The 271,215-nt window shown below is 53.0% G+C and overlaps 16 protein-coding genes and 1 long non-coding RNA gene across 55 annotated transcripts; 8 read left to right on the top strand and 9 right to left on the bottom strand.

Moving 5' to 3' along the window:
* Positions 1-14,831: 14,831 nt before the first annotated feature.
* RLA-A3 (MHC class I antigen-like) lies at positions 14,832-19,456 on the top strand. 2 transcript variants are annotated; one of them, XM_017344790.3, is made up of 8 exons: positions 14,832-15,169; positions 15,416-15,685; positions 15,900-16,175; positions 16,746-17,021; positions 17,139-17,252; positions 17,647-17,679; positions 17,776-17,867; positions 18,011-19,456. In XM_017344790.3, the coding sequence occupies exons 1-7, from the start codon at positions 15,001-15,003 to the stop codon at positions 17,862-17,864; spliced, it is 1,227 nt and encodes a 408-aa protein (XP_017200279.3). In that variant the 5' UTR covers positions 14,832-15,000; the 3' UTR covers positions 17,865-17,867; positions 18,011-19,456.
* A 20,694-nt stretch (positions 19,457-40,150) lies between these two features.
* Positions 40,151-41,218, bottom strand: LOC138849686 (uncharacterized). The gene is made up of 2 exons (XR_011388734.1): positions 41,080-41,218; positions 40,151-40,598 (listed from the first exon to the last, which is right to left on the bottom strand). It is a non-coding gene; the product is annotated as an uncharacterized lncRNA (long non-coding RNA).
* Positions 40,875-47,384, top strand: LOC100349757 (RLA class I histocompatibility antigen, alpha chain 11/11). The gene is made up of 6 exons (XM_008262673.4): positions 40,875-41,197; positions 43,745-44,041; positions 45,179-45,454; positions 46,037-46,312; positions 46,430-46,543; positions 46,968-47,384. Exons 1-6 carry the CDS (start codon positions 41,104-41,106, stop codon positions 46,985-46,987), a joined length of 1,077 nt encoding a protein of 358 aa, XP_008260895.3. The 5' UTR covers positions 40,875-41,103; the 3' UTR covers positions 46,988-47,384.
* An 18,828-nt stretch (positions 47,385-66,212) lies between these two features.
* Positions 66,213-75,626, bottom strand: GNL1 (G protein nucleolar 1 (putative)). The gene is made up of 12 exons (XM_051854896.2): positions 75,407-75,626; positions 74,836-75,001; positions 74,449-74,585; positions 74,193-74,344; positions 74,007-74,078; positions 72,881-73,088; positions 72,622-72,717; positions 72,066-72,260; positions 67,798-67,976; positions 67,560-67,722; positions 66,822-66,962; positions 66,213-66,561 (listed from the first exon to the last, which is right to left on the bottom strand). Exons 1-12 carry the CDS (start codon positions 75,477-75,479, stop codon positions 66,320-66,322), a joined length of 1,824 nt encoding a protein of 607 aa, XP_051710856.1. The 5' UTR covers positions 75,480-75,626; the 3' UTR covers positions 66,213-66,319.
* Positions 75,627-76,080: 454 nt separating this feature from the next.
* Positions 76,081-81,615, top strand: PRR3 (proline rich 3). The gene is made up of 5 exons (XM_008262677.4): positions 76,081-76,374; positions 76,577-76,693; positions 77,373-77,435; positions 79,783-80,073; positions 80,335-81,615. The coding sequence occupies exons 2-5, from the start codon at positions 76,594-76,596 to the stop codon at positions 80,439-80,441; spliced, it is 561 nt and encodes a 186-aa protein (XP_008260899.1). The 5' UTR covers positions 76,081-76,374; positions 76,577-76,593; the 3' UTR covers positions 80,442-81,615.
* A 5,420-nt stretch (positions 81,616-87,035) lies between these two features.
* ABCF1 (ATP binding cassette subfamily F member 1) lies at positions 87,036-104,787 on the top strand. 10 transcript variants are annotated; one of them, XM_070074271.1, is made up of 25 exons: positions 87,036-87,246; positions 93,973-94,019; positions 94,192-94,299; positions 94,433-94,562; positions 94,698-94,735; positions 94,817-94,924; positions 96,157-96,231; positions 96,309-96,422; positions 97,893-98,000; positions 98,183-98,305; positions 98,627-98,727; positions 98,824-98,909; positions 99,460-99,599; positions 99,685-99,833; positions 100,110-100,193; positions 100,336-100,460; positions 100,615-100,727; positions 100,813-100,984; positions 101,084-101,158; positions 101,238-101,308; positions 103,386-103,418; positions 103,498-103,666; positions 103,762-103,826; positions 103,918-103,963; positions 104,090-104,787. In XM_070074271.1, the coding sequence occupies exons 1-25, from the start codon at positions 87,174-87,176 to the stop codon at positions 104,254-104,256; spliced, it is 2,520 nt and encodes an 839-aa protein (XP_069930372.1). In that variant the 5' UTR covers positions 87,036-87,173; the 3' UTR covers positions 104,257-104,787. The 10 variants fall into 10 exon arrangements, with proteins under 10 accessions (XP_069930372.1, XP_069930374.1, XP_069930373.1 ...); XM_070074273.1 differs by having other exon boundaries at positions 87,037-87,246; positions 94,192-94,293; positions 94,439-94,562; XM_070074272.1 differs by having other exon boundaries at positions 87,037-87,246; positions 94,192-94,293.
* Positions 104,788-112,140: 7,353 nt separating this feature from the next.
* Positions 112,141-130,523, bottom strand: PPP1R10 (protein phosphatase 1 regulatory subunit 10). 2 transcript variants are annotated; one of them, XM_051854895.2, is made up of 20 exons: positions 130,391-130,523; positions 129,323-129,840; positions 123,270-123,387; positions 122,252-122,338; positions 121,960-122,095; positions 121,526-121,577; positions 118,125-118,202; positions 117,851-118,024; positions 117,617-117,722; positions 117,405-117,517; positions 116,528-116,628; positions 116,197-116,344; positions 115,964-116,122; positions 115,621-115,867; positions 115,407-115,470; positions 115,096-115,290; positions 114,859-114,934; positions 114,515-114,628; positions 113,577-114,236; positions 112,141-113,356 (listed from the first exon to the last, which is right to left on the bottom strand). In XM_051854895.2, the coding sequence occupies exons 3-20, from the start codon at positions 123,374-123,376 to the stop codon at positions 113,247-113,249; spliced, it is 2,727 nt and encodes a 908-aa protein (XP_051710855.1). In that variant the 5' UTR covers positions 123,377-123,387; positions 129,323-129,840; positions 130,391-130,523; the 3' UTR covers positions 112,141-113,246. The 2 variants fall into 2 exon arrangements, with proteins under 2 accessions (XP_051710855.1, XP_051710853.1); XM_051854893.2 differs by lacking the exon at positions 130,391-130,523 and adding an exon at positions 130,074-130,210.
* Positions 130,524-130,607: 84 nt separating this feature from the next.
* MRPS18B (mitochondrial ribosomal protein S18B) lies at positions 130,608-136,585 on the top strand. The gene is made up of 7 exons (XM_002714332.5): positions 130,608-130,794; positions 131,867-131,975; positions 132,083-132,180; positions 132,283-132,351; positions 134,048-134,114; positions 135,160-135,219; positions 136,030-136,585. Exons 1-7 carry the CDS (start codon positions 130,669-130,671, stop codon positions 136,308-136,310), a joined length of 810 nt encoding a protein of 269 aa, XP_002714378.2. The 5' UTR covers positions 130,608-130,668; the 3' UTR covers positions 136,311-136,585.
* Positions 136,586-137,001: 416 nt separating this feature from the next.
* Positions 137,002-153,535, top strand: ATAT1 (alpha tubulin acetyltransferase 1). 9 transcript variants are annotated; one of them, XM_002714357.5, is made up of 13 exons: positions 137,002-137,159; positions 137,596-137,656; positions 137,765-137,856; positions 137,946-138,006; positions 138,130-138,243; positions 138,388-138,489; positions 147,914-147,959; positions 148,065-148,130; positions 149,501-149,572; positions 149,720-149,963; positions 152,650-152,729; positions 152,822-152,864; positions 153,163-153,535. In XM_002714357.5, the coding sequence occupies exons 1-13, from the start codon at positions 137,053-137,055 to the stop codon at positions 153,335-153,337; spliced, it is 1,263 nt and encodes a 420-aa protein (XP_002714403.1). In that variant the 5' UTR covers positions 137,002-137,052; the 3' UTR covers positions 153,338-153,535. The 9 variants fall into 9 exon arrangements, with proteins under 9 accessions (XP_002714403.1, XP_008260907.1, XP_069930382.1 ...); XM_051854899.2 differs by having other exon boundaries at positions 137,048-137,416; XM_008262685.4 differs by lacking the exon at positions 148,065-148,130.
* Positions 153,536-153,651: 116 nt separating this feature from the next.
* On the top strand, positions 153,652-157,338 carry C5H6orf136 (chromosome 5 C6orf136 homolog). Its single transcript, XM_002714333.5, has 6 exons — positions 153,652-153,979; positions 155,208-155,606; positions 155,876-155,964; positions 156,109-156,309; positions 156,872-156,941; positions 157,022-157,338. The coding sequence occupies exons 1-6, from the start codon at positions 153,908-153,910 to the stop codon at positions 157,139-157,141; spliced, it is 951 nt and encodes a 316-aa protein (XP_002714379.3). The 5' UTR covers positions 153,652-153,907; the 3' UTR covers positions 157,142-157,338.
* A 12-nt stretch (positions 157,339-157,350) lies between these two features.
* On the bottom strand, positions 157,351-176,038 carry DHX16 (DEAH-box helicase 16). The gene is made up of 20 exons (XM_002714358.5): positions 175,643-176,038; positions 173,357-173,604; positions 173,110-173,272; positions 172,812-172,868; positions 166,696-166,950; positions 166,318-166,521; positions 166,047-166,238; positions 165,301-165,411; positions 164,627-164,742; positions 162,346-162,556; positions 162,102-162,200; positions 161,841-161,993; positions 160,200-160,340; positions 159,863-160,025; positions 159,645-159,763; positions 159,480-159,547; positions 158,706-158,868; positions 158,454-158,615; positions 158,009-158,182; positions 157,351-157,566 (listed from the first exon to the last, which is right to left on the bottom strand). Exons 1-20 carry the CDS (start codon positions 175,847-175,849, stop codon positions 157,438-157,440), a joined length of 3,135 nt encoding a protein of 1,044 aa, XP_002714404.1. The 5' UTR covers positions 175,850-176,038; the 3' UTR covers positions 157,351-157,437.
* Positions 176,039-178,587: 2,549 nt separating this feature from the next.
* Positions 178,588-188,868, bottom strand: PPP1R18 (protein phosphatase 1 regulatory subunit 18). 6 transcript variants are annotated; one of them, XM_070074275.1, is made up of 4 exons: positions 188,489-188,868; positions 185,255-186,872; positions 180,265-180,463; positions 178,588-179,434 (listed from the first exon to the last, which is right to left on the bottom strand). In XM_070074275.1, exons 1-4 carry the CDS (start codon positions 188,866-188,868, stop codon positions 179,415-179,417), a joined length of 2,217 nt encoding a protein of 738 aa, XP_069930376.1. In that variant the 3' UTR covers positions 178,588-179,414. The 6 variants fall into 6 exon arrangements, with proteins under 6 accessions (XP_069930376.1, XP_069930377.1, XP_069930381.1 ...); XM_070074276.1 differs by having other exon boundaries at positions 185,255-186,851; XM_070074280.1 differs by lacking the exon at positions 188,489-188,868 and adding an exon at positions 188,177-188,282 and having other exon boundaries at positions 185,255-186,851.
* On the bottom strand, positions 188,708-191,348 carry NRM (nurim). Its single transcript, XM_002714334.5, has 4 exons — positions 191,059-191,348; positions 190,398-190,594; positions 189,677-189,853; positions 188,708-189,403 (listed from the first exon to the last, which is right to left on the bottom strand). The coding sequence occupies exons 1-4, from the start codon at positions 191,189-191,191 to the stop codon at positions 189,122-189,124; spliced, it is 789 nt and encodes a 262-aa protein (XP_002714380.1). The 5' UTR covers positions 191,192-191,348; the 3' UTR covers positions 188,708-189,121.
* A 4,131-nt stretch (positions 191,349-195,479) lies between these two features.
* On the bottom strand, positions 195,480-212,971 carry MDC1 (mediator of DNA damage checkpoint 1). Of its 14 annotated transcripts, none has more exons than XM_070074268.1 (16): positions 212,307-212,552; positions 209,756-209,894; positions 208,851-209,231; positions 208,701-208,770; positions 207,270-208,287; positions 206,828-206,970; positions 206,619-206,684; positions 206,366-206,455; positions 204,952-205,716; positions 204,784-204,827; positions 201,937-204,309; positions 201,735-201,854; positions 201,441-201,623; positions 201,110-201,235; positions 200,888-200,998; positions 196,243-196,985 (listed from the first exon to the last, which is right to left on the bottom strand). In XM_070074268.1, the coding sequence occupies exons 2-6, from the start codon at positions 209,889-209,891 to the stop codon at positions 206,830-206,832; spliced, it is 1,746 nt and encodes a 581-aa protein (XP_069930369.1). In that variant the 5' UTR covers positions 209,892-209,894; positions 212,307-212,552; the 3' UTR covers positions 196,243-196,985; positions 200,888-200,998; positions 201,110-201,235; positions 201,441-201,623; positions 201,735-201,854; positions 201,937-204,309; positions 204,784-204,827; positions 204,952-205,716; positions 206,366-206,455; positions 206,619-206,684; positions 206,828-206,829. The 14 variants fall into 14 exon arrangements, with proteins under 14 accessions (XP_069930358.1, XP_069930357.1, XP_069930356.1 ...); XM_070074267.1 differs by having other exon boundaries at positions 211,981-212,312; XM_070074257.1 differs by having other exon boundaries at positions 195,480-196,985; positions 206,828-208,287; positions 212,307-212,971.
* Positions 212,972-214,459: 1,488 nt separating this feature from the next.
* TUBB (tubulin beta class I) lies at positions 214,460-217,920 on the top strand. Its single transcript, XM_002714359.4, has 4 exons — positions 214,460-214,774; positions 215,902-216,010; positions 216,328-216,438; positions 216,693-217,920. Exons 1-4 carry the CDS (start codon positions 214,718-214,720, stop codon positions 217,748-217,750), a joined length of 1,335 nt encoding a protein of 444 aa, XP_002714405.2. The 5' UTR covers positions 214,460-214,717; the 3' UTR covers positions 217,751-217,920.
* A 1,490-nt stretch (positions 217,921-219,410) lies between these two features.
* FLOT1 (flotillin 1) lies at positions 219,411-232,029 on the bottom strand. 2 transcript variants are annotated; one of them, XM_002714360.5, is made up of 13 exons: positions 231,880-232,029; positions 231,637-231,693; positions 231,294-231,369; positions 231,109-231,199; positions 230,753-230,896; positions 230,506-230,625; positions 230,322-230,417; positions 230,044-230,196; positions 221,704-221,885; positions 221,433-221,478; positions 221,159-221,296; positions 220,807-220,971; positions 219,411-219,701 (listed from the first exon to the last, which is right to left on the bottom strand). In XM_002714360.5, exons 2-13 carry the CDS (start codon positions 231,677-231,679, stop codon positions 219,672-219,674), a joined length of 1,284 nt encoding a protein of 427 aa, XP_002714406.1. In that variant the 5' UTR covers positions 231,680-231,693; positions 231,880-232,029; the 3' UTR covers positions 219,411-219,671. The 2 variants fall into 2 exon arrangements, with proteins under 2 accessions (XP_002714406.1, XP_017200498.1); XM_017345009.3 differs by lacking the exon at positions 230,753-230,896 and having other exon boundaries at positions 231,880-232,022.
* A 369-nt stretch (positions 232,030-232,398) lies between these two features.
* Positions 232,399-233,685, bottom strand: IER3 (immediate early response 3). The gene is made up of 2 exons (XM_002714361.5): positions 233,323-233,685; positions 232,399-233,203 (listed from the first exon to the last, which is right to left on the bottom strand). The coding sequence occupies exons 1-2, from the start codon at positions 233,530-233,532 to the stop codon at positions 232,943-232,945; spliced, it is 471 nt and encodes a 156-aa protein (XP_002714407.1). The 5' UTR covers positions 233,533-233,685; the 3' UTR covers positions 232,399-232,942.
* Positions 233,686-271,215: the final 37,530 nt, after the last annotated feature.

The raw sequence follows: 271,215 nt of genomic DNA, 5'->3' as shown, positions 1-271,215 counted from the left end.
TTTATAGTCCTCTTCCACCAATCCCAACTCTGCTACCCACACGCCGAGTACGCTGCTCTCCTCCAATCAGGAGCAGGATCAGCTCCTGCAGGTTATTGGTCGAACTGGAGGCAGCTGTGTAGAAGTTGTTTACTCCTATCCCAGCGCCATATTGTGGGAGAGCAGATGCATAGAATAAGTCTTAATTCCAGTAACTTAGTCTAGTCCAAGTTGCTCCCCACAGTGGGTGATGGTGCCAGTGTGAGAATCAGGAGGCAGGTTCTGTTTTGTTTTTTCTAATCACATTGGTGGGAGCAGAGCAGTGGAGGACCCTAAGCTAAGGGACAAGCCAAAGGCGGGTTTCAGGTGACCTCGAGGCACCACCCCTAGCCACACCAGCAGGCCCCCGTGTGTCCCTGAGGGCTCACCCTTCTGCCTCCTTTTGTCCTTCCTCCACTTTCTATCCTTCCCTCCCCTCCTCCTTGGCCCCGGCATGACCACCATTCACCTTGCCTCCACCCTCTCTGTTGTCCTCTCTGCTAGTTCAGAAAGGAAGAGAAATGCTGGCTGAGGTCAGGTGTTCTAAGAACTGACACAGCACCCTCTGGAAGTCTGATTGAGAACAAAAACATGGCCACTACTTTATTTTTAATTTTTTAGAAAAATTTTATTTAATAAATATAAATTTCAAAAGTACAACTTTTGGATTATAGTGGTTCCCCCCCCCCCCATAATGACCCTCCCACCCGCAAACTATCCCATCTCCTACTCCCTCTCCCATCCCATCTTCATTAAGATTCATTTTTAATTATCTTTATATACAGATCAACTTAGTATATACTAAGTAAAGATTTCAACAGTTTGCACCCACACAGACACACAAAGTATAAAGTACTGTTTGAAGACTATTTTCACCATTAATTCTCATAGTACAACACATTAAGGACAGAGATCCTACACGGGGAGTAAGTGCACAGTGACTCCTGTTGTTGATTTAACAATTGACACTCTTATTTATGACAAGGCCATAATCAAAGTGGAAGTTCTTTCCCTCCTTCAGAGAAAGTTACCGCCTTCTTTGATGGCCCGTTCTTTCCTCTGGGATCTCATTCATAGAGATCTTTCATGTAGGTCATTTTTTGCCACAGTGTCTTGGCTTTCCATGCCTGAGAAACTCTCATGGGCTTTTTAGCCAGATCTGAATGCCTTAAGGGCTGATTCTGAGGCCAGAGTGCAGTTTAGGGCATTTGCCATTCTATGAGTCTGCTGTGTATCCCACTTCCCATGTTGGATCATTCTCTCCTTTTTAGTTCTATCAATTATTATTAGCAGACACTGGTCTTATTTATGTGATCACTTTGACACTTAATCCTATCTTTATGATCAGTTATGAACTTAAACTGATCACTTTAACTAGTAAGATGGCATTGGTACCTGCTACCTTAATGGGATTGATTTGAAATCCCATGGCAAGTTTCTAGCTTTACCCTTGAGGTAAGTCCGAGTGAGCATGTGCCAAACTGTACATCTCCTCCCTCTCTATTCCCACTCTTATTTTTAATAGGCCCCTACTTTAAAAGCCTTTCCCCAGATCTGATTACTCCTTTGCATGAGGAAGGCCACTGATCAACCCGTTGCCCCAGTGTGAGTAAAATGGTGCAGTCTTTTCTGTGGCTCCATCTTAGGCCCTGGCCCCCTTCCCACAGGTTTTAGTCCTAAGCGCCATGGCCCAGCCACCAGTGTCAGCTCCACCCCCACCCTAATGGGATTTGCTACTCTTACTTCCCTGCCACCCCCCAACCGGACATCCCCCCACTACCACTACCACCACTGCAGATTTAACAGCACCTGTTCCCTAACACGTGCTCGCTCGCTCTCGCTCACTCTCTCTCACTCTCTCTTACACTCTCCTCCTCTCTCTCTCACCCTCTCACTCTCTCCCTCTGGCCCCTTGGGCTTCCCCCACCGGAAGATAAACCTTTCCTCTAACTCTGGTGTTTGGTGTGTTATGTGGTTGCCTTATACCCAGGAAGAGAATTGAGGGCCGTAACCCCAAGGATGCTTTCCAAGGACCACCCCCTTCAGCTTAAACACTGGGACAGCTCCTTGCAGTGGCCCTGAGGGTCAGCGTAGGCTCCAGCCTCTGAGATTGTTTTGCTGCTGCTGCAGGGGAAATGGAATTGCAGTGATTCAGTCTTGGAGCAATCAGAGGGGCTGGCTATACCCCTGGTGAGAACCACCCCCTGGCCCCAGTTTCTCCCGTGTGGATAGGGAGGTGGGTGACCTGACTCACAAATTCACCCCCTATAAATCAGACATTGCAAGCCATGGCAACATGGCCCCTACACATCCTTCTCTCCAGAAGTTGAAGGAAATACCCCAGAAAGGAAGGAATTTATAAAGACCTGGAGTTGGTGAATGTGGCAACAACCCATGAAAAGTGAAGGCACTCACCAGGAATGTGGGTGGGGTGGGGTGCGAGGGAAGTTACAGGAACACCAGTCCAGAAAGGGACAAGGCGAGGCCAGCGCTGCTGTGCAGCTACCACCTGCCACGCCAGCATCCTATATAAGTGCCAGCTGGGGTCCTGGCTGCTCCACTTCTGATCCAGCTCCCTGCTGATGTGCCTAGGAAAGCAGTGGAAGATGTCATAATGCTTGGGCCCCTGCACCCACATGGGAGACCTGGTTGGAGTTCCTAGCTCCTGACTTTGGCTGGCCCAGCCCTGGCTGTTGCAGCCATTTGCGGAGTGACCAACAGATGGAAGATCTCCCTGTTGCTCCCTGTCTCTGTAACTCTGGGAGGGGATGGAAAGGGAAGGACAAAGTGGTCTGGGTGGATGAGAATGCAGAGGGGAGTTTTCACCAAGAAAATGACCTTAACAACCATCAGGAGTCTGGAGGTATTGAGAAGGAACGTGCTCAAGTAGGGGGATACATTGATGAAAGTAATAAGTTGTAGAAAGTAATAAAACAAAAGCACCCAGCAAGGATCAGCTCACTGGGGAGCAGCAGGATGTGTGGGAAGGGAAACTAGGAGAGTTCAGTATGTGACTCTCATTACTTTAAGTGAAAGGCCTTGGGAAGGAAAAGACTTGTTTCGGCTCACAGTTTGGGGTTGCACAGTTCAGGCTCACAGTTTGGGGTTGCATGGAGCCATCATAGCTTAGTCTGGTGGCGGCTGCCCGGGATGGGACAACGTGTGAAGGAACAACCCCATGCTGAGCCAGAGAGCAGAGAGACACAGGAAGCATGCTCTGCTTATATAACCAGCCCTCTCGTGAGAAAGTCCTCCTTAGGGGAAGTCCCCCAGGACCTAACCACCTTCCACCAGGCCCACTGCTCAGACGCTGTAATTAGACCAAGTCTGTACCCTTTACTTGTCGGTTGTTAACGTAAGACTTAAAACACCTGCACGAGGTCAGGCCATAACAAGTAACATTCCCACAAATCTGTAATTCTTAACTCTTAATCCAAACCCAGTCAAAACCACTGCACACCTGTGCTGGGAAGATGGGGTTGTGTGATAGGGGAAGGTCTCCTGGGTAAACGAGATATTGCAAAGTCAAGACATAACGTCAAAAACTGACATTTGAAGTCCTCTGAATATATGCTATCAAGAACCACATTTGGGGTGGTGAACCAACGGAAGGAAGACCTTTCTATCTGTCTCTCACTAACTCTGCCTGTCAAAAAAAAAAAAAAAAAAGAACCATAAACATAAATCACAACGTTGGGAGTGGTTGTTTACCAGAACAGGGAGGGAAGAAATGTGGAGGGGAGGCAGTGTTTTGCAGCTAGCAAAATGAAGAGGGAAGCAGGTAGCACAGGAGGCAGCCTCATTCAGAGAAGGGTTCTCAGAAGTGGTCCAGGATCCCAGAGACTCCCTTTGGAGCCAAGGGTCCTGCAGTTCAGATTCCTGAGCAGGCGCTCACTTGCTGTCTTTTGTACAAACTCACAGACACACACACACACACATACATGGAGTCTCTCACACACACACCTGTTAACCATACCCCTTTTCTCTCCTTCATTCCTATTCCCCAGTGATACCGCTGGGCTCTGAATCCCACAGGTCTAGCAGGGTGGGGAACCTTTCCTCCTGCAAAGGGTCATTGGGTATTTATAACGTCATTCAGGGGCCATACAAAATGATCAACTTCAAAATTAGGCTGCTATAGATTTGTTGAATTTCAACTCCCATCTGCCGGTACCTTGGCAGGACGAGACCAAATGATGTCACAAGCTGGACATTTCCAACTCCTGGACATAGTCCACCAGAGCCAGGCTGCCTCAGAATCGCATGCCCCACCTGGAAGGGACTCTGCGCCCCATTTCTATACTGATTGGCACCAATTCTAGCCCACTGCTGCAGACAGCACCCTGGCCTTGAGTCGTTTGGGTTCTGCTTCCCATCCAGCTTCCAGCTGTTCATGAGGCCTGAGCTGAGGTACACAGGAGCTCCAGGCCCCCGTTGACCCAGCAGAAAAGTGACAGACTCACCCCAGGGACCAGCACTGTGACATCGTAGGTGAAGTTGCTGCTTAGGGTGCTGGCATCCCATACCATACCACTGCTTTGTCCTGAGTCTTGGCTGCTCTGCTTCTGATCCAGCTCCCTGCTAATGTGCCTGGGAAGGCAGTGAATGATGGCTCAAGTGCTTGGGCCCCTGCATCCAAGTTGGAGACCTGGAAGAAGCTCCTGGCTCCTGGTTTCAGCATGACCTAGCTCTGGCCATTGTGACCATTTGGAGAGTGAACCAGTGGATGGAAGATTTTCTCTCTCTCTCTCTCTCTCTCTCTCTCTCTAATTCTGCCTTTCAATAATAATAATAATAATAATAAAGGATAACACATCATGACCAAGTTTTATCCCAGGATGCAAGTTCAAATGAGTATATGAAAATCAAACTTGCAGCATCAATAGGGTAAGAAGAAAAACCACAGAATCAACTCCATGCAGAAAAAGCATTTTAGGGGCCAGTGTTGTTGCACAGCAGCTTAAGCCACTGCTTGCAATCCCATAGTGGGGCAATGGTACAAGTCCTGGCTGCTCCACTTCCAATCCAGCTCCCTGCTAGTATGCCTGCAAAGGCAGTAGAAGATGGCCCAAGGGTTTTGAGCTGGAGGGCTCCTGACTTGTAGATTGTTCTTTCCAAATGTGAAAGAATTCAAAAGTAGCGGTATGGGGGCCGGCGCCGTGGCTCACTTGGTTAATCCTCTGCCTGCGGTGCCGGCATCCCATATGGGCGCTGGGTTCTAGTCCCAGTTGCTGCTCTTCCAGTCTAGCTCTCTGCTGTTGTCCGGGAGGGCAGTGGAGGATGGCCCAAGGCCTTGGGTGCCTGCACCCACATGGGAGACCAGGAAGAAGCACCTGGCTCCTGGCTTCGGATCGGTGCGGCGCTCGCCATAGCGGCCATTTGGGGAGTGAATCAACGAAAGGAAGACCTTTCTCCCTGTCTCTCTCTCTCTCTCTCTCTCTCTCTCTCTCTCTCTCACTGTCTATAACTCTACCTGTTAAATAAAAAAAAAAACAAAAAGTAGAGGCATAAAGATATACAGGAGAGGGACCAGCACTGTGGCATAGTGGGTAAAGCCACTGCTTGCAGTGCCAGCATCCAATATGGGTGCCATTTCATGTCCTGGCTGCTCTACTTCTGATCCAGCTCCCTACTAATGCATCTGGGAAAGCAGAAGATGGCCCAAGTTCCTGGGCCCCTGCACCCATGTGGGAGACACAGAAGAAGCTCCAGGCTCCTGGCTTCAGATCAGCCCAGCTCTGGGTGTTGCAACCATTTGGGGAGTGAACCAGTGGATGGGGGATATCTCTCTCTCTCTCTCTCTCTCTCTCTCTCTCTCTCTTCTGTCTTTCAAATAAATAAATAAATATTTTTTAAAAAGTACAAGAAAATGAAAGTGCAAGGACAAGAACCAAGTCGTGCATGAACAGATAAGAATGCAAACAGATTGCAAAGAAAAATCCCCCTTCTGACAGTGGAAAAAACCCTTCACAAAGGATAAACCTCCAGAAAGGAGAAAGCCCTTTAACAAGGTTAGGTCTTCCCTTTGGACCTTCCAGAGGCATAGAAGGTACAGAGGTGCAGGGGGTGGCGATTGAGTGGGGCTTGACCACTGCCTTTCCGGGAAAGATCAGAAGTGTCCTGGCTGCAGACACATGACAGGAGTGGGCGTGTCATTATGGTAAGTTATTACAATGGCATTATAATGACTCAAAAGTCACATCCTGCAGTCTAGCTATTTCCAGCTAACACAGGTCACAGTTCTTAACACTACCAGATTTGCGATTTCTGCAGCTCAGAAAGGGAGGAGCCTTGTGGAGCACAGCAGGTGGACTCGCTCAGTGCTCACAAGGGAAGGGAGTTTGTGTGTGCACAGAACAGGACTTGTCCTGCTCACCCTTCTCTCAGGCTGATTCCTCCACCACTTGTGTCCCACATGTCCCCCGCTCTTTGTTTTCCCCATCATTTTTGCTTCCCTCCTAGTGATATGCTGGGGAAGAAAACATGGAAAGTAAAATGCTAAAGCCCTCAACATCCAAAAATGTCTTTAGACCATCTGCCACTTGATATAAAATTTTATGTTGGTTGGGGCTGGCGCTGTGGCGTAGTGGGTAAAGTCGCTGCCTAGCAGTGCCAGCATCCCATATGGGCACCGGTTTAAGTCCTGGCTGCTTCACTTCCGACCCAGCTCTCTGCTATGGCCTGGGAAAGAAGTAGAAGATGGCTCAAGTGCTTGGGCCCCTACACCCACATGGGAGACCCAGAAGAAGCTCCTAGCTCCTGGCTCTTGGCTTCAGATCAGCAAAGATCCAGCCATTGGGGCCAACTGAGGAGTGAAACAGCAGATGGAAGACCTCTCTCTCTATCTGCCTCTCTTTTTCTCTATAACTCTGAATTTCAAATAAATAAATAAATCTTTTTTAAAAACTTTATGTTGAACGCATTTTTTCTTGGCATTTGAAACCATTGTTTGAGGCCGGCTCTGTGGCATAGCAGGTAAAGCCGCTGTCTACAGTGCCAACATCCCATATAGGCACCAGCTCAAGTCCTGGCTGCTCCACTTCCAATCCAGCTCTCTGCTATGGCCTGGGAAAGCAGTAGAAATGGCCCAAGTCCTTGGGCCCCTGCACCAGCATGGGAGACCCAGAAGAAGCTCCTAGCTCCTGGCTCCTGGTTCCTGGCTCCTGGCTTTGGATCAGCACAGCTCTGGCCGTTGTGGCCAATTGGGGAGTGAACCAGCAGATGGAAGACCTCGCTCCCTCTCTGCCTCTCCTTCTCTCTGTGTGTAACTCTGACTTTCGAATAAATAATAAATAAATCTTTAAAAAAAAAAAAACATTGTTTGTCTTCTAGCTGCCAAAAAGCATGGCTTTGGTTGCCTCTTGAAGTTTTCAAAATCACTTCTTTCCATCTTTCCGTTCTCTCTCTCTCTTTTTTTTTTAAAGATTTAATATTCATTTGCAAGAGAGAGTTACACAGAGAGAGGAGAGGGGGAGAGAAAGAGAGAGAGAGAGAGAGAGAGAGAGAGAGAGAGGTCTTCCATCCGATGGTTCACTCCCTAATTGGCCGCAACGGCTGGAGCTGTGCTGATCTGAAGCCAGGAGCCAGGAGCTTCTTCTGGGTCTCCCATGTGGGTGGCGGGGTCCAAGGACTTGGGCCATCTTCTACTGCTTACCCAGGCCATAGCAGAGAGCTGGATGGGAAGAGGAGCAGCCGGGACTAGAACTGGCACCCATATGGGATGCCGGCACTTCAGGCCAGGGCATATACCCGCTGCACCACAGTGCTGGCCCCCTCCATTCTCTTTCTGAAATTTTATTCTAATGTGTCATGTGTAGATCTATTTTTATCTGCTGTGGTAAGAACTTGGCCAGAGCCTTCAAAGTGTAACCTGAGACATATTCCTGAATCATTATTGGTCATTTCCTGCTCAGTATTCTAAGTGAAACTTGAATCATGATGTTGGAATTGATAGTTTCTCTTTCCTTTTTGCAAACACTTTTCCATTGTATTGTGACTAATACCTTCTAATTCATCTATTGAATCATTCACTTCTATCATTCTGCAATAATATTTTTAATTCCTTGGGCTCATTTTTGTTCTTGTTATTATTTTATATAAGTGTGTGTCTTTCATAAATGCCACATGTTTTCTCATATCTTCCATATATTATTGATAATGGTGGGATCTCTTGTGACTCCTTGTTGCCTGTTTTCATGGTATCATGACATTTTCATTCACAGTCTAGTACAGATTTTGCATTTACCTCGGTAACTGTTGTTAATTGTCTGTCTTGGTCCTGACAGTGCAAGCTCCAAATCATCAGGCTCTTACTTCAGCTCTTCTTGTATCTTCAGTGTCTGGCCGATCTCTTCATTTACAGGGGCCTGGAAATACGTGCTGGATGATGGGCTTTAGTGTGGGGTATGCAGGGAAGTCACAAAGCCCCCTGACCTCCGAGTCTAGCAGCCTGCTGTTGCAGAATATTCCAGAACACTGAAACCATTCACTTGCATAGAGTACCCTACCTAGTAGACAGAGAATCAACCATGGATCAGTGAACAAGGCCTCTGAGAGACAATGCCCTGGGGTCAGACCCAGCTACACATCTCCTTACGTTCTCTGAGTCTCCTTTTCCCTGTCTGTACAAAGGATCACATTCTGGGTCCCTTGTGGGTTTGCTCTGAAGATTAACTTTGACTCCTAATGTAAAATACACATTACTATTGCCTGAGACATAAAGCGCTCCACAATGCATAGCTAACATCATATTAAGTGTACCATTTAGATTTTTCTATTCTTTAGCTTTTATAAATCATTATTCAAAGAATATCCCAGGGGCTGGAGTTGTTAAGCTGCTGCTTGGGACACCAGTGTTCCAACTCAGAGAGTGCCTGCTGCTAAAGCACCTGGGAAGGCGGCAGATAATGGTCCACATGCCTGGGCCGCTGCCATCCACGTGGAGACCAAGATGCAGTTCAGGCTCGTAGCTTCTGCTTAGTCTGGACTTGGCTGTTGCAAGCCACTGGGGAAGTGAATCAGCACATGGAAGATCTCTCTCTCTTTCCCTATCTGTCACTCCGCCTTTCAAATAAATTTTTTTAAAAAAGGAATATCTCTATTACATATTTATAAGAATTTCTGAATATACTCTTAGCCTAGATTCCTTTTTTTTTTTTTTTTTTTTTTTTTGACAGGCAGAGTTAGACAGTGTGAGAGAGAGAGAGACAGAGAGGAAGGTCTTCCTTCCATTAGTTCACCCCCCCAAATGGCCACTACGGCCAGCATGCTGCCAGGAGCCAGGTGCTTCCTCCTGGTCTCCCATGCAGGTGCAGGGCCCAAGCACTTGAGCCATCCTCCACTGCCTTCCTGGGCCACAGCAGAGAGCTGGACTGGAAGAGGAGCAACCGGGACAGAACCGACGCCCCAGCCAGGACTAGAACCCGGGGTGCTGGCACCGCAGGCGGAGGATTAGCCTAGTGAGCCACGGCGCCAGCCAGCCTAGATTCCTAAAAGGGAAATATTGTGTCTAAATGTAAGTACTTAATACTGTTGAAGCATTTTATGAAAAATACTCTTTAGAAATTTCATACCTTTTTTTAAAGATTTATTCATTTATTTGAAAGGCAAAGTTAGAGAGACAGACAGAGGTCTTCCATCCTCTGTTCACTCCCCAGATGGCCACAACAGTAAGGGCTGGGCCAGGCTGAAGCCAGGAGCCTGGAGCTTCTTTTGGGTCTCCCATGTGGGTACAGGGACCCAAGCATGGGGGCCATTTTCTGCTGCTTTCTCAGGTACAATAGAAGAGAGCTGGATGGGAAGTGGAGCAGCCAGGACTCAAACCAGTACCCATATGGGATGCTGGCACCACAGGCAGCAGCTTTACCCACCACACCACAGGGCTGGCCCCTCATACCAATTTTTAATCCCATTAAACTTTATAAATTTTTCTATATTCTGGTCAATACTATAAGCACTGATTTTCACCTTTGCAAATTGGCAAATTTTATATCTTACTCCCATTTTTTAGTCTACATTTTAATTTTATTCACATTTATTTATTGCTAACCTATGTGTTTAATATTTGTATTTTTCTTAAAGATTTATTTATTTATGTGACAGAGTTACAGAGAGATGAGGAGAGAGAGCGAGAGATAGCTTCTATCTGCTGGTCACTTCCCCAATGGCTGAAATAGCCAGAGCTGGGTCAGGCTGAAGTCAGGAGTTTCATCCAGGTCTCCCACGTGGGTGACAGGGGCCCAAGCGCTTGGGCCATCTTCTGCTGCTTTCCCAGGTTCACTAGCAGGGAGCTGGATCAGAAGCAAAGCAGCTGGGACTCGAACAAGCACTCATATGTAATGCAAGCATCAGAGGCAGCAGCTTAACCCTCTGCACCACAATGCCAGTCCCGAGTCTTCTTTACTGGCTATATCTTTATCCTGTTCCAGTCTGCCCTTCCTAGAGGTAAGATTTATTGAGAGACCCAATTGCAGAATTGCCTCTGCTTCATGACAAGTACCCAACCAAAAACCAGAATCACCCAGCCAAAGGTCAAATGCTACTACAGGTTCTTTCCTGAGACACCACAGCTTGCCCCATGGTGTACTTTCCCAAGCATCAGCAATAAACCCAGCTTTGTCACCCAAGGGGTTCCCGTGGTGGTGTCTGGGGAAGGCATGGATATATTACCATTTTGTCTAATAACTTTTTTGTGTGACATTGAGGTTGATTGTGGGAAAGTGTTTGTATGTTTAAAGTTGCCAAGGAGAAGCTTCTTGTAATTTATAAGCAGTTAAAAACTACCATCCCTTTTCTTTATGGTTTTTCATCTCTGAGTCAGGCTTAGAGAGTCCTTCTCATTCCTCAGCCATGAACATTTCATACATGTTTCCATCTAGGTTATAACATTAAGGAAAGAGGGGTCCAACAGTGAAGAAAAACAAAACTGTTGGAATATGGGGAGCAACAGGGAAAGTAGTTAAGATGGTACAATTCTGAGGCTTAATTCTGTTTTGTCATTAAATATTTATTGAATTAAGAGTACTTAATATATGCTATGAATTATAAAGAGTATCTGGCATATGTTATACTCAATGAACAGTTTATTTGGCAATAAATGAAGATCTATTTACTTCTTGATCTTCAACAAGTTAAATAAAACAATAACACCAGAGTCCCAATGAAAAATAGACAAGAATTGTCACCATTTTTGAATGCTTACAACTTTGAGGTTTATTACATGTTTTGGTTAATGTTTGTATACTCTCATTATTAAAACATTAATTAAACTTTGTTGGGCATACTGTACTTCAAGACTATGTCCAACACCCACATAAACAAACCCATGGCTTCCATATGAAGGCAATTTTAATATACAAAGAGTCCCACAGTATATTTTGAGGAAGATTAAAAACTGAGAACACTCTAGACTTGCAGTCAAATATGATGACCAATAGGCACATGTGGCTATTTAAACTGAATAAAGAAAATTGAAAGTTCTGTTATACCAGTCACATTTAAAGTGCCCAACATCCACATGCCTAGTGGCTGCCATAGTAGACAGCCCAGACACAGAACAGTCCTTCATCATACAAAGTTCTGTATATGGACAACACTTCTTTTGATGCCCTGTGGGCCTCAAGTTGAGTGCACTTAGAGACATTAATGAGGGAGCCCATGTTATTTCTCCCACAGATTTCACCAATCTCCACTGTCTGTGAGCAGGCATAATTTAAGGTGCTGTGTAATAAAACCCAAATTAGTCAACAGTGAATCTCTGTCTGGTGCCTTCAGGCACAAAATATTTCTAGTTCCAAACAGGCAATAACTGAGTCTCCATCTCAAAAGCTCTGGTATCAACAAAAATACTCAGACCATACAGAGGAGTAAGGATCATCTCTTCAGCAAATGGTGCTGGTAAAACTGGATGCCTATATTTAGGAGAATGAAATTAAGCCTCTACCCGTCACCATATACAAAAATAAATTCAAAATGCATCAAAGACCTCAGTGTATGACCTGAGACTATGAAGTTGCTAGAAGAAAATGTAAGGGTAACACTCCAAGACATTGATATAGGGGATGACTTCTTGGACAAGAGGCACAAGGAGGACTTCTTGGACAAAAGCAAATCTAAACAAATGGAAATATATCAAACTCAGAAACTTCTGCACAGCAACAGAAATGATCAATAGAGTGAAGAGACATCCAACTGAATGGGGAAAAGTATTTGCAAGCTACATACCTGACAAAGGATTATCTCCAGAATATATCAGCAACTTAAAAAATTCAATAAGAAAAAAAACAAAAAATCCAGTTAAGAAATAGGCAAGAGACCCAGTTTTCAAAAGAAGAAATACAAATGGCCAACAAATGCATGAATAACTGTTCAACATCACTAGCCATCAGGGAAATACAAATCAAGACCACAATGAGATACCACTTCACCCCTGTCAGCATGGCTAAAATCCAAAACACAGAGACTAACAAACGCTGGTGAGGATGTAGACAAAGGGGAACACCTACACACTGTTGGTGGGAATGTAAATTAGTGCAGCCACTGTGGAAAACAGTGGAATAGACTTGACAAATGACCCAGCAATCCCACTAGGAATAGACTTGACATATGACACAGCAATCCCACTACTGGTTAGATACTCAAAAGCCTTGACCACGATGTATCAAAGAGATACCTGCACCACATGTTTATAGCAGCACTGCTCACAATAGGCAAAATTTGGACTCAATCAAGGTGTCTATCACCAGATGAATGGATAAAGAAAATGTGGTAAATATATATATATAATGGAATATTATTCACCTATAATAAAATGAAATTCTACCATTTGCAACAAAATAAACACAACTACAGGAGATCATGTTGCGTGAAAAGAGCCAGATGCAGAAAGACAAAAACCACATGTTCTCCCTTATATGTGGGAACTAAAACTAAAGAAAAAAAAAAAAAGAAATGCCTGTGTATATTAACATTGCTGCAAATACAGTTTTTTTAAAAAGATCTATTTATCTTATTTGAAAGTCAGAGTTACACACAGAGAGAAGAGGAGACAGAGAGAGAGAGGAAAGAGGTCTTCTTCCGCTGGTTCACTCCCCAGTTGGCCGCAGTGGCTGGAGCTGTGCCTTCTTACAGAATGTAAATTTTTTAAAAGATTTATTTATTTATTTATTTATTTGAAAGTCAAAGTTACACAGAGAGAGCAGAGGCAGAGAGAGAGCGAGGTCTTCCATCTGCTGGTTCACTCCCCAATTGGACACAACAGCCAGAGCTGGGCTGATCTGAAGCCAGGAGCCAGGAGCTTCTTCCTGGTCTCTCACATGGGTACAGGGGCCCAAGGACTTGGGCCATCTTCCATTGCTTTCCCAGGCCATAGCAGAGAGCTGGATCGTAAGAGGAGCTGCTGGGTCTTAAACCAGTGCCCATATGGGATACCAGCACTGCAGGCAGCGGCTTTACCCGCTATGCCACAGCGCTGGCCTCAGAATGTAAATTTAAAATATATTATCTCAAAAACTGAAATAAAACAAGAGGTAGGAAGAAGTGACAGAGTGAAGGAGAGAGGAAGGGAATATAATCATATTTGTAGAATTATATTTATGAACTATATTGAATGTGTCAAAAACTAATTAAAATTTTAAAAAGAAAGTTAGGGGCTGGTGCTGTGGCACAATGGATAAAGCCACAGCCTCAGCACAGGAATCTCATGTAGGCACAGGTGCAGACCCGGCTGCTCCACTTCTGATCCAGCTCTCTGCTATGGCCTGGGAAGGCAAGAAGATGGCCCAAGTGCTTGGGCCCCTGCACCGACAGAGACCCCGAAGAAGCTCCTGGCTCCTGGCTTCAGATTGAAAGACCTCTCTCTCTCTCTCTCTCTTTCTCTCTCTCTCTCTGCTCCTGCCTCGCCTTCTCTGTAACTCTGCCTTTCAAATAAATAAATAAATCCTTTTTTAAAAGATTTTATTTATTTTTATTTGAAAGGCAGAGTTACAGACAGTGAGAGGGAGAGACAGACAGAAAGGTCTTCCTTCTGTTGGTTCACTCCCCAAATGACTGCAACAGCTGGAGCTGTGCCAATCTGAAGCCAGGAGCCAGGCGCCTCCCCCAGTCTCCCATGTGGGTGCTGGGGCCCAAGGACTTGGGCCATCTTCTACTGCTTTCCCAGGCCATAGCAGAGAGCTGGATCAGAACAGGGGCAGCCAGGACCAGAACCCTCGTCCATAAGGGATGCCAGTGCCGCAGGCGGAGGATTAACCTACTGCACCACAGTGCTGGCCCCATAAGTCCTTTTAAAAAAATAAATTTTTAAAAACTCTGCATCAGATTTTCGGGGGATAACTTTTTTCTAGAAAGACCCAGGGGGCAGAGCGGTACCCTACCTTTTGGAAGGTATGGAGCCCAGCTCTGGGAGAGGGATTCTGGCGCTTTAAGAGGAGACAAAGAGGCTACTCCATTCTCCACAGCACTTCTTGTTGGAGGAGAAAAGCCAGTTTCACTTTCAAATGTCCTGCTGGAACAGTAATAGCTAATGCAGTTAAGAGAAGTGCAAATATGAACTATGAACCCATGGACAGAAGCGGGGAGGCAGGTGGCAGTAGTTTCAGCTTTTTTTTTTAGATTTGTTTATGTACTTGAAAGAGCTAGAGAGAGACGGAGACAGAGGATGGGGGAAGGGGAGAGAGAGAGAGAGAGAGAGAGAGAGAGAGAGAGAGAGAGTCTTCCATCCACTGGTTAACTCCCCAATTGGCCCCAACAGCCGGAGCTGAGCCAAGCTTCCTCCTGGTCTCCCACATGGTGCAGGGGCCATCTTCCACTGCTTTTCCAAGCCACAGCAGAGAGCTGGGTCGGAAGCGGAGCAGCCGGTTCGGTCCAAGGGCCCAAGTCTGGGCCGAGGAAGCCCAAAGCGGGGAGTCCCTGCGTTCCCAAGTTTCGCTTTCTCAACACAACCTGGGTTGGGTTCTTCTGCCCTGACACTCGTGACGCGAGCCCATGTCTCACTCCCATTGGGCGTCCTTTCCAGAGGAGCCAATCAGCACAGCAGGTCTGAAATCCCCGCGCCGCGACGGTGACTGTCTCTACCGGGAGTATGGGACCATGGAGTGCGGGGCCCTCCTCCTGCTGCTCGCGGGGGCCCTAACACTGACCGAGACCCGGACAGGTGAGTGCGGGGTCGGGAGGGAGACGGTCTCTGCGGGGCAGGAGCGTGGGGACCGCGCAGACCTGGCCGCTGCGTTTCTGCCCCTGTCATCCAACACCCCAACCCTGAACCCGCCCTGACCTCCCCCTGCCCACGTTTAAGACCCTCCTTTCCCCCACCTCCGCCTGGTCCCCACCCGCCCCGTCGACCAAGTGTCAACAAAGGAGGGGGTCGGCCCGGGTCTCAGCCGCTCTTTCCCGATCCCAGGCTCGCACTCCCTGCGGTATTTCACCACCGCAGTGTCCCGGCCCGGCCTGCCGGAGCCGCGCTTCATGTCCGTGGGCTACGTGGACGACACGCAGTTCGTGCGCTTCGACAGCGACGCCGCGAGCCCGAGGGCCGAGCCGCGGGCGCCGTGGATGCGGCAGGTGGACCCGGGGTACTGGGACCGGCAGACCGAGCGCGCCAAGAACACCGCGCTTTCTTTCCGAGTAAACCTGCAGACCCTGCGCGGCTACTACAACCAGAGCGACACCGGTGAGTGCTGCTGGGTCTGGGTCGTCCTCACCCGCCAGGGACGGGCCGGAGTACCCCAGAGTCTCTGGGTCCGCCCTTCACCCAGAGAACCGGTTGGACCGCGGAGCTTCGCCCTGGTTTCGTTTTCAGTTTGGGCTGGCAGGGGATGGGTCTGTACGGGCAGTCTGACCGCCAGGAGGCTGACCGGCCGGGGCTGACCGCGGGGCGGGGCCAGGGTCTCACACCCTCCAGTGGATGTACGGCTGCGAGGTCGGGGCGGACGGGCGCCTCCTCCGCGGGTACGAGCAGTTCGCCTACGACGGCGCCGACTACATCGCCCTGAACGAGGACCTGCGCTCCTGGACCGCGGCGGACACAGCAGCGCAGATCTCCAAGCGCAAATCGGAGGAAGCCAGCGAGGCGGAGCACCACAGGTCCTACCTGGAGGGGGAGTGCGTGGAGTGGCTGCGCAGATACCTGCAAGACGGGAAGGAGACGCTGCAGCGCGCAGGTGTGCGGGGCCCCCGGGGCCACTGGCTCAGCTCCCCTTGGGCGGCGGCCACACCTGCAGCCCGCGAAGGTGTAGTGGAAGGTAGAATTGAGGCCGGTGCAGCTCCTCTCTGGGATGCCGAGAGGGAGGAGCGTGCCCAGGTTTCCAGATCCTGTACCGAGTGATTTTCAGAAGACCCGCCCTTCGCAGGAGTTCAAGGGGAGACCGTCCTTGTGACTTGGGAACCCTGGGAAAGCGGCTCTCGGGCCTGTTCTCTGCCCCGTGTTCAGGGTCTCTGGTGGTCTGACATCTGAATCCAACGTTGGTTTCCACCTAGGTCAAGAATAGAATCCTGCCCCATCCCCTCCCAGGGACTGGGAGCCGTGGACCCTGGGCCTTCTCACCTCTCACTCAGAACTTTCCAAGCAGTAGGATATTAGCCCTGATGCCTGTGTCCAGGCCATGTGGGGGTTTTGTACTACACAGCCCTCACTGCCCCACATGATCCTGTCAACTCTCCCAGTGTCACATGGCACTGCTGGGAAGTCCCTAGAAATGCAGAGTGTCTGACCTTTTGCCTCTTCTTCTCAGACCCGCCCAAAGCCCACGTGACCCACCACCCCGCCTCTGACAAGGAGGCCACCCTGAGGTGCTGGGCCCTGGGCTTCTACCCCGCGGAGATCTCACTGACCTGGCAGCGGGATGGGGAGGACCAGACCCAGGACACGGAGCTCGTGGAGACCAGGCCTGGGGGCGACGGAACCTTCCAGAAGTGGGCGGCTGTGGTGGTGCCTTCTGGGGAGGAGCAGAGATACACGTGCCGTGTGCAGCACAAGGGGCTGCCTGAGCCCCTCACCCTGAGATGGGGTGAGGAGGGCAGGAGGGGCGGGGCCTCTGAGGGGAGGGCAGAGCCCTGCTGGGGCCTTCAGCAGGGGCAGGGCTGAGCCCTGGGGTCAGAGCCCCTCACCTCCCCTTCCCTCTCAGAGCCTCCTGCTCAGCCCACTGCGCTCATAGTGGGAATTGTTGCTGGAGTTCTTGGAGTTCTTCTGATCCTGGGAGCTGTGGTTGCTGTTGTGATGAGGAGGAAGCACAGCTCAGGTAGGGGAGGGGAGGGTGGGGTCTGAGTCTCCTGTCCCCTGGGGGACTTTCTGTCAGGGAGAAGTGCACCCGCCCCATTCTTGGGACACCCAGTCCACACCCAACTGCACACCCAGGCTGGGCCCTGTGTGCTAACTTGGGCTCTCTGTAAAGCACAAGGGAAGATGAGGACGAATCTTTCCTGGGCTGCTGCTGGTGATGGGAGCTGAGTGCCAGCAGCCACAGAGCAGGGGCGGCCCCAGCTGAGGACAGGGCTCCAGGGGCGGGGTCTCCTGTCCCACAGCCACAGTTCTGGAAGCTTCTGTAGGATGAGCCAGTGCTCTGGGCTTCCTCTAGGTGGGTGCTCAGGCCCTGCCTCCTCCCTGGCCTCTCACAAGGTGTTTTCTTCTCACAGATGGGAAAGGAGGGAAATACGCTCCGGCTGCAGGTAAGTCCTGGGGTGTGTGGAGGGAGGGGTCACCAAGACCCTTGCCACAGTGAGAAGCCCATGGAGACGCTGCCCGCCCACCCGTTCCTCCCTCAGCCACGTCCCCGTGGGCCTCACCAAGCCCTGATTTGTTCACCCCAGGTGGCCACAGGGACCAGGGCTCTGATGATTCTCTCATGCCCTGAAAGGTGAGACCTGGAGGCTGCTTGGGAGGGGGAGGGGCAGAGGGGACACCGTGGGTCTGGGGGTTCCTTGAATGGGCCATGGTGGTGGCTGCTCATGTCCCCGTGTGAACTGCTCATCTGAACTTGTTATCTGGATATTTCTATAGCGTGAGACCATGGCCTGTGTGGGACTGAGCGATGCAGATTCGTGCAGGCTCCGTCTTTGTCCTCAGAGCCCGGCTCACCTTGAGCGCATCAGCTCCAGGCCCGCCTGCCCGTGTGGGCGTCTCCGTCCTGTCTCAGATCCTGTGCACTGCGCTGCAGCTCCTTCCCCATTCATCTGAACAACGATTTATTTTTCCAATTCTTGTCATGTGGTGTGTGTGTGAGTTAATTAAATGAGGAGATTCCTAAAATTTGAGAAAGGAAATAAATACAAGCAGTAGGGCCTGGTGCCGTGGCTAACTTGGCTAATCCTCCGCCTGTGGCGCTGGCATCCCATGTGGGCACTGGGTTCTAGTCCCGGTTGCCCCTCTTCCAGGCCAGCTCTCTGCTGTGGCCAGGGAGTACAGTGGAGGATGGCCCAAGTGCTTGGGCCCTGCACCCCATGGGAGACCAGGAGGAAGCACCTGGCTCCTGGCTTCGGATCAGCGCAGCACCAGCTGTAGCGGCCACTTTGTGGGTGAACCAATAGAAGGCATGAAGTAACACCTTGACAGTAGGGACTCCATTTTGGAGAACCTGAGACTCCATTCTGGGAAGGTGCCCCCCTCCACACACTGTTATATATTAATGTTAGGCACTCACAAAACACACCGGACACCAGAGTAAGGGAAAGGGTTTATTGGGGGAAACCCAGCAGGCTGGAGGGAAGGGGCGGCGAAGGGAAAGAGAGAGAAAGTATAAGAGAGAGAGAGAAGAGAGATGAGAGGAGGAGAGAAGCCAAGAGAGACCAAGAGAGCGCAGGAGAGAAGGACCAAGAGAGCAGAGCCAAGAGAGAAGAACTAAGAGCCAAGAGAGGAACAGGCCCTTTTAAAACTTTGCCTGAGGACGGGCAGGGAAGCAGGAGCAGGGAATCCCATTAGGATGGGGGTGGAGCCTGGCTCAGGTAGCTGGGCCATGCGGCCACCTGGCTAAAACTGTGCCAGTTTCCTAACACACACCATGAGGCTGTGGTCTGAAACTATGATCTAAAACAGTTGAACAATAGCAGTCTACTACATCACACTTGGCAGAGCATAAACCACCCTAGCATGATTGCTCAAGCTTGGAAATGGATAGGCTGCACCTGGGTTAATGATAAAAATGTAATTTGTCTATGTCCTACATATGATTAAAGCCAATGCCTGGATTAATGTCAAGATTATAATTGGAATTGTTACGATTGTAACTGGTATTGTCAAGATTATAACTGATACTAGTTTTGCATAGGTTTTAGGTCAGCTTGACCCCAGTAACCATATATTCCCCCTGATCCTAGCAACCATGTATTCCCCTCCTGATTTTGCGGTCTTTGCCTTTATAAACCCTGTTGCTTTGGGCTTCAGAGTCGAGAGTTCTTTAGGGCACTAGCCCACTCTCCACTGCCGGCAATAAAGGACCATCAAATTTTATCAATGTGTGGAGCTCCTTTGTTTACACTCGCTCAGGTACAACAGGAAGACCTTTCTCTCTTTCACTGTCTGTAACTCTACCTGTCAAATAAATAAATAAAAAATCTTAAAAAAAAATAGAAGCGCTAGAACCTTCCAGAACCCATGTGCTTACTGTGCTGAGTGTGCTGCAGGTGGGGCTGGGAGGGTCCAGGAGGCACTGAGTGAGGACAGTGCTGTGCCCTGGGTGCTGAGTCCATCCGGGCACTGCGGTCGCTGTGGTCCCTGCCCCGTCCTCGTCTCCAGTGGAAGGTTGTGCACCCTCCCCCGCCTGTGCTCACAGGGACTCAGCCACGGCCCCAGGAGGTCCTGTCCCTGGGACCCGCAGCAGGGACGGCTTCCTGCGCCAGGGCAGCCTGAGCTCAGGCTTGGGCCCAGCCACGGCCCCCATCTTTCCCGCCTTCATTTATTTTTCATTTCCTTGGCTGCTCACACTGCTGGTGTTCCTGTGAGGGCCCTGGTGACAGCAGGGTGAGGGGGCGGGGCTGTGGCTGCCTCAGGCTGCAGCTGACCTGGGCTCCATTGATAAAGCAGCAGCAGGAAGGGGGCGGAGCTCCACTGCAGGTGCTGTGTGCTGTGGGCCCCGCCCATGACACCCGAGCTGCAGCCCTGAGGGAGGCAGAAGCTGCTGGCCCTGTGGAGCCTGCATTCCAGGGAGGAGGCAGCTGATGGGCTCTGGACAGAGCAATGGGAGAGCGCTCAGGGTAGGAGGTTAGTGCGTGGGGGAGGTGGTGCAGAGTGGACGTGAGAGAGAGAGAAAGTGGCTGCCTTGCGTGGGTGCGGGGGCTGCAAAGACCCCACTGAGACAGTGGCCTTGAAGACATTTGAGGGACATGAGGAGTCATCTGCAAATTCATCTGGGGCAAGTCCTTTGCAGGCAGGGAACCTCCAGTGCAAATGTCCTGGGGCAGGAGTGTGTGTGTGTGGGTGTCATGTGCACACTGACAGGGTGTTGCCCTTGCTCTAAGTGAGCTGGGAGCTGGGAGAGCTCTGAGCAGGAAGGGGCGTGGCTCAGCTGCTCCCTTACAGGACCACGTGGCTGCTGGGGGAGGGTGGGGCACAGAGGCCAGCAAGGCTGCAGGGAGGAAGTCTGCAGCCCGGCGGAACCCAGACTGGGGAGGCGGCTACCGCGCTGGGGCGGGGGTGGGAGGAGTGGGAGAGGAGCTTCCGGCTCCTTCTGAAGATGGACTCACGACGCTGCCTCGAGGACTGCACCAGAGGCTGAGAGAGGGCGGTCAAGGAGCCGTGACTGCAGGAGGAGGGGTTTTTCTGGGGGAGAGGGGGCGACAGTGGGCGGGGCATCTGAGGAGGGGGCGGCCCAGGCGTCAATGCAGGTACCTGGAGCCCAGGTGCCTGTTGGGAATGTGGCTGACACTGTGGGCCTGGCAGCTGGGCCTCAGGATGGGGTTAGGAGAAAAGTCTGGGCTGGAGAAGTAGACGGCGAGGGGCACCGTGTGAATGGGGTTTGCAGTCCTGAGCAGAGACGCAGTCACCAAGGGAGGGGGCGGCTGGGAAGAGAAAGGGCCCAGGCCCAGCTGTGGCCGTGCAGCGTCAGTGACAGGAGCGAGCACAAGGCAGAGCCGGCCGCGGGTCTGGGGCCACGTCCTGCACTGGGGGCCGGGACTTGCTGTGCAGGAGCCCCTGGGACGCCATGAGGATTCAGTCTGGGGCGAGCAGGTCTGCGTGTGTGCAGAGGATTAGCCTAATGAGCTGTGGCACCGGCCCTGGATTTTCTTTTTTTTAAAAAAGGGTTTTGTATTTATTTGAGAGGCAGAATTATAGACAGGGAGAGGGGAGAGAGAGAGAGAGAAAGGTCTTCCATCTGCTGGTTTAATCCACAAGTGGCTGCAACAGTCTGAGTTGGGCTGAACCAAAATCAAGACCCAGCACTTCCTTCAGGTCTCCCACGTGGGTGCAGGGCCCAAGGACTCTGGCCACCCTCTGCTGCTTTCCCAGTGCATTAGCAGGGAGCTGGATCAGCAGTGGAGCAGCCAGGACCCAAACCAAAACCCACACGGGATGCCAGCACTGCAGGCGGTGGCTTCAACTGCAACGCCACAACGTTGGCCCCGTACGTAACCATTTTGAAGATCACACTACTAAGTTATACAACCAGGATGGCACGGTGCTGGCATGAGAACAGACACATGGGCACAGAAAATAATTGGAAGCCCAGAAAAATATCCTTCAATTTACAGCAAAGTGACCTTTCACAAGGATATCAAAACACACACTGAAGAAAGGACATGGTGATGGGAACACTAGATATTCACATGCAGCACAAAATTAGACCCTTATGTGGCGGCGCTATGGTGTAGAAGGTTAAGCCTCTGCCTGCGGTGCCAGCATCCCATTAGGGTACCAGTTAGAGGCCTGCCTACTCCTCTCCTGATCCAGCTCCCTGCTAATGCACCTGGCAAAGCTGCAGAAGACGGCCCAAGTGCTTGGGCCACTGAAGCCCCGTGGGAGACCCAGAGGAAGCTCCTGGCTTCAGATAAGAACAGCTCCAACTGGTGTGGTCATTTAGGGAGTCAACCAGCAGATGGAAGACTCTGCCTCTGCCTCTCTGTAACTCTGCCTTTCAAATAAATAAATAAATAAATAAAGGCCGGCACCGCGGCTCACTGGGCTAATCCTCTGCCTAGCGGCGCCGGCACACCGGGTTCTAGTCCCGGTTGGGGCGCCGGATTCTGTCCCGGTTGCCCCTCTTCCAGGCCAGCTCTCTGCTGTGGCCAGGGAGTGCAGTGGAGGATGGCCCAGGTGCTTGGGCCCTGCACCCCACGGGAGACCAGGAAAAGCACCTGGCTCCTGGCTCCTGCCATCAGATCAGCGCGGTGCGCCAGCCGCAGCGCGCCGGCCGCGGCGGCCATTGGAGGGTGAACCAACGGCAAAGGAAGACCTTTCTCTCTGTCTCTCTCTCTCACTGTCCACTCTGCCTGTCAAAAAATAAATAAATAAATAAATGCTTTTTAAAAGTGAAAGCTGAAGACTTAGGAGAAAGATGTTTGCACAGTGTTTGTGGGAGTGGCCTTATGAAAAGTAGTGTGGATGACCTTAAGAATTAAAACTAGAATCTTTCTGAAACATTTACATTTATTTACAAAAGTAAATAAAAATAAACTACCTCATTTCTTTAAGCAGCATAGCTGCTGTTACTCCCCCACACAGGCGAATGCTATCGCCAGCAGCATCCGGGCGGGAGTGGGGACGTTTATGTCAGCGCAGTGTCAGCTGTGGAAGGAGGCACCTCCCGCTCCCCTAAACATGGAACTGAACAAGCAGACCACCTGTCTGAATGCACAGCGGGGTCACTGGGACGGGGAAGGCGTGGGGGCTGGGATGGGGACAATGGGGCTAACACCGCTGCGTGGAGGGGTCAGGCCCAGGGATCCAGGCTCAGTGGCCGACTACAGCGCACAGCCAGCTTTTATGTATGTCAGTGTCAGCTGGAAGACAGGCGCTCAAAGGCTGAAATAAGAACAATGAAAAGGGGGCCGGCATTGGGACGCAGCAGGTTAAGCTGCTACCCTGGACACCAGGTTCCCATGTGAGCGCCAGTTCCCGCCCAGCTGCTCCACTCCTGATCCAGCTCCCTGCTGATGCACCCAGGAAAGCAGTGGAAGAAGGTCCAAGTGCTGGGTCCCTGTTGCCCATGGGGGGACCTGGATGAGGTCTCAGGGTCCTGGCCTCGGCCTGGCCCAGTCTCAGCCTTTGCAGCCATTTGGGGAGTGAACCTGTAGATGGACGATCTCTCTCTCCATCTCTCCCTCTACCTCCCTCTCTGTAGCTCTGCCTTTCACATAAAAAATATTTTGGAAATAAATAAATAAAGGAAGCAATGAAAAGAACATGGAAATGGAAACTTCCCTGATTTGATGTACAGTTCAAAATGTTCGGGCTCGGTACTGTGGCGCAGTAGACTAAGCCTCCGCCTGCGGTACCAACATCCCGTATTGGTGCCAGTTTGAGTCCTGGCTGCTCCACTTCCCATCCAGCTCCCTGCTGTTGCACCTGGGAAAGCAGTGGAAAATGGCCAAAGTGTTTGTGCCCCTGTGCGCTCGTGGGAGACCCAAAAGAAGCTCCAGGCTCCTGGCTTCAGATCGACCCAGCTCTGACTGTTCCGGCCAACTGGGGAGTGAACCAGAGGATGGAAGACGTTTCTTTCTGTCTCTCCCTCTCTCTGTAACTCTACCTCTTAAAAAATGTGCAAAATGACAAGTCAGGAGCCACAGACCCATGGCCACAGGTACCCTCACTCCTAACCACTTGTGTTGAATCTCCTCCCCTTTATCCTTGGTGACTGCCCACAGGAGGCTGCCAAGGCCATGCCCCTACTATGGGTGAGGCCTTCCACACCCCCAGCACAGCAGGGAGAGCAGGGGCACATGGGAAGAAACAAGCAATCAGGGAGCCATGCACAGCTGAGCGCTGCTCAGGCATCAAAGCCGGGTCCTCCGACACCTGCCACACGGGGAGGAGCCTACAATGATGCGAGAGAGAAGCCAGCAGCAGAGCCCTGCACTCTGTGGTCTCCCTCTGTGTGGAACACGGAAACACAGGGGTGTGGCCAGCAGATGCAGTGTCAGTTACAGGACTCACTTCCTGTTCCAGTGCACAGGAGGGCCTGGAGCAATCATTTCAACACAGATAAAGGGAATTTAAGTGTGTACAAAGGATGAGGATCGAGGTGCTGGCTGTGTGGATCCCACACTGTGTACAGGAGCTGAAGCACGCAGAGGGCCGTGGGCAGGGGCAGCCTTGGGGACGGCCTGGAATCAGTGCCCAGGGGGTGCAGGAGGGACTGTGGGGGAGGGGAGGACTCACTAGTACTCTGTGGGGGGGAGAATGGGTGGGCACACAGGCTCCTCAGAGTCCATATCAGGGTGCAGGGGATGTAAGGGGGGACACCAGGGAGGCAGGGAGGATGGAGGGAGTCACAGGCAGAGGCCCTTGTCTGGGACCCCCATACTGCCCCCTCCTCAGTCCAAGCGCAGAGCAGCCACAGTCCCGGGGTCTGGGAGAGGCTGTGTGGGCCTGGGGTCTCCATACCAGGTCGTGGGCAGGAGAAAGAGGGGCCCTAACCCGGGTACAGGGACCCCGGGACTGAGCTGAAACTCGCTGCTGACTGGGAGAAGCCAGGGCCCTGGGCCCCTGAGAACTGTCTCCAGAGTGGCAGCAACGGTGCCTGAGCCTCAGCTCTCAGCACCCTGGGGAGCTCAGGGGAGCACCCAGAGGCCGCCGGCGAGCCTAGAAGGGCTAGGAAGTCCTGGAAGTGGAGGCCTGGAGGCCAGGTGGTGCAGCGGGTGGGGAGTGGGATCTGGAACCCAGAGCCCATTGGGGAAGCCTGAGGGGCTGACTGCGCTGAGCCGCGGGATTGAGTTGTGTGGGCAACAGGCGGCCTCCATCCTGCAACCCTGGCCTCCGCCTGGCCCCATGCCCACCGCGCAGGAGCCCGACCAGTTACAGGCTCCGCGCGACATCCGAACCCGGGAAACTCTCGCGGCCTTGCTCGACTGAGGACCACACGAGCCTCACTCATCGACGGCAGCACCCATGGGTGCAGAGTGTAGCTCCGGCCAGGATGAGCAGGACACGGTGCGGCCCCATGACATGCTTCCCGCGCAGTGGCGCAGTGGTAAAGTGGCCTCAGAGAACAGTGCAGGGCCTCAGAGAACAGCAGAGGCTGCAGAGAGCCTGCTGTGTGGGAGCGCGCGGGACAGGGAGCCTTGCACTAGGGGTTACCGCAAGCACTCTGCGTGATGGCCAAACCCGGAGCACGCCCAGGTCGCTGACGTCACTCGCCACCCCCGCGGACTCCGCGCTGTGGCGTCAGACTGATGTCAGACTCCCAGGGGCCGTCGGTGGGACCCAGCGCCCAGGCCCAGCCCAGGCGAAGGGAGCGCACGCCGCCCTCTGCGGAGCTCCCCGCAGACCTCGGCCCCGCCCTCTGAGAAGGCCTTCCGCGCTGGGACCGCTCCCACTCAGCCCCTGCCCCACGCAGCCAGGCCTCCTCCCCGGGTCCACGCCCTGTACCGGCCCCTCCCCCCACTCTCAGGGATGCAAGTGGGCTCCAGCGCCTTTTTTCTCAGAACCACTGCCTTGGAGCAGGCTTTCTCCGCCTGCAGGCTACACACGGGCAGGCTCCGGAAACCCTGGGCCTGTCCCAGATACCACCGGACACCCCGAGCCCCAGCGTGTGGCGCCTCTGGCAGAGGCTGTCCACCTGCCCTCCGCCGCCACGCCTGCAGCCTGGCCTCCCCTGCCTGCTCTGGGGACATCTCCCCGGGGCGCAGTAAAACAAGACTCCCTGACTCGCCCTCCCCTCCCCACCAGGAGCCCACCATCCAAACACCGGTCCTCCGCAGTGACTTCCCCTCTGCCCTGCACCCCACGGGACCTCCCGGCATCCTGAGATCATCCCAACCTCACGCGGTGTTGGGCACAGCCTTGGGATGGGGCCAAAACCACCCCTAGGGCATGGGAGCTCAACGTGATGGGTTCTGGGTATTTTTTTCCTAATTTCTTGAGAGAGAGAGAGAGAGAGAGAGAGAGAGAGAGAGAGAGAGCCTCCTAACAGAGGAGGAGGGGACGTTCCATCCGTTTATTCACACCCCCCCCCAAAATGCACACCAGGTCCTGCAATCCAGGTGTCCCATGCAAGTGGCAAGCACCGACCCACCCGAGCCATCTCCATAACTCTGACATCTCGGTTCCTGGTCATGGCTCAGGTCTAGGGCACTCCCCAGGGTCTGCACACACTGCTGCCCAAGCCCATGCCTCCCAAGGTGCCTTCCCTATTGAGCGCTCCCCTCCTCCCCAGTCCACGCCTAGTCCCTCTAGGCTCTGCCCCAAACTCCCTTTTCCACCTGGGCTGTGGCCTCGGATTCCTGTGCTCCCAGCACAGGGGCACCTCTCTCCCTCAGCTCTGGACCAGGGCTGCATTTGGAAAGGAATAGAACCTGCACGGCAGGGCTGCCGCTGTCACACGTGTTACAGGAGAAGCAAAGGGTCCTTGTCTTTGCGCAAGAAAGAATTCAGGCGTGAGACAGAGAGCAGGGGAAAGCAACATAGCGAGGTTTATTAGGGTAGGGGCATCCGTAAGAACAAATGGGCACCTCTCCAGACAGAACCTGAGAGAGGCTGTGTAGTGCACATTTAGGCTGGGGTTTTTAAGGGGATGGGTCTTGCCTTTTCACCTTTTCCCGCCCCCTCTCCTTCTTCTCCTGAGCAAAGGACTTGTTGGGTGTAAATACGAAAAATTCCTTTCTGAGTTTTTCCCCCTGAAGTTATCAGACAGGGGAAGCCTGCCTGGCATCTTAGAGGAAGGATGTTTATCAGGCCAGGTAGAAGGGTCAGGACTCCCTGGAAGGTCATCAGGATCTGGGCAGGACTTTGAAGTGCAAGATGCTGGGCTTCTGGAGCTTCCACAGTGGGTGCTGGTCTTCAGGCCTTTCTCATACACACATAGGCTCACTTTCTGACTTCCTACCTAACAACCCAGGCGGGAGTTTCCTGGGGGCACCGAGGTCGCGTGCACTGCGCACTGCGGCACCGCCAGCGCCGCACCCAGGGACCCGCACAGCCTCGTGTCCCCTCGTGTGCCCGCCCTGCCAGATGCGCGCCCATCGCATGTGTTGGCCCAGAGGCTCCCACACTCAGTGGAGTGCAAGAAGAGAGCAGAGAAGGGAAGGCAGATGGAGATGAGCTGGGAGAGGAAGAGAAAGGGAACCGGTCCCAGGAAAGCGGGGAAGGAAGCAGCAGCAAGGGCGCCCAAGGGGCGGCGGGGGCGGAGACGCAGCGCTGGGGGCTGCAGGCTCCTCCCCGCGGCCTCCCCAGGACTGAGCTCTGCCGGCCACCTCGCTCCCCTTACGCCCCCACAACCCTGCTCTGTGGCAGGGCAGCTGCAGCTTTCCTCTCTCGTGTGTATTGGAGTTAAAATCTGCATCACGCACGGGACAGGTGGGAGGGAGAGCAGCACCCTTGTGATGCCCGGGATCACAACCCCACAGCCATGGCCAAAATAACGTCACATCACAGCTGCAGTCTTGTCCCGCAGTCAGAGCCAGGGTCGGGTTGGGTTTGTAGCTCACGGGCTGGAAGCCGCTGGAGACACGCGCGTCCCACGCAGGACACCCAGGTGCCAGCGCGGACGACCCGGCTTTCAACCCAGCTCCCCGCTAGTGGGCATCGTGGGAGGAGGCAGGCGATGACTCAATGACCTGGTCCCCGCCTTTGCCCTGCCCAACAATGGCTGTTTGGGGGCATTTCAGGAATGAACCAGGGATGGAAGATTCTCTCTCTCTCAAATAAAGTGGAAAAAGAGAGAGAGCAAATATTCACAAAGTATTTACACTGTCTCGTTTAAAAGTCAGTTAATTCTGGTAGGAAAATAATCAAATTTGGATTTAAGAAGCGTCTCTCATTGAAATGGGAGTAAAGCAGCGGATGGAAGACCTCTCTCTATCTCCCCCACCCCCTTCCAAACAAATAAATAAATCTTTTTTTAAAAAATCTTTAAAAAAAAAAAAAGAGCAGAGCTACTGTAACACGAGCTGTGTAGGGCTCCCTGGCGATGTGCGAATCTGCAAAGCCTTGCCTCCTCTGCTGCCCTGTGCAGAAAGACCCTCACTCAGAGTGTGCCGGATCACCCACCCACCCACTCCCCAACCCTGTGTGGAAGCTGTCTTAGTAGATTTTTATCCCCCCCTCAATGGATTTTATTTCAAGATAAAACACAACTTCCACCCAGACCATGATGCCAAAGTGTGAAAAAAGTGTTATGTCTCATGTGTCCTCCAAAGAGGGCACACAGTAGCACAAATGTCTCTTTTAAAAAATATATTTATTTATTTATTTGAAAGAATTAGCGATGGAGACAGATCTTCCATCTCTTGGTTTGCTCCCCACATGGTTGTAACCAGCAGGGCTGGGCCAGGCCGCCTAACCCGCTGTGCCACAGCACCAACTCAGCACAAATGTCCAAATCACACTGTGTGGTCCTCAAAGGCTGTAACTCGGTCACTGAAACGCTTCTGCTTTCAACTGACGTGATGTTTGCTAGGAAACCTCTGTAACAACTTCCTCGGTTTCTTGGAGCTAAACACCTGGACTCTCCCAAGGTTTCTTGGCATGATCTCATCTTTGGGGCCTCCTGAGCCCTCAAAGCACAATTGAAGAAAGCCAGGATCTCTTTCCTGCATGCTGCTTCCCAGAATTCATGTGCTTCCAGCAAACCATGGTCACGGACATCTCTGTGACAGACAGAGGTCACCTGGCTCTTCTGGTGCCACACCCCTGGGCGGTAGTTAGGATGAGGGGTTACTCCACTGGCTTTTAGTAACCGAGACTGATGAGGCCTGGCTTCTTTTCTGATTTTTTGGGTCCAAAAATTGTAAACTGAGAAAGCAGTCACATTTCTTGCAATGTAGGGTACAGTAATTGAGGTTCCTGCATAATTTGGGTTCTTGCAACCTCCTTAGAAATGAGACTTTGGGATCTATAAAGCCACTGAAAATATATGCAGCTTTTCGTGCACACATGAATGTGTTTATTGACTTTTATATGTAGATCTGTAGCTTTCAATACAGCTATAAATAATTGTAGGTTGGGGTCAGCGCTGTGGCTTAGTGGATAAAGCTGCTGCCTACAGTGCTGGCATCCCGTATGGGTACTAATTTGAGTCCCAGCTGCTCTACTTCTGATCCAGCTCTATACTGATGGCCTGGGAAAGCAGTGGAAGATGACCCAACTCCTTGGGCCCCTGCACCTGTGTGGGAGACCAGGAAGAAGCTCCTGGCTCCTAGCTTCAGATGGGCACAGCTCCTGCCATGGCGGCCACTTGGGGAGTGAACCAGCGGATGGAAGCCCTTTCTCTCTATGTCTGCCTCTGTAACTCTGCCTTTCAAGTAAATAAATAAATATTTAATTAAAAAAATAAATAAATCTAGGTGGTCATCAAATAGTCTAAGATTAGTTGTCATAAATTTTATTGCACTTTGTAAGTAAATCCAATACCACTTTTTTTTTAATTTTTTGACAGGCAGAGTGGACAGTGAGAGAGAGAGAGAGAAAGGTCTTCCTTTGCCGTTGGTTCACCCTCCAATGGCCGCCGCGGCCGGCGCGCTGTGGCCGGCGCACCGCGCTGATCCGATGGCAGGAGCCAGGAGCCAGGTGCTTATCCTGGTCTCCCATGGGGTGCAGGGCCCAAGCACCTGGGCCATCCTCCACTGCACTCCCTGGCCACAGCAGAGAGCTGGCCTGGAAGAGGGGCAACCGGGACAGAATCCGGCGCCCCGACCAGGACTAGAACCCGGTGTGCCGGTGCCGCTAGGTGGAGGATTAGCCTAGTGAGCCGCGGCGCCGGCCCATTTTTTTTTTTTTTTTTTTTTAGATTTATTTATTTATTTGAAAGGCAGAGGCCGGTGCTGTGGCATAGCACCTGTCCTGAAACACCGGAATCCCATATGGTGCCAGTTCGAGTCCCGGCTGCTCCACTTCTAATCCAGCTCTCTGCTATGGCCTGGGAAAGCAGTAGAAGTTGTCCCATATCCTTGGGCCCCTGCACCTGCATGGAGACCCAAAGGAAGCTCCTGAGTCCTGGCTTCGGATCGGCCCAGTTCTAGCCATTGTGGCCATCTGGGGGTTGAGCCAGCGAATGGAGGACTTCACTCCTCTCTCTGTCTCTGTCTCTCTCTCTCTCTCTGCCTCTTCCTCTCTGTAACTCTGCCTTTCAAATAAAGAAATTATTTTTTTTAAAAGCAAATGTGTTATTTTGAGCAGCTCCCATGCCTATTGGTTCTTCATTTCCAAGCTCTAAAATGTAAGTTGTGCCTATGTTATGCCTGTCATTTTAATATGGTGTAAGTCAGGTAAAATGTGTATGCGTGGGTTTTTTTTTCCTAAGATTTATTTATTTGAGAGGCAGAGTGAGACAGAGAGAAAGGTCATCCATCTGCTGAGCTGTGCTGACCTGAAGTCAGGAGCCAGGAGCTTCTTCCCGGTCTCCCACGCAGGTGCAGGGGCCCAAGGACCTGAGCCATCTTCTACTGCTATCCCAGGCCATAGCAGAGAGCTGGATCAAAAGTGGAGCAGCTGGGACTTGAACTGGTGCCCAGATGGGATGCCGGCACTACAGGCAACTGCTTTACCAGCTACACCACAGCGCAGGCCACTTCAGGCTCTTTTTATAGTTCATTTACCATCCTGGGGCAGAAGGATGGTAACTAAAATCTAAAGATTCCTACATGGTCTTAGGTTTTCCAGCCTTCTGTTCAAATTAACCACAGGCAATTAAAATATTAACGAAGACACAGATGCCTGAGCACTGTCAGCGGGTGAAGGAAATCAGAGCTGGCCACGTTCACGCGGTGTGCAATACCGCTTGTAATGTGGGATGCTCTGTGCCATTGGAGAACTCACCAAGACAGACCATTTGTGATACCTTTGTCTCCCTCTGTAAAGGAGGATGTAAGCAGAAGAATCGCTTGGATTTTCTAACTCTTTGAAAAGTCAATGTGTAGGAAATCATTGCTAAGCTTGGAAACCAAAAAAGACTGACCACGTTCTGAAAATCATATTCAGAGAAGTGCAAATGTGAAAAGCAGCTAAGGGGCCAGGGCTGTGGTGTAGTGGGCTAAGCCTCTGCTTCTTGTGCCAGCATCTCAAATGGGTGCCAGTTCCTGTTCTTGGCTGCCCTTCTTCAAATCCAGCTCTCTGCTATGGCCTGGGAACGCAGTAGAAGATGGGCCAAGTGCTTAGGTCTCTGCACCTGCATGGAAGGTCAGAAGAAAGTCCTGGCTCCTGTCCTTGGATCAGCTCAGCTCCAGCTATTGTGGCCATCTGGGCAGTGAACCAGTGGATGAAAGAGCCTTGTCTCTCCCTCTCTGTAACTCTACCTCTCAAATAAATAAACGAATGCTGAAAAAGGAAAGGCAAGGAAAGCAGCTAATACTTCTGTCCTTCTTCATCCTTCCTGGTGGAGCATGGTACCTACCCCCTCCTGCGGCACAGAGTGGCATCTGTGCTCCCTGGGAAGTGCACCCAGGAACTGCTGGGCCTCCTGGCCATAGACAAAGGCCCTCTCCCTGAGCTGTTCACAGAACCAAATTTCCATGCTGGAATCTCACTGCTGCACCTTAGTGTCGGGGACCAAATGCCAGAACCCACTTGGGCCTGATGTCCCCTCTTGAACCTTCTCCCTACAGAATGGGCAGCTCAGGGCTCCCAGTGGATCTGCAAGTGACACTCAGTGCTGCTGGCCTGGCAGAAGCTGTGGCCACAGAAGATGCTCACAGGGTCCCTTGTGTCCTCTCAGTCTCCATAGGTCACTGGTCCCAGGAGGCTCCCAGAGTGGCCACCCATATCCATTCCCTTTTTTGGATATCTCGGAAGTGTCACAGCATCAGGTGTATGATGGGAATAGGAGTGCCCTCACGCATGTCATGACATGACATGATTTACTGATATGATGTGACATGAGGTATATATATAATGACATTATAATGACCTAGAGTTAACCATGGGACACATCTTGTAGCCATCTTGGATATTTCCAGCTGGTGCTGGTTCTGTGTTGGAATATTGCAGAACTTGTGGTTTCTGCAACATGGGAGAGGTGGGGGGCAGGGGTGGCAGGTTGGGGGGTGCACAGAGAACAGTATTGGGTGATGTGGGCTGCCACCGGGAGCTGGCTGCAGCTGTGGATTCAGGCAGCCAGAGCTGCTGCATGGGTTCCATGGGTCCTGCCCTGACACAGCCTAGCAGGTCAGCCACAGACAGTGTCACAGCAACAGCTGTGGAACCATCATCATCTCCTTTCTGCCGGCTAACTCTACTCCCTGCCCACATCCTGAGTGCCTCCCACGTGTGAAGTCAATTAATCCTCCCAACATCTGTAACACATCACCCATATAAGCACGCAGTGGATAAAGAGCTTGCCAAGGGCCCCCCAGTTATGTTAGGGAGGAAGAAATGATCAAGTCCAGGTGGAACTGATGGAGGCCAGCACTCCTGAGCACCATGAACAGCTGCCCCCACACCCATGTCCTCGGCCTCAGCCATTCTACAACCAACGGGCGTCTAATAACCAGCACTTCTCAGCTGTGCAGGAAACAACCCTCGCCTGGTGCTTCCACTGTCAGGGCTGTGTTCAAACGTGGCCCCTCCTCGGGGAGGACACCCAAGCTGCTCCCAGACGGGGTGTGCACCAGCCCTCTACTCCAAATGCCTCAGTGTTTGTGCTGCTGCTGCAGGAGTGGAGAGCAGGAAGGTGAGGACCCGGTTTGTAAGAAATCATTGCTAAGCTGGGAAACCAAAAAAGGCTTACTACGTACTGAAAAACATATTCAAAGAAATGCAAATGTGAAAAGCAGCTAAGGGGCCAGGGCTGTGGTGTAGTGGGCTAAGCCTCTGCTTGCAGTGCCAGCATCCCACATTGCTGCTGGTTCCTGTCCTGGCTGCTCCTCTTACGATCCAGCTCTCTGCTATGGCCTGGGAAAGCAGTAGAGGATGACCCAAGTGCTTAGGTCTCTGCACCTGCATAGAAGATCCTGGCTCCTGCCTTTGGATCAGCTCAGCTCCAGCTATTGTGGCCATCTGGGCAGTGAACCAGTGGGTGAAAGAGCCTTGTCTCTCCCTCTCTGTAACTCTACCTCTCAAATAAATAAACAAATGTTGAAAAAGGAAAGGAAAGGAAAGCACCTAATACTTCTGTCCTTCTTCATCCTTCCTTTACATAAGGGGCAGAATGGTTTCGCTACCTGGTGGAGCACAGCACCTTCCCCCTCCTGCAGCGCATAGTGGCATCTGTGCTCCCTGGGAAGTGCACCCAGGAACTGCTGGGCCCCCTGGCCATAGACAAAGGCCCTCTCCCTGAGCTGCTCACAGAACCAAAACTTCCATGCTAGAATCTCACTGCTGCGCCTTAGTGTCGGGGACCAAATGCCAGAACCCACTTGGGCCTGATGTCCCCTCTTGAACCTTCTCCCTACAGAATGGGCAGCTCAGGGCTCCCAGTGGATCTGCAAGTGACACTCAGTGCTGCTGGCCTGGCAGAAGCTGTGGCCACAGAAGATGCTCACAGGGTCCCTTGTGTCCTCTCAGTCTCCGTAGGTCACTGGTCCCAGGAGGCTCCAAGAGTCACCCGGTTACAGGGTGTGCCCTGCAATTCCTTCTCCACCTGTGCCTCTGAGTGACAGCAGGAGGATGTGGTGTGGCATGGGAAATGGCCCGAGATGGCAGAGGAGCTACAGCAATCGGAGCTGGGCCAGTCTGAAGCCAGGAGCTTCTTTTGGGTCTCCTGCATGAGTACAGGGGCACAAGCACTTGGGCCTTTCTCTGCTGCTTTCCCAGGTGCATTAGCAGGGAGCTGGATCAGAACTGGAGCAGCCAGGACTCGAACCGGTGCCCATATGGGGTGCCGTCCCAGGTGGAGGCTCAACCTGCAACGCCAGTTCACAAGCCCCAATACACAGCTTCTGAGTGAAGGGGTCTCCAGCTGGCTTCTTTTTCCTCAACTTCCAGTAGTCCTTCTGTCCTGCTCAAGGCTGAGGATGAGGGAGGCAGAGACAGAGAGAATGAGAGACTTGGGAATTTGCTTTTCTCAGTTTCCCCAGGTAGCCTTTAGCTGCCTCCTGCCTCACTGCTAAAATGAAAATACCTGAGCCCAGGGAACTCACAAACAACAGAGATATACTTCTCACAGATTCTGGGGCAGAGAAGGTCAGAATCAAGGCGCCAGCAGGCTCATGGCTGGCACCTCTGGAGGCTTGCATATGGCAGCAGGGAGAAAACTTGTGTCCCTGCTTGGCAGAAGCCAGGGAAAGCTGAATCCTCCTCTCAAGCCCTTTATCAGACGCTAATTGGGGAGAGGGAATCCCTGGGGTCTGGCTCCTCTGAGCACAATGTTGCAAGAGAAGCTTTGCAGAGCACCTAGGAGAAACAAGCTGCAGCCAGTAACAGGCTCCAGACTCCTGCCCTGGGCCTAAACCCTGCACTCTTGTTACAACATCGCCCCCACCCCCGCCCCCAGACATCTCATTCCTCCTTCTTGAGGGCTAAGGGAGCAAGGTCATGCTTCCCTAACTGCCTCCTGCTGCCAGGGGCTGGTATCTCCCAGATCTGAGGAATGAAACTCACAGGTTGCAGAACCTCAACTTTCACCCCCTCTGTTTCTAGGGAAGAAATAAACCCAGGTCTCAGGGGACAGCTGGCGTTTGTCAGGAAGAGCCAATCGGAACGCACCCTGGCCCATTCATCGTCTGTCACTGGGAAGAAAGGAATCCGGCTTGTCCTGGGCACTCCCCATCTGGGGCCAGCTTGGACACACCCCTCTCCCCCTGTTGTTGGGGCCACCTTGGGAGCTGGCCTTCCTCACCCATGGTTGCTTCATCCATTTTCCGGTGCGACCTGGAGAGCACCAGCCAACAGAATCACTTGATTATCGTCATCCTTCTCATCTTCCGGCACATCTCAGATGTAGAAAACCTTAAAGGCCGGGAGAGATCGGTCTCAGGACCAGCAGGCACTTTCTGAAGCCTCCTCTGGCGGTCTGGAGCGCACTGCAGAATGAGCCAGGACGCCCTGGCCCCCAGGTCCAGGCACCTGCTGTGTGAGACACTCTTACCCTCTCTAGGAGGGCAGAGGGATTCCTGTTCATCCATGCTGGCTCCTTAGCACACTCGGATTTGTGGGGAGCCTGCTTGCTTCTTGTGGGCCTTTTAGCAACCTGTGCCTGTGATGCTTTCATCTCTGGTGCCCCGGGATCCCTATCAAACCTGTGGGCTGAGGGCTGAGGGCTGAGGGCTGGGCTTTTGCAGCTCTTTCCTCCACCGTGGAAGAATTCAAAGGCGGAGGCACAAAGATACACAGGAAAGAAGCATTAATTCTTGGAGCAAAACCAAGCTCAAGAGCCAAGTTGTGCCAGAACAAAGCAGCCAGAGACACAAAAAGGACCCAAATGAAGAGAAATCCCCCTTCCGAGGAAAAACATCCAATGGTGAAAAAACCCAGCAAAGGAAAAAGCCCTGTCAACCAGAAGTGTAGGGAGTGATGCTGGGGTGGAACCCGATTGAATATTCCAGACTAGGTGCAGTTTGGGTCGGAGCTTGAGCACTGCCCATGTCTGTGCCCTTTTTAGAGATAATGAAAGTGTCATGTGTCAAGTGCAAGATACAAATGGGCATCCCCCCATAGTGATGGCATTATAATAACATTATTATGACCCAAAGGCCATTGGGGGACACATCCTGCTGCCATGGTAGATATTTCCAGCTAACACTGGTTGCAAGCTTGCAACATTGTGGAACTTGGAACTTCTGCTACTGGGAGGGGAGGAGACGGCAGAACTTGCTGGTGCATGGGAGGTGGGCTTGTACCACACACAGGAAGGAGGGCTTAGGTTGTGCATAGAGGGGAAGGGAGTTAGGAGGGTGCACGGAAGAGGACATGCACAGGGGCCAGCTGCTGTGTCCCAGGCCGGTTGTTTTTGTCTCTCAAAGCGTGAACTTCTTGGAGCTGTCAATCACTGACTCCCCACAGTGAGGAGCAGCTGGCCAGCCCTTTGGCCCAGGCTGACAGTTACTGCCCTGTGCTGTTGGAGGGGTCCAGGAGGAGCTGTCCAGCAGTTTGGCTGGAGCTGGTGCAGCAGGATTGGTGTACAGAGACAAGACACCAAGACAAATAACAGGATGTAGTCTTTATTTTTGTGGTGGAATTTTTTTCTCCAAAATCCTGAGCCCAGAACAAAAGGGGCCCTGCCTTATATATGGTTTTAGCCTCCTTGTCTCCCTTATATGGTTACCTGCATGCATTTGATTGGCTATTATAGGAACTGATACAACACTGGGCATGGGTACGTAGTTACTGATGATGTTTTCTTCCACACATACACTGAGCTGTAAGCTGTCTGGCGAGGTTAACACCATTGCTCTGTACTAACAAGCAGAACCTGAGATGGTTACACATGAGCAGGTAGGAACTACAGCTGAAGCATTTGGGTCCCATGGAGCAAAAGACCACAGAGTGATTAAGTCAAATTGGGAGTCGTCATTAGCCAGCTGGCGGCTGGTCTACTCACAGAACAAGTCTGGGGAATCAGCCCCGAGTTGCAGTTGTGGGGTATTTTAAAAGCAGAAACCTCAGCTTTAATCATGTCAGAGAGAAGCAAGTGCAGTTAAAAGACAGAGGCCTCTGAGTAGACCAGGAACTGTAAGACCAGAGCTCTTCCCCTTGCAGCAAAACCAGCAGGCAGTGGAGACAAATGAAGACATCACGATTTTCATCGGTTCTGAAACTTGAAACCCCCTAGCATTTGCTATCAGGTTCCCTGTTCCCTGTGGACATCGCTAAGCCTACATGAACTAGTACCACACCTGAGCAGCAGACACGGCCAGGGCCAGGGCCATGTCACCCAGCAGTCCAGTCCAGGAAACTTCTGGGCTGCTCCTTTCTCAGTCCTCAACCTCTCGGAGCACAGAGCTGCCCAGCTCCGAGATTGTTCTTTTTAAAGTTTATTTCTCTGTGTTTGAAAGGCAGAGAGACAGAGCTCTTCCATCTGCAGGTTCACTCCCCAGATGCCCCCCTATAGCTGGGCCTGCACCAGGCTGAAAACAGGACTCCAGAATCCAATATGAATTTCCCCAAGTGCTTGAGTCATGCACTGTCTCCCAGTGCACACAATAGCAGAAATCTGAGATCAGAAACAGGCCCAGGACTAGAACCAGGCCTGCAGATGTGGGATGCAGGCCTCCCAGGCGGTGACTTCTCCGCTGAGCCAAATCCCTCTCCTGATTTTATTCATTGGAATTCAAGCACTGACAGAATAGAATTAGCCCTCCCAACTCTTTTTAGATAGCTCTGCACATTACTTACATCCTCTATTTACAGTGCTAGCAATATTCAGCTACCTATGATTTTTGTCACAATTATCAGGTAATTTTTAATATTTGAAATCCAAATTATTGGAGCTGGCGCTGTGGTGTACAAGGTTAAAGCACTACCTGCAGTGCTAGCAAATAATATGGGCACTGGTTCGAGTCCTGGCTGCTCCACTTCGATCCAGCTCCCTGCTAATATGCCTGAAAAAGCAGCAGAGGATGGTCCAGGTATTTGGGCCCCTGCACCCAGATGGGAGACCTGGTTTTGTCTTGGCCCAGCCCTGGCCACTGTGGCATTTAGAGAGTGAACGAGTAGATGGAGATCTCTCTCTCTCTCTCTCTCTCTCTCTCTCTGTACCTCTGCCTTTCAAATACATAAATAAATCTTTAAAAGGGAAAGAAATGCAAATTATTGTTTTATTTAAACTAAACCTCATACAATATATTTTTTAAAGATTTATTTATTTGAGAGGCAGAGTTAAGAGAAAGTGAGACATGGAGAGAAAGGTCTTGCACCTGCTGGCCCACTCCCCAAATGGCCACAACAGCTGGAGCTGTGCTGATCCAAAGCCAGGAGCCAGGAGCTTCCTCTGGGTCTCCCATGTGGGTGCAGAGGCCCATGCACCTGGGTCATCTTCTACTGCTTTCCCAGGCCATCAGCAGAGAGCTGGATCAGAAGTGGAGCACCTGGGATGCAAACGGGTGCCCACATGGGATGCCGGCGTCACAGGTGAGCCCCAACACTCTGGGCCCCAGCACTGGCCCCCCCTTACACAGTGCGGAAAGCCTTCATGTGTCACATTTTTGTATAACAGTGATCCAAACTGTGAGGAATATTTTTTAGATTTTAAAATCTGATTTATGTTTAATTGACACATTAAAACTGTACATATCTATGGAGTTACAGAGAGAGAGGCAAAGAGAGAGAGAGAAAGTCTTCCATCCACTGGTTCACTCTGCAAATGCCAAAATGGCTGGAGTTGAGCTGATCCAAAACCAGGAGCCAGGAGCTTCTTCCAGGTCTCCTGTGTGGTGCAGGGGATCAAGGACTTGGGCCATCTTCTGCTCTCCCAGGCCATAGCAGAGAGCTGGATGGGAAGCAGAGCAGCTGGGACTCAAACTGGTGCCCATTGGCATGCTGGTGCTGCAGGCCTGGGCTTTTACCCACTATGCCACAGCACTGGCCCTTGCTATAAAAATCCTATTCATTCTACTTTTAACTTAAGCCACTCAGATGTTGGAACTCCCGTTCTCATCAGATAAGATCAAGTGGCCAGTGTGGAGCTTGCTGAGCAGTGGCCTCTGAGGGTTCACTTTATTACTCATGTATGTTTTAAATGCTAGTATTTGATGAATGTAAGTTTCCACATTGTTGCTATTTCTACATTTAAAAAATGGGGGGGGGGGGACGCTATGGCATAGCGGGTAGAGCCGCTACCTGCAGTGCCCGCATCCCATATGGTTAGGGTTAGGGTTCGAGTCCTGGCTGCTGTACTTCCCAACCAGCTCTCTGCTATGGCCTGGGAAAGCAGTGGAAGATGGCCCAAGTGCTTGGGTCCGTGCACCTGCATGGGAGACCTGGAGGAAGCTCCTGACTTCGGATCAGCCCAACTCCGGCCATTGCAGCCATTTGGGGAGTGAATCCACGGGTGGAAGACCTCTCTCTAGCTATGCTTTTGAAAGAAAGAAGGAAAGAAAGAAAGAAAGAAAGAAAGAAAGAAAGAAAGAAAGAAAGAAAGAAAGAAAGAAAGAAAGAAAGAAAGAAAGAAAGAAAGAAAGAAAGAAAGGGAAGGAAGGAAGGAAGGAAGGAAGGAAGGAAGGAAGGAAGGAAGGAAGGAAGGAAGGAAGGAAGGAAAGGAAGTATAGGAGGGGCCGGCGCTGTGGCACAGTAGGTTAATCCCCCACCTGCAGCGCCAGCACCCCATATGGGTGCTGTTTCTAGTCCTGGCTGCTCTTCTTCCGATCCAGCTCTCTGCTATGGCCTGGGAAAGCAGTGGAAGATGGCCCAAGTCCTTGATCCCCTGCACCACGTAGAAGACCTGGAAGAAGCTCCTGGCTCCTGGCTTTGGATAGGCACAGCTCCGGCCTTTGCGGCCATTTGGGGAGCGAACCAGCAGACGGAAGACCTTTCTCTCTGTCTCTCCCTCTCACTGTTTATAACTCTAACTCTCAAATAAGTAAATAAAATCTTTAAAAAATAAAAAAAGAAGTGTAGGTGCTAAATTTCTTATTAATGTGCAAGCAGCTCACACTGTTTTGTATGGTGCAGATACATTCTTATTTCTACCTGCTAGCTAAATTCAATTTTAAGAATAAAATTAGATTTAAAAAAATAATAATAAAAGTAAAATACTGTGTGCCTCCAATAAAATGCAAGTTCATCCAATGTGAACAGCTTTCTTTCTCATGGGTTTAAGAGCCTGCTCAAGGGCAGTGCTGTGCTGTAGCAGGTAAAGCCACCGCATGCAGTGCCGGCATCCCATATGGGTGCCAGTTCAAGTCCCTGCTGCTCCACTTCTGATCCAGCTTTCTGCTATGGCCTGGGAAAGCAGCAGAAGATGGCCCAAGTTCTTGGGCTCCTGCATCCACGTGGGAGACCTGAAAAAGCTCCTAGCTCCTGGCTTCAGATCAGCACAGCTCCGGCTGTTGTGGCCAAGTGGGGAGTGAACAAATGAATGGAAGCGTGCTCGCTCGCTCACTCTCTCTCTCTCTCTGCCTCTCTGTAGCTTGGCCTTTCAAATACATAAATAAATCTTAAAAAAAAAAAAAAGGAGGCTGCATACCATGGAAAGAAAATAGTTTAAAACAAACAAACAAAAAGTACTCCAAATCATAGAAGACTTTCAGGAACTGTAGATTCAGGACCCCCCAGGCAGGGGTAGAACAGGGAGGTGGCTATCCCAACAATGATGGAAAGTTCACCTTGCTGCACCATCTTTACCAGCAGTTGATCTTATGGCTTTTTTTTTTTTTTTTTAAGCCGTTTTGATCCGTGTGCAGTGGAGTCTCACTTTAATTTGCATTTGCCTCGTGGTGAGTAACATTAGCGTCTTCAGCATCTCTCCAGGTGCTTGGAGAGCTGTCTGGACGACATTTGCCCGGTTTTAATGAGGCATGATTCCTTACTGGTGAGTTTGGAGAATTCTTTGTGTTCTGAATGAAGATATTCCTGAGTCTGTATCCTGTGTCTGTAGCTTGAACTCTTGCGGACTTCATAACATACATGCAAGCTGTCAATACAGAAAGCAAGTTGAGGCACATGGAATGCGGGAGTAAAGGAGTTTATTCACCACCAAGAAAGGCTAGCCAGCAGCTGCCTGAGAGCCGCTACAGACGGCTGCACGGCCAGGTCAAAATCCACAGAGATCACACCCGCAAATGTCAACACTAAACCTTTGCAGGAAATAATCAGCTGGGAACATTTAGTGGAAATGGCGTGGACGTTGTTCCTGGTCTGTATCCCTGAGCCAGCGCAGCCCGAGCGGCGCGCGCCCCGCCAGGGTCCCAGGGCGCCAAGGACCGGACCCCGCCCTGTCCTCAGTCTGAGTTCCGCAGGGGGATCATTGTACAGGAACGGAGATCACCCACCTTCGAGACGCCTCTCCTCAGCCCTCCCGAGCTCCGTCGTCCCACCCCCTCCCCCATCCCCGACCTCCACTTCCAAAAGCCTGGGCGCCACAGGCTAGGCGGTAGTTTCCTTTCTGAGCTCACCGGAAGCCCGAGGTCGACCACAGTATGGCTGCGCGCGCGCACAGGGGTCCTCCAACCTGGGCCGGGCCCTGGGCGCTCGTCTTCCTGCTGCTGAGCTTCCTGCGGGACGTGGGGGCCGGTGAGTAGGGGTGCGTGCGGAGGGCTGGGAGAAGCCGCGGGAGAAAATGGAGGTGGCAGAGGCTCCCCGCGGGGCACTGTCTAGGGGCGACGGTCTGGAACCTCGGGGGAGGCCGCTCCCCTCGAACCTGGGGTTCAGATGTCTCCATCACACTACGGTTCAAAGGAAAACAGGAAACACAGGCTCGCGTCACAGCGGTGATGCTTTTGAGGAAACAGGACTTTTGTCTGCAGCCCCAGCCGGTCTGTTGTACCCGGGGCCGGCGGCTCCAAGCTTCTTGGCGGCTGCAGAGAGACTCGGAGCAGCAGCCAAGTTTACTGACGGGGAGTTTTTCCCTCCTCCCCCTGAAGGTTCGTGGGTGTGGTTACCCTGAGAAACCCTGGCACCGCCTTCTCAGCACAGTGTTCAGCTAGGGAGTGGGCTGAACCCCATCCCACAAGAGCAGTGGTTTAGAAATGCAGTTGCTGATAACGTGGCTTTTAAAGTTCTCCTCCTTCCACCACACAGAAGTTCTTATTTCCTGCAAAAAAAAAAAAAAAAAAAAAAAAAAACCTTGTTTTCTTCGGTTCCTCTTACACACATAGACTAACAAAAGGACAAAGTAACTCATGACTTGAAAGCTGGACTCAGCCCTAAGAAGTGTAGAGAGGACCAGCACTGTGGCGTGGCGTGGTAGGGTAAGCCTCAGCCTATGGCACTGGCATCCCATATGGGTACTCAGTTTGCATCCTGGCTGCTTCACTTCCGATCCAGTTCCCTGCTCGTGTGCCTGGGAAAGCAATGGAAGATGGCCCAAGTCCATGGGACCCTGCAACCACATGGGAGACCCAGAAGAAGCTCCTGGTTCCTGGCTTCAGATCTGCCCAGCCCTGGCCATTGCAGCCATTTGGGAGTGAACCACAGGATGGAAGACCTTTCTGTCTGTGTCTCTCCTCCTCTCTCTCTAACTTTGCCTCACAAATAAATAGATAAATAAAACTATAGAGAAAAAAGAATTTGTCTTTAACATCTGTCTTGTGCCTTTCCCCCCTCTCCACAGGCATATCCTGACATGGTATTTCATTTTATTATTTTTTTAATTTTCTAAAAAAGCTTTATTTATTTACTCGAATGTCAGAGTTACACAGAGACACAGAGATGAGAGGCAGAGAGAAAGAGAGAGAGAGAGAGAGAGAGGTCTTCCATCCACTGGTTCACTCCACAATTGGTCCCAACTGCCAGAGCTGCGCTGATCCGAAGCCAGGAGCTTCTTCCGGGTCTCCCATGTGGGTGCAGGGGCCCAAGCACTTGGGCCATCTTCTGCTGCTTTGCCAGGCTCGTTGGAGGGAGCTAGATCGGAGAGGAGCAGCCGAACTTGAACCACTGCCCAGATAGGATGCTGGTGTTGTGGGCGGCAGCTTTACCCGCTGTCCACAGCACTGGCCCGAGAAAGGCAAAATCGGAGGAACAGAAACCAGGGAACTGGACCAACAGGAGCCACAAATGTCCCTGTGCTGTGAGAGTGGAGCCTGGAAGGTGAGGACCAGATTCTTTTCAACCTCATAGAGTGAACTGCACAAAGCTCAGACAAGCAAGCCTAACCCCGAGAGCTGGTGACAGGAAAGGAAGTTCGCTCGTTGAAAGAGCAGAAGCAGCCACGAATGAAAGCTGGGATTCCACAGGCGTTGGTCTTGGGTGAGGGCCCTCACTGGGGTCTGGGAGTCACCTGTAGTGCAGGCCACGTGGCCGTTATCAGCCCGACAGCTTCTGACTGAAGAATTTTCAGCGAGCAGTTCCATTCAACTTGTGATTTCCTGTCCTGAACTCCGAGTAGTCCTTGTGTCTCCAGGCTGAGGCCAAGGAGGCAGAGAAGGAGCCAAGCAGAACAGAGACTTTGACCTCTTTGGTTCTCAGCTTTCCCTCTAAGCCTTGTCTGTCTCCTGCCCCGCCTGCTCTCCTGGGCTCCTCCCTCCACCCCCACCACTCCCTAGTGCTGCTCACATGAGGCCCCCCGTGGAGTGGAAAAGCCCTGGAATTATGGGTCACTGAGCTGGGAGCCCCAGGGGTTTTCTGAAAAAATGGTTTTGTTCTAGAGGTGAGGAAGCAGAAGCCCTGGGGGGAGGGAGGGGCTCTCCCTAGGAGGCAGAGGGTGACAGTGACTCACAGGATCCAGGCAGGGGATGGGGGCTGAGATGGAGAAACCAGAGCCAGGAGCCTGGAAGACCCTGTCTCAGGCCACTCTCCCTAAGGCCATGCTCTGAGGGGGTTTCTAAGTCTCCCCCACCGCCGCAGACCCCAATCAAGGACAGCTTCGCAGTGGAACTCGTCTTGACACCTTGCACTAACATTTCTGTCTCTGAGCTCTTGGTGGGCTTTGACTTCCTTATGCTGCTGGGTTGTGCTAAAATGTCTTCCCTTGGTTTCGTACAGTGCACCCAGTATCTCCTATCTCACACACACACACACACACACACACATGGTCGTGTGCACTCATTCCCCACACACTAGGAGCTGGGGCCTCACTCAGTTAATGATGTCGTTCACCCTGAGTCACTGCTCCTGCCTCAGGATCGCACTCTCTGCAGTATTTCTACTGGGCTGTGACAGAGCCAAGTCCAGGAGTCCCTGCTTTTGCTGCCTCTGGCTTCGTGGATAACCAACGCTTCATCTACTACGCCAGTGAGGAGAGGAAGGCTAAGCCTTGCGTCCAGTGGCTGAGGGAGGAGCCCAGTTACTTTGAGGATGAGACCAAGATCTTCACAAGTCGAATGAAGATTTTCCAGCTAAGCCTGAGAAACGTGCAGCAGTACTACAACCAAACCCTGAGGCCAAGTTCAAAGCCAGAGCAGCCGCACAAGCTGGCAGGTGGGTGTTGTGAGACGGTGGGTGGGATCTGTCTACACCAGTAATTACCATGGGGTCGGCTGGGCAAACAAGGGTGCACAAGCTGTCACTTGGGAATGAAGACCGCCCAGTCTGGTCACAGGCAACCTAGGTGTGTGTCACGGTCACTCGTTCACTAAGTAAGACTCTCACTGGGTCACAGGCACTACCTGGCCTGTGCCTTGGGTCCTGTGGAGGTAGAGACAGGAAGAACATCACCAAGTGTGTGTATCCCGGGAGCTTGCAGCTCCTACAGGGAGGCACCCGTATGGCTGGCAGTGCTGTGCAGGTATTGGAGGCATAGCAAGAGGTGGCAAAGACTCCCTTGCATGCTTTTTCAGTCCATGCTGGACAGCACCTAGATCCTTCCCCAAGCAGGGCTGATGTCGCTCCCCCTCTTCATGGAGGAACGACACTAAACCCTGCCTAGGCTTCATATCCGAGTCACGGCACCATTATGTCGCTCCCCCTCTTCGTGGAGGAACGACACAGGACCCTGCGCTGTTCTTTCGTCTGCTCGGCCCTCCCCGGGTTTGCTGCTGGTTCTTCCCGGGTTGGCTACTATCCCTTCCACCTCCGTGGAAGGGCGGTTCCCCCTGGCCACTTTCCCCACTTCCGCAGGGGAGCGGCACACCGCCGGCCGGCTCTCTCGGGGGCTGCACAGGTGTTCCTTCAGCTAGATGTTCCCCTTAGATGTTCCTGGTGCATGCCGTCTCTCTCCTCCTTTATAGTCCTCCTCCGCCAATCCTAACTCGGCTGCCCACACGCCGAGTACGCTGCTCTCCTCCAATCAGGAGCAAGTCCTACAGTTTATTGGCTGAACTGGAGGCAGCTGTGTAGAAGCTGTTTTCTTCTCTCCCAGCGCCATATTGTGGGAGAGCAGATGCATAGAATAAGTCTTAATTCCAGTAACTTAGTCCAGTCCGAGTTGCTCCCCACAGGCTGACAGCAAGGAGAGGTCAGCATCAGGAGGCCAAACTCGATTGTGTAGAGTGAGCGAGTCACTAAGGAGAAGCCGAGCGGTAAGGCAGGTGGGGTGCGGGGGCGGGGACCGTGATGGAGAGGGGCGCCGGAGGTGCATCTGCCCATACTGACATGCCCGGGCCTGGGGGTGGGCAGGGCCCCACACTCTGCAGTTCACATATGGCTGTGAACTCCAAGACGACGGTGGGACCACGGGACACTGGCAGTACGGCTACGACGGTGACGACTACCTGACCTTGGATGTGGACTCTCGGCAGTATGTGGCAGCCTCACCTCTAGCCCGCTACACCAAGCAGAAATGGGAGGCCGGCCAGGACCACATGCAGAGAGACGTGATGTACTTGACAAAGGAGTGTGCCCTGTGGCTGCACAGATACTTGGAGCTCAGAGGGGCAAACTCCACGCGCACTGGTAATGAGCTCCCCCAGCCCCGCCACTCCCCCTCCCCCACACAGCCGGCGGGGACCACTCATGTCTCCTGTGTGTAAGGGGGTGGGGCCAGTCCTGGAGCTGCTCCGGCCCAGGGATGTAGGTTGTCTGGTTGCTGAGCTTGGAGTCCCTCAACCAAGAGGTGTGGATCTGGGGTCCTCTCATCTGACGTCTCCTGGGCAGTGCCTCTGTCCCTCCTTCCTAAGCCTCCCAGGGGTGAGAGAACTCTCTGGAGACCTCTAGGCATGGTTCTGGGGAGGGGCATTTCTCACACTACGGCTGCTTCCCCACTAGCGACACCGTCCAGGAGCAGGGCCTGAGAGCCCGGGGCCAGGGCAAGGAGGTCAGAAGAGGCTCCTCTGGAGGACAGGGTCTGCCCCGAGCTCTAGGCCCTTCCCTGGGACCAGTTTAACCCACTGGGTTCCCTCCACACCTGTGTAGCGGATGCTCCTGCCACTCTTCCCCCGACTCCTACCTGGTGGGCCCCCACGCCATCAGGAGCTGGGACATCTCCATCGTTTAGTGGACACCCTGCCCAGACCATCCCTGCTTTGTCTGCCACAGACCTGCCCAAAGCCCACGTGACCCACCACCCCGCCTCTGACAAGGAGGCCACCCTGAGGTGCTGGGCCCTGGGCTTCTACCCCGCGGAGATCTCACTGACCTGGCAGCGGGATGGGGAAGACCAGACCCAGGACACGGAGCTCGTGGAGACCAGGCCTGGGGGCGACGGAACCTTCCAGAAGTGGGCGGCTGTGGTGGTGCCTTCTGGGGAGGAGCAGAGATACACGTGCCGTGTGCAGCACGAGGGGCTGCCTGAGCCCCTCACCCTGAGATGGGGTGAGGAGGGCAGGAGGGGCGGGGCCTCTGAGGGGAGGGCAGAGCCCTGCTGGGGCCTTCAGCAGGGTCAGGGCTGAGCCCTGGGGTCAGAGCCCCTCACCTCCCCTTCCCTCTCAGAGCCTCCTGCTCAGCCCACTGCGCTCATAGTGGGAATTGTTGCTGGAGTTCTTGGAGTTCTTCTGATCCTGGGAGTTGTGGTCGCTGTTGTGAGGAGGAGGAAGCACAGCTCAGGTAGGGGAGGGGAGGGTGGGGTCTGAGTCTCCTGTCCCCTGATAGAGGATTTCAAGCCTGGGTAGAATGCACCTGCCCCATTCACAGGAAGCTCCACCCACATACACTTGAGCTGGCTGGTTGCAGGCCTCTGCTGACGCCCCTCTGTAATACCCACGGGAAGTGAAGCAGGCTTTTCCCATTGGTGACTCTGGTTTGGGGGCCTGATTCCCCACAGTGGCAGGGAGAGAGCAGGGCCCTGCTGAGGGCAGACCTCTGATGGGGGCCTGGCTGCAGCCCTGCACTCCCTCTCTCCCCATGATCCTGATCCTGCCCTGCACCCATGGCTCTGGAGACTCCAGTGGGGTTCAGGACTGGGGGCTCCCCCAGGGCCCCACGGCCCTGCCTTCTCCCTGGCTGCTCACGGGACTTCCTCTTCCCACAGGAAGTAAAGGATGGAGCTGAGCAAAAATGTGAAGGGGGGAGGCGCGCAACCCCTGCAGCAGTGCGTACAGAGCAGTGTGTACAGAGAGTTCACTCAACCCACCATTCCTTCTGCAGTCTCGTCTCCCTTGGCCCTGACTCAGCCTCGCTTTGGGCCAGGCAGGAACAGTGCTGGCTCTCGTGTCTTGTGAAGCTAAGACACTGGATCTTTGGTTTGGATATTCTGAGTGACCAGCGGGCTGCTGAGTGTGAGCATTCGCAGTGACCCACCTAGCTTTGTCATTCCTTCCTTCCACAGCGGGACACGGCTGCCTTACATCCAATGTCAGCACAATGCGTGATGGTCCCCGGAAGGAGGGGACTCCCAATGTCATTGAAAGAAGCTGTAAAAAGGAATAAAAGAGTTTGTTTTTTCAAAGATTCATTTATTTGAAAGAGTAACAGGGAGAGCAAGACAGCAAGAGCGAGTCCACTGCTACACACCCCAAATGGCCGTGGCAACCAGGGCTGGACCAGGCCAAACCAGGAGCCTGGAACTCCATCCTGGTTGCCTACCTGATGGAAGGACCCAAGCACCTGGGCCATCTTCTGCTGCCTTCCCAGGAAAATCAGCAGGGAGCTGGATCCGAAATGGAGCAGTCGGGACAGGAACCAGTGCCCATATGGGATGCCGGCGCTTCAGGCCAGAACGTTAACCCGCTACACCACAGCACCAGCCCCTGTTGCTGCTGTTTAGAGAGTGAATCAGCAGAGGGAAACTTCTGTCTCTGTCACTCTACCTTTCACATAAAGAAATTTTTTAAAGATTTTATTTATGTGGAAATCAGAGTGACAGAGAAAGAGAAGGAGAAACAGAAAGAGATCTTCCATCCCATGATTCACTCCCCAAATGGCCATGATGGCCAGAGCTGGGCTGATCTGAAGCCTGGAGCCAAGAGCTTCCTCCAGGTCTCCCAGGCGGCTGCAGGGACCCAAGCACTTGGGCCATCCTCTGCTGCTTTCCCAGGCCATAGCAGAGAGCTGGATCAGAAGTGGAGCAGCGGGACTAGAAACAGTATCCAAATGGGATGCTGGCCCCAGAGACTTTCTCTGGCACGCCACAAACACTGGCCTCAGTAATAAATCTGAGGTGGATGTATGTATGTATGTGTGTAGGGGATTGTCTTAGGGTCTGGCTGCCACAAATGCCACGTTGTAATTTTATCATGCCAGTCCCTGTTGCTGTTTGCAAAGTTGTTGCTCAAGGAGCACTAAAGACACAGTCATTGGGCTTTTGGAGAACGCCAGAGGGGGTGCAGGTGCCACCACTCAGAGTGCCCACAGGGGACGCTCACCCAGCTGCATAGCTGACCACGCTCCATGCTTGCACCAGGAGGAGGTTGTAGGGAAGTCCTAGGTCCTTACGCCTTTGCTGGTGCTTTGCTTCTTCCCTGAAGCCCGTGAGCTGCACATCCCTGCAGGAGAAGAGGAGCGCGAGAGGGAGAGGAGGGAAAGCAGAGACCCCGTGTTGCTGATGCCTATGTGGAGGCTTCCTCCAGTGGCAACCACTGCTCTGGGCTTGGCCTCCCCAAGCCAGCACCAGTCTTGTTTAAGAGCAGTCCCGTTCCCGCCTGGCGCAGGGACCCTGCTGACAGTGCAAAGCAGTGGGATGCCGCCCACGGTCCAAGGCTCTGCTGGAAACGCGGTCCCTTTGTTCAGTCAGGGAGAGGACCAGTGGGTGGAGGAGCTCCAGTCCTGTAGTCCAGGAGGGAGAAGCCCTTCCGCATGCATCCCAAATGCAATCCAAGGGGCACAGCGCACCCCCCAGCGCCGCAGGGAACAAGTGTACCAGGGAAGGGTCAGGAATAGAGCAGCTGCAGGCTCACTGACCCTGCTGCTCATTTTCCCCACACGGGTTGGGAGGGTGCCCAAATGCTCTGCTCGTCTCCCAGGACAGCCATCTGAGCCAAAGACACTGTCGCAGGTCCTGCTGGAGGAAGGAACCTCTTAGAAGTGGGGGTCTCCAGCCCTGGGCCCACTCTGCTCTCGCTCAAGGGCACCCAGCCTGCGTGCTGTCCTCAGCTCCTCGTCCAGGCTTGGCTGCCGCTGTCCCCCAGGCTCCAGCTCCACACACCCTCCCAGGCATCTCCCAGAGAGCCAAGAGGCTGATCCCACTGAGCCCCACCCTGTCTATGGTCTTCTGGACCCTGCCACAGCACTGCTCTGCTTCTGGGCGCTCGGCCTTCTCTGCTTCGCTACACTGAACAAAGCAGTTTATTCAACGCATGCTCAAAAAAGAATGTGAAAGTTTGTACAGCTGGTGTTCCGTTCATGGCTTCTACTCCCGCTGCACATGTGCCTAATTTCCTTTCGGTACTGGTTCCCTTAGCAGCCTCTCTCTCTCTCTCTCTCTCTCTCTCTCTCTCTCTCCCTTTCTGCCTCTCTGTAACTCTGCCTTTCAAATAAAATTTTAAAAATGTTTTTTAAAGGGCAGAGTTACAGAAAGAGGTGTGGGGAGAGAGAGAGAGAGAGAGAGAGAGAGAGAGAGGTCTTCCATTCCCAGATGACTGCAATGGCCGGAGATGGGTCCATCAGCCAGGAGCCAGGAGCTTCTTGGGTCCCCCATGGGGGTACAAGCACTTGGGCCATCTTCCACTTCTTTTCAGGCCATAAGCAGGGAGGCTAGATCGAAAGTGGAGCAGCCAGGTGCCCATATGGGATGCCGGTGCTGCAGGCAGATGCTTAACCTATTAAGCCACAGCACTAGCCCCAAATTAAATCTAAAAAAGAAAAAAAAAAATTCAGGACCCGTTGTCTTCCCTAGCTCCTCCCCCACTACACACACTGCTTGTTGTCCTATGAAAGTCCCTGCTGACACGCCAGGGTCTGCTTCCAAAGTGCCCCTCTACTGAGTCCCTGGCTCTGTCAGTTCCGCTTCCTTCCTAAAGTTTACTCCAATGGGATTCAGCAGGACAGCGAAGCAGGCCTCCTGCCGGCGCCTGCCCAGAACAACTAGCGCCCCCTGGTGAGGGCTTTTGTGGGAGCTGTCAGATTCTGAGAGGAGGTTGTGAGACTCTGGGGACGCCCAGACCACCTGGAGAGAGCAGCCCAGGGCGCGGAGCAGGCTCACTGGCCATGGTCATGGCTGCAGACCCACAAGTGGCACCGTGCACAGCTCCATTTGCCCTTGGTCCTGCCACCAGCGCCATCTGCCAGGCACCTGGGAGAGTCAGGCCCACTTGTGCCTTGGTGGTGACAGATGGTGGACTTTGTACAGGAACTAGCCCGGGCTGCTGGCTGCTGGCCAGGAGTCGGTTAGTCGGTTAGTTTATCAGAGCGGCCAGGCTAACTCTACAGTTTCAAATATCCTCTTCCCCAATTTGCAAGCTGGCCACAACTTCATGGGAGCAAGGATAGTTGGTGGGGGCAGGGAGAGAGAGAGAAAAGAAACAACTGATCTAGTCTGTTGATTCTTTGGCAGGCTTCAGGGTATGTTTGTGTTCAGATGATCAGGGGGTGGAGTTTCTTAGATATGGAGCTTAGCTTAGTTTCTTAGATATGGTGGTTGTAAATTTCTTCCTTAGCTGGGGTGTAAGGTCTGCCATTCCAGTCATTTCCTTTCCATTGGCTCCAGAAATTCTCATGCAAACATTATTATTCAAAGGACTAGTCAGAGGAAAGTCACAAGACTGAGAGTTAGCTTTTGCCAGTTAAAATGTGAAAAGAAGGGGCCAGTGCTGTGGTGTTGTGGACTAAGCCTCCACCTGTGGCACCAGCATCCCATATGGGTGGCTTGTTCGAGCCCCAGCTGCGCCTCTTCTGATCCAGCTCTCTGCTATGGCCGGAAAAGCAGCTGAAGATGATCCAAATACTTGGGTCCCTGCACCCACGTGGGAGACCTGGAAGAAACTCCTGGCTTCAGACTGGCCCACCTCCAGCCACTGTGGCCAACTGGGGAGTGAACCAGTGGATGGAAGATCTCTCTCTCCCTCTCTCTGTCTGTAACTCTGCCTCTCAAATAAAAAAATAAAATGTTTTTTTTTTTTTTAATGTGAAAAGAAAGCAAGGGAACATAAATTTGCTATGGCTGCGTGTACACTGAAACATCTATGAGCCTTGGGTCGAACATCTCCCATTACCCGCCCCATGGTGCAACTAGGTAGCTCACGTTTGGACGAGCTGCAGTGCCTGCACCCTGCAGTGTGACCCTGTCTCGAGCTGTAGTCTTTTTTTTTTTTTTTTTTTTTTTTTTTTTTTTTTTTTTTTTTTACAGGCAGAGTGGACAGTGAGAGAGAGAGACAGAGAGAAAGGTCTTCCTTTGCCGTTGGTTCACCCTCCAATGGCCACCGCAGCCGGTGCACTGCGGCCGGCGCACCACGCTGATCCGAAGGCAGGAGCCAGGTGCTTCTCCTGGTCTCCCATGGGGTGCAGGGACCAAGCACTTGGGCCATCCTCCACTACTCTCCCGGGCCACAGCAGAGAGCTGGCCTGGAAGAGGGGCAACCGGGACAGAATCCGGCGCCCCAACCAGAACTAGAACTCGGTGTGCCGGCGCCACTAGGTGGAGGATTACCGCGGTGCCTGCCAACGAGCTGTAGTCTTGATAGGCCAAACTTCCCAGGTTGCATCCAGTACCACAGCGCATGCTCAGACTCCACCCCATTTGTACATCCCATTGGGGTTTCCTCTCCTTCCTTATATACAGAGTGAGAAGGTGGGCGAGAGCCCTCTTTCCACCACTGACAGCTCTCCGGTGGGCTGCTCTCTTTTTGCTTACAGGCTCTGTTCTTGGGTTTTTCCACACTCTCACGGGCAACCCTTTGGCCACTCACGCTGGGTGTTTCTCTGTGTGAGGAGGTCCACACTCACATGTGAATGTGTGTCTATTCCCTCACTGTTAAATACATTCTGGGGGCCAGCATCGTGATGCAAATGGTTAAGGTGCAGCCTGTGATGCCAGCATCTCTTATGAGTGCTGGTGTGAGTCCCAGATGCTCCACTTCCTGCTAAAGGCCTGGGAAAGCAGCAGAAAATGGCCCAGGGGCTTGGGCCCCTACTATCTATGTGAGAGCCCTGGATGGGGTGCCAGGCTCCTGGCTTCAGCCTGGCCCAGCCTCGGGCGTTGTGGTCATTTGGGAAGTAAAACAGCAAATGGAAGACCTCTCTCTCATTCTATCTGTTCCTCTCTGTAACCCTGCTTTTCAAATAAATAATCTTCAAAATAAATAAATTCTGTTTCTCTTTGCCTACAACACTACTCTCCACTTAGTATTTCTGTCTCTACAGAAGAATGTGGATTGGCAGTTAATATGTCCATTGCCCACATCACCCCCACCCCAGAGGAGGTCTGAGAACTGTCCTGTTCCACCCCCCAGCACCTGAAGGGCGACCTGCCTGTTGGGTCAAGTTTGCTGGCCTCCGTCCTGATGTAGCATAAGGCAGGTAGCTAGATTAGGACCACACTTCCCCCACCCTATGCAATCCCATTTGCCCACCTGTCAGTCAAATGACCCATTCCCCAGGATGTCTCTCCCCTTACCTGGGACCTGGGGGCGGTACCATGTAGCCACGCCCCTTTCCAACCTCAGAAGAGGTCAGCAGTGGGGAGGGACTCTTCCTGCAGACAGAGGATGCAGGGTACTGAAACACATCTCTCTCTGTCTCCCTCTCTCTCCCTTGCTCCTCTCTTCCCTTCCCAGCCCACTCTATTCTTGAACAATGCCCAGGTGTGTGTGTGTGTGTGTGTGTGTGTGTGTGTGTGTGTGATTCTCTTGTCTTTTAAGTAAACATTACTACCCTGTATGTCATATTTGTGCCTGTACTTAGAGTGCGTCTCCAGGTAACAAGCAAGAGCCTAGGATAGGGACTCCAGAACCCACCTCTCCCCCACCAAGTCCACAGTCCATCTGGAAATGGCTCAGCTCAGAATTCAACTCTAGCCACTTCCAGCTATGGCCTGAGAGCAGTGGGAGGTATTTGGTACACACCACTTTTGCATCTGGGAAACACCAGTGAAATGAAACATACAAAAACTGCAGCCTTGGGGCAGGTGCTGTGGCATAGCGGGTAAGGCCGCCATCCCACAAGGGCGCTGGTTCAAGTCCTGGCTGCTCCACTTCACATCCAGCTCTCTGCTATGGCCTGGGTGAGTAGAAGATGGCCCAAATCCTTGGGTCACTGCACCTGCATGGGAGACCTGGAAGAAGCTCCTGGCTCCTGGCTTTGGATGGGCCCAGCTCCAGCCATTGTGGCCATCTGGGGAGTGAACCAGTGGATGGAAGGCCTCTCTCTCTCTGCCTCTCCTTCTCTTTCTGTGTAACTCTGACTTTCAAATAAATACATAAAGCTTTACAAAAAAAAAAAAAAAAAAAGATAAGAAGAGGGGAACTTGCACAGGAAGCAGCCCTATCCTGGTGTAGGGGTGGGGTTTCCACAAGCTGTTTGTGAGAGTGCTGAAGCACCAGATAAAGTAAAAAAAAAAAAAAAAAAAAAAAAAGCCATAATGCAGAGTCTTTCAGGGAGAAGCTTGAGGAACACGAGGAATCGTCCACGAGGGCATCAGGGGCGAGTTCTTTCTGAGCAAAATCCTGGGGCAGGAGCTTGTCTGTGCTCTGGGGAGAGCGAGCAGAGTCCCGGAGATCTGCAGGCCGGCAGGGTAGGGCGAGGTCCTGGCCTTTGCTCTGATGGGAACGGGAAGTTATAGCAGAGTTTTGAGAGAAGAGGAACTTCAGTAAGAGGAATCTTTTTATTTGGGAGGGGAGGGGCTTATGACTGAGCGCCCTGTGACAAGAGGACAATTCCAGTGGACATGGGGAGGGTTCAGGAGCCCTAGGCAGGCACGCAGAAGCCCTGAGGGACTAGCGGGGACACCAGGCCTGCAGGGACAAAGGAGCGAGCAGTGACTCGACCTCTAGGAGCCACAGCTGCAGCAGAGACCCAGGTGCACCTGTGGCCTTCAGCCGACCACCAGGCCAGTGACATCTTCAACTAAAGGTCGAATCGTTGAGTAGTTAGAAGGTCTCACATCGGGTGTTCAGTTTTTTTACTTATTAGGCTTTATTTTTCTTATAGCAATAGTAGATTTATAGAGAAACTGAGTGAAAAGTACAGTCTCCAAATAGCCCTTCATATTCCCCTCACTTCCTTGTCATTAACAGCTTGCATCAGTTTAGTACATTTTTTTAAAGATTTATTTATTTGAAAGTCAGAGTTACACAGAGAGAGGAGAGAAAGAGAGAAAGAGAGAAAGAGAGAAAGAGAGAGAGAGAGAGAGAGAGAGAGAGGTCTTCCGTCCACTGGTTCACTCCCCAGTTGGCCACAATGGCCAGAGCTGCACCAATCCGAAGCCAGGAGCCAGGAGGTTCTTCTGGGTCTCCCACGTGGGTGCAGGGGCCCAAGGACTTGGGCCATCTTCCACTGCTTTCCCAGGCCATAGCAGAGAGCTGAATCAGAAGTGGAGCAGCCGGGACTAGAACCGGCACCCATATGAGATGCTGGTACTTCAGGCCAGGGCGTTAACCTGCTGCACCACAGCATCGGCCCCAGAGCAGTACATTTGTTATAAGACTGATACATTATTAGTAACTAAAGTCCATAGTTTACATTAGGGTTCTTCCTATGGCTTTTGGCAAAACTATAATGGTATTACTCACCAAGTATAATAATAATATCCACCAAAATTATATTTTATATAAAAAGTATATAAAATAATATAAATGTAATGTAAAATTATAATATTATCTACCTTCTCTGTACATATATAATATATAATTCATTATATATAGTTATTTTACATATGCACACATGCATGCACACACGTGTGTGTATATATATAACAAATGTATACCTATTTGTAGCTAACATACAACAATGGCATACATCATCCCTCTGTGCCTCCCCTCAGCCCCTGGCAACCACGATCTTTGTGGCGTCTCCATGGTTTTACTTGGGGCCTCTTCCAGAACATCAGATAGTGGAATCACACAGTACACAGCCTTTTCACATTGGATTAGCGTCTTTCCCTGAGCAACGCACACTGAGGGCTCCTCCCTGGCCTCTCATAGCGAATAGTCTATTTTTTCTTATTGTCGAATAGCATTCCGTTATCAGAACGCACCACAGTTGCCCATTCACTTCCTGAAGACATTTCTGCATTGGCAACTATGACTAAAGCGAGAATACATATCCATGCACGGGCGTGCGCGTGGGCAGCCTTTCACCCACTTGGGTAACCCGAGGAGCACGACTGCTGATCTGTAGAAGTGTACGTGTAGCTTTACAAGAAGCTGCCAAGCTATCTTTCCAAGACAGCTTTTTTTTTCTTTTATTATTATTATTATTTTATTTATTTATTTATTTATTTTGTACAGGCAGAGTGGACAGTGAGAGAGAGAAAAAGAGAGAAAGGTCCTCCTTTGCCATTGGTTCACCCTCCAATGGCCGCCGCGGTTGGCGCGCTGCGGCCCGCGCACCACGCTGATCCGATGGCAGGAGCCAGGTGCTTCTCCTGGTCTCCCATGGGGTGCAGGGCCCAAGCACCTGGGCCATCCTCTACTGCACTCCCTGGCCACAGCAGAGAGCTGGCCTGGAAGAGGGGCAACCGGGACAGAATCCGGCGCCCTGACCGGGACTAGAACCCGGAGTGCCGGCACCACAAGGCGGAGGATTAGCCTAGTGAGCCGCGGAGCCGGCCCCAAGACAGCTTTAATATTTATAATTTGCATTTCAACCAGCCATGAATGAGAATCCTGTTGTTTCACACCCTTGCCAGCATTTGATGTTGTCTCTGTTTTGGAGGTTAGCCATGCAAATCAATGTGTGGTGGTACCTTATTATTGTTTTAATTTGCAGTTATCAGGCTGATGCAGCAGGCGCAGCAGGTTAAAGCCCCGGTCTGCAGTGCTGGCATCCCACATGGGCACTGGTTCGAGATCCAGCTGCTCCACTTCCCATCCAGCTCTCTGCTATGGCCTAGGAAAGCAGTAGAGGATGGCCCAAGTCCTTGGGCTCCTGCACTTACTGGGAGACCTGGAAGACACTCCTGGCTCCTGGCTTGGATCAGCACAGCTCAACTGTTGTGGCCATCTGGAGAGTGAATCAGAGGGTGGAAGACCTTTCTCTCTCTTTCTTCCTCTGCCTCCTTGTAACTCTGCCTTTTAAATAAATAATATTTTTGTAAAAATTTGAAATTATCTAATGATATATGATGTAGATCATGTTTTCATCTGTACCACGTGGGTACAAGGGCCTAAGGACCTGGGCCATCTTCTACTGCTTTCCCAGGAGCATTAGCAGGGAGCTGGATCAGAAGTGGAGCAGCTGGGACCTGAACCGGCACCCATATGGGATGTTGGCACTGCACTCTGGGACTTTAACTCACTGCGCCACAACGCTGGTGCCCTCTTAGTTTTAATTGTGTTGTTTGCTTTCTTATTGTTGACGTTAAAAAATCCTTTGTGTATTTTTTCACATTCATGTTTGGCAGATACGTTCTCGCAGGCTATGGCTTTTCATTCTCTCAACAATGTCTTTCACAAAGTAGAAGATTTTTTTTAAGATTTATTGTATTTATATGAAAGACAGAGTTACAGAGGCAGAAAGAGAGAGAGGGAGAGGGAGAGAAAGAGAGAGAGAGGAGTCTTTCATACATTGGTTCACTCCCCAAATGGTCTTGGGCCAGCCTACACTGCTTTCCCAGGTGCATTAGCAGAGAGCTGGATCACAAGTGGAGCATCAAGCCGGCGCCACGGCTCAATAGGCTAATCCTCCTCCTTGGGGCGCTGGCACACCGGGTTCTAGTCCCGGTCGGGGCACTGGATTCTGTCCCGGTTGCCCCTCTTCCAGGCCAGCTCTCTGCTGTGGCCCGGGAGTGCAGTGGAGGATGGCCCAAGTGCTTGGGCCCTGCACCCCATGGGAGACCAGGATAAGTACCTGGCTCCTGCCATCGGATCAGTGCGGTGCACCAGCCACAGCGCGCCAGTGGCGGCCATTGGAGGGTGAACCAATGGCAAAGGAAGACCTTTCTCTCTGTCTCTCTCTCTCACTGTCCACTCTGTCAAAAAAAAAAAAAAAAGAAGAAGAAGAAGAAGAAGAAGTGGAGCAGCCAGGACTCAAACCAGTGCCCATATGGGATGCCAGCACTGCAGGTGGTGGCTTTACCTGCTATGCCACAGTGCCAGCCCCAAAGCAGAAGATTTGAATTCTAGTAAATTTCAACTTAGTTTTTCTCCCATGGTCATGCTTTTGGTGCTGTATGTAAACTGCTTCTTCTGTTAGTGCGTGAATGCCCAGTGTCCACCACTTCTGCAACTCACAACGACCATTCCTTGTCCTCAGCAGCTGCCTTTGCTGTGGAATAGTGTCAGGCCATCCCTGTGTATACCTAACAGCAGCCACAGCTTCCCATAAATGTAGCGGGCAGAGGAAGGAGAAGAGCAGCACCGTGAACATGCAGTGTGGCCCCTCCCTTCACGAGGCTGCGAGGCTGTGTGTCCTTCCCCCCACTCATCCCAGCTTCTCACCTCAGCGGGAGTCCTGTCAGATGAGGCCACACCCACCTTTAGTTCTGTACAATCCAGTCTTTGATGGGCATATTTTTTAAAAGATTTATTTAATTATTTAAAAGGCAGAGAGAGAGGTCTTCCATCCACTGGTTCATTCTCCAGATGGCCACAATGGCCAGAGATGCACTGATCTGAAGCCAAGAGCCAGGAGCTTCTTCCAGGTCTCCCACGTGGGTGCAGGGGCCCAAGCACTTGGGCCATCTTCTACTGCTTTCCCAGGCCATAGCAGAGAGCTGGATCAGAAGTGGAACAGCCAGGACTAGAATCAGCGCCCACATGAAATACCAGCACTGCAGGTAGTGGCTTTACCCATTACACCACAGCACTGCCCCCCACCTTTGATTGTTGAAGTTTCTATTGACTGGTGTCCCTGAGCCAAGGACTATGAAGAGAGAGTCTCAGTGCGTCTCATGGTTGAGTTAGCCATTTCTGGGTGGTAGGGCACGTGTTACGTGAATTCCATTTGACTTCATGTTCACCAAGGGCAAGTTTAGTAGCTCCCCCATGAATCAGACCTTGCTCATTTCCATGATGCAAATACTCCAAGGTGAGTTGCCCCAGGAGAGGACTTGTGGGTTGGTACTGTGGCTCAGTGGGTTAGGTTGCCGTCTGCAGTGCTGGCATCCCACACAGGCACCTATTCTTGTCCCAGCTGCTCTGCTTCTGAGCCAGCTCCCTGCTAATGGCCTGGGGAAGCAGCAGAGGATGGCTCAAGTCCTTGGGCCCCTGCATCCACCTGGGAGACAGAGAGGAGACTCCCGGATTTGGCCTGCCCAGCCCGAGCTGTTGCGATCACTTCAGTAGTGAACCAGCAGATGAAGATCTCTTTCTCTCTCTCTTCTCTCTGCTTTATAATAAATATTAAAAATCTTTGTAAAAAAAGAACTTGCAAAGAGATTATATAGTATCTTACTATACAAATACAATTGATGCAAATAATAACTGCAGGAGCACAAATAATAACAAATTCTAAAAAAGAAGAAAATGACACACTTTGTGTATTTGTTACAGAAAAAGCCTAGGTCTAATTGAGAAAGAAATCGTACAGTGGTTTTACAGGGAGTTTAACGTGAAGAATTAAGTAGTGACAAGCAAGAAACTCCCAGTTACAAGGAAACTCTAAATGGGACCCAGGTCTGCAGAAAGGCAACCAAGAAGTGGCCAACTTGGAAGAGCTCCGGCGGCACGGGATGACGTCACCAGATGACGTAACTGCGGCTGCTCAGCAGGTGGCGGAGAAGTCTGTCTTCCATGCCACACCGGGTTCAGGGCCACTGGGCAGACAAGAAGGCAAGCCACAGGCAGGACCCAGGCAAGCCAGAGCCAGAGACTGCGCCCACGCGCCTGCAGGCTGTGAGGTGCTGGTGCAGGCGGGAAGCCCAAAGCAAGTGACGCCCACAGTCGAGGGCCACAGCAAGGGCCTTCGTCCTTGCAATCATAGTTCTCACCATGAACCTGTTGGACAAGCACTGGAGAGGTTGGGGAAAGAGGCAGACACCTGTGGGACAGCTCCTCTGTTACCAGCGCGTTAGGACGAGCCTCCCAGCCCAAGGCTGCCCTCTAGTGTCACTTGCTTGAATGACATGTCTCCATAGCCGGCCCGTTAGAAAGCTCCACGTTCCCGACCTTCCCATCGTGTTCTTACCAAGTGCCCTGACTACCCAGCTCACCCTTTAGCCAGGGAGTGTGTGCAAATCTGTGCTCAGCCATCTCTTCTTCCAGTGGAAGCGGCTAACCAGTTATGCTGCCTGAAGTTTGGTCCACAGGGAAAAATTCCCTTCAGGAATGCCTCTTGGGGTTGCAGCTGGAAACAGCTGCCATGCACCCCCTCAACTGCTGTCAGAGGCCATGCAGAAGAAACCCTCTGTGCAATGAAATGCGGGCAATGTTCCACTTGTCACTGAATTTTAACGAGCCCCCACTCAGAAAATAAGTGGGCTGAGATAGCACTTTGAATTTGGACACAATGTATTAATTCTGAGTCCCGGCCTGTAAGTCCAGGGTGGCCTGTGAACTTTCATTTCCCAGGACACATTGACCTTGGTCAATGACAGCAAACCTATCAGGGGGGAAGTCCGAGGTCAGAGCCTCCGTAGAACCCTATTGCAAGCCTCTAACTCCAAGGAAGGTTCCCATTGATCCAGGCGCTCTGTTCATGAACTAGTTCCATTCAAGGAGCTGAATAAGAGGCTGTGAATCTGCCCACAGTTACGTTCTGTGGACCTAGAATACCCACACCTGCGCGAGGGGGCAGCATGTCAGTGAGCTGCCCATCTATTGGGGACGACTGCATGGGGTCCCACGGGGTGGGGGTGACCTTCCCAGGCCTCCACGTGCTGATCCCCCGCTGACCTGGGGCTTGCTGTGGTCACTGCAGCCCTCTCTCACTGACAGCTAAGTGCTGTCGCCTGGCCTCTGCCACGCTGAGATCCCATTCATATTAGAGAAGCCAGCTGCACACCTTCATGGCTCAGTACGGAGTGAGGAGCTCTGTGTCTTCCCGGGGTGATCAGCATAACAATAGACACTTTTTTTTTTTTTTTTTGACAGGCAGAGTGGACAGTGAGAGAGACAGAGAGATTTTCCTTTACCGTAGACACTTTCTGATTTATTCCTCTGCGGGGGCTTTTCCGGGATGCTACAAAGGCCCTGGCCTCTCACCCTCACTGACTGCAGGCCACCGAGCAGACACCACTCCCAGGCGCTCAACACCTCAAATCCCACTGCTAAGGTGGGGGGTGGCACCCCATTGATAAACTTGACCTGGTCTTATCAACGAGGACCCCCTTAGAAGTCAGACACACACACAGCCACTGTGCTCTTCCAGGCCATCTGCCGCAGGAACAGGTGTGTCTGTCTCCGAGGAACACTGGGCTCTACCTTCCACTAGGGGCCTAGAGGCGATGAGAGGTGCTGGGGCTGGGTTCTGGACTCTCACATCATCTTATGGAGCAGGATGGAGAGGATGCAGGAGGGGGCACAGCAGGTTCAGGGTTCTCCTCCACCTCCCTGTCCTCCATCTTGCATATTCAACAGGTACTGCCATACCACCATCATGAGTGTATATGATACGTCAGCTTGTTTCCCTTCAGTTATTTCACTTATTTGAAAGGCCGGGGGGGGGGGGTATCTTCCATCTTTGGTTTCACTCCCCAGATGGGCACGATGGTTGCGGTTGAGCCAGGCTGAAGCCAGGAGCCTAGCACTCTGTCTGGGTCTCCCAGGTGGATGCAGGGGTACAAGCACTCGAGCCCTCCCATGCATACTGGCAGGGGCTGGATCGGAGGCAGAGAAGCTGGAGTTCAAGTGCTTGGGCCCCTGTGCCCATGTGGGAGACCTGGAAAAGGCTCCAGGCTCCTAGCTCCAGCCTGGCCCAGCCCCAGCCCCAGCCCCAGCTGTTGTGGCCATTTGGGGAGTGAACCAGCAGATGAAAGATTCTCTCTCTCTCTGCCTTTCAAATAAATAAACACAGCAAAAAGAGAGAAAGAGCGAAAGAGAGAGAGAGAGAGAGAGAGAGAGAGAGAGAGAGAGAGAAAGAAAGAGAAAGAAAGGAAGGAAGGAAGGAAGGAAGGAAGGAAGGAAGGAAGGAAGGAAGGAAGGAAGGAAGGGAGGGAGGGAGGAAGGAAGGGAGGAAGGAAGGAAAGGAAAGGAAATTAAGATGGGGAGGTGGAGAGGTGACAGACAAAAGGAGGGAGGAGCTCTTTTTGGATAAACAGATGATAACTGATCGTTTTCCTCCCTGGAGGCAGCTGCTGACCAGGGGCACAGGTCAAGGATTAGCACTGATCTATAATCATATCAAGAAAGGGAGGGGCTGGCACTGTGGCTTAGTGGTAAAGTTGCCTCCTGTGATCCCTGCATCCTATATGGGCACCTGTTCCTGTCCCGGTTGCTCCACTTCCGATCCAGTTACCTGCTAATGGCCTGGGAAAAGCCCAAGTGTTTGGGCCCCTGCACCCACATGGGAGACCTGGATGAAGCTCCTGGCTCCTGGCTTCAGCCTGACCCAGCACTAGCCATTGCAAGCCATTTGGGAAGTGAACCATGAGATGGAAGATCTCTCTCTCTCTCTCTCTCTCTCTCTCTCTCTGCAACTCTGACCTTCAAATAAATAAGCAAGTCTTTTTTTTTTTTATTAAAGATTTACTTATTTATTTGAAAGGTAGAGATACAGAAAGAGGAGAAAGGGAGAGAGAGAGAAAAAGAGAGTGAGAGAGAATCTTCCATCCACTGGTTCACTCTCCAAATGACCACAATGACTAGGGCTGGGCCAGGCTGAAGCCAGGAGTCAGGAGCTTCATCCAGATCTCCCAAGCACTGCAGGGGCCCAAGTCCTTGGGCCATCTTCTGCTGCTTTTCCAAATGCATTAAGCAGGGAGCTGGATCAGAAGTAGAGCAGCCAGGACTTGAACTGGTACCCATATGGGATGCCAGCTCTGCAAGTGGAGGCTTAACATTCTACACCACAGTGCCAGCCCCAAGAAATTTTTTTTTTTTAATGATGAAGGAGCAAGTTAAATGGTACCACAGAAAAATGAGATAACTCCAGAATGTAGAAGATTCTGTAAGAAAACTGGCCTGGTCTCTTCAGAGCCGGTTCAGAGAAGAAAGACTGGGTTTTCCAGGGTAAAAAGGAGGGGAGGGCACTTTTTAACAATGTGGAGGCAGGAGTCAGCACAATGGTTAAGATGGTGCTTGGGATGCCGGCAGGGCAGCCACATGGAAGTGCCTGGGGCAGAGTCTCAGCTCTGCTCCCAGTTCCGGCTTCCTGCTGAAGTGCATCCTGGCAGGCAGCAGGTCCTCACCTAACACATGCGGTTCCCAGAGCCCTGGTCTGAACTCTCTGCTCCTGGCTTCAGCTTGGCGCAGCTCCAGCCATTGCAGCCTACTGGGGAGTGAACCAGCAGATGGAAGACCTCTCTCTCTCTCTCTATGCCTCTCCTTCTCTTTCTGTGTAACTCTGATTTTCAAATAAATAAGCCTTTTAAAAAATCTATTAAAAACAATAATGGTCTTTCAAAAAAAATCACCCAAGCAACTCAACACAGATTCAGCAAACCCTAACTTTGCCATCTTTGCTTTGTCTCCACCTATCTTTCATATCTGTCTCCACCTATCTTTTCTGAACCATTTAAAATACACTGCAAATACCGGGACCATTCATCCCTAAATACTTCGGGTACATCTCCTCCACAATCACAACAGAATTATCATAGCTAATCAATTAGTAATCCCTAGTGTAATCTAACATCTGTCCATATTCAAACTTTCCAAATTAAAATGCCTTTCATAGCATTTTTTATCTTTTCCAAAAATGTATTAGCTTTTGAACTTTTCCCAGCTTTACTTATTTAGGTATAACTGGTAAGTAAAAATTTTATCTCTGGGATGTGAGTATCCCAAGCAGCATCTTTATTTTATTTTTATTCAAAAGGCAGAGAGAAAGAAGCAGAGGGAAAGGGGGACAGAGATCTTCCATCTGCCAGTTTACGCCCCAGATGGCCACAACAGCCCTGGCTGGGCCAAACCAAAACCAAGAACCAGGAGCTTCTTCCTGGTCTCCTACATAGGTGCAGGGGCCCAAGGACTTGGACCATCTTCCACTGCTTTTCTCAGGCCAGCAGCAGAGAGCTGGATCAGAAGTGGAGCAGCTGGAACACGAATTGGCACCCATAGGGGATGCCAGGTGTCACACATGGCAGCTTTACCCACTACGCCACAACGCCGGCCCCTCCCAAGCAGCGTCTTACTCGCTGTGCCAAACATCTACCCCATTTGGGTGTTTATGGTCTTCTTCTGTGTTAGAAAACTTTCAAACTAGAAAGTTGGAAAGAATTTTTACACTATCCTGATTTCTGCACAATAACAGAAGACATTCCAAGCTGAGGCTCGTTAATATTACCTCTCCTTTGTTCTGGGGAATCAAAATGTTCTCGTTTATGATTTTTTTTTTCAAAAGGCACATTAAGAAACACACATTAAGAAACATAATGAAAACTCTGTGGTCTCTTCATTCAAGTTTGGCTTTAATATTTTATTAAAAATCCTAGAATTTGTAAATAGTAAAACACTGAAACTTGCTTCCGACACAAGAGTGACAATGCACTAACAATAAAGTCAAGGTAGAAGCTAAACTATCCAGAAACAGTAGCAACTCCATAGCCGGAAGGTAATCTGAGCAGGCAATTTTGCAGTGCAAAGCAGCCTCTCGGCCTGCAGTGGTGCTTCCTCACCGGCAGATGGCGCTGCAAAGCTTCCTGGGTGCCGGGGGAAGCCCATTTACCAATGGCTGTTGCCAACCGATGTGTTCGTATTAGAATTACTTTTACTGCTTACCGCAGTTACTCTTACACTACTCACTAACTGGTACAGAAGTGTTTTAACGACTACCAGTGCGAGCCGGCTGAATGTCAGCGCAGTTTCTTGGGAGGTGATCTGGAGCCAAGGGCTCCCGCCTGAGGGTGGTCCCTGCCCCGGGACCCTCCAGCTCCCCGCCGCACTGCCTGCGCGCTCAGCCCACCCCCTGCGTCTGAGCAAAACACTGCAGACGCGGGCAAGCCTCAACTCCCTCCACCTCTCCTTCGTTGCAACCACAGCCAAGCTTCTTGGCGATGCTCTCCCACCTCCACGCCTCCGACACCCGGGCCCCACGAGCTCACCTCTCCGAGGGAACTGCCTAGCTACTTCTCTCCTGGCTCGCTTGCACGTGCCCGCGCTTCCTCAGCCTTCTCTCACGTCGCATACCTTGGATGCCCCCACCCGCGTCCTCCTCCTCCCTGCCCATGCCCTAGATCAGTCTCTAGCGAGACTCCTTCTTCCCCAAACCCCATCACCTACCCAGCTGCCAACTCAGAGGCCCCACGTGCACTCTTGGTGCGCGCCTCTCCCCTCATCACACGGCCAAAGAACCGCAAGGCCCCTCCACGCTGGCCCCTGAGCGCCCCACAGAAATCTAGTCCCCTTCTTCCCATCTGCCACCACCCCCACCTCTGGCTCCCATTCTCTTCATCCTGATCTCTCTCGTCTACAGCACTTTCCACGCTGCGGTCTCAGGGATCTCTCGAAGGCACGGTTCTCTCTTTTGGTCCTGGGCTTAATGGTCTTCAGTTCCTCTCGATGAAGCGGACACCTCCCCCCGGCTGCCAGGGCCCAGCAGCAGCTGGACCAAGCCCTACCTCTCCAGCTTCACCGTTCCCCAGCTTTGCACCTCTCTGCCAGCCCCACGTCTGGTTAAAGGGTCTTCAGGCCTCAGCTTGCACCTCTGTTCTGCTAGGGCCCCCTCACTCATCAGCGCTGATGTAGGTGCCCCAGACCAGCAACACAGGGAAAGCAGCAGGGCTACCAACAGAACTGACTTTTCTTCCTCTTAAGGAAATGGATCCAACGTCCCTGCCCCACCTCCTGCAGTGGAGAAGCCCCCCCCCCCCCCCCAGCATCCCTGACCATCAGGAACCCTCCAGGGAGTGGCCTGGGGCTCCCCCTTCCTCCATCAGAAGAGCCATCTGTGGAGCTACCGAGCCCCTGGTGAGACAGGTGGCAGCTCTCCCAGCTGGGAGGTTTCCCTTTTCCAGTACACTCTGGGCCGACTGCAAGCACATTCACATGCTCTGGGTATGTCAACCTTGCATGGGAACGCAGATGTCAGCACGTCTGTCCCGCTAGGACCAGGGAGGGTGTGGGCTTTGAAGGGATGTGCAACCGCTTCTAAATGACTTTTCTTTGCTCCTTGGGTGACAGGGTCTCTGCTGGCCATTAGCGCAACTGCCCAGTGATGCAGGGCCCGAATGGGGACGTGGTGACCGAGGAGAAGCAATCTGGTGCTCCCTCTTCTCACCCTGACAGCTAATGGTCACCCTGACAAACCGCCCGTTTCGCTGCCATCCAGCCCAGCCCCACTGCGGCAGCCCACAAAGCAAAGCCCATCCTCCCTGTTCTCTAAGAGGTAACTCTTGCTGTTGGGGTCGACTACAGAGAACGCAGTCACACGTAAGCCCTGACTCAAGAGATGGCTGCTGCTGAAACTCGGAGCCCACACGCCTGGTGGCCCTGACCACCTGCTGCCTCCTGGCACAGCCCCTAACCCGGTGCTCCCTGGGACTGGTTCTGCATCCTCTCTCAAGTCTTGTGTAGACCTCTAGCTGCCAAATCTTCTAAAGATTTCTACCAAAAGGAAGTTCTAGAATCGCAGCAATTGAAACCCCAGGATGTGGAGACACTGTACGCCCTTGCTAACCCAAATGCTCGGCACAGCCAGGCTGTGAATTTCGGTCAGGCCCCTGTGTGCGCACCTTTGTAGGATCAGCACTTAATCCGGGTCAACACACGTGGCAGACCCTCGAGAAACACTTGTTGGATTTGAAAAATTCCTGTAAAAATCTCCCTTGAAGGCATCAGACTGAGAACCTTCTCCCAGAAGCTCCTGGTATAACCCAGGTCGGGCAGCAGGGGGCGCGCGCAGGGCTGCCACTCTGGTCAGAGGGACCCGCACCAACACCAAGAGGCCTGGATTTGGACCACCCCGCCCCACGTGCATGATGGGATTCCTAAGTTGCATGGTGAGAGAGCAGGCAGGAGGCAGGCTTCAGGGCCTAAGAACCCATTGAGTTAACTGCTAAGAGAGTATATGGAAAGAAGGGCGGAGGGGTCAGGCCCCCGCAGCTCAGCCTGAAGCAGCGCTCTCACCTCAGTTCATCTGGGGAAGGGGCTACAAAGCAGACAATCTTTATTCACAACTGGGGCGGCGGAGGGATGATACCCCTGGGTCAGTCCAAAAGCAGAGACAGTGGGTGGGAAGATGGCCACGGGCGGGGACTCAGCACTCGTCCTCACCCAGCAGGGCATAAGGGTTTCGGGCGGCCAGGCTGGACCCTGGGGCTGAGCCTGGGGTGTCCTCCTCCCCTTCTCCCTCCTCATCCGCATCCCGGTCCTCCTCTCCCTCCTCCTCACAGGAACTGCTCAGCTCTTCCTCTTCCTCCTCCTCCTCGTCACCTGCTGGCCCCACCCTGCCCTGTAAAACCACCAGCTCCGTGGTCTCTGGATGAGACTCCCAGGTGCCTGGGGAACCAAAACAAGAAAGAGAACGGGGGAAGAGTTTTGAGCAAGGAACTAAAAGCCAGAGAGACGGGCAAGAGGCAAGAACTAGGAGGAACAACCATTGTGACAGCTGCTGGCGATCCTTCATTCGCTCAACCTCCCACGTGCACAGAGCTGGACAGAAGCTGTAGACACGCGTCAACGTCAGCCTTCAGCCACAAAGCCCATACCCTCTTGCCCACACCATGGAGGGGCCTGGGGGAGAGTATCTGGGCTCTGACCTTTCTGTTCGCTGTAGCCCGGCGGGTGGAAACACAGGCTGAGGCGGCCGTCCACCGCCAGCCGCAGGAGGCTGTTGGCCGCTCTGTACACATCATTGCGGGCTGCCTTGGCTGTCTTGTAACCACGTTTCTCTGCCCAGGCTGCAGGGAGAGAAGAAGGATGGGAAGGGAAGCTGGCTAGCCAGGTGCCAACACAGTCCTCCCGGTTTTGCCCCCAAACATCCTAGGCCTAAAGATCTTGCTGACCCTGCAGTAGCAGCCTGGGGCTGCGTGCACGGCTGCTTCATCAGTGGCAGAATCTCTATGGAGAGGAAGGAAAAGACAGGGCAGGGTAAAGAGCGAGGCCCACGGGAACGGAGGGCAGCGAGAGGAGAGTCAGGAGGCGAGAGGCAGGGCTGGCAGTGCGGCGCAGCGGGCTAAGCTGCAGCCTGCCAACGCCGGCATCCCATACAGGAGCACCAGCTGGAGTCCCCCTCACTGCACTTCTGATCCAGCTCTCTGCCACTGCCCCTGGGAGGGTGGCAGAAGCTGGCCTGAGTACCCGGACCCCTGCCTCCCCTGTGGGTGACCCAGGCGACTTCCAGACTCCTTACTCAGCCTGGGCCAGCCCCAACTAATGTGGCCATTTGGGGAGTGAACCAGCTGGGGGAGATCTCTGTTATTCTGCTTTGTAAATAACCTAAAGTAAACCTTAAAAAAAGAAAGAGAGAGGTGAGAAGCCAGGAGCAGGGCGCTCACCTTCGCAGATGTCCCAGGCACACCAGGGGTGTTCTGCTGAGGGGTCGTTGGCCTCCGGGTGGCGCAGGTGCAGCAGGGCCTGCACGGGGATGCGGGAGGCCAGGTAGCCCACAGCCGTGTAGGGCTCCTGGATCTGGGCGATGGGGTAGATCCCTGCCAGGACCTGCAGGGGGCGGAAACAAGCACTCAGCTCCCACCCGGCGCTTCTCCTCGCCCCCAACCCGGTCTGCCTGCGCACCTGCAGCTGCCTGGGCAGAAGGGAGGGGAAGATCAGGCCGGGGCAGTCGCAGAGCTTCACGGACGGGGTGAGGAAGTAGGTCTGGAAGTACCGCGTGTGCCCAGGGGTCCTGGAGACGCTCACGACCTTGCGCCCCACCAGCCCGTTGATGAGCGAGGACTTGCCCACGTTGGGGAAACCTGAGACAAAGATGACAGACATTTGACAGGTCCTCCGCGGAGGCTCAGGACCTAGGGAAGGGGTATACCCTTGCGAACGATAGATTGGGCTCCCGCCCGCCGTGCTCAGGTCCCAGCCTCTCCATTTCCCAGCGCAGTGACCTCAGGCAATGTACTTCCTGGATCCACAGGGCAGGTGTCTCTGCCTCACAGAGGTCAGGAGGAATCAACGGTGCAGGTCGAGCCTGCGCCAGCACAGCGAGACGCCTCGGGGCTCACTGCCACTCTCCCCCGCCAGCACCTTCAGGCTGGCTGACCGCGCTGTCTACCCCGCCTGCGACTCAGCTCCAGACACCATTTCCTTCATGCCCCCTGGGCGACCGCTGCGGCAGTCACATCTGGAAGGCTTCAGGTTCCTGCACCTCTCTTCCTCCTGACATCCATCTTCCCAGCTCCCCTATTCTGGTCCCTTCATCCAGGGAGTCTTTGCTCCCGACTCTAGCACAGCGAGACCATGCAACACGCAACATGTGTCCTCAGGCCCCTCCTGACCCACCTCAGATTCCACGACCCAGCGGACAAGGCCGTGGTTCTGCCTCTCCCCTCTGTCCTACCCATCTGACCAAATCCCAGCCCTGTAAGATGCAAGGCTCCGCCCACCCAGCACCTGCTCCTGGGCAGCCCGAAGGCACGCTGGAGGCCTCCTTCCCTAAGAGGGAAGGAACAACTCTTCAACGCTCACCAGCCCCAGTTCTCTCTCCCGATTATAGAGAAACTCCTTTAAAGCTTTTTCTCACCACTTCTTTGTGCCATCTTCCTTGTGTCTATGTAACACACAACAAAACACACACAGTATCAGTGTGCAGCCACATGAACCCCATTCCATGCAGCCCTGGACCCAGAGTGAGGTACTGACCGCACCCTGTTCTTCTCCATCCTAACTCTCTCTGCCTTTTGATGTGAGCCTTTGCCTGACTCGAGACTCCACCCCTAATGTTTCTTTTTCTTTTCTTTTTTTTTTTAAAGATTTGTTTATTTGAAAGGCAGAGAATGAGAGCAAGGAAGAGAAGCGAAGAGAGAGAGATGTTCCATCCACTGGTTCACTCCTCAAATGGCAACAACAGCCAGGGCTGGGCCAGGACAAGGCCAGGAATCAGGATCTCCATCCAGGCCTCCCAAGTGGGTGGCAGGGACTTGAGCACTCAAACTTCCCCACATGTCTTAGCAGGGAGCTGGATCAGAAGCGGAGCGGCCAGGGCTTGAGCCAGCACGATATGGGATGTCAGCGTCGCAAGTAGCAGCTAAACCTGGTGTGCCAAACGCTGGCCCTCCTTGTATTCCTTCTTCATTGATGACCTGTGCCTGGATCTCTGAATGGTGTAGCTTCAGTCTGCAGCTTTTGAACTTCACAAGCGTGGAAGCTGTGGCAGCAGGCTCCTTCCACACAATGCCACGTGAGGCTCCCTGCACTGCCACTGTTCACCCCTTCGGTTTCCTCCTCCCCATTCCACGGGCTCCTCCCCCTCCCAGTCTACTGCAGTAATTCCAGTTGCTCAGAATGCAACCTGGAGGTCCTTTCTTCCTGGCTTTCTCCTGCACGCCGAGTGCAAGCCATGAGCAACCTCATTTTCTCTATGTTCAGAACACATCCTGGGGTGGGCACGTGGCCCAGCAGGCAAGATGCCCACTGAGATGCTTGCATCCCCTATCAGAGTATCTGGGTTCAATACCCGGCTGGCTCCTGGCTCCAGCTTCCTGCTAATGCAGACCCTGGAAGGCAGTGGCGATGGCTCAAGTAATTGGGTTCCTGCCACCCAAGTTGGAGACCTGGATTTGGAGTTCCTGACTCCCAGTTTCCACCTACCCTAATGTTGCAGGCATTTTGAGAATGAACCAGGGGCCGGCACTGCGGCATAACAGGTAAAGCTGCCACCTGCGGTGCCGGCATCCCATATGGGTGCCAGTTCAAGATCTGGCTGCTCCACTTCCGATCCAGCTCTCTTCTATGGCCTCAGAAAGCAGTGGAAGATGGCACAAGTCCTTGGGCCTCTGTACCCCTGTGGGAGAGCCAGAGGAAGGTCCTGGCTCCTGGCTTCAGATTGGCATAGCTCCGGCCATTATAGCCAACTGGGGAGTAAACCAGCAGATGGAAGATCTCTCTCTCTCTCTCTCTGCCTCTCCTCTGTGTAACTCTGATTTTCAAATAAATAAATAAATCTTTAAAAATAAAAAGAGTGAACCAGCAGATGGAAGTGTATGCACGCACGTTCTCTCTCTACACACATGCATGTTTTTTTTTTAAATAGATCCTGTGTTTGATCCCGCCTTACCACCTCCGACTCCACCACCCTACCTAAGCAACTCCTACTTCTCTCCTAGACCAGGATAATGGCCTCTGACGGCTCTCTGCTTTCCTTTCTTGCCCATCACTACCATTTATTCTCCAGTAGATAGGAAAAAAAATCTCATGAGACTTAGATGAAAACCCAAAATGCCCGTCATAACCGGTCACTAGACCTGTCCCCGCCCCCGGCACTCCTGCTGGTCCCAGGATCATGAAGCTTCTTCTCGCCTCCAGACCCTTTCTCTCGCTACCCTCCTAGCTCCGAATGGGTCACTCCCTGTTACCCAGGGCTCTCCTGGGGAGGCTCCCCCTGAGGCCCCAGTCACTCTCCATCCCCCGTCAATGCTTGATTTTGCTTTGTTGCCCCTGAATAATAACTGCGGATCACAAATCTGTCTACTCGCGAGAGAAGTAAGCTGCACTGAGTGTGGGGACTTCCGCGTCATGTCCCCGGTGGCGCGTCCATCACCAGCATGGCACCTGCCCTGACGGCGGGCGCTCGGGAAACCTTCGTTCAGCGGGTAAATGAGTGAGAACTGACGACAAGTCTATACTCAGGGCTTCCCGGGCAAAGCACTCTCCTCTCACTCTACCAAGGGAGGGAGCAGAGGGCCCTGCGACTGAGACCTAGGATCGGACATCAGGGAGCAATCACTCAGCCATCAGGCTGGCTCTGCCCAGGACAAAGGAGGCGCTGAAACACAGGTGGAGGCACTTCAAAGGAGCCCAGCTGCTCCAGGCTGCCGGGCTGCTCCGGAGTCAGGCTCTCTCCCCACTGCTATTATCTCAGACGTCATAACTTCACAAGGTCCCTTCACACCTCTCCCCCAACCTGGACAGGGCCCTGGGTCCCAGGCACACACTCCTTTCCCCCCACTCGGAGCTGTCACAGAGCCCTTAACTGAGGGGAGCCTGTCCCTGACAACACACTTAAAGCGTGATGACCTGCACGGAAACTACTCCCTGCTGCTACCAGGATTTAACACGCGCCGTCCTCGGGTCTAATTACGATGATGATGATGGAATCGGGGAGTATTCTCGTCCGGCTGGTGCGTAACTGCTACGTCTTAACAACCACCACCGTCACCTCTGTTACTACTGTGTATCAGAAGCCCCTATTCCCTTCATTCCTCACAACTATTCTTTTAATTGGGTAAAAAATTCCCCACTTTAAAAATGAAAGTGAGGGGCCGGTGCTGTGGCATAGCGGGTAAGGCCGCTTACCCCCCACCCCCCATGGGTACCAGTTTGAGTCCCAGCTGCTCCACTTCTGATCCAGCTCCCTGCTATGGCCTGGGAAAGCAGTGGAAGATGGCCCAAATCCTTAGGCTCCCACACCCACATGGAGACCCAGAAAACGTTCCTGGCTACAGATTGGCCCAACTCTGGCCATTGTGGCCATTTGGGGAGTAAACTAGCACATGGAAGACCTCTCTCTCTCTCTTCCTGCCTCTGCCTCTCTGCAACCCTGCCTTTCAAACAAATGCATCTTAAAGTAAAAAAAAAAAAAAAAAGAAAGAAAGAAAGAAAGAGAGAGAGAGAAAGAAAGAGAGATTCAAATAGCCTGCCCAGATCTCACTGCTGAGAAGAGGTGGGACTTCCCTGAGGCTGCCCGGGCCCTCCACTACAGCGGATGGCCTCCCCTGCCTTGTCTACGACCACAGGCAGAGGTCCCGCCTCAGAGAACTGATCTCCTTCACTCTTTTCCAAATCCTGAACTCCTGTACCCCGGGGACGCCACCACGCACAGGCAGCCGCTTCCTCACCCACGCAGCCAATGGTCACCACCCCGTCCTTGTAGCGCTCCCGGGTTGGGCCCGTGGGCTCCATCGCTGAGTCAGTCTGCTGCTCCACCAGGACTGCTGGCCCATCCTCCTCTTCTTCCTCTTCCCCAGAGCCATTGCCCCAGGTGGCCCCGGCCACATCCCGGGCGATCTTCTCCCGCCAACTGCTCAAGTCCACTGCTCAGAGAAGGACAAGAGGACAGAGGTTCTCCCGGGGCCCGCTGTGTGACAATGGCACCTGCAGTGCCGACCTGCACAACCGAAGGCTAGAGAACAACCTTGGCCAGCACCTGACCCCACACTAGAAGCACACACGCTGCTGTGAAGTACAGGAAACCAGAGCAGTAAGCCACTGGGCTTCTGTCCACCTGCAGTCTCTCTTCACCCAGCAAGCCCATCTGTTCCTGGTTCCATCCCTGTCCCCGGCCTCTAGCGTCCACCCACCAGGGAGAGGCTGTCCTCAGACGGGGAGCAAAACGACTCCTGGGCTTGGCACCCCCACAGCCTCCCATGGCTCCCACAACCAAGGGCCACACACCTTTCCCAGCAGTGATGGCTTCACAGGCTCTCAGCAGCTGCTCCGGCCCCAGAGCCCGAGTCCATCCTCTCCCCCGCCTCCGATTCTTCTTCAAGACTGAGATCGGAGGGGAAAGAGGGTTAGCACACAGGGCTGTATGCCTCATCTCGCTCACCACCCTTAGGCCTGAGACCGAGCACCGGTCAACAAGACCCTCTGTGTCCCCCCTGTGGCCCCTGCCACCCCACCTCTCCCACGGTGCTCTTCACTGCCAGCTCACCACTACTGGAGTCCTGCGGGGTGCGGGGGTCCCGTGGGAAAGAGGTGAAGAGGACGACATGGAGCTGGGGGTAGTGCTGGTGGAAGTAGTGCTTCCAGGCCACCACAAGGGCTGGCGGGGCCAGATCCACCTTGTTCAGGACCAGCACCAAGGCGAGTCCCAGCTCTCCAGTCACATACTCGTAAAGTGCTGGCGGGAAGTTCACAACCTGGGATTGGGAACAACGAGCGGTCGGCCCAGAGTGCTCTGCCTCCAGCTCCCTCCCACTCACCAGGCCCAGCTTAGAGACAAAGCCCTGGCCATACTGGAGTCTGGGTCAAAAACAGTACAGCAGCCACGGTGAACACAGTAAAGCCAGGGTCCAGGTCATGGGCACAGGTAGCAGGGAATCGAACACCAGGCGAGGAAATAACACACAGCACACTCAAGGAAAGGCAGGGGTCAGGCACAGGGATGGGGGGTTGGGTAGAAAGTATTGTTTTCACGTGCACGTGTGAGTACACGTGCATATGTGTGTGCAAGCACATAGGTGCATGTCTGTGTGCTAAGCGTGTTTTGTGAACACGTGTATAAATATGCCTGTGTACAGACGTGCAGGCACACCTGAATCCGTGAGTGGATGTGTACACATCATGAGGGCCCCCCCAACCTAAGAGTCTCCATAGACCTCCTTTTCTCCAGCAGAGCCAGCACTCACTCAGGGTAGCCCAGCAGCACAGTCTACAGCCTCAGCCCCCCCCCCCCCCAACACCGCACGTGGGTTCTACAGCGACCAGAGTGGCCGGGCTAAGACGACAGAGGGGGAAAAGGCATCTTTGGCCTGGGCAGCATGGAGCTCCCAGCTGGCTCGCAACACCCTCTGGAGCTCCACACTGGGGCTTTCTACAGGGCCAGCTCTGCTAGGCTCGGAGTCAGGATAAACAAGGTGAAGGCGTGTCAGCTGGCCAGGAGAGGAGTGACAGACTATGGTGAGATGGGAATGAACAAACTGAGTTCCTGACTGCAGTTATCAGCACAGGGTAGGGGAGGCTGGAAAGAAAGGAAGAACAAAACCTCTCTGTCTCCAACCCCCACCCCTGCCCTTCATCCTCTAAGAACCTCCCTCCCTCCCCGCCCCCGCACTCACTGGATGTCGGATATCAGTGATAAGCAGGACAATGTCCGACATCTCTAACACTCGCCACAGCTGTCTCCAAGTCTGCAAACACAAGATTGGGGGGCGAGAACTTGAGGCAGAGCCCCCGTCTCGCCTGACCCAGATCGCCCAACCGCGGCTCGCTGTGGCCCGGTCCCGCCCCCAGCCCGCTGTCACCTCCAGATTGTGCTCAAAGTAGCTGAGTTTCTCTGAGGTGAACGCCCCGTGGATCTTCCCAAGGTACTCCTGGAAGCTCCGCTCCTCCTGGCTCATCAGTTGCTCCTTGGACATCTCATAGCTCCAAGGTGGGCGGCGGGGGAAGTCCAGCACTGGGGATCCATGGAGAAGTGCAAAGAAGCAGGAGAAGTTTCAGGACCCCTGGCTGGCTCACTGTCCGCTCACCCGTCCACCCCGGGGTCTCGCTCGCTCTCACCTGAGCCGGGCTGGTAGACCTCCCGGATGTCCAGCTCCAGCAGCTCGGCGCTGACCGGCTGCAGCACCTGCTCCCGGGCTGCTCTCTTCCTCTTCTCCACCTCCTCCCTGCTGTCCCGCTCGAAATGCAGCCGGTATCTAAGGAAACACGGGCCGCGGTACCCAGCGCCAGCCCGGGAGCCAGACAACTTCGCCAAGCTTTCTCTCCGGAGCCGCTGAGAGTCTCTCTCCCAGCCAACCGTTCTCTCCTTCCCACAGTAGCGAAAACCAGACTCTCGGGCCCCTTTGTCAGGGAGGGCTGCGGCGGCTTGGGGCGGGGGGAACCTCGACCCGCCAGCAGCCGGCTTGCCCTGGACGCCCGGGGCCAGAGTCCCCCCTCCACGCTCACCGATTCGGGTCGTAGCCCCGCGGACCCAGGCCCTGGGAAGGCTGCTGATTAAGCCTGCGGATGTGATGGGTCACAGACTCCCCGTCCGAGGTGTCAGTCTGCTCCTCCCGCCGCTCCCGGCTCCCGCTGCGGCTGTTGGAACTGGAGCGCAGCCCATCTTGAAGTCCTGCGGGGAGGGGCCGGTGACGCCAGCGCTGGCCGGCTCTCAGGGGCCATAAGACCCCCCCCCCACGCCCCCGCCCCGGCCCCAGCCCCGGGAGGCCTGGCTCCCCTCCACCCACCCAACTTCCTCCGCGGCTCGGCCCTCCCAGCCACGCGCCCCAGGACCCCTCCGGATGTGCGCGGGGGCAGTCGCTGCTCCAGGGAGCTGCGGGAACGGCTTCCCCTCCCCCAGCTCCCCATCCTCGCCCACCCCTTCCAGCTATGGGGGAACCCCTCCACGGCCGCCCGCGCACCTCGGCGCGCGCTCGCCGCCCCCTCCCACGCCCCCTCCCCAGGTGCAGCGGGCACACCCCTCCCTCAGAGGTGCGGGAGCCCGAGCCCCGCCCCCTCCGCCCGCTCCCGCACTGACCTCGCTTCCGTTCGCGCTTGTCCTGCAGCTGCTTCTTCTTCTGCTTCACGCTGAAGGGCTTCTTCCTCGGCATGGCCCGGACCAGTCACCGGGCCCGCCCCTCCGCCGAGCTCCCGCCGCCTCAACTGACTCCCGGGGGCAGCCCCCGCCGCCAGGGCCCGGGACCCTCGAGGAGGCGGGGCTAGCGGGTGACGTCACGGACGGGCCGGGCCGGCCGGCGGCGACTGCCGGGACGGAAAGCAGACACGGGGTGGTCACGTCTCTCCCGGAGCGAGGCGAGGGGCTGAGGGGACGGGGCAGGCGGCCGGCACGTGAGAGTCAGCGGCACCGGCGGGGCGCAGCGGCGGTGGAGGAGGAGGCGCGCGTGGGAGGATCGGGCCCGCTCCGTCACGGACGCTACCAACGGGCGCCCGCAGGAGGGGGGGCGCGTGTCATCACTACCTTGCGCTCCCGGGAGACGCTACCACTCACCTGGCGGGGGCGGCGGAGCGGAGGGCGGGCCCAGCTACCTTCGGAGGGAGGGGGCGGGGACGCGCCGAGGCGACAGCACCGAGCGGGGATTGGCCTGGGTGGAAAGCGGAGACGGAGCACCCCGAGAGGGAAGCCCGCTTGCTGGCGACTCGTGGGGCACGGCCGGAGGTCTTAAGGGGCGGGTGGCGTTCTGCCGGTTCCCGGGCGCGGACCTGCTGGGACCCGAATTTCGATGCTAACGGGCGGGTCTGCAGATCCCAAGCGCGGGCGGGAAGGGAGACCCAGGTGGGACAAGGACTTTTGGAGGGAGGTCAGAGGGCACCGAGTTGTGCCTGCGGCTGTTCCCATGGTAACAGGGCACCGGAAGTGGCGACGTTAGGACGCGACAGCCCGCTCTCAGGCCGTCCGGCCCGGAAGCCCGTGGGCTCTGCAGCACACTGTGGTGTTTCTTGGCGGAGGAGAGGGCACTTGTAAGCACTTGGAGAGATGCAGCAAAGGTAAGGTTTGAGGTTGCCGCCGTGCCTAGCAGAGCGGGAGCGGGGCGGTTTTCGGGCGGGTGCGGCCGCGGCAGGGGCTCCCCGCTGCCTCCCGGAAGTGGAATGGCGGGAGCCTCAGCCCCGCTGCCCACCGGGCTCCCCCCGGAAGCGGAAACAGCTTCCAGCGTGCCCCTTCCTCACTGCCCTCCAAATCCCGCTGCAGCCATTGCCGCAGCCACGATGCCGAAACGAAAGAAGCAGAATCCGCAGCCGCCGCCACAGCAGCCCCCACGGCCCGAGCGGGAGGAGACTGGAGACGAGGAAGATGGTTGTCCCATGGGTAAGGGAGCGCACGTTCTCGGCAGCTGGGCCAGGCTGGGGCCAGGGACTAGGCAGGTGCGGGGGAGGGGGCGCTCACGGAAGGCGCGAGGGCGCACGCGCAGGGGAAGGGGCTGTCCTGCATGCAGCTTTAAGCCAGGAGTTTACTCACCTGAACTCCTGGCCTTTATCCGGCCCCCAAACCTTTCTGGAGGAGGCGGGGGAGGAAAAGCTAAAGTGCGGAGTGCGCAGCCGCAGGAGGAGAGGTGCGCGATGTTGCAGGCTGTGGCGGGTGGGAGCGCAGTCTGAGATCAAACTAGGAGGGTAGAATGCAGTGCGGCCGCCTTTTAAGCACTCCCCTGGGGGAGGGGGAGGGGAAAAGAGCTGTTTGATTGGCCAGCAGTTCAGGTGGGGGATTGAATTAGCCCTGGAATTACCTAGGATGTTGTGGTTGCACCAGTATGAGGGAAAGACAGTGGTCAGCGTCATTCCTGCATGACCGGGTTTCCTGAGTCTCTGCTTTCTAGCAGAACATGGAAACAGCTTGGCAGAGGAAAGGGCCCACAGATGGGGTGAGAATGTGCAACACTGATGATACATAGCTCACTTCGCTGATTGAGTTAAGGAGTGCATTCTAGAAGGACATCTGAGGACAGGATCATAGCCCATTCTGATGACGGTATTTTCATGTCTACTCTTAGGACCACCCAGCCTTCTGGGCCCTCCCCCCATGGCCAATGGAAAGCCTGGTGACCCCAAGTCAGGTGAGGAGGAGGGGACCCGGATCCTTGTATTAGATGCTGGAGAAGGGTGCAAGAGGAGAAGTGAAACCTAGCAAGAATTTCACATCTTACAATCCAGGATTCGATGCCTAAGTGAATGGAGAGAAGTTATGCATTCACAGACTGGAAAAGTCATAATATTGGCGTGAAAATGCAGGGAATCAGGGTGAGAGACTGTAAAGACAGTGTAAGTGAGAGGGCTACTCTGAACATCAAGATTTTTTGTAAAGCTACAGTGGTTACAGCTGTGACTTTGATGCAACAGAACAGATTAAAAAGGCAAGTAACAGGCCCACACATAATGAAAGTGCCTCAAAAAATTGATGGAAAACAGTTAAAACATAAGTTTATCTTGGTGCCTAAAATTTTCAAAGTGCATGCATGGTTTTTTCCTAATATGTGTTTTCTGTGAATTTTTTGACGTCTTCGTGTGTGAGCTCTTCATTTATAAAGATAGAACTGAAAAAGTGGTCTTTTCGATAAATGATGCTAGATCAGTTGGATAGTCGTGTAGGAAACGAATGGAATTTAACCTCCTCACAGTCTTAAAAATAACAGTACTAGTTGGACTGCAGATCTAAGTATAAAAGGTAAAAGAAAAATTATTGTAGAAAGTAAGTGTATATTCTTGGTCTTAGAGTAGCTAACAGTTCTTAGATGAGAAATACACATACACAAATTATAAAGAAAAGATTACTATATTCAACTACATTAGGTAACATAAACTTCTTTTAATCAGATGACATTGATTAACAGGAAGCCATAGAGTAGAAGACGGTATGTTCAACAAATATAACCAATAAAGAGCTCTTATCTGGAATATAAGAAGAACTCTTCCAGACAGTTCATTAGAAAAATTGGCAGAAGACCAGAACAGATTCTGGAGATCTTAATGGACCCAAACTGTGTGAACTAGTAGTCAACATCATTAGTCATCAAATACAGAATGAAAATATACCACGTTGGAGTTGGAACTCGTATGCATTATTGATGGGATTGTAAAATGGTACAAGCACTATGGAAAACAATATGGAATTTCTTCAAAAACTTAGAACTGCCATATGATCCAGTCCCACTTGTGGATATATATCCAAAATTATTGAAAGCAGGGTCTTGAGGAGATGTTTGCCCACCCATGTTCGTAGAGTATTCCCAGTAGGCAAGACCTGGAAGCATCCCAAATGTCCATTGATAGAAGAATGGATAAGCGAAGATAAAAGTACAATGGAATACCTTAAAAAAGGAAGAAAATGCTGTCACATAACTACAACCCAGATGAACTTGGAGGACTTTCTAAGTGAAACAAGCCCGTCACAGACAAATGCTGTATGATTCCACTTACATGAGGTATCTCAAGTCAAACTCATAGAAACAATAGAATGGTGGCTACCAGGGGCTGGGGGGCAGAGGGATGGAGGAAAGGGAATTGTTTAATGGGTACGGAGTTTTAGTTTTGCAACAGACAGTTCTGAAGATCTGTTTCACAACATGAATATACTTAACACTATTGAACTGTACACTAATACATAATTAAGATGGTACATTTTTAATATTTTTTAACCACAATAAAAGGCAAAAAACAACTCACCACTTTTCACATTCACCAGAATGGCAAAATCAAAAAGAATGATCATAGCAAGTGTTAAGCCTGTGTGATAATTGCTGGTGGGAGTGTAAATTGGTACAAACATTTTATAACAAAGCTTGACATTATTAAATTTGAGCATACATATGCTCTATGACCCAGCAATACCTACATATACTCAACAGAAATGCATGCATACGTATGTGTAACAAAGACATGTATAAAGATGTTCATAGCAGCATTTTTCGTTATAGCCCCAAACTGGAAGCCACCCACATGTCCATCTTCAATAGAATGGATAAATCAGTTGTTATGTATGTATGCAATGGGAAACTACACTGCAATGAAAATGAACGAACTGCTACTGGCAACCGGATGAATCTCACAAATACGATGTTGGCGAAAGAAGCCAGACACAAAAGAATGCAGACTGTATGATTCTATTTATGCGAAGTTCAAAAACGGGCAAAAACTAACCTGTGGTGTGAGCAGTCAGGACAGCGTTACTTTTGGGAGGGGGGAGGAGCATGGGGGCCCTTTTGAAGTGCTAATAAGGCTCTATCTCTTCACCTGGGTGGTGGAAACACAGCCTTGTTTACTTTGTGGTAACTGAGTTTGACACTTAAAAAAGTCTGTGCATCTTTCTGTCTATATACTGTACTTCAATAAAAGGGGGAAAAACAGGCTTCCGAGTCGGGCTAAACTGCTTGCTGATTGCTTTTCTGTGTCTTTCTCTTTCTCCAGCTTTTCACAGAGGTCCTCCGGGAGCAAGGGGACCAATGATTCCACCGCTGCTGAGTCTCCCTCCTCCTCCCCGGGGTAGAGGCCCAATGCGGGGAGGCCTTGGCCCCAGGTGTGGTCCATATGGTCGTGGTTGGTGGGGGGTCAACGCTGAACCTCCTTTTCCTGGGCCAGGCCATGGGGGTCCCTCCAGGGAAAGCTTTCACAAAGAACAGAGAAACCCTCGAAGGCTCAAAAGCTGGTCTCTTATCAAGAACACCTGCCCACCTAAGGATGGCCCCCAGGTTATGGAAGGTGAGGTCCATTTTGTTATACCCGTACACACTGAGTGAGTGGCTTCGTTTCCAGAATGCCTGTGACTCCTTTGGGATATCCTTTTCCTGTTGAAGTAGGAGTGGCCCTGATTGCTTTCTCTCTCAAGAGAAGGACCACCATGCCCAAATAGCTCGAAATGGCGGGGAGTAAGAAATCTGACCTCCTCTGTTTCTGCATGTCATTACAATTGCTTCCTTCTTTTCTCCGATTTTAAACTGCCCAATTTTCACTTGTTCACAGACAAATCTGACCGCCCTGTCTGCCGACACTTTTCCAAAAAGGGCCACTGTCGATATGAAGACCTCTGTGCCTTCTACCACCCGGGTGTCAATGGACCTCCTCTGTGAGACTGTGCCTTCCCGTCCAGGGTGGAAGAAGCCCTCTGTGACCTCGTGGGCATGCATTTCCCTGTGGCCCTGTGGTGGCTACTGTGAGGCTCTTCTGCCCACCCCCATCTACCACCTTTCCCGTCTGGGGTCCCAAGTGAGTCATCACCCGTGCGTGGTGTCCACACTTTCTTCTGATCCAGCCTCCAGAGACTGGCCTTCAGGACCCCGTCATTGCTCCCTTCAACTGCCTCCTGGATCCTCCCCCCTCGCCAAGTGACTGCTAAACAGGAAACCTCTTTGGTTGGTGCTGTTTCTTGTACATCTGTCCACCTATTCCCCAGTACTGCCCTCAATTCCTGAGAGCCCTGGAGTGGTTTCCTACCCCCTCTAACTGCTTGTTTTTAAAGTCTCTCACTTTTTTTTTTTTTTTTTTTTTTTTAAAACGTGACATCCTCAATGTTGTCAGCTGCTCGTGAAACTCCAGGTTGCCTGATCTGGGGTCAAGTTTGGGGGACTGGCTCACAGGTCCTCCCTGAAAGGCCCCACTCCCTGCTTTTGGATTCCGTAGTCTCTCTGTCAGTAGCATGATCCCCACCGCTATGGTCTGTGACCGCTGTGCTTTGTGAAACTCTGCAGCCCCTCGTAGCCTTTCTCAGTGTCTGTGGCATTTTTGTGACTTCTCAACACTAGAATATGTTTTTCTGCCAAAATGAGTGAAGCTCATGGTGCCCTCTTAACTTTCCCTCCAACATGGGAGAATTGTGAAGCTTTCCACAGACTGCCTCCCTGCTCCTTCCCGTTCCCCTGGTGTTGGCTATTCCAGGTCTGACATGGGCCTCTGGGCCCCGTCTAGTTCCTTTCCAGCCCACTTCAGTTTCACTGTCATTGTGAGGCCAGCGGCCCTCTCATTGGAATTCTGTGAATCCCACCTGGCCTATCTTTGGGTGGAACCTGGACAGTACTGTTGCCCTCTCCCAACCCTCTGTCCACATCCCTGGCACTGGTTGTTTTCTGTGAAAACGGCAGTGAACAGGTTCAGTCTTGAACTGGCCCTGAAGAAATGGGTCAGGAGTTAGGTGGCAGGAGGGTTGGAGGAGAACCGTTGGAAAACTGAGAATGAATTTTTTTTTCTTTTTAACTTTTTTTTTTAATATATTAGTAATAAATGCAGTGAAAATGAACATTTTCCTTACTCCCTGTGTTCCAGTCATCTTTGGAGGTGCAGCCACTGTTCTTCATGGAGTCCATCAGCTCATTCTTTGTTCAGTTCACGCACAGTGGTAATGGACAGTGACAGAGCTTATGTTTCTTCCAACATGAAAGAACCGTTGAGATCCTGTTGGCCTAGAGCTGGCTGCAGTGTGTTCAAGGGCAATGTTTTGTAGACCAGAAGAAAAGTCAAGTGTCTGTGGGGGTGATTTTTTAAACATTTTACCTATGTTTGTAAGTTTGGTGTTTATGGAGTGGTAATGAGAAGTAGTCTTCAAGTATCCATGGACCAGACAATGCACTATGCATTAGAGATAACAAGCAAAACCAAGGAATTTTAAATCTACAGAAGACACGTTCATCAAATCACAAATACATAAAAAAGTTACACCTGTCAAAAAGGCTATGAAGAAGGGCAGGTGTGGCAAAGCAGGTTAAGCCACTATTTGGGATGCCCACGTCCCATACTTATGGGAGTGCCTAGGATCAAGTCCTGCCCACACCTCCTGCTTCAGTCATGCTCCCTGCTAGTGCACCAGGGAGACCACAGATCAAGTCTCAGGCATTTGAGTAGCTGCCACTAGGATGGAGTTCCCGGTTCCTGGCTTCAGCCTGACCTATTCCCAGCTGTTGTGGCATTTGGAAAGTGAACTAGTGGATGGAAGATTTCTCTCCCTGCCTTTCAAGTAAATAAACATGAGTGAACACTGAACAGAAACAGCGAAAGGAGCATGTAGTGTCAGGGAAATAGTACCGATGCTAAGATTGAAAGAGATGCTTTGGAATGGTAACAGTCCTAGCTGCCTTTTATGACGTGTAAACAGATACATAAAGTAGGTAGCTGCATAAACAGGCATGCTGTTCATGTTAATGCTAGAGGCTGCCAGGACTGTGGCATAATGGATAAAGCTTCTGTTTGTGGTGCCAGCATCCCATATGGGCACTGGTTTGAGTCCCGGGTGCTCCACTTCTGATCCAGCTCTCTGCTAATGACCTGGAAAGGCAGCAGAGGATGACCCAAGCCCTGGGCCCCCACCTAGGAGACTTGAAAGAAGACCCCAACTCCTGGCTTGGGATCGGCCCAGCTCTAGCTGTTGGGGCCGTATGGAGACTGAAGCAGTGGGTAGAACTCTAACTCCATGAATCTTTTAGGGGGAAAAAAAAAAAAAAAAAAAAAAACTAGACATAAACCTGAGGTATCTATATAGGTTGTGGCTGAAGCCATGATCATGGATAATAGGAGTCTTCAGAAAGTTCAAGGAAAATGCGTATTGCGAAAATGCATGGATTTAATTCTGTTTTACTATGAACTTTAAGTACCTTCATATTCCTTCACTCTGTAAGTATCCAGTGCCTATTGTATTCCAGTTTATCAGGTTGACAGAAACCCAAGTTAATGGAAACTCAAGATCAGTCTTGAACAAAATAGAAGTTTATTTCTCTGACAAGACTTATGGCTTGACAGTCTAAGCCATATGTGACAGTTGTGCCACCACAAGGTTCTCAGGTATTTAGAACCCAGTCACCAGCTTCCAGGTCCACAGCCAATAACCACAGATTCCTGTTCACAATACAAAATGAAGCTCGCTCTTCCTCAGCTGTGTTCAAAGACTCGGGAGGAAGGAAGAGTGGAATACCTAAATTTTCAGTTAGTGTACAGCTCTTCAACTTCTATTGCCACTGGTAGTAATTCCTGAATTCTAGCTCTTTGGAAAAGTAGTCTTTGTTCAGGTAGTTATGTGCTAAACAACTTACTAGGGGGTTTTAGCTGGTAACAACATTGTAGAATGAATAGCCCCTACCCGCTATCCATTGCTGCAGTTTGGAGTGCAATAGGAAACAGCGGTAAGTGTCAGTGTCCTCCAGGCAAAGAGTACTAGGAATGCACCCACAGTCGAAGTTGTGTTTCTTCTCAGGTTTTTAAGAGATTAGGAATAGGTAGGCACTGTGGCACAGCGGGTTAAACTGCTGCCTGCTGCGCCAGCATCCCATATGGATGCCAGTTCTAGTCCCTGCTCCTCTGCTTCCAATCCACCTTGCTGTTAATACACCTGGGAAAGCAGCAGAAGATGGCCCAAGTCCTTAGGTCCTGCACCCAGGTGGGAGACCCAGATGAAGCTCCTGGCTCCTGGCTTCGGCTTGGCTAGCCCAGCCTGGGCTGATGTGGCTGGAGAGTGAACCAGTAAATGGAAGATTATTTTCTCTCTCTGTCCAACTCAGCCTCTCAAATAAATAAATCTTAAAAAAAAAAAAAAAAAAAAAAACTAGGAGTGACAGGATTAGAATTTGTGTCAGATAATTTCAAAGAAACCAGGAATTATTCTGGTTTGGATGCTGTCAGGAAGTAGGGGACAATCATAAACTGCACATCTTAGTAAATTTTTTAAAAAAGATCTATTGATTTATTCGAAGGAGTTACAGAAAGGCGCAGAGAGAGAGTCTTCCATCTGCTTGTTCACTCCCCAGATGGCTGCAACAGCTGGAACTGGGCGAATCCAAAGCCAGGAGCCAGGAGCCACTTATGGGTCTCCCATGACAGCGCAGGGGTCCAAGGACTTGGGCCATCTTATGCTTTCCCAGGCCGTAGCAGAGAGCGGGATCGGAAGTGGAGCAGCCAGGACTCAAACCAGCGCCCACATGGGAAGCCAGCACTGCAGGCAGAGGCTTTACCTTCTATGGCACAGCAACAGCCCTCTTAGAAAGTGTTATCTAGAAGGTGGGTGGAATGAAATGTGAGTGAAGCTGTAACCATCACTCATTTTAGCCAAGAGAGGACGCATTTTGTGACTCGTGCAATGATGTCATTTTTGTCTTGCTTAGACAAGATTGTGAAGTTTCTCTTCACCACAGTTACAGGATAACTTAATGTGACACCGGTTTTCTGTGAGATTGTTTTTGTTTAACAAGAGTAGCAAGGCCTGGTGCATGAGTGTCAGGCCAGCAGCACCTATTACTGATGGACTGGTTCCCAGATGTCACGCTGCTTTTCTCAAAAGTAAACAAAGGAGTCTGCGTCCATACCACTGTGAACGCCCAATCTCGCCTGATCTTGGAAAAGTAAACAAAGGAGTAATTACAGGTTGTGATGGATGATATGAAGGTAATAAAAGGTACCAAATAGAGAACAGTAGTTGGGAGACTACTCAAAACATAGTATGGAGGATAGAGCTCTCCCCTGAGGAAGTTACAGTTGAAACCACCCGGGGAGGAAAGTCTGACATCTAATACCTGAGTTGAGGGCAAGCAAGGACGGGCCTAAGAAGGAGGCTGACGGAGGGCAGAGAGGCAGGGAGGCGTCTGAGCATGGCGGCGGCTGGCTGTTTGCTCTATGCTAACATAATGTGTGAAGTGTTTATATGCATTGTCTTGTCTCAAACTTGTTGAATGAACACTTCAGTGCCTGTCCTGGGAAGGCACTGTTTTAGGAGCTGAGAAGAACAAAAATCACTCCCCATATGGAGCCTACATTGTTTTGAGGATGTTAGACAATAAGTACATGTATAATATGACTTTAAGTAATAATAAGTGCTCTGAAGAAGAAGTGGAGGAAGAGGCCAGAAAGTGACAGGACAAGGAGTGGTGGTTAACCTTGTGCTTGAGATGCCAGTGAAGACACCCGCATCCCATACCCGAGGACCTGGGTTTGAGATCTGGCTCCCGATTCCAGCTTCCTGCTAATGCAGACCCAGAGAGGCAGCCACAGTGGCTCAGGTAATTGTGTTCCTACCATCCATGTGGGAGACCTGGATTGAGTTCTTGGTTACTAGCTGTTGCAGACATTTGAGGAGTGAGCCAGCGGATGGAAACTCTGTATCTTTCTCTGCATCTCAAAAATTTGAAAAAAAATTTAATGTAAATTGGGTCATGTAACTCTACTCATCACCCTGCAATATCTTCCGTTTTAGTCAAAAGGAGAAGTTAAGGAGCCAGCATTGTGGCATAGTGGGTAAAGCCATCCCCTGCAATGCCAGCATCCATGTGGGTGCTGGTTCGTGTCCTGGCTGTTCCACTTCTGATCCAGCTCCCTGCTAATGGCCTGGGAAAAGCAGTGGAAGATGGTCTAGCTGTTTGGGTCCCTGTGGGAGACCAGGTTGAAGCTCCTGGTTCCTGGCTTTGGCCTGGCCCAGCCCTGGCCATTGCAGCCATTTGGGGAATGAACTAGCAGATAGAAATTCTCTCTTCTCAAAAAAAAAAAAAGGTATTTTTAAAGTCAGAGTTGGAAAGAGAGAAACACTACCTCTCAAATAAATAAATTTTTAAAAATATTTATTTATTTGAAAGAGTTACACAGAAAGAGGAGAGGCAGAGAGAGGACTTCCATCTGCTGGTTCACTCCCAAAATGGCTGCAACAGCCAGAGCTGTGCCGATCGAAAACCAGGAGCCAGGAGCTCTGGGTCATCTTCTACTGCTTTCCCAGGCCATAGCAGAGAGCTGGATCAGAAATGGAGCAGCCGGGACTCGAACTGGCCCCCATATGGCACTGCAGGCGGCAGCTTTACCCACTATGCCACAGCACCAGCCCTTCAAGTAAATAAATTAAAAAATTTTTATTATTAAAAACTTAATCTGAGTCACTTCAGCATTTTAAAAAAGATACTTGTTTACTTCAACATTTAGACCTCAGGAAGCGAAGCCAGCAAAGGCATGAAAAGAGCAGCCGTGGAGATGGAAAGGAGAGGTGCAAGCCGAGTGTCCCTGAGGGCGTGACCAGCTGTATCAGATGTTGCTGGGACAGTAGGCAGGATGAGCTCAGAGAACCGGCCCCTGAGCTGCTGACCTTGGCAAGAGTGAACTCAGCCAGTGACCAACACAAAGGCATGATTATAGTGGCTTACGGAGAGAAAGGAAGCGCCCTGCCCTAGCTCCCACACCTATTATTCACTGGAAGAGCTGGCAGTGACCCAGATCTTGACCGTGGTGATGGCGTGATGGATGTATGCCTGTCAAAATCTGCCAAAGTGGACACTTTGCACTTTATTGTCAATTATACTTCAGGAAGCTGTTGTCAAAAAATTTTTTTAAGAAAGGAGAAAACAGTATATCCAAGCGGCACTGCGCCGAGATTTCTACTCGCTGGGCTGGAGTTCCGCATTTCCAATTGTTTACTTCGGGATTCTATAACACATCAAGGCCGGCAGCTTTAGTGGGCACACCTTACGTAAGGTTTCGTAGCACGTACCAGGCACATAATATATATATGTATATATATGTGTATATATAATATATATATGTGTGTATATATATATATATATTCCAACATCTCCATGCTAGCCGGTAGCCGGTGTAGCAGGGTCACCAGGTCAGGCTGTCCGGGGTGTCATAAACCCAACACTGACGCGACCGTAGCTGGAGCCGGCCCGCCGCGTCGCTGCAGGCCACGCCCCGACAAGCCGCGGTCACGCCCCCGGGTAGGCGGTGCGGCGCGCACGTGGGCTGCCGGGGGCGGGGCGGCCTCCTCGGCGAGGAGAGCCCGCCTACTCCATGCCGCCGGAAGCGGAAATAGGCCGGACGCTGCCGGAGCACCGGTAACTGCCACCGCGATGCCGAAGGGGCCCAAGCAGCAGCCGCCGGAACCCGAGTGGATCGGGGACGGAGAGAGCACGAGCCCCGCAGGTGAGCCTGGGGGGCGAGAAGAAAAGAAGAGTTTTAGAAGCGGGACAAGCAGAATGCGCGTGTCCTGGGAAGAGGGGGCCGGGGCGCGAGGGTGGCCGGCCGTGCGGGGCTTACTGCGCATGTGTGCGGTGGGGCCGGCAGCGCTGAGTTAGGAGTCGGGGCGACGGCAGAGGTTGTGGGGTGTCGCGCACGGGCTGTAGGGGACTGGGCTGGAGACGAGGGAAGTGGGGGAATGAGAAAGCCCTGCTTTCTTCTCCTGTGGGCCTCCGTCCGTCCAGCCACGCCGTCTCGCAGCCGGTGCCTGAGCTGGCCTCGGCCTCCCTCCCGCCGGCGCTCCGCTTGCTTCTATGCCTCGTCCGACTCAACTGCAGCAGGGATTTGGGTTTGGGTGTTAAAGTAGGGGTAGAGATTTACCTACAGAGCAGCAGGTGTTTGTTGGGCGCCTGTTGGTTTTTTTCTTCTGTTTCGTAAATTTCATTTATTTGAAAGGTAGAGAGACAGTGAGGAACCTCCCATCCACTGGTTCACCCTGCACATTGCTGGCAACAGCTGGGGACGGGGCCAGGAGGAAGCCAGGAGGGCCTGTTTTTGCTTAGGCTGTGCTTTTGGGAGGGGAAGGGGAAAAAAAAATGCAGGCAGCCTCCCAGGCTTGAAGGCACTTGACAGCGGAGATAAATGAATCCGAATAGCTACAGCAGATACAAAGGTGACTAATTTTACAAGCATTTATTGGATGCCTACCGTGCACCAAGTGCTGTGCTGAGGCACTGGGGATGCAGAGAGAAAAGGTAAGCCTTTCCCTCAAGGGGCACTCAGGCTGGTGGGGGCGATGGAGCATTACCCAGACTCTGATGGACAGGGGTGGTGGACGTGCTTGGGAAGGCTCTGCCTGTGCAAGCAGAGGGGCGCCCCCTCAGACGGGCAAGCTAGGACTGTCAGCAAAGCCTCCCGGACACAGGCAGTGTTTCTTCACATTCACTCTTGAAGGACTGCTGTGAGACAGCACCTGGGAAGAGTCTTCCAGGCTAGAAGTTTGTGTACACGAGCCTGGCTGGTTCCCGCTGGGGCCTGATGACCCGTGTGATGGCGTTGAAAGATGAGCAGAAGTAAGGAAAGGCTTGAAGTGTTACTATTCCAAGGGGTTTAGTCCTAAAAACATGAAAACATGAAGAGGAAGGATCCACAGAAATGCGTAAGGGATGGTGTGGTCAGTTCCCTCAGTAACACTGAACAGTCGAGAATGGACCTTGAATTGATTGGGGTGGATGCGCGGAGGCCATGTAGGGGGCTCCAGGAGAGAAATGGTAAGAGAAGAGTTACTAAGGAAATGGCATGGACCAGAGCTCGGGACTGATTATATGGAGAAGCATTAAGGTTGACACTGCAGAACCCATTGGGTATGGGGCTGGCATGGAGGTGTAGCAGGTCATGCTGCTGCCTGTGGTGCCAGTATCCCATATGGGCGCTGGTTCAAGTCCCCACTGCTCTACTTCCAATCCAGCTCCTCGCTAATGCACCTGGGAAAGCAGCAGAAGATGGTCCAAGTGCTTGGGCCTCTGCACCCACATGGGAGACCCAAAAGAGACTCCTGGCTTCAGTCTGGCCCAGCTCTGGCTGTTGGCAGCCATTTAGGGAGTGAACCAGTAGATGGAAGATCTCTCTCCCTGTAGTAACTCTGCCTATCAAATAAATAGATAAAAATAAACCCCTTTTTAAAAGAAACTCAGTGTGTAGCAGACCATCAGTTGAAACAATGATGGGTGGAGGGTGGGAAGAGATAAGGTCATTTTGAATGCTGAGTTGGACGCTTCTAAGAAGAGGTGGCAGGGAGAGATTGTTCGTCGGCTGTGGAGACTAGAAATGAAGACACGGGAGAGCATAGTTGCGGCGTTACACACAGAAGACTTCTCTACAGAGTACAGTGAACAGAGGACCGCCACGTGGGTGGCAGGAGCAGTGAAGAACCAGGTTTTTAAGGGAAGAAGGCTGAGGAAGATGAGACTGAGAAAGGTGAGCAGCTAGGGAAACTGCAGGCAAACCAGGAACACGCAGGATCCCAGAAGTTAAGAAACAGAAGGGGCCCAAGGCTGTGGTGCAGTGGGTAAAGCCACTGCCTATGATGCTGGTATCCCTTATGGGCACCAGTTCTTGTCCCAGCTGCTCCACTTCCAATCCAGCTCACCGTTCATGTGCCTGGCAAGACAGCAGATGACGGCCCAAGTGCTTGGGCCCCTGCCAACCACGTGGGAGACCTGGATGGAGTTCCATTTTCTGGCTTCAGCTTGGCCCTGCCCTAGCTATTTAGGGAGTGAACCAATGAGACATCCTTCTCTCTCCCTGTCTCCCGCTCTCTGTATCTTTGCCTTTCAAAGAATAGATAAATCTTTATTAAAATAAAAATTCTGGGATTGACCACCTAACAGGCTAATTATAACTTAGAGAAAAGTAGTTTCTGTCAGATGATACCCACATCAGATTGCAGTATGTTCACAAAGGGATGGTTGGCCAGCTTTTGACCAGGTGGTTATGGTCCCTGTGCCCCACGTTGGAATGCCTGGGTCGATATCCAGCTCTGGCTCCTGCTCCTGCTCCCTGATGATGTGGGCCGTGGGAGGCTGTTGTGAGGGCCACATAATTGAATTCCTGCAACCCACAAGGAAGATTCAGTTCCTGGGCTGAAGCAGTCATTTGGAGGGTAGGATGGGAGCATGCTGTCTCCACCCCACTCCCAAATAAATGAACAAAATTTAAAACAACCACAGCCAAACAGGAGGTGAGGCGGTAGAACTGGTGAACTGCCCTTTTGAGACTGAAGATAAGGGTGGAGAACATGATTGGTTGGGGAATGTGTGGCAGGTTAAGGAAAGTTTTTTTTTTTTTTTTTTTTTTAAGATTTATTTATTTTATTTGAAAGGCAGAGTTACATAGAGGCACAGGCAGAGAGAGAGGTCTTTTATCCACTGGTTCACTTCCCAGTTGGCCACAATGGCTGGAGCTACGCTGATCCAAAGCCAGGAGCCAGGAGCTTCTTCCCAGTCTCCCATGTGATTGGCAGGGTTCAATGACTTGGGCCATCTTCTGCTGCTTTCCCAGGCCATAGCAGAGAGCTGGATCAGAAGAGGAGCATCTAGGACTTGGACTACCACCCATTTTGGATGCCAGCATTGCAGGTGGCGGCTTTACCTGCTATGCCACAGCACCGGCCCCCATTACTCTTTTTAAAAATGTTTATTTTCATATGCTTGAAAGGCAGAGCATGAGAGAGAGGTATCTTTCAGCTACTGTTTTGTACAGCAAATACCTGTAACATCCAGGGCTGGGCAAGGCCTAAGCCAAGAGCTGGGAACTTCATGTGGGTTTCCCAGATGCATTATTAGGAGTCTGGGTCAGAAGGGGCAGCTGGGACTTGAAAGAGCACTCTGTTGTGGAATACGGACATCCCAAGCTGTGGCTTAACTGCCTGTGCCACAGCACACACCTGCCGTTACTAATCTTTTTTTATTAAAGATTTTTATTTATTTGTTTGAGAGGTAATGTTACAGACAGAGGAGAGACAGAAAGGTTTTCCATCCACTGGTTCATTCTCCACATGGCTGCAACAGCTGGAGCTGGGCTGATGCGGAGCCAGGAGCCAGGAGCTTCTTCTGGGTCTCCCATATGGGGTATAAGTACTTGGGCTATCTTCAACTGCTTTCCCAGGCCAATAGCTGGGAGCTGGATTCGAAGAGGAGCAGCCAGGACTCGAACCAGTGCCTATATGGGTTGCAGGCACTATAGGCAGAGGCTTAGCCTACTGCATCACAGCGCCAGACCCTGATCTTTTTTTTTTTTTTTTTTTTTTTTTTTGACAGGCAGAGTGGACAGTGAGAGAGAGAGAAAGACAGAGAGAAAGGTCTTCCTTTGCCGTTGGTTCACCCTCCAATGGCCGCCGCGGACGGCGCATCGCGCTGATCTGAAGCCAGGAGCCAGGTGCTTCTCCTGGTCTCCCATGGGGTGCAGGGCCCAAGCACCTGGGCCATCCTCCACTGCACTCCCTGGCCACAGCAGAGAGCTGGCCCGGAAGAGGGGCAACCGGGACAGAATCCGGCACCCCGACCGGGACTAGAACCTGGTGTGCCGGCGCCGCTAGGCGGAGGATTAGCCTAGTGAGCCGTGGCGCCGGCTTTTTTTTCTTTTAAAGATTTATTTATGGGGCCCACACTGTGGCACAGCAGGTTAAAGCCCCAACCTGCAGCACCAGCATTCCATATGGGTGCCGGTTTGATTCTCAGCTGCTCTGTTTCCAATCTAGTTCTCTGCTAATGCGCCTGGGAAAGCAGCAGAGGATGGCCCACATCCTTGGGCCCCTGCACCCACATGGGAGCCCCAGAAGAAGTTCCTGGCTCCTGGCTTCGGATCAGCTCAGTTCTGGCTATTGCCGCCATCTAGGGAGTGAACCAACAGATGGAAGACACCTCTCTCTCTCCCCTTGTCCCTGTAACTCTCTTTCAAATAAATAAAATATTTTTAAAAAATTATTTATTTGAAAGAGTTACAGAGAGAGGGAGAGACAGAAAGGTCTTTCATCTGTTGGTTCACTGCCCAAATGGCTGCAGCAGCCAGAACTGAGCTGTTCTGAAGCCAGGAGCTTCTTCCAGGGCTCCCATATGGGTGCAGGGGTCCAAGGACTTGGGCTGTCTTCCACTGTTTTCCCAGGTACATTAGCAGGAAGCTGGATCAGAAGTAAGCAGCCAAGACTCCAACTGCTGCACATGTGGGATGCTGGTGTGGCAGGTGGTGGCTTAACCTGCTAAGCTGCAGCGCCAGCCCTAATTATTAATCTTGTACATCTTTCTAATTCCATCATGTTGGTCACCTGGTACAAGGGTCAGATTTTGAAATGTGTTCTTGATGGAGGACACTGATCAAGCAAAGACAGACACAAGTATGCCTGGCATTTCATCAAGGAGCAAAGACAAGCCAGGGTCTTAAATGCAGGTGTGAGTAGGAAGCAGAAAAGAGAGGATGGGGCCCTTACGGTCTGTGAAGCCCTGAATTACAGGGATTATCTCAAGGTTTTCGGCAAAGTAGATAGATGCTCAATAAACCTTTGCTGATAAACTACTATGATGGGATTCTGATTTTGGAATACTTGTGCTTCATGTAGTGAAGAACAGGAAGCCACCAATCATTTTCAGAAAAAACTGAAATGATTACAGGAATGCTTTTGGATAAAATTGAACAGCAGTGGTTGAAGGAGATGGTTTGATAAGGAAAGGGTAGTGGCTAGGCCTGGGCATGAAAACGAATCATGAGGCTACTTGGCTGCCTTCTAATATGATAGTGGAAGGGAGATAGACATGTCCCCGCCCATAGGGAAACAAGGATGGACAGAAGGGAGGAGCTGGAGTTTGTCCAGTCAGTAAGTACACTTTTACTGACTTAAGCACAAATAGTCTCGGTTCACTTTCTGGGACGAAAGACTGACACAGCAAACACAGCCAATCCTCACTGACTGTAGATTCAACCAACCACTGATTGAAAATATTCACAGAAAAGAATTGCATGTGTCTTGCTAGTGTGGGGACGTTTTGTTATTGTTGTTTCCTAAACAATACAGTGTAACAGTTATGTATCACATTGTGTCAGTGTTACAGGGCCTGTAGAGATTACTTAAAAGATGGGGGGGGGGGGTGTATAGTGTGTGTGTGTGCATGGTTTGATGCAAACACCATGTCATTTGGTGGGCCTTGACGATGTGTGGGGCACTCAGGGATGGTCGTGGGACAGCATGATCTGTGCTAACAGACATGAGTAGGGTTCATTTATTTACCAGATGACACCACGGCCTGCAGGTTCCTCTCACAACACATCCCAAACAATTCATAATGTCGTTTTCCTACCCTTTCCCAATGGGGGTGGGAGAAAGGACCTTTTCTTCCACTATTTAACCCGCTCACTTTTGCCAACTGAAAACCTGGAGATGTGTCTGAGTGTACAGTTTTAACTTGTTCTCTGTCCCCACCCTGTGGATCTTCCTTCCGTCCCTCACCTGGCCACCGCTGCTGTCGGCCTCCTGTGTTACTGCATTGCCTCCTCACAGATCTCCTGCTACACTCTTCCCCTCCCACCCTTGCTCCATTCTGAAGTCAGAGTGGGGCCCGCGGTGTGAGAGTGACCCTGCAGTGAGGTCCCCGTTCCTCACCTGACTGCTGTCTCCCCTGGCCCTCTTGCACCCCTCAGTCTGAGTCTCAGCCCCACCGAACCTTCCCCTGCGTCTCCATGCGTTTGCATCTCACACTTGGAGCTGTGCACGGCACTAGAACCCCGCAGTGTGCCCAGAACTTCTCACACTTCGGGTGTTAGCTAGAGTGTTGTTTCCACAGGAAGGCCAGCCCCAAAGGTGAGGTCAGCATGTCCCCACAACAAGTAGCTTTTAGCTTCCCTTCTGTAATTACTGTTTACAAATCCCTCTTGCAAAGCCTGCGTGCTTCAGGGAAACCCAGTGTCTGGTGCTGCGTCCCCTGCACTGGCACAGGGTGTGACACATGGAAGCTGTATCGGGTGAATGAGTGGAGCGCGGGATGATGCTTTCTGCAGGAGTTGGGGCAGTGACAATGTCTAGGGAGCGATAGTTGAGCTAGGAAAAGAATGAAACGGGGTGGAGAATCCTGGGAGCCCTGTAGCGGAGAGGACACTGCTCTGGATTTGCTGATGAGCATTCATAATATCTGCTTAACCTTCCAGACAAAGTGGTGAAGAAAGGGAAGAAGGACAAGAAGACCAAAAAGACGGTGAGAAAGTAAAGGCTGAGGATGGGGGGGGGGGGTCTTGGGGGACGAGCAGAGATCTTGTCAAGAGAGGAGGCGGGATGCGGGTGAGATGCAGGCCCACTGGGCCTGTGTGGGGCGGGGAGGGCTTGGTTGGCCTTGGAGCCATGCTTACCCATCTCTTAACTCTTTATAGTTCTTTGAAGAACTGGCAGTAGAAGATAAACAGGCTGGGGAGGAAGAGAAAGTGCTCAGAGAGCGGGAGAAGGAGCAGCAGCAGCAGCAGCAGCAGCAGCAGGTACAGGTGACTTGGAGCCCCGAACCTTGGATCCAGCGCCCTCCGCAGGCCACGCTGGCTCTCTTAGCTGACGGGGAGCTCTGTGGTCAGGCCCGCAGCAGTGGCCGGGCTCTGCTCTCTCACTGCCTTTTGCTTTCAGCAGCAGAAAAAGAAGCGAGACGCCCGGAAAGGCCGGCGGAAGAAGGATGTGGATGACGATGGAGAGGAGAAGGAGCTCATGGAGCGCCTCAAGAAGCTGTCGGTGCCGGCCAGCGATGAGGAGGACGAGGGTAAGCGGCCCGGGGCAGGCAGGCGCGCCGAGTCCCAGACGCAGACGAGGCCACAGGCGCCGCCTTGGGGAGGGATCGGGGCACAGCCAGACGGCGTCGGTCTGGGTCCTGTCTCATCTCCCCTTGTCGTTTCAGCGCCTGCCCCAGCACCCCGAGGAGGGAAGAAGAACAAGGTGAGCTGTCTGTGTGGTAGACGGAGACCCCATGTGCAGCCTCACCTCCCCACTGACTTCTCTGGCCTTTTCATTTTCCAGGGTGGGAATGTTTTTGCAGCCCTGATTCAAGATCAGAGTGAGGAAGAGGAGGAGGAAGAAAAGCGCCCTCCTAAGCCTGCCAAGCCAGAGAAGAATCAGATCAATAAGGTGAAAGTGGTGACTCTGTCTGTCACTCCTTCTCTGTTCACCTGCTGGCCATGGTGTGGAAATTTACTGCTTTTTTTCTTTTTTTGACAGGCAGAGTGGACAGTGAGAGAGAGAGAGACAGAGAGAAAGGTCTTCCTTTACCGTTGGTTCACCCTCCAATGGCCGCCGCGGACGGCGCACCGCGCTGATCCGATGGCGGGAGCCAGGTGCTTCTCCTGGTCTCCCATGGGGTGCAGGGCCCAAGCACCTGGGCCATCCTCCACTGCACTCCCTGGCCACAGCAGAGAGCTGGCCTGGAAGAGGGGCAACCGGGACAGAATCCGGCGCCCCGACCGGGACTAGAACCTGGTGTGCCGGCGCCGCAAGGTGGAGGATTAGCCTAGTGAGCCACGGCGCCGGCCCCGAAATTTACTGCTTTTAAATGAGCTCTGTCAGTCTGTCTGTCTGTTGCTGTCAGTCATCTTTCAGAACATGGCCGTCACTCACACCTGCAGTGATTCTCTTGCACAGGTGGGGAACCTTTCCACTGGCCAGGATCATTGAGATATTTGGCGTACCATTCGCAGGCCGTACAAAATCATTAAGTTAAAAATTAGCCTCCACAGCCGGCGCTGTGGCTCACTTGGTTAATCCTCCGCCTGCGGCACTGACATCCCATATGAGCACCGGTTCTAGTCCCGGCTGCTCCTCTTCCAGTCCAGCTCTCTGCTGTGGCCCGGGAAGGCAGTGGGAGACCAGGAAGAAGCACCTGGCTCCTGGCTTCAGATCAGCGCAGTTCTGGCCATAGCGGCCATTTTGGGGGGGTGAACTAATGAAAGGAAGACCTTTCTCTCTGTCTCTCTCTCTCACTGTCTATAACTCTACCTGTCAAATAAAAAAAAAAAAAATGAATTAGCCTCCAGTAGATGTAGTGCATTTTTGAGTCCTGCCTGCAGTTGCATTGGCAGGACCAGACCAGATTTTGCAGGACGTTCCTCACCCCTGTTCTGCTTTAAACTCGAAACCTAAACCTGCTTTTCACTGGGAGCTGCTCCGTGCATCACTCAGATTGCTCTGATTGCTTGCCGGCGTTCAGTGTGCCCACGTCCATGTCGCTGCTGCTTCCTCCTTCCCAGAGCACCTTCTCCACACCTGCACCGTTGCCTCTTGTCGGGATTGGCTGTCGTGCCTGCGTCGTCCCTCGCCTTCGTTGATATTTCCTAGTCCTCTCTGACGGTGTGTGTGTCTTCCAGGTTGTGTCTGAAGAACAACGGCCAGGTCTCAAAGGCAAAAAAGGAAAGGAAGAGAAGTCAAAAGGCAAAGCTAAGGTGAGAGGAGCTGGTAGGAGGTGGCACCAGTTCTCAGGAGATAGAGCATCTTCTCAGACCTGTGTTTTCCCTCTTAGCCTCAGAATAAGTTTGTTGCTCTGAACAATGAAGAGGAAGAAGAAGAAGAAGAAGTAACGAAAGAAAAGGAGCCTCCCAAACAAGGGAAGGAGAAGGCCAAGAAAACAGAGCGGGTGTGTATTTTGGTGTTGGGAGCAGAGGGAACTTGGATTCTGTGGCTCTTAGGTGAAAGTTGGTTACTATGCAATAACAACAAATCAAAGTTTTAAAGACTGATTGATTGATATGAAAAGTAGAGTGACAGAGTAAGCAAGCCTCCATCTACTGGTTCTCTGTCCAAATGGTTGCAACAGCCAACACTGGGCCAGGCCAAAGCCAGGGGCCAGCGACTCCAGTAGGGTATCCCACGGGGGTGGCCGTGTTCTGCTGCCTCTCAGGTGCATTAATTGGAAGCTGGACCAGCAGCAGGACTGGATCCCAGGCGCTGTGATATGAGATGCCGGCACCCCAAGCAGTTGCTTAACTTGCTGCACCACAACACTGCCCTGGCAGACTTTCTGTACAGGCCTACACAGTAATATTCTTGGCTTTGCAGGCCACACACAGTCTCGCTGTGTCATCATCATCATTCTTGTCTTTTTTTGTTTGTTTTAAAAATTCTTGCCGGCGCCACGGCTCAATAGGCTAATCCTCCGCCTTGCGGCGCTGGCACACCGGGTTCTAGTCCTGGTCGGGACGCTGGATTCTGTCCCAGTTGCCCCTCTTCCAGGCCAGCTCTCTGCTGTGGCCAGGGAGTGCAGTGGAGAATGGCCCAAGTGCTTGGGCCCTGCACCCCATGGGAGACCAGGAGAAGCACCTGGCTCCTGCCATCGGTTCAGCGCGGTGTGCCGGCCGCAGCGGCCACTGAAGGGTGAACCAAGAGCAAAGGAAGACCTTTCTCTCTGTCTTTCTCTCTCTCTCACTGTCCACTCTGCCTGTCCAAAAAAAAAAAAATTTTTTTTTCTTATAAAATGTAAAAGCCTTTTTAACTCAGGGCACATAGAAACAGGCATCAGGTCCGATTTGGACCAGTGGCTGTGGTTTGCACTGCCTGCTCCAGCAAAGAAAGGACTCCAGAGTTAGTCTCAGGCGGTCTGGGTTCTGGCTCTGCATTTATTGGCCATGTGACCTTGAGTGCGTCTTTCCACGTCCTTGGTTGGAGCTTGTCTCATCTTTGTGAGCAAGGGGAGGCTGGTGCCCTGGTGCGCCTTTACTGTCAGCACTTCCTCGTTCTCTGATCCTGCCTGGCTCCTGGGGGTTGTGCGTTAGGGCTGCCTGATTGCCTCTTGGCATGTAAACGTGTCAGCCACGCAACCTCATCAGCCACAGAGGAAGCTCCTGTCCTACGCCTGCAGTTCTGTTGTCTTGGGTGCTGTACCCACAGGCCCACAGGAGTCTGCGCTGCGGCTTTGTGTGCGTGTGTGCTCGCAGCGCCTGTGCTACCACCATTCCTGCTGGCAGAGATTGACAGAGGGCCGCGTGTGAGAGGGCGGAGGATCCCAAGATAAATAGCCCAGGACTCTGGGTGGAACTGGGGGAGGGGTGTGAAATCTGAGTCTGCCAAGGCCTCTCAAATTTCTTGATACCACCTCTGGTTCTCATAGGGTTCAGAGGACGAAGGGGAGGAAGAAGAGGAGGAGGAGGGGGAGCCTAAGGCAGATGATCCGTATGCTCACCTCAGCAAAAAGGAGAAGAAAAAGCTGAAGAAGCAGGTAAAGCGGCGGGTGTGAGTGGCCGGAGCTGGGGGCTTTGACTGTCGTGCTGAACTCAGAGCCGTGGAGGAAGGAGAGCTCTGGGGGCTGCTCACGTAAAGCAGGGGAGGAGGTGTGCCGCGTGAGCCTCGGCTCAGGCCCCCAGTGGCACGGGCCTCACTCCTGTTCTGCTTCCTTCTCAGATGGAATATGAGCGCCAGGTGGCTTCTCTGAAAGCAGCGAATGCGGCCGAAAACGACTTCTCCGTTTCCCAAGCGGAGGTGTCCTCCCGACAGGCCATGTTAGAGAACGCGTCTGACATCAAGGTGAGGCCTGAGGGCCGCCTCCCCTGCTCAGCTGGGAGAGCTGGTTCCCTCATCTCGCCTGAGTGCTGTGGCAAGCAGGGCCACCGTGGAAGCGTTAGTGCTGAGGAAGAAAGCTGTGTCTGCCGCCGTGAGCGAGGCAGAGGAGTCCAGCCTTGGAGGCCGTGGTGCCCAGGGAGGGCCAGCCCTGGGGAGCGGGCGGTTCTGTGGGAGGCTCTGGTTTGGCAGGTTTCCACATGGGGAGAAGGCTGCTGCTCTGGCCCCACTGGGAGAATTCTCACCTGCTCGTCCCTTCCTCGTGCCCACCCTCCCTGATGGCCACAGCTAGAAAAGTTCAGCATCTCTGCCCACGGCAAGGAATTGTTTGTCAACGCGGACCTGTACATTGTAGCCGGCCGCCGCTACGGGCTGGTGGGCCCCAACGGGTGAGGAGAGGAGGGGGCTGGGGGCACAGAAGGGGACGGGGCTGGAGTGGAAAGAAGAGACGTGGCGGCCTGGTGCTAATGGCTGTCACTCCCCAGCAAGGGCAAGACCACACTCCTCAAGCACATTGCCAACCGTGCCCTGAGCATCCCTCCCAACATCGACGTGCTGCTGTGTGAGCAGGGTGAGGCTGGGGGCAGGGCCCTCGCGGGCTGGGCACTGGAGTAGGAGAGCAGCCGAGGGTAGAGGAAGCCAGGGTAGTGGGGTAGGAAGGGGTGTGTGGGGAGCCTGGGGCCTGGGAACGAATGCTCCCGGGAGGAGGGGAGGAGCAGGTGCCCCTGCATCGGAGCGCCTGGGTGTGATACCTGGCTCTGGCTCCTGACTGCAGCTTCTGGTTAATGCAGACCTTGGAAGACAGTGGTGATGGCTCAAGTAATCAGGCTCCTGCCACTCACATAGGAATTGGAATTGATTTCCCATTCTCAGCTTCAGTGCCCAGCCTGAGCCTGGTGGGGGTCGTCGTGGGCCTTGGGGAGTGAACCAGTGGGTGAGAACTCACTGCCCTCCACCCAGCCTCTCAAAAATGTTATTAAAATTTTTTTAAAAGGAGGGTTGAGTGAATGAGGGAGTAAGTGCAGAGAGCTGGGCAAGGTGAGGGCAGCAAGAACGGAGCTGAAGGGGGCAGGGAGTAGGTCCTGGGGCCCGTGGGGTGACTGCCTGTTACCCTACTGCAGAGGTGGTCGCGGATGAGACTCCAGCCGTGCAGGCTGTTCTTCGAGCCGACACCAAGCGACTGAAACTGCTGGAAGAGGAGCGCCGGCTTCAGGGACGGCTGGAGCAAGGGGACGACACAGCCGCCGAGATGCTGGAGAAGGTAGAGGCAGTGGCACAGGGCGCCTGGGCTGAGATTCGGGGGTGCCGGGGCCCTGTGGCATGCGTCCTCTCCTCTGCCATCCCAGGTGTACGAGGAATTGCGGGCCACCGGGGCAGCGGCTGCAGAGGCCAAAGCAAGACGGATTCTGGCTGGTCTGGGCTTTGACCCTGAAATGCAGAATCGGCCCACCCAGAAGTTCTCGGGGGGCTGGCGTATGCGTGTCTCCTTGGCCAGGTGGGACATCCCCCTCAGCATTCACCATTCTAGACCCCAGACCACCAGGGCTGTTTCCTTCCTTCCCTGCCTGCATTGTAAGAACTGGGCGTCTTCTCCATTTCTCACCCTACCCGGGGGTGTGTCCTCAGCATCTCCTGCATCAGAACTCCCGGGAGAGCTTGGGAAGGGGCGTTCAGGTTCTCAGGCTCCACCTCACAGGGGCTTCTCTGGGTTCCGTGAGCAAGGACCTTCGTCCCCCTGACCCTATGCTCTGCTGCCCCCCACCTCCCACAGGGCACTGTTCATGGAGCCCACGCTGCTGATGTTGGATGAGCCCACCAACCACCTGGACCTCAACGCCGTCATCTGGCTCAATAAGTGCGTTGTCCCTGGTGACGGCCACTCGTGCGCGCGCCCCTGTAGCTCTCCCGCCTCTCAGCCCAGCCCTGCTTTTCTCCCTCCACCGCCTCCTGTGTGCTTCCCCTACTTGTCTCTCATGTTGTCCTTCTTCAAAACACAGCTACCTCCAGGGCTGGCGGAAGACGCTGCTGATCGTCTCCCACGACCAGGGCTTCCTGGATGACGTCTGCACAGACATCATCCATCTGGACGCACAGCGGCTGCATTACTACAGGGGCAATTACAGTGAGTGGGGTCGTCGGTAAGGGGCGGAGCTGCAGGCATGGGCTTGGGAAGTGGGACCCAGCGTGGAGACACGTGCCCTGGCCCATGTCACCGGTCCCTGGTCGGCATGTGCCCGGGGGAGGGTGGCCTTCATGCCTGTCCCCCTCCTGCCCAGTGACCTTCAAGAAGATGTACCAGCAGAAGCAGAAGGAGCTGCTGAAGCAGTACGAGAAGCAGGAGAAGAGGCTGAAGGAGCTGAAGGCGGGCGGCAAGTCCACCAAGCAGGCGGTGCGCACTGGGCCACGCGGGCCGGCACTCGGCGCAGGCACCGCCGCGCAGCGTGCAGACTTGTCCCTTCCTTCCGCCCCTCCAGGAAAAGCAAACGAAAGAAGCCCTGACTCGAAAGCAGCAGAAATGCCGGCGGAAGAACCAGGATGAGGAGTCCCAGGAGGCCCCTGAGCTCCTGAAGCGCCCCAAGGAGTACACCGTGCGCTTCACGTTCCCGAACCCGCCGCCCCTCAGCCCGCCCGTGCTGGGTCTGCACGGTGAGTCTGAGCGTGCCCCCGGCGTGCACCCCAGCTCCTGCCCCGAGGCCGGCACCTCGAGGGGGCGGGCTGTGAGTTGCCGCTTTTCCTGGCTTTCAGGTGTGACATTTGGCTACGAGGGGCAGAAACCACTGTTTAAGAATCTGGATTTTGGCATCGACATGGACTCGAGGAGTGAGTTGACGATGTGGGGCAGGAGCCGGTGAGGTTTCTGGGGTCCTCCTTGTCTGACTGCTTGTCTGTCTGCTTGCAGTCTGCATCGTGGGCCCTAACGGCGTGGGGAAGAGCACACTGCTCCTGCTGCTGACTGGCAAGCTGACGCCGGTGAGTCGCGCAGCCCGGGCAGGAGAGCGAGGGAAGTGGAAGACCCAGCTTGTTTCCCAGACGCTAAGATCAGGGCGTCCGCCTGGCGGTGCAGGGTCAGGTCCAGAAATCAGCATAGGTTTCTGTAAGAGGGGCTGTAGACGGGAAGAGTTTAGATCTTCTAGGAAGAGAGGTAGGATTGGGCTTGGACTCAGTGCCAGTGCCATACTCCGGGGCTGCTGCCGCTTTTTTTTTTTTATTAAGTTTTAAATTTTACTTGATATGCAAAGAGATAAAGCTCTCTCATCCACTGGTTCACCCCCCAAATGCCACAGCAGCTGGGCAGAGCCAGGTGGGAGCCAGGAGCTGGAACTGCATCCAGGTATCCCATGTAGGTTGCCAGGGACCTGAGTACAAGAGTCATCGCTGTTGCCTCCCAGTGCACAGTAGCAGGAAGCTGAACCAGCAGCAGAAGAGCCAGGACTCACACTAGGCAGTCTGATGTGGGAGGCAGACGTCTCGAGCAGTGACTTACCCACTCCACTGGACACCCTGAGCAGTCCCCGACCCCCCATGTTTTGGTTATACAAGGATGTGTGTAGACATCACATAACCCAGGGCCGACGCTGCGGTACAGCAGGTTAAGCCACCATCTGCAGTGCTGGCATCCTATATGGGCGCTGGTTCGAGTCCCGGCTGCTTCACTTTCTCTCCTGCTAACGTGCCTGGGAAAGCAGCGGAGGATGGCGCAAGTCCTTGGCCCTGCACCCACGTGGGAGACCCAAAGAAGCTCCTGGCTTCAAGTACTGGCTCCTGTCTCTTGTGCTTACAGTGCATCCATTTGGGGAGTGACCCAGTGGACGGAAGATCTTTCTGTGTCTCTGTTTCTCTCTGTAACTGCTTTACAAATGAATACATATTTGAAGAAAATAGGCTAGAAATTGTATAACCCAAGAGAGAAAACTAGAGAAGCCAGTAAACTAATGTTTTATTGGATAATTCTTTCCTTTGTAAACTTGGGGTACATTTTCTAAGAGAACAGGCTATCATGTGAATTGTTTACTAGCCGGCCTTCTTTGGGTCATAGATATTAAGCATGTTTCCATGCTAATAGTCACGTGCTTACGTATACCTTATAAAGATCTAAAATGACTTTCTAAAAAAAAAAGATTTGTTTATTTACTTCTTTGAAAGGCATAGTTGGCCGGTGCCGCGGCTCACTAGGCTAATCCTCCACCTGCGGCGCCGGCACACCGGGTTCTAGTCCTGGTCGGGCGCCAGATTCTGTCCTGGTTGCCCTCTTCCAGGCCAGCTCTCTGCTGTGGCCAGGGAGTGCAGTGGAGGATGGCCCAAGTGCTTGGGCCCTGCACCCGCTTGGGAGACTAGGAGAAGCACCTGGCTCCTGGCTTCAGATCAGCGCGGTGCGCCGGCCACAGTGGCCATTGGAGGGTGAACCAACGGTAGAGGAAGACCTTTCTCTCTGTCTCTCTCTCACTGTCCACTCTGCCTGTCAAAGAAAAAAAAAAAAGGCATAGTGACAGAGGAAGAGACAGAGATCTTCCATCTGCTGGATCAGTCCCCAAATAGCCAGAACTGAAACCAGACCAGGACCTCCATCCTGGTCTCATGAGTGGCAGGGACCCAAGCACGTGGGCCGTCATCCACTGTCTTCCCAGATGCAGCAGCAGGGAGGTGGATTGGAAGTGGAGCAGCCAGGACTCGAACCAGTGCTCTGATAGGGGTGCTGGCATCACAAGCCGCTGTGCCGTGTTGCCTGTGGTACCACAGAAAGGCTGCAGCCACTTCTCCCTCCAGGATACCGAGGGGCCTCTTACTGAGGCCCACAGAGAGCGATCTTTAGGAGGATGTCAATTAGACACCCCCCTCCCCCAGTGAAACTCTCTTAACGGCCCCCCGAGGCGGAACCCTAAAACGTGCCGCTTGCGAGCCTAGCTGCCCCTCGCCCTGCGGGTTTCCCGTGTGTGCCTTGGTTAGGGAGAAGCTCCGTGTTCCGTTCTGGCGTGCGTTTGCCCTTCTGAAAAGTTGGGATTCAGGCTGCAGCCCTTCCCTTGTCTCACCACTTTCTTTCTCCTTGCAGACCCGCGGGGAAATGAGAAAGAACCACCGGCTGGTAGGTGGGCTTTGGGAGTCGGGGGCGGGGGGAAGTCTGACAGAGCAGCATCACTCATGACCACCTCCCTCTCGGGCAGAAAATTGGCTTCTTCAACCAGCAGTATGCAGAGCAGCTGCACATGGAGGAGACGCCCACTGAGTACCTGCAGCGCAGCTTCAACCTGCCCTACCAGGATGCCCGCAAGTGCCTGGGCCGCTTTGGCCTCGAGAGCCACGCCCACACCATCCAGATCTGCAAGCTCTCTGGTACCATGCTGGGGGCCAGGGGAGGCCAGGGGGTCTCAGTCTGGCTATGCAGTGTCAGGCTACGGGTGTGATGGGCCACCTCCTCTCTGTTGCAGGGGGGCAGAAAGCCCGAGTGGTGTTTGCAGAGCTGGCCTGTCGGGAGCCTGATGTCCTCATCTTGGTGAGTGCACTGGGCCATGGGCGAGGGACAGGTGGCCACGGTGGGAGGTGGGAGTGCCCGTGCGCTCTGATGGGCTTCTTCGTCTCTGTAGGATGAGCCTACCAATAACTTGGACATAGAGTCCATCGATGCTCTGGGTGAGGCCATCAACGAGTACCAGGGTGGTGAGTCAGCCTAACGCACCCCGGCCCGGCCTCTCCCTGGGGACCTTCAGCTGGGGCGGCCGCCTTCCTTGTGCTCACTCGGCTCTTCTTTCTCCAAAGCTGTGATCGTCGTCAGCCACGATGCTCGCCTCATCACGGAAACCAACTGCCAGCTGTGGGTGGTGGAGGAGCAGAGCGTTAGCCAGATTGACGGCGACTTCGAGGACTACAAACGGGAGGTGTTGGAGGCCCTGGGTGAGGTCATGGTCAGCCGGCCGCGAGAGTGAGCTTCCGGCGCGCAGCGTCCCGAGAGACCAGCGGACGCGGGCCGGAAGCCCCCGTCATCGCCCGCCTCTGGGCCGCAGCTCACCCAGCGACCAGTCGGGCAGCTGGAGGTAGAGTGTGGCCTCGGGCCACCAGGATACCACTGGATTGCGTCCGTTCTCCCTGAAAGACTTGCCTGGTGGACACCCCTGCAGGCAGCTGTGCTGGCCTCGTCTGTGAGTCCCTCCGCACAGAGCTTACTCCTGCAGTGGGCTCCAGCAGCCTCGCTCGCCTGGCCTGGCGTCTCGAGACTCAGTGCTCAGAAACCTGCCTCTGGGCCACCTTAAAGCTCCGGCGCAGCTGCACCTGGGCTCGAGTGCTGCTGTCCTCTCCTGGGGGTCCCGTGCTGACTGTGTGATGCTGGCAGCTCGTGGAGCTCAGCTGGACGGGGCGCCTACAGCCGCTTGTCTCTTGGGACCTGGAGCAGTGAACGCTGCCGCCCTCTGATCGCCCTCTGCAGGGCAGGAAATAAAAGGCATCGCTGCCACCCTGTCCCTGCGCGGAGATTGCTGTGAGTCGGCGCCCCCGGGCCCCTTCCTCACTAACACAGGTGGCTCTGCCTGTGCCCTGCCCCTCCCCCGCAGACAGGGCAAGGGAGAGCGCTTTGCCCCTTGTCTGTGTCCAAGCTGAGTTCTCAGTGAGGAGGTGCTCCACTCAGTGGTCAGGGACAGAGTACTGGGCCTCCTAAAGCTTAGTAAATCAGCCGGCCACTGAGCCCCTGCTGTGAGGGGCAGGAAGGGAAGGGCGCCCCCTGCTGTGGTGAGCAGAGAACGTTGGAGAGCTGCACTATGGCGTGTGCGCAGATGTGGTCGATTCCCGGAAGCGGCGGGTGCCGTGTGTCTGAGGAGGGAAGGGATGGTGCAGGGCTTTGTATCTGTCAGGATCACTTGAGGGTGGACCTTCAAAAATAATAAGCACTGGGGCAGAGTAATGAAGAACAAGGAGCCGATATTTCGAAACTGGAAAACATAGCTAAGGCCTGAAGAGAGTGCTGTTGGGAGTCAGTGAGGGAGCCTGACGTGGCCATTTTTCTCAGCATGGGGACATGGGTGTGGAAAGTCAGGGGTCAGTGGGTGGTGATGGGTCAGGTGCAGTGGAAGCAGGGTGGACCGCACAACTGTGTCCAGTAGGCCGGCAGTGCTGGCAGGCACCAGTAGGGGGGGCGTGGTGCGGAGATGGCTGTGTGGGTGCAGAGGGGCTGCAGGAGTCAGGGGAGAATCTGAAGGCCGGACAGCTGACTGCCGGGAAGGCGTCCTGCAACAGCAGGAGCCAGGCTCTGGGCCCGCTTGCTGATGCTGGAGCCGTGGACAGGCTGCTGGGGCCAGCGTCCTCGTCTGCAAGGTGAGGAAGTGCCTCCCTCATCACACTTCCCGGGGATTAGATATGTAGTGTTTTTTTTTTTTTAAGATTTATTTATTTATTTGAAAGGCAGAGATAGGAGGAAAGAAAGAGCTTCCACTGATTCACTCCCTAAGTAGCTGCAATGGCCAGGGCAGGGCCAGACCGAAGCCAGGAGCTTCTTCCAAGTCTCCCACATGGATGCAGCAGCCCAATCACTTGGTCCAACTCCCACTGCTTTCTCAGGCTTATCAGCAGGGAGCTGGATCGGAAGTGGAGCAAACCGGTGCCCAAACAGGATGCCAGCACCGCGGGCAGAGGCTTAACCTGCTCCGCCACAGTGCCGGCCTCTAGGTGTATGGTATAAAGTGCTTTGCTTTCTTTTGTTACACGCATCTCCTGTTGCACTTCAAATTTTCAGCTCACTAGTCGAGATGTGATGATGATAATATATAATAGGGCTGGTGCCGCGGCTCACTAGGCTAATCCTCCACCTGCGGCGCCGGCACCCCAGGTTCTAGTCCCAGTCGGGGCGCCGGATTCTGTTCCGGTTGCTCCTCTTCTTGTCCAGCTCTCTGCTGTGGCCCGGGAATGCAGCGGAGGATGGCCCAAGTGCTTGGGCCCTGCACCCCATGGGAGACCAGGAGAAGCACCTGGCTCCTGGCTTCAGATCAGCGTGGTGCGCCGGCCGCAGCGGCCATTGGAGGGTGAACCAACGGTAAAGGAAGGCCTTTCTCTCACTGTCCACCCTGCCTGTCAAAATTTAAAAAAAAATAAAATATATAATAGGAGGGTTACTTATAAAATGAATGTCAAAATTTTGCATTTCAGTTTGTTTCAAGCACTTGAATCTTTTTTTTTTTTTTTTTTTAAGAGTTTTTATTTGAAAGGCTTAGTTAAGAGGGAGGTACAGGAGGAGAGAGATCTTCCTCGGCTGGTTCACTTCCCAAATGCCCTCAGTGGCCAGGGCTGGAACCCATTTGACCCAAAACCAGCAGCCTGGAACTCCATCCAGGTCTCCCACATAGGTGGCAGGGACCCTGGTACCTGAGCCATCTGCTGCTTCCTGGGCACATTAATAGGAATTTGGATCAGAAGTGGAGCAGCCGGGACTTGAACAGGTGCTCATAGGGGATGCCAGTGTCTCACCAACAGCTTAACCAACCGTGCCACAACACCAGCCCCAGTGTTTCAAGTGTTTGATCACTAATGTCAGGTACTTGAGGTGCTATGAAAGGACCTCCATCCTGGGCACACATTTCCTTCCTTTAATACACATAGTCTGGGGCCGGTGTTGTGATGCAGCGGGGCACCAGTTTGAGACCCGGCCGCTCCACTTCCAATCCAGCTCTCTGTGGCCTGGGAAAGCAATGGAAGATGGCCTAAGTGCTTGGGCCCTTGCACTCATGTGGGAGACCTGGAAGAAATTCCTGAGTCCTGGCTTTGGATCGGCGCATCTCTGGCCGTTGTGGCCAACTGGGGAGTGAACCAGCGGATGGAAGACTTCTCTCTGCCTCTGCCTCTCCTCTCTCTGTATAACTCTGACTTTCAAATAAATAAATCTTTTAAAAAATATATACTCTGTAGCGGGATTATCAGTAATTCACCTAAGCGTGGGCAAACATATGCTCTGCCTCAAACCCAGCGAAGAAACAGCAGGAAAGGTAGGAGGGCGCACAGATTTACATGGTGGGGAAAGTGGAATCAAGTCTTTTACTCGTAGATTGAACTTGTAGCTACAGTTCATGGAGATGTGGTACATGGTCATGATTGTCCACACCTTCCTAATGAGAAAACAAAACCCAACCCTGCCTGCCCCGTGTCACCCAGCCTGGAGAGGCAGAGCTGGGATGGTGGCCCCTGGTGGCTCCAGTGTCTGGGTTCTCTCCTCATCTGAGGCTGTGGACAAGATGAGCAAAGGACGCATCCCAGAGGCACGGTAACCACCATCAGGCTGTGGAAGGTGTTAGGAGGGTCACGACAACAGTGGGGAAGGTGAGAACCAAGAAAGGCCCATGGCCACAGGAAGCCGCCAGGGGAGAGAAGTGAGAAGTCGCCCCGTGTGGCCAGATCTGAGAGCAACACCTGGCGGTTAGAAGTGCAGACAGCAGCAGCAGGTGCTGTGGGAAGGGCACTCTGCGTCACCCTTACGTGGGTGAGCAGGGGTGGTGTCAGCAGAAACACTGCAGGCAAGACCTGAACGTGGACAAGGAACCAGCCCGACTAAGAGGAACGAGCTGTCAGGGGTCAGGAATGCAAAGGCACGGAGACTGCTCTAGATGCGTGTCTTGAGGGGCCGGCGCCGTGGCCCAGCGTGTAGCCACTGCTCGTGAGGCCTGCGTCCCGTGTTGCAGTGCCAGTCTGAGTCCTGACCCGCATGCTGGGGTGCAGCAGGTGACTCAGGTGCTTGGGTCCCCACCGCACATTGGAGACCCAGATGGAATTCCAGGCCCGGGGCTCTGGCTTGGCCCAGCCCTGGTGGTTGTGAGCTTCAGAGGGGTGAACCAGTACCTGGAGGACCAGTCTGCCTTACAAGGAGACTAAAGTAAGCAACAAGAGAAACGTGAGAGTGAGCAGCGGCCAGCAGGCATAGGGCCACGTGCCCGGGGAGGGACTTGGAATCTGACTCTAGGGACATAGGGTGGGCATTGGTGCTGTTTCAGCAGGAGTGTGAATTGGTCTTTGTTTTACAAAACTGTTCTGGCTGCTGGGTGGAGCACGGTGGTGGGGAGACAGCAGGTGTGTCCCATGTGGAGAGAAGACCCTCCTCTTCCTCTAAGAATGGACAGCAGGCCGGCGCCGCGGCTCACTAGGCTAATCCTCCGCCTAGTGGCGCCGGCACACCGGGTTCTAGTCCCGGTCGGGGCGCCGGATTCTGTCCCGGTTGCCCCTCTTCCAGGCCAGCTCTCTGCTGTGGCCAGGGAGTGCAGTGGAGGATGGCCCAGGTGCTTGGGCCCTGCACCCCATGGGAGACCAGGAAAAGCACCTGGCTCCTGGCTCCTGCCACCGGATCAGCGCGGTGTGCTGGCCGCAGCGCGCCGGTTGCGGCGGCCATTGGAGGGTGAACCAATGGTAAAGGGAGACCTTTCTCTCTGTCTCTCTCTCTCACTGTCCATTCTGCCTGTCAAAAAAAAAAAAAAAAAAAACGGACAGCAGCAAGCGGATGTGTGACTCGGTGATGAAGATGTTGCTTGGGCTGCCTGGCATCCCGTAGCAGAGTGCCTGGGTCCCAGCTTCCTGCTAGGGCAGCAGTGATGGCTCGGGTGCCTGGGTCCCCGCCACCCACAGGGTTGGATTGAGTTCTGGGTTCCCAGGTTTGGCCTAGCCCAGCCTCAGCCATTCTGGGCATTTGGAGAGAGAACTAGCAGATGGGAGGCTGTCTTTCTCTCTTCTGCCTTTCAAATAAATTCTGAAAGAAAAAAGTAGTGGTGACTTGGGTGTTTGCCTATGATGAGAAAGGCAGTGGGGCACAGAGGGGATGAGACTTCCCTTCTCAAAAGTTTGGTTCAGCCTGCACTGTGGCGCAGCAGGTTAATGCCCTGGCCTGAAGTGCCAGCATCTCATAGCCGGTTCAAGACCCAGCTGCTCCACTTCCCATCCAGCTCTGCTATGGCCTGGGAAAGCAGTAGAAGATGGCCCAAGACCTTGGGCCCCTGCACCTGTGTGGGAGACCCAGAAGAAGTTCCTGGCTTCGGATTGGCACAGCTCCAGCCATTGTGGCCAATTGGGGAGTGAATCAGAGGATGAAAGACCTCTCTTTCTCTCTCTCTCTCTCTCTCTGCCTCTCCTCTCTGTAACTTTCAGATAAATAAATAAATCTTAAAAAAAAAAAAAAGTTCTGGTCCCAGAATCAAGAAGGGAAGTTTTCCAAGCAGCAGTAAGTGTTGGCCCAATGCTGATGTTAACTTGTACTGTGTCAAGATGGTAGGATTTCCTGCCCAGGAGCAGGAAGGAGAATTGCGAGTATTGCTGACTCAGCACTGGGGACAGCCTGGCTTGCCTGGGGTCAGGGTGTAACGTTGAAGGGATATTTTGGAAGGGGAGAATGGGAGCAGAAGTAAGAAAAGCCTCCAGGGCTTGGAGGGAACGGTCAGGTGCCCCGGGGGCCACGCCCGTGCCGCCCGGCCCACTTCCCTGCACCGAGGCAAAGGCTTGTTTCCTTCAGCGAGGGGTAACTGGGTCCTTTGGGTTTTGAGAATTTGGCAGAAAAAAAACTAAACTCTTAGGTTCCCGTGGGCCCTTATGAGGGGGAGGAAGGTGAGGAGCAGCACTAGACAGAAGAGAAGCCCATCACCCTGCTGCCACTAGGTCAGGTGGTGGCTTTTTCTTTTCCCTTTTTTTTTTTGATTTATTTAATTTGAAAGAGTTACGGGGGAGGAGGGGATATCTCCCACCGGCTGGTTCCCTCCTCAAATGGCTGCAATGGCCAGGGCTGGGCCAGGCTGAAGCCAGGAGCTTCAGCAGGGTCTCCCACATGGGTGCAGGGGCCAGAGCACTGGCCCGGTCAGTTGATTTTCACTTGAACAATATTTATTTGATATTTTACTTTTTTTTAAAGGTTTATTCATGCATTCATTTGAAAGGAAGAGACAGATTTTCCATCCACTGCTTTATTCCCCAAATGGTCGCAACAGCAGCAAGGCTGGGCCAGGCCTAAGCCAGGAGCCCCATCCAGATCTCCCACGTGGTTGGCAAGGACTTGAGTACTTGAGCCATCACCTTCTGCCCTCCCAAGCTTCTTAGCAGGAAGTTGGGTTGGAAATGGAGTAGTCCGGCCTCCAACTGGCATTCAAATATGGAATGTGGCGTCTTACCCCTTCTGTACAATGCCTGCCCAGGTATTTCACCTTTTAGCTTGGGCCTTAAATTATGTCTTCTCATCCATGGTCTCCCAGTGCACAGAGCAACAGACTTCAACACCCTCACAAGACTGGGCAAAGGGAGTGTAAAAGTAGCACCATTGGCCAATAGGGAATGGGGCCTGTGAGATGTAGGAAGTTGTTGCCCTCTTGTGGCCAATGCTGGAAATAACAGCCAAGACATGTTAGCTTTTTGCACATCAGCAGCACCTGGGACTTGTTTAGAACTGTAGAATCATCCCAGCCCTGCTGAATCAGGCTTTGCCAGGCAGTTCAGATGATTCTGATGAATGCCAGAATATTTGAAAGCCATAATTCTCAAGTGACCACATCCCAATATCCCCATCTTCCCCCATCTCCCACTGGGTAGTGCACTCCTCATTTCAGGTTTTGAGAAAGAACTTCCTGTTTTGAAGTTCATCCTCTCCCTCAGTGTTCTGGTCCCCCAAACCTCCTGCATCACGTTGCATCAGGCCTTCAATGTAATACCTACCTATCCTTAGCAACTAAAAATAACTTGGGGCCAGGCGTTGTGGTGCAGCAGGTTAAGCCACCACTGGTGATGTCATCCCATGAGTGGTGGTTTGAATCCCAGCCTCTCTGCTTCCAATCCCGCTCCCCAGTATGCACCTGGGAAGGCAGTGAAGGTCATCCAGATAGCATGGACTCCTGCCACCTGCGTGGGAGACCCAGGTGGGGTTCCAGTGTCAACGTGGCTCAGCCCTGGCCATGGTGGCCATTTGGGAAATGAACTAGCAGACTTTCAAATTAATAATTTTACCCTCTAACAGCAGGCCTATTTTCTTCCCACTTTTTTGGGACAGTCTATATGGTTTCCCTTTTCTTGTCTTTCTCCACTGAAATTGCTCCTCTTAAAAATGATCAGCCTGGGGGCTGACGCTGTGGCATAGTGGGGAAAGCCTGCAGTGCCCGCATCTCACATGGGCGCCAGTTCAAGTCCCAGCTGCTCCATTTGTGATCCAGCTCTGTTATGGCCTGGAAAAGCAGAAGATGGTGCAAGTCCTTGGGCTCCTGCACCACGAGGGAGACCTGGAGGAGTCACCAGGCTTTGGATCAGCCCAGCTCGAGCTGTTGCAGCCATCTGGGGAGTAAACCAGCGATGAAAGACCTTTCCTTCCTCTCTGTAACTTTTTCAAATAGATTTGGCAGGCAGAGGAGAGACATCCTTATCTGCTGGTTCACTCCCTAAATGGTTGGGCCAGGCTGAAGCCAGGGGACAAGAACTCCCACATAGGTGGCAGCTCAGGCACCTGACATCTACTGCCTCCCAGGCGCACATTAGTAGGAAAGCTGCACTGGAAGTGGAGCTGCTGGGGCTCGGCACCCTGAGGCGAGATGCAGGTGTCCTTCATGGGGCCTAACCCACTGCACCTGCACTCACCCTGTCAGTCAAGATGCACACACAAGGGCACCTGGAATTAACTCCCAGCTTAGGCTGCAGACTCCAGCTTCCTGCCAACACGGGCCCTAGGAGGCAGTGGAGCCGGCTCACAGAGCTGGATTCCTGGCTCGTGCTCCTGGCTGCATTACCTGTCTGGCAACAGCCATGCGACCATTTGGAGAGTTAATCAGTGGACAGGAGTTCCCTATTTAAAAAAAAAAAAAAAAATACTCCAAACACAACATGGATTAAATAAGCTGCTTCTCTTTCCACTGTTTATTATTAATGTACAAAATATACAAAACCAAAAGAAAAAGAAAATACTTATCCTCAAATCCATTGTGGCTCTAACCCAAGACCCTGCACAAAACCCAACCAATCCACTGTTTTCATAGAAAACAACTGATGCCAAGACAGGTGGAGGAGAGGACTGGGACAGGGTGAAACCATCTTGTTGAATCCATCCAGGAAGGCGCCCGGGAGGGATCCGGAGGTGCCGACAGGGCAAGGCTGGTGGATGCCTCACACTGACAAGGTTCCAGGTGGGGGCAGGGAGCACGCTCAGCTCCGAGAGGCAGTGCATGTAGTGTGACGGTCAGGCCCAGCGTGCTGGGCTCAGAGTTGATGAGAAGCTGGTCTCACTGAAGTCATTTCTGAAGTCTCCAGAATGGCTATGGGCAAAGGCAGGCCAACGCCACTGGCCTCACCCATGCAGCTAGAACTGTCAATGGCTGCAGACATGAATTTGCCATCACTGAACCTAGCAAACCCAGGATGCAGACGTGGGGACAGAAGACTGTGAAGTCTTAGTTGAGAGAGGGCTCTGTGTCAGGCAAGGGGTGGGGACGGCGTGATCCAGAACTCAGCTGCAGGCTGACTGAGCCCTCAGTGCAGAGGGATATACCATACCCCTTGAGCATCTCCCCACCCCAGGGGGAGTAATGAACTTGGCTGGGATGGTTTCCTAAGTGCAGCTGATGCCGTGTGGAGGGCCCAGGACAGGAGAGCAGAGGTGTTCTCCAGGGTAACCAGCTTTAGGTTCTCAGGCATGAAAGGTAATACTGGAAAGGGGTTTAGGGTACAGGGTGAAATCTCCTCAAAAAGTGAAGCCAACTGGGTCTCCTCTTCAGTAGTCCAGGGTACAGAACGTGTCCAGTCTCTCTCCTCCCCAGACTGGAGGAAAATATGTACATCAATGCGCACCAGTGATCAGAAACCCCCCAGGAACCCAAGCAGGTGGGAACTGAAGGGGCCGGCTCATCAGCTGGGGAACGGGGAAACGGGCCTCACAGAAGCCATAACAAGGTGGAAGGAGCAAGGCTGCAATCCACGGGGGCGGGGGGGCAGGCGGTCCCTAGGGCAGGGGGGGCCCATTGACACCCGGGTGGTAGAAGGCACAGTTGTTCTCATAGCGGCAGTTGCCCTTCATCATGAAATGTCGGCACACAGGGCGGTTTGACATGTCTGTGGGAACAACGGCAGACTGGTTAGGGGACACGCCAGGAGGCCACCCCCACCCTCACCACCCCATCCACGCAGCCCTGGGGAAAGGGCAGGGGGTGGGGCTTGCCATGCATGCGGGGACACCAAGAGACCCAGTGCTCCCTGGCACACCCATGGCACCGGGTCTCCCCTGCTCCCCTGGGACACCACAAGCTGCAGGCAGAGCAGGGAGCGTCCTCACCTCCTCCATGACTGTGGCCTCCATCGTGCCCTCGGTGACCCCCTCCCCCATGGCCAGGGCCATCGTGGCCACGATGCTCGTGAGGAGGTGGCCCTCGGTGGTCGTGGCTTCGGTGACCGGGCACATCATGAGGCCGGTGGCCATGGGGCCCCCCGTGTCCAGGGCCTTCGTGGGGGCGATGTCCACTACTTCCACCCATGCTCCCGCCAGGGCCTTCGTGGGGGCGGTGTCCACCACCACCACCCATGCCACCGCCAGGGCCTTCGTGGGGACGGTGGCCGCTGCCCATGCCACCGCCAGGGCCTTCGTGGGGACGGTGGCCACTGCCACTCCCCATGCCCCCCCCAGGGCCTTCATGGGGACGATGGCCACCACCTCCAACCATGCCCCCGCCAGGGCCCCCGCGTCCGTTTGGGGGTCCTCCCCCAGAGCGACCGCCTCGGGCCCCTCGGAATGGAGGAGGTGGGGGAGGAGGTTCGTTCCCTGCTCGGCCTCCCCGGCCTCTATGGTACGGCCCGGGGCCTGGTCCTGGACCCCCTCGCATCGGGCCTCCCCTCATGGGGTCACCTGGGCCATCCCAGAAGGGGTCACCCCCCCGGGGAGGGGGTGGAGGACCCAGGAGACGCGGACCCACTGGCCCACCAGGGCCTCCGTGGGGACCTGTTGGGGAAAGCAAAGCAGAGAAAGACTGTCAGCAGCGCACTGCACACAGACCGCCGACGCCCACCCTGAACCACCTCCACCTTTCTGATCAATCCCACATGCAGGACTTCACAAACATCGGAATTAAAAGATGTCTATTTTGCTACCAAAAAAAAAAAAAAAGAAATCCATGCATACTTTTCTCCTAATACACACTGGGGACTTCGGTGAAGACCCTCATACACCAGTGTGATGTTCAGCACCCAAGCCCCTTCCCACCCTCCACTCAACCCTACCTGGCATAGGCCCGCCAGGTCCAGGCGGGAAGTGCTGCATGCCCTTGGGGCCCCCAGGGCCTCCTGGTGGGAAACCATTGGCTATTGGACCAGGGCCTAGGAGTCCATGTGGCACTGTTAAGGGAAATGGAGTGAAATAGTCAAGCAAGAGAATTCTAGAAGAATGGCCTGACTTCCCATTTAGGTGTGCCCTACTGACCCTCACGGACCAACACGGCTGAGCGGTGCCCTTTCTGTCCAGTCTCTCCCCCATTCCCTGCCTAGTGGCAACAGCCCGGCCCTGCTTCCCCAACTCTGCTGCAGGCTTCCTCCCCCAGGGCCCTGGGGCTGCCCATGAAGATTACCCAGCATCTGCTTGATCTTATCAGAATAGTCTGGTTGTTTCAGCAGTTCCTCTGAGGGGTGGCTGTTCGGGCTACCCTGTGAAGATACAAGAGGATGTTCACCAGACAGCGGAGACAGGGATGGCCAATTAGAAGGTAAGCGGAAAGACGAGCACTGGGGTGGAGAGCTGGGAGATGGCTCACACAGAACCCTAAGGGGGGTTCCCAGGGGCGTGGGAAGGGGGAGGAGGCCCGTACCATGATGGAGGTAAGGATCTCCTGGACGTTGATGCCCCCTCCTGCAGGACCTTGGGGGCTCTTCCCAGCACCCATGCTTCCCATGAGATTGGCCAGAACCGGAGGTAACTTAGAGCCTCCTGCACCATCAGGTGAGCCCCCTGACCCCCCAGGCTCCAGGGTCTCAACATACGGGGTCTCATCCATGGAACACTCCTGAAAGAACACGAGGAAAATTAAACTCAAAGTGTAGAGAGAGATTCTCACGTGAAAAACCCACCGACATCAAGCACCGTCACAAGCCCCGCCCCCCGCCCCGCCCTGCGACTCACCTCATCCAGGGGGATGAGTTTAGGAGGGATGGGCTCATAGGGCTCAGGATCCGGCTCGTGAGGGCTGTCCAGAAAGCCACAGTCAGTGGGGAAAGGAACAGACATTGATTCGTGCCCCCCAGCTCTTCCCAGGCCCACCCTCCTCTTAAGGCCCACCCCCCGTGGGGGGGTCTCAGCCCACGGCACCGCAGCGCAAGGACACCGTTCTGCTCACCTCTCCTTGTTCAGGAAGAGCTCCTGAAGGATTCCCTTCTCCCGCTCAGCCTGGATGTAGCGCTCCTGACTGTTACTTCCAGGGGTGACAAGAGGTGAGGGCAGAGCCAGGGGCCGGGGACACACCCAGGGCACCTTCTCCTCCATGTTGTCGTGGCTCAACCGCCGAGCTGTCTCAAACGCGTGTCGGTCTGACAGTATCTCCCGTTTAGCCGCCTCGCCAAAGTCCTTGATCTTATTCACATTTACTATTGGCAAGGGGGAAAAACCGAGAGGGGACGTAAGCAACCAAGCCCTTTAGAAATGCCCCGTACCACCCCGTCATGTAGGAAATCACTTCTCACCTCGCTCCGTTTCATCCAGTTCAAAATAGAAATATTCTCTCAACTTGCCCTCCTCGGGCCACGTCACAGACTTCCTCTTCCTGCCTTTCCGCGTCAGCTGGCTGGGATCCCCGGGACTCTCCACAGGCTTTGCATCCAGAGCCCCCGGCTCCAGGGAGGCTGGAAGAGGCGAGGTTTCAGACCCAGATCCTTCCTTGCAGGACACCCCAGACCTGACCCCATGTCTACCTTACCTGTATCCATGAGCTCTGGGACTTCCACAGGGGGGACGGGGGTGCCCGGACGGTCTGTGTCCATAGTCTCAGAGGGAGGTGCTGGTTCTGGGGAAGAAGGTTTGGCTGTGCTTGGTTCTGTGCTTGTTTTCCCTTCAAAGGGGCTTGGCTATTATGGAAGAGAAAGAAGTTAATGAGCTGACAGAAAAGCTAAGAAAAAGTAAGGGTCCTAGGCAGGATGCCCCAATGGTGCCATATTATAAAGGAAGACCGTCTCCGACCCGGCCCCACCCCTCCCAGCCTCCCTCACCTGTTACACCCTGCCACTGAAGCCTCCTTCTAGGGGCCATACCTTGGCAGCTGTAGGTGACAGCACCTTCTTCTTCTTCTTAATTTTGATGCCTGGGACAGGGGCTGAATTGAGAGCATCCAGAAAGCCCAGGCCTTCCATAGCTAGAAAAAGCACAAAATGAAATCACCAAACCTCCTTTATAATTCCATTCCTACGTGTAGTCTAGGAAGAAAATGGGCCAGGGGAGACCCCCGCCTCAACTTAGGACACGGTCAGCCGATGGTGACCAAGGGGCAGCGCAGGCAGGAGGATTCACCCAGAAGTCCTGTCATCATTCCACCATCCTCTTGGCAAGAAACTGTGGCTTTGGATTCGACTTAGAGCTCAGGCAACTGCAACAGCAGGGCCTGGGCAGAGCAGACCCCGTGCCAGGAAGGAGTGTCCTGACTGGCCGCCGCCGAAGGTGCCACTCCCTCACTTCTGAAATTGCTCCAAAGCAACCCCACGAAAAGGGAGTTCCAGGGGTGGAAAAATGTAAGGATACCCTGAGAGAAAATAGCTCCTCCCCTGCCTCTGGACATCCATTCCAATTAAAAGCTTGCTCTCAATTAAAAATACATTTGAGAGGCTGGTGCTGTGACACAGTAGGCATCCCATTTGGGTGCCGGATCCGAGTCCTGGCTGTCCCACTTTCGATCCAGCTCCCTGTTAACGTGCATAGGAAAGCAACAAAGGATGGTCCCAGTGATTGGGCCTCTGCACCTGTGGGAGACCCCAAGGAAGCTCCTGGCTTCAGCTTCGCCCAGCCCTGGCCCTTGAGGCCATTTGGGGAGTGAACCAGCAGATGGAAGATCTCTCTCTGCCTCTGCCTCTCTGTAATTCTGTCTTTCAAATAAATAAATACATCTTTAAAAAAAAGAGTCCCTGCTTTGCTTACGCTGCGGCGGGATGATCTTCACTTTGATCTCTTTGGTGGCATTGGGTGTCGTATTGAGGGGCTTGTACTTCTTCTCTGCAGGGGGCACAGCATCTCCTGGCGCAGCTGCAGTGCTGTCAGGAGAGGAACCGTCACCTTCTCTGACTCCTCTCTTCTCTCCCCTCCCGTCCACAGACCCCCCCCCCCTCAGACATCTGCCACGCAGCCCATACCTCTGCCGCTTGAGGGGGATGGGTTTAAGGTTGTACTTGTCAGAGACCACCACTGCACTGGCATTCTTCTTCACAGGCACCAGAGACGGCGTCTCCAGCTCCAGTCCTGGGAGAGAGACGCGGTGTTGGCAGGGGAGCCCAGGGCCCCCACTCCTCTGACTTCCTGCCAAACACTCCCCCAGACCTGTATGATGACCCCAAAGCCTCTCCCGTGAGGCCGGCCTACAGCCTCACCAGTGGATCGGAACTTGGCGTGACTGGGTGCTGTGGTTCGAAGAGACTTGGGCTTCTCCTTCTTCTTCTCCGGGGCCTCCTCAGCCCGGGGCTCAGCCTTCACCTCAGTCAAAGGCCGCTCAGGAGGGGTGGTTCGACTCTTCCCCTCCTCTTTACGTTTCTTCTTATCTTTCTCTGTTTCAAAAACACATAGCACAAAGGATTTATTTAAAGAGAAAGCCATCAGAAGTGAAGTAGGCTGGGACACACAAAGCACACAGGACCGAGGCCTCACCAGCAGGCTGAGCACTGCTCTGGGAACGGATGACAGCCATCCAGTCGCTGACAAGGACGGAGGCCAACTTCCGGAGCTCTGCAGGTGAGAGAGGAAACGCCTAAGTAGTTTACATAATTTCATCATTCTTCCAGCAACAGAAAATGGGACATCTGTAAAACTGCTGTAAACATCTATGCAATGGAAAAAGCAATCCAGAGTTTTAAAGCTGAGATACACTTAAAAACCAAAGTCTTAAGTGTCTTTATTTATTTATTTTTTTGACAGGCAGAGTGGACAGTGAGAGAGAGAGAGAGAAAGGTCTTCCTTTGCCGTTGGTTCACCCTCCAATGGCTGCTGCGGCCGGCGCACCGCGCTGATCCGAAGCCAGGAGCCAGGTGCTTCTCCTGGTCTCCCATGGGGTGCAGGGCCCAAGCACTTGGGCCATCCTCCACTGCGCTCCTGGGCCACAGCAGAGAGCTGGCCTGGAAGAGGGGCAACCGGGACAGAATCTGGCGCCCTGACCGGGACTAGAACCCTGTGTGCCGGCGCCGCAAGGTGGAGGATTAGCCTAGTGTGCCGCGGCGTCGGCCAAGTGTCTTTATTTTTTTAAAGATTTATTTGAAAGTCAGAGTTACAAAGAGAGGAGAGATAGTGAGAGAGGTCTCCCATCCACTGGTTCACTCCCAGCTGGCTGCAACTGCCAGAGCTGTGCTGATCTGAAGTCAGGAGTCAGGAACTTCTTCCAGGTCTCTCTCACCGGTCCCTCAAGTGCACCACTGCACCAAACAGCCACCTTGTTGTTTTTTTTTTAAGTCATTGTCACTAACATCATTCCGGGGAAAAATTAAAAGGTTGCTTAGGGAGCCGGCGCCGTGGCTCAATAGGCTAATCCTCCACCTTGCGGCGCCGGCACACCGGGTTCTAGTCCCGGTCGGGGCGCCGGATTCTGTCCCGGTTGCCCCTCTTCCAGGCCAGCTCTCTGCTATGGCCAGGGAGTGCAGTGGAGGATGGCCCAGGTGCTTGGGCCCTGCACCCCATGGGAGACCAGGAAAAGCACCTGTATCCTGGCTCCTGCCATCGGATCAGCGCGGTGCGCCGGCTGCAGCGGCGGCCATTGGAGGGTGAACCAACGGCAAAAGGAAGACCTTTCTCTCTGTCTCTCTCTCTCTCACTGTCCACTCTGCCTGTCAAAAAAAAAAAAAAAAAAGGTTGCTTAGGCACTGTGGTGTAAAGGGTAAAGCCGCTGCCTGCAGTACTGGCATCCCATATGGGCACCAGTTCAAGCCCAGGCTGCCCCACTTCCAATCTAGCTCTCTTTTATGGCCTGGGAAAGCAGTGGAAGATGGCCCAAGTCTTTGGGGCCCTGCACCCACGTGGGAGACCCAGAAGCTCCTGGCTTTAGATCAGCTCAGCTCCAGCCATTGCGGCCATCTGGGGAGTGAACCAGTGGATGGAAGACTTCCTTCTCTCTCTCTGTAACTCTGCCTTTCTAATAAAATAATCATAAAAAAAAAACACACACCACCACTTGAGTTGCCTATATCCCCTGTCAGAGTGCCTGAGTTGCAGTCCTGCCTCCCCTTCCAATTCCAGCTTCCTGCTAACATACACCATGGGAGGCAGCAGTGATGTCTCAAGTACTGTCACCCACACGGAAGACCTGGATTAACCTGCCAGCTCCTGGCCCTGGCTGTTGTATGCCTTTGGGGAGTCAATCAGTGGATGAAAATCTGTCTCTCTGCCTTTCAAATAAATAGAGAACTTATAAGTAGGCCAATCTAGGTTTGGGAAATCAGAGAATCAAAAGAATATAATTTGTTTCTAAACATATGAAAACAAGACTTTTGTAGCTTGTTTTGTATCTCCTTTCATAGATGGAAAATAACATCTCATCTACAGCACCTCTCTCGCAAATATTTCCATTTACAGGCTCATTTAATTAACTAGAGTATCAAAGAACATTAAAATCTAATTTTTCAAAACAGTCACACAATTGCCAATGTCTGTACCTAGGGTAACATAAGCCTCAATGCGTCCCCAATGCAGGAATATCCTAACACCTTGGGGGAGCCAGTGCAAGGCATATATAGATTTCACTATCTAAAGGAATTAGAGTAATTAAATCCACATTCAAATGGGGCAGCTAGCTCAAAGAGGAAACAGAAAAAAGAAGATTGGCAGTGACTGAATGAGAACCCCTGCATTACAGGTCACATTGCCTGTAATTATTACTAAGAATACTCAGAGAGCTGCTCAGTATCTAAAAGGACTCCAACACTGAGAATTAATACAAGAATGGAAAGCTTGGGAATGTTCTGCTACCTGAACAAAACTGTGAGTTCAAACAAACAGGGATGCCAGTGCTCTGTTCCACAGTAAAGGGCCCCAGGCAGGCATGCCTTTTATGGAAGGAACTAGGATATGATTCCCTAAAGCAGCAACCTTGTATTTTTATCAGGATAAAAAAATACTGATTTCTGCTCTGGTAGAACACTGCCTACATGGTGGGAAACCAGCTTAGGCCTTAGCTGGAGGTAAAGGGACTTGACCTTGACTTAAGCTTCAGGAAAGGCTGGGCCCTTCAGAGCCAGGCTTTTACTTCAAGTCAAACCAGGAGCTCCCAATCAACATGTTGCCCTCAGAGCTGTGGAACACTCCCATCAGTCAGGCTTTTGCCAGTCTCTACAAGAATGCTCATCAGGGGCTGGTGCTGTGCCTTAGCGGGGAAAGCCACTGCCTGCAGTGCTGGCATCCTGTACGGACACTGGTTTGAGTGCCAGCTGCTCCACTTCTGATCCAGCTCTCTGCTACAGGCCAGGAAAGCAGTAGACAATGGCCCAAGTCCTTGGGTCCCTGCACATGCATGGGAGACCCGGAAGAAGCCCCTGGCTTCTGGCTTCAGATTAGCCCAGTTCCAGCCATTGCAGCCATCTGGGGAGTGAACCAGTGAAGACACCTCTCTCTCTCTCTCTCTGCCTCTCTGTAATTCTGCCTTTCGAATAAATACATAAATCTTTTAAAAATAAATAAATAAAAAATGTTTATTGGCAGAAAGTGTGTTTACTATCAGAAAAAGATGCTGAAGGGCCCACAACATGCTACATTTATTGAGAAAGATGGAAATAAATGATAATCGACTCTAGGACTTCTCCCGAAGGACTGGAAGTGTCTGCCTTACACCAAGCAATCTGAAGAATCAGCTTCCAGTTAGCATGTTACCGTAGGTTATAGTCAACGTGACAGAAACAATTTCTACTTGGAACTGAGAACAGGAAAGGAAGGGATAGTTAGAGGGACTAACTTTTTAAAAAGAAAGAAAAGTAAGGTGAGGTAGAAAGAGGAGGGAGTGAGCAGACAATCCACAGATGAGGCAAGAACCGAGGGCAGTGAGCGAGGTCGGGGAAGGACTGGCACCCTACCTTCATCCTCGCTGGACTTGCTCAGTTGCTTCACCAGTTTGGCTGTGTTATTCTACGACAGATGGCAACAGCAGAAAGGTAAATGCCACGAGGAAAGCAAGCCCAGAGCTAACACCCCCTCCTATCACCCAACAGTCCCTCAACAGCAACAGCCCCACTACACCCCTTTACCTACTGTACCTTTACAGCATCTTTGCAGACATACTGATTTAATCCTTAAAACCCTGTAGGCAGGCTTACTTATTTCCATCTCATAGATGAACAAACAGAGGCTCAGAGGTATGAACTACCCAAGCCACATCAAGTCTTTGGACAAATTCCATTCCAATTTTTTTCTACCATTCTCCCTTGAAAGTCCAAGCCTGCAGCTACATCTCTTTCCTCTATGAAGCTCAACCAAAAAGGAAGAATCAGGTTGTAAAGACTGACAGTACCTGCTTAAGGTGGTCCACAGTGAGCGGCAGGTGCTGCAGGGTCAGTAGAATTTGCTGGAGGAGAGGAATGTTATTGGTTGTCTTGGAATACGTCAGCCAATTGTTAAGAAGCTTATAGCCACCAACATCGATAAACCTGCAGGCAGACAAAAGGAGAATCTAGAATGCCCGTCCTTGGTTTTGGAACTCCATATCCTGCATTCCTGGCCTCCATCAGCAACCCAAGAACCCCATGCCTCACGTCCCCACCTGCCGACCACGTGTCCCCATTGCGCCACAGGTCCCTGCTTACTTGACCAGTATTTCTGGAGAGCGGGTCTGCAGGAGAATGTTCAAGTATGTGCACCGACTCACCATCTTTCGTGCTTCCTTCATCAGACTGTAGGGGAGGAGTCAGGGTTAGAAATGGGAAAGCCGGTCTTGTTTTCAGCAGAACAGTGTCCAATCTGTGGAACCCTTAAGAGATCCCTGATGACTTGAGACTTTGAGCGGAGGAGTCACACAGGCCTCCAGTGGGATGGGGATAGATCCAGAGTGACACGGAACCCATGGAAGGACGGAAGACAAATGAGGACACCCCAAAGTCTCTCAGCTGGGGTCGGGAGCATCGCTGCTTCCCTCGCACACAGGAGACATTTGATTCTGCTTCCAGGCGAAGAGTCCCACCCTCAATAACCATCTCTTCAAGGCTTGTGTTTTGGCACAATGGGTAAAGCCACCCCTTGCGACACCAGCATCCCATATTGGAGCATCAGTTAGAGTCCTGGCTGCTCCACTTCTAGTCCAGCTTCCTGCTTATGTACTGGGTCAACAGCAGATGGTCCAAGCACTTGGGTCCTGCTACCCATGTAGGAAACCCTGATAGAGTTTCAGGCTCCTGAGTTTGGCCTAGCCCAGCCCCAGCCATTGTAACTCTATCTGGGGAGTGAACCAGTGGATGCAATCTCTCTCTGTTGCTCTTTCAAATAAATCTTCATAATCTGTTCAAGATAGCTTATTTGCTTTCCCCTGGAAAATGAGAGTCCCTGAAGGAAAATGACATTTTGAGTAGGCAGAACATGATTAAAAACAAAAATTCTGTCACCAGGCTCCCCTGCTCTCATTCCCAAGTGTTACCTCCTTGGGGCTCCAGCTCCATTATGGGCACCAACAAAGGACTCTTCCTGTCACTCACCCTGCAGTCACTGGATCGGAATCCTAATCCAACTCTCCCCTTCCTCTCCAGAAGCACCCATTCCTGTCTGCCAGACTGCTAAGCACGTTAGCACACAGCGACCTGTCCTCACAGTGAATGCGAACGACAGACTCACCTGAAGATCTTGGAAATCCCATCCACACTCTTGACTTCCCCATCTCGGTTAAGGAAGCTATCCAGGCCCTTGAGAAGCTCTTTGGGGTCTATGGGACCTGAACCCATGCTTGTGGTTTCTAAGAGGAAACGACAAAACAAACCCAGAGTAAATGGGAGGCAAGGACAGTGCAGCACGCCCTCCAGGGAATCCCACGGCTGCGCCTCACAGCACAGCGCCTTACTGCTCCCTCTACAGCCAGCACCCGCTTTCTGGGTGTTAACTACTGAGGTAGTCCTGGCAAGTTAGGTGGGCGACTGATACATCACTGAGTGGGAAGGCAATCAGATTGGAGCACTGGGGCTCTCTTACCAAGCCAGCTAAACTTCACTAGACTGTATCGGAGCTCACTCAAGTTCCCACAAGATGCTCAGTCCACTAAGCCTTTTGCCCAATATTAGCTCGTCTCACTCAGCTGCTGCTAAATTCGGCTCTGAGAAAGCTTATAGTTTGCACGGAACTGGGCCAATCTTTGGTATTTGGGCCCATTTCTCTTTATCGTGGTCCATTAAGAGGCATAATCACTGCAAATGACAGGATATGTATCACCTGAAGCTGTAGAAGAAAACAATTTGGGGGGGGAAAAATAAGAGAAAGCCTCCCAAGGGATTTGGAGGTGAGGCAGGAGAGCGGGGCTCTGAAATGTCCTTCCAGGCCGTGAGTGGATACCACTCAATTACCAAACCATGCACAAGTTTTTACTGCCTCAAAGGAACATTAGTTTTTGGTTTCAAAAGCAGGCACAAATCTGGCTATTCCCCTTAAAATCATGCCACCATCCAAAGTCCTCAAGAAACTCTTGAAACTAGAAGCCATGGAACCAGCAAGAACGAACAAATAAAGATAAAGGCTGAAAAACTGCCACTAAATTTTAAAGCAGCTACCTTGATCAGATCGGAAAGGGAGTTAAAAGCGAGACTCCTTTTATGGAAAGAACAGAAGTGTGAAGCAATTTCTGGGCCAGAATAAAAATTCTCTAACACTGACTTCTGAGAACCAAGACAGCAAGCCACCTTGGCAATTTCTGCCTTTGGGAAATCAGGCTAACAGTGGGAAGGAAGAGGCAGACGGAAAAACCACCTCCTGTATCCCACACCATGACAGAGCTAACAGACACAATCCCCACAAAAGCGTGGGAAAACGAGCCAGCACTTTAAGAGATGATTCTATTTTATATAGAAGACAGGTTTCTTGTAAGATAATGCCAATCAGTTCTCAGCAAAACCACAAAAGAAAAACATTAACAACCTAAGCTTTTTTAGTCCTCCCAACAAGGTCAACTTCTAAGTTTACAGATCCTAACAAACTAGGCAAGCAGCAGCAGCAGAGAAGGCAGCCCAGGAAGGCAGAGCGGGAGTACAATCTTGGTTCTGGCGATCATAACCTGTGGCTGAACCTAGGGAGAGAAGACGAGACGAGACAAGCGGTGAGCCAATCTAGGTCAGCTGTGCTGTTGCCCCTGGCCTGGGAGCTTCACGAGGACAAGGGGAACCTGAGGTCAGAGGGAAAAACACTGACGTCCAATCCTGGAAAGGATTACAAGTTTGTGGGACAGATCCACTGAAGTGTGAAAGAGAAAGGAATTCTTCCCACTTATTAAGACACTATACAGAAATGACACTTGGGATACGATAAAGGGGTATGTGAAAACCAATTTCTCATCTGCTGGAGCCTGGAAAAGCAATGAACAGGTCCAAAGCAGTAATACATATCATTTGCAACCAAGAGAGTAAGAAATTTTCAAAATATTAATCCACACACACATACATACACCTACCATCAGATCCTAAACCAAAAATACGCAATTTGACAAAAAAAGCTTTGAGTTAAACATCACTTTGAGCCTATGAACACAGCTAACTCCATGGGTTTCAACCCAGAGCAGAATATACAAAACCTTGGAGAACTTCCTTTTGCACATCCAACTCTTAAGTTAAGCCAATAGGCCTACTTCCTCCAGAACTAAAAATCTATAGTCATCTGAGCGTAAATGCTCCTTCACTGAATAGGGTGCGAGACAAGAGAATATTCATCCTTAGCCAGAAAAATGGACCAATGAGTACAAAGGTAAATTCTGCCCGGTGCCCTCTGCTGGGGATAGCAGCCAAGTACTTTTAAATTCCTTTTTATAAACAGCAAGAATAAAAGCCCTAACAGTCAAGGGAGGCTACAGAAATGTTAACTATTGACCTGTATCTTGGAAATGCGAGTTTTGTCTCATGAGCACCAGCCATGTGATAAATTCCAAGTGGGTTTTTCTCATGATGGCTTTAACCCAGATTTTTACTTTTTTAAAAAATTAAGGGCCCCGAGTGTTTGAAATCCTAGCTCCCTTACTTTGAAACAAAGAAGCTCCAAGTCACTCAAGTAGACAGGAATAAAGAGCTTAACAGAGCCAGCCCAGGCCTATAGTGGAGAATGCAAGGGAGCTGAAAAGGGAAAACACGCAAGGGCAGCGATCGAGTGTAGTAACATTACCTACTTAGGGTCTGGAGCCTCGAGTGAAAGCTTTCTGGAACCATAAATATTCCAGGGCCATGACTGTTTTCTTCTAATGAGCTGCTACTTTTCTTGAAGGCAGAACATATTAGAAAGCTGGAGGCAGCCCCTGGCCTACCTCCACCACGTCAAGTTATGGTTTCCTTATGGATGCTGCACACAGGGCCATGCACTGCTTTGGTGCAAAGCACTGGGAATTTTTATCACACTGTGACACGATTCCTGCCTCCAGAATGAATTTTACTTGAAAGTTATTCAATTTAAAAGGGGGAAAAAAAATATGTAACTTGGCTATTTATTCCAAACCCATCGCCAGTAGGACTGAATTGGTTCAGGACAAAAATTCAAAAATTCTATAAAGAGCCCATTAAAAAGGAACAGGACTATCTTCTAACAAAAGGACAAAGTCCCAAGTTTACCTTCATTTAGAAGCCTTGGCACTTCAGGATATCCCTTTACTGCCCTTTTCCTTGTTTTAGGCATTTCTTAGAACTCAGCAGTGAACAGAACCTCTCAGGTGACTGGCAAGAGCCCATCTTTATTCTGAGTACTAAGTCCCTACCCCTCAAAACCGTTTTGAGAACCTGGTACATGAGTTTTCCAGATGCTTAACTGCTTTTCAATAGGATGCAAAAACCATACATATCATCCCCACCCTTAAAAAGGATCTCAAAATACTACTAGTCACAAACTACGAGGAACAGGATCTCCAGATAGATTGTTCCCCTGGTAGGCCTCGTTCTCCAGCTCTTATGTAAAGAACCATCTTCTTAATTAATCCCCTGTTCACTAGCGATCAGGAACCCCAATGGGCAGACTGCAGCTCCCAAGGAATGTATACTGCAGAGGCACATGGCAAACTGCTTAAGAGATAAAAAAATAATAATAAAAGAACTTGTGGCCAACAGACACATCGAAGAGTCCCTCCCATCCAATCCAGATCCTTTTAATAATGTAAGAACCCATCCCGAGAGGATTAGTCCTAAATCACTACAGGACAGCTCTACAGAATGGTTTCCGGTCCTGGATTCTGTCTAGAACCTCTCCATTGCAATGCAGGATTTTTTTTTAAATGAAAGTAGGAGAGCTTGATAAAGATTGACTTTGAAAAGTTGAGGGAAGAAAAGCAAGAAAAGAATTGGACACCGAATACCACTGATAGGGCATGGCTTTCAAACATGCACCAATTGCCAAAGCAAGTTGAAAATGAGGACATTATTTTTGCATTAATGCTTTTAAGGAATTTCTTAGAAGAGCAGGAAAAAGAAATTCTACAAAGGTGACTCCTTGGAAAAAAATGGAGGTTGTGAAATGTAATACCAGAAATGATTTTGCTTACCAGAAACCGTAGCTTCATTCCCCCTGCCTTGAGTTTACAACTGCCGCCTCCTTTCCTAAAGATTCACTTCTCATCCTAGTACCAATGTGCAGGAAAACTACGTAACTGCAGAACGTGACACAGCACTGAAGACAAAGAGCTCACCCCCAAACCGAGGTGGGAATAGGGCAATTTAGGAAGTTCTAAAAGTACCCCACCTCCCCCATATTCTCAGAGAACACAAAGCGACCAAATGCACAAGGCTCAAGGACTGGCTCCCCGGTAGAAATGGCACATTTGTTCATTAGGCCGTTTGTCTAAAGTTACTCTCTGATCACAAGCCCGTGTGTCTTCCCCAGCCTCCCCCAACACATATACGCCCGCACTCACGCTCCCTCTCTCACACACACACACACACACACGCTGACCCCTGAAAGCTTCCCAGGCTTAAAGTACAGTTGAGGTTTTACTGGTTCTTCACTCTTGGCAACTGAAGTGGGGAAAACTTCCAAGCAATTGTGATGAGTGAAGGAAGGTGAAAATCAAAGCAAGGGGCTGATCATTAAATATAAAAACTACATCTACCCAAGGAGATGTACAGCCTTGATAGCTAAATCCTAAAAGCATTTGTCTTTTAAGACTTTTAAAAAACGATTTTATCTAAAAGAAAATACAGAAATTGTCTTTCCCTAGTAGCACTGAGCACAGGGAGCCCAGAAGGAATCTGCCCAGGGGTGGAGTCTCAGAGGGTGGAGAGGAGGAAGCAAGCAGATTACATCACCTTTCATTGCTGCTCCTCCCCCTCACCAAGTGTCTAGGGCGGCCCTAGGCGCCGGATGGCAGAAGGGGGAGAAAAAACAACAAAGAAGGAGGGCGGCCATCTTGTCATGGAGAAGAGGACTCAGAAGGTACAAAGCCGCCCCGGCCCTGCCGGCAGCTCGTTACATTATAAACACCCCTTTTCAGTTGAGTAACAAAAACCGGCAGCCCATCCTCAATAACTCTCGATCTATTTTGAATCATTTAAGAGCGTAATGAAAAGCAGTAAAATATTAAAAACAATTTTCTGCGGGAAAGAATTCAATTTGCCAAGGAAGTTCAATCTGCTACCGCTGACCACCCCCATTATCCCAAAACGGGAAAGGGGGAGGACTTGAGCCCCCCTCAACAATAGGGTTGAGGTGGGAGGACAGGAGAAAAATGGGTCAAGACACAACCTGCACCGCCGCCGGGAAGACAAAAGGACAAGGAAAAGTCGCCATTTTGAAGCAGGGAAGAAAAAAAAAATTCCTTTTAACGACACAAATCTTTTAGAAAGCTAGCATTCAATGCACTAAATAATGGCTTTTAAAATTATACTCCTGTATTCCACATTCCCCAACCCTCTATTTCAACTGTATCCCCCCACCAAAAAGATACCAAGTTAAAATGTAATTAATCAGTTTGCTTTTAAATAACCTATGCAACCTGCAACAATTACAAAACATTCTTTACCGCCCCAACTGTTATATTGTATGTACTGGCACTAATATTATTTTGCCCTAAATTAAGTGTCTTGCAATCTTTATTCCTAGATTGCCACGTATTTAACCACACAAATATACCCCAAGCAAATTACATTAAAATTGAGAGGATTTAACAATCATTTAAAAAGTCATAGCCAGCTGTTTTTTTTTTTTCTCTGCCCATCTCCTTACCCTGCAATCTTTATGTACAGATTGCTTATTAATCTGGCAAATTGAAAGGCACCCTGCGTGTCTCACACACAAAGAAGTGGGACTCTGGGCCTCAAGATCCACCATCTTTTGTATGTGAGCTCATTAACCCTTTTGAAGACTGCTGCTAACCGGAGGAAGGCAACCCGTTCCTCCTTATAAAAAGTAACCACTATGGCTTTGGCAGTCTGGAAATTGGCTGGATTACCAAGGGTTAACCATCAAAATCCTCACTTGCTGGCCCTCCCTCCACCCTCTCCAGGCCTGCAGCAGAGCAGGGAAGAGGTAGGTGGTAGGGGAGAGAGAACAAGACTGTTCAGACCCCAAGGCCCGTTTTTTAATGGAGACCAAGTGACCGGATCGGTCCTTCTCCAGTTCTATTTGTTCTACGGTCTCATTGCTTCCTCTCATTAGTTTTGGTTTCACAACGGGAAACGTTGATTTCTTGTTGCAAGGCTGGTTTTTGAAAATTCGACACTTACTATCCAATTTTTTTGCGACGTCAGCACCTCGGGCTCAGGGGGGAGGGGGGGTAAAATTTTGGAGGAAAAAAAAAACAACCAACCAGGACCCAAAACTCAAATGACTTGGGGGGGCCTCATTGGATCAAAAAGTCTCTTTAAAAAAAATAAAGGCCGACTCAATATTCATTTCCCCCCCCACCCAACTCCATATAGGGAGGGGGGTCGCAGAAAAAAAATTCTGAGTGGATTCAAAAAAGTAAGCGCTGGATGAGTGGACTTGGGCGGGTTTGGGCAGGGAGGGTGGCTGATTATTGTTTGCAGTTATGTGGTGACGGTCCTTCGGCCGCAGATTTCAAGTCCCAAGCAGCGTGGGCTGGTGGGGTGGGCAAGTGGGAGGGGGCAGAAGACACAGTGGTTGGGCTGGTGGCGGCTGTTTCCCTTTCCCCCCTCAGGATCCTTTCAAGGGCTTAGATGTTGCTGCGGCTTGTTTCTGCTTTCCTCGTGGCCGGCCTGTCTTTCTCCGAGAAAATTCAGACCTGGGGTGAGAGGAACACAAGGGAGAAAGAGGTCATCAGTACGGGCAGCCTTTCCAACACCCTGGAGAGCCATCTTTGTTGTCCCCAAGCACACCTCCACGTCCCGCTTCCAACACAGCCCATTTCGTACAGAAGCCATGGGTCGCAACCGAAACCACTGCTACCCCGCGCCCCAGACCAACGGGCTCCGCGAAAACAGCCTCAGCCTCCAAACAACAAGTACCCAAACTTACCTCTAAACGAACCCCAGAATGGCGGCTGCCCGATCGGGCAGAGTTTTTTATACCCGGACGCCGCCCAACGCGCCCAAACGTGCTAGTGAAACGCCCTTGTCGCGAGACATTGTGCGCGAGGCGTGAACTCATTGGTCCACCCGAAAGACAACTCGCCATCTGATTGGCTCCACTTCCTTTCCCCTTCGCTCAGCCCCTTCCCCTGAGCATCCTCTTCCGCCTCCTTCGTGCCCCGCCCGCGGCGTGCGCGTGACTGGGATCTTAGCCCCGCCCTTTCCTCCGCTCCCACCACTTCCGCCCTCGAGAACGTGTCTCACCCTGGGTTGGTAGAAAGGAAACGGCGCATGCGCACTTAGAGGGCTCCGGACAAAATCGCCTTCAAAAAAGCTCACGACGAGAGCTCCAAGTATGGAATGTAGGAATGGTAGTGATCGGTCCCCCAAAAAGAAATTTCGAGGGCTAATTTGATTGTGACGCAGTTGAAATTAGTTTCTCCCCCCGCCCCCCTTCTGCACTTCCGTCCTGACGCAAACGCGCCGCAGCCTTCCGCACTGCGGGCCGGCCCTTAGCCCTACCTTAGCCAGTTCCCTGGAGCATGCGCAGTCGCTTCTCCGGGCGTGCCTGCCGGGGGGCCTCCGGCAAGATGGCGGCCTCCGTATTGAACACGCTGCTGTGGCGGGTTCCTAGACTTTCGCTTTTCAGAAGTGCCTACGGAGTTCAGGTAACTCCTCGGAGGACCTTTTGCACAACCGTATCTTTGGTGTACCCTCTCTAGGTTGTCGCTGCACTGCCAGGAACCCACGAATGGAGACCTTCCCACGTGCTTTGTCTCGGCTGTCTAGTCTACGCCTTACTTCCTGCATCCACCCCTTACCCCGACCAGTGCTGTGCGCATTGCCTGACCTGGGCCGATCGAGGGCTAAGAACCAGGGTTAGGTATCATCCTCGTCCCCAAATCCCGTCTCGGCAAAAGAACTAGGTGATGACTTTGGCCCCTTGGTTCCGCATGGCTGGATGCAGGTGGTTAACTCTGATGTCCCAGAGTGCCCTTTGATTGAAAAGACACCCTCCCTGCTCCCTCCCAGGAAAGCCTGCAGACATTGTCGCCCCCTGGGACCGGTTTCAGTGTCTTGTCTTAATGGTACATGAGAACTTAGTCCTGTGAACGGATGTTGCCCTTCGGCCTCACGTACTCACCACTCTGGAGGTTCTTGGTGGGGCAGGGGGGACAGGACGGCTTGCCAGCTGCCACTCCCTGAAGTGGGGCTGAAGACCGGTGACGGAGGTCACCTCGGAGTTAATAATAGGCCCCGGAGCTTTACGGCCGGCGTTAGGACTCAAGCTTGTTTTGTCCCATGGAATGTTGACCTTCAACTTTGTATTAAACCGGGAACTCTGGTGACCGAACTGGGTTGGATTGGCGACTCCCCCGCCTCCCCACAGTACATCTTAGTTTTCAGAGACTGGACAGCCTCTCTTTTCTTCCGCCAAACTCTGTTTCCCATAAGCACGAATACCTTTTATGTGCCAGGTTCTTAAATCTGCCCTCTCAGATAAGAGCACTTCCCAATCACCTATCCAAGTTACCCCCTAACATTGGGTTTTCTTTCAGGATCCAGGTGGAGAGAAGTATGGCTTTAGACTTTTTTCAGTTTAACAACAGAGATCATAGCTCTTCTTGCTGTATTCTGCTAACACAAGGGCTCTGCGTTCCCCTTCTTCCCAAAGTGTGACAAGCAAAACAGTTGACATCTTTCCATCAACTCGTTCTCTGTTTTCCCCCTCCTTTATAGGTCCCCTTCCAGACTCTTTGCACCAAAGCCCCCCCTGAGAAAGATTCTTTGCCCACTGGTCCCATTTCCCCGTATAAGGATGAACCCTGGAAATACCTGGACTCAGAAGGTATCCGTGCATGGTGGGACCTGGGGTAGACAAGCGGGGTCTGAGATAAGTGGACAGAAAGAACCTCTGTCCTGCCGGGGAGTGACTTGTGTGGGCTTTCATTTCAGAATACCAGAACCGCTATGGTTCTCGCCCGGTCTGGGCTGACTACCGCCGCAACCACAAAGGTGGGGTACCCCCACAGCGGACTCGAAAGACATGTATTGTGAGTTTCTGAGGGCTGGGAGGTCGGGGGGTGGAGGCCCTAGTGACCGTGGCAGCAGCACTTTTTTGAACACCTTTGACTGCGAGCGCCTTCTCTCTGCAGCGTAAGGATAAAATCGCCGGGAATCCCTGCCCCATCTGTCGGGATCACAAGTTGCACGTGGACTTCAGGGTAAGGAGGATCCTTTCTCCAGAATGAGGATTTGGGGGCTTTTTGTGACACTACAGGGATTGTTGCAGGTGCCCCACATTTCTTTGTGCCTTTGTATGTATTTTGCAGTGATTTTCTGGCAACATAAAAACACTCCTGGGGCAGGCATTTGGCATAGTGGTTAAGGCACTGCTTGGGACTCCAGCATCCCTTATTGGAGTACGCGGCCCTATTCCCAGTTCCGCCTTCCTGTTAATATGTATCCTGGGAAGCAGCAGGTGATTGCTCAAGTAGATGGATCCCTGCCAACCGCACAGGAGCCTGGATTTAGTCCTGGACTCCCGGCTTTGGTTTGTAGCAGCCCTGGCTATTGAAGGCATTTGGGAAGTGAACCAGCAGATGGGAGTTCTTTCTCTGTCTCTATGTCCCGTCCCCCCCCCAATCTCTGGCCTGTTGCTTTATGCTGTGGATTATACTGAAAAGCCTTATGCTGTGCCTGTGGAGTTTATGGTCTACATCGGCAGGTAGGGGAAATGCCCTTTTCTAATCGGATAGCAATGTCAAGACTCATGTATAGTCATTACAATTACTGACAGGTGTATTGGCCTTCTTTTTTCCTGTGGGTTTCTTTATTCTTTCATCATGTTCAGTAGTGTGCTAGGACACCTCAGCTGGGGCTGAAACACAGTAATAGAGCATTTTTTCAGAAAGCCTTCTTCATGAGGACAAGATTTGTTCCTTAAAGAATGTGACAGCGTAGAGCTGCCGCCTTTAGGAAAGTGCTGTTCTGAGCCTGTAGTGAAGGTGTTAGAGGGGAAGCTGAGCGGCTGTCCATCGGAAAGCTGGAAGGTGTTGGTGTGCCAGTCAGCAGGTGGGGTATCCCAGAGCTGGAAGGTACGAGCTGCAAACCCCTCGGATAATTGCCCGCTTCCAACTGTGTACGACTGGTCTTTAAAAAATATATATTTACTTATTTGAAAGGCAGAGTTAGAGAAACAGAGAGAGAAGGAGAGAGAGGTCTTCCATCCATTGGTTCACTCCCCAGATGGCCGCAACAGCTGGAGCTGTGCCAATCTGAAGCCAGGAGCCGTGAGCTTCTTCCAGGTCTCCCACGTGGGTGCATGGACTTGGGCCATCTTCTACTACTATCCCAGGCCACAGCAGAGAGCTGGATGGGAAGTAGAGCAGCTGAGTCTCAAACCAGTGTACATATGGGATGCAGGCACTGCAGATGGTGGCTTTACCTGCCACACCACAGCACTGGCCCTGACGATTGGTTTTGAAAGCAATAGACCAATTGCATAGCCAAGGGAGTCAGAAAGATTACAGACTGAGTAGCACATATGCTTCTCACTCCATTCCATAAACCTACCTGCTGTTTCTTCAAGAGTCTCATTTCCTCTGATTACTTTGCTAGCTGAGAATCGTTCTATGTAATTAAAGATGCAAAATTGTTCTGAGTATGTATTATATTCAGTGTGCTGTTATGTACATTAAACACTTACACGTGCAGATGACAGCATTCTTGGGGGTGATTTCTGGACTTTCCAGTAACCATCCCAACTGCTTGCCCAAAGGCTGGCTTTAGAATCTAGGTACTGCAGAGGGGATTTCTCCGTGAGGTCAGTGACAGAGTCGAGAATGTGCATGTGAGGTGGCTGGTCCCCAAAGACCTTTCTGCTCTCCCCTCATGGCCCTCTACCATTCTCCTCTGCAGAACGTGAAGCTCTTGGAACAGTTTGTCTGCGCCCACACGGGTATCATCTTCCATGCTCCATACACAGGTTTGCCCGTCATCCCTGCCAGCACCCGAATATATCTCCTTGACTGTGCAGTTAAACAGGTGGCTCCTGCTTACAGCGTACAAAGTGTATTTGAACCTCGTGGTTTAGTGAGGATACTCACATGCTGAACCAGTTATCTGTTGGCAGAAGGTACAGGCAGGTACCTTTGTAAGCAAACTGAGTGTAGTTCTTAACAAAATAAATGTTGGTGGTTGTTTCTCTTCTATTATAAAGTTTCTTCTCTTTTACAAAAGGTTTGCATCATAGTTAGTGGTCAGATAAGTTCTTATGCTGTTCATTGAAAGTTCAGTTAAATTTTCCAGAATTGGCATTGTGAGTTTGGCAGTTCAGAAATATATGTAGCCTATAACCGTGGCCTCAGGCCAGATCTAGCCCTTTGCTCTCCATTTGTTTTCGTATTGTCCACAGCTGCTTCCAGGTTACAGTGGCATAGTAGCTGAGACAGAGACCACAGAACCTTTGAGACCACAATATTAACTGTGTGGCTCTAAGCAGAAAACTTGCCAGTCTCTGCTCTGAAGCAAGGTGAATTTGCACAATGCTGAATCCACCATTATTGGAGGTGGCAGATGATCAGTGTTCAGTTTGTCGGAGCTTTTTATCTTTCCGCTGTAGAAGGCAGAAGGGACAGTTGTTGCTACTCTGAGATCACCCTCCCCAGATCTGGAGTCACGTCTCCCCATAGCGGGTCTTTCTCTGCGGATTGTCCCCTTCTGTCCTTTAGTCACCCACACTTGCCCTTTGGATTATGTTCTGCTTCCAGTCTTGCGGCCTTTGTTACGTGGCTTCTGTGTGGTGCTGGGCCCTCCCCCTGAAGCTTCATCCCAGCTCTTAGTAGGTGGGGAGGATTGTACCCATGGAGCAGACGGGAAAGTGGAGGCCCACGAGGGAGTCAGGCGGACAGGGTGTTTGGGTAAAGCTGTATTCCAACTCCAGCCCTCTGTCCCCGTCCAGAGCACCTGTGTTCTATTACTCACTGTGCCATATAGGATGAGCACCACATTAACCATTCTTCTCCCCACAGGAGTCTGTATGAAGCAGCACAAGAAGTTGACCCAGGCCATCCAGAAAGCCAGAGATCACGGTGAGTGTGAAATGGGGCACCAGGCAGTTTTGTTAGGCTCCTTTTGTGAGGTGCCTCCGATCTGGAGCATTGCTGCAGATGGCCTGTCTAGAAGGAAACACCCTGAAGTCCTTGTCTTACTGTACTCCCTGTCCCCTCTCCTGTCCTTGCCATTGCCCCTCCCTTTGTTCATCTCTCCTTACCGCCACCCCCCCTTTTTTTTGACAGGCAGAGTGGACAGTGAGAGAGACAGAGAGAAAGGTCTTCCTTTGCCGTTGGTTCACCCTCCAATGGCTGCTGCGGCCAGCGCACCGCGCTGATCCGAAGCCAGGAGCCAGGTGCTTCTCCTGGTCTCCCACGGGGTGCAGGGCCCAAGCACCTGGGCCATCCTCCACTGCACTCCCTGGCCACAGCAGAGAGCTGGCCTGGAAGAGGGGCAACCGGGACAGAATCCGGCACCCCGACCGGGACTAGAACCCGGTGTGCTGGCGCCGCAAGGCGGAGGATTAGCCTAGTGAGCCGCAGTGCCGGCCTCTCCCCTCCCTCTTACTCTGTGACTTAGGGTTCCACTGCTATAGCAGGCTGTGGACAGTTCTGGCCCTGGCCACACAGCACCTTTGTACAGACAGTGAGAAGTCTCCTCCTGCTGGGTTTGTGCTCTCATAGCCGTGGTGCACGGCTGTACGGGCAGTATGAGCTCATACCAGTTGCCTTTGTGTAATATACACCGTGCATAAGTGCACCTTTTACGGGGGCATCTTTTCTTATTGTCTTAGTCCCCTGTTAGGTCCCTCTGTGGCCCCTCCCTCATTTTGTCCTTTTAATCTCCAGGTCTCCTCAGGTACCACATTCCCCAGGTTGAGCCCCGGGACCTTGACTTCAGTACCTCTCACGGAGCTGTGAGTGCCACTCCACCAGCCCCCACCCTGGTTTCCGGCGATCCCTGGTACCCGTGGTACAGCTGGACACAGCCACCAGAGAGAGAACTGTCCCGCCTTCGGCGGCTCTATCAGGGCCATCTCCGAGAAGAGAGCGGCCCTCCGCCTGCAGCACCAGCAGAAGCCCCCTCCAGTGAGGGGGCGGGCTCCCAGAGTGCTCTGCAGGGGCTGTAGCCTGGGAAGGCAGCCTGCGGGTTAGGAGACAGTGCCTAGGGTTACGTGCTTGGATGTACCTTGTCAAATTGTATTTACTGTGTGGCCAGCAGCAGGTCCAGGGAGAACATGGTTGGTGATGAAGGGGTATACATACATCGGGCTGAGGGGGCCAGCACAGGTGTGTGTGGAAACTGTCCCCTATATACTGTAAATAAATGGGCTGAACATTCGGCTGCTGCTTCTTCAGATTTCTGCCACCTCAGCTTCTCCACAATAAAGCTTTATCTCCTGTCTCTGGCTTGCTTTGGGCGTGGATGAATGCTACTGGGGGCGGGGGTGACCAGCTGGTGTCCGGTCTTGGCTTTTAAGTGAAGAAGCCGCGTGCTGCTGTGGACAGGAGAGGGCCAGGTCTAAGCCGGCCCTGACCCTGACCAGAAGCGGGTGGGGATGGGCAGCTGTGCCCCTCACCCATGCGTAGTGGTCGCAGCATGTCCAGCAGTTCACCGAGGCCCAAGGAGGGTTGAGAACGACATGCTAGGCCAAGGATAAATGCGTTGCCATGGTACCGGCTGTGCGGTGGGGGGGCGTTGCCAAGGGGACAGCTGCCAGGGCTTGGGGGAGGGAACAAAGGACTCCCTGGGGGTGGGTCTTGGATGCCGCTGGGCGTGGTTCCTGAAATAGACCGGGGTGGGGGGGGAAGGCAGAGGGAAGGGGCGGAAGTGACGTCGTGTGGGGCGGGTCCGGCCGCGCACAATGGGCCATGGAGTTCCCGTTCGATGTGGACGCGCTGTTCCCGGAGCGGATCACGGTGCTGGACCAGCACCTGCGGCCCCCGGCCCGCCGACCCGGAACCACAACTCCGGCCCGGTGACCTCTCATACCCGCCCCGTGTCCCTTCTCTCCCAGTTACTCAGCCAGCCGGGACCAGGCGCCACGCCCCCTTCTCATCCTCTAGCGGCCGTTCCTTTTGATGTCCCGGCCTGCCCTTTTGATGACCTTTAACCCTAAACTTAGTGGGCTTATCAGAGCTTGGACCTGTGACCTTTCATCCTTTAGCCCAATGTGGTCCCAAATTGGCCTGCCCTCCCTACTTCCCCACCGCAACCTTAAGGGAGGAGGGAGAGGTGTGTTGAAAGTTTGGGATCCAGCGGGGCGGGTGGAGACTCCCAAGCAAAGGTGGAGAGGAGGAGCCTTCAGGAGGAGCCGGGGTTGGAGTTGTGGCCCAGGGGTTCAGGAGTGACTGCCCAGGACCACCTAATTCAGTGAGTGAGTATCTGACTCTTTGTTTCCTCTCTTCTTATAGTATTGATCTGCAGCAGCAAATTATGACCATTGTAGATGAACTGGGCAAGGCTTCTGCCAAGGTACTGGGGAGTCTCGGGGTAAAGGGGGCCCTCTGTAGGGATGGCAAATAAGGGAGGCCCAAGTCCTGTGGAAGGGACGTGCAGGAAGTCTCTTCCTCCTCCTGACAGGCCCAGCACCTTCCCGCTCCCATCACCAGCGCGTCAAGGATGCAGAGCAACCGCCATGTCATTTATGTGCTCAAAGACACTGCAGCCCGACCGTGAGTGCCACTCGCCCTTCCAGCCCTTCGTCCTCCGCTCACTAACAGATAGCCACCACTAGCTTGTTCACTATTTTCCCGTTCTGCAGGGCTGGGAAAGGAGCCATTATTGGTTTCATCAAAGTTGGATACAAGAAGCTCTTTGTATTGGTGAGTGTTGTTGGAAGCTGGATGTTCTTATGCCTTGGTTCCAGAGAACAAACATGCTGGTGGCTGGAAGGCAGCAAAGATACCTGGATCCTAAAAAAGCCCGTAATATTCTTTGCCATACAGGATGATCGTGAGGCTCACAATGAGGTAGAACCACTCTGCATCTTGGACTTTTACATACACGAGTCGGTGCAACGCCATGGCCACGGGCGAGAACTCTTCCAGTACATGCTGCAGGTATCAGTTGTCTTTTTTTTTTTTTTTTAATCCAGCCCCCCTCCTCGTACCCCCACTGCCATGTTCCCCTGTCCTCCTAATCCCTTCCAGGCTCCTTTGGCCTGCCCTCTCCATACCTCCCCTACTCCATCCTGTTCCCTGCAGAAGGAGCGCGTTGAACCACACCAGCTGGCCATTGACCGACCTTCACCGAAGCTGCTGAAGTTCCTGAATAAGCACTACAACCTGGAGACCACCGTCCCACAGGTTAGAAGCTGCAGAGGATAAATTCCCACTGAGCATTCCCATTGAACTTATTTATTATTTTGGTCAAAGAAACAGTGCCTTCCAAGAGCTCCTTATTTCTCATTGAACAGAGTTAACTGAATACAGTTAAGCTTGCTTTTTTTTAAAAGACATTTATTTATTTGAAAGAGTTACACAGAGAGAGAAGGAGAGGCAGAGAGAGAGAGAGAAGAGGTCTTCCATCCTCTGCTTCACTCCTCAATGGGCCGCAACAGCTGGAACTGGGCTGATCAAAGCCAGGAACCAGGAGCTTCTTCCAGGTCTCCCATGCAGGTTCAGGGGCCCAAGGACTTAGGCCATCTTCTGTTGCCTTCCCAGGCCATAGCAGAGAGCTGGATTGTAAGTGGAGCAGCCAGGTCCAGAACCAGTGCCCATATGGGATGCTGGCACTGCAGGTGGCGGCTTTACCTGCTATGCCACAGTGCCAGCCCCAAGCTTGGTTTTCTTCTCATTGTACCATCTCTCATCTTGAAGTCTTTCATGTTCATCTATTTCTCAAGTCTCTTTAAAATTTTTTAATTTGTTGACTTGAGGTACAGAGAGATAGAGAGGGAGAGCTCCCTTCTACCTGTTCACTGCTTAGATGTCTACAATTGCTCAGGCTTGGCCAGGCAGAAGCTGGGTGCTGGGAACTCAATCCAGGTCTCCCATGAGGATGGCAGGAGCCTAACTCTTGAGCTCCCTGCCAAAGTCTGCATTAGCAAGAAGCTGGAATTAGGACACAGAGTAGACTGTCCAACTCAGGTACTCTAATGTGTGAGAACAGTGTCAACCACTGGGCTAAATGTGTCCACATGCATCTATACTTATCCTGAGTTGTTTCCTACACATCGTTTTTACTTCATTCTCACACTAGCCACAGCTCATTTACATTTATTAAAGATTGAGAAAAATGTATTTTCTCTGGCAGCTTTATCCTAAGATGGGGAAAGTGGCTTGTTTAAAATTAAGCGCAATAAAATGTTACTAATCCTGCCCATCCATTCAAAAAATATGTACTGAGCACTCAGTGCTGTTCTGGGTGCTGGGAACACTTTACTCAGTAGAAGAGACAGAAGTCCCTGCTCTGGCGGAACTTACATTCTAGCTGGGGAGACAAACAGTAAATCAAGCGTATACCATGGTCAATGATTAGCACTCCAGGCAGATGAGAGCGAGTAAGAGGGCTTGAGTATGCCATGGTGGGTGTGGGGTTTTGGGATTGCAAGTTCAGGTGACAACCAGAGAAGGCCTCACTGACAAAGTGCCACTGGAGCAGTAACTCAAAGGAAGTGAATCCTGAAGGGACAGCGTCCCGGACAGAGGGGACAGCCTGTTGAAAGGTCGTGAGGCAGGAATGGGCCTGGATGGAGGAATAGTGCTAAGTGACTGGGGGGTGCAGTAGATGCGATCAAAGAGGTAATGAAGTATTTTGAAGGTAAATAGATAAGATTTCCTAATAGCTTGTATGTGGGAAAAAAGAGGGTTAATTTAAAGGTTGATTTATTTACTTATTTATTGGAAAGAGTTACAGAGAGTGAGAAAGATCTTCCATCTGCTGGTTCACTCCCCAAATGGCCACAACAGCCATGGCTGGGTCAGGCCAAAGTCAGGAGCCAGGAGCTTCCTATGGGTCTTCCACATGGGTGTAGGAGCCCAAGCACTTGGGCCATCTTCTGGTGCTTTCCCAAGCCATTAGCAGGGAGCTGGATTGGAAGTGGAGCAGCTGAGACTTGAACTCGTGCCCATATGGGATGCTGGTGTTCAGGCAGTGGCTTTACCCTACACCACAGTGCTAGCCCATGAGAGAGGGCTTAAGAATGACCCCCAGGGGCCGGTGCTATGGTGTAGTAGGTAAAACTGCCACCTACAGTGCCAGCATCCCATACGGGTGCCGGTTCGAATTCTGGCTGCTCCACTTCCCATCCAGCTCTCTGCTATGGCCTGGGAAAGCAGTAGAAGATGGCCTAAGACCTTGGGCCCCTGCACCCATGGGGGAGACCTAGAAGAAGATCCTGGCTCCTGGCTTTGGATCAGCTCAGCTCCAGCCATTCCAGCCAACTGGGGAGTGAACCAGCGGATGGAAGACTCTCTGTCTGCCTCTCCTTCACTCTCTGTGTAACTCTGACTTTCAAATAAATAAATAAATCTTAAAAAAAAAAAAAATGGCCCTTACAGTTCTTGGGGTAAACATTTGCATTTGGGAGGATGAATTTGCATAAAATGAGATGGTAGATAGGTCAGCTTTGGGAGGAAATTTGTTTGATATTTGTTTGAGAGTCAAAGAGACTCCAATCCACTGGTTCACTCTTCAGATGCCCATAACAGCTAGGGATGGGTGAGAGCTGAAGCTGGAACCAGGAATACAGTCCAGTTTGTCCAAGTGAATGGCAGGAATCCAATTACTTGAAATATCATAGGGTCTACATTAGCAGGAAGCTGGAGTCAAGAGCTGCAACTAGGAGCCGGTACTGTGGCGTAAAGTCACTGCCTGCAGCACCAGAATCTCATATCAGCGCCAGTTCCAGGTCTGGCTGCTCCACTTCCAGTCCAGCTCCCTGCTAATATGCCTGGGAAAGCAGTGAAAGATGACCCAAGTCCTTGGGCCCCTGCACTCATGTGAGAGACCCAGAAGAAGCTCCTGGCTTCAGCCTGGCCAGGTCCTGACCATTGTGATCACTTGGGGAGTGAACCAGAGTGGATGGAGGGTCTCTCTCTCTCTCTGGCTGTGCTTTTGCCTCTCCTTCTCTGTAACTCTTAACTTTAAAATAAATAAATATTAAAAAAATAAAAGGGGGCTACAGCTGTGGATGGATTCCAGGTACTCTGGGAGTCGAGTGTAGTAAACTGTTAGGATAAAGGCCCATTCAGAAATCCACTTCTAATATATTAATTGAAGATGCCTATGATGTGTTGAGGTTGAGTACAGTTTGGTACTTCCTGGGATATCCAGGGGGAGGTTTGGAGTGGAGTTTTAAGCATACACACATTATTTATTTATTTATTTAAAAGATTTATTTATTTGTAGGGGAGGATGACATACATCTGTACACATACCCACCCATGCACACAGGAGAGACAGCAACAGAGAGAGATCATCCATCTGTTGGTTCACTCCCCAGATGACTGCAATGGTAGCTGAGGCTCGTCCAGGCCTGTAGTCTGGGTCTCTCACATGGGTGCAAGGGCCCAAGCACTTGGGCCATCCTCTGCTGCTTTCCCAGGCTCGTTAGAAGGGAGCCAGTTCGCAAGCAGAGCAGTCAGGACTCAAACATATGCTCCAATGTGGGATGCTGATGTTACAGTCAGTAGCCTAATTCAGTGTGTCACGCTGCCAGCCTTGCATACACATGGTATTTAAAGCACTGAGATGGGATGAGATCACCAGAGAGACAGTAAAGAGAAGTGGTCCAAGACTTAAGTCCGTGAGCATTCTTTTAGAAAAGTAGAGAGAGGGCCAACATTATGGTGTCAGTAGATTAAGCTATCACTTGTGGCATCCGATATCAAAGTGCCAGTTTCAGGGGGCCAATTCAAGTCCCGGCTGCTCCACTTCCAATCCAGCTCTCTGCTATGGCCTGGGAAAGCAGAAGATGGCCCAAGACTTTGGATCCCTGCACCCGTGTGGGAGGCCCAGAAGCTCCTGGCTCCTGGTTTTGGATTGGCCCAGCTCCAGCCATTGTGGCCATTTGGGGGAGTGAATAGTGGATGGAAGACCTCTCTAACTCTGCCTCTCAAAAAAATAAATCTTTTTTTTTTTTTAAAAAAGTGCCAGTTTTAGACCCAGATACGGTTTTTGGCTCCTGGCTTCAGCTTTGCCCGGACATTGGCTGTTTTGGTCATTTGGGGAGTGAACCAGTGGATAAAAAATCTGTTTCTCTCTCTCTGCCTTTCATATAAATAAATAAATATTAGAAAAGTAAAAGGTAGAAGAACAGCCAGCAAATGCAACCAAGGGCCAGTAAAGTTAAAAGTGAGGTGACCTAGAAGGCTGGTGAAGACTATGTTTCCAGGAGAAAAGAACGGTTTACTGGAAACATGCTGCTGATCAGTGGAATAAGAAGTCTGAGGAGTGGCTGTCGGATTTAGCTAGCACAGCCCTGGGGATCCTAAGCACCTGTTTTGGTGCCATGGTGGGTGGAAGCCAGGAATGAGTGGGTTTGGTACATTTGAGAAGCCAGGACCGGAGACAGCAAGGATAGGTCACTCCTAAATGTTGCTTTAAGGGGAACAGAGAAAACAGAGCAAGAACTAGAGGCAGAAATGAATCCGAGAAGACAAACTCTTTTCAGAACAGCGTAGGAATGATTCAGCAGAGAGAAGATCTGATGATGGCAGAGCAAGTGGGGAAAATGCTGAAGTGATACTGTTGGGTTGGCAGGACGGGTTGGGATTTGATTGTCAGGTTAGCCTTGGATCTGAGTGTGGACAGTTAATCCACTGTAACATTACTTGACATGGTCACAGGGAAGGCACAAAGACATCACGAGTGCTTCCTTGGGTTGGGAATTGGATAGAGAAAGGCTTGATTTATGTTTAATCTTTTTCTTAAAAAGATTTATTTATTTATTTGAAAGAGTTATAGAGGCAGAGAAGGAGAAGCAGAGAGAAGTCTTCCATCCGACAGTCACTCCCCAATTGGCTGAAACTGCTAGAGTTGCGCCAATCCAAAACCAGGAGCCAAGAGCTTCCTCCAGGTCTCCCACGTGGGTGCAGGGGCCCAAGAACTTGGGCCATTTTCTACTGCTTTCTCAGGCCATAGCAGAGAGCTGGATCGGAAGTGGAGCAGCCAGATCTTGAACCAGCGCCCATATGGGATGCCAGCACTGCAGGCGGCAGCTTTACCCGCAGCACTGGCCCCTGTACGTTTAATCTTAAAAGGCAAATGTTCTTCACTTGAACAAACTGGGGTGGACTAGTGTATGGACCAGCATGAGCAAAGGCAGAAAGCAATCAAACCACCATTCTGGGCACTGCCACCAGCAGTGTGCTGTGATGGAGTGCTGGCATGTGCCAAGTAGGGGAAGATGAGGATAGGCTGGTAGCATTACAGCAAGGTCAAGGCAAGCAGTAAGCAGGGTCTACTCCCTCTCCAGGAGATTTCTCCATGAGGAGGCAGCAGAGAGCAGAAGGAGTACAACGCCTGACATCTAACACTTTACTCAGTGAACACAAAGGATTAGAGGGATGCACTGTACAGAATGTGTCATGGTCTATCTAGATGCGTCATCTCAGAACCTTGCCCATCTCATTTGAGCTAGTCTCTTTTGAGCTGTGTGCACTCATACAAATCAGTGACTTACCAGAGTCACACAGCTAGTAAGTGCTATGTCCAGATTTGAACTGAGTCCTGTTCATGTCACTGCACTCTGGCCAGGACACCACCACTAGAATCGGGAGTTGCAAGCCTAAGGCCCAGTGCTGCCGCTTGTACTTCTTGACTTTGGGCAAGCTGTGTCTCCAAGTTTTGTTGGTTTGGGTTTGTTTTTGTTTTTGTTTTGTTTTGTTTTTTTCTTTGCATAGTGACTCCAGTGTTTTTAATATTTAATTACTTATTTGAAAGGCAGATTTACAGAGAGGGAGGAAGGAAGAGAGAGAGAGGACAGAGATCTTCTATCCACTGGTTCACTCCCCAGGTAGCTGCAATGGCCAAGGCTGGGCCAGGCCAAAGTGAGGGGCCTGGAACTCCACCTGGGTCTGCCACATGGGTGGCAGGAGGTGCAAACATTTGGGCCATCATCTGCTACCTTCCCAGGCACCTCAGCAGGGAGCTGGAGCATAAGTGGAGCAGCTGGGACTTGAACCAGCACTTATGTGGGATGCTGGCATCGCAGGCAGTGGCTTAACGGCTGTACCATGCTGCCAGCCCCTCTAACAATTATTTGAATGTAATAATACAATTGTGCTTCAAAAAGCTCATGGAAATAGAATTAAGAGGTAGGTAGGTAGGTTTATTTTTTTTAAAGATTCATTTATTTGTAAAGCAGAGTAACAGCGAGCTTCCATCTACTGCTTCACTCCCCAAATGGATGCAATGGCCAGGGCTGGGTCAGGCCAAAGCCAGAAGCCTGTAGCTTCATCTGGGTCTCCCACATGGGGTAGCAGGGGCCCAAGCACTTAGGCCATCTTCTGCTGCGTTCCCAGGTGCATTAGAAGGGAGCTGGATTGAAAATGGAGCAGTGAGGACTCAAACCTGTGCTCATACGGGATGCTGGTATCCCAAGTGGTAGCTTAATCCATGATACCACAACACTAGCCCCTAATGTTTATCTTTATTTGAAAAGTATAACAGAGAGAGAGAGAGAGAAAGAGAATATCTTCTATCTACTGCTTTACCCCCCAACTTCAAAAAACAGCCAGGGCTGGGCCAGGCCAAAGCCAAGGAGACACCATCCAGGTCTCTCATGAGGACCTCAGGAACTCAGATACTTGAGCCATCACTAATTTACCAGGATACATATTAGCAGGAAGTTGGACTGGAAACAGAGTAGCTGGATTAAGCAGGCACTCTGTTATAGGATATGGGTGTCCCAAGCAGCAGCCTCACCTACTGCACCATGACCCCTACCCCAAGAAGTGTTTATGGACATACAGTAACTATAGATGTTTATGGAGTAGAGTGTGGGAATTCAGTACATGTGTAAAATGTGTAATGATCAAATCAGAACATCTAGCATTTCCATATCATTCATCATCAAGAACATTCAAACTCTTTTCTTCTTCTTTTTTTTTTTTTTTTTTTTGCAAGACTTATTTATTTACTTGAGAAGCAGAGTTACAGACAGAGGTATCTTCTGTCCACTGGTTCACTTCCCCAAATGGCTGCAATGGCCAGAGCTGCACTGATCTGAAGTCAGGAGCCTGGAGCTTCTTCTGGGTCTCCCACATGAGTGAAGGGACCCAAGCACTTGGGTCATCTTCCAGTGCTTTCCCAGGCTATAAGCAGGGAGCTGGATCAGAAGTGGAGCAACCAGGACTCAAACTGGTGCCCATATGGGAGGTTGGCACCACAGGCAGAGGCTTAACCTACTAGGCCACAGCGCCAGCCCCCTTCTGGCTCTTTATACAATGTAAAATGAATTGTTAGCTGTGGTGGCTACTGACTTATACTTGTATCTCTAGTTCTGTCAGTGTGTACCTAAGAGTGGGACTGTGGAGTCACTCAGTAATTCTTTTCACTTTCTGAGGACTGACAAGCTGTTTCTCCTCAATGGCTGTACCATTTTACCTCTGCACTAGTAGTGTAAGAGGGTTCCGATTTCTCCATGTTCTTGCCAGCAGGTTAATTTCCATTTTCCTTAAAACAGGCATTCTAATCGATACAAAGTGGTTTTGATTTGCATTTCCCTGTTGTCTAATGATGTTGAACATCTTCTTATGTGCTTATTGGAAATTGTGTTCTCTAGAGAAATGTTCAGTTAAATATTTTGCTCATTCATTTTTTTAAAATTTATTTATCTGAAAGGCAAAGTTAGAGAGAGGGAGAGACAGAGATCTTCCATCTACTGGCTCACTCCCCAAATAGCCACAATGACCAGGCCAGGCTTAAGCCAGGAGCCTAGAACTCCATCCAGGTCTCCCACTTGGGTGGCAGGGAGCCAAGCACTCAGGCCATTTTGTGTTGCTTTCCCAGAACATTAGCAGGGAGTTGGATTAGAAGTGGAGCAGCTGGGACTTGAACCAGTGCTCCTAAGGTATGCCAGCATCACAGATGGTCCTTAATTTGCTATGCCACAACAATGGCTCATTTTTTTTTTTTTTTGGTAGTGTGTTTGAAACACAAATTTTTTAAGAACTGATTCATTTATTTGAAAGTCAAAGTCAGAGTTAGAGAGAATCCTCCATCCACTGGCTCACTCCCCAGATGGCTACAACAGCCAGGGCTGGACCAAGCTGAAGCCAGGAGCTTCATTCGTTTCTCTCATGTGGGTGCAGGGGCCCAAGGACTTGGATCATCTTCTGCTGCTTTTCTCAGGCCATTAGTAGGGGGCTGGATTAGAATTGGAACCTCTGGGGCCAGCACTGTGGCATGAAAGGTTAAGCCTCTGCCTGTGGTGCCGGCATCCCATCTGAGTGCTGGTTGAGTCCTGGATACTCTATTCCCAGTCCAGCTCTCTGCTAATTCACCTGGGGAAGCAGTGGAAGATGGCCCAAGTGCTTGGGCCCCTGTACCCAGGTGGGAGACCCAGAAGAAGCTCCTGGTCCTGATCAGCTCTGGCCATTGTGGCCATTTGGGGAGTGAACCAGTGGATGAAAGATCTCTCTCACTACTCTGTGTCTCTCCCTCTCTCTCTGTAACTCTGCCTCTCAAATAAATGTTAAAAATCTGAAAAAAAAAAAAAAAGAAGTAGAACATCTGGGACACTAGCGCTCATATGGGATGCCAGCATTGCAGGCAGCAGCTTTATCCACTATGCCACAACACCAGCCCTAAACCACAAAATTTTTAATTTTGATGAAGTCTATTTTTTGTTGGTTATGCCTTTTGTATCATACTTAAGAAACTGTTGGGGCTGGCTCTGTGATACAGCAGGTAAAGCCACTGCCCATAGTGCCAGCATCCCATATAGGCACAGGTTGGAGTCCTGGCTGCTCAGTTTCCTATCCAGTTCCCTGGTAATATGTCTGGGAAAGCAGCGCATCATGGTCCAAGTTCTTTGTCCTATGTACCATCTGGGAGACCGGGAAGAAACTCCTGGCTCTGGGCTGGCCCAGCTCTGGCTTTTGTGGCCATTTGGGGAGTGAATCAGTAGATAGATCTCTCTCTCTGCCTCTGCTTATGCCTCTCTGTAACTCTTTCAAATAAAATAAAATAAAACTTAAGAAAAAAGAACGGTTGCCTAATCCATAGCTGTGATTTTCCAATTCCCTTCTAAGAGTTTCATAGTTTTAGCTGTTACATTTAGGCCTTTGATCCACTGTGAGTTATTTTTTGTCATTGGTACACATCCAAATTCTCAATCTCGCATGTGGATATTTGGTTATCTAAGTACCATTTAAGGGAGACTGTTCTTTGTCCCACTGAATGGTATTGGCACCCTCGTCTAATTGACTACGGACACATACATTTATTTCTAGACTCTCAATCCTATTCCACTGACTATGTATTTGGCCTTATGCCACCACCACGCTGTTTTGACTACTGTAGGTCGGTGAGAGTTTTAAAATTAGAAAGTCCTCTGTGTTTGTCCTTCTTTTTCAAGGACTGGCTATTCAAGGTCTTTTGCAATTCCATATGAACTTTAGGTTCAGCTTGGTGGAGGCTAGGTTTTTTGAGCGGGTCTGTTTGCCCAGGACGAACTGTCTGGCTTCTGCTCTTCCCTGTATGGTTTTCCTAGTGCAAGGTTCTGTACCCAAGGGTGTGCCAAGTGGCCGACTCAGGCGTTTTGTTTGCTTCATCTTCTAGGTGAACAACTTTGTGATCTTTGAAGGTTTCTTCGCCCATCAACATCGTAAGTTTCCTCAGCTCCTGTGTAGTTGGGATGAGGGGAAGGAAGAGGTGGGCTCTTGGCCCTGCAGGCCCCCACTGAGGGGCACCACGGCTTCCTTCCTCACAGGGCCCCCCGCTCCCTCTCTGAGGGCGATGCGACAGGCTCGTGCTGCAGTTGACGCCACGCCCGCTGGTAAAGCCCGCCTGGAGTGCGTGGACCGCAGCGCAGGGAGGGCTAGTTACTCTGGGGACGGCCCAAACACAGTGCTGTCTGCGCTGCCCACTGGCCTCTGCCCTCACTGGAACTCAGTGCATTTTTGCCTCGCCTGTATTTTTAACCAAGCAAGCTCCCTGGGGGCCTGTTGATGCCAGGGGCGCCTCCTGCTAGCTCAGGTCCATCCAAATAGGCCTGAGTTGGGTCCCTTTGTAACGCGTTAGGGTTTCGTCAGGAGTGAAGGACAGGTAAGCGCAGGCAGCCCTTCTGTTTCCAGAGAGAACAGTGACAGGGATGGTCCAAAGTTTACATGTGAGTGTTAGGAGGTAATGCTCAGAACTTATAGCATTTCCAGCTAAAGTGCTCCCCAGGTCTCATCCTCATCCACACCCTCAACCTGGCTGCCCATGGGGGCCCCTCACCCCTTCTCGCTCCCGCCTGGAGGACGAGCAGCACAGGGCACACAAGGGCTCCCTTTCGGAGCCAGCTTTCTGGCTGGTTCTCACTGTCCTCCATGGCTGGCAAAGAAAGGGGGGGCGGGTCCTCCACCTGATGTCACCAGGGCCAGGCACCGAGGGGCACGTGATACGGCTGACTTTGGTTTCCAAGCTCCTGCTGGCACAGATGGTAAGAGGGGGTGCGAGCCAACAGGGATGTGAGGATTCAGGCCCATGGGGCTGAGCTGAGGATGAAGCTGACATGTGCTGGCTGAGGAGCCTGTCCGTGGCCACACATGGCAGAGCAGCTCTTCAAGGGGAGAAGGGGGAGCAGGGAGAGGAGTGAGGAGAGGGGCTGTAGACAACATGTCTCATAGCTCCCTTTCAGATGTCCAAATTCTCTGTTTTCGTTTAACTTAGGGAAACTTCAGTCTCTCCCTCTTTGCATAGGGAAGAAAGGTTCTGCCCCACACCAATCCCTCGTGAGCTTCCCAGAGCAATTCCTGATTAACCAAGGGCTTTGTCCATCTCATCTAGACAAACCCACGGTCCTTGCTGGCCCAGCTGGGACCATTGCACTGCCCCAGAATCCCAGGGGGGCCTGACAGCACCCACCAACAGTAAGAGCTCTCCTCCCCTCGGCCACCCTTCTCCTGCATCTCCCAGGATCCTGGAATCTCCCTCGGATCTTTCTCCCTTAACTCTTGTGTTTGGCCTACTCCTCTGGCTCTCCTCCAAAGTGCTCCAGCATCCTCCTGAATTCCCTCTCGCGCGTCGGCACCGCCACAGCACACCTTCTGCGATGGAGTTCCCAGGAGGAAGTGTGGCGTCCGGGAGCAGAGGCCTGGGGCTCTGGGGGTAGCGGCTGGGAGGAGGGGTGCTAATGCTCACCTTGTCTGTCTCCACCACCAGCCCCAGCACGGAAGCTGCCACCCAAGAGAGCAGAGGGAGACATTAAGCCATACTCCTCTAGTGACCGAGAATGTAAGAGGGGCTGGGGTTCCCGGGAAGGGCGGCAGTGTCCAAAGACTCTGGTTTCTCTTCTTTCGACCCTAATCCTTCCTGTCGTTAACACCTACCTCTTCCTTCCCTCTTTTCGTCCTCTTACTTTTTTTCCCTCCCTCTCCCCAGTTCTGAAGGTAGCTGTGGAGCCTCCTTGGCCCCTCAACAGGGCCCCTCGCCGTACCACACCTCCAGCCCACCCGCCCCCACGCTCCAGCAGCTTGGGAAATTCGCCAGATCGGGGTCCCCTCCGCCCCTTCGTGCCAGAGCAGGAGCTGCTGCGTTCCCTGCGCCTCTGCCCCCCACACCCTACCGCCCGCCTTCTGCTGGCCACCGACCCCGGAGGCAGCCCAGCCCAGCGTCGCCGCACCAGGTAACAGGAGTCGGTGGGTCAGGGAGTCCGCAGGCTGTGCAGGAAGAGGTCGGGAATGGAACTGAAGGGCGGGCGGACTGGGGAGTCCAGAAAGCTTTCCAGAAAAGTCAGTGCACTGACTGTATTTGTGGAACGATTGGGAAGCAAATTATATTATTATGGGGAGCCCAGTTTTAACACTGGAGTTGCATGGAAGGGTGGAAGAGCACAGAGGGCCACTGGGCGGGGCATCTAGGCCTTCTGAGACCAGGAAGGGCAGTGTCCCTGACACCGACCAGGGAGCCACTGGCCCCAAGTCCTAGCGGGCAGGGCACGGGCGTCTCCTTTGTTTCTCTCCCTGGCTTTCTCTTCACCTCTGATTTCTCTGTTTTTCTCTCTCCCCCATTTTCCTTCTCCCTTCCTCCCACCCCTAACATCCCTCCACAGCTCCCTTCCCCGCTCTGATGACAGTCGATACTGACAGCCACCCCCCTCCCTCCCTGGGAGACGCGGGGTAGGCAGAGACCCTCCCCCCAGGAACCTCAGACCCGCTCTTCCACTGCATCCTCCAGGACCCAGTGGAACCCATAGGATTCCCTCTTCCCCTTTCTTGGAGAACTGGGTTGTCAGGGTCCCAAATGGCCTAATCCTTGGTAGGTTTTCTTACCACAGAAGGCGCCCCGCTCCCCTGACTTGTGTTCTAACTCACTCCCCACAGACACTAATTATCTAGAGAAGCACACTCTGGCCTGCTGTCAGACTCTAGAGCACCCTGGCAGGCCCGAGGGCCTCAGCCAGCAGGGAACCCTGTAGCCTCGCCCACGGAGTGACTCTCATACTCCCTCTGCACTGCCGGCGGCTCTAATACTGCTTGGTGCTGCCTGCCCTTGGCAGCCAGTGAACAATCCAGGGGCCGTCAGCTCCCCAGTGGGGTCCATTCAACGTTGCCAAACTCTCAATTTCCATGTTTGTGTATGTGTTAGGGAGCCCCCAAACCCATGTTGCTTTGGGGACTCCGAAGGAGACTTGCTGACACCACCACATGCCCTAGATCCAGATTCTCTGAGGGAGCACGTTTCTTGGCAGGGGAATCCCAAAAAGCCCCCTGGGATCACTCAGCCATGTTTCTCAAGTTAGGTTTGGGTCTCAAGGGTCTATCAGATCCTGGAATCTCCTCACATGCATCCTGCCCTGTAGCTTTGCGGATATATTCTTGTCTTGTGAGACTGTCTTGAGATGAGATGGGGTACCACTGTTCCTCCGGCCTTCCCCCTCTTCTTTCCTCCATAGCAAAAACCTCCCTCCCTGCTCCACGCCCAGGGTATAGACAGCTCCTCCCCCTCCACACCCCTTTATGTGTGTAGATCAGGTACCCCCTGCCACTGTGTTCCCCGAAACCCTTGGGAGCAGGATCTCCCTCTCTCCCTACTCCTCCCTTTTCTTTTCCCTCTCAGTGTTGTCTGAATAAAGTAAGAATTCTTTTGTGTTTTCTAAATTGACATTTTCACTGAAAAAAAAAAAAAAAAGAAAAACTAAAAAAAAATCTTCAGGTGTCAGCCTCGTTTGTGTATCACCCCTATCTTCCTGGGATCTCAGGCCCACTGTCTCTCTCACCCTCCTCCCCTCTGGGATCTGCAGAACACCTGCCAGGGAGCCTCCGCGCTGGGTCTCCTGCAGAGTCCGCCCCTCTGGTGCAGTGGCTGAACCCTCTGCGCCAGCCCTTTGCATCCTCTCCCTCATTCCCTCAACGATCTCCACCCTTCACCCCGGCGCCAGCCCCTGCTGAGATGCCAAGGTCTACCAACATCTTGGGATCCACTAACTGCCTCCCAGCTGATCCCTGGATTCCTCTTCCCATTTTGATTTCCTGATGTCTGCCCCACTGAACCCTTGGATCTCTCTCTCTCTCTCAAGACAAGCCCTTACCTCCATCCACAGTCCAGCACAACTGGTCACCTTATTCCAAAGGCTCCCTTCCTTTTCCTCCTAAATTTGCCTTTGGCCTATGGTATCTTAGAGTAACCACATTTTCCAAACCATGTATCAGGGCACCAGGTCCAGCAAATTCTTTTTTGCTTATACAAGCGTCTGTTTTTCTTTTTTTTTTTTTTTTTTTTTTTTTTTTTTTGACAGGCAGAGTGGACAGTGAGAGAGAGAGACAGAGAGAGAAAGGTCTTCCTTTGCCGTTGGTTCACCCTCCAATGGCCGCCGCTGCAGCCGGCGCACCGCGCTGATCCTGGCAGGAGCCAGGAGCCAGGTGCTTTTCCTGGTCTCCCATGGGGTGCAGGGCCCAAGCACCTGGGCCATCCTCCACTGCACTCCCTGGCCATAGCAGAGAGCTGGCCTGGAAGAGGGGCAACCGGGACAGAATCCGGCACCCCAACCGGGACTAGAACCCGGTGTGCCGGCGCCGCAAGGTGGAGGATTAGCCTATTGAGCCACGGCGCCGGCTCCAAGCGTCTGTTTTTCTAAGATGACTTGGATCACATATAGCCATACATTTAACACATTACCTCAGCTGGAAGGAAAAAAGCAACAACTCGGGACTGCTCCAGAAAATCTTGGGGCACAAAAGGAGCTCCCTCCCCTTCTCTGGGCACAGCTTAGATTAGAACCCCTTAGGAATGGTAAGTACCCTCTGATCCCTCCATACCAACCATCTTCCATCCTGTAGCCTCTCCCCCATCATCTCCCATTTCTTCTGCAGGGGGACACCCCCAGGGCTGGTAGCCCAAAGCTGCTGCTACAGCCGCCATGGGGGGTTGAGTGCCTCATCCCCTAATACGGGTAAGTATTCTTTCCTCCTCACCCTCCCATCTGGCAGGCCACACTCCCTGTCTTCTCCAGCCTTCCCATGCACATGGCTGGTATTTCCACAGGCAACCAGGAAGCGAAGCAGGGGGAACAGGAAACAGAGACTAGGTGAGGTCTAAACCCCTCCCCTAATCGTCTCCCACCACCTCCCGGCATCCTCTGCTAACGTCACACTCAGCTACTGCCTCCTAAACCTTGACCCTCACACACGACTTCCCACCTAATACTCCATCAGCCTCTTTCCCCACAGGTTCAGCCTTCAGCATTCTCTGAGGGGGTTTTAATTTGGATCTAACACAGCTCCAGCCTCACACCCATAAACGTGGTTCCTAAGCCCTGGAATTGTCTAACACCCATTCCCACCTGGGTACCTGTGTAACACCCTCTCCATCTCCCCACCTACCAGGTCTGCCCCTGAGGAGCAGGTTGTGGCACAGGACGGGTCTGGGGAGGAAGCCACGCACACAGCTCCTCCACAGGCCCCGGCCCCAGCAGCCCAGTCCTGGGCAGTGGGTGGGGACATGTTCAACGCCAGGTTCATCCGAAACTTGCAGGAACGTCGCAGCACCAGGCCTTGGTGACCGCAGCTCACCCTCACGCCCTCAAAGTCAGTATTATTTCTCCCTCACTACAGGGGACAGCCAAGAGCCAAGCCCTTATAATGGATGTATTCATTCATACATTCATTCAACAGGCTTCCTTATCAATTCCAAATCATTTGCATCTTATTTTTAACCAGAGCAATAAAAAACATTTTTAGCACGGGCGATCCTTAAAAATCTCGTGTTATTATTTCAGTCCAGCCAATCCTCACTGTCACTGCACCCGGTTCAGCCTCACATCCGTTCAGCTTTTGGGACAAACGCCACAGACCAAGGCGCTGGGCCGCTAACTTACTGCGCAAGCGCTCTGAGGCAGCCGCCAGTACCGCGAGCGCAGGCGCACGGACGGCCGACCGGGCGCCTCTTGCAGCCTCCTTGGAGCCCGCAGTGCGCAAGCGCGCAACATCTCCGTTTCCCTCCCTCAGCCCTAACCTCCCCCCCACCTCCTTTCCCCTTCACGGAGCCGGCTCCCGGGCGCGCTCACCCTCGTGAGGAGGCCGGAGGCCGGAGGCCGGACTCGGCAGGCGCGCTCTCCACTCCCGGGAGATCATGTACCAGCGCAGCCGAGGGGCGGCCCAGCGTCTCGGCCCCTGCCTCCGCGCCTACCAGGCTCGACCCCAGGTGAGAGGAAAGGAGCGCGAGGGGAGCAGGGGGGCGGGGAGAGACCCTCCCCAGAGCCGCAGCGTGGGGCGGAGCGCGCGCCGGCGTCCGCGCAAGCGCAGTGACACCACCGCCCCTGCCCACCTCTACCGGGCGGCGAATGGAGGGGTACGGGGTCGTGTGGCCTGGAAAGCGGCGCTCGCCAGCCCCGCGCAGAGTGGGACATCGGTTCTCTGCTGAGGGTCGGCCGGCGGGGTCGAGGCCGGGCCTGCGGGGCGCGCCGCGCTGCGCCCGGAGCTGCACGGTTACCTGTGCCTGGAGGTGATTTGAAGGGCAGGACGAAAAGGTTCGGAGTCCCGCCGCGGCGCCGCCCGTGAGTCCCCGGGTCCGGACCCCACCCCGCGGGCCACGCAGTGCAGCCCGCGCATCTAGCATCCGAAAACGGCCCCAGCAGGAAGTCCGGCCCGGGTGGACCCGGTTCGGGCCCCTGTGCCGGGGAGGGCAAGATGGCCACGCCCTCAGCAGAGGCTGCGCCTCTGGTACCCGCGTGGCTTCCCCGCGGTGAGACCACCTGACAGGTGCGGTCCCGGACCGAGGTACCCACAGTGAGACCACCTGGCAGGTGCGGGGGTCCGGTGACCGCCCCTCCTCGCAGTTTCAACGCGGGCAAACCGGGGAGAAGGAAGTCCAGCCTCTAACAGCCGCCTGGGGGTGTGTCAGGGCCCGAAATGATAACAACTTCCACATTCATTATCTCATACTGTAACGACCTAATGAGCCGACCTAATGAGCCTCGCCGCCCTCCTTTATGGAGTGCTTACGGGAAACAGGCTTAGGGAATGAAAGCCCCTAGGTTACACAGTAACTCCAGTTCCCGGCTTGAACTGGATGCCTGCCCCATGTAATCCTGGAGGTGTTATGTATGTGCCACCTCATTTCACCACAGTACAGTAAGCCTGTTAACTGTTCATCAGCTACGTGTAACGAGTCTTGCCGTAAGAAGTGAAAGCGCCCCCTAATAGTGGTGGAATCTTAAATCAAGGTGAAGGTGCCTGCTCCTGTGGCAGGACCTGTCCCTGTGTCGCATGCACCTATTTCCTTGTGCTTTCAGCAGATGGAGATAAACCCACCCCCTTTTTCCGTCTCTTCTGTCAGGAGGAATAGGCGGGATTGGAAGCAGCAGAGCGTGGGTGCAGGGGCGTTAGGCAGCTGGATTCTCACCCTTCCCGCCTTTCTCTTGCCTCCTCAGGAGCAGCTTTCTCCACGGACTCCACCATTCCCAGTCCTTTGGCCCCACTGCACGCCAGCCACGTCCCCATCTCCACTCGTCTGGCCTTTCCCACCCCCACACCTTCCTACTCTCCCTCTTCCTCCAGCTCGCCCACTGCCTCTCCCTCAGATCCAGGCCCTCAGCTCCCCATGGGTGGTGCTCCCTCCAGGAAAAGGGGAGGAGGGCCCAGGACCCGAGTTGCACAGTGGCTGCCTGGATGGGCTTAGGAGCCTTTTTGAGGGGGCTCCCTGCCCCTATCCTGGAGCTCTGATACCTTTCCAAGCCCCCGGAACTGCCCACCCATCCCCTGGCAGCCCCTCGGGAGATCCTAGTATGGAAGAACACCTGGCTGTCATGTATGAGAGACTGAGACAAGAGGTGAGTCAGAACAACAGTGGCTTCCATCTACAGAAGGCAGCAGCGGGCTGGCCAATTAGATTCCTGCTTAGAATCAGGAGGGCACGGGACTGTGTTTAGACATTTTACTGAGGAAATAGGTGCTTCTCGGTTTGGGAGAGGGGGGAGTTAGACGTGCACTGAGATGACCTTTTGCTTAGAGGGGAGTAAACCAGCCCTAAAACTAGAAAGCTGAGAAATTAGATCATCTTTTCTTTGCGTCTGGGTTGATGCCGTCTTTTCCCACCTAGCTTCCTAACCTCTTCCTTCACTCCCACGACTACACTCTCTATTCACCCAACGTGGAATTCATCAATGAGATCCTGAACCTGCGTACCAAGTAAGGGGCAGGGGTAGGGCCTTGGGGAGGACCCAATGCTAGACACTTGGCCTCCTCCGATTACTTCCCACAGCTCTTTCCCGTTGCTCTGACAGAAACCAGTTGCTTTTCTGACTCTGCCACTTTCCCATTCCATCTTCACAGGGGACGGACCTGGTACATCCTGTCACTCACCCTCTGTCGCTTCCTGGCATGGAACTATTTTGCACAACTTCGGTTGGAGGTCCTACAGCTGACCCGCCACCCGGAGAACTGGACCCTGCAAGCCCGCTGGCGGCTTGTGGGGCTGCCCATCCACATGCTCTTTCTGCGTTTCTACAAGCGTGACAAAGAGGAGCTTTACCGGTGAGAAGTGAGAAGGATTCTAACTGCGTAGGCCCTCTTAGGAATCTGATGAGCTAGTTCCCATCAGTGACCTGCCCTGACTCGACCGGTGGCTGGAGGATGGGGGTCTGGTGTCAGTCTGCTTTATGGAAAATAATAGGGACGTTGAGCATTATTAGGAAGCCTCTGCACTCTAGTTTCCTCATGCACATCACCTGACACGTAATGTGCACTCAAAGGCTTATGGAACAAAGCAAAGTTCTTGGTAGTTAAACCTCATAACCCTAGGTGAAGTACTGGTAAATTTTTGGCTGTAAGTAGAATCCCAAAAAAATTGTTAGGCTCAGCCTCTAACATCTAACAGCTATTCAGAGCAGCGGTTCCCAAACACGGCTGCACCATGGAGTCGCCTGGTGGCAGGCACTGATTTAATTGTGATAGCGTAAGCAGCCTAAGCATCTGGGACTTCTGAAAGTTCCTCTGGTGATCTAACGTGTAGCAAGGTGGTTTTACAAATGCTTGAACTAATTAAGCTTTGGAACCAGTCACCGTCTGCCTCAGTAAGCCTTGTTCTCTTCCCCAGGACCTACGATGCCTATTCTACCTTCTACCTGAATTCCAATGGCCTCATTTGTCGCCATCACCTAGACAAGGTGAGTCCTAGGGCCGCGTGGGTGGAGGGCAGAAAAGCTGCCTGCTCTCCTGTGACTGGCATTCCCCTTTCTCTTTACAGCTGATGCCTTCACACTCACCGCCTGCGCCTGTGAAGAAGCTGCTAATGGGAGCCCTGGTGACCCTAGGGCTATCAGAGCCAGAGCACGAGCCCGGCTTAAACCTGTGTTCCAAGGCCTGATCCAGGAGCTGGGGTGAAGAAGCACTGAGGACTGCTACGCACAAGAGAGAGGTGGAGGCAGCCAAGAATCTCAAGAGCCAGCTTCCTCCCCTCGCTCCCTCCTTTTTTTCCATCTCGTGCTGTGTAAAGCTGCTGTGTAATTTAACTTGTAAATAATAAAGTGACTATATGAGATGGAATATCTCTGGATTCCAAAAGTTCCCACAAGCTTTATTCCAAAAATAATTTTATTTAATAGATATTAAATAATGTACAGAAGAAAGAGGAGCTGGTATCAGGTTGTTTATGTCCCCTTCTCACCCTAGCTCTTCTCGTGTCTTGCCTATTGTTTTGGGCATTTTCTTAGAATGGGGATCTTCTAGCTCCTTGGCCTTATAATAATGAGGAGCCACTTCCAGAAGCCAGCTGCTCTCAATCTCCAATACCTAGAAGGACAGAGAGATCAGTGGGTTCCCTTCTTTCCAACCTGCATTCGTATGTGTGACTGCAGGGCTGAGGCAGAAGGTGGCTGGCTCTGTGATGACACACCCAGGACAGACACCTCTATGTGGTATTCAAGACACCAAGCAAGCCAGACTTGAGAAAAGCCCGGAGGGTAACCATGTAAAGGGAGACTCCATCTGCTTTGTTCATCATTGCAGGCCCCACACCTAAAACACTGACAGATGTCACAGCCAATTACAGTTCTCAGATCCCAGAAGATGTTGAGACAGCTGTCACAGAGAACGCTGCTAACCTGATCTTACCTTCAACCAAGCCAACACACTTCCCTGTTTCTGTGCAACCTGAACCTGGGTTCTCAGCTTGCCAGCATACTCTCCCCCCACGTGAAGTCTGTGCCTACCTGGGCAGGGCTGGGCACCTCACCTGTCTCATGAACTCCTTGGTGGTCAAGACGAGCTCATGATAGAGCAGCCAGCGTGGCTGCTGCTCAAAGAGGGAGGAGTTGGGGTGGATGAACACCGTCTGCTGCTGCTTCACTGTGCGGTAGCCGCTGCGAGTCAGCCGCGCTGTGTGGTAGAAGTACCCGGCAGTGATGGCCTAGGGAGCGGGCAGCAAAGAAAGTCAAGCAGAGGGCAGTCATCCGGGGGCCCTTACCCTCATCCCCTGTCTTCTCAGTCCAGGTTTCCAGAGAACCTGAAAGGTAAGGAATGCGTGAAGAACCCAGGGAGGACAAACCTTCGGCAGTCTCGGGGAGGAAGCCCAGGAGACCACCTTTTCCACAGGAGGGAGAGGGTGTGCCTCGGGCTAGGACTGCTGCTGCCCCCAGGGGGCCTCCGGGGGTGCATGAGCAGACTGAAGAAATGCTGACCTTGCGGACACGGACGTAGTCCCCCTGGCAGGAGCTGAGACCGACTTCCACACGCTCCAAGAGCCCCTCCAGCTGCTCCCGCACGTCCCGGGCTCGGCGCATTGATCTGAACTGGACGAAGTTCTCGTAGCACCACTGGGATGAGTACCCACTCTCAGCCCACTGTGGAAAGGGCAGAGAAGGAGTGTTAGTACACAGCAGGCCCAGAGTCCGCCACGGCTCCTCCACTCCCACTCACCCAAGCCCAGTGACCTGTGTGTAGACGTTCAGCAGGGCCAAGTGGTCCCCACCAGGGAGGTAGAAGTTGACCCGGGCATTGTCGGCATGGACAACCTTGTCTTTGGGTCGGTAGAAGATGGAGTTGTTGACAGAGAGCATGGCAGCCACTGTCAGGATCTCCTCTGAACAGCCGTATCTGTGGCAGGCAGGGAAAAGCATGAGGCTTCAAAGCACAACCTGAGCAGACAGAGCGGCTGCTGTGTGAAGGCCTCCTCACGGGGAGAGGGCCAGCTGCAACAGTGGCTGCAATCAGCCAGCAGACGGCCGGTGGCGGCACGTGCAGCGTGGGGGTCACGGTGTGGGACCTTCCCAGGAGGGGTATCCACAGGGGATCTCTGGGGCTGCGTGCACTGGGCAGACCTGTGGCCTACACCGCAGCGGGAGAACGGCATTTCAAGGTGGTCCCTCCACAGTCACATCTGAATGTTCTAGCGGGAAGCCTTAGCGGAGGCAGCTCCAGAATGAGCCCTCCCTCGGCACCCCTCACAGAGAAAAGAGCCTCCACTTCTGTGCTCACTCTTGCTCCCGGATTTCCTGTCGCTCTGGCCCATTTAATACCATGACCAACGACAGGACAGTGTATTAGTGACCCTTATGGGCCTCAAAAAGGGCAGTGAGGGTTATCCAATTACGTTACTGTTAAAGGACAGTATGATGGAGAAATACAGAGAGAGATGGCCATGGAAACAGGGGAGGCACGGCCAGTGTGTGTGCTGGAGCCCCAAGGCGGGGTGGGGGAGGACTTACTTCTCGGAGGCCAAGATCATTTTAGACAGCATGGGGTCCACTGGCAGCTCTGCCATCTTTCGACCAGACTAAAGAGAAAATCGGAGCCAATCCTCCCTCAGGTTTCCCTGCACCGCTGCAGCGGTCCCCAGGGCCCCCAGCCCTCCTCCTGCCCTCCCATCTCACCGTGGTGAGCTCCCCGAGGTGGTTGAGGGCTCCTAGAGCATACAGCTGCTCCAGAGCCAGCAGCAGGGTCTCATATGGTGGAGGGTCCAGGAAATCAAAGTGCATCAGGTCGTGGATCCCTGGGGAAGGGCATGGGAATAGAACAGGACCTTCTCACCAGGACCAGGCACTCTAGCCCCACCTCCCTCCACTCAGGAGGACTGGGGTAGCCCAGTCACCTAAGCTTTTGAGCAGCAGCACGACGTTGCCCAGGCTGGTCCTCTGGATCTCAGGCACCGTGGTCTCCTCAAGCTCATGCTGATAGGCCCAGGCGGTATACAGACGGAAGCACTTCCCCGCGGCCACCCGGCCCGCGCGGCCAGCCCGCTGATTGGCTGAGGCCTGCAGAGAAAGGAGAGGCTGGCTGACAATCTGACAGTTCAAGGGCGGTATGTACACAAGAAACCTGGGCATTTGTAGACTGCTTGTCCCCCACCCTCTAAGAAGCTGCTTCTGGGCTGACCCTCCCTGCAGGATAATTCCACCTCTCTCCAGCCCACAGAGACCCAGGCTGACCTTGCTACAAGGTGTGACAGTGAGGGATTCCATGCCTGTGCGGGGGTTGTAGCTCTTTTGCTTACAGAAGCCTGGATCCAGCACATAAATGATGCCCTCAATGGTCAGCGACGTCTCGGCAATGTTTGTTGCCACAACCACCTGAAAGAGCAAACGTAACCCTGGGAAGCTAGGAGTGGAGAAGCAGGGGCAGGCGGGGCGGGAGATGAGGAACCAGGGCCGAGGTCAGGGGAGGGGCCAGGCCATAGAAGGTGGGAGGGCCGTGGTGGGGACGGTCAGCAAAGGCCTGAAGAGGGGAGGATGTGAAGAGGACTTGGAGTTCCTTCAGGGAGGCGAGGTGGAAGTTTCCAGACGCCCGCCCCCCCTCTCCCCTGCACCACGTTATTGATTTTCTTCATGCTACCACTTCCTGCGATGGCCTCCTAACAAGTCTCCCTCTTCCTACTGCTAGTCCCTGTCACATGGCATCCAGAGTGACCCACTTAAAATGTAAACCTGGAGCAGGCGTTTAGCCTAGAGGTTCAGAAACCTACATCCTTTGTCAGAGTACCTGAGTTCAACTGCCAGCTCCAGCTTCCTGCCAATGCAGACCCCGTGAGGCAGTGATGATGGCTCATGTAACGGGGCTCCTCCCTCCCACAGGGGAGACCTGGGCTGCATTCCCAGCTCCCAGCTCCCAGCTTCAGCCCCAGCCCGGCCCCTGCCACCGCAGCATCTGAGGAGTGAGCCAGCAGATGGCAGCTCTGTTTCCCAAATACACGAATAAATCAAACCTGTCATACCACTCTCCCAGACCGCCTGAATGGTTTCCTATCCTGCTCTAGAAATAAAGCTAAGTTCCCTAAAGCCCTGAACCTGGGCCCTGGCTGCCTTTCTGCCCTCAGCCCCCTCTCACTGCCCAGGCCTGGACCCCCCAGCACACCCCTCTGGCAGATCCTGTGCAACAGCTGCTCCCTTCCTCACCTGGTGTAGGCCTCTGCTCCACTTCCTCCCCTGTACTGTAAGGGAAATGCCCTCCTGCTGTTCCCCACTCCCCGCCCCCAGGGCTGGTCTCAGCTCTCTATGCTGCCTTGCGTCTCCTCACAGCACTTGCTGGAAGTAAGCACCATACTTTCACGCGTCCGCTATCTCCGCCCATCGCACTGTGGGTTCTGTGAGGCTAAGGACTTTGTTTTTCTGCCACTGTATCCTCAGCCCCTGGAACAGTGGTTGGCACACTGGAGGGACACACTAAATGTGGAGTGAGTTACAGCTCTACTCAAAGTCGAAAGCCCAGCCTCTCCTGCCTGCCATCAAAGGCCTCCCTAATCTCCATGCACAGTGGCTTTCACCCTCACCGCAGCCCCACCTTGGCCTTCCAGTGACCTCCCCAGGGGTTTTTCTGAAAGCTCCACACCAGATCCTTCCTGCTGGCACACCCGGGCTTCCCTTCCCTGCAGTACTTCCTTTCCGACCGTGCGCTCGCTCTCAGTCCTGCGGTATTCATCCTCTCTCTCCAGCCTGCAGTGAGGGACTGGCTGCTCCTCAGCCTGCGTCTGCAGCTGGGCCCAGGACACGCCTTGTATGGGTCAGGCAGCCACCCTCCCTTTCACTACCATTTGTGCACAGCAAGAGGTGCGCAGTAAGGCTTTCACAACTGACCTTTCGTGCCCCAGGGGGCGTGGGCTGGAAGATTCGGGCCTGCATGTCGGAGGGCAGGTTGGCATAAATGGGAAGGACCAGCAGCTCCCGGATTTTGGAGCCCAGGCGGCGGCAGCGATCCTGGAGCATCTCACAGGCAGCCTCGATCTCCTCCTGCATTGGGGGTGGGGAGAGCAGCAGGGGTTCCAGTCACCGAAGGCCCACGTGCCCGCACTGTCTTGCCCGGGGATAGCCCCTCCCCGGGCCCTGCACGTCACACACCTGTCCTGTCAGGAACACCAGGATGTCCCCGGGGGGCTGCGTCACGTGGATCTGCAGCACAGACACAACACAGGCTTCCAGGTAGTCAGCCTCCGGAGCCTGGGGGGAGAGATGTGGTCGCAGGAGGGCCGCCTGCTCAGGCAGACCCCTCCTCCCTTCCCAGCTCGACACATGCTCTGTCCCACCTCCCACTTCCCTCCCTGGGACAACCCGGACTCAAGCCCATCCTCCCTGGGCAGGGCACCTTGGTATAGAAGATGTCGACCGGAAACCTGCGTCCGGGGATTCGGAAGACAGGGGCGTCATCAAAGAAGGTGGAAAAACGGGCAGTGTCCAGCGTGGCTGAAGCCACGAGGACCTTGAGCTCAGGGCGGAAGCGAGCAACATCCTTGATCAGCCCAAAGAGAATGTCTGTGTGTAGGGTCCGTTCATGCGCCTCATCCACCATCACCACGCTAGGGGAGGGAGACAGGGAACAGTGAAGGGGGAGGAGCTGGGCAACACGGGATTGGAACCAGGGTCCCCTGGACGAGAGGGCTCAGGAATGGATGTGAGGGGAGGGGCTCCAAGGAGAAAAGCCAAGCATCCCAGTTACCTAAAATCAACAGAAGGTCAGAGAAGGCCAGGGCCCGCGTCTGCAGCCTGACCCAGCCCAGGAGACAAAAGGAGCCACGACACGGAGGCTGGCAGCTGACAGCACAAGCCAGCCCCTCTGAATGCGCTTAGAGTGGGCAGCTGCTCTTATTAGAGCAAGCAGAGGCAAGGATATGTTTTAAAGAAAATAAATAAATAACAAGGGAAGGGCTCTTTTGACTGAGGCTGGCTGGGGATGGAGGGCAGGCCTGAGCTGCCATGGCGAGCAGCCCAGGGGGGCCTCAAGGCCCTGCAGGGCTGGTGCTGCTGTGCACCCTGGTGCGCCCTGCCCCTTCTGGGAGAAGGAGCGCCTTTCCACCCCAGCCCTCAGAGGGCTCTGCAGACCCCTGAGTCTCCTCCAACTCATCTGTGTGCCACCATCTTTCTCCTTGCTCTGTTCTTTGGTTTGGGAGCTCATCCCCTGCTCCTACCTCGACTCTGTGCCCAATCCTGACAGTAACCAGGCCCCTGCCATTTAACAAAGCAGCACTCTGGCCTCAGCTGGCCCTCCACGGGCCCCGAGGCTGCCCCACCGCTCGGCTGTGCTCCTCCAGACCTAGAGACTTCAGCTCAGAAGAGTTGAGAGAGCACACAGTGCCACGCCGAGCTCCGCAACATTCTTTCTTCCAAGTTCTGCTTTCCCATCCCCAGCACTGAGAGCTCCCTGCTCACGGACGCAGGCGGCCCAGGACTTGAGGCAAGGGCTGGGTGTCAGAGGCTGAGCACAGACGCCCCACAACCTCCACCACACTCAGCGCGGAGCTGAATCCATCGCCCTGTAAATTCCCTCATGGTTCCAGCTGCGCCTGCAAATAAAACAAGTCCTGTCTCTCCCCATGTAACAGCCCTGCACACATTTCAAGGCAACCAGGGTATTTCCCCTGAGCTTCTCCGCTCTACGCTGAACACCCCGAGTGTCCGCAGATGCCTCCCCATGGCATCTGTGGTCTCCGCAGTGTTACACTAGCCCTGGGAATGAACGCAGAGGGAAGGAGATGCTTTCTCTGTAATCTTTTCTCTCTCTGGTCCCACCTCCAATTCTACCACCATACAAACCATAAAGCTTTAAGAACTGGCCAAATCAGCTCAGTGGGAAGAAAAGAAAGCAAGCCTAGAGATTAAAGGAGATGGAGAGGGGCCGGTGCTGTGGCATAGCGGGTAAAGCTGTCCCCTGCAGTGCCAGCATCCCATATGGGTGCCAGTTTGAGACTTGGCTGCTCCTCTTCCGATCCAGCTCTCTGCTATGGCCTGGGAAAGCAGTGGAAGATGGCCCAAGTCCTTGGGCCCCTGTACCCATGTGGGAGACCCAGAAGACGCTCCTGGCTCCTGGCCTCAGATTGGTTCAGCTCCAGCCATTGTGGACATTTTGGGAGTGAATCAGCAAATGAAGATCTCTGCCTCTGCTTCTCTGTAACTCTGCCTTTCAAATAAAATAAATCTTTAAAAAAAAAAAGGGGGGGGGAGGAGCTAGAGAGGGCCCAGCGCTGTGCCACAGCAGGTAAAGCTGCCACCTATGACACCAGCATCCCATATGGACACATATGGACCTGGCTGCTCCGTTTCCAACCTAGCTCCCTGCTAACGCATCTAGGGAGGCAGCAGAGGATGGCCTGGGTGTTTTGGCCCCTGCCACCCATATAGGAGACCTGGAGGTCACTCCTGCTCCAGCTTTGGCCTGTCCCAGTCCCAGCCATTGTGTCCACTTGGAGAGTGGACAAGTGGATGAAAAATCTGTCCTCTTCCTTTCTAACTCTTTCAAATAAATAAATAAACCTTTAACGAATAAATGAATGAAGGAGCTAGGGAAAGACACCGGAAGAGATGGGGATAAACAGAGCACAGGAAGAGACGGCAGGTGGCTGCTCCGTGGCAGGCAGGGGCCCAGTGCGCACCTGTAACTCGCCAGGTCAGGTTCGGAGAGGAACTCGCGGAGCAGCATCCCGTCTGTCATGTAGCGGAGGACTGTTCGCTCGGATGTGCAGTCTTCAAAGCGGATGCTATAGCCAACCTGGGCAAGGAGGCCACAGTGGGATGGGGCTCCCTGGAGGGAACCTGGGATACAGAACGCAGGGCCAGCACCTGCATCTGTGGTGTGGGGCCCTGAAGGCCGAGCAGGTGAGCTCCAGACCCTGTGGGCCCACGGCATCGTTTTTTTTTTTTTTTTTTTTTTTTTTTTTTTTTTTTTTTTTTGACAGGCAGAGTGGACAGTGAGAGAGAGAGACAGAGAGAGAAAGGTCTTCCTTTGCCGTTGGTTCACCCTCCAATGGCCGCCGCTGCAGCCGGCGCACCGCGCTGATCTGATGGCAGGAGCCAGGATCCAGGTGCTTTTCCTGGTCTCCCATGGGGTGCAGGGCCCAAGCACCTGGGCCATCCTCCACTGCACTCCCTGGCCATAGCAGAGAGCTGGCCTGGAAGAGGGGCAACCGGGACAGAATCCGGCGCCCCAACCGGGACTAGAACCCGGTGTGCCGGCGCCGCAAGGTGGAGGATTAGCCTATTGGGCCACGGCGCCGGCTCCACGGCATCTTTTAGCCGCTGCCCTCCACCCTGCACCCCCAGCGCTTACCTCATTCCCGAGCTTCACACCCATCTCCCGGGCCACTCGCGCAGCCACACTCATGGCCGCCACTCTCCGCGGCTGGGTGCAGGCAATCTTCATGCCCTTCTGCGTGTAGCCCTGAGTGACAGGAATGAGAGAGTTCTCAATTGCTTCAGGTGCCCCGAGTCCCAGCCACGATACAAAGAAAGAAGTCATAGAAGCCAGGCAGGGTGGGGGAAAGGGAGAGACAGAAGCAGCGGACCAGAAATGATGGGCAAGCAGATAGGAAGACAGACCTCGGGCCCCAAGGGGGTCCTCCTCCCGCCCTGGCACTCCCCGCTCTTTGGGTCATCAAATTCAGGGCGCTATTAGTCTTGAGCTAGAAGAGGACAGATCGGCAAAGGCAGACCCAGAAGCAGTGAGGGACACAAGACGAGAGCAGGAGAACAAGCCCGGTAACTCCTCATCCTCTGGCCCCTGCAGAGGGGCAGAGGCCTGGCTGGGCTGGATGAGGGGAGGATTTTATTTCCACACACTGCACTCCACCTATCCAGCACGCGTCCTTCCAACCTGGAGATACTGAGCCCTCCTAGGCACGGGCACTGTGGCAGGCAGCGAGAACAGAAATGTGACAAGGCTCTGTGTTCTCAGAACCCTCAAGATTTAGTGGGAACACAGGCAAACAACTTCCTTGATGATCAGGCAACAGGAGCCCTGCAGGACTGTGCTTGTCACCCCCCGCTGCCCCAACCTCAAGGGTGTGGCGACGGTACCTCCTCATAGAGATACTGCGGAATCTGCGTGGTCTTCCCCGAGCCGGTCTCGCCCTCAATGATGAGGATCTGATGATCGGCAATGGCAGCCAGGAGCTCCTCGCGGAACGGGAACACCGGGAGGCTGCGGCGCACGGCCTGGATGGACTCCCTCTGCTGGGCCTGGCTGGAAGGCGGCGGGGCCGTGGGCTCCTGGGAAGGAGAGGGTGGCTGTGAGCCTGCCAGCAGGCCTCGGCGCCTCCTCAGGGCGTCCCAGAGCGTCCCCACTCACTTTGTCGCCCTGGAGCTGAGTGGCCCGCACAAACTCGATGGTCTCCTCTTCCTCCAGCACCAGCTGATACTTGGGCTCCTGGGAGGCCGCATCTCGCGCCCCAAACTTCAGGGACGCAGCCCCCAGCCGGGCTTCCTCCCAGCGCCGCTGCTCCTCCCCAGGGGCGCCCGACTCCTCCTCTACCAGATCCACAGCTCGAGCTGGCTGCAAAGACAGGGGCACGTGAAGACTGGGGACACCTTCCCTGCCCGGTTCCCGCCAGCCCCCATGCCTGCCCTCTGAGAAGAACAAGACAAGGGAGGGGTCCGCCAAGGCACTGCCCCACCCCCTGAAGCCCTCCCTCCCTCCCTCCCTGCAGCAGATGCCGCCTTGCCTCACCTGCCCTCGGGTCTCCTTGGGCATGTGGTAGCGATTGGTGGCCTCCAACCGCTCCTGCTCACCGGCAGCCCGGTACTCCCTGGCCAGATCCCGCACTTGCCGCTTGTATTTGAGCTCGCGCCGCTCATGGCGGCTCAGCTCCACATCCCCGAAAAGGAACTCCTCGTCAGCCAGCTCTGCTTCGAGGTCCTCCAGCTTCTCCCGCTCCCGCTTCGCCAGGTACTCTCGGCGTGATTTCTTCCGCAGCTCAGGGACCTAGGTCAGGAAAGGGCAGTGACATCCCCTTTCCCTGCCTACTCCTAGGAGTGAACAGCTCCCTGACAAGCAGACGAGAGACCCTCAAGACACACCCTCCACGTGCCCTCTGTCATGCACAATGCCCAGCGCCGGGCCTCCTGGAATGCCACAGCCCGACCCCGCGGCCAGCCTTCCCACAGCAGAATCCAGCGGGAAGGGCCTGCTGGGCCCCGGCTTCGTCAATGCAGCTTCATCAGGGCACTTATGTCAATAATCAGTATTTTACTCTTACTATTACTCTCAAATTAGTAGAAAGAGAACAATGAAAAGGCTGACCTAGTATTTAGAAGCACGGATCTCGAACTGAAAATGATTGAGACAAGGATGGAAACCACTGAGGGTGCCAACCGGAGGCGATGTGCAGCCCCAGTTACCTGCTCCTGACCTCAAATTAAATGAGCGCAGCTTGGGGAGGAATGGGGAAAGTTACTCGTACATAAAAAACTGGATGCATCACAGAGCATTTCTGCAAGGCCAGACATAATCAGGGATGCTTAGTTTTCTGGAGCTCACCTTGTCCCCCCCACTCCCCAAATGCATCACTTGGCTTCTACACGTTGACCTTTGCTATGGCCTGATAGGGCACATGATGGATGAAGCAGAAAAGTGGTTGTCCCTTAAAGGCCTTCCTGCCTCTAGCCACGATCCCTCCCGCTGTGACCCTGACCACCTTCTCCCCTGCAGGGACAGAACCCCCAGCTCTCCACCCTTGGGGCTCTGGTTCTAGTTAGTTGCATGGCTTTTCTTGCTTGATCTGTGAAGACTTAAAGTGGAGCTTCCGATCATGACCCAATCTGAGCACTATAATCCAATACTTCTTCCACAGGATGGGTGAGGCAGATGCATTTTTCCCTCTACATCTGGGCCAAAAATCAGGGCAATTACAGCATCAAAGCCATGATATGGGCTGAGGGCTTGACTTAACCTGCGTCCCCTTGACACTGAGCTCCAGCTCTGAGCCCAGCTTCCTGCTAATGCAAACCCTGAGAGGCAGCATTGATGGCTCAACTCACAAGGTTCTTGCCTCCCACACTGGACATCTGGAGAGCATTCCTGGCTCCCACCTATTGTTCTGGCCCAGCTCTGGCTGTTGCAGGTATTGGGAGAATGAACCAGGGGATGGAAGCTCCATCTAACTAAAAATGACAGAGCAGGCTTCTGATGCAGTGGCTAAGCTGCTGCTTGGGACATCCACATCCCCTATCAGAGTGCCTGGGTCTGAGTCTCAGCTCTACTGCTGATTCTAGCTTCCTGTTAATGCGCATCCAGGGAGGCAGTAGGTGACAGCTCAAGTGCTTGGATCCCTGCCATGCACATGGGAGAGTCAGATGGAGTTCCAGGCTCCTGGGCTCAGCCTGACTCTGCCTTGGCTGTTGTAGGCATCTGGAGAGTGAACCAGCAGAGGATGATCTGTCTGCCCATCTCTCTCTCTCTCACTTAAAAATAAATACATACAATTTTTAAATAAACTAAAAATAAGAAGCATAATGAGTGGCAGAGGCCTCACAAAGAATCCAGAGGCACCATGTGACACAGGCGAGTTGCAATACACGCAGGGTGGAGGGCCCAGCGTGCAGGCTGCAGGCACTGTAACTCATGCCAATAGGACTGCACTGGGCACAGCATTTCCCACTCCTTCCCCTGCGTAGCTGCAGCTTGGGCCTTCGGTCTAATGCACCCTGACCACGGCTTCGTCTGTGAAAGAGCTACAGAACTAAACAGAACAGATAAAACTGTAGCTAGAAAAGGCCACTAAAAAATGCATGGTGTCCATACAGGAAAACAAAAACAAAAACAAAACCTCAGATTGAGACAGAAATCAAGAACAAGACACTAGAGAAGAGAAATCAGAGAAGGGCCGATGTTGTGGCACAGTGGGTAAAACCACTGCCTGCACCAACATCCCACGTAGATGCTGGTTTGTATCCTGGCTGCCCCCCCCCCACACTTTTTTTTTTTTGACAGGCAGAGTGGACAGTGAGAGAGAGAGACAGAGAGAAAGGTCTTCCTTTTGCCGTTGGTTCACCCTCCAATGGCCGGCTGCTCCACTTTCAATCCAGCTTCCTGCGAGCAGCCTAGGAAAAGCAGCAGAGGATGGCACAAGTGCTAGGGCCCCTGTCACCCACGTTGGAGACTTCGATAAAGCTTTGACTCCTGGCCTCGGCAGGGCCCAGCACCAGCCATCACAGCCATCTGGGAAGTGAACCAGCAGATGGAAGATCTCTCTCTTTCCCCACCTCTTTCTGTAGCTCTTTCAAAATAAATAAATAAATTTCAAAAAGAAGGAAAGGAAGGAAAGGAAGGAAGGAAGGAAGGCACAGAAGAAAGCAGACATTCCTAACAGTAAGAAGCCAACTGCTGTGCCTGCTCCCAGTACAGCAGTGAAAATCAGTAACTACACAGGATCGGTCAGATACGCTTGGGAAACTTCTATTACTTTACATGGAGCTCATCAAGCTCCCACTAAGAATGTGCAAGTGCATTTCTCAGGCCGTTTGACCTTTTGGTGAAAAACCTAAATGGGAAAAGTTATTTCATGATTGAATAATCTCTTAAAGCCCCTCCCTGCGGAAAACAGTTCAAAAAGGCCAAGAGGCAGACGTTTGGCACCAGGGCTAAGATGCTACTTGGGATACTGCACCCCACAGGTCTGTGCCTGGACTGGAATCCTGGCTCAGCTCCCGATTCCAGCTTCCTGCTGATGCACACTCTGGGAGCCGGCAAGTACTTGGGTCCTGGCCACCCACGTGGGAGAGCTGTGTTGAATTCCCAGCGTCACAGCTTCAGCATGGCCCAGACCTGGCTACTGCCAACATTTGGGGAGAGAACCAGCAGATGGCAGCTCTCTGGCTCTCTAACTTTCAAATAAAACGAAGTCAAGACCAATACACTTCTTATATCATGTAGGAAACAAAAAACAAAAAGCAGAAAACACACAGTGGGACTATCTGACTCAGGCTGAAAAAGAAAAAAAGAGCCCTCCCACAACACTGCAACAGATCCTAGTAAAAGACTGATGATGCTCTAAAGAACACTTATGAAGATGGAGAGGGTATCTGAAGCAAATTGTGAACAAATCCTGGGCAGAATCAAGAGGGAATCAAGTCAAAGAAGACACAGAGCTTTAAGACTGTTGGGAACCATGATGTGGAGACACTGATGTTTCCAATGAGGGAATGCTGGTGAGCTACACATATAAACCTCACGGGCCACAGCTTTCTGAGTACAGACAATGAACCCCCCGTTTCCTACTGGAGGATTTATTTAAAATGAAATATGCTTTAGTTTTTAATGCTTTATGTTTTTATTTTTAAGTACATTTGAAAAACATTCCCTATGCGAAAAAAAAGAATGGGATTTCAAAATATTGAAAGATAAAAATTCTTGAGTTCAATATGGCACACACAAATCAAAAATTGGAAAAAATGCTTATCACCAGTGAAGTGACTATTACACCAAACTCTTGACTCTAAAAATTGGTAATTAGAAAGAAGTCTTTACCACCATGTTATTTGAATTAGAAGTGACCATGTATATTATCTTGCTTGAAGAAGTATTTGACAAAAAAAAGCAGTATCTGTCATTTGTAAATTTTCTTGTTCTAAAGAAAGCATTATGTTCTATAGATATAAATTATGTAAATAAAAGTTATTTTATACCATTAAAAGAAAAGAAGTCATTTACACTGCCTTTTATAAAGAAACTCTAGCTCATTCCTAATTGTTGAGGAAAAGCTCTTCTTTGTACTAAAGTTCTAGCCAATCAATGTAAATGGAGTGACAGCGTCCAAAAATCACTATTTTGCAATGCCCAGTGAGAGACTCAGGAGAGGACTAACAGTGGTAAGGAAAACATCAGAGGAAAGGCCGTATCTGTCCTCACACACACACCTGGAGAACAAGGCCACTGAGCTGATACACGGTGCAGTGCATATCACCCACCAAGAGGTAAGCGTCTGTCACAACCATGTAACTGGAGTCCAGGCAAGCGCTGCACACAATTCCCACTCTAAAGGAAGCACTGGGGATAGAAGAATTTTACACCACTGGATAAGGATCTAAGAAATCCAAAATATAGGACAGTGAACAAGATGAGACAAAACACACATAGAAAGGAGAGAAACTAAAGACACTGAAGAACCAAGTGCAATAAAGGAACCATGACTACATTTTGATTTGGAAAAAGGAACTGTTAGAGGCATGGAGTAAAGAGGAAAATTTGGTAGACAGCATGCAAGAGTTATGGTTCATCCTGCTGGGTCTCACAATGGCTCTGAGGTTCTGGAGGACAATGTCTGCATTCCTAGGACGTTACATGTTGATCTATGTAGGCTTAAACTGCATGACATCTAAAACTTTTAAATGGGCCAAAAAAGAAAAAAAAAAAAAACTACATTTACATAGACAATGCCAATACTGCACAGGGTATCAGCCATCTCTGAATCTGAATTGCATATCTGAGCACTGCACTATTCTTTCTTTATTATTATTATTTTTATTTTTAATTTATTTGACAGGTAGAGTTATAGACAGTGAGAGAGACAGACAGAAAGGTCTTCCATCTGTTGGTTCACTCCCCAAATGGCCGCCACGGCCGGCGCTGTGCTGATCTGAAGCCAGGAGCCAGGTGCTTCTCCTGGTCTCCCATGCGGGTGCAGGGCCCAAGCACTTGGGCCATCCTCTACTGCACTCCCCGGCCACAGCAGAGAGCTGGACTGGAAGAGGAGCAGCCAGGACTAGAACCCGGTGCCTATATGGGATGCTGGCGCCGCAGGCAGAGGATTAACCACATGAGCCTCGGCGCTGGCCCCTGCACTATTCTTTCAACTTCTGTTTGAAATGTTTCATAATTGAAAAAAAAAAAAAAAAAAAAAAGTCCAAGCAAATGAAATGCTGCAGCTGCACCAAGAAACGGCTCCGCCCACAATTATTCTGTGGGGTGGGACGTAAGATGGGTCAGGAGAGACCCGAGGGTCATCCTTTTGGAAAATCTAAGTGTGACTCTACTTGACAAGATCAGGCCTTTGCCTACCTACCTGGACTCGTAGCACAGAAAGTCTAGTTTGGGGCTGGCATTGTGGCACAGCAGGTTAAGCTGCTGCCTGCGACACCAGCATCCCATATGAACACTGGTTCATGTCCTGACTGCTCCACTTCCAATGCAGCTCCCTGCCAACATGACTGGGAAGGCAGTGGAAGAAGGCCCAAGTGCTTGGGCACCTGCTACCCATATGGGAGACCCAGATGGAGCTTCAGGCTCCTGGCTTTGGCCTGACCAACCCCTGGTCATAACAGCATTTGGGGAGTGAACCAGCCAATGCAGGATCTCTCTCTTTCTGTCATTCCCTTTCTTTCTCTAACTCTGCCTTTCAAACAAATACATCAATCTTTTTTAAAAAGGTCCAGTTCATGAACTGTAAGAGCTCTGTCCGTGTCCAGTGAGAAGCCTAGCTCAGGCAACCACAGGGAGATCACCAAGCCACAGGGGATGCAGGGACTAGGGGGAGACGGTGTGCCTAAGCTGATTGGCCAGCCAGCTTGGGCAGCAGGACTGCAGCCCCGCCATTCCCCCAGCCACCCCGACAGCATTCCAGTGGCCTTACGCCCCATGCCGCCTCCTAAGACAGGAAGAGCGCACACTTCCCTCACTAACACCCACCACAGTGTGCAGAGTCAAGCAGGCCCTGGGGAGCTTATGGCCACAAACCGAGGCCTGCTCCAGAGCCCTGAGCACCCCTCCCCTGCCCTGCACCCAACCGCTCCATCAGAAAGCCTGTCCTTGAGCTTCCCGCTCTCGGCGTCCCAGGTCCCGGGGCTCACCATGGCCTTCCGATCTTCCTCAGCCATCTTGAGGCGCTTCTGAGCCTCTTCATAAGCCTAGAGGAGGAGACCGGAAGTGGAGGGTGTGAGTCCAGAAGGCCTCCGCCCACGGCCATCTCCTCTAGAACCTCAAGCATCTCTTAGAGGCGCCGCAGCACAAGGAGACGTCCCCTGCGGCCGTGAGAACAGCAGTGGCCAGAGAACCACGGGGTGGGGTGGGGGCCTCCCGCCCAGGGATGAACTCAACCTCCGTCCTCCCAGAGAGGCCGGCCTCGGATTTCGGCTGCGCCGCCCCTACCTTCTTGTCTGAGCGCTCCAGGACATTGCGCGTGCGATCCTTGTCCCGCTGCCGTACCCGCTCGGCAAAGGCGTCTCGCTCCTCCAGGTCCTGAAGGCGCTCGCGCTCCGTGCGCTCCCACTCGTCCTCTGACTCGGGCTTGGCCGGCTGCTGCCCGCTGCCCCTGCAGCCCCAGACCCGCTCAGGGTTAAACCACGGGTCCGCCCCTCACCCGCCAGCCCACCCTCCCTCGCCCTGCTTGACCTACCCTGCCTTCTTGTCTTTCTCGGGAGCCTCTTCCTCCTCATCTTCCTCCTCCTCCTCCTGGCGCTTCCTCCGCAGGTGTTTCCGTTTTTTGCGCCTCTTCTGGACGCTGCTCCCAGCCCTGCCCACGGCCTCCTCGCTGCTCTCTTCACTGTCTTCCAGCAGCTGATAAGACCGGTTCTTCTCCAGCAGGGCTCGGGCCTCTCGCTCCGCCGCCCGAGTTGGCTTTTCTACCACCGCCTTCCGCGGTACCTGTCAGGGATAAGCAGCGTGAACAACTCCTGACCGCTGCTCACCCCCCTGGCTGTCCCTGACTTAAGGACTTGATCTTAGATCAGCCAGCATTCCCTCTCCTCCCCATGACTTCATCCTGCTCTCATCTCAACAGAGCCCCTCAGTTTCTGAACTTCCTTTCCGTCATTCACTTTTTTAAAGACTGACTGATTGATTTTAAAGAGCTACAGGCCGGCGCCGCGGCTCACTAGGCTAATCCTCTGCCTAGCAGCGCCGGCACACCGGGTTCTAGTCCCGGTCGGGGCGCCGGATTCTGTCCCAGTTGCCCCTCTTCCAGGCCAGCTCTCTGCTGTGGCCAGGGAGTGCAGTGGAGGATGGCCCAGGTGCTTGGGCCCTGCACCCCATGGGAGACCAGGAAAAGCACCTGGCTCCTGGCTCCTGCCATCGGATCAGCGCAGTGCGCCGGCCGCGGCGGCCATTGGAGGGTGAACCAACGGCAAAAGGAAGACCTTTCTCTCTGTCTCTCTCTCTCACTGTCCACTCTGCCTGTCAAAAAAAAAAAAAAAAAAAAAGAAAAGAAAAAGAAAGACAGAGCTACAGAGAGGCAGAGAGAAAGGTCTTCCACCTGCTGGTTCACACCCCAGATGGCCACAACCCTATCTAAGCCAGGAGCTAGGACATTTCTCCGGGACGCCCAAGTGGGTGCAGGGGCACAAGACTTGGCCATCCTCTACTGCTTTCCTAGGTGCATTAGCAGAGAGCTGAATCAGAAGTGGAGCAGTTGGGACCCGAACCAGTACCATATGGAATGCCGGCGCTGTAGGCGGCAGCTTCACCCCCTATACCACAGCCTCCTTGTTTAACACACGTTTAATGAGGTCTATCCCACCTGTCGGGTACTTGCTAGGTACTAGGGATCCAGAATGAACAAAAATCTCTGCCCTCCCAGAGCTTACAACCCCACACCCAGTTCTCAATCACTTGGCCACTTTCTTATAGTTCTGCTTTTCCCAAGGATTTAAGTCATTCCTACACAAGGACTGACAGGCTACAAGGGTTAACTCTGCAATGTGGGGCCGGCGCTGTGGCGCAGCAGGTTAAAGCCCTGGCCTGAAGCGCCTGCATCCCATATGGGTGCCGGTTCTAGTCCCGGCTGCTCCTCTTCTGATCCCGCTCTCTGCTATGGCCTGGGAAAGCAGTAGAAGATGGCCCAAGTCCTTGGGCCCCTGCACCCACGTGAGAGACCTGGAAGAAGCTCCTGTCTTCGGATCGGTGTGGCTTCAGCCATTGCGGCCACCTGGGGGTGAATCAGTGGATGGAAGACCTCTCTGTCTCTACCTCTCTCTGTAACTCTGTCTTTCAAATAAATAAAATAAATCTTAAAAAAAGAAAAAAAAAAAAAAAAAACTCCAAAACTTCGCAATGTGACACCGGCTGTCACACATCACCACATCACCTGTAGATGGCAGGATACACCGGCCACAGGTCCGCAGGCGGAGCCGCACCAGGCTCTCTACCGTTCTGGGACACTCCCACTCTGTGCACACATGGGGCCCTGCTCTGTCCGACAGACAACGGCTGGGCAGGAGGACTACCCGGACAGACGCCAGCGATCCTCCAGGAGTTCACCGCTCACACCTTCGCTCCCTCCCCCTTCTCCACTTGACAAATCCCCGGGGATCCTTGGGCCTGAGTTTGCTGAACACTGTCCCCGCCGCCTCTTCTGCTCTCCCGCAGTGTTTCCCAACCACCTCTTCTAGAGCCTGGCCACTTACAGCCCGGCCCGCGGACCACGGGCATTTGAACAAGGACCACAGCTGACTCCTACGCAGGTTGAAGCTGGAGGAACATTGCTTTACAGCACTCAACCCACCCCATGTAAGACCTGCCGGATGCTCTCCACCGAGCCGGACGCCCGGCACCAGGCACAGTACCCAGCCTACAGTCGGCAAAGGATGACTGTGCCTTTAGCTTATTTATCTCCCCGATGGACAACCGGGCCAGCCTCCCCCGGACGCGTAACTCGGGGCCCTCCCCTGCCCCGCCCCTCGGACACCTTGTTCCAGAGCCTCAGAGCGAAGTCCCGCGCCGGCCCGCCCAGGTCCAGCGTGTCGGTGTCTCGTAGGCGCTGCACGAACTCCTCAGCCGAGGCGCAGCGCTGCGCGGTTCCAATGAGGAACTGGGCGACGTGCCGCTCGCTCAGTCCCAGCACCGAGTGCAGCTCCTCCTGAACCCAGCGCTCCAGCCCCGCCGGCGTCGCCATGGCCACCCACCTGCCCGGTCCTCAGCGCTGAGGCGTCCGGAGCAGCCGCGCCGGCGGCCGGGCCTGTGGCAGGCCCGGGGCACCGGGCCGGAGCCTTAGCCCCGCGACGGAGCTGCTTTAGAACCTCAGGGTTCGGTTTCCAACAGTCCAAACCCGCCTTCCGCCGAGCCCGGAAGAGGATGCTCGTTTCCGGCCTAAGCACTACGGTGGCTACGCGAGTTCAAATCTCGCAGAATCAAATCTCGCTCTGGGTAGCACATTTTCCTTCCCTGCCCGATTTCTCTATCGCCCCCTGATGGTCAGTGGAGGCTTCGCTAATTCATTCGTTCAAAGGAGATTAATTCAATGAGCGCCTAAAAAAAGGCGTTTTAAGCACGGTGTAAAATGTTGGGGATACTGCAGACGGTAAATCAGACAAAACATCGAGTTTACATTCAGAGTTCAAGGGAGGTAAGCCACATAATAAATAAGTAAAAGTACATATTTTCTACCGGGTCTAAAATAGTTCAAGGTAAGGGGACGCGGGCTGCCGGCTTTATTTCAAATGAGATCATGTTCATGCTGTGAAAGATTAGCAGGTGCTGAGCAGGATTGACCTTTGCTAGAAATGGTATCTGCAACAAAAGTGAATACAGGTTAGCTATAAGGGGAGTTCCAAGCAGGAAGAAAGTTGGAACTGGGGAAACTGTTGCAAGAAAAAATTTGGGCCAGCCGGCGCTGTGGCACATCAGGTTAAAGCACCAGTATCCCATATGGGTGCCTGTTTGAGTCCCAGCTGTTCCATTTCTGATACAGCTCCCAATGCAGGAAAGCAGCAGAGAATAGCCCAAGTCCTTGCGCCCCTGCACCCACAAAGGAGACCTGAAAAAGCTCTGGGCTTCAGATTGGCTTAGCTCCGGCCCTTGCAGCCATTTGGGCAGTGAACCAGCAGATGGAATACGTCTCTCTCTCTCTCTCTCTCTCTCTCTCTCTCTGTCTATCCCTCTCTTTGTAACTGTCTTTCAAATAAAGAAAAAATTTTCCTTAAAAAAAAAAAGACAAAATTATCTGAAATGGGCAAACTGTGTTCAGCGTTTGTGCTGTCAGTTTGATTAATTCACTGGTGGCTGCTTATTGAAAGATAAGCTGGGGCCAGCGCTGTGGCGCAGCGGGTTAACACCCTGGCCTAAAGCACCAGCATCCCATATGGGTGCCGGTTCTAGTCCCGGCTGCTCCACTTCCCATCCAGCTCTCTACTGTGGCCTGGGAAAGCAGTAGAAGATGGCCCAGGTCCTTGGGCCCCTGCACCTGCGTGGGAGACTTGGAAGAAGCTCCTGGCTTCTGGCTCCAGATCAGCACAGCTCGGCCATGGCAGCCATCTGGGGAGTGAATCTCAGATGGAAGACCTCTCTCACTCTCACTCTGCCTCTCTGTAACTCTGCTTTTAAAATAAATAAATAAAATAAAGAAAGAAAAAGAAAGATAAGCTGAGAGGGCTGGCATTTTACAGTGGGTTAAGACACTGCCTACATCCTATATGGGTGCTGTTTTGTGCCCCAGCTGGTCCACTTCTGACCCAGCCCTCTGCTAATGTGCCCAGGAAAGCAACAGAGGATGGCCCAACCAGTGTGTGAGATCCGGAAGAAGCTCCTGGCTTTGGCCCGACCCAATCCTGGTCACTACGGCCATTTTGGGAGTGAACCAGTGGATGGAAGACCTCTCTCTCTCTGTCTCTTTCTTCCTCTCAAATAAAATAAAAATTTTAAAGTTAAAAAAAAAAAAAAAAAACCTAACGTGTAAAATACAAACGTTCCACATTTGGAGAAGAGTCTTTGAAATGGGAAAACCTAGTAACAACCGCAGCGGGGCAGCAAGCACAAATCATCGAAGCTTTTCAAGGTAGAATATAAAATCCTCTGTCAGAAGAGAACCTTCTCCACTGAGTCGCTGTACAAACTTGATTTTGCAGCAACTTCAGGCTGCCTGCCGCTCTTGGTCCCAAGTGGCGGAGTTTAAGCGTCCCCAAAGGAGCCACGCGCAGTACTCATGTGGCACTTCCTGACTGCCTGCATTGCAGCAGCCTTCGAAATCCTGGAATTCTCAGCTCAGGGCCCCGGCTTCCAGTGCCCTAGCTCTTGTGCTCTGCCCATTCATCGTTCAGCCATGCACTCTGGAAGCAATTTTTAAAACTTTAATATTTATTTATTTATTTGAAAGGCAGAGTTACAGCAAGGCAGAGGCAGAGAGAGGTCTTCCATCTGCTGGTTCACTCCCCAGTTGGCCGCAATGGCCAGAGCTGTGCTGATCTGAAGCCAGGAGCCAGGAGCTTCTTCCAGGTCTCCCACAAGGGTGCAGGGGCCCAAAGACTTGGGCCATCTTCTACTGCTTTCCCAGGCCATAGCAGACAGTGGGATTGGAAGTGGAGCAGCCGGGACTGGAATGGGCACCCATATGGGATGAAGGTACTGCAGGAGGTGGCTTTACCTGCTACGCCACAGCACCGGTCCCTGGAAGTAACTTAAGTCAACCAGGTACCCGGATGTAGGGATACTGCAGTGAATCCAGCTGACCGTGCCCTCGTGGCACCTGCATTTCAGTGGACACTCCACCTGCCCTTCTCCGGCTCCTGCTTGTCCTTTGGGAAACCCACGCGTGGCTTCCCAGAGCCATCTGCTCATGGCAGAGCTGAGGTTCACCATTCCCCCCACACCCCCAGCCTCCCCTCACGTGGACTTTATACGATGGAAGCAGCAGGCAAGTTGGAGAGCGCTCCAGTTTATTACAGAAAGTTAAAAAAACAAACCAACCAACCAGGATGAAGAGGCGCAGTGGGAGCGGAGAGGTGAGGTGTCCCCCTGGTCACCTCACACCACCGCAACTCAGCTCAGCTGGGACCCACTAGAAGGGACAGAATTAAATAACTCTCTCGGGGTACAGAGTTAAAAAGATTCCCAGCCTCCCCTCCGGGGAAAACCGAGACACAGTAATACTGAGCGAAGAGTGCAGGAAGCCGCATCCCCAGGCCACTCCCAAGGAAATGACTGAAGGGGATGGGCCAGAGGATGCCACACAGACAGGGAAGTAGGCGTGGCTTGTAAACTCAGGACTTTGGCAGGTGGGGCTGGGAGCTGGTGGGCTTTGTAAACCAGGCTGTGGCCAGGAGAGGAGGCAGGAGCTGTAAACAAAGGGGCAGCAACCTGGGGGCACAGGAGGGGGACGTGCCTGGCCATGGAAGGGGTGGAGGCCTCCCGGGCAGGGGGTGGGGGGATGAGTGCTTAAATCCTGAGTCTCCAGGGAGAGGTGGGGAGTCGGGGAAGGCTGTGGGGAGAGTGTACCCTGCCATGGAGACGGGGGGGTGCTCCATCTCCACCTTGCAGTGAGCTGGTGCCCGCCACCCAGGATGCACCTGCATGGTTGTCCCACCCACACCAGGGACCTTGGATTAGGGTGGAAATGGAGCAAGTGGTTCTACTCCCAGAAACCAGATGGGAAAGGCTCATTTTCAGAAGGGTCTGCTCTGAGTCTTCTGGCTCCAGGATCTTCAGTTCTGGGAAGGAGGGAGGTAGGTCCCTGTGTCAGAAGAGGGTCACCGCCGGCACGACTCATCTGTGGCACAGAGGGTACAATAAGGAGAGAGAATGAGTGAATGCGGATATGGGACATTGAGTGTCCCAACCAGCAGCTTAACTCGCCGTGTCACAATGCCAGGCACTCTTATAACATCTATTCTCACCATCACCGCGCGAGAGGTTTGCCATTCAAGCTGTGGTTCCAGGTGTTCACAAAAATTACTTAACCCCTTCGACAACTCCAGCAGGAGGCGACCACTAACTCCATTCCATAAGTAGCAAGCGGAGGCCAGAGGTTGGCTGGTTTCTCTGAGGTCACACCACAAGTAACACAAGCTGGGATTCAAACTCAGACCTCACGGACCCAACCCTTGTGCTTTATTTTTATTCTTAAAGGCAGAGTGACAGAGAGAGAGAGAGAGAGAAAGAGAGAGAGAGAGAGAGAGTCTTACATCCAGTGGACTGGGCTGAAGCCAGGGTCAGGATCTTCATCCCAGTCTCCCACAGCCCACATACTTGGGCCATCATGCGCTGCCTCCCAGGTGCAGTAGTAGGAAGCTGGATAGGAAGTGGAGTAGCTGGGACTGGAACAAGGACTCTCAGCAGCTTAACCGGCTGTACCGCAAGGCCCATCCCAAGCCCTGTGTTTTAAACCAGACTGAGTGCTCAGAAGCAGCCCTGGCTGTGGCAGCGGGAGACTCAATGCACACATCACTTCCCAGGACCTGGGTTCCTGCATCCGTGTAACCCGCAGGTTGGCCCAGAGCCCCCTCCAGGCGACCACGTGAGACTCCCAGCTTCCTCCGGGCCTGCAGCGCCCGCTCCGACACCAGGGGGCGCGCTCGGGCCAGAGGCGCCTCTGCTTACCCACTATCAGGGCCTTGGTGCGGAGCCCAGGCTGCAGCAGCAGCAGCTCCTCCTCCTCCTCTTCGTCGTCCGCTGGCGCCGCCGCGGGGCTGGGGGCACTGGGGGCCTCAGGCTCCGGGCCCAGCTCCTCCAGTACCGAACTCTCCGAGGGGTATTGGTACGTGGTCTCCAGGGCCGTCTCGCTGAAGGAGATCTTGAGCTGTGGGTGGGAGGGGAGGGGATGGGAGGGTCAGCACAGAAAGCAGGCTGGGGACAGGTGGAGGAGGGAGCACAGACTGGACTTCCCCTGACTTCCCCACTGGCTCCCCCCACCCCGCATCCCTGTCCTTTCCACACCGAGTCTCAATCCTGGATTCTCCCCCTTCCATCATCAGACTTTGGTCCAGGCTTTGGCAGGGCCTGGGAGACTGAAGGGAATAATATAGGACCAAGGCCTCTGCTCTTGGACGTGGAGTCGGAGGGGTAAAATGAAATTAAAACACATGGATGTAAATCCAATGATCAGAACTGAGTCTTTGGGCTTCCCGGGGAGCAATCCAGGAAGCTTCCCGGGGGAGGTGAGATCTGAGTTGGTCAGGCAGAAAATAGCCAGCTGGGGAGAGTCCCAAGCAAAAGTAAGGGACAAAGACATTGATTTCCACATCCTCTGCCTCTTGCTGTCCCCCAGGACACCCAGGACCCTGCACCTATGCCTTATCTCACTCCTGTCACTCATCTCCTGTAGCTGCAATAGACCCACAGCAGAGGGTCAGGGCCTGGGAAGGGACAAGGCCAAGAGGAAGGCCCGGAGGAACCAAGAGAAACTTCCCCAGCACACAGGGGAGTCCCTGAAAGGCGCAGCTGGGGCAGAGAGCAAAGTCCACACAAACAGCGTGGGGGTGGAGAGTGTGCCAGCGGGACAGACCCGAGGGGGCAGAAAATCCGTCATAGATACGCTGTCCCAAGAACAGGCTGCCCCAGCTGGCCTCCACGCTTTCCACCCGCCCCTTTGCCCTCTAGAGCAGCTCAGGGGGAGAGGGAGGGCGGATTAACGCCAGGAGCCAGAGGGATTAGGGGGACAAACAGGAGGATTCCATGTGAACTGCCTGGAAAGGTCCCCACGATGCACTTGGGCCTTCCTGCTGTGTACCTGGGACGCTCTGGGCTGGGGCCCTGCATTTCTGAGCCCCTGCGAGAAGCCAGGATGGTGGCGGAACAGGCGGCTGCTGAGGATGACACCTGTGTCCCCATGAAAAGCTGGAGCTCAGGGACTGGATGTGGAACTCACTGCTTGGCTTCAGATCCTGCAGTGGCTCCCTATGTCATTCAGGACACAGCCAGAGCTGGAACAATATGCCATTCGTCCTAACTGGCCAGATTTCCTCCAAGCCCAATCGGGCGGTTCACCCCAGCTGCTGCCCCTGCCTGGAACACTTCTCTCCCAGCTAACCCCAGGGATCCCTAGCTCCTACCTCCTGGTTGACCTATTCTGAAGCTGTCAGGTTTACTTCCTTACTTCCTGACCCTCTAAATGGCACTTGTCTGTTTTTTTGTTTGTTTGTTTGTTTGTTTTTTAATTTATTTATTTGAAAGAGTTACAGAGACAGAGAGATAGAGATCTTCCATCCACTGGTTCACTCTCCAAATGGCCACAATGGCCGGAGCTAGGCCAATCCAAGGCCAGGAGCCTGGAGCTTCCTCCAGGTCTCCCACATGGGTGCAGGGGCCCAAGCACTTGGGCCATTTTCTACTGCTTTCCCAAGCCACAGCAGAGAGCTGGATCAGAAGTGGAGCTGCTGGGACTTGAACCGGCGCCCATATGGGATGCTGGCACCACAGGTAAAGGCTTAGCCTGCTATGCCATAGCACCATCTCCTTGCTTGTTCTATATTTTCTTCTCATAATAACCATCCTCCAGCCTACTAGAGGACATACAATTATCCCTGGGGACCCATGGGGATTGGTTCCAGGACCATCCCCCTTGGACACCAAAATTCGCAGATGTTCAAGTCTCTCTCTCTCTCTCTCTCTTTTTTTTTTTTTTTTTTTTTGACAGGCAGAGTGGACAATGAGAGAGAGAGACAGAGAGAAAGGTCTTCCTTTTCTGTTGGTTCACCCCCCAATGGCCACTGCGGCCAGCACGCTGTGCCGATCCGAAGCCAGGTGCTTCTCCTGGTCTCCCACGCAGGCGCAGGGCCCAAGCACTTGGGTCATCCTCCACTGCACTCCCGGGCCATAGCAGAGAGCTGGCCTGGAAGAGGAGCAACAGGGACAGAATCCGGCGCCCCGACCGGGACTAGAACCCGGGGTGCTGGTGCCACAGGTGGAGGATTAGCCTAGTGAGCCACAGCACCTGCCTAAAATAAATCTTAAAAAAAAAAAAAAGAAAAGAAAATGGCACAGAGAACCGACACACATCCTTTCATGTACTTTAAATCACATCTAGGTGCCTTCCAACATTGAATACTGTGTAAATGCTATGACAGTGAATGTTCCAGTGTTGTTTAGGGGGTAACAACAAGATAAAGAGGATGCACGTGGTTAGCACACATGTGACTTTTTGTTTTTTCCAAATACTTCCTGTCCTCTGTGTGTGGACGCCATGCACAGCGAGGGCCAACTGCACTTACTATGTGGGTATCTGCTGTTGATGGAAGTCTCGGAATGCGGAGGTTCAGCTATCTCCGACCTCAGATGAGGTCCCAACACAGGACCGAGGCTGGGGGGCCAGGTAGGGGTATACAGGTGGCCCTGATGCCATGTAGAATCAAGTGACAGCAACTACATTGCTTACAAGCCAGTCTCTGGTCTGTGGCTCCTGGATTCTGTTGCTAGCGGGTTTACCCAAATTTCTAGGAATCCATTTGTTTCCTCTTCAGAGCCTCTTTTGGGAAGACCACCTCTGTAGTTTTATTCTGCATTCTATTTGCCCTGAGTCTCCCCCAACTCTGCCTCTCTCCACTACCCCCTCCACTTCTGACTGGGCGTCTCAGGAATGCAGAGTCTGCATGAGAGTGGGGGGGGAGTGGGGGGTGACTCACTGGCTTCTCTCTCATCTGCTATATAAGGTCACCCAGGGGGCCGGAGAAGGGCGGGGCCTCCGGGGAAGGCACCAGCCACAGCCCATATCCTGGGCTCCAGTGAGTGGCAGGGCTGGCATCTCCGCTGGTAGCAGGGATCAATTTGATGGAATTAGCCTGCAAACGGCAGTTATTCCAGGAAGGCAGGGTGGGGTAGGGTGGCAGGGTCGTCCTTTCGCTGAGCCAGGGTGGGTGGGGCTGAGCTGGGCCAGGACACACCCGCCCCTGCTGAGCAGGCGCTGAGGGAGAGGAGAAGGCCTGAGGCTGGGCAGAGGGTGAGCTGCCTCTTCCCCGCCCCCACTGCACCCCAGCGGGCTGCTTCCTTATTCTCTCACCACATCCTGAGCACAGTTCTGGCAGGCCCAGGGCCCACTCAGCCCCACCAGCTTTCCGGCCCCCACCCCAGGTTTCCTGTTTGGGCGATCTGCTTCCGGCTGCCCTACTCCCTGACCTGGGTATGGTCACCAGCACTGGCCCTGCCCAGTTGTTAGTTCCCGGCTCCCCTTGGATGCTCCCTGGGCTTTAAGCCCCAACGCTTCATGCCTCCCTCCGCTGGTTCCCCAAAGGACGAGCAAACCTCAGGGGGAAGTGAGTTTTCTGAACACCACACCCAGGCAGAATTTCCAGACCTCCCTCCTTTGCCTCTGCCCAGCTCCAAGGGAAAGGGGCTGGAAGCAGACAGAGGGTTCAAGGTAAACTCGCAGAGGCAGCTGAAGATGCAAAGTGACCAAATGACCTCCAAGCTTAAGCCAGGTCTTTGGTCCCTGCGGCTTCCCACCAACAATGGGGACCCAAGACAACACATCTGAGGCCATGACACGCCGAAGGAGCCGGGTACGGGGCTTCCCAGGCTGGGAGTGGAAAGACGTCTGCTTGCAAGGTCAAGTGTGGGACTGCTCCCTAGGGATTTTCAAACTGGAAACTGATGTGCCCAGGGCAGGCGTTGGGCCACGGCCAGGGGGAGAAGTCAGCCTGGCTGCTGCCACTTCCCCTGTGTGTCCCAGCCTCAGTCCAACCTCAGACCCGCTGCCAGTCTCAGCCCCCACCTGCTGCTGTACCCTGGGGCCCAGATGCACTTCTCTTTCTACCGCTGTTGGGGTGGCGGTGAGGGGGAGGCCAGGGTGGCAGGAAGAGAGGGGGGAAAAGCTACTGCTGAGCCAGTTCTGGAGAGGGAGGGGCAGCTCAGGGAGGAAGGACAGGGGGTGGGGGGGTGGGGGTATTTTGGAAGAGGAAAAGGCTGTTCTTGTCCCGAGAGAAGGGAGTACTGTCTGAGGCAGTGGCCCAGCTGGGGGGTATGCAACCCCGAGGTCACCCACTTCAAATGGCCTCTGTGTGCTTCTCTCCCACGGGGCACACTTGGGGTTCCAAAGCTTTCTTCTCTCTGCTCCGCAGCAGGCCCTGCCCCATCCCCTCGCCCGCCAGGCTCTGGCTCCCTGGCCCTCAAAGCCATAAGAGCTTCCTCTCCACTCCTCCCTGCCGCTTCTTCCAGAACCCAAACCGGACTCCCTGCCGATATTTGCTGCCCCCCTCTCTCTTTGAGAGCTCTAAGTGCTGTCAGCCCGATCACCTCGATCTTGCAAGCTCGGGCCCACATCTCTCCCACCAGATGGGCCGGGGTGGGTCCCAGCTCAGAGCAAAGGAAGGAAAGCAAAGGGGGGTGGGGTGGGAGTGAGACTCAGCCGGAGGCAAGGGAGAATGAGCAGGCTGGGCACACCCTGGGAGACACACCCAGAGACAGCAGCACTGCTGGGCTGGTCCCTGGGGCTCCGAAATGAATGGAAAAGCAGGGCTCCAGAACGAAGGGTGGTGGCAGGGACGACGGGAGAGGGAACAGAGCAACACGGCGGGTATAAAAAGCAAGCCCAGATTCCAGAAAACCCAGGGAACTGACAGGTGGGTGGCCCAGAAGTCTGGCCGGGCTGCTCCCCTACCTGTTTGTGTTGTCTTTCGGGGGACCCCTTGGCAAGGCAGCTGCGGCTGAGACGGAGGTAGCCCCCCAGAACCAAGATCTCCTCGGCTGTCGGGTACCGCTTCTTCCCAGCCCCAGGGACCGCAGCATCAGCCGGGGCTGGGGCAGCCGGAGCGGCGGGGGTGGCCGGGGGCAAAGACCGCCGGGGGTTGACGGTGAAGGTGTGTCCACTGCGGCGGGGGGCCCCCACCCCTGGCCCGGCCTTCACCCCATAGAACAGTCGGCTCATGAGGGGGTCCCCAGAGGGCTGGGGAGCAGCAGGGGCTGGGGGTGGGGGAGACAGAGGGGCTGCTGGTGGGGGCCGGAGTCCCACTGCTTCCTCTTCCTGCAGTCTCGGGCCGGCAGTCCCAGCGTCCTCTGGTGGGAGGGGGGAGGGTGCAGAGCGGAGGTTCTGCGGGGCTCTCAGAGGCCTGCCCTGAGCCCCCGCCTCCTCCTCTGCTGCCTCGGCTTCTCCAGCCCCTGTACTAGGAGGCCCCAGACGCCTCTCGACAGACTCTGGAGGTTCTGCTTTGTGAGGCTGAGTCTCTGCGTCCCTGGGTGTCCACTCTCGAGCCTTTCCGGAGTTCAGGGTCCATTTGCACCCGTCTGTCGGCCTGGAGCTCCTCAGGCCATCTTCCACTGGGCTGGGCCTCTGTTCTGCTGCCTCCGAGCCCCTGGGGCTGTGGTCCTGAGCACCATGGGTCAGGACGTCCGTCAGCCCTGCCGTCTCTGCTGGGGCCGTCCCCTTTTCCTCTCTCCCACGCTCCTCGGCGCAGACGTTTCCTTCTCCTCCCGGGCTCAGCCTGGACTCGAGTGTCTCCAGCTGTACCAAGCTCTGCTCCTGGGGCTCTCCCGCGTCAGGCCTCCACTTATGGGCCTCCGTCAACCCCGACTTGGGGACACCAGACTCCCCTGGGCTCAACCTGCTTGCCACCACCTCTTTCCTCCTGGGGCTTTGCTCCTGAGGCTCTGCTTGTCGCGGGCTCCACTCTGGGGCTTCTCCTGGACTCAGCCTGCATCTCTGAGCCTCAGAGGGCCGGGAGCTCCTGTCTCCCACCTCTCCTGGGCTTGGCCTGCAGTCCCGAGTTTCCAAAGTCCTGGGGCTGGACTCTTGGGCTCCCCCTGGCCCCAGCCTCCTCTCCCTGGGGCTTAGTCTCTCTTCTCGGCACTCTCTGCCCTTGGGGCTGAGATCCCGCATCTCCCCAGGGCTGGGTCTCCGATCCCGAGGCTCCAGCAGCCCAGGCTTTCTCTCCAAAAGCAGCTCTTCACTCCGCTGCTGCTGCTGCTGCCGCTCCTGCCGGATAAATCGGTTCTGGTGCACTGGCCCGATGGCTTCCAAAAGGACAGCCGACTCATCTGGGTCTGGAGGTCCAGCCTCTGCAGTCCCAGGCACTGGGCTGGGCTCCCCTGGGGATAGGCCAAGCTTGGCCCGACGGCGCTCCAGAAGCCCCCGCTTCCAGGCTGGCATCTGGGACAGGCGATCCCGCTCTGCCTTCTCCCGGCCGCGAACCGCTGCCTCCTCTTGCCGGCGCCGGGCTAGCAGCTGCAGCTTCCAGTCTGGGATGGTGGCCATGGTCCTCCTGAAGTGAGGGTAAGGAGCGCTGGGGGCAGAGAACAGGAAGGAGGGGCTCCAGGGAGGCCCAGGGGGTGAGGCTCCGGGTGGGGAGAGGAAATGGAGGGCAGAGGAGCTGAGGATGAGGACGAAGGAAAGGGGAGAGGAGAGAATGGAGGAACCTCAGAAGGCCAAGTTCGGGGTAGCAGTGATGTGGGAGTAGGAGTCCAGATTCAGGGCTGAGGCAGGAGCCAGATTTGGCAGCACGGAGTCAACGGGTGTTTGCGAAGAGGACAGAGAAGGCTGAAGAGAGAAGCTGGCGTGAGGGAAGTGAGAGAAACGTGGGCTTGGGGTGAGCGGGGGCCGGGCTCAGGCGAGGATGCCCGCTGGGACAGCCCGGAGGGAGGTGAGAAGGGGAACGGAAGGGCAGGGATTCCCGCCAGAGAGTAGGGGGCGCGGGACCCAGGGGATGCCGGAGAGGTGAGGAGGGGCGCAGAGCGCAGAGGTCGAGGGGAGAGGGGGAGATGGGGGGCAGCAGGGGACGGAGCACGGCGGCGGCGGCGGCAGCCGGGCGCGACTCGGCGCGGGCCGCACAAGTCCGGGCTCCACTTCCAGCCGCGCGCGGGCCACGCCTCTGGGCCCCCCGCCCCCACCCCCGACCCGCACCCCCCCTCCGAGGCGGGTCAGGGGAAATACCCTCCCCGGGGACTTTTGGAACCCGGCTGTCGTGCTGCCAGTCCGTTCCCAGAACCCCAGCGTCCACCCCTCCTGGTCCCGTCACCACACCCGGCGGCTGCGCCCCGGGCCCCTTGGCGCACTGAGGGCCAGCTCCACGCTTCTTCCCCGGGGGCCGGCGAGCCCGCTGCCCCGGGCCCCTGACAGAACCGGCCCTTGCCACCCGCTCAGACTGCACAGACACAGTCTCGGCACAAAGACCAGGGACGGCCCCAGGTCCCAGCCCCGGGCGACAGCGGGGTCGGAAGCGCGGGGACACCCCCTCCCCGAGCCGGAGCCCCCAGGTCAACTCACGCGCCGCGGGGCCCTCGGGGGCGGGGTGCGGAGGAGCCAGGCGTCCGGAGAGAGGAAGAGGAGGAGAGAGGGATCCAGGGAGATCCGGAGGCTGGGGGGGTGGGGAGGTGGGAAGAGGAGGAGGGAGAGAGGGAGCAGGGGAGGAGGGACGGAGACAGACGAGGGGGCCGGCCGGGGGGCGGCGACCGCTTTGTCTAAGGACAATGAGGAGAGGGAAGGGGGCGCAGGGCGGAGCCCGGGAGGGGGCGGGGCCTCGCCCCCCACCGCCGCGCGGAATGAGCTCCGGGACTCCCCTCTTTTCCCGGCACCCCCAGGGACCCTCACCCGCTCCCTGCCCGTCCGCCCTGAAGAACCAGGGTTTCCAGACCCCCGCCCCCAGCTCGCGGACCAGGGCGGCGGCCAGTGACTCAGGCCCCTCGAGGGACTAGGGGAGGAAGCTGCAGCTGCTCCGACCGAGCCCGCCCTTCCCATCCCTCGCCGCTCCGCCCCACGCTTTTGCCTTCCCGGGCCAGCCTTTGTTACTGCGGGGTCGAGGGCGGTCGCCAGGCTGTGGGGACGGGAAGACGGGCGCCCAGAGGCCAATGGCCTTGGAGGCTTCGCTGCCCTTAGTGCTGCCCCCCACCCTTTTAGCTTCACCTTGTCTCCCCCGGGGGTCCCCGGGTGTGGCGCGGGGAAACTGGAGGATTCGGAGGAAGCCGACTGGCCCGCTTCAGGAAAGTGGGGGCGGGCCCGCGAGGAGTGGCCGCAGTCGGGCGGTCACCAGAGGGCGCGGTGACTGCCCACACTTGATTTCGATGCTCCCGCTTCCCACACTCAGCCCTACAGCTGAGACGCTGTTCGCTGACAGACTGCGTATGAACAAAACACAGGCTGAATTTTATTTTCCACGGAGTGCACATCGAGCTTTTGGAGTGGAAGTGAGAGGTGGAGAAGAAAATAACAGTTTCAGGGGAGTGGTCAGGGCAGACCCTTCCCATGTGAGGAGGCTGCTGGGGGGGGGGAGGTGCACAGCTCATGCTGTAACCTGTGAGCAGACAGATGAGTTCTATGCCCCCTCTTGCTAGCTGGTGACAATCAGACTTTGGAGTCTAGTGGCTGCAACTCAGAATTTAGGACCCAGGGAATAAGTCCCAAGCAGTGGAAGGGACATCCCCCTTCACGCTTGGCCTCGGGTCTCTGGACTGAATTCAGCAGCTAAGGCCTGGAGGTTAAGGAGTTTGGAACTCGAGGGGGAGAGGAAGTACAGGGCTTGGAACCAGAGTTAGCTCCTCACTCTGCCGCCTCCTCCTGGGGCCGGGAGAGCAGGTGGAGTTTCCGCTGTAGCTGAGCCCGCAGGTAGCGGAGGTCTTGCTGGTCAAGCCCGTGAGCCAGCCCCAGGTAAAGGGTAAGGAGGAGAGCGAGGAGGAGACGGTCAGTGCCCAGGGTGGGCACCGCCCACAGCACGGTCAGCAGCTCCACACACACTGGGTGGCGCAGGTGAGCGAAGAGGCGGAGAGCCCGGGGGGACTTCAGGGCCAGAGGCTCGCCCAGCCCCAGCACGTGGTAGTACACCTGGGAGAGGGAGGACATCTTAGAACCATGGCGAAGCCTGGTTTCCAACCTGGACTCCACCTCCAGGAATCCCCCATTCTGGGACTTGGGCCCTTGACCCTCATCTCAGGTCCCAGGAGACCCGTGGCTCTCACCAAGGGTAAAGGAGGACTAAAGGGAGGAGGGGGCAGTAGAAAGCCTAGAAGAGTGTGGGAGGGGGAGGGGAGTCCTTGGAAGGAAAGGGGGTAGTCCTAGAGAGGGTCGGGGTCTCGGCGAGGGGTCGCAGAGCCTTACCTGTTTGAGGCCCATGAGCTCGGCGTAGTCAAAGACGAGAAGGATGCTGAAGATGAGGAGCCAGGAGATGACGTGCAGCACAAAGCAGAGGAGGGGCACCCAGGTGGCCCAGGGCTCCGCGCGAGCCTCCCATAACACAGGGCCTCTGGGTACCGGCTCCCAGTACCGCATTACCACCTGAATAAGGGTGACGGGCTGGGGATCTGACAGCCCACCTGGCCCACTCTTGAGAGACCCAGGCCCAGAGGTTGTCCCCACCCCAAGGCCTGCAACTCCCCCTGCCTCTCTCATGAGCATCACCAACAAGCATTCACCACGGGGAGAGTGCTGGGTTGGGGTCCCAGGACGCGCAGATGACTCATCTCTTGCCTGCGGCCCCACAGAAGGGCTGGGATGAACTGAGAGGTAGGCACCCGGTGCAGCCCATGCCGGCCCTCAGTGAGGAGTCGGAGAGCAACTGAGGGCCAGGGAAATGGTGCTGTTGAATGCAGTGGCACTGAGCAAAGTTGCAAAGCTGAGAATGTACCTACTGTGCTAGGGAGCAACTGGTACACCCGTCTTGATACAAAGTAGAATATGTGCTGGGGAGGAACAGACTGTGAGACTCAACTCCTGAACACCCTTGCTTCTCAGTCTGCGGAACCACGTGTTGCCCCTCCAGTCCAGGGAGTCTCCCGCACATGCTCTGTCTCCCCTGGGGACTCAGCTCCAGGGCTCCTACCTGCAAAGCCAGGGCAGTGCATGCCACGTACAGGGACCTCTGCAGGACCCCAAAGTACCGGGTGGTCCACGTCTTCACTGTCTCGGCAGCCATGAGGCTGTGCTGTGCAACAAATAGGAGCAGAAGCCCCAGGTCCCAGGCCAGGGAGGCAAGGACACTGCGGTCCTGCAGAGCTGCCAGCCATCCCTGGCGGACATCTGGAGGGAGGCGAGGGAAAGGGACAAAATGTCAAGAAGATGGAAGGCATGTTCCATCTCCCTTTTCCAGTCCTCGCTTCTCCTCGCACGCCTAGGGTGCGGGAGAGCATTCACGGAACACGCACGCTGGGCAGCTGGACAAGCAGGGCAGGGGAGGCCACTGCTCCATTGCCTCTAACTTCTTCTGCAAGTGCTTCTTCTTTTTAACACTCTCCATTGTCCTCTCCACACAACACGTTCCTTAGGAGACTCTGTCGACGGCCCTTTCCTTCCCCGCGTCCTCACCCTCTGGCCTCTCCAAATCGCTAGTCCTCACGTTGCCAATTCAGCCCTGGGTCCCTCAGTCCGGCAGTCTCGGTCGGGGTTCCCTCTCAGGGACTTCCCTGGTTATTTGTCTGCAAGCCCCGCCCCCGCGCCCTCTCCTCCGGCTCCACCCCCCTGGCCCCTCGACCCCTCCCGCTCACCCGGACCACCAGGCTCGGGGACGCCTCCGAGAAGTGGCCGAAGAGAGGTAAAGCGCACGAACTCCACTCCGGTGCCAAAGGCCAGGATGAAAGAGGCGAGGGCTGCAGGGATCAGCAGCAGCGCAGGGGCCATGGCGAGGGACGGAGGGGCAGGGAAAGAGGTGGGTTTGGGATTCCCGCGGCCGCACGCCCCGCCTCCCCAGGGTCCCGCCCGGCGAGGCGGGGCTCCCGCGCGCCGCCGCCCGGGCTCCGCGCGCCACGCTCTTTCCCTACCCGAGCGGTGGCTGGGATTCCTGTGTCGAGCGTCACAAAAGGGAAGCTTAGAACCGTCAAGAGGTGTCAGGGCAGCGGCTGTGCAGCCGTGGGCGTGGACTGCTCCCTTGCGAAGTGCAGACAGTGTCTCCTCTTGCAGGTTCTTGTGGAAGCGGAAGACTATGAGCCCCGCTTGTAACTGAAGCGTGGCTAGGAAACCGCAGCCGGAGGTAACGAGGCTGAGTTAACTCTCGGTAATGTACGGGGAATGAGCAGGCCGGTGATCCAGGCCGAGCGCCCGCAGCTCCGACCACCTGTGTCTGACGGACGCCGTGTTAGATCTTTAAAAAGTGGCCGCAGAGTGGTGCCTATTCTGTAACTTCCTGTGGAGCTGAGTTCCTGCATCTCTACTTGCTAAGAACGACAGCGAACTCCAATACAGAAACGTTTGTATTAATGGTTGAAGGTGATCTATTTGTAAATATAGAGAAACGAGAAAAAAAATTGGATGTTCAAGTATTTGTGCTTGAAAGCTTCGGTTTTCTAAATCAGTCTTTATTTATTAGAGAGCTCCTTTGGGCTGGCTCACCCTCCACATGCTCACACCAAGGTCCGGTCTCAAGCCAGCAGCTGGGAACCCAATACAGCCAAGACTCTTGCCAAGTGGGTGGTAAGAATCCAATCCCTTGAACTATAGCCGCCTCCCAGGGACTTTGTTAACAGGAAAGTGGAAGCCAGAGGACAGATCAAACCCAGAACCTCCAATGTGGGCATTTTTTTTTTTTTAACATTTATTTACTTGAAAGGCAATTAGAGAAATCTTCCATACTGGTTCACTCCCCAAATGGCTGCAGCAGCCAGGGTTGCGCCAAGCTGAAGCCAGGAGCCTGCTTGTGTACAGGTCTCCTATGAGTGGCAGGGGCCCACGTACTTGGGCCATCTTTCATTGCTTTCCCAGGCGCATCAGCAGGGAGCTGGACCAGAAGTGGAGCAGCCAGGACTCGAGTTGGTATTGTGATGTAGGATGTTGGTGTTGTGAGTGGTGACTTAAACCTCTGTGCCATGACACAGACCTGGGACTCAGGCATTTTTTTTTTTATTTTTAAGATTTATTTATTTTAAAGGCAGAGATACAGAGAGAGGAGAGACACACAGAGATCTTCCATCTGTTGGTTCACTCCCCAAATGTCTGCAACAGCCAGAGCTGGGCCAGGCAGAAGGCAGGAGCCAGGAGCTTCTTCTGAGTCTCCCACACGGGTGCAGGGGCCCAAGAACTTGGGCCATCTTCTGCTGCTTTCTCAGGCCACAGCAGAGAGCCGGATTGGAAGCAGAGCAGCCGGGACTTGAACTGGTACCCATATGGGATGCCAGCACTGCAGGAGGTAGCTTTACCCACTACATCACAGCACTGGTCTCAAGCTTTGGTTTCAATCTTGACTGCTCCAGTTCCAATCCGGATTCCTGCTAATGTACCTGGGAAAGAAACAAAAGATAGCCCAAGTGCTTGGGCCCCTGCCACCATGTGGGAGACTTGGGTGGAGTTCCAGGTTCCTGTCTTCCATCTGTCCCAGCTCCAGCGGTTGCAGCCATTTGGGGAGTAGATGATAGGCCTCTCCTTAGGGGCTCTGTAATATGCCTTTTTTTTTTTGGACAGGCAGAGTTAGTGAGAAAGGTCTTGCTTCCATTGGTTCACCCCCCAAATGGCCGTTACGGCCGGCACTGTGCCGATCCAAAGCCAGGAGCCAGGTGCTTCCTCCTGGTCTCCCACATGGGTGCAGGGCCCAAGCACTTGGGCCATCCTCCAACACCATCCGGGGCCACAGCAGAGAGCTGGACTGGAAGAGGAGCAACCAAGACAGAATCTGGTGCCCCAACTGGGACTAGAACCCGGGGTGCCGGCACCGCAGGTAGAGAATTAGCCCAGTGAGCCGTGGCGCCAGCCCTCTGTAACTATGCCTTTCAAATAAACAAAAATCTTTTTTTAAAAGATTATTTATTTGAAAGGCAGAGTTACACAGAGAGAGGAGAGGCAGAAAGAGAGAGGTCTTCCATCTGCTGGTTCACTCCCCAGATGGCCGCAATGGCTGGAGCTGCGCCGATCGGAAGCCAGGAGCCAGGAGCTTCCTTCAGGTCTACCACGTGGGTGCAGGGGCCCAAGCACTTGGGCCTTCCTCTACTGCTTTCCCAGGCCATAGCAGAGAGGTGGATGGGAAGAGGAGCAGCCGGGACTAGAACCAGCGCACTTATGGGACGCTGGCGTTTCTGGCCAGGGCGTTAACCTGCTGCGCCACAGCATCGTCCCCCAAAAATCTTTTTTGAAAAGGTTAAAGATGATGTAGCTAAGGACCTACGCATAGTAGCTAAGCACTTGGAAGGGGCCTTGGCTATCAAGCTACGTCCCTCAACTTGGGAATGGGAAAAAAAAAAAAAAAAAATGGCCTAAGAAGAGAATTGAAGGAAGCTGCTCATCTTGTAGTCTGCAGCATCGTCCCCCACCCTCTGAATCAATGCTGTTGTGTACTGTAGTACCAGACATCTCATGCTCTCCCTTTAGAGCCACTCTCCACGTTGCTTTCCTGCTGAGCTCTCCTGAGTACATCTGTGGTCAGTTTTTATCGAGGAAGCTCTCTCTACCTAACAGGTAGCTCATCTTGAGTTCAGAGGTAGACACAGTGGAGCTGTGGGTACTGCTATTCAATTCTTTCTCCTTTCCTGCTTATTTCTTTGTAATTTAAAAAAAAAAAATTTATTTGAAAGGTACAGTTACAGGGGCTGGCGCTGTGGTGTGGTAGGTTAAGTCTGTGTCTATGGTGCCAGCTTCCCATATGGATGCCAGTTTGAGTCCTGGCTGCTCCACTTCCATTCCAGCTTTCTGCTGATGGCCTGGGAGAGCAGTGGAAGGTGGCCCAAGTCCTTGGGCCCCTGCACTCACATAGGAGACCCGAAAGAAGCTCCTGGCTTTGGATCAGCCCAGCTCAGCCACTGCAGCCATTAGGGAGTGAATCAGCAGATGGAAGACCTCTCTGTCTCTTCCTCTGTCTGTAAACTCTACCTCTCAGATAAATAAATAAATCTTACAAAAAAAAAAAAAAAAAAAAAAAAAAAAAAAAAAAAAGGAAAAAGAAAAGAAAGGTAGAGTTAGAGAGAAAGGGAGACACGGAGTTTTCCATGTGCTGGTTCACTCCCCAAATGGCCATAACAGTTGGGGTTGGGTCAAGCCGAAGCCAGGAGCCTGGAACTCCATCCAGGTCTCCCAGAGTGCAGAGGCCCAAGCACTTGGGACATCTGCTTTTCCCAGGTACCATTAGCCGGTGGCTAGATGGGAAGAAGAGCAGCCAGGAACTGAACAGGAACCCATATAGGATGTTGGCATTGCAGGTGGTAGCTTAACCCACTGCACCACAATGTCAGCCCCCTACTTCTCTGTATTTCGCACTCTAAAAAAAAACTCCAAGTTATCATAATTTGACTATGTCCTCCATTTCCTGCTAGTACTGTGACAGAGATACAAAGCAATGTGCTACAAGCTGTGTAACAGCTTTGGAAGTATAAGAAAAGATTTTATTCTCTAGAAGTTTAACTTGGGGCACTTAAGTAGTACCAATCATGAAAACAGAGTGCCTGAGTACTACAAGGTCCTGGAACAACAGCAGGTGTGGAGGAATCCTGTGGCCCCAGGGATATGGGCACATTCAGGAAGTATGAAGTCTTTTGAGTTGTACAAAGGGACTAATACTGTTTTGGGTCCTACCATGTGACACACCCACAGAGCCATGCTTAATGTGTATTATGAGAGGTGTTTGAAAGCCAACACAGGGGCTGGCATTGTGGTAGTGGGTTAAGCCACTGTCTGTGAAGCCACCATCCCATATGGGTGCCAATTCGAGTCTCACTGCTCTACTTCTGATCCAGCTCTCAATGTGCCTTGGAAGGCACTGGAAGATGGCCCAAGTGCTTGGATCTCTGCCTCCTAAGTGGGAGAACTGGATAGAGTTCCAGTTCTGGCCTAGCCCTGGCTGTTGTGGCCATTTGAGGAGTAAACCAGCGGATAGAGGATCTCTTTAAAAAAAAAAAAAAAAAAAGCCAGCATAGTGGCTAATGATTTTTCTACTACATCATTTTCCAAACTTAATTGTAATTCACATTTACAGAAAAGTGTACAAAACTAATCAACACTTTTTTTTTTATTGAAGTCAGATATACACAACATAAAATTAATCACTTTAAAGACTGGCATTTAGTACATTTACAGTGTATATAACCATCACTTGTATCTAGTCCCAAAACTTTTTCATCAACTCAAAATAAAACCCTATACCCATTACATAGTTACTCCACATTTTTCTCTCTTCCCAGCCTCTGGGAACCACCCATTTTTTCTTAGTCAATGGCTTTACCTATTCTGGATATTCCATAAAGTGGAATCTTACAATGTTTCCTTATGTGTCTGGCTTCTTTCACTTAGCAAAATATTCAAAATACTATAGCAATTTTGAAACTTCATCTCTTTTTAAAAATGGCTAAATAATATTCTATTGTGTGGATATATTAAATTGTTTACCCAATAATCTTTTGATGAGCATCTGTGTTGTCCATCTCTTAGCTATTGTGAAAAGTGATAATATGAACATACAAGTATTTGTTTCAAGTCTCTTTTTGATTGTTCTGGATATATACCTAGGAGCAGAATTGCTGAGTCATATGGTAATTTTATGTCTGACTTGAGAAACCATCAAACGGTTTACTGTGGAGACTGAACCATTTTACACTCCCACCAGCAACATATAGAAGTTCTAATTTCTCCACATCTTTGAAATCAACCAACTTAAAAACTTAAAGTAGTATATAATATGCCCTAAGTGGATGTTAAAACAAATTTGTAACTATTTATTTAAAAGACCCAGACATTAAAAAAAAAATTGCACTACACCATAAGGCACAGAGTGAATATTTATTTGTGACAGAGATCAAACCTAAGCTGTCATTTTATAAATACTGAAAAACCAGGGCAGAAAAGTGCAGAGACTTGCTGAAAGTCAAACTTAAAGGTTCCTTCTAACCACATGAGGCCAGAAGTGAGGAAAATATTTTAGCAGCATTCTGTAACTGCACCCTCCAATCTACTCACTCTAAATATCCCTTCAGGCCCCTGACACCAAAATTGTCTCTCTGTCTTTAGAGGATGGATAGAATCCCGGTAGGATGAGATGGCTTGCCAGTGGGAGATGGGACACCTGTGTGCCATGGAACATTAATATCAGTATGGCTAGAGATGAATAGTGAGTGAGTTAGGATAGCTGAGCATGACATTAATAGATTAACAGCCATTTTTGAAAATCTGTGGTCCCCAAAGAATCTCCCTATCTTGCTGTTTATCCATAAATCTTTCTAGTCCTACTGTAGTTCCAGGACAAGTCCTACCAGCACACCCCAAACCTTTCTAAAGCCCTGAGTCTTTTATTCCACAATACTTTACTGGTTTGGGACTGAAAAGAATGCTGGGATTTTCAGGTAGATGGCAATTCCAAAGCGGAGAAGACAAAGGCCTCTGGTGTGGCTTCCTGCTTCAGCACTCCTGTCAGCAGGAACTCGGATGAGAGGAGAGGCACACCAAGGCGAAGTGGACCGGAGCAGCGAGGGAAGTCCTGGGGACACGTGATCACAACTCTCTGAGGCTGGGGAAGACAGGAAGTCACAGGTGAAAAAAGGATCCTAGAAATAGGATCAGGATCCACTCATCAGTCTTTTTTTTTCTTTTCTTTTCTTTCTTTCTTTCTTTTTTTTTTTTTTTTTTTTTTTTTAAAGCAGAATTACAGAAAGGAGGAGAGAGAGAGAAAGCAAGCAAGCTTTCAATGGCTAGGGCTGGGCCAGGTTGAAGTCAGGAGCCAGGAGCTTCATCCTGGTTTCCCACATGGGTAGCAGAGGCCCAAACAACTGGGCCATCTTCTGATGCCTTTCTCAGGCCATTAGCAGGGGAACTGGATTGGAAGTAGAGCAGCCCCAACTCCAACAACTGTCCATATGGGATGTTGGCGTCGCAGGCAGCAGCTTAACCCACCATGCTGAAAGGCTGGCCCCCACTAATCCGTCTTAGCATCACCAAAATAGTACTTCCTGATAGGAAGCCATACAAAATATGCTTGCAGGAAAAGTTTCATCTGAATTTATTCAAGCTTTTAGAAGGAACTACAATTTACAGAAAATATAGAAGGTAAAGAAACAAGGGAAATGATACAAGGGAAAAAATGAAAAACTCAGACTGGGGAACATTCTAAAGGACAAGTAACTGGGTTTCTGCATGAAGTCACAGCATAAAAAGGCTGAATGGGTAGAGGTATGCTCATCAGTAAATTAATCAGCAGATGAACAGGGCAGCAACACATCAGCCACATTTGAAACCTTGAATTGAACATCTGTATAAAGGCATTTTTTTAGATAGCTTATGAAATTTAATTAATGCCATGTGAAAAAATGAGCAAAAAACTATCATTTTTGTTGAGGATTGATATTAGTATCATAAAGGCCAGCATTGTGGCACAGCAAGTTAATTTGCTGCTTGCAATGCCAGCCATCCCATACTGGAGTGCTGGTTTGAGTCCTTGCTGCTCTACTTCTGAGCCAGCTTCCCACTAATGGGAAGGCATCGGATAATGGTCCAAGTACTTGGGTCTCTGCTATTGATGTGGGAGACTTGGATGGAGTTCCCGGTGACTGGCTTAGCCAGTCTAGCTGTAGATGCTTCAGACATTTGAGAAATAAACCAATGGATAGAAGCTCTCTCTCTTGCTCTTTCCCTTTTCTCTGTCACTCTGCCTTTCAAATTAATAAGTAAATGAATCTTTTAAAAAAATAATAATGGTATTGTGGCATATCCAGTAAAGAAGCTGCATCCCATATGGTTTAAGTCCTGGCAACTCCACCCTCCCCCCCACTCCAGCTCCCTGCTAATGTACCTGGGAAAGTAGTGGAAGATGGCCCAAATACTTGGGCCCCTGCACCCACATGGTAGACCTGGAAGAAGCTCCTGGCTTCTATCTTGCCTAGCCCTGGCCATGTGGCCATCTGGGGCGTGAGCCACAGGATGGAAGATCCTTCTCTGTATCTCTCCCTAACTCTGCCTTTCAAATAAATAAATGGTATTGTGATTATGTAAGAATATATTTCTTAGAATGTATGCATTAAATATTTATGAGAAAATACAATGTTTGCAGTTTGCTTTAAAATACTTCAAGATGGGGTGGGCATTGTAGCTCAGTGGGTTAAGCCATGGCTTGTGACATGGGCATCCCATATTACTGCCAGTTCAACGATCAACCCTTCTGCTTCCAATCCAGCTTCCTGCTTATGCACCTGGGAAAGCAGACTAAGATGGCCCAAGTGCTGATCTGAAGGGAGTTCCACTTGGTTTGGGCCTGGCTTAGTAACCCTGTTGTTGCAGCCATTTGGAAAGAGAAACAGTAGATGGAAGACCTTTTTCTCTCTGTCCCACTCTCTGTAACCCTGTCTTTCAAATAAATAAATGTTTGAACAGTAAGTTAAAATAAAATAATTCTCAAAGAAAATCAAAGAAAAAAGTGGTGGAATAATCGTATCATAATCTAAAAACTGTTGAATGTGGTGCCTGATATAGAAGGGTTCACTGTATTGCATTATTTACTCTCTCCTTTTGTTGTATATTGTAAAATATTAAAATACAGGGTTTGGCATTGTGGCATAACAGTTTAAGCCACCGCCTGCAATGCCAGCCTTCCAAATGAATACCAGTCCAAGTTCTAGATATTCCACTGCCAATCTAGTTCCCTGCTAATGCACCTGGGGAAGCAGTGGAAGATGGCCCAAGTCTTTGGGGCCCTGTACCCACATGGGAGACCCAGATGAAGCTCCTGGCTCCTGGCTTTGACCTGGTCCACCTCTGGCCATTGCAGCCATTTGGGGAGTGAACCTGTGGATGGAAGATCTGTTTCTGTGTCTCCTTCTCTGTAACTCTTTCAAATAAATAAGTAAGTCTTTAAAAAAATAAAAAAATTGGGCAGCGCCACGGCTCAATAGGCTAATCTTCTGCCTGCTGCGCCAGCACACCGGGTTCTAGTCCCTGTTGGGGCGCCAGATTCTGTCCCGGTTGCCCCTCTTCCAGGCCAGCTCTCTGCTGTGGCCCAGGAGTGCAGTGGAGGATGGCCCAAGTGTTTGGGCCTTGCACCCGCATGGGAGACCAGAATAAGCACCTGGTTCCTGCCTTTAGATCAGCGCGGTGCACCGGCTACAGCACGCTGGCCGCGGCGGCCATTGGAGGGTGAACCAACGGCAAAAGGAAGACCTTTCTGTCTCTCTCTCTCACTGTCCACTCTGCCTGTCAAAAATAAATAAATAAAAAAGTTAAAATACAAAGTAAAACTAAGTCCATGTGGTATCAGCAGATCTCTCATTCCTATCACCCCCCCTTTTAAAAAAAAAAAGATTATTTATTTGAAAGGCAGAGTTACAGAGAGGCAGAGGCAGAGAGAGAGAGAGAGAGAGAGAGAGAGAGAGAAAGAGAGAGAGAGTGTCTTCCATCCGCGGGTTCACTCTCCAGTTGGCTTCAATGGCCAAAGCTGGGCTGATCCAAAGCCAGGAGCAAGGAGCTTATTCCAGGTCTCCCATGCAGGTGCAGGGGCCCAGGACATGGGCCATCTTCTACTGCTTTCCCAGGCTATAGCAGTGAGCTGGATCGGAAATGGAGCAGCCGGGACTAGAACTGGCACCCGTGAGATGCCTGCACTGCAGGCAGTGGCTTTACTTGCTATGCCACAGCACCAGCCCCACCTATCCTTTTTTAAAAAAGTATTTATTGGGGCTAGTTCTGTGGTGTAGCAAGTAAAACCACATCTGCAGTGCCAGCATCCCATATGGGCGTTGGCTCAAGTACTGGCTGCTACACTTCTAATCCAGCTCCCTGCTAATGCGCCTGGGGAATCAGCGGAGGATAGCCCAAGTACTTGGACCCTTGCACCTGTGTGCGAGACCCAGAAGAAGCTCCTGACTCCTGGCTTCGGATTGGCTCAGCTCCGGCCATCGCAACCATTTGGGGAGTGAACCAGTGGATGGAAGACCTCTCTTTCTTTGCTTCTCTATAACTCTGCCTTTTGAATACATAAGTAAATCTTTAAAAAATGAAAAAAAGCATTTATTTATTTATCAGAGATGAAAGACAACATTGCTTCCTGTCCTTTCCCTCACCTCTCCCTTCAAGTCTGTCTATAGATCCATGTATTTTAGAGACAGAAATCTCCCATCTGCCAGTTCTTTCCCCAAATGCTAGCAGCAACCAGGGCAGTCCAGGCCCAAAGGAAAGACAGGAATTCCATCCCGAGGGTGGGCATCACAGGAAGCTGGAAGAGAAAGAGCTGGGACTTGAACCCAGGCATTCAGATGTGGGGGCTGGGCATCCCATACACCACCGGCACCAAACACTTGCCCCCTGATCCCTTTATATTCCATACATTTCATAACCCCCCACTACTGTATAATCCCACCTCTATTTCTTCCTCCAGTCTTTTCCCACTCCAGCCACATCACTAGACTCAGAACTCATCAATCATACCTTGTAGGACCGGGGCATGCTAGGTAAGATGGTGCCTCCACAGCAGCTGATGATCTCTCTCATCTGAGGTGGTGGCGGCTGGACTCCAGGGGTCACATGAATCTCATAGCCCTAAGAGAAAGAAATGGTGGAGGCAGTGGCTGTCTCTGTGCTCAGAGCTCATGGGCTGTTGTGTAATTTTGGAGGGAGGCCTGAAGCCCAGGGTAGGAGGTAGCCTCTCACCTCCAGCAGCTTTCGCTCCCGGGCCCGGCTCAGGGCGTCTCGAAGGCGGAAGCCAAAATTCTTCTCCTGCTCAGGATCGGTCACCACATATTCATCCGGGGGCAGGAAGCAGCCAGCCTTTCGAGACTAGAGGAGGTGGCATTCAGCATGAGTGCTCAGCCCAGCCCCCACCCTGCTCCCCTGCCCAGCATTTGCAGAGTTCAAGTAACGTTTTTCCAGATTAATCTAGCCTTCCCCTTACCCACCTCCCATGTCTGTATCCCCTTTTTCTTCCCACCACTTTATTTTCCTGTCACTCTATCCATTGGTCTGTCACCCCTGGGTTCCTCACCTGATACAGCCAGTCCAGGGAAAGGATGGGGATGCCCCGCCCTAGGGCACATAGGAATTTGACAGTGCGGCAGATTCGATCAGTGACCAGGTGGGAAGCCTCTGCCACCGAGCTGGCTAGACTCCCACCGAGTTCCAGCACCGCCTGCTCCCCGCGAACATCCAGGACTCCTGTGAAAAGCACCTGTGGGAGGGGTTAATCTGGGCTAGCAACCCATGACAGCAGCACCAGGCTGTCACATCCTCTAGCTCTCCTCCCATCCTCCCACAAAGCCCCAGACACTTTTCCCCCTACTTTGGGGGCTGCTGATTGTTGGTGAGGTTTGGTTCGGCGACGACTGCAGCTTGGAATTCCCTTGGGCTTTTCCTCTGCCTGGTCTCTCCTTCTCTTGCCTGGCACTGGAACCACCAAATCCTGGGTTTGAGAGAGACCTTAGTGGGAATTTCTGAGCCAGGTGCCCATCTTCCTAGCTCCGTGGCCCCAGCCCTCTCCTCACCTCTTCCTTGGGGAATACCGTCTTCCGGGACACTTCCCCTCTTCGGGGCCGTTTTTGAAGTGGGGGTGAATCCATGGGCGCTGAAGACCTCTTGTGGCTTGGAGAGGTCTTCGGAGGCTCTTGAATGACCCCGGATATGCCTGCTGCTTCTACCTTTTGGATCTGGGGAGCATGGGTGGGTACCCCAAGAAGCTGGGGAAAGGCAGGCTCAGGAACAGTCCCAAGGGATTCAGCTGCTCTCACTGCTCCTTGTCTTTGGTTGCTTGATAATTGGGATTTAGGTTCAGGGAGTGCGGAGCAAGGTTTGTAGATAATGGGAGCTATGGGGGAGCCATGCTTCCTTCTAGCCCTCTGTCCCCTGCTGTTATTGGCTTGAGGAATGGGCTCCAGGGTAGGCTGCTCTGTGGTGACAGTGGACTGGAATTCAGAGGGGGTAGGAACTGGGACAGCATTTAATGTAGAAGACCTTAGTGTCCCACTCTGACCACTCTGAGCTATGGCCTTAGGGGTGACAGGCTGCTCTACAGTAGGGGGAGGCTCAAGATTAGCGGCTGTGGGCTCAACTGGTTCAGGAGTCTTGATAGAGGACCTAAGGGTCCTGCCTCGAGTGGCCCTGGGAGTGACAGGCTGCTCTGTGGGGGTAAGAGGCTCAAGATCAGGGACTGTGGGTTCAACTTGCTCAGGGGTCTTGAAAGAGGACTGATGTTTCCTACCCCGAGTGACCCGGGATGTGGGCTTGGGGGTGACAGGCTGATCTGCGGAGAGAGGAGGCTCAAGATCAGGGGCAATGGGTCCAACTGGTTCAGGGGACTTGGCAGAGGACCTACGTGTCCTGCCCCGAGTGACCTGAGGTGTGGGCCTGGGGGTGACAGGATGCTCTGTGGGGGTGGACAGCTGGAGGATTTCAGGTACTATGGGTTCAACTGGTTCAGAGGACCTACGTGTCTTGCCCCGAGTGGCCCCAGTGGAAGGCTTGGGGGTGACAGGCTGCTCTGTGGGGACAGGAGGCCCAATTGGTTCAGGGGTCTTGGCAGAGGCCCTACATGTCCGGCCCCGAGTGGCCCTGGTTGAAGGCTTGGGAGTGACAGGCTGGTCTGTGGGGACAGGAGGCTCAATTGGTTCAGGGGTCTTGGCAGAGGCCCTATGTGTCCTGTCCCGAGTGGCCCTAGTTGAAGGCTTGGGAGTGACAGGCTGATCTGTGGAGAGAGGAGGCTCAAGATCAGGGGCAGTGGGTCCAACTGGTTCGGGGGACTTGGCAGAGAACCTACATGTCCTGCCCCGAGTGACCTGAGGTGTGGGCCTGGGGGTGACAGGATGCTCTGTGGGGGTGGACAGCTGGAGGATTTCAGGTACTATGGGTTCAACTGGTTCAGAGGACCTACGTGTCTTGCCCCGAGTGGCCCTAGTTGAAGGCTTGGGAGTGACAGGCTGATCTGCAGAGAGAGGAGGCTCAAGATCAGGGGCAGTGGGTCCAACTGGTTCAGGGGACTTGGCAGAGGACCTACGTGTCCTGCCCCAAGTGACCTGAGGTGTGGGCCTGGGGGTGACAGGATGCTCTGTGGGGGTGGACAGCTGGAGGATTTCAGGTACTATGGGTTCAACTGGTTCAGAGGACCTACGTGTCTTGCCCCGAGTGGCCCCAGTGGAAGGCTTGGGGGTGACAGGCTGCTCTGTGGGGACAGGAGGCCCAATTGGTTCAGGGGTCTTGGCAGAGGCCCTACATGTCCGGCCCCGAGTGGCCCTGGTTGAAGGCTTGGGAGTGACAGGCTGGTCTGTGGGGACAGGAGGCTCAATTGGTTCAGGGGTCTTGGCAGAGGCCCTACGTGTCCTTCCCCGAGTGGCCCTGGTTGAAGGCTTGGGGGTGACAGACTGGTCTGTGGGGACAGGAGGCTCAACTGGTTCAGGGGTCCTGGCAGAGGCCCTATGTGTTCGTCCCCGAGTGGCCTGAGATGTGGGCTTGGCGGTGACAGGCCTCTCTGTGGAGGTGGATGGCTGCAGGTCAGGGGCAGTGGATTCCACTGGTTTGGGGGTCTTATCATAAGACCTATGTGTCCTGTCCCGAGTGGCCTGAGATGGGAGCTTGGGGGTGACAGACTGCTCTGTGGGGGTGGGAGGATAAGGCTCAAGGATAGCAGAGGAAACTGGAGAGGACTTCTGGGGCCTGACTTCAGACTCCAGCTCTGAGGACAAGGGAATTTCTGGAGCTTCCTGACTTCCATTTTGCCTGGTCCTAAGAATGGGTGGCTCAACAGAAGGTGGGGAGGGAGGAAGAAGGGGCTGAGGTGCAGGATGTTTTTGGCTCTGACAGATCAGGGGGGTTGGGGGTGGGGTTGAGGCTTCAGGCAGACAAGCATCTGGGGATTCCGGATCACCCTGGGGAGAAAAGAAAGCCAGTGAGGGAGGAAGAGGTAGTGAGGAGAGAGAATCTAGATGCTGTTGTTGACACTGTTTCAGGTGAGAATATGCTCCTGGCATTTCTATTCCTGACTGTGACCTCTCTTCCTAATGGGACTTCCTGGGAAGGAAGCAGTCCTCTTTCCCACAGACCTCTCCCCCTGTGGTATTTTCCACACATGGATGGTGGTAGTGAAGGGAATGTGTGAGGCAAAGAGAGAAGGAACACAAAGAAAGGGACTTCCTTTCTGAGTCAGGTGGAAGGAGCAACAAGTTGGGAGATGGATATGGAAAACCATGGGAGCCACGGGCAAAGGGACAGGAGCCAACCAAGGAGTGGAGAAATTAGAATAGGGGAAAAGGCAAAATCAAAGCAAGTCTAGAGGAAGGACACTGCTGGAGGAGATGCAGAGATGACCTGTGGGCTGGGGAAGGTACAGCGGCAGCTCTCACCCTGGGAGTCTTCTCATCAGGTGACATCTTGCAATTCAAGTGGCCTAGACAGAAAGCAAACACAGTGGTGGCTGAGTCTCGGGAAGCTGGTTGCTCAGGGGTTGATGATCATGAATTAATGATCATGAAGGCTGCATACCACCCTGGAGTCCCTCTGCCTTCACTTACCTCTCGGCTGCCTCCTGGGGTTCTCTGGGGCTCCCCTTCCTCCACCTGACTGGCTCCCAGAAGCTACAGGGACTGAATCAAGTCCCTGAAGATCCCCTGCCCCGAGTCCAGGCTGTGGTCTTGGCCTGGAGGCCTGCTCTTTCTGGTCCTGGCTCCCTCCTTCCATCTCTTCTCTTTGGGGGCCTCTTATCAGGGTCACTTCTAACCCAGCTGGCTCACACTCTTTCTCTGGCTTAGGCCTCTCTGCCTCTCTCTCAGATACTTCTCCCAAAAGGGTCTGCTTCTCTATTTCTTTCTCTGGTACTTCTGTGCTCGTCTCCATTGCTACCTCCAAATTCTCCTGTTCCCTTTCAGGACTTGCACTTTCCTCCCTCTTGTCAGACTCTTGGTTCCCAGTGTCTCCTGCTAGGGCCTGTTCTCCATCCTGTGTGTCCCTGGCAAACTGTCCTCCTCCCACTGTAGCTGCCTTCTCTCCTTCTGGTGGCAGTTTGTTGGTTTCCCTCTCGAATGGCCTTCTCTCAAGGGTCACTCTATCTGCTGTTTCTTTTGGTGTACCCATGTCTTTCTCCATAGTTTGCATCGCTCTGCCTTGACTCCCCAGTGGCTCTGTGTGTAGTGGGCTCTCTGCACGCTGGTCTTGTGGTATTGCTCTAGATGGAGATGGGCAGAATCCGTTGGCCTCAATGGGCTGGGTCTCAGAGGTGTCAGATGCTGTGGAACAGAATTGCTGTGTAGCCATGAGCTCCCAGGACACATCCATGGTACCTGGAAGTAGACAAGAAGGTAAGAGGAGTGTAGGTTGGGAAGGTAATAGATTGAGGAAGGATTATAATAAATTCATGAGAATAAACCTAAATGGATTATTAGTAGTCAGGAATAGGTTGGTAGTTACAATATTTAGTGCTTGTTTCAAAAAGCCCTTCGCCTTTTAGGAAAGCTTTTTTGGTAGTCTCTCTTTATTTTAAAGATTTATCTATTTATTTGAAAGGCAGAGTTACAGAGAGAGAGGTCTTCCATCCACTGGTTCATGCCTCAAAGGCTGGAGCTGGGCCAATTTAAAGCCAGGAGTCAGGAGCTTCCTCTGGGTCTCCCATTTGGGTGTAGGGGCGCTTGGGCCATCTTCCACTGCTTTCCCAGGCTGTAAGCTGGATAGAAGAGGAGCAGCTGGACATGAACCAGCACTCATAAAAGTACCGGTGCTGCAGGCAGAGGCTTAATCTACTATACCACAGCACCAGCCCCCTCAGTAGTCTCTTAAAATATGATCTAAACTAGTTGGTCAATGAGTAGGACTTAACTTGGCATTTTTCTTCTGATGAGACAAAACAACATCAGCAAAATATAGTATGAAAAGAAACAAGTAGATGGAGAAAGGAAAGGATGCCAAGTTAGTAACTCAGAGAGTTTCCTGTACCTGAACTCTGAAAGCTGCAAGAGGAAGATGCAGGCTCTGGAGGTGGATTCAACAGGAAGGCCTGGGTAGGTTCATCTTCCAAATTCTGGTCTGTGGCACAGGAGAAGATGGCCTAGGTACTGCTCCCCCGGGAACCCCAGGTCCTATTCCCAGTCTCCTGCCCTACCATGCCAGCCTTCATACCCTTCAAGGACCACCAGTCCAATTTCCCTGCTCCCACTGGTACTGGGACCCAAACCATAGATGTCCTCACCTTCCACGCTCTGATTGTCCCTGTCCACAAAGCACTGGGTAGCTTGAAGTGCCACATCTTCAAAATCTAGTGGGAAAGAACATAGGATAATTAGAAACCTTACCCAACCCTTAACTCCTCACTTTATCTCTACTATTCTCTCCCCAACCCCAACCCTTATAACCATTGGTTTTATCAGGGATCAGGGGAGGACAAAAGCCAGCACTTACCATCAGAGTCTTCTTCCAAGTCCTCGGTCCCGCCCACATATAGCTCTCTCTGCTTTCCTGTGGGGGACTGGGCTCCCTCTCTTTGTGGCTGGGTGGTTCGCCCTGGAGTACCTGTGTCCACCACTAGGTCTGTGACATTGCTCCTGGAGACAGGGAGAAGGTCCTGCTCCACCTGTGCCATAGGTGACCTACCCTGTGCCCCCAACTGCAGAGCTCTCTCATGCTCAGCTGTAGTGTGGTCTATTCCCACATCCCCATCTGCTGGAAGCTGGCCCTCTCTTACATCTGCCACTACTGAGGCTGCTAAGGACATGCCCTCTTCTGTGCCTGTCTCACAGTCTCCAGCTACAGAAGGCTGGACTCCCTCTGGAGGCAACACAGGCAGTTCTGCTGGGCCACCCTCTGCTTCCACCTCGGTTTGATCTGTCCCCAACACAGGCACCTGATGCTTCTGTAGATGTACAGCAGCCAGCCCTGGGGACACTTCCTCCTCCAGTTCTGTGTTGATGGCCACTGGGGCAGATGCTTGGCTTCTCTCCAGGTGGATCCCAGGTGAGCTCATGCCTGCTTCCACATCTGTATCACTGTCGTTAGGAGTAGGTGGGCCCATCTTTGACTGTGCCGTAACTAGGGCTGCATCCTTGTCTGCGTGACTGTTGGGAACAGTTCGGTCTGCTGGCAGCCCCTCTTCCTCCACGTCTGTGTCACTGTCTCTCCCAGAGGTGGTTTGGTTTTGCTGCAGAGGGACCTCAGGTTGGGCCCTGCCCCCTTCCATATCTCCATCTCTGTTCCATATAACAGCTGGGCTCTCTTTCAGACGCGCCAAAGTAAGCGCTGCAGAGATTTCTTCCTCATCATCTGTGTCGCTGTCGATCACCATGGGGGCGTGGCTTCTCACCAGAGGGACAGTGAGTGGGGCCTTGTCCTCCTCCACATCGGTATCACCTCTAGCCTGGCTTTCCTGCACATGTTGCAGGCCGAGTGCTCCAGAGCCCTGGGGACCAACTCCACGGAAGATTTGCCTCTTTTTCACAGGAACTACAGCTGGGGTTGCAGGGATTTGCTCTTCCTCCACATCAGTATCACTGTCCATGAAGCCAGAAGGTTGGACCCTTTCCAAGTGGCCCACAGTGGGCCTTCCAGGAAGCCTGCTGTCATTATCTGCATCTGTGTCCTCAGGAGCTTGGTTCCTCTCCAAAATCTCCCCATCTGGAGCCAGCCCGTTGCTTGCCTTCCCCTGGACTTCTGTGCCGTTGTGTGTTTCTTTCATGGCAGGCATGAAAGTTGCGACGCCATTGGCTTCAGGCAGCTTGGCTCCTGTGGTCGCGTCTCTTCTGGCAGCTGAGGAGGCCTCCTTTGCTACTGGGTGCTGCCCTTCTTCCTCATCTGTGTCACTGTCCAATCTGAAGCCAAAAGATGGCGCAGGGCCACTCGGGGCAGGAGAAAACCCCTCTTCATCACTATGAAGGGAAGAAAAGAGCAAGGATCCATAGAATCTACTTGCCAGGGAGGCACACCCCACTGGACCACGAGCTCCCTGACAGCAGGCAGGCACAGTGTAGTATTTGTTTTTCTACCTCCAGCAATCAGTTCAGTGCTGGGCACATCAGGGGTGTGCTATAAAAATTGAGCAGAATGAATGAATATAAGGGAACTTCAAATCGGATTGAAAGATCAATTTGTGGTCCAGAAAATGTTGAAATGCAATCACAGGTTCCTCATAATACACATTATCCATGAACTTTCTGAAGACCCCATGTACCACAGTGCCCCCAGCCCCAATTTTCATGATCTTTATCTCTTGGAGGTTGAGCCTCCAGCCCCTGGCCCAGCCTCCTTCTGAAGACTCAAGTGTCTGACCCTAGGCACTCACCTCTCTGGTACTACTGTTGCCAAAGAGGGGGATGCGGTCCTTGAGTCTTGCATCATACACCTCTTTGAATCTGTCAAGAACAGAACAGAGTGACAACTTTATACTCCTCATCCCTGCCTCCTCATCCACCCTCCCAACACATACACTTACCTAATTCTTCCTCTGAATCCTCAGCCAACTGAAGCCTCTGAGGTTGAGCTTCTCCCTGTACCCTGGGGGTCTCCTCTATAGTTAGAGGGCCCTGGGGAGCACAGGGTATGGGGATATCCAGGCGATGGTACTGGCAGAGCAAGTCAGCAAAGAGAATCAACTGCCGGTCCTTGAGACAATGACTCACCCCAGGTTTCAGGACCTTAGGCGGCCTCAGGATCTGAGTACCATTGAGGCTCCCACAGTCGTGGAGGAGAGGTGCCTTGCCCTGGGCCAAGATTTCAATCACTGCATGTTGTTTGGAGATGGATGGAAACTGCAGGGCCACAGAGCAGTCAGGCATTCGGCCCACTACATTCTTCCCGAGGTACAGTGGGAAATCTAAGAATCAAGAGAGGTCCACAGGTTCCAAGGTCAGAGTCTTGGCCTGTCATTAGGAAAATGTTCCTATCACATAACCCACTACTCAGTAATGCCCCAGGCGCATCAGAAAAACAAAAGGTCCTAGCACACCTAGGAATTAAAGAACATGTACAATGCACTATTCATATGTAAAACCTCACCTGTCCACATTGGTCATTCTAAAACTGTGATAAATACACATAGCACAGGGTTCTGGGCATTACACACATTCACTGTGTTGGCCAACCACCAACACCATTCATCTCCAGACACACTGGGTTTTTTATCTGAATCTCTTTATCTTCTACTAAAATAAAATCACTCCCAACTAGGCCCAGGGCACTAGCCTGGAAAAATAAACTCAGTCTGCCCCTCCTTCTCCAATTCCAGTAAAAAATATTTCTTTAGATCTCTTTGGAACATATATAAGCTTCCCACAATCCTTCGCCCACCTCCCCACAAAAATAAAAAGACCAATATTTTAGCACCCAATACCCTCTGACCTTTCTCTGGTCCGTGAGTACTACTGAAGACGCGCAGTCGCCCTACGGGCTCCAATCCACCTCCTGCAATGTGGTTGGATTGCTCTGTGTCCTCCTCATCTTCAGTCTCCAAGATAATAGCCTGTGTGTCTTCCATGATCTGGGAAGGAAACATTATCATCTCCATCACTGGCTCACAGACAGAGCATCAGAGATGAGACTGATAATGGGGTAAATCTGGATAGTTATGGAAGTTGATACTTGTCTTTCCTTCAGTCATTCTGTTATCCTTTGGAAGCATTTAAAAAGATTTTTGATCAGGGCTGGCACTGTGGCATACTAAGGTTAAGCCTCTGCCTGCAGCATCAGCATCCCATACAGACAGGTTTGAGTGCTGGCTGCTCCACTTCCGATCCAGGTCACTACTAATGTGCCTAGGAAAAGAGTGGAAAATGGCCCAAGTGCTTGGGCCCCTGTACCCACGTGGGAGACCTGGAAGATGCTCCTGGCTCCTGGCTTCTGCCTGGCCCAGCTTTGGCTGTTGCAGACATTTGGGGAGTGAACCAACAGATAGAAGACCTTTTCCTCTGTAACTCTGCCTCTCAAATAAACAAATATTTAAAAAGTATATATTTTTGACCATGACACAAAGAAAGATAAATATTACAAGGTCCTCATTACACAAATATATACAAACATGTTTATTTATATATTTTTTGAGAAACAATGCTACGATAATACACTAAAATTCTTATTTCTGTTTTTCCTATTCTCTATATTTTTAAATTTATTGTATTTGAAAGACAGAAGAAACAAAGAAGGAGGGAGCAACAGAGATGGTCACAATGGAGGGGGCTGGACTCAGCTAAAGCCAGAAGCCAGGAACTCCATGCAGGTGGCAGGGGCCCAAGCACTTGGGCCATCTTCTTTTGCTTTCCCAGGCACACTAGCAGGGAGCTGGATTGGTAGCAGAGCAGCCACAGTAATATGGTATGTCAGCATTGTAGGCTGTGGCTAACCCTGTGTACCACAATGTCAGCACCTCTCCTTATACTTTTTAAATGAACATTTACAACCTATTAAATGAACTTCACTATCCACAACTGGGCTGCAGCCCACTGCTCATACACGCCAAGTCTGTGCTGGGCATTATGTGTCACGCACAGTAGACGACAGAGGTAGACATTTAGGAAACTAACGCTGAAAATATGAGATAATTTGCTCCGGATAACACAGCAGGTTAAGTAGACAGGTAAGAAGAAATGTTCTTTTGGTTGTACTGCCCGTACTTTTTACACTTTGCCAGAGCACCTCGGCGTGATCAGACTAAATTACAAAAACTCCTAATAGTCGACATAGAGAGGATTCCGGTTTCTTACACTGACTGCCTCACTTAGTCTCCACAAGAACCCTGTAAAGAGGCATTATTATTATCTTTTTCTTTTAGCTAAAACAACATATATGGGTGAAGGAACTTGCTCAGAGTCACTCAGATCTCTCTTTTTAATATTTTCTGATGGTTTTCCCAGGGTAAAATAAAACCTAAACTCCTCAGCAAACCTCCTCCACCCCACTTAAGCCTTTTGTTGGGCACTGCAAGCCCCCACCCTCACTCCGCTGACCCGCATGCGGTCCAACCAAGCCTCTATAAACACACTCCCCTCGGCCCCACAGCTGATGCCCAAGGCCCTTCCCTCCTGGTTTCCTGATCGACTCCTGCCCACCCTGGGGGCTTTAGTTCAGGCGCAGCGCTGAAGACGCTGGCATCTCACATCCGAGCGCAACTCCGCTTCCAGTGTCAGCTTCCTGCTAGCGGGTACCCTGAGAGGCAGCGGGCAACGGCCGCCCACGTGGGAGGCTTGGGATTGAGTTCCAGGCTCCTGGTGTGGGCCCGGCACAGCCCCGACTTTCAAATCGATAGTAACAGTAATCGCCGTCCTCTGTTCAAATGTCCTCCCCTCATTAAAGTCCTTCCTAGTTTCCGGTGACCCTGGTGGCCGACGGCCTTGCGCCTACCCTGTAACCACCACTCTCACACTCCGCCGCCCCTCCCCCCGGAACTCTCCCTTTCCCCCCGGTGCCCATCACGGTCGTTCTACGGTGGTGACGGCGCGCCTAGGGCTGATCAAAGAACGGGGGCCACATCCGTGAGGCAAACCCTACATGCACCCTGCCCTCGCAGGGCTGCCTCACTGAGCCTGCTAGGGGCAGAATGAAAGGAAGAAATAAGGATGGAGTTCACTTACAAAGAGGGAAACGGGCAGCTAGGGAAAGGAGGACGCCCCCGAGGCGAAAAGGTTCACTTCGGCCTTAAGACGGGCCAGCCCAGCGGGCGCCCGCGTTCCTCGCCTTGGAATCAAAGGACCACCATCTTTGATCCCCGCCCAGTGGGGCTCCGTCGGGATCCAACGCCTCCCGGGGCGAGGAGAGGCGTCAGGTGAGGGTGGGCATTTACAGTCCCACAAACTTTCGAATTACCTCCGCCCAGTCGCACCCAGGGCACGCCCCTCCCGCCCTCCGTCGGAATCAAGATGGTACCCGCGAAGATGTGGGCGAGGCCCTCAGAACTCACCTACTTGGAGTACGCGCGCGCGCGCCACCCGTAACGGTCGCGACCGGGGCGGTGCGAATGCGTGCGCCGGAAGGGACCCGGCTCGCTGATTGGCTGTTGTCGCTGTCCTTCACGACCGTCCTGCACGTTGATTTGATGACGCCCACAGAGCGGCGGCACATTCGAATCCCCTCCCCCAACCGTCCCCCCACAGTTCAAAAGGAAAGCATCTCCCGGGAGACAGTGCTCAGTTGAGGAAGAGTAATCGGAGGCCGCGCGAAATAGCGCATTCTGATTGGCCAGCTCCAAGGGACCGCCCACTGCCGTTTCATGGCCCACCGCCCACTTCCCGCGCAGACTTCCAAACCGCGACCAGAGAGTCTGGCGCCAGTTTCTGGCGGCGGATAGAGCGTCTCTGTACTACAGTCGTCGGCCGCGTCTGGTCCGGCCAGAGCGCCCTTTTCCGGTCCTCCCAGACATGGTGTCCGCTGACTCAGGAGAAACAAATGGGTTGCGGATTGCAGTCGTGGCTCCAGGCTGCAGTTTGGAGGACAGCCCGTAGGCGTGGCACTTGAGGCTCCTCACTGCAGTGGAATTTCATTGCCTTTTGATTTCGCTTGTTTAGTAGAAGTCGTGTCATTTCCTCCTGAGAATACATCCCCGACGGACATTTTGAGGACATTTTCCTAAACGGAAGATCCTAAAATAAAAATCCAAAGCCTAAGAGAGGAAACTGTTTTGCTAACCGTTTTAAAAGGTTGGCCTCACTTTTCAAGGGGCAAGGCAAGGATGGAAAGTAATTTATTTCATTATAACGAGACATGAAGAGACCAGGAAATAATTTGATAGGGATCTACTTTAGGTAGCTCTTTCCCGTTTGTTATCTCAGCTCGGGCCACGAGAACCAAACAGAAGTAGATTTTATCTCTGCAGCTCTGCGAAGTTAAATGACTCGCTGGGTTCCTAATGCAGAGACAAATGGAAACAAGTCCTCCAGTTCTAAATCTGAGCTCTTTACTGCAGAAAAGCTGCTTTCGTTGTGAGCATGCCCGAAAACATAAGATATTTTAATGGAGTACAAGGGTCCTACACTCACTTAACGCTCCTTCATTTGGAAGGTGATTTAGAAATGTGCGCTGATGCTGATGGAATGTGGATTAACAATGACCTTGACTGGGACCACACCTCTCTAGACTGGTGCTTACCGCATTTCTCATCGAACTGCAAGGTCCTGGAGGCCAGGGAACGGATTCTTAATCATTTTTGTATCTCTTGCTCCTGGGTTGGTGGATAGGTAGTACCTACCAAATGAGTGAGTCCTTGGGAAGCAGGTGGACCCCGTGGAAGCCCATTCCATTTTCCACTCTTTCAGTCACCCCTCCCCCTCTGCAATGGCCACCGCCCGCCTAGTCAGTGAAACTGAAACGCACCGATTTCATCAATCTGGACAGGCCGTCTGGAAAGACCGAAATCCTATGAAGCTTCAGACTCCCTAGTTCCCCGTTTTCACAAGAAAATCAAGCTGTTTTCCAAGGCCCACATCCCCATAACGGAGGCTGCAAATCTCAGCACTTCCTCTAAACGCTGCAACTTACTCCTTGAACAATAGCTACATCCCAAAAGACCCTCGCTACAGTTTTGTTTCTCTGTCGCAACTTTCTCAGTCCCAGACTCCCAGGGAGATATCAGGAAGGCAATCCGAGGGGGCAGCGGCTTATGCGGGTTCAGGCTTTGGGTCACCCAAGGGCCAGAGTGCTGCACCGCTCCCTGGTTTTCGCTGAGCTTAGCAGTCCTGTCTTCAGACAGCTGCTACTACAGGGAGCTTTCTGGGCGTGCCCTCCTCACCTCCCAGCCCCCGGCACCCAGGACTCCCCAACCCCTGCATCCCCGAGAACAGCCCCCTTTCTGCACAAAAGAACTCAGGCACAGAGGGAAAGAACCGCAGACACAGTCCTGCTCTATTGCAAACACACGCAGACGCGGCCGGTACCCACCCCTAGTCGCTGGAATTTTTTTTTTTTTTGCAGCGTGCACAACAATAGGGAACTACAACTCCCAGGGAGCACTGCGCTGGCCCGCCAGCGTGGAGACCAATGGGCGGCCGGCGCCTGTCGGCCGCGGCCAATCAGCGGCGGGCTCGGGGCGGCTTTGTCTGCAGAGCGGGGCGCGGGCTCGGTCTCCCGCCTCCCGGGCCGCGCACGCGCGCCCCGCCCTGCCGCCCGCCCTCCCCCGCCCGCCCCTCTCTTTTCTCCCTCTCCGAACCTTGGCGCTGCCGCGTTCGGACCTCGCTGCTGCAGCCTCCGGGGCACGCTCCATCCTCCCAGCCAGCGACCGGCAGAGAGACGGGAAAAAAACAATAACCAAATCCCAGACTACCCGAGTCACATAGTTCCTTGCCCCGCAGGCGAGCCAGAGAAAATTAGATTCCAACCATGAGGGAAATTGTGCACATCCAAGCCGGTCAGTGTGGCAACCAGATCGGTGCCAAGGTAAGCGTTTCCAGCCTCTTCTTGGAGCCGTCTTTCGTGCTAGAAAGCATGCTGTAGAGACGTTGGCGGGGCAGCCGCGGGCTCCACGCTCCCGCGAGCTTTGTTTTCGCCTGAGTTGCTGCCTGTGCCTGTGGCGAGCCCCCCGGCTCTCGGGAAGACGCGGGGCTCGTTTTCTCCGCCAGGCGCAATTTTTTTTGGGGGGGGGGGGGGAGACGCTCTGCCAAGGTTCTTTGTGCGCGAGGGGCGGGAAGACAGGACTTGGAGCGATTTCGCCTCGGAGGGTTTGCTAACGGTCCGCGCACAAAGCGGGGCGCGGTCTGGCCCACGTGCACCCCGCCGCGCTCTGGGGCTGGGGTAGGGGCAGGGGCGAGGCTGGGCCCCGGCGCGCGGGGTGGAGGCGAGGACCGTGCGGCGTTCATTTTACCTCTATTGCCCCTAGGAGAGCCCTTAGGGCGTGAGCGGACTCGGAGAGGAAGGGGGAGGGGGCTGGACTTTCCTGCGGGGCCGAATGGCGGGGGGACAGAATTTCTATTTAAAACTAGGTGAAGAAGCGAAGGAGGAGAGATTTCGGGGCTGACGGGGATTTTTTTTTTTTTTTTTTTGCGCGGGCTGTTACAGAGTAGCGGGGGCAGGGCAGGGAGGAAGTGCGGCGTTGTAGCCGAAGGGCGGGCCCGCGGGGGCGGGGCCAGGCGCGCGCCCGCGCGGAGGCCCCGCCCCTGGCGGCGGCGCGTACGCGGAAGCCGCGCCCCGGCCCCGCCCCCCGCGCGCAACGCCCTTCTTTGTCGGCGGCCCGGCGTGCGCGTGCGCCGCGGTCACGTGGGCGGGCGGACTGCGGCAGCGGCGGGGGGCGCGCGGCGCGGGTCCATTGTGTGCCGCGTGGACGGGCGGTGCCCGGCATGGGGGGCTGGGAGGGGCGCCTAGCGGCGTCGGGTGACCCCCGCGGCGCTCGGAATGCCGGGCCGCCCGGTCGCGCCGCGTTCCCGCCCCAGGCTCTGGGAGGCTGTGGCTGACTGCAGGGAAGGGCGCGGCCGGCACATAAAGGACCGTCAGGGCCGCTTTGCTCGCGTCTGCGGTGGAAACGAGGGGCGCGTGGCTGACTGGGGCTCTTCCCTCCGCCACGCCCGCAGTTCTGGGAGGTGATCAGTGATGAGCACGGGATCGACCCCACCGGCACCTACCATGGGGACAGCGACCTGCAGCTGGACCGCATCTCCGTGTACTACAACGAAGCCACAGGTGAGGCTGGGGCCTGGAGCCTCACCCGCTGCACCGCCTTCCTTATTTTAATACCGATTTCACAGAACTTCAGAAGCGTGCTTCTCTCGCTTTCACAATCTCCCCTCCCATTTTTTCCCGTTTAATTTTGGCCGTTATATTCCTGGGGATAGGACCGCCTTTCCTTTTGCGGAATCTGCACCAGGGCCGAAGCCTCGCATTGCTGCCACCTGGTGGCAGAACCTGGAACGACAGCTCCTGATTCCCCCCTGCTGTCTCAACCTCAAGGCACCAGGTTCTCCTCTCTAGTTCTCACTTCTCCACTTTATTTCCTGCAGGTGGCAAATATGTCCCTCGTGCTATCCTGGTGGATCTAGAACCGGGAACCATGGACTCTGTGCGCTCAGGGCCTTTCGGCCAGATCTTCAGACCAGACAACTTTGTTTTTGGTGAGTTTTGTAGATGAATTTAGTACGTACTCACATTCAGCTTATTTGGACACGGGGAGACAGGTGACAAGGTGTTTGTAGTCTTGGAGAGCTTATGTAGGCTGTGCCCTGAAAGCTAATGGAGAAGAGTGACTGCCCGAGCGAGTAAGTTAAAGGAGAAAAAGGCACATCCGGAATTACCCTAGAAGTAGAAAGGGGGAGACATGCTCCCTACCAGCCCTTGTTAATAAAGCTTGCTTTCCTGCCTTTACCAGGTCAGTCCGGGGCAGGCAACAACTGGGCCAAGGGCCACTACACAGAGGGGGCAGAGCTGGTCGACTCAGTGCTCGACGTGGTGCGGAAGGAGGCTGAGAGCTGTGACTGCCTGCAGGGCTTCCAGCTCACCCACTCACTGGGTGGCGGCACGGGCTCTGGCATGGGCACCCTGCTCATCAGCAAGATCCGGGAAGAGTACCCTGACCGCATCATGAACACCTTCAGCGTGGTACCCTCGCCCAAGGTGTCAGACACCGTGGTGGAGCCCTACAACGCCACCCTGTCCGTGCACCAGCTGGTGGAGAACACAGATGAGACCTACTGCATTGACAACGAGGCCCTGTACGACATCTGCTTCCGTACGCTCAAGCTGACCACACCCACCTACGGTGACCTCAACCACCTCGTCTCGGCCACCATGAGTGGTGTCACCACCTGCCTCCGCTTCCCCGGCCAGCTCAACGCCGACCTCCGCAAGCTGGCCGTGAACATGGTGCCCTTCCCCCGCCTGCACTTCTTCATGCCTGGCTTCGCGCCTCTCACCAGCCGAGGAAGCCAGCAGTACCGGGCCCTCACTGTGCCTGAGCTCACCCAGCAGGTCTTCGATGCCAAGAATATGATGGCCGCCTGTGACCCCCGGCACGGCCGGTACCTCACCGTGGCCGCTGTCTTCCGTGGACGGATGTCCATGAAGGAGGTGGACGAGCAGATGCTGAACGTGCAGAATAAGAACAGCAGCTACTTCGTGGAGTGGATCCCCAACAATGTGAAGACAGCTGTGTGCGACATCCCGCCCCGGGGCCTCAAGATGGCAGTCACCTTCATCGGCAACAGCACGGCCATCCAGGAGCTGTTCAAGCGCATCTCGGAGCAGTTCACAGCCATGTTCCGGCGCAAGGCCTTCCTGCACTGGTACACAGGCGAGGGCATGGACGAGATGGAGTTCACCGAGGCCGAGAGCAACATGAACGACCTGGTGTCCGAGTACCAGCAGTACCAGGATGCCACCGCGGAAGAGGAGGAGGATTTCGGGGAGGAGGCTGAAGAGGAAGCCTGAGTCAGAGCCCTCCTGTCGCCTCGGGCGTCCTGGCCCCCTCAGCTGCCCTGTCCTCTCCCTCAGAATTTGTGTTGCTGCCCCTCTCTCTCTCTCTTTTTCCTTTGTGGGGAGGGGGATCTAGAGCAGTGCCTGGCACATAGTAGGAGCTCAATAAATCTTTGTTTGTTGAATGTCTCCTCTCTCTCTCCGCTCTGGGAAACTAAAATCCTGCCATGTGTTTCTTTCTGGTGCCCACTGCTCCCATCTGTCCAGTTAATATTTCCCTTCTGTTTCCAAAATAATTGTCCATAAGCCCAAGTACCAGGCAAGAAAGAGAGGTCGGAGCCCCTGCCAGGGAAGAAATCTTCGCTTCAGGTATCCCATGATCCGTCTCGGCTTTGGGGTGTTGACAGTATTATCTCCGTTCCTTCTCCCTCCAGGCTCCGTCCTGAGCTCTCTCTCCCTGTCTCACATGCTCCATTCCTGCCTTTCCCCTGATGAAAGGAAGGGGATTCAAGGAGAAAGGCCAGCAGCCTTGGTCCCTGAGCCTCCAGAAACGCCCTCCTGCCTCCTTCCCCCCCCCCAACCCCCATCCATCCCTGCCATGCATGGGAGGTTCGCTCTGCTCCCCATAGCAGAGGGGACAGGACAGCCTCCTGTCGGCAACATCTCAGCTCTTCCTTGGCTGTTTTCCCCCTGTTCCTTTAGTTTTGTCCCACACTTCAGATTTCTATTTTGTGTTGAACTTGCTTTTTTTTCATATTGAAAAGATGACATTGCCCCAAGAGCCAAAAATAAACAGGAATTGAAAAACAAGTCGCCAGACGTGTGCTCATTAAGGGAAGGTTGCTGCTGGAGCTGTGGGGCCCAAGTTCAGTTACACTCCGACCTCCCTGAACTGCCAAGGTCCTCATGGTCCCTTATCCTCCTCTCAGTCCCTGGCACCCAAGCCACACCCACCCCTACACCAGCCCCATGAGCGTTCATAATGGCAGCAGGCTCAGATGTGGGACCCAGGGGTGAGAAATGGGAGCAGAGGTCTTGTCCCAGGGTGCAGCAGCAGGGCAGAGGTGCCAGCTTGTGGTCCCACCCAGTGCACTGAGCAGCAGTGGGCTGGGTCACAGTAGCCCCCAGAGATCAACACAAATGCACAGTTTGTATCACTTCAAGATACTGTGCACACAGGGTTCCTTTGGACTACTGGGTGCCTGTGGCTGTTTCCTGTGGTCCTGTGCATTTTCTTTGTCAAACTAAGGGCAAGGATGACTGGTTCCACTCAGTGTGTGTTCCATGGTAAAACTTGGTTCTAGTTGACCTGTATCTTCTGTCTGCTGGTTCAGTTCCTGAATAGCCATAACAGCCAAGTTTGGGCAAGGCCCATGTCCAGAGCCTAGAGTTCCACTTGGTTCCCCCTTGTAAGTGGCAGGGGTTCAAGGACTTGAACTTCACCTGCTGCTTCCCAGGAAGCTGAGTTGGAAGTAAAAGGTGAGACTGGAACACAAACACTCCAATGTGGGGTGCAGGAATGGCAAGCAGCGTTTTAACCCCTGCATCAGACGCCTGTCCCGGAGCACTCATTTTGAATTGGTTCTGTTCTAAGTGTATACTTAACTAACAGTACCTCGTGGGCAAAGTTGAAAAGCAGACCACTGCTTAGTCTTAAAAAGAATTCCAGATGACAGCCTGTCACACTCATTTAATTAGGAAGTTAAATAAGGTGGGATGGGAGCAAGTAGGACCGTGGGGAGCCCCCTGGAGCACCGGCAGTGTGCAGTGGGACTGGAGCATCCCCTCCAAAGCAAGGCACAGGCTATTTGGCAAGGAGAGACGAGGGGCAGGACCCCACTGTCAGGGCATGCTCAGGGAGGCCGGCCAGAGTGCATGCAACGGGGGTCACCCAGGCAATGTGTTCCGTGAGGCTGGGCACCGGGACAGCTGAGGCTCAGGCTGTTCGCAAAGGCTTGTGGTTCACCTGGCAGAAAGACAAGAGTTGATAACACTTGAGGCCTTGGCTGGCTGGTGCCGTGGCTCACTAGGCTAATCCTCCACCTGCAGTGCCGGCACACCGGGTTCTAGTCCTGGTCGGGGCGCCAGATTCTGTCCCGGTTGTCCCCCTTCCAGGCCAGCTCTCTGCTATGGCCCGGGAGTGCAGTGGAGGATGGCCCAAGTACTTGGGCCCTGCACCCGCATGGGAGACCAGGAAAAGCACCTTTTGCCGTTGGTTCACTCTCCAATGGCCACCGCGGCCAGCGCGCTGATCCGATGGCAGGAGCCAGGAGCCAGGTGCTTTTCCTGGTCTCCCATGGGGTGCAGGGCCCAAGCACCTGGGCCATCCTCCACTGCACTCCCTGGCCACAGCAGAGAGCTGGCCTGGAAGAGGGGCAACCAGGACAGAATCCGGCGCCCTGACCGGGATTAGAACCTGGTGTGCCGGCGCCGCTAGGCGGAGGATTAGCCTAGTGAGCCGCGGCACCGGCCCATGCAGTTTTCTTCGTAATACGCATTTCCATTTTGAGACTCCTTGCATACATATTTTTACTACACACATTATGCTATGTGCCGGATGCTGTTCCAAACACTACGTTTACTGAATCCCCTTAACAAGTAGTTTCTAGCAACTGAATCACAGGCATGAAACACAGGGAGGCTGATAACGCGTCCACGGTCACACCTAGGAGGCAGTGGTCCTGAGCCTGTTCTCTCACCTTCCCCATGACCCACAGGTGGATAAACCCAGGCACTGAGAAACAGTGATTTGCCTTGGAACTAACCGAGAGCAGGCCGCAGTGAGTCCCCCAGGCACAGGCTCCGGAGCCAGCCAGCCTGTGCTCAGCTTCCCTGGCTAAATATGTGACTAGCTTATTAACATGTTGGAAGTTCAGTATCTACTTTGTAAAACACCCTGAGGGCAGTTTGGTTCAAAACAAACCAACCAAGCCTCATCTATATGTAGAAACCCAGCCCTGTGTCTGGCACATAGAAAGCAGCAGATAAACACCAGCGACTGACTACCGGGCTGCCAGCTGCTGGCCAAGCGCTGGGCGCAGGGATGCAGCCCCACCCCCAAAGACCCTCACCTGGGATATGCTGACACCTGTAAGTCGCTCCACACTCTCTGGCAGACGGCTTAGGATGTCCAGTACTTCCCCGGTCACTTTGGCTGCCCCCACAGTCCCACTTCCGCTGGACACCAGCGTGATCTTATTGGCTGAGGTCAGGGGACCGCTGATCTCCTGGGCCACCTGGCAGGGGAGAGACACCTGCTGAGCACCTCTCTACAACAAGGACCCTGAGTTCTCAGGTCCTTGCCCTTCGGATCATCCATCCTCACTGGTAATTTCCACCCCCTCATTTACGGTCCCCTGGCCCGGCTCAACCCATCTCATCCCGGGGGCCGGTTCCTCTCCCGGTGCCCACAGGCGCCCAGACCTGCGGCAGCTTCTCCAGCAGCATGTCCAGCTGAGCAGCCTCCTGGTACAGCTGGAAGGCTTCGGCCTTCTTGGCCATCTGCTCAGCCTCGGCACGGGCTCGGGCCCCAATGGCAAAGGCTTCGGCTTCCCCACGCATCTGAGGAGGATACAGGTGATACCTGTCCAGGCAATGGCTGGGAAGAATTCAGAGGGAGAAAGGGCTGGGCCAGCCCAGGCCAGGCAGGGGCCCCCAACTCCCTCCAGGAGCCAATGGGGGCCAGCCGCTCACTCACCCGCACGGATTCCGCCTCCGCTTCCGCCTGCATAATCAGCTGCGACCTGGGGACGAGGGAGGGGCGAGCAGGAGCTGAGAGGGGGCCTCTGCTCCCAGGAGAGCACCAGCCCCAGTGCTGGGGGGACGGGGGCTCCTGCAAACTGAGTTCCACAGGAGTCGAGGTGCCGAAGGGCTCAGCGCTCCATCCTGGGGCACTCACTCAGGAGACCAAGGGGCGAGGGCGTGGGCGAGGGCGTGGGCGTGGTCGGGGTCCAGGGAAGAGCATTTACTTCTCGGCCTCGGCGAGGCGCTCCAGCCGGTAGCGCTCGGCTTCGGCGGGCTTCCGCACGCGGGCCTCCAGCTCCTTCTCCCGGCGGGCGATCTCCTGCTCCTGCACTGCCACCTGCTGGGCCCGCTCCACCACTTGCACCTGCACGCGCTGCTCCTCGATTTGCTGCTTCGTCTTGGCCACCTAGGTAAGGAGGGGCGCTCGCTGGGGGTCAGCGCCGAAGGCAGAGCCAGTGCCCAGGGGTAAGAGAAAGGGAGAAGCCCGGGCTCCAGGAAAGGCTATAAAGGAGGCCCACGAAGACGGGCTCCCCAGCGGCGCAGCCAAGCCAGTGGAATCCATTTCCCACACGGAGCAGGGCGTGGCCTGGGTGTGCCCCGATGGTCCTCTTCCTCTGAGCCAGGATCTGCATCAGAGCTCGGCAGGGCTGGGACCCGGCTCCTGTTCTCCTTTAGGTGACTCTCTGACGAGCTCCCATATTCTGTTTCTCACTCCAGAGTGTGAACAGCTGGAGGGGACTGAGCCCACCTCCACTTCCATGGTCTCTCTCAAGCACATCTATGCTGCCACACCCCTAATGCAGCCACCATCAGTTCTGGGTCTGGCTATTGCAACAGCTACTAGCTACTGGTGGGGAAGGGAAAGGGGGGGGGGGTCTTACAAAATTTTTACCCTTTGGGGCCGGTGCTGTGGCGTAGTGGGTTAATCCAGCACCTGTGATGCCGGCATCCCATAGGGGCACCGGTTCCTGGCAGCTCCACTTCTGATCCCTGCTAATGCACCTGGGAAAGCAGTGGAAGATGACCCAAGTACTTGGGCTCTTGCATCCGCATGGGAGACCCGGAAGAAACTTCGGGATCCCAGCTTCAGATCAGATCAGCTCCAGCCTGTGTGGCCAATTGAGGAGAGAACCAGTGGATGGGAGATTGATCTATCTCTCTTTCTCTCTCTCCATAACCCTGGCTTGCAAATAAATAAATCTTTAAAAAAATTTTTTTTACCCTTTGCATATGGTATTCATTGTAAAGGCAACAGTAAGAAGTAACACTCCCCCCACCCCACTCCCATCTCTTTCCCCAAACCTACCAGTTCCCTTTCCCAGAAACCACGGCTGTGCCAGCGCCCCCTGTAGCCTTTCAGGGGGACTGTGCACAGAGTACCTCTTATACACGCTGATTTCATTTGCTTTTAATTTCTTAATTTTTTATTTGAAAGGCAGAGAGAGAGAGAGAGAGAGAGAGAGATCTTCCATCTGCAGGTTCACTCCCCAAATGGTTATCATAGCCAGGAGCCAGCAGCCTCATCCAGGTCTCCCCATGGGCCATCTTCTGCTACTTTCCCAGGTGCATTAGCAAGGAGCTGGATGGGAAATGGAGCAGCCAGGACTCGAACCAGTGCCCATATGGGATGTCGGCACTGCAGGTGAGGTTTAGCCTGCTACACCACAGCACTGGCCCCAGTTTCATTTTCCTATTCTCTGCAGTGTACAGGGTTCAGAAGCTTGCATAAGGTGCTGGGGAGGAATGGCACCAGGCAAGGAACACATCTCTCTCTTGCCCATTCCCCATGCTCAGCCATGCACATCACCCCACAGGTCTTATCACACAAGCCGTGTCACTCACCTTCTTCACTTCTACATCCTCTTTTGTTCTTTATTCTTTGTCCCTGTTTCCTGAATGAAAACTCTTCTCTCACTGAGGCCATTTAAAAACACTTTTTAAAGACTTTATTATTATTTTTAAATGCTGATTTGGGGCCCAGCACTGTGGCGTAGCAGGTAAAGCCACCGCCCACAGTGCCAGCATCCCATATGGGCACCGGTTCAAGACCCGGCTGCTCCATTTTCAATCCAGCTCTTTGTTATGGCCTGGGAAAGCAGTAGACGATGGCCCAAGTGCTTGGGCCCCTGCATCCGCATGGGAAGACCCAGAGGAAGCTCCTGGCTGTTGTGGCCAACTGGGGAGTGAACCAACAGATGGAAGACCTCTCTCTCTCTGTGTAACTCTTACTTTCAAATAAATCTTTAAAAAATAAATAAAAATGCTGATTTTTTTTTATCTACTTGAGAGAGTGCGAGTGAATGAACATCTTTCTCCCTAGATACTCGCAAACAGGCATCAACATTGTGGCACAAGGGGTTAAGTGGCTGCCTGCGATGTTGGCATCCCGTATGGGAGTGCCAGTTCCAGTCCCGGTTGCTCTGCTTCTGATGCAGCTCCCTGTTACTGCACCTGAGAAAGCAGCTAAAGTTGACCCACACACTTGAGCCCCTCCCACCGATGACCCAAACTGAGCTCCAGCCTCTTGGCTTCAGCCTGGCCCAGCCCCAGCTGTTGCATCCATCTGGGGAGTGAACCACCAGATGGACAATCTGTCTCTCCCTCTATATAACTCTGCCTCTTAAATAAATAAAATATATCATTTTAAATTAAAGTTTATTTATTTGAAAGGCAGAATTACCAAAACAGAGGGAAAGACAGAGAGAGAGATCTTCCATCTGCTGGTTCACTCCTCAGATGGACACAACAGCCAGGAGCTGGGGCTGGACCAGATGGAAGCCAGGAGCCTGGAACTCTGTCTGGGTCTCCCACATGGGTGGCACAGGCCCAAGCACTTAAGCTGTCATCTACTGCCTCCAGGACGCATTAGCAGAAGCTGGATCAGAAGCAGGGTATCCAGGACTCAGGGGGTGGGCATTCCTAGCAGCAGCTTAATATGCTGTGCCACACACCAAGAAAGCTTTATTCTGAAGTGAGCATTTGGCCTAAGAGTTACAATGCTGGTTGGGGCTGGGCTTTCGGCACAGCAGTTAAGTTTCAAAGTGCCTAGGTTTCAGTCCTGGCTCTGCTGTGATTCTAGCTTCCTGCTAATGTATACCCTGAGAGGCAACAGATGACGGCTCGAGTACTTGGGTTGCTACCACTCATATAGGAAACTTGGATTGAGTTCTGGGTCCCTGGCTTTGGTCTGGCCCTGCCATAGCTGTGTGGGCATTTACTGAATGAACCAGTGGAAGATCTGCCTTTCAAATAAGTAAAAATTAGAAAAGACAGACACTTTTTGGAACACCTGCATCCCATATCAGAGTCCCTGGGTTCAAATCCTGGCTCTATTGCCAATTCCAGCATTCCTGCTAATGCACACCTGGGGAGGCAGCTTGCAATGTCTCTATTCATAGGTCCTTGCCACCCATATGGGAGACCTGGATTGAGTTCCAGGCTTCCGGCTTCAACCTGGCACAGGAATTTGGGGGAGGGAACCAGTAAATGGGTGCTCTCTTTGTATGTGTATGTCTGTGTATTATATATATAACACAAATAATGTCTGTATATCCATCTGTCCTGTCTTCCCCTCTGTTTCCCTGCCTTTCAATAAATCAGTCTTGTTTCATGTTAAAGCTTGCTTCTCCCTGCATAGTAGTTCTCCTTCACATTGCTTGTTCTGTTGGGGGTTTGGTCTCTGCCTCCCGCGCTGAGGATCCCTCATTTTTCAGGTAATCTTTGCTGTCTTGCTCCCAGGGAGGAAGGTAACACACTGAAGGAAGCGCTGAGATGGCAGAGAGGCTGCTTAACCTTGAGCTTCACTCCTGGGTGACCTGGGGCAGGCCACGTACCCGGGAACGTCTGACTCATGATCGCACTGGTCACATTCCCTAGAACAGCCTTGTTGTTTGTGCGAAGACAGATGTCCTGGGAGCTGGATGGGGTGGAGGGGCGGCTGTCAGGATTCAGCCCTCAGTACCCATGGTGACCACCCTGTGATTTCACTGGTAAACAACCCCCAACTCTTACCGCTTACAGTCAGCTCCTGGCCACAACCTCTGGTTTGTTCTCCAGGCAGGAGAGGAGCCATCGTTCAGAGGCAGGAACCCACGCAGGGTCTCTGGCTGAGAAGCCCCTTTCCAGCCGTTCTTCCTCTCAGCAGGCTGCACCACGGCTAGAGGCACCCGGGGCTGCCAGCTCCTGAGCCTGGTCATCATTTTGCTGTTTCCCCTTGCAGGATTCAAGCTCAGCTGTCTCAGGGCTGCTTTGTCAATGACTGCTGATTTCCAGCTTCCAAAGCGATGCTGTGATTTTGGTTCCTATTTTCTCCAGTTTTAATTTTTTTAATCACCCTATGGTTTTATGAGAGAGTACTATAATGAGCTGCATTTATTCAATCCATCATCTTTGGAAAAGATCTGCTTCCTTTCCTCTCCCTTTTAAAGGTTTACTTATATATTTATTGGAAAGACATAGCAACATAAAGAGGTGTGTGTGTGTGTGTGTGAGAGAGAGAGAGAGAGATATCTTCCATCTGTTGGTTCAAATGGGTGCAACAGATGGGAATTCCATCCTCATCTCCCATGTGAGTGGCAGGGGCCCAGGAACTTGGGCCATCTTTTGCTGCCTTCCCAGGAACAATAGCAGGAAGCTGGATGGGAAGTGGTGCAGCTGGGACTTGAACTAGCACTCTGATATGGGATACGACATTATAAGCGGCAGCTTACCCTGCTCCACCACAGTGCTGGCCCCTTTCTTCTCATCTCATAGTCCATTCTCTACAAGGCAATCAGACTGCCCCTTACTATACCTTGCCAGCTCCCTGCTTAAAGTTCTCTAATAGTTTTGAACTCTCTTCTAGGTCTCCATCATGGCCAGCAACACCCTACATGATGTGGCCCTGCCTGTCTCTCCTTACTCACAGCACATCAGCCACCCCAGATCAGAAATCCCCTTCCTCAGGCTGGCGCTGTGGTGTAGCGGTTAAAGCTACCACCTGTGATGCCAGCATCCCATACAGGCACCAGTTCAAGTCCCAGCTGCAGAGGATTAACCTAATGTGCCACAGCACCAGCCCCAAGAAGTAGAGTTAACAGACACAGAGAGGAACAGATAGAGAAGTCCTCCATCCACTGGTTCACTCCCCAAATGGCCACAATGACCAGAGCTTAACCAATCTGAAGCCAGGAGCTTCTTCCGGGTCTCTCACAAAGGTGCAGGGCCCCAGGACTTGGGCCATCTCCCACTGCTTTCCCAGACCACAGCAGAGAGCTGGATCAGAACAAGAGCAGCTGGGATGGGAACCAGCACCCATACGGGACGCCCGCACTGCAGGTAGAGGTTTAGTCTATTACGCCACAGCGCTGACCCTCAAATAAATCTTTTTTTTTTTTTTTTTTTGACAGGCAGAGTTAGAGAGAGACAGAGAGAAAGGTCTTCCTTTCCGTTGGTTCACCCCCAAAATGGGTGCTACGGCCAGCGCGCTGCAATGATCCAAAGCCAGGAGCCAGGAGCTTCCTCTTGGTCTCCCATGCGGGTGCAGGGCCCAAGCACTTGGGCCATCCTCCACTGCACTCCTGGGCTACAGCAGAGAGCTGGACTGGAAGAGGAGCAACCAGGACAGAACCGGTGCCCCAACTGGGACTAGAACCTGGTGTGCCGGCGCCGCAGGTGGAGGATTAGCCAAGTGAGCCGCGGCGCCAGCCATAAATAAATTTTTTTTTTTTTTGACAGGCAGAGTGGACAGTGAGAGAGAGAGACAGAGAGAAAGGTCCTTCTTTTACCGTTGGTTCACCCTTCAATGGCCGCTGCAGCCGGCGCACCATGCTGATCCGATGGCAGGAACCAGGTACTTATCCTGGTCTCCCATGGGGTGCAGGGCCCAAGGACTTGGGCCATCCTCCACTGCACTCCCGGGCCACAGCAGAGAGCTGGCCTGGAAGAGTGGCAACCGGGACTAGAACCTGGTGTGCCGGTGCCACAAGGTGGAGGATTAGCCTAGTGAGCCGCGGTGCCAGCCCATAAATAAATCTTAAAAGAGAACTCTCTCTCCAGTTCCTGGGACACACCCAGTTCTTTCTGTCAGGGCCTTTTGTGTTTGTTGGTCCCCCTACCTAGCCACCAGCCACACGTGGTTATTTAAATGGCACAAACCTAAGATGTTGTTGTCACCACTCCTCTTCTTTAGATTAACTTCAACCTTATGGAAGCATCCTCTGACTCCCACCAAGCTCAATACAGTGTCCCTCCACTTATTTTTTCATATTAAACTATTATTTTTCTTCTCACAGCACTTAAGTAAAATATGGCCTGGGAAGTCCATTTACTTATTATCGATTTCCTGTATTATAATGTAAGCTCTATGAAATCTTCCTGTCTCCTCCACACTTACATCCTCGCCTCCAAAACGATGTCTAGCACACAGAAGGCACTTAACAGATATTTGCTGAATGAATCTTTGTTTCCAAGGCAACTAGCTGTGCCTGACACATAACAAGAAACTGTTAAAAGCTGAGCAGCACCCAGCCAGCCCAGCCTTCTAGAAGGCTAGGAAGCTTATCCACAGCCTCCCTGTGAGCTACTGGGGGCTTCACTATGGCAATGCTTCTCAAAACCCCAATATGCATAATATGTGTTCTAGGGACTCACCTGTTAGAACACAGGTTCCTGGCCGGCGCCGCGGCTCACTAGGCTAATCCTCCGCCTTGCGGCGCCGGCACACCGGGTTCTAGTCCCGGTTGGGGCGCTGGATTCTGTCCCGGTTGCCCCTCTTCCAGGCCAGCTCTCTGCTGTGGCCAGGGAGTGCAGTGGAGGATGGCCCAGGTGCTTGGGCCCTGCACCCCCTGGGAGACCAGGAAAAGCACCTGGCTCCTGGCTCCTGCCATCGGATCAGCGTGGTGTGCCGGCCGCAGCGGCCATTGGAGGGTGAACCAACGGCAAAGGAAGACCTTTCTCTCTCTCTCTCTCTCTCTCTCTCTCTCTCTCTCACAGTCCACTCTGCCTGTCAAAAAAAAAAAAAAAAGAAAGAAAGAACGAACACAGGTTCCGACTCAGTCGGCCAGACGGGACCCTGAGGTTTTGTATTTCCAACAAGCTTCCCAGTGGTGCTGACATGGCTGCCAGGCGGACCATGCTCAGAGCAGCAAAGCTCTACACCACCCTCGGCCGCCTATCAAGCTCAGGGATTCAGCATCACAACCAAAGGTGTTTTTACCCCATTATGCTTTCAGCCTGGACCCACTCCCAATAAAACTGAAATTCCTAACAGAGCTATCTTTTGGGTGAAGGGCATAAAGCCCAGTTGATCCTCATTGTCCACGGCAGTTCTGTTCTAGAAAGTAGCCGTGAACACTGAATTAGCTAATGCTTATTTTGTTCCCAGGGGAATATAGGGCTGGGTTCCTGTGAGCTTCTGGTCACAACATTAGCATCAACCCATGAACACACACCCCTGCTTTAGGCTTCTGCTCGAAGACACCTTAGGTAATGCACTGTAGCTCACACCTAAATGAAGCTTTTCTGACACACGGCTTCTCGTGCTAAGCGACAACAGACAGCACTTCACACAGTGCTTAGGGGCCACGGGAACCAGTGAACTCATGAACAAAAAGCAGCAGAGTGTGGGGGACAGTGGCAGGCAACATACCACCAAACGACGCTGCAGGAGGCAACTCCTTGGCGTGCGTGACCGTAATGTGCTGTGAGTACTGACTCTGGGGTTACCAGCACCTTCCAGTGAACATGCGGGGGTTCTCCCCCAAGGAAGCCCTGAATAACGAGGATGGGCTGTACCTCCTCGCGACATCAAGGGCTGCACAGATCACGCTTTGTAGGATTCCATGCCTGGCTCTCCTTTCTCCTTTCTCCAATCCTTCTTTGATAGCTGTTGTTTAGCCTATGGGGTGCTCCTATGCAACTTACAAGGCACTCCTTCCTCTGGGCAGATGCAAAGCCACTCCAGGCCGGCGCCGTGGCTCACTAGGCTAATCCTTCGCCTGCGGCGCCAGCACCCTGGGTTCTAGTCCCGGTTGGGGCGCCGGTTCTGTCCCGGTTGCTCCTCTTCCAGTCCAGCTCTCTGCTGTGGCCTGGGAGTGCAGTGGAGGATGGCTCAGATGCTTGGGCCCTACACCCACATGGGAGACCAGGGGGAGGCACCTGGCTCCTGGCTTTGGATTGGTGCAGCGCGCCGGCCGTGGCGGCCATTTGGGGGGTGAATCAACAGAGGGAGGACCTTTCTCTCTGTCTGTCTCTCTAACTCTGCCTGTCAAAACAAAACAAAACCCACTCCAGAATGTACAGACTGGTGAGTGGAGCACGGCTGGATCCTACCTGTAGTTCATCCCCTCCACCAGGTTCACAGGGCACCACCTGCCCCGAACATACGGCCCAAACCCTATTGATCAGCTCCCTTCTTGGCCTTCTCTTTGCTTTTCAGCTGAAATGTTAGTCTTTTAAATGTTTCCTTATGTGGGGAGAAACAGAGAACTAGAAGATCAGAGTTGGAACAGGAGAGAGTGGTAGCCTGGGCAGGAGGGGAAGGGGCAGCGAGCAGCCTGGACCCCTCCCCGGTGCGAGGCTCTCACCTGAAGCTGGTAGGCCAGGTCAGCCTGTGCTCGGCGGGTGTTGACCTCGATGTCGTAGGCGGCCTTCTTCAGCTCGTAGTCCCTCTGCGCCTTGGCCATCTCGATCTCGCTCAGGTACTGAGCGGACACCTTTTCCTGCCTGGCTTTAGCTTCCTGTCCAAGCAGAGATCAGGCAGGAGAAGTCAGGGCAGAAAGAAAGAAGGTCATCAAGCGAGAGCTTCCCTCCCAGCCCCACCAGCCCCCTCAGCTGTGCCCCTCCCAGCCCCCATCAATCTCACCCGGATCCCAGCATCTCTCTTGGCCTCTGCTTCCCCGATGCGAGCATCCTTTTGGACTTGAGCGGTCCGCGCCTTCCCCAAAGAGTGTAAATAGTCCTGTGGGGGTGGGGCAGAAATCAGGAGTCCTCAGAAGGGCAGGGGAGGTGGGCGAGGGGGCCAGGAAGGACCACCAGCCTGGCTTTACCTGGTCATCGTGAATGTCCTTCAGTGTGTAGCTCACCACGCTGATGCCCATGTTGACCAAGTCTGATGAGGCCACTTTGAAAACTTGCTCTGAGAACTTCTGCCTGTCCTTATAGATCTCCTAGGAGAACAGAAAGAGTGGGGGGCAGAAGAACCTTCAGCTCCCAGCCCACCACCTCTTGCAGACTAGCTGGGTCCTTGGGGTCCATGGATTCTGCACCGCACCCCCACTGCCCTCCGGGGCCCACCTCCACAGTCATGTGAGCCATGATGGCCCGCTGGTGGCCCTCCAGGGTCTCCAGCGCGATGTGGGCAATCTCAGCTTCCGTCTTCCCCAGGAACATCTGGCAGGCAGCTGCCAACATCTCCTTGTTCTGCCCCTGGATTTTCACCTGCAGCCAGGGGAGGCGGAGGGGGAGGCCTCAGGAAGCCAGGGAGAGAAAGGGGAGCCCTCTAAGAGATGCTTCTAAGGGGCCTGGGGTGCCTGGAACATGCCAGACTAGCAGCCGAGTTTCTTTGCAAGCAGAGGTTGAGAAGTTCATGGCCAGAAACCTCTAGGAGGTGATGGAGCAGTAGACTCTGGGGAAGGCTCTGATAGCCTCACCTGGGCGATGCCAGTGACTGAGATGGGGACCCCATGGCGAGTGTAGACTTTTTCACTCTTGACATTGAGGGTCAGTGTGTTGAGAGAGATCCTGGGGGCAGGGGCGGGAGAAGACACAGACAGTAAGAAAGGCAGGAGAGAGACTGAAAGCCAAGGCGTTCCATCCCTGTGCTCCTCCTACCCACCTCTGGATCTGCTGGATGCAGGGCAGGACAAAGACGCGGCCTCCAGCCACCATGACTGGGGGGCTCCGGCAGAAACCTGCGAGGGGCGGGGCGGTGAGTGGCCACGGAGGAGCTGGGGGCGGGCCCCAGTCCCCAAGAGACAGCTTAGGACCCGCAGGGCAGGTAGCCTGGACTTGGGCAGGGGGCGGCTGGCCATGACAGGTGGGTCTCTCACGACCATCAGGGGGCAGAAGCTGGGCGCTGGGGAGCTGGCAGGGAAGGGGGAGACGCGGCAGCGAGCAGACTCACAGCGGTTTGGGGGTGGGAGGGTTAACTGGCTGTCTGGGACGAGAACAGTACTCACCCGAGACCACCATGGCCTCATTTGGGCCGCAGGTGAAAAACATGATTCAAGAGGAAGCTGGAGGAGACGGAGAGAACGCCTTTGCGCATGGGCACGCCCGTCCCTTCCGCACCCCTGGGTCCGCTACGGCTTACCCCAGCGCAACCCTGAAAATCCCTTGCGTAAACCCTTCCCCGTGTTTCCGGTCACTCCTTTCCCCCTGCCCTCCGCAGCTCCGGGCTGCTTCTCCCCGCCCCCACTTACCTTCCCGGACGCCCAGCGAGCCGAACAGGGGCAGCTAGCGCACCGGTCTCCCCGCAAGCCCGGCCCGGCCCTCCAGCCGGCCGCACCCTGCTGCTGCGGCAGACGCGAGCCCGCCCAGCCCACCCGCTCGGCCCCGCGCGCTCGGCCCGCCCCTTTCCCGGCAGGCCGCGCTGGGTCCGCGCCCGCCCGCCTGCGGCCCCGGCCCCTCGGGGCGCCCCGCTCTCCGCCGCCCTGCGGGAGCCGCAGTCCCGCCCCGGCCGCTGCGCGCTCCGCCCCGTGCGCGGGACGTGAGTTCCGCGGCTCCGGCACCCCCGGAGGAAGGGAGGCTGCCACACTTGGGCTGTGCCGCGGTTGACTTGGGGAAGCCACAGAGCCGGCAGCCAACGGCGGCCCTCCGACTCCGGGAAGAGGGGCTCCGGGACCGGGGGCGGGACGGGGCGGGGCGCGGCCACCGCTCCTCCCGCGGGCGGGGAGGAGGGACTCGCCGCTTGCAGAAAGAAGCACACTGGGAGAGTCACAGACGGTAAATCAGGTTTATTTGTGTTCACAGAACATACCGGGCGACCCCGACAGCCGCCCCTTAGGGGCAACCTGGAGGAGGTTGACGGCCCCAGACCTCATTCCCAGCAGTTCCCCGAAGCCTCGCACCGCAGACCGGCGGGGTTGAGACGCTGGAGAGCGCAAGGTGTCACCCACTAAAGACACGACCCACCACCACCCCCCTCCCGCTCTGCCTCCACCAACCCCACGAAGTCCAATAAATACCAAAAGACCTGCGTTTACAGCAGAGGGGGCGGATCTCGCGCCCTTGCATAAATTAAAATAAATATTACATACGTCCCTCCATCACCTAGGAGGACATATAAATACATATAAATACGAATGAGGAGTCCAGCCGGGCACCTGCAGGCGGCCTGCGTGGGCTCGCCCGGGCCCCGGCTGGCGCCTTGGCTGTAGTGTTGAGTTTGAGTTGCCTTGGAAGTCCCAGTTTGGGATACGCTCTTGTGCACCAGCTACGTCTGGTGTGGGTTGGGTTTTTCAGATTCTTCTGGGGGATGTGTAGTTAGAAGGCGGCTGGATGTTGCTGGAGGAAAGTGCTGAAGTCCAAAGCGTAGTCCGAGGGCTCCGAGGTCAGATTGAAGGGCTCGAGGACAGGGGGCGCCGGCGTGGGCGCCGGGAACTCGGCGCTGGGGGCGTCCTCCGGGACCAGGGGCGCCGACATATTCTCTTCGGCCATCAGGATCTGGCAGAACACTATAGTCAGCAGCACAAAGAGGAGTCTCTTGGCGGGATTCGGCTCTTCGGCTGGCGGCTGGCGCCGGACCTGAGGAAGGACAGACAGAAGGGACGGGTCAGATCAAGAGCCTGGCGTCCGGTGGTTCCCCAGCCGCACCAGGGCAGCGCGCCCCCCTCCCCCAGGCTGCCCACTCCGGAGACACTCACCGCTCGAGGGTACAGAACCCTGCGGCTTCTCCTCTTGTGCCCGCGAGAAGCGAGGGCGCGCATGGCGGGTGCCACCGCCGGCTCCGGGAGAGGATCGAAGGTGAAGATCTCAGGCCCAGAGCCCCGCCGGTGTCCCGGGCTGGTGGAGGGGGCAGGGGTCGGGGCTGGCAGGACGGCCATGGTGGAGAGCGAGCTGCGAGAGTGACACATAGCGCAGTGTGCAGCGTGGAGCCGAGTGCTGGCCGGCAGCGCGCGGGGCTCCTTATGTACGCCCGAGGATTGGGCGGGTCCTGGCGACTCCTCCTCCCGCAGCTGGGGAGCGGTTGGCTGGAGCCGGCTGGAAATTCCGACGATTAAGCAAAGGGAGGGGGTGGAGACCTGGCCCGTGCTACCCTCGGCGCCCAAGTGCACGTCGTGAATGGGGGTTGGTGAGGTCCCGGGCTGCAGGCACATGTCGGAGCATGTGGCAGCTTTAGCCAGGCCCACGACAGCATACAGATGGTTCAGCCACAAGCTCCATCACAGACCCCGACCCTGGGCAGGCAGCAGAGGTCACAAAAGGAAACCTGCCTGTTGGCTACATTACTGACCCAGCAAGGTCAAGGAACAGCAATTACACAGGCACGGACACACACCTGCAGGCTTGCATAGGAACACACGCCCCAAGAGGGAAGTCATTTCAGAAACTGGCAAGAGGACCAGGAAATGAACACACTAGCTCCCACAAGGCACAACCGTGTTTGCCTTAGCACACGTGAAGACACACACATGCACTTATCACATGTGCACACTCGTGCATACACATACCACGTGTGCATAACACACAGGTACAGCAAAGGTGCAAGGATTGCAGAGGGACAACCCAGCAGACCTGCTCACCTGGATGTGTCAGAATATGGTTCAGAGAGTCACAGAATAACAAAGGTTAAGAGGTTAGCAGCCAAATGTTTTACATTGTGAGACATTGTGCAAATGTTGCAGTAATGTAGTTACTTAAGACAGAATTGACACATTTCCATGACCCCCTTGGAGATAGCTGATCTCCCAGGCAGCATTTAAGATCTTCTGAGCATTCACCCGAGCCAGGTGCCTGTCAAAGGTGCTGTTGCCAGTGAGGAGGTAAGTTTCAGGGCGCTGCAAGCCAAATGAAGCTGACCCTTCAGCCCGGAGGGCTTTACCCGCCAGCATGGGGAGGGGACCATGACCAGGAGAATTCTCGAGGGTCCTAAGGAAATGGAAGCAGTCAGGGGCATCAGAAAGAACTGATGTTTACATCTGTCCAGTCAAGGGGGGAGAGGCTTCATGGCAGAGTGGCATTGGAGATGGCCTTGAACAGTGAGTGGGATATGACACATTCAGATGTGGATGATGACTGGGAGAAACAGCGTGGAATCAGCAAAGGCCTTGAACTGGAAAAGTACAGGATGTGTTTGGGGAATCACAAGGAAAACAACCTCAGAGGAAGTTTCCTGTAAAGGAGCAGTGGGGAGCCATGATGGCTGGAGAGGAGTGTGTCTGAATGTGGAGGGCTCAGCTGGTGGCCGGGAGCCTGAACTTGACTTCGGACCATGGAATTTGTGGGTTGAGATTAATAAAAAGAAAGAAAGAAAGAAAGAAAGAAAGAAAGAAAGAAAGAAAGAAAGAAAGAAAGAAAGAAAGAAAGAAAGAAAGAAAGAAAGAAAGAAAGAAAGAAAGAAAGAAAGAAAGAAAGAAAGAAAGAAAGAAAGAAAGAAAGAAAGAAAGAAAGAAAGAAAGAAAGAAAGAAAGAAAGAAAGAAAGAAAGAAAGAAAGAAAGAAAGAAAAGAAAGAAAAGAAAAGAAAGGAGGGGAGGGATTCAAGATGGGAACTGACTGGGGCAAGGACTGTGCTCAGGCTGGGGAGACACTGAGGCAGCAGACAGGGCGCGATGGAAAGGTTTCAGGTAGAAGATAAGAAGGGCCTGAAACGCTGACTGGAAGAGGTCGTCCTAGCATGAGGTCACTGGAATCTGACGGTGGGCGGACTGGACCTGCCGGTAGCGAAAGATGGGAAGATCAGGAAGGGCTCTGGGGGTTTGAAGTGCGTCTGGCTCAGATCTGTCGCCATCACATTAAGCTTGGTACACCAGGTCAGCACACCGATGATCTGCTCCAACAGAGGCTCTGTCCTGGGTACTATCCAGCCTCCCTGCCTCTTGTGAAATGAACAATAAAGTACAGACGTGTCAATGCACACATTGTAGTCACACATTGGCTGGGTCTCCCCAAGCTTTTGAGACATGGATACAAACCCTCACACAACTCTACAACATCTTAAGGAAATCTGAGGCAAGTCTCACAAGGACATCAAACAAGAAACACCTAAGGGCATTTTTCAGCCATATTTCAGTATAGGAAGGCGATAAGGGACCGCTCCACAATTTGGCTAGAAATTGATATATTGTTGCCCTAATGCAATTGCTTCCAGGGCCTATGAGTTCCTTTGTTTGGCACCCATTACTCTTGGGTAAACATGGGAGACTCCTTTCCCATTACACACCTCTTCCAGGCAGGCCTGTAAAATACACCTCCTCCGTTAATAAAGACATATCTCTTCCTCACATCTGTCCTTTGTCCGCCATCAACCCTGCATCTAAAGCAAGCACGTGGAGCCTGCACACCCACTGGCGTCCTTACTCAAAGGCCAATGCACACTACGCAAGGACCAACGAATGAAAGCACATGACTGGTTGCACATGTGGACAGAGACACATCTTGGGGGTGGGGGAGATAGTGATGATGGAAGAAAACTGCTGGGTAGGAGAGAGGGGGAAGCACCCAAGGTCAGGAATTCATAACTTGTTTATGATGGAAAATTTCTCCAGGGCATCAGGCAGGGGAGGGGATAGGAAATGGATGTCAGGATCTTGCTTGGCCACTACCTCCCACATCTGGAATCTGGGCCTCCAGCTGGGTTTAGTTATCCTCACTGTCCTCCTAGCACACAGAGACCTTTCTTTGTGGCAAGACCAGAATGGGGACCCAGAGAACACTGCAGTGCCCGTTCCTGCCACCGGTGGAGACCCCGGGGCTCTGCCCCTGCATCTCCCTGCCACACAGGAAGCTGGGAAAAGGTTGAAAGTGAATCATTAAGCCAATGAGGGGGTGTGGAGGTGTGTGTGGGGGGGTGATGAGTTAAGGCCAGGAAGTGCCAGGGGCAGAAACCAGTAGCTGGACCAGCTCCCACTGCCCTCATCCTAGACAAGGGGGCCTTGATCCTCTTCCAGCGCCAGCTCCTCTCCTGTCCTCCCCAGGACCACCTCGATCCTCCGGATCCTCCGTCTGACCTATTGTCTTAACCTCCACCCCCAACAATAACCTCTTTATCAGCCCCATGTTTTGTTTACGTCACAGCACTTACACACTGGGGAGGTATCTTGTGTTTGTTTACCTCCGGCTGTTTTTTTTCCACCCCCACTGGAATCTAATCTCTGTGAGTGTTCATGGCCACATCTGCCCTTTCCCCCATAACCCTCTGTGTGGGGTTCTCAGTTCTTGGCCTGTCACCCAGTGGGGGCTTCATAAATATTCCTAAATCCATCTCCTCCCCAGAGCTAAGCCCCAGTCCTGGATATATTTGTTTATCCAGCTGTGTCCCTTCAGAGCCCGCTGCCCTTCCTCTTGGAACAAGAGGTTGGAGGATACTGAGCAGCAGCAGAGCGGGTGATGGAGTCTGGTCCTCACGCTTTGCAAGTCCCCAGCCCGCGGGTGAGCCAGGCCTGCTGCCCCAGTGTGGAGGCTAAAGACTGGACAAGGGAGACAGACACTTGGAGGTGGCAGCTGCTGAGAAGGGGAAGCCGAGTGGAGTGGTGGGGCCAGGGTACTGAGGTCACCACCTGAGCGGTGAAAGCTCTTGGCTGCACCTGGCAATTAGCAGCTACTCATTAACTGTTTGTTGACTTCAGGTGGGTTTAAGGTTAAAAAAAAAAAAAAAGGCATAGGAGAATCTAGTGGTATTAGAGGAAGTAAAGAGGAAATAGGGCTTAAGTTCCAGATCTGCCACTCGTTAACTACATGATTTGGGTTCAGTTTGCTAACATCTCCGAAAATCTGTTTCCTCAATTGACACATGGGAAATTGGCCTTTAGGTTATTTCAAGGATTAAGAATATAAATAGGGTGGGTAGCACCCTAAGAGGAAGCAGGTGTTAGCTCAAGTACTTGGGTCTCTGCCACCCATGTGGAGGACCTGGATTGAATTCTCAGCTCCAGGCTTTAGCCTGAATTAGCCCTGCCTGATGCAGGCATCTGGAAAATGAAACAGCAGATTGCAGATTCATTCTCTCTCTCTCTCTCTCTCTCTCTCTCTCTCTCTCTCCTGTTCAAATAAATAGCTTGTAAAGTGTAATGAAGTGGCCAGTGATGTGGTGTAGTAGGTAAAGCTGCCTCCTGCAGTGCCAACATCCCATATGGGCACTGGTTCAAGTCCTAGATACTGCGCTTCCAATCCAGCTCTCTGCTATGGCCTGGGAAAGCAGTAGAAGAAGGCCCAAGTCCTTGGGCCTCTGCACCTGCATGGGAGACCCAGAAGAAGCTCCTGGCTCCTAGCTTTGGATTGGTGCAGCTCTGGCCATTGCAGCCAACTGGGGAGTGAACCAGTGGATAGAAGACCTCTCTCTCTCTCTCTCTCTCTGTTTCTCCTTCTCTCTCTGTGTAACTCTGACTTTCAAATAAATATTTAAAAATATAAAAGTGCAATGTGTGGAGACAAGCATTTAGTGCAGCAGTTAAGACATCTTTTGGAATGCCTGTACCCCATATCAGAGTTCCTGGATTTGACTCCTGGCTTGGCTTCCAATTCCAGCTTCCTGATAATATGCACCCAGGGAGGCAGCAGAAGATGTGCCAAGTATGCAGATTCTTAACTGAGTTCCTGGCTCCCGGCTTTGGCCTGGCCCAGCACCTGCTGTTATGGGCATTTGGGGAGTGAACCCACAGATGGAAGATATCTCTGTCTCTCTGGCTTTCAAATAAATACGTAATTTTAAACATATTTTAAAATGTGTTGCTCTAAGACACACAGTAGGTGCTTCATGCATGGCAGCTGTCATTTCACCTGCTTTGGAACAGGGATGGCACACCAGTGAGCCAAGGCAGGGACAGGAGAGCAGGTAGAACATAGCCTCTGAGGGCCCAGACCCCCGGGACTCAACTTCTGTCTTCATTCCTCACCTCCTCCGTCTGTGTCTCAGGCAGATTTTGTAGCTCCTTCTTTTCCTTGGAGAAGCAGAGGCTTAAGCATTCCTGTTTTGATACAGGTACGTGAGTATTTTTAAACACCCTCTCCCTGCTGCCTGTTCCACATTTTAGCTGGAACAATTCAAGCCAGAAGCGTGGGGATAAGGTGAGATGGTGAGATCTAGGCAGCAAGTTAATAAATGACCCCCTAAAAACCTTCCTTTAGGCTCTAGGAAGCCAAAGAGCTTTCTCCGGCAGTTTCCCCTGACGCAAAAAGCCTGGCTAAGAGTGCCTGGAGCACCAAGGCAAAGTCACAAAAGTGACGCTGACCCTGTGTCCTGGGAGGCAGCCCAGTTCAGCCCAGCGCAGTCCAGCTTGGCCAGGCTACCCCCAGCTACACTGAAGGCTGCAGAGAGTGGGGAGCTGGGGGGAAGCACCCAGCACCCCTGTTGTGGATATGACACGGATTTCTAGGACCCGGTGTTGTGCCTGCTCCCTTTCCAGCAATCCACGAGAGCAGCACTTTCTCCGACTTGCTCACTGCTCTCTTTTCAGTGCCTCCGGAGCGACACAGATGCCTGGAAAGGCTGGAAACTCAGCCTCTGTAGGTGCTCACTGTGGCAGGTGCATTGTTCATCTGGGAGGCAGCTGGATATCTCTGTAGATGGCTCCAGCGCCAGCTGTTGAGAGCACAACCAAGGTGTAAGTCGAGATGTGACTGTGTAGGAGAATGTGCAAGCACATCCAGTATTTCCCTGCCTTTCCAGACACCCTGTATTTACTGGATGAGTTCACCTACAAGGCGAAGGGCTAGGATGAAAGGGAGCCTGATGTTTCTCCCTCCTCTGGAGCCTCATGATTCAGCGGCGTCTCCCAAGTGCACTCAGGTGGACCTGTCTCCCCCGCACTTTCAAAGCCGCTGCAGCTCCCTTTCCTTTAGGTTGGAGCCACAGTTCTGTTCCCGAGAGGCCTCTGTGGTGGAGGCGGCGGGAGCTGGGGGCCGCCTGCCTGGGCTCCTGGGCCCTACCCAGTGGAGATCGCGTGTTAGCGCCTGGGCTTGATGAGCTGCCAAGGGGTGAGCCCTTGGGCGTTTTTCTGGGAAGGGTAAATACCAAGGGTGAGTCAGAACCAAGTTAGGGAAAAAACACGCAGCAGCCTCTCGCCCGCCTGGCTTTGACCATGAGCTCATGAAAGAGGAAGCTGGGCTGGGCGGACAGTAGCTTTGCTTTCTCTCTCGTAGCCTCCCAGATTCCCTGGAGTGCCTGGGCCTCATGCCACCGGCATCCCGGCTCCTGTCCTGGCCCTTTTGACACTTTCTGTTCCCAGACAATTGTTGGATTGTTTCCCCAGATCGGAAATCCCACCGAGCACGGGAGGGGGTTGCTGGAGGGTGGGGTGAGGAGTGGGATTGTGAGTGACCGTGTGCCCAGTGGGGGCTGCAGCAGACCAAGTGGTGCCAGTCCTGGGAGCTCCAAGTAAGGGCTTCCCAGGTAGGACCAATTTATCTAACACTTTTGGTATTTACCAAATACCAAGTTCATTACCAAAAAGGCACATTTCATTTCAGCAGAGATGATGGTGATGATGAGCCACATGGAAGTTTACTAACTCCAGCCCACCTTCTGTGCTCCCCCAGAACCTTCTTGTTGAAAGACAGACTTGAGGGGGCTGGTGTTGTGGCATGGCAGGCTAAGCCCCGCCCTGCCACACCTGCATCCCCAATCAGAGTGGCTGGTTTGAGTGCCAGCTCCCCCACTTCTGATCCAGCTTTTGGCTAATGCAATCTGGGATGCAGCAGGTGATGGCTCAGGTGCTTGGGCTTTGCTACCCCTGTGGCAGATGGGGTGGAATTCCCAGCTCCTGGCTTCTGGCTGCAGCCTGGCCCAGCTCTGGCTGTTGCAGGTTTTTGGGGAGTGAACCAGCAGTTGGAAGATCTCTGTCTGTGTCTCTCTCTTACTGTCACTCCAGTAGATGGAAATAAATAAAAAGTAAACATTAAAAAAATAAAAAAGACAGACTTGGCCAGCTCGGTGTCTGCTTTCATAACTTCAGTGGCTCCAAACTCTCTAGAGAGGCCTACACTGGCCTCTAAATCTGAATCTGAGCCACCTCCATCTCCCCAAACCCCTGCTGTTGTCTCAATTTTGTGTCTCTCTGATTTGGGGCTTTTTCCCATACATGCTAAACTCTTAGCCACTGGACTTCCCCTCATTCTGTTTCTTCTCCAACCTCCTTGGGTGGGGAAAAACCCAGCCCTGCCTCTCCTATATAGAATTAGTCCATCCGCTCTGACCATCAATCTCTCGAGGCATCCTACACACTACATTATGGTTACCTGTCTATTTGTCTTTCTGATTGTCTGGAGGAACATGTGGCATTGTGCCACAGGCATTTTAATGCTGGAGACTTTTGGAAAAGGCCTAAAGAGCTTATTCGATCATCAATATTTTGAAAAAAATAAGAAATATATAAACAAGATTATCTCAAGCCCTCCTTATAGGTTGAATGATCCTATGTCTGACTTCTATTGTGTCCCATAGAATCTGGTAGTTGTTGGTAATAGTACTTTTTTTTTTTTTTTTTTTTTTGAACAGGCAGAGTGGACAGTGAGAGAGAGAGAGACAGAGAAAGGTCTTCCTTTGCTGTTGGTTCACCCTCCAATGGCTGCTGCAGCTGGCGCGCTGCGGCCGGCGCACTGCGCTGATCCGATGGCAGGAGCCAGGTACTTATCCTGGTCTCCCATGGGGTGCAGGGCCCAAGTACTTGGGCCATCCTCCACTGCACTCCCAGGCCACAGCAGAGAGCTGGCCTGGAAGAGGGGCAACCGGGACAGAATCCGACGCCCCGACCGGGACTAGAACCCGGTGTGCCGGCGCTGCAAGGTGGAGGATTAGCCTAGTGAGCCACGGCTGGTAATAGTACTTTTTAAAGTGCTTATTTATGTATTTGAAAGGCAGAGAGACAGAGAGAGAAGGAGAGAGAGAGAGAGAGAGAGAGAGAGAGAGAGAAAATCTTCCATCTTAAGTTAGTTCATCCACCAAATGGCTGTAATAGCCAGTTCTAGACCAGGCTAAAGCCAGGATGGAGGAACCCATTCTGGTCTCCCACATGGGTGCAGGGGCTCAAGTACTTGGGCCATCTTCTGCTGCCTTCCCAGGCACATTAGCAGGGAGCTGGATTGGAAACAGAGGAGCTGGGACTTGAACCAGCACTCTGATATTGGATGCTGGCATCACAAGTGGTGGCTTTAACCCTCTGTGTCACATTTCGTAAAATGTCAGTGACATTGAAAAATACACTTTAAATACAATAAAATCCACCTTTTTAGGAGTACTTTTCAATACATTTTGACAAAAGCATATAGTTGGGTAAATGCCACCATGTTCGTGATATAGAATATCTCCATCAACTCCAAAAGTTTCTCATGCCCTTTTGTAGTCCACCCTCTTTCCCAGCCCCTGGCAACCCCTGCTTTCATTTCTGACGGTGGAGTGCTCGCCTATTCCAGAATATCATGTAAATGAAACTGGAGTAGGTATCGTTTGTGTCTGGATTCTTTTGCTCAGTGTGATATTTTTGTAATTCGTCCATGTTATTGCATGACTCAGCAGTGCTTCCCTTTTGATTTCTAAATAGTATTTCCTTACATAAATATGCCACAGTTGGCTTCTTCATTCGTCACTGATGAACATTTGCGGGTGTTTTTCCATGTGTTTGCCTACTATTAATAAAGCTGCTAAGGGCATTCATATACAATTCTTTTGGTGGACACGTATTCCTTTGAGAAAGTTCACTGACATTTATTTTTGAAGATTATTTATTTATTTGAAAGGCAGAGTTTCAGAGAGAGAGAGAGAGAGAATCTTCCATCCGCTGGTTCACTTCCCAGATGGCCACCATGGCCAGGGCTTAGCCAGGGCCAAGGCCAAGCTGGGACCAAAGCCCGGAGTTGGGAACTCGATCCAGCTCTTGCACATGGGTGGCAAAAAACCAAGTACTTGAATGATCACTGCTCTACCCAGAGCGTGCATTAGCAGGAAGCTGGAGGCAGGAACTGAACCCAGGCAGGCTGATGTGGGATGCGGGTGTCTCTGGATTGCCATGTTGTTTTCCAAAGCCGTTCCCAGTTTGGATTCTCACAAGATCGTTTAAGGATGCTGAATCAGAACGTCCCTTGTGTAAGTTCTTGCTTCAGATCTGCCAAGTTAAAGTGTTTTTTTATTTTTCTATGATTTATTTATTTATTTATTTATTTGAAAGTCAGAGTTACACACAGGAGGTGAGGCAGAGAGAGAGAGAGAGAGAGAGAGAGAGAGAGGTCTTCCATTCACTAGTTCACTCCCCAATTGGCTGTAACTGCCGGAGCTGTGCCGATCTGAAGCTAGGATCCAGGAGCTTCTTCTGGGTCTCCCACATGGGTGCAGAGGCCCAAATACTTGGGCCATCTTCTACTGCTTTCCCAGGCCATAGCAGAGAGCTGGATGGGAAGTGGAGTAGCCGGGTCTCGAACCGGATGCCAGTGCTTCAGGCCAGGGCGTTAACCCACTGGGCCACAGTGCCAGCCCCTAGAGTGTTTGTTTTTTTTCCTCTGTCAGGGACCATGCAGTTTACCTCAGGGGACAGAGGAGAGCAGCGATGCAGCCGTCTCATGGTGAGCAACTGACCCTGAAGACCTGGCATGTCCCCAGGGTGCCCCAAGCAGCAGCACAGCCACCTCCCTGCCTAGGCCACCCTGCAGCTCAGCCTCTGCCTGCCTGCCGCTCTCCACCCGGCTACTCCACTTCCCATCCAGCTCTCTGTCTCTGCCGGCTGGCTCTGCACCTGTCCTGTGTAGTATGCTGTAACGCCAGCCCGCATGGGTGATGCCTTGTGGGCCACGTTCTAGGTGCTACACTTGAATCAAGTCATTAAGCTTCCATAAGTCCTGCTGCTATCACCTACCAGAGATAGGTTCAATGAGGCAGTTCACTTTCTCAAGATTGCACCACTAAGACGTCACGGAAGCTAGATTTGAACCCAGGTCTACTTCGTCCCAAAGTCCATACGCATGGCATATGGGTGGGGGAATGCACCTGGGTTCAATTCTGTGTTTCCATTCATTTTGCCATTCTGGGACCCTGAGAGGGGGCAGGGTAACGCCCATCTCACAGGTGCAGAGACGGCAGAGGCTCTACAAAGCAAGGGAGTGGTGAGCTGGGTCTGGTATCCAGGAAGTTTGGTTCTGGAGACAAAGCTTTCAACCTCTATGCTTTCCTGCCTCTCAACAATCCCATTATTCAGTTATTATTCAGCTCCTGCGCTGGTCCTTTGTGTCTTTGGGGTTTTACGCTGCACTGACGTTTGTGTCCCTGTCGTTATCCGGCATTCAAACTCTTGAGTGTATCGTGTACACAGTCTCCAGGTTATGGTAACCGGGCAGGCCTGTGGGGCATTCTCACCTTGGCCATATCACTGGCCTCTCGCCAGCCCTTGGGACCTACCCCAGCTCAGGCGGCGATACTAACAGGTGAGGTCACAGCAGCAAGGTCATCTCCAGGGTGACCCATCCCTAAGGACTTTCCTCCAGCTACTTTTCTCAAGTCCAGGTGATATAGCCAAAAGACATTTTAAGGTCTTGAGGTCACTCTGAAAGATTAATTGTTTCCCCAAACAGATTTCGAGCACTGGCAGATGAGAGGGTAATCATTGAATACACTGTCAGTGTTTAGGCTTTTTCCCAGCATCCTTAGGTAAGCAATGGATTTAGTTGAATGATGGATGAATGAATGGAGAGATCCAGAGGCTCTTACTCTGACTCTGTGCCATCTAAATGGTAGCACCTGCACTTAGATTTTAACCACTTCAAGTGAAGTCAAATGTAAAATTCAGTTCCTCGGTTGTATCAGCCACATATCAAGGGTACAACAGCTATGTACGGCTGCTGGTTACCCTAGCAGAAAGCACAGGTATAGGGTATTTCTCTCATTACATAAAGATCTTCTGCAGGGGCTGGCAGTGTGGCATAGTGGGTAAAGCTGCCTCCTGCAGCGCCGATATCCTGTATGGGCACTGGTTCAGGTCCTAGCTGTTCCACTTTCGATCCAGCCTGGGAAAGCAGTAGAAGATGGCCCAAGTGCTTGGGGCCCTGCACCCATGTGGGAGACCCTGATGAAGCTCCTGGCTCCTGGCTCTGGATGGGGTCAGCTCTGGCTGTTGTGGCCATCTGGGGAGTGATCCAGCAGATGGAAGCTCACTCACTCGCTTGTTCTCTCTCTCTCTCTCTGCCTCTACTCTGTAATTCTGACTTTCAAATAAAGAAATAAATCTTAAAAAAAAAGAAAGGAAGATCTTTTGGACAGCACTAAAGTAGCTGATGAGTGGAGTGGAAGAGGGGGAACTGCTGCATTGAGAAAACACTTAGTGTATGCTGATGGCTTTATTTGCTGTCAACACTTAAAAGGTGTTTTATTTACTTATCTACCTTTTTTTATTTTGAAAGGCACACACACACACACACAGTGATAGAGAGAGAGACTGACAGAGATGGAGAGATTTCCCATTGCTACTTCCCTCCCTCCAAATGCCCAAATGCTTGCAAGAGCTATAGCTGGGTCAGGCCAAAGCCAGGAGTCAGGAACTCGGTCTGGGTCTTCCACATGCATGTCGGCAACCCTACCACTTGAGCCATCATTGGCTGCCTCCCTGGATACACGCCAGCAGGAAGCTAGAATTGGGACTAGAGCCGAGACTCAAACCCAGGCATTGGGAATGGGGACACGGCTAAGACCTGCTTGCGCTCGTTAGCTTATGTCACACACTGCCCGTTCAGAGGTCTGGAAACCACTTCTCAAAACTTTTTTTCTGTTGAGAAAGGGAAACATGCTTCTAATCACATCCATGACCCACACTTGGTGCAAATGAAGCCAGGAATCCAAGGGGGAACTCAGGCGGCTGGGTTCCTGCTTTCCCCGACCACACGCACACAGCTAAGCGTCCGGGTGCTTTGCACCCTGTGACTCATCCAGCTCTCCTGGCAGCCCTGCAGGACACAGAGGAGCCACGAGGCTAAGTAGCTAAAGTTGCAGACTCATAAAACGGTGGTGGTGAGTCCCCACCCTCAAAACCCTAGTGGAGCAACTGTCAGATGTGTCTTACGAGCTTTAGCAGGCAAAAAGATGTGTACAGTATTGATCTTGAGGGTTTTTTTTTAAAATCCAGTTAAGGGAAAATAAGAGGTAAACACAGAATAACTGTATGTGGGAACTTCAGAAAGTCCCTGGGTGGGGCGAGCGTTTGGCACAGCACTCAGTTTGCTACTTGGGATGCCTGCCTCCCGTGTCGGGTCCTGGCGTCCTCCAGTTCTGGTCCTGGCGTCCTCCTAACACACCTTTGGAGGCCACAGATGATGGTTCAAGGACTTGCGTTTCTCTCACCCACGTTGGGGACCCAGGTTTGGTTCTGGGCTCTTGGCCTAGCTGCAGCTGTTGAAGGCATTTGGAGAGTGAACCAGGGCTGGAAGATCTCTCTCCCTCTCTCTGCCTTCCAAGTAAAATTAAAACTAATTAATTAATTAATTGAAAGTTCATAGAAGGCCTTGGGGCATAGTGAATTAAGCTGCTGTCTGCAGTGCTGGCATCCCATATGGGCACCAGTTCATGTCCTGGCTGCTCCACTTCTGATCCAGCTCCCTGCTAATGCACCTGGGAAAGTGACAGATGATGGCCTAAGTGCTTGGGCCCCTGCCACCCAAGTAGGAAACCTGGATGGAACTCCTGGCTTCAGCCTGGCCCAGAACTGGCTGTTGAGGCAATCTAGGAGGTGAACCAGCAGATGGAAGATCTCTTTCTAAGATCCCTTTCTCTCTGTCTGTCTCTCTCTCTCTGTGTATCTCCCTCTTTCTCTCTCTAGCTCTACCTTTCAAAATAAATAAATCTTTTTTTTTTTTTGACAGGCAGAGTGGACAGTGAGAGAGAGAGACAGAGAGAAAGGTCTTCCTTTGCCGTTGGTTCACCCTCCAATGGCCGCCACGGCCGGCGCGCTGCAGCCGGCACACCATGCTGATCCGATGGCAGGAGCCAGGAGCCAGGTACTTATCCTGGTCTCCCATGGGGTGCAGGGCCCAAGCACCTGGGCCATCCTCCACTGCACTCCCTGGCCACAGCAGAGAGCTGGCCTGGAAGAGGGGCAACCGGGACAGAATCCGGCGCCCCGACCAGGACTAGAACCCAGTGTGCTGGTGCCGCAAGGCAGAGGGTTAGCCTAGTGAGCCGTGGCGCCGGCCAAAATAAATAAATCTTAAAGTTCATGGAAAAGGGAATTAAAAGTTTATTTTGGTTCCAAACAATTTTGAAATCTATTCTTATATTTATTTTTAAAAATATTTTTTTTATTTGAAAGGCAGAGTTACAGAGAGGCTGAGGCAGAAAGAGAAAGAGAAAAAGAGAGAGAGAAAGAGAGAGAAAGAGAGAGAGGTGTTTTCCATCCACTGGTTTACTCCTGAAATGGCTACAACGACTGGAGCTGCACTGATCCAAAGCCAGGAGCCAGGAGCTTCTTCCTGGTCTCCCTCGCAGGTGCAGGGGCCCAAGGACTTGGGCCATCTTCCACTGCTTTTCCCAGCCCATTAGAGAGCTGGATCAGAAGTGGAGCAGCTGGGACTTGAACCAGTGTCCATATGGGATGCTGGCACTGTAGGCGGCGGCTTTACCAACTACGCCATAGTGCCGACCCCACATTAAAACTTAATAAGTACTTTTCCTGAAGTGAGGAACCGGCGGATGACCAAGGTGAATGTCAAATGAATGGAATGTTGATGCAGAGAGCAAGCATTCTAGGAATTCAGAGCAGGGTGAGATCGCTGCCTGATGGAGTGGACAGAGGACTGATTGGGTTCGGCTGAGGTACAGACCAGCAGGAATGCTGAGCGGCTGCACAACCTCTCTTCCCCGTGAGGCACCTTCCAGATGCTCCCCTGCTTATTGTTTTTAAATCTTATGTATTTACTTTATTTGTCTCGGGCAGAGAGACAGAGAGAGGCAGAGAGAAAGACCCTCTGCTGGTTCATTCTCCAAATGCCTACGACAGCCAGGGCTGGGCTCGTCCAAAGCCACAAGGGGGAATTCCATCTGGGTCTCCCATGTTGGGGGCAGGGTCCCAAGTCCTGCTGCCTCCCAAGGTGCACACTAGCAGGAAGCTGGAATCGGGTGCTGAAAGTGGTTCTCTGATGTGGGAAGAGGACCTCTTAGCTGCTAGTTCAAATGTGCACCCTGCTTATACCGTTTAATGAGATGATCGTAAATTCATTTTACTTTCTAGAATATAAAATGCTGATTAGGAGTACCTCCTGTTCTGTGTTTTCCCTCTAGTCTCCCAACCAAATGATCAATGTGTTAAAAAAAAAAAAAAAAAAAAAAAAAAAAAAAAAAGCTTGTACATGTTTCACAGTGATTCTCGAAACAGAGCAACTTGGTGTGATGCTATGATATCTGTATGTGGGTTTTAGTCCGTGGTTCCTGGCTCCTAACTCCCTCCTCAAGGCAGGCCATGGAATCACAATTTCTCTTCTCTAAGGCAGGTTGTAGAAACTCTAATATCCCCACCTTTTTACGACCTATCTTGTCTGATAATGGATCCTAAGACCTCTGGGTCAGAAGGGGAACTGCCAGAAAGGCCACGAAGAATCTGAGCAGATCAGGCCCTCCCCGGCTCCCACCTGGTCCTATGGGCCTCAGCTATGCAGTGAAGTCTCCATCAAACCCCCCAAGGAGGGCGTCCCGAGGATTTCCACACAGGTGAACGCTAGGAGCCCTAGAAGCTCCACACCCCTTTCCCATACCTTGCCCTGTGCAGTTCGTCCTCTGTGTTCTTTTTAAGGTCCTTTTTTTTTTTTTTTAAAGATTTATTTATTTGAAAGTCAGAGTTACAAAGAGAAAGGGAGACGCAGAGAGAGAGAGAGAGAGAGAGAGTCTTCCATTCGCTGGTTCACTCCCCAGTTGGCTGCAATGGCCAGAGCTGCACTGATCTGAAGCCAGGAGCCAGGAGCTTCTTCCGGGTCTCCCACATGGGTACAGGGGCTCAAGGACTTGGACCATCTTCTGCTGCTTTCCCAGGCCATAGCAAGGAGTTAGATTGGAAGTGGAGCAGCCAGGACTTGACCCAGCGCCCATATAGGATGCTGGCACCGCAGGCGGCGGCTTTATCCGCTTTGCCACAGTGCTGTTCGCTAAACGTTCTTTATACTAAGCTGGGAGATGTGTTCCCTGAGATCTGTGAGCCACTCACGCAAATAGGTTGAACCTGAAGAGGAGGTTATGGGAACCCCAATTTATAACCCCTCCATCAAAAGCATAGACAAAGCTATTCGGCCTGTGCCATGGAGGGGGTGGCCCTGGGGGAATCCAGCCCTGCTCCCGTGGGCTCTGGCACTATCTCTGGGGGGGGGGGGCATAGTGCCAGGGTGAATTGCGGGACACCACCCTCGCTACCCACTGCAGACTTCAAGGCTCGTTGGTGTGTGTGGGAAAAACTCCAGCGTATTTGGTGTCGGAAGTGATCGGAGTTGTGAGTGTAGAGTGGGAGAAACGCAGTGTGCTTCTTCTGCCCTTGGGGACTCTCACTGCAAAGTGATTACATTTGCCTTTGTTGGATAACCATGTGGAGGCATCCAATGGTGTATCCCCAGCACCTTACTTAACACTCAGTTATATAATGGTGGCTGCACCCATAATTCCTGCAGTGTGGAACACGTAGAAATCCAACCCTGAGCCCTGACCAGGCTTGCCTAGCCTCTCCTTGCACAATCAGAGCCACTTCCCCTCCAGCAGTAATTTGGAAATGCTCTTTTAAAAGCTCTGGGCACTTTTGTCTCAGCTTCCTTTATTCTTGTCTAAGGCTTCGTCTTTTCTTGCTTGGTCTTTGGATTTCTTTGGCTTCAAGCCACAGAGATGAATCGTGGCTACTTAAACAGAAAGACTGAGTAATGCAAAGATATTGGCTAGCTTCAGGAATTTAAGGGAGGAGAGAGAACCAGGGGAGCTCCAGAGGATGAGGTAGCAGGAATCCACAGTCTAGCCGCGGGTAGGTGAATGAGCTGCTGAAGCAATGAATGACAATGAGCTTTCTCCAGCCCTTTCATTCAGTGGTCCTCAGGCCAAGCCCCAGCCGAGAGCCTAATGAGCCTGGTGTGGGCAGCACTGTAGAACTACACCAGTGATTCCCCAAGAATCCAACGGCTAGAATCAGAGGAAGAGAGTATGGATGTGGGAGGGTCAATTCCCAGCAAATATCTACTCCATTCTCAGTTTCTCTTCCTAATCTCCACTTCTGACTTTTTCTAAACATCCATAATAGAGGGGCCCAATATATTATCCAAGGTTGTAAAAAAGACATATAGGATAGGGCCAGCGCCATGGCGCACTAGTTAATCTTCTGCCTGCAGCGCCAGCATCCCATATGGACGCCAGTTCTAGTCCAGGCTGCCCCTCTTCCAATCCAGCTCTCTGCTGGGAAAACAGTGGAAGATGGCACAAGTCCTTGGGCCCCTGCACCCGTGTAGGAGACCCGGAAGAAGCTCCTGGCTCCTGGCTTTAGATCGGTGCAGCTCCAGTCGTTGCGGCCATTTGGAGAGTGAACTAGCGGGTGGAAGACCTCTCTGTCTCTACCTCTCTCTGTAACTCTTTCAAATAAATAAATAAATCTTTTTTTAAAAAAAAGTTTTAAAAAAAGACATATAAAAATAAAGCCACTCATATTGGACTTTTCCCCAACAAGAACAAATGGTTGAAGAAGGTTTGGCTTTACATACCCTGGGTGCTGAACACTCAAATGCCTCTTACAGTGCCTGGCACACAGCAAGGGTCATTAACTATCAGTCCCACTCCAGCCCTTCCCATCGGCTTGGTGCTGAGCTGGAGCTGGCCAGTGGCAGCTCGTGACGGCAGATCAGGATCCTGCGTCGTCAGAAGCTTTGTGAGCCAATGGACATGGCACTGGTAGCCATGGTAGAGTTGACCGGAGAGGAGTGTTTATGCTGTGGAGACTGGAAATGCTGTACACCAGACTCCCACCAGCGTCCTGGACAGCTATGAAGTCCGTTAGGGCCATCATCGCGTCTGCTCCATTCTCTCCATTGCAAAGTGTCCACCTGCGTGGGAGGAGGGGCAGTGCAGTGCCTACTGCAGGCTGCCGTGTGCCCCACAGCGAGATCAGGGAAGAAGTGGTGGGTGGGTGCTGGGAGCCTGCAGGAGCCAGCAGACAGTCCCGCCCATCACAGGGCAGGATCTAGGAACATGCAGGAGAGATGGGAAACTGGTGTTGATGTTATGAGAACGTGTGTAGTTTGTGGAACTCTGTAGAAGAACGGAATAGACAATTGGGAATCCTGATAAATGAGGTTAAATCAGCAAGGTGGAAGCCAGACCCCAGTAGGGGTCCTGAAAAGCAGACAAAAGAGCCTGTATCTCCTACCATCAGACACGCAAGGCCTTGACCTTTTCAGCAGGGGAGCTCCAAGACCCAAGCCATGTAAGAATCTTTAATCTGAGGCTCTGGGCCAGGCTTAGGGCAGGAGGGAGGAAAAACAGGAAGCAGCCGGGAGGTGGGAAAGGAGCGGATTTCACAACCCAGGTGGCAGGTGACCTACATGGTGTGGCAGCGATGGGGAGGAGCAGGACATGCCAAATGTGAGCCGTGTTTGCTGGCCAATGTATTGGGTTGGTGGCCAGTTTGATAGGGAGATTTAGGCTGGGACTCACAGCCACAGGTCAGCGGAGCAAGCCGGGCTGGGAGCTGCTTTAGACTGGGGTCCCCTAGAAGAAGGGGCTGGGACACGGAGTTGCGCTCGAGAGGTTTCGTGCTAGAGGTTCTGAGACGGGCTAGGGAAGGGGAAGCAGCTGGGTGAGCGTGTGGCCCAGCTTTGGTCTGAACCCAAGGGGTAGCACAGAGTTGCAAACTGCGCCCGAGCCAGGTCTGTTCTCCAGGTGTGTGGAGGAGGATGGCTTGGTTTCTCTCTGAGCCATGGCAATTCTCCAGAAAACAGGGCAGCTATGAGCAGTAATGGGCTAACGTTCCCAGCAGCTGGGAGCTGAGTGCATCAGCTCATAAAGAGGAATCCGGGTCCCAGTAGCAGCCAGCTCTGTGGATCCGTTTTTTTTTTTTTTTTTTTTTTTGCGTGTATTCGATTCAAGGTGACAGAGCAAGAAGAAATTGGCACATGGCCAGTGGGAGATTGGAGACACTGATGAGGTTCTTGTGAGAGGACAGGATTACATATGTAGATAGTGGAGTGGAGGGTGCTGGCACGCAGGTGACAGCTTACTCAAGAAGGAGGGAGGTGAGGCCGGCGCTGTGGTGTAGTGGGTAAAACCCATGGCTGCAGCGCCGGCATCCCATATGGGCACTGGTTCGAGTCCTGGCTGCTCTTCTTCCAATCTAGTTCTCTGCTGTGACCTGGGAAAGCAGTAGAAGATGGCCCAAGTCCTTGGGCCCCTGCACCTACCTGGGAGACCTAGAAGAAGCTCCTGGCTTCTGGCTTCAGATCAGTGCAGCTCTGGCTGTTGTGGCCATTTGAGGAGTGGTTAGAAATCTCTCTCTGTCTCTCTCTGTCTCTGTCTCTCTCTCTGTGCCCCTTCCTCTCTGTAACTCTGCCTTTCCAATAAATAAATAAATCTTAAAAAAAAAAAAGGAGGAAGCTGTTGGAAGACTGTTGATAGACAAGGGGAGCCATTCTTGGGAAAGGAAGTTGGTTCTATCCTAGTGGGAAGGTAGGTTGAAGAAGAAAAATCAATTAACACAGCAAAGACGATGGGTGGACATTGTGGTGCAGTGGGTTACGCTGCGCTTGGACACCTATGTCCCCTACTGGAATGCCTGGGATAGCGTCCCGGCTCCTCCTTGCTTCCAACCCAGCTTCCTGCTAATGCACCTGGAAGGCAGCAGATGCTGACCCAAGTACTCACATCCCTGCCACCCACGTGGAGACCCCGATAGAATTCCTAGCTCCTGGCTTTGGCTTGGCCCAACCCTGGCTGTTGTAGGCATTTGGGGAAGTGAACCAGTGGGTGATGACCGACCTCTCTCTCTCTCTCTCTCTCTCTCTCTCTGTTACCCTCCCTTTCTTTCTCTCTGCATCACTTTGCCATTCAAATAAATGAGTGCATCTTAAAAAATAAATAAATAAAAGCAAAGAAGAGGTCAAGAGAAAAGCAAATGTATGTGTGTGGACATTGAGCTGACATGATTGTGGGTCAAGGGCAGAAGTTGAAGGGCACTGAGCGTGCAGAAAAGGCTGGGGCGTGCCTTGTTTGTGTTTTCACGGTTCTGGGGTTGCTGAGGGAGCGGCTCCACAGCAGGGCAGAGGAAGAAGCCACATCTGAGGGCGAGCAGCGCTTTCCACGTTGACTGCCGCTCCGTTCTGACGAACTCTCAGCTCCTCCGGGGTCCTTTCTGCTTCAGTGGACACACGGCTCGTTCCGGCTTGGCCTGAAGTTACCCTGTATTTGGGCTATCTGTTGCTACCCAGCCAATCTCCCAGGGTTGGTGTTATGGGAACAACGCTTTGTTCTGAGCACAGATTTGGTGGGTCAGGAATGTGGACAGAGCAAAGTGCGTGTGGCTTGGCTCGGCTCCCACGCGTCTGGCGCTGCAGTTGGAAGACTGGAAACTTGGGGGCTGGAGTCATCCTCCAGGCCATTCACTCCCCTGTCTGGCGGTGGCTGCTGCCCACAGTTTGGTTGGAGTTTCTCTTGCATGTTGGTTGGGTTGCTGAGGGAAATACAGGCATGAACTCTATATATATATAGTATGTATATATATATGTACACATGTACATATGATATAATACGTATATATTATATATATTTGACAGGCATGAACTATATATAATATGTATATATGTACATATATACATATGTATATATGTATATAATATGTATATATATTATATATATATTTGACAGGTAGAGTTATAGACAGTGAGAGAGAGAGACAGAGAGAAAGGTCTTCCTTCCATTGGTTTACTCCCCAAATGGCCACCACGGCCAGCGCTGCGCCGATCCAAAGCCAGGAGCCAGGTGCTTCCTCCTGGTCTCCCATGTGGGTCCAGGGCCCAAGCACCGCCCTCCCGGGCCACAGCAGAGAACTGGACTGGAAGAGGAGCAACTGGGACTAGAACCCGGCACCCATATGGGATGCAGCGCCTCAGGTGGAGGATTAACCAAGTGAGCCACGGCGCCAGCCCCAAGGCATGAACTATATTTTTAAAAAATATTTATTTATTTGGAAGGGAGAATGACAGAGAAAGAAAGAGAGATTTCTCCCATTTGCTACTTTACTCTCCAGATGCTCCCAACAGCTGGGACTACGTCACACTAAAGCCATGAGCCACGAGCTCCATCAGAGTCTCCCACGTGGGTGGCAGGAACCAAAGTACTTGCATATCATCTGCTGCCTCCCAGGAGCATTAGCAGGAAGCTGGATTGGAAACACAAAACAGCTGGCACTCAAACCAGGCGCTCTGACATGGGATGCAGGTGTCCCGAGTGGTGCTTTAACTAGCTGTGCCACAATGCCTACCCTTATGTTCTTTCTTTTCTTTCTTCATTTATTTATTTAAGATTTATTTGAAAGGCAGAGTTCTAGACCGAGAGAGGGAGAGACAGACAGTGAGATCTTCCATTCACTGGTTCACTCCCCAAATGACCACAATGACCAGAGCTGGGCTGTTCCAAAACCAGGATCCAGGAGCTTCTTCCGGGTCTCCCACACTCGTTTAGGGGCCCAACCACTTGGACCATATTCCATTGCTTTCCCAGACACATTAGCAGGGAGTTGGATCAGAAGTGGAGCAGCTGGGACTCGAACTGGTGCCCATATTGGATGCTGGTGCTGTGGGCAGAAGCTTAACTACTATACCACAGCGCTGGTGTCCCCCACCCCCGCTGCACGTCTCTGCCCCATATTCTTTCTTTTCTTTCTTGCTTTCTTTCTTGCTTTCTTTCTTTCTTATTTGACAGAGTTAGACAGTTAGAGAGAGGGACAGAGAGAAAGATCTTCCTTTCATTGGTTCACCCCCAAATGGCTGCTACGGCCAGAGTTATGCTGATCTGAAGCCAGGAGGCAGGTGCTTTTCCTGGTCTCCCACATGGGTGCAGGACCCCAAGCACTTGGGCCATCCTCCACTGCTCTCCTGGGCCACAGCAGAGAGCTGGCCTGGAAGAGGAGCAACCGGGACTAGAACTGGCACCCATATGGGATGCCGGCGCTCTGCAGGCGGAGGATTAACCAAGTGAGCCACGGCGCTGGCCCCATCTACCCCATATTCTTTCTGCACTGTCACCGTTTTATGAGTTGCATCATTTCCCCCATACCCCGCTGGTCAGAAAGGTCATAGCTCCACCCATATTCAAGGGGACAGAACCTGATCTCCCCGTGGGTGTGTTAATCACATGACAACGTGTGCTTGTGGCAGAAGGGCTCATCTTGGAGAAAACACAGTAGGCCCCCTTTATCTGTGGAAGTTATGTTCTAAGACCTGAAATCTTGATATTACCCAGTGTTTCAGACACAGTGTCTATCCTGGCAAATAGACCATGTTTTTTGCTGTGCATGTATTATCTACGATGAAGTTTAATTTACAAATTAACAACAGTAGTTAAAATAGACTAACTGAAACCATATATTGTGTTGAAAGTGATATGGATGTGCTCCCTCTCTCAAACTATTACAATGTACTCGATGACAATGCCATGTGATGAGAGGAAACGAGGCGAGTGACCCAGACCCGGTGACGTGGCCGTCACTGCTCTGGACCTTCTGACCGTATGTCAGTGGGTCAGGACGACGCGGGGCGGGCAGTGGGCACAGTATGGATCCATCCTGGGCAGGATGGAGCTGGATGGTGCAAGATTTCATCACACTACTCTCAGAACTGTGTGCAACTGAAAACCTCTGAGTTCCTCATTTCGGGAATTTTCCATGTCATAGTTTTTAGGGGTAACTGAAGCCATAGAAAGTGAAGCCATGAATCAGGAGGTCTACTGAAGATGCCTGTGTGGAACAAGGGACTGCTTGTAAGTGGATCATCTATGTTTCACACATCATTGCAGGGTTTGCTACTCAGCTGGCATTACTTTGTCACAGTTCAAGAAAGCTAGGCATAGAGGGATAACTGGTCTACCCCAGCTGTCTCAATCAGCAAGATCACGGCTGGGCGATATGGAACCCGCATCCCTTAGGTTGATGCTGCTGTACTAAGAGCTTGCTGCTGCCTCCTGACAGCAAATAAGGCTCCTAGAGACTGTTATATATTTCTGTTGGGCTGTCACAAAAAACACCAGACACCAGAGTAAGGGAAAGGGTTTATTGGGGCAAACGCAGCAGACTGGAGGGAAGGGGCGAAGAAGGAAAAGGAGAGTAAGAGAGAAAGAGAGAGGAGAGGGGAGAGGGGAGGGAGAGAGAAGAGGAGGCTAGAGAGAGAGAGCAGGAGAGAAGAGAGAAGCCAAGAGAGCCACGGGTTCAGGAACAGGCCCTTTAAAAACTTTGCTGGAGGGCGGGCAGGGAAGCAGGAATAGCCAACCCCATTAGGTTGGGGGTGGAGCTTGGCACCCTTGGTTGGGTCATGTGGCTCTCTGGCTTTCAGCAATGGCACGGGACAGGGCATAGGATGTAAATCAAGGTGCAGATCGCGCCATAGATAAAACTGCGCCATTTTCCTAACAGAGACTGGGGCAGTTTCCTCAATACCACAGCTTCCTCCTTCCTCCCAGTGGCAGGGGCAGGGCCTGCTCCAGGGCTGTGGGCAGAGATCTGTCAGCCGCTTACTGGCTGGCTCCGCATTTGATATGTGTGATGACTGAACATGAAGATTCAATAGGATTGAATCTCTCTTTCAAGGGGTGCATCATGGATCTTCAAGTTGCCTTCGGCTTGGGTCACAGGCCAGGAAGGTGCTGGTAGCACGCAGGTGGGGGTGTGTGCGGTGAACGACAGCTGCTGGGGAGACTTCAGGGGGCTAAGCAGTGGGGGAGCAGAAGCACCTGCACCGGGACTGCGGGACTGCGTGGGAAGAGGGGCAGCCTACAGAGGCAGGTGGCCCAGGCACTTCCCATAAACCCAGCTCCACCCTCTCCCCAAGTCACACGGCCTAAGGGGGAAATCCTGGCAAAATGGGTGAGTGGGGGGGGGGATTGGAGGGGAGTGGGAGGGGAGCAGGCCTCAGAACTTGCACCAGCCCTCACATTTCCAGATCCTGCCTGGTCCTGCCCCTGGGCCTCCCACCCCAGCCCATCTTTGATTTATCTCTTTGGAAATCTCCAGGCCAGCAGCTTTCTTGCTCAGAGATGGAACGATGAGGAAGGGCTGTTGAAACCACAGCTTCCACTCTGCTGTGGGGCAGAAAACAGGACTCTAACCCCGTGATGCTTGGAGAGTGAGGAAGAAGAAGGCAGCCCTTACAGGACCCCTCTGGGGCCTCTTAGGGGCTCGTTCTTGTCTCTGGTTTCTCCCCAGCCTCCCTCTGCCCAGCGCTCCCCCCCCCCCCCATGCTTCTGCCGGTGACTTCTCGTCTCACCTCCAGCCCGGACCTTGGGGGAGCAGCTTCCACCCTGTCATGTGTGAGTCAGTCTCGCTGCTGTTCCAGCCCCCATGATGTGCCTCCTGCCCTCCCCCACAAGGAGATTACTCACCGCTTAGGTCACCGTCCCTGTGGAACGTAGCCCTCCTTGGGACATCCATTCTCCCACATCCTTCATTATTTTGTTTAAACTAACAGTGTCCACCACCACCCGTCATCGAAATCGTACATGCTTGTTGTGGAAATTTTGTAAAATGTAAAGTGCATACAAAAGAAAATAAAAAGCACCCACAATCCCGTCGCTCAAGCACTGCTTACGTTGGCAGCCTCCGGCCCAGGACTCCTTCCGGCTTCAGGCAGTCAGCTCCTTCTGCCGCCCTCCCTCTGTGAGGGAAGCTACTCATCCTCACTGTCATAAAGGTCATCATCCCAGAGAAAACGTCCCCTACCCCCAGGGGAGGTCTCCTGTCACACATGGCGCCGCGCGGTGCCTACCATAATTACAGATCACTCATCACTTTTGTCCTGGCGTGTCTAATGTCTGTCCTGGCTCCTCGACTAGACACAAGGCCTGTGACTGGCTCTCTTGTCTTTCTGGTGGCCCAGCACCCACCACAGCACCCTGTAGACAGAAGCACATAGCACCTCCCGCCAGATGCCTTCCTTCAGGAACCACAGGCCTGTCTTCTCTGTACTTTCACGTAATTGACTTGACAAACACAAGTCAGCGGTTGTCATGGGCTTGCTGTGTTTCCCGGGCAGGGTCCCAGGGGATAAGTCCCAGTGCTTGCCCCAGCAGGGGATGGAGCGTGACAGCCATGGTCAAGTGTGCGGTGCTGAAGTGTCAGGTAAAGTGTGGAGGAAAGGTCCCTACACCAGCCTGGGGAGGGGTGTGTGTGTGTGTGTGTGTGTGTGTTGGGGGCAGGGGACACCATCTGATTTCATCCTTGTCAATGCATTTTCTTCATAGAATCATAGAATAGAATAGAATAGAATAGAATAGAATAGAATAGAATAGAATAGAATGAGACCCTGAGAATGGTAGGCCCCACCTCTTGAACCATTGGCTGGGGGCAGGCAAGGCCAAGATCACAGTTCTGGACCCACAGTGGTGGCAGGAAGCCAATTGCTTCAGCCTATTCCCCTGCCTCCCAGTGTCTGCATTAGCAGAAGTTGGAGTTGGGAGCATAGCGGGGACTCGAGTCCAGGCCCTCTGGCAGGAGATGCAGGTGCCTTAATGACCAGGCTCAGTGATTGCCCAGAACTTGGATCTTCAGACTCCCCACCCAGGGCTCTCCCTCCAGTACCTTAGAGGCCTCGGAGTCTCCCCTTCTCCCCCGGTCCTGTCAACCCCCAGGGCCTTCGGTTTTCCTTGTAAGGGGCTCTGCAGTCTCTCTACTTGTCCTCGCCTCCACGTCAGCACACCCCAGGCCTCCATCACCTCCAGCCAGGGGGCCCACCCTTGCCTCCCACCTTGTCTCTCGGCGTCTAGTCTTGCTCTGCTCAGGTCCCTTCTCCACTCTGCAGCCAGAATGAGCTTTCACAGAGAGAAGTGTGAGTAAGTCTGTCCCTGGCTTCAAACTCCAGCGGTTCCCTGCCCCAACTCCAGGTGTTTAGAAATATGTTTAAAACTCTTGGGGCCAACTCTCTGGTTCAGTCGTTAAGCTGCTGCTTGGGATGCCTGCGTCCCATGTCACAGTGCCTGGGTTTGAGTCCATCTCTGCTTCTGATCCAGCTTCCTGCTAATGTGCACCTTGGGAGGCAGTGCTTGTGTTCCTGCTATCCATGTGCACAACCTAGATGGATTTCTGAGTTCCTGGCTTTGGCATAGTCCAACGCTGGCTTGTGCAGCCATCTGGGAAATGAACTAGCAAATGGAAGCTCTCTTTCTCTCTGCCTTTCAAATAAATAAATAAATCTAAAAGAAAATGACCAACCTCTCAGATTAGGGCTCCACCTCCAGGGCCTCATTTAGCTTTAATTACCTCCTAAACACTGTATCTCCGAGTACAGTCACAGTGATGATGAGGGCGTCAACATAGGGATTTGTGGGGCTTGGTGGGAAGACACAATTCAGCCCACGGGCATATGGCCCGCCAGGCCCTTCACGATCTAGCCCACCTTACCATTCTCTCTGACGCCCCCTCTCTTGGGCAGGTGTTTGGTGTAGCGGTTCAGACACCGCTTGGGATACACAATCCCATTTGGGAGTGTTGAGTTGGAGTCCCAGCTCTGCTGCCGATTCCAGCTTCCTAATAACGGATACCCCAGAAACCCTAAGATGATGTCCCCAATACTTGGTTTCTTGCTGCCCTCATGGAAGACTCGGATTGAGTTCTTGGCTCCTGGGCTGTTGCAGGCATTTGAGGAGAGAATCAGCAGCTGGGAGACTCTCTCTCTCTGCATTCTACATAAAAGTGAAAATGAAAATAGGTAAGCCCTACTCTCCGCTCTGCCACTGTGTTTCTATGCCCTGGATTTCTCTGGGTTCTTTGAAACGGTCCAGCTCTCTTGTAACTTCTTTCCTCCTCTGCCTGACCTACCCCTACGTAGTTTTTGTAAGGAAAAATCCATCTAGGCTTGGAGGATGCCGATCTGTTTTGCCCACTTTGGACCTGAGTCCTGACATATCACGTGATGTGTCCTGGCCGCTTGGAGAACTGCCTGTTCTGCTGAGAACTAAGAACTGGAGATGACCGATCACAGAGAAGTGTTTACAGTCCTGTTAGTGAGACAGAGCCCAGAACTCAGACTCCTGCTTTATTGCCGCACTTCCTTCTTTTTGACCCACATGTCCAGTCCTTTCTGTTCCTGCTTGGGGAGACCCACTGAGCTCATTTCCCCATGGACCATGGCTGTCCCTTGCCTGTTCAGCAACTAAAATCAGCGTCCTCCACTGTCTCCCCATTCGGCCCCGGCTCGAATACCTTTGTGTTTTGGTTTGTCACTTTTACGTCTGCTTACTTCATTTACTATTTAAAAATTATTATTTGTGTTATATTTATTTGAATGGTGGGGGGAGAGAGAGAGAGAGAGATGCATACATACAGACTCAGAGCCAGCTCCCATTCATTGATTCACTCCCCCAAATGCCAACAGGGCTGGGTCGGGCCAAAGCCAGGAGCTGGGAACCCAATCCAGGCCTTCCAGGTCGGTGGCACAGACCGAAGTCCTTGAGCCAGCACCTGCTGCCTCCCATTAACAGGAGGCCGGAATTGGAAATGTTGCCAGGACTCCAGCCCAGGCACTCCGCTTAGTCACTGCGCCAAATGCCAGAGTCTCAGCTCGAATGTGGTATCCAAGGGCGGACGTCCCCTGCCCGTCCTGCGGTTGGTCCTGGGTTCTTCATTCTCGCAGGCACACACCATGTGTGTGTCACGTGCGCGCCTCTGAGCGTGGCGCCTCTCGGCCTGATTGGCTGCCGCCTCCCCAGGCATACAGCGAGTGACCAATCAGCAGGCGTCAGTCTTCATCGGTAACCGCTCAATACATCGCGGGGGGTCCGAGTTCTGCTCGGATAGTTTCTCAGGATGAATATGGATTTTGGATGGGAATCTCTCAGGAGGGTCCCGTGGGCGCGTTCTGAGTCCCCAAGCTAGGGCCGTCTTCAGGAAGCCCCGTTAGGAAGTGTGAGCGGGTCTCCCGCGAGAACGCTGTCAGCAGCCGTATTTGCCGGGGCCATCTCTGACAAGATGGCTGCTTCCCTGTGTTCGCCTGCGGTTCCTGACGCGTTACTCCCGGCCGGCTGTTTCCCCCGTGGAAGCCTGTTGAGCACCGGGGCCTCGGAGCGAAGCCTGTCCCCTCTCTGACCTTTCCTCGGCTCTCTTCTTCCCTGAGGTCGGCCATAGAGACTGGAATTTGTCTTCCCCAAGGCGGGAGCTCTGCTTTTATCCTCTCTGGCCCCCTCATCTGATAAGACCCCATTTCCCAAGGGGTCAGGAAGGCCTGCTGGGCCCACCTGACCCAGTCTATCAGTATTGGATGGCGATGAACAGCCTCTCTGAAAAGCAGAATCTGGGGCCAATGCTGTGGTGTACCAGGTAAAGCCTCTGCCAGCTCTCTGCTATGGCCTGGGAAAGGAGTGGAAGATGGCCAAGTCCTTGGGGTCCCTGCACCCACGTGAGAGACCAGGAAGAAGCTCCTGGCTCCTGGATCCTGGCTTGGGATCAGCCCAGCTCTGGCCATTGCGACCAACCAGTGGTTGGAATATGAGGAGTCAGATGGACTAAGAAGTAGTCAGAGGATCCCAATGGATTTTGGGGTGTGAAATATTAGCTTCCTTCCCCAAAACATTATCTTTAGCAAGAATAAACAGGCCGCCCACCTTCCTTCAGAATCTCCAAATTTAATCCGAGACTAGCGAGGGAGCTCTTCCTGAGCTCAGTTTATTTTGAAAACAAGTTACCTAGCCGGCGCTGTGTCTCAATAGGCTAATCCTCCGCCTAGCAGCATGGGCACACCGGGTTCTAGTCCCGGTCAGGGCGCCAGATTCTGTCCCGGTTGCCCCTCTTCCAGGACAGCTCTCTGCTATGGCCCAGGAATGCAGTGGAGGGTGGCCCAAGTACTTGGGCCCTGCACCCCATGGGAGACCAGGAGAAGCACCTGGCTCCTGGCTTCAGATCAGCGCGGTGTGCCAGCCATAGTGCGCCAGCCGCAGCTGCCATTGGAGGGTGAACCAACGGCAAAGGAAGACCTTTCTCTCTGTCTCTCTTTAACTGTCCACTCTGCCTGTAAAACAAAACAAAACAAAACAAAAAAAAAACAAAAAAAAACAAGTTACCTATCCCACCCTGAGCAGACCAGACAGGATGGAGACTTGTAAACTAGGCCTTTTGCTGGGTTTTTGTTCCCGCCTGGTAACTGAATGCCAATCTGATTATCAAATGTTTTTACTTCCATATTGTACTTAAAAACCTGAATGCTAGGGGGTCTTGTGCGGTTCCTTCCTCTCTTGGAAGTCCCCCCGCCATGCTGCTCCTGATGGAGGTCTTCGACTCCAATAAATACTTTTTTTTTTTTTTTTGACAGGCAGAGTGGACAGTGAGAGAGAGAGACAGAGAGAAAGGTCTTCCTTTGCCGTTGGTTCACCCTCCAATGGCCGCCGCGGCCGGCGCACTGCGGCCGGCGCACCGCGCTGATCCGATGGCAGGAGCCAGGAGCCAGGTGCTTTTCCTGGTCTCCCATGGGGCGCAGGGCCCAAGCACCTGGGCCATCCTCCACTGCACTCCCTGGCCACAGCAGAGGGCTGGCCTGGAAGAGGGGCAACCGGGACAGAATCCGGCGCCCCAACCGGGACTAGAACCCGGTGTGCCGGTGCCACTAGGCGGAGGATTAGCCTAGTGAGCCGTGGCGCCAGCCTCCAATAAATACTTTTAAATCTCTTTGCTGGGGCCGGCGCTGTGGTGTAGCAGGTAGGGCCACCACCTGCAGTGCTGGCATCTCATATGGGCACCGATTCCAGTCCCGGCTGCTCCACTTCTGATCCAGCTCTCTGCTATGGCCTGGGAAAGCAGTAGAAGATGGCCCAAGTCCTTAGATCCCTGCACCTACGTGGGAGACCTGGAAGAAGCTCCTGGCTCCTGGCTTTGGATCGGTGCAGCTCCGCCCATTGCGGCCAATTGGAGAGTGAACCAGTGGATGGAAGATCTCTCTCTCTCTATCAAACTCTACCTCTCTTTAACTCTGCCTTTCAAATAAATAAATAAATCTTTAAAAAAAATCTCTTTGCCATCCACTTGGAAATTCTTCTTCCATGTGAGACAAAGAACCGAGGTAACAATAATTTCTCCACTGCCATTTTCCCATAACAGGAAGACTCTCTCTCTCTGCCTCTTTGTAAATAAATCTTAAAAAGAAAGAAAGAAAGAAAGAAAGAAAGAAAGAAAGAAAGAAAGAAAGAAAGAAAGAAAAGGAGAATCTAAGGTGTTGTTGTTTCAAAGATTTGTTTATTTATTTGAAAGGCAGAGTCAGAGAGAGAGCATGCACACTTCTATCCCCTGGTTCACTCCCCAAATGGCTGCAAACCCCTGGCTGAGTGAGGCAGAAGCCAGGAGCCAGGATCTCCATCCGGGTTTCCCACGTGGGTGGCAGGGGCCCAAGCACTTGGGCCATCTTCTGCCGTCTTCCCAGGCACATTAGCAGGGAGCTGGATCGGAAGCGGAGCAGCTGGGACTCCAACCAGCATTCATGTGAGATGCCAGTGTTGCAGGCAGTGCCGCAACCACGGCCCCAAATCTAAGGTCTGCTCAGGGCAGAGTGTGAGCGACCTAAGCAGGGAGGCACAAACCCAGAAGCGAGAAGTGTCCTCCCCAGAGTCTGTGGGCTGCACAGAGCACATTCGTCAGAGCTTCAGGCAGGAGGTGCGCGGATTCTTACAGGTCGGAGATTAGGATCTGCTTGGCAGAAAACCTCTTCAGAGATAGGGAGGGAATTACCTCTGAAAAGAGGCTACTAAGTAATTTAAGGAGGGTGTTTCTGGGAATAGGTAAGGAATGCGTAGGTGAAGAACAAAGGATTGTGCCAGATTGCTCCAGGTGGCTAAGAGGAAACAGACCCCACTTGCTCAGCTGACCTGATGAGACTACAGCTCTGCACCCCACCCCTCAGATAAAGGGCAGCAGGTTCTTTTGAATTGTCCCCTGGCTTCCTTAGGGACATGTCATTCTCATACCCTTTTTGCTCAATCACATAGTGATGCAGTTGTGAGCGTTTCAACCGTGCTGGGCAATGACATTTCTGGAAAGATCCAAAAGGACAGAGTTCTGGGAGCTACCAGATAGCAGGACACGCTGCAGCTCCAGGAAGGGGGGCACCCAGAGCAGGCGTAAGCGCTCTGCAACCCCTCCCCAGCCTCAGCCTGCACCTTGCTCCATCTGAAGCCCTCATGATGTCCTTTACAATGCCCTGTTAAATGTAAGCCAGTGTTTCCCTGTGAGGCACTCAAGCGAACAAGTTGGACCTGGGGAAGGTTGTGGGGGCCCTGATTTGTAGCCAGTGGGCCAGAGCATGGGTGATGCAAGCTGTGGCATGGAGTGAGGATGGCCTTGGGACCCAGCCTTGAACCTGTCAGAGCTGATGCTGGCTCCGGGGAGGCAGGGTTGGAACTGAGTTGAATTATGGTGTCCACTGCTACAGCACTGCTGGCTTGCTGGTGACGGGGGGTGGGGGGGGGTGGTCCCCACATCTTCTGGACTCACAGAGGTGATCCCATATTGTTCGTGTGTACTGGAGTCCAAGTTGGTTTTTCTATGCCCTCAGATAATCACATATAAAGGACTATGTCATATAATGGGATAATTTATTATTGTTTTTACATCAGGAGTTCTGTATTTGTTCATTTTATTTATTTTTTTCAAAGATTTTATTTATTTATTTGAAGGGTAGAGTTACAGAGAGGGAGAGATAGTGTAAGGCCACCACAAAATACACCAAACACCGGAGTAAGGGAAAGAGTTTATTGGGGGAAACCTGATAGACAGGAGGGAAGGGACGAAGAAGGAAAAGAGGGAGAGGGAGAGCATGAGAGAGATCCGGAGAGAGATCAGGAGACAGAGGGGAGGAGCGAGAGAGGCATGCGTTCAGGAACAGGTTCTTTTAAAACTTCGCTAGGGGGTGGGCAGGGAAGTAGGAGCAGCGAATCCCATTAGGATGGGGGTGGGATTGACACCTGTGGTTGGGCTGTAGAGGAAATATGGCCGCGACCAGAGACAGAGAAGGAGAAGCAGACCCCTCCTCCCAACACAGACCTTGAAAAGTGGCTGCTCACAATTCACTAGTGAAGCCCTGCCCACTGTGACCTTGTCTAGGAGGGAAGAAGTCTAAGTCCTGCTTCTGTAAACTCCAGACATACATCTTACCTAATAAATCTGACCGGTATCTCTTCTACAAACATACCAGGCCCACCGACCATTGGAAGTGTGGTCCTAAGTCATGTAGGCTGCAATTTCAACCCACCAATGCTGTAACAGCTAAGGTATGATGCTGATGAGCCTATAAATATAGTAAGAAACTTGGCATTGTCGCTCAGTTCTCGGGAAATGATTCCAGCTGAGCCCGCTGGCATAATAAACCACTTCAATCTTCCACTGTCTCTGGTGCCTGTTTGAACAAAGGGAGTCTTCCCACCTCAGATTTCTGTAACAGGGCCATGTGGCCACCTGGTTTCCAGCAATGGGGGGGGGGGGCTAGAACCTAGGGTGGTGTCAGGGTGTAGATTGTGCCATAGATAAGACTGTGCCATTTTACTAACAGAGAGGTCTTCCATCTGCTGGTTCACTCTCTAAATGGCTGCAGTGGCCAGAGTTGGGCCAATTGGAAGCCAGGAGCCAGGAGCTTCTTCTGGGTTTCCTACATGAGCACAGGGACCCAGGCACAAGCAGAGAACTGGATAGGAAGAGGAACAGCTGGGACATGAAATGGTGCCAATATGGGATGCAATGGAGGCTTAGCCAGAATGCCAGCCCCTTTATTTATTTTTTGGAAGGCACAGGAGACTGAGACAGAGAGCGCCAGTTGCTACTTCACTCTCTAAGTGCCTGCAGCTGTCAGGGCTGGGCCAGGCTGAACCTGCTGCCTCCTAGGGGATGCATTGGCAGGAAGCTAAATCAGAAGCCAAGCTAATACTTAAACCCAGGCTCTCTGATATAGCATGCGGCTGTCCCAAGTGGCATCTTAACTGCTCTACCAAATACCCCTGTTATAAAGCTAATGTAGCAGCGATCTACCGACGATTTTGTTTCATTGAAATTGTGTATTCTGCGCCCCAAGGGGCTTGGATCATTTGTATGTTTTAGAAGTGGGAAGAGACAGGCTGGGTGGTGCTCTAAGGAAACTCGGCTACAGCAGGCCTTGTGCTGGGAAGGCGCTGGGTAAACGCTGTGTGTGGGGGCAGCATCTCCCCCCTTTCCCCGCCGAGGGCGGCTCTGGGGCCTCCAGGGACTCAGAGGAAAACAGGGGTGTGGGTTGTTCAGGGCCTCCGGGCACTTGGGCCTGTCCCTCAGAACTGGGCTGGGGCACTTTTGGAGCCTCAGCAAATGCCCTCCAGCCCTAGACGAGGCCAGATGAGGAATACAGAGAAGCACTAAACGTACAATTGTGCAATTTAAATAAACAACTGTGAAAGCAAAAGTAACTGTAAGGGACGTGCTGTGGACTCGGGACTTTCCAAGGAGTGTGTGACCTTGATGCTTTGTTCTTCCAGCTCCAGCTCCTCCTCTTCTTCTCAAGTACCAGCAAAACATATTTTTAAAATATTTATTTATTTACGGCCGGCGCCGCGGCTCACTAGGCTAATCCTCCGCCTTGTGGCGCCGGCACACCAGGTTCTAGTCCCGGTCGGGGCGCCGGATTCTGTCTCGATTGCTCCTCTTCCAGGCCAGCTCTCTGCTGTGGCCAGGGAGGGCAGTGGAGGATGGCCCAAGTGCTTGGGCCCTGCACCCCATGGGAGACCAGGATAAGTACCTGGCTCCTGCCATCGGATCAGCGCGGTGCGCAGCATGTCAGCCGCGGCGGCCATTGGAGGGTGAACCAACATCAAAGGAAGACCTTTCTCTCTGTCTCTCTCTCTCACTGTCCACTCTGCCTGTCAAAAAAGAAAAGAAAAGAAAATATTTATTTATTTACTTGAAAGAGTTGCAGAGACAGGAGGAGAGAAATAGAAAGAGATCTCCCAGGGCTGGCGCTGTGGTGCAGTGGGTTAACGCCCTGGCCTGAAGCGCCAGCATTCCATATGGGCGCCACTTCTTCTTCTTCTTCTTCTTCTTCTTCTTCTTCTTCTTCTTCTTCTTCTTCTTCTTCTTTTTTTTTTTTTTTTTTTTTTTTGACAAGCAGAGTTAGACAGTGAGAGAGACAGAAAGGTCTTTGTGGGGGACGCTGAATCCAGAGAGGCCTAGAGGAACTTCCTGAGCCTGCCTCGAATTTGAAAACCTTACTTTAAGTTTCAAATCCCTGGTAGCCAACACCCCAGCCCAGGGTGCTTCTGCCTAAGGATCATCAAGGTGGTATAATAGGAGTGGCTAGGATCCTTTTGCATCACAACACCCCACCCCTTGCCCGCATCCCCTCATCCACTCTGTACCATCCGCTCTGTACCTCAGCTATATATACACCTCCCTTTTACAATACAGTGAGACCCTGCTTCGACTGGGCTCCACACTGCGCCTGATTGTCCCCTGGGTTTGGGGAAGGCTGAATGGCAGGTGGCACACTTCCCCTCCTTGGTCAAGGCAAGCTGCGGGCAGCCTGTCTAATTCTCCGACGGTGGCGAGGAACAGTCACCGCAGGTCTTCCTTTCCATTGGTTCACCCCCCAAATGGCCACTACGGCAGGGCCCAAGGACTTGGGCCATCCTCCACTGCCTTCCTGGGCCAAAGCAGAGAGCTGGACTGGAAGAGGAGCAATTGAGACAGAATCGGCGCCCCAACTGGGACTAGAACCTGGGGTGCCGGTGCCGCAGGCGGAGGATTAGCTAAGTGAGCCGCAGCGCCGGCCGTGGGCGCCGCTTCTGATCCAGCTGTCTGCTATGGCCTGGGAAAGCAGTAGAAGATGGCCCAAGTCCTTGGGCCCCTGCGCTCACATGGGAGACCCGGAAGAAGCTTCTGGCTCCTGGCTTTGGATCAGCACAGCTCCAGCCATTGTGGACAATTGGGGAGTGAACCAGCGGATGGAAGACTTCTCTCTCTCTCTTTCTCTGCCTCTCCTCTCTCTGTGTAACTCTGACTTTCAAATAAATAAATAAAATCTTTAATTAAAAAAAAAAAAAAGAAAGAGATCTCTCATCTGCCGGTTCACTCCCCACGTAGCTGCAATGGCCAGGGCTGAGCCAGGCCAGGGCCAGGAGCCAAGAGTTCCATCCAGGTCTCCCACATGGGTGGCAGGTACTCAAACGCTTGGGCCATCTTCCCAGGTCATTAGCAGGGAGCTGGATTGGAAGTGGAGCAGCTGGAACATGAAGCAGTGCCCACATCGGATGCTGGTGTTGCCGGTGGTGGCTTTACCTGCTATGTGCAACGCCGGCCCCGTATTGAACTAGTTTTTGTTCGTTTCTCTGCTGATGTCATGCTTGGGTGATCTGGAACTGCCAGGGCAGCTGAGCGGCCTGAGAGACCCCAGAGGCCTGGGCAAGTATGCGCAGTGCTGAGCAGTGTGGCCGGAGGAGCTGGCTCCGCTGTGCTCCTTCAGAATCGCATGAACCTGGGCATCTTGTGTGATCCAAGGGAGGGAGACACTGGAATTGCAGTCAGTGCTGTCAGGGCTGAGGCCAGATTGCGTGAGAGTGAGCCCACCAAGAGATAGGACGTTGCGTGCAGCCCAAGAGCTATGGAGCAATGGTATAGGTAATCCCATGTATATGGTCATGATGTGCCTACACACAACATACAAGTTTCTTTTTTTAAAAAAGAATTACTTTTATTTATTGGAAAGACAAAGTTACAGAGAGAGGTAAAGACAGAGAGAGAGGTCTTCCACCCACTGGTTCACTCCCCAGATGGCCGCAACGGCCAGAGCTGTGCCGATCCAAAGGCAGAAGCCAGGAGCTTCTTCTGGATCTCCTATTTGGGTGCAGGACCAAGGGACCTGGACCACCCACTGCTTTCCCAGGCCACAGCAGAGAGCTGGATCGGAAGAGGAGTAGCTGGGACTAGAACCGGTGCCCATATGGGATGCTGGTGCTTTAGGCCAGAGCTTTAACCCGTTGCACCACAGCACCTGCCCCACATACAAGTTTCTACATAGAGAAGGAGCTGGTAGTAAGCACGGCTTCTGGGAAGTAGCAGTGGCTCCTTTAATGTTTCTGCTTGAATTAAAAAAAGGAAATCATTGGGCAGATGTTATTTGTATAATAAAAATGTACTGCAGAAAGGAAAATGACAGCAACAATCAACACGTCCGCTTGCTCCATTCTTCAAACCACGGCCCAGCAGGAGGCTGCTTTTCAGGAGTGGGGAGCGTGGGACCCAGGCCTCGGCTGAGAACAGGAGGGGCACTGTGGGCTCACACGTCCTCCTGTCCTGTGGGCAGCTGGAGAGCAGCTAAACTTAGAAGAGGCTGTGGGGTGTGCCAGGAGGGATCGGCCTGGTGCCAGAACGTTCCTTCCCTCTGCCGAGGAGCACCCACCTCTGCCTGTGTTCCGGGAGGGGCAGACTGGGTTCCTTAGCTCGAGCCTGGGCGGGGCGTGGGGGCGATGTGTGGACGTGGCCCCTCAGGAGAACAAGGAAGGAGGGTGGGAAGCAGGGAGGGCTCAGGACACCCGCGGGCCCTGTGCACCCGGAGCCTCCCAGGAACTCCCCCTGTGCTGCTGGAGGGGCTGGAAGGCATCTCTTTAAATAACGTTTGTTTTAATTTTTGCAGTTCATTTTCCAAGTTCCACATACAGTAAAACTGACCAGTGTGCAGTTCTCTGAATTTGACACAGTGGATTCAGATAATCGCCACCACAATCAAGATAAAGAACATTTCCACTGCCACCCCAGCACTGTCTCACGCTGCCCCTCTGTAGCCACCTCCTCCTCCTGCCCCCTCAAACCTTGGGGCCTTCTGACCTGTTAGCCATCCTAATAAACCTGTGGTGGTGATTCATTGTTGATTTCTATTTCCCTACTGGCTAAGAAGGTTGAGTATTTTTAAATATATATTATTTGGAGGGCAGGTGGGGTGGCACAGTAGGTTTAAGCCATCCTTGGGATGCCTGTACTCCATTTCCGATCCAGCTTCCTGTTCGTGTGTTCGGAGACAGCTGATGAAGACTCAAGTGCTTGGGTACCTGCCACCCTGGGAGACCAGGAAGGAGTTCCAGGCTCTTAGCTCACCCTGGCTCAGCCCTGGCCGTTGCAGGTGTCTTGGGAGTGAACCAGTGGATAGAAGATCTCTCTTTCTCTCTCTCTTGCTCTGCCTTTCAAGTAGATGAAAGTAAGTAAACATTTAAAAAAAAAAGAATATTGAATGTATTTTGTAAAATATGTGTTTATTTTATTTATTTGCAAGGCAAGAGAGAGAGAGAGAGAGAATCATAGTCACTGGTTCACTTCCCAAATGTCTATGACAGCAGGGGCTGGGTCAGGCTGTAGCTAGAATCTGGGAGCTCATCCAGGTCTCTCACTTGGGTGATGAGAGCCTAATCGCTGGAGACATCGCAGCTGCCTTCCAGAGTCTGCCTTAGCAAGGGGCTGGAGTCAGGAGCTGGAGCGGGACTCAAACACGGGCACTATGTGGGATGTGGGCGTTAACCACTAGGCTACATGTCCTCTCCTGCCTAGTTTTGCGCTGGGCTGTTTATTTTCTTACTGTTGATCTTGAGTTGGTTGTGTATTCTGCATACACAGCCTTTGCTGGGTTTGTGATTTCCAGATGTTCTCTGTAATTACCTTGTCTTTGCAGTCTCTTAGCAGGCTCTTTTATGCTGTAAATATTTTTATTTGGACAAAGAAGGTTATTCCTGTTTTTATTGAGATGTGACTGACACACAGTGCAGTGTACGGCTGTTTAATGTATGGCTTGATGGGCATTTGCACTTGTAATTGCCTGTTCAGCCGCCCTGCAGACAGGAGCACATCAGCCCACAACTTCCCTGGGCCCCCTTCCGCTCAAGAAGCAGCACCCTGGCCGCCCTGAAGCGGCCGCGCCCCGACTGCCATCACTCAGGCTGCTCTTGCCTAGGAATTTTCTATTTTCAAGGATTTATTTTATTTATTTGAAAAAGTTACAGAGGGAGGTAGAGAGAAAGAGAGGTCTTCCATCACTGGTTCACTCCCCAAATGGCTGCAACAGCTGGGGCTTGGCCAGGCAAAGCCAGGAGCTTCTTCCAAGTCTCCCATGTGGGTGCAGGGGTGCAAGCACTGGGGCCATCCCCCACTGCTTTCCCGGGTGCACTAGCCGGGAGCTGGGTCAGAAGTGGAGCAGCTGGGACCTGAACCGGTGCCCATGTGGGAAGTCGGTGCTGCAGGCCAGGGCTTTAACCTGCATTGCCACAGTGCTGGCCCCCGATTCCTCTCTGTTCCATGCATCCCACCCCCATTACTCTGTAATTGCACCTCCATTCTTCCTCCAACCTTTTCCCATTCCTGCCACATCACAGTGCTGGCCCCTTGCCTGGAAAATTTCTAAGCACTGTGTTCCATGTTTTTTTGATCTTGGTTTGGTCTTGGGACCCAGAAGT

The sequence above is a fragment of the Oryctolagus cuniculus genome, chromosome 5 (genome assembly GCF_964237555.1).
Source record: "Oryctolagus cuniculus chromosome 5, mOryCun1.1, whole genome shotgun sequence".
In the NCBI taxonomy this organism is placed as follows: domain Eukaryota; kingdom Metazoa; phylum Chordata; class Mammalia; order Lagomorpha; family Leporidae; genus Oryctolagus; species Oryctolagus cuniculus.
The sequence above is the reverse complement of the archived record's forward strand: the minus strand, read 5'-3'. Positions and strand labels throughout refer to the sequence as shown.

Excerpts from the sequence above, each read along its gene's own strand:
- RLA-A3 (XM_017344790.3), top strand. The coding sequence starts at position 15,001 with ATGTCTCACTCCCATTGGGCGTCCTTTCCAGAGGAGCCAATCAGCACA. Across the intron at positions 15,170-15,415 it reads ACTGACCGAGACCCGGACAG|GCTCGCACTCCCTGCGGTAT; the intron begins GTGAGTGCGGGG and ends TCCCGATCCCAG. Across the intron at positions 15,686-15,899 it reads CTACAACCAGAGCGACACCG|GGTCTCACACCCTCCAGTGG; the intron begins GTGAGTGCTGCT and ends GGGCGGGGCCAG.
- PPP1R10 (XM_051854895.2), bottom strand. The coding sequence starts at position 123,376 with ATGGGTTCAGGTCCCATAGACCCCAAAGAGCTTCTCAAGGGCCTGGAT. Across the intron at positions 121,578-121,959 it reads CTGTGGACCACCTTAAGCAG|AATAACACAGCCAAACTGGT; the intron begins GTACTGTCAGTC and ends CATCTGTCGTAG. Across the intron at positions 118,025-118,124 it reads GAGCAGTGCTCAGCCTGCTG|AGAAAGATAAGAAGAAACGT; the intron begins GTGAGGCCTCGG and ends TTTTTGAAACAG.
- NRM (XM_002714334.5), bottom strand. The coding sequence starts at position 191,191 with ATGGCCCCTGCGCTGCTGCTGATCCCTGCAGCCCTCGCCTCTTTCATC. Across the intron at positions 190,595-191,058 it reads CCCCGAGCCTGGTGGTCCGG|ATGTCCGCCAGGGATGGCTG; the intron begins GTGAGCGGGAGG and ends GCCTCCCTCCAG. Across the intron at positions 189,854-190,397 it reads GCACTGCCCTGGCTTTGCAG|GTGGTAATGCGGTACTGGGA; the intron begins GTAGGAGCCCTG and ends ACCCTTATTCAG.
- PRR3 (XM_008262677.4), top strand. The coding sequence starts at position 76,594 with ATGCCGAAACGAAAGAAGCAGAATCCGCAGCCGCCGCCACAGCAGCCC. Across the intron at positions 76,694-77,372 it reads GGAAGATGGTTGTCCCATGG|GACCACCCAGCCTTCTGGGC; the intron begins GTAAGGGAGCGC and ends GTCTACTCTTAG. Across the intron at positions 77,436-79,782 it reads GCCTGGTGACCCCAAGTCAG|CTTTTCACAGAGGTCCTCCG; the intron begins GTGAGGAGGAGG and ends CTCTTTCTCCAG.
- IER3 (XM_002714361.5), bottom strand. The coding sequence starts at position 233,532 with ATGTGTCACTCTCGCAGCTCGCTCTCCACCATGGCCGTCCTGCCAGCC. Across the intron at positions 233,204-233,322 it reads GGGTTCTGTACCCTCGAGCG|GTCCGGCGCCAGCCGCCAGC; the intron begins GTGAGTGTCTCC and ends GTCCTTCCTCAG.
- TUBB (XM_002714359.4), top strand. The coding sequence starts at position 214,718 with ATGAGGGAAATTGTGCACATCCAAGCCGGTCAGTGTGGCAACCAGATC. Across the intron at positions 216,011-216,327 it reads GTACTACAACGAAGCCACAG|GTGGCAAATATGTCCCTCGT; the intron begins GTGAGGCTGGGG and ends TATTTCCTGCAG. Across the intron at positions 216,439-216,692 it reads ACCAGACAACTTTGTTTTTG|GTCAGTCCGGGGCAGGCAAC; the intron begins GTGAGTTTTGTA and ends TGCCTTTACCAG.
- DHX16 (XM_002714358.5), bottom strand. The coding sequence starts at position 175,849 with ATGGCGACGCCGGCGGGGCTGGAGCGCTGGGTTCAGGAGGAGCTGCAC. Across the intron at positions 161,994-162,101 it reads TGGTGTTCCTGACAGGACAG|GAGGAGATCGAGGCTGCCTG; the intron begins GTGTGTGACGTG and ends CCCCCAATGCAG. Across the intron at positions 157,567-158,008 it reads CCAAGGAGTTCATGAGACAG|GTATTGGAGATTGAGAGCAG; the intron begins GTGAGGTGCCCA and ends CTGTCCTTCTAG.
- MRPS18B (XM_002714332.5), top strand. The coding sequence starts at position 130,669 with ATGCGCAGTCGCTTCTCCGGGCGTGCCTGCCGGGGGGCCTCCGGCAAG. Across the intron at positions 130,795-131,866 it reads GAAGTGCCTACGGAGTTCAG|GTCCCCTTCCAGACTCTTTG; the intron begins GTAACTCCTCGG and ends CCTCCTTTATAG. Across the intron at positions 134,115-135,159 it reads CTTCCATGCTCCATACACAG|GAGTCTGTATGAAGCAGCAC; the intron begins GTTTGCCCGTCA and ends TTCTCCCCACAG.
- LOC100349757 (XM_008262673.4), top strand. The coding sequence starts at position 41,104 with ATGGCTGCGCGCGCGCACAGGGGTCCTCCAACCTGGGCCGGGCCCTGG. Across the intron at positions 44,042-45,178 it reads GCAGCCGCACAAGCTGGCAG|GGCCCCACACTCTGCAGTTC; the intron begins GTGGGTGTTGTG and ends GGGGGTGGGCAG. Across the intron at positions 45,455-46,036 it reads GGCAAACTCCACGCGCACTG|ACCTGCCCAAAGCCCACGTG; the intron begins GTAATGAGCTCC and ends TGTCTGCCACAG.
- ABCF1 (XM_051854888.2), top strand. The coding sequence starts at position 87,174 with ATGCCGAAGGGGCCCAAGCAGCAGCCGCCGGAACCCGAGTGGATCGGG. Across the intron at positions 94,020-94,191 it reads ACAAGAAGACCAAAAAGACG|TTCTTTGAAGAACTGGCAGT; the intron begins GTGAGAAAGTAA and ends AACTCTTTATAG. Across the intron at positions 98,910-99,459 it reads CGTGCTGCTGTGTGAGCAGG|AGGTGGTCGCGGATGAGACT; the intron begins GTGAGGCTGGGG and ends ACCCTACTGCAG.
- PPP1R18 (XM_070074275.1), bottom strand. The coding sequence starts at position 188,868 with ATGAGCTGTGCACCTCCCCCCCCCCAGCAGCCTCCTCACATGGGAAGG. Across the intron at positions 186,873-188,488 it reads GGACCCCCGGGGGAGACAAG|CGCTCCTTACCCTCACTTCA; the intron begins GTGAAGCTAAAA and ends CTCTGCCCCCAG. Across the intron at positions 180,464-185,254 it reads CCGAAAGACAACACAAACAG|CTCAAGATCTCCTTCAGCGA; the intron begins GTAGGGGAGCAG and ends TCCCACCCACAG.
- C5H6orf136 (XM_002714333.5), top strand. The coding sequence starts at position 153,908 with ATGTACCAGCGCAGCCGAGGGGCGGCCCAGCGTCTCGGCCCCTGCCTC. Across the intron at positions 153,980-155,207 it reads CCTACCAGGCTCGACCCCAG|GAGCAGCTTTCTCCACGGAC; the intron begins GTGAGAGGAAAG and ends TTGCCTCCTCAG. Across the intron at positions 156,310-156,871 it reads GACAAAGAGGAGCTTTACCG|GACCTACGATGCCTATTCTA; the intron begins GTGAGAAGTGAG and ends TCTCTTCCCCAG.
- GNL1 (XM_051854896.2), bottom strand. The coding sequence starts at position 75,479 with ATGCCGAGGAAGAAGCCCTTCAGCGTGAAGCAGAAGAAGAAGCAGCTG. Across the intron at positions 75,002-75,406 it reads CAAGCGCGAACGGAAGCGAG|GACTTCAAGATGGGCTGCGC; the intron begins GTCAGTGCGGGA and ends CCCTCCCCGCAG. Across the intron at positions 67,977-72,065 it reads GGTGACCATTGGCTGCGTGG|GTTTCCCCAACGTGGGCAAG; the intron begins GTGAGGAAGCGG and ends TCTTTGTCTCAG.
- FLOT1 (XM_002714360.5), bottom strand. The coding sequence starts at position 231,679 with ATGTTTTTCACCTGCGGCCCAAATGAGGCCATGGTGGTCTCGG. Across the intron at positions 221,479-221,703 it reads CGCCTCGCCGAGGCCGAGAA|GTCGCAGCTGATTATGCAGG; the intron begins GTAAATGCTCTT and ends CCTCGTCCCCAG. Across the intron at positions 220,972-221,158 it reads TGCTGGAGAAGCTGCCGCAG|GTGGCCCAGGAGATCAGCGG; the intron begins GTCTGGGCGCCT and ends CTCCCCTGCCAG.
- ATAT1 (XM_070074281.1), top strand. The coding sequence starts at position 137,053 with ATGGAGTTCCCGTTCGATGTGGACGCGCTGTTCCCGGAGCGGATCACG. Across the intron at positions 137,160-137,595 it reads GGAACCACAACTCCGGCCCG|TATTGATCTGCAGCAGCAAA; the intron begins GTGACCTCTCAT and ends CTCTTCTTATAG. Across the intron at positions 138,244-138,387 it reads TCTTCCAGTACATGCTGCAG|AAGGAGCGCGTTGAACCACA; the intron begins GTATCAGTTGTC and ends TGTTCCCTGCAG.
- MDC1 (XM_070074257.1), bottom strand. The coding sequence starts at position 209,891 with ATGGAAGACACACAGGCTATTATCTTGGAGACTGAAGATGAGGAGGAC. Across the intron at positions 208,771-208,850 it reads GGATTCAGAGGAAGAATTAG|ATTCAAAGAGGTGTATGATG; the intron begins GTAAGTGTATGT and ends TGTTCTTGACAG. Across the intron at positions 201,855-201,936 it reads CGGTATTCCCCAAGGAAGAG|GATTTGGTGGTTCCAGTGCC; the intron begins GTGAGGAGAGGG and ends TCTCAAACCCAG.